We start from the raw sequence: 279,927 nt of genomic DNA on the forward strand, positions 1-279,927 counted from the left end.
TGGCTTCAAACCACAGAAACGCATCCTCTCACACTTCTGGAGACCAGGTGTCCACAGGGCTGTACTCCTTCTAGCTTCCGACGGCTGCCAGCAATCTTTAGCATTCCTTGGCATGTGTCCTCATCACTCCAATCTCTGCCTCTGTTGTCGAAACTCCTCTGTGTAGCTACATCTTCTCTTCTGTCTCAAGTCTCTCTCTGTCTCTTCCTTTTTTTTTTAATTTTAATTTTTTTTTTTTTTTTTTTTTTGAGACGGGGTCTCGCTCTGTCACCCAGGCTGCAGTGCAGTGGCGTGATCATAGCTCACTGCAACCTCTAACTCCTGGGCTCAAGTGATCCTCCTGCCTCGGCCACCCAAAGCGCTGGGATTACAGGTGTGAGCCACCGCGCCCAGTTTACCTTTCCCTTATAAGGACACTTGTCATTGGAATTTAGGGCCCACCTAGATGATCCAGGGTGATCTCCTCATCTTGAGATCCTTAACTTAATTACACCTGCAAAGACCCTTTTGCCAGGTAAGATCACATTCACAGGTTCCAGAGTTAGGAATGAGAACACATCCCTTGGGGACCGCCCTTCAACCCACCAGGCTTTGTCTGCCTGGACTCAGAAGTATTTCCTTTCCAGGTTTTTTTTTTGTTTTTTTTTTGTTTTTGTTTTTTTTTTGAGACGGAGGCTTGCTCTGTTGCCAGGCTGGAGTGCAGTGGCGCAATCTCAGCTCACTGCAACCTCCGCCTCCCGGATTCAAGCGATTCCCCACCTCAGGCTCCCTGGTAACTGGGACTACAGGCTGGCACCACCACGCCCGGCTAATTTTTTATATTTTTAGTAGAGAAGGGGTTTCACCATGTTGGCCAGGATGGTCTCGATCTCCTGACCTTGTGATCCACCCGCCTCGGCCTCCCAAAGTGCTGGGATTACAGGTGTAAGCCACCACGCCCGGCCTTTCCTTTCAGTTTTAAAGAATTTTCAGGCCGGGAGCAGTGGCTCACACCTGTAATTCCAGCACTTTGGGAGGCCAAGGCGGGCAGATCATAAGGTCAGGAGATTGAGACTATCCTGGCCAACATGGTGAAACCCTGTCTCTACTAAAATACAAAAATTAGCCGGGCGTGGTGGCACGTGCCTGTAATTCCAGCTACTCAGGAGGCCGAGGCACAAGAATAGCTTGAACCCAGGAGGTGGAGGTTGCAGTGAGCCGAGATGGCACCACTGCACTTCAGCCTGGTGACAGACCAAGACTCTGTCTCAGAAAAGAAAATAAATAAATAAATAAATTTCTGGTTGGTGCTAAGGTTCACACCTTTCACACCGTAATCCCAACACTCTGAGAGGCCAAGGCAAGAGGATCACTTGAGCTCAGGAGTTCAAGACCAGCCTAGGCAACATAGTGAAACCCTTGTCTCTACAAAAAATTTAAAAATATCCAGATGTGGTGTGCATGCCTGTAGTCACACCTACTCTGGAGGCAGAGGTGAGAGGATTCCATGAGCTCAGGAGTTTGAGGCTGCAATGAGCTATGATGGCACCACTGCACTCCTGCCTGGGCCACAGAACGAAATGCTGTCTCTTTAAAAAAAAAAAAAAAAAGCCAGGCACGGTGTAGTCCCAGCACTTTGGGAGGCCAAGGTGGGTGGATCACTTGAGACCAGGAGCTCAAGACTAGTCTGGCCAACATGGCGAAACTCCATGTCTACTAAAAAAAAAAAAAAAAAAAAAAAAAAAAACAATTAGCCAGGCATGGTGGCACATGCCTGTAATCCCAGCTACTCGGGAGGCTGAGGTAGGAGGATCGCTTGAGCCTGGGATATCGAAGCTGCAGTGAGCCGTGATCATGCCACTGCACTGCAACCTGAGCGACAGAGTGAGACCCTGTCTCAAAAACAAAAACAAAAACAAAAACAAAAAATTTAAGCCAATGTATTTCTTCTCCTTTAAGAGGCAGTTTATGGCTGGTGCTGGTGTTGGCTCTGATTTGAACAAAACTAATTGTGTCAAACCAAGTAGTTTGACATCCTTAGGAGTCTAGCAGAATTCCTGGCCCTGTTTCTGAGTGGTTTTAGGATGTCGCCAGAGTGCAATGCTGATTTCAGCACTGCCATTCACTTATGTCCTTCAGGTTTCTGGATCATTCTAGCTCTCTCTGCCTAACCATAACTGTCACCAGACAGGCAGGGTTTACAATGACTGTGTAGGTGATTTCAGGTCGTTATCTTATTTCTTTTAACGCACATATCTGCCATTATCTTGAGCCTAGTTTTGTTTTGCTTTTTTTTAACAAGACCTTAACAAGAACAAACATTGTCTTTTAAGGGAAGAATGGCTGTAGAATCATGGGACTGGAGGAAGGCAGCAACAGGCCGTCATGAAAAGTTTAGAGAGGAAGTGGCCACCCTTGGGTATCAATTAAAGAAAATGGTTGAGAGTTTCTCAATGTTCTGCACAGTACGGCTCAACTCAATCAAGAAGCAGTCCCTAAAAGGCAGACAGTAACTGTTCAATTGAACTGATTGGGGACGGACGGATGAGTAACAAAAATTGGCCTTACGTGGAACCCACGTATCCCACACGTGTATAGCAATTCAGAGTTTATTCAACCAAATTCTGTGGCCACAGATACAAGATCACTTGATTTAGCCAAACTGGGATGACGGACTCTTCCTTCATTATGTGAATTGTTATTATGCCTTCATGATAATAACTAATTATGCCTTCATGATAACAACTAAGATGAGTTTGGGATGAAAAGGTAACAATGACATAAACTGACTCATAGGCTCAGGTAGAGGTTGGGCAACAGGGTAGAAGAATGACTCAAAAATTATATTTGAGGTTGATTGTGGTGACTCATGCCTCTAATCCCAGCAGTTTGAGAGGCCAAGATGGGAGGATTGCTTGAAACCAGCAGTTCAAGACCAGCGTGGGCATAGTGAGACCCTGTCTCTCCCAAAAAAAAAAAGAAAAGAAAACCAGAAAAAAAAAGATTGACAGTTTAGAGAAGAAGAGAACATTGAGTCTTAGAAAAGTCAGAACCGGAAGGGACATATATTAATACAAATTGGATGTAAGTTAAGCAAGACAATCAAGAAGAGGTGGGTGGTATTTTGTTAAGAGAAGAGGCTGAAGAAACGCTGATCTTACTTGGACACGTCTGAGAGTACAATTCAGAGAACCTGTGAGCTCCAGGGAGAAATACTAAAAGCTTAATTCTGGCCTGAAACCAGTGCCCAAAGGAGTGAGTTTTCTCTACCTTCCAGCCCTAAGAGCTTGTGAGGCAGCCTGAGGGAAAAACATCAGAAATTTTTAAAAGTCTGATGTGCACATTAAGTTGTATCAAATTGTATTTAGGGACTAGGCAAAGCTCCTGTAATTCACAGACCAAGAAAATACAGCCAGCCTGGGCAACATGGCAAAACCCTGTCTCTACAAAAAACACAAAAATTAGCTGGGCATGGTGGTGCATGCCCGTAGTCCCAGCTACTCTGGAGGTTAAGAGGGGAGGATCGCTTGATCCTGGGAGGTGGAGATCATGCCACTGCACTCTAGCCTGGGCGACAGAGTGAGACCCTGTCTCAAACAAACAAACACCACAGAAAAGAAAAGAAAATATAGACCAAGGCCGGGCATGGTGGCTCACACCTGTAATCCCAGCACTTTGGGATGCCAAGGCAGGCAGATCATGAGGTCAAGAGATCGAGACCGTCCTGGCTAACACAGTGAAACCCTGTCTCTACTAAAAATACAAAAACTAGCTGGGCATGGTGGCGTGTGCCTATAGTCCCAGCTACTCGGAAGGCTGAGGCAGGAGAATTGCTTGAACCCGGGAGGCAGAGGTTGCAGTGAGCCGAGATTGTGCCACTGCATTCCAGCCTGGCAACAGAGCAAGACTCCATCTAAAAAAATAAATACGTAAATAAATATATATACCAAAGTTCCTCACCTTTTGGTAAGACAGATGTGTTGGTTAACAAAACAGAACAAATGGAATCCTGAATGAGACTGAAGGGCTGCAGCTATGTGGTAGAAAAGACAGGAGACTACCCTAAGGGCTCTTTGCCTACAACACAGATGCCTAACAATATTTTTTTTCTAAGGTTCTCAATGATAGTTGGGTGTCATTTTTATATATTGTGTTTTGAAATTATAATCCAAGCATTTATTTATTTATTTATTTTTTTAATTTTTTTTTTTTTTTGAGACGGAGTCTCGCTCTGTCGCCCAGGCTGGAGTGCAGTGGCGCGATCTCGGCTCACTGCAAGCTCCGCCTCCCGGGTTCACGCCATTCTCCTGCCTCAGCCTCCCAAGTAGCTGGGACTACAGGCGCCCACAACCGCGCCCGGCTAATTTTTTGTATTTTTAGTAGAGACGGGGTTTCACCGTGGTCTCGATCTCCTGACCTTGTGATCCGCCCGCCTCGGCCTCCCAAAGTGCTGGGATTACAGGCGTGAGCCACCGCGCCCGGCAATCCAAGTATTTAAATAGAAGAGAGGCCTAAGGTAAATATCTCGGGTGACCAGATGATTTTCCTATACGACTTTTTTTTTTTTCTTAGATGGAGTCTCACTCTGTTGCCCAGGCTGGAGTGCAATGGCTCGATCTCAGCTCCCTTCAACCTCTGCTTCATGGGTTTCAATGATTCTCGTGCCTCAGCCTCCCAAGTAGCTGGGATTACAGGCGTGTGCCACCACGTCCGGCTAATATTTGTATTTTTAGTAGAGAATAGTAGTTTCACCATCTTGGCCAGACTGGTCTTGAACTCCTGACCTCAAATGATCCACCCAACTCGGCCTCCCAAAGTGCTGGGATTACAGGCATGAGCCGCCGCACCCAGCCACTATATGACTCTTGTAGTCATTTTTCACCCACTAGTGCTCAGTCAACTCATAGTAGTAATAAAACCCTTGTACTCATACAGTGCTTTACTGTGAAGAAGTATTCTAGACAGTATTTCATTTGATTATTTCCTAAAGTCCTGGTGAGGAGACATGCCCTGAAGGCCCAAGCCTTTGAGAAGGAAGGAGCCCACCAAGAAGGAGGTCATTCTGGAAGCTCCCAGCTGTGTCAGTGAAGGTCAGTGCAGTACCCTGAGGCCGTTATCACTCATAGGTCCAAAGTCAATGAGACAGAGTGGTAATTGGAACCCAAAAGGGGAAAGTCCCATAAAGAAGCTACCTTGAAAAGAGCTATGACCTTTTGTCTAGGAACACAGCCACACTGCAGTGACCTCGTAGGGGAAAAACCAGGAACGTAGATCCCTGGCTTCACTCTACCCTGTTGCTTTACAGACAGGGTCTCACTCACTCTGTCAGCCAGGCTGGAGTGCAGTGGCGCAATCACAGCTCACCTTAACCTCAAACTCCTGGGTTCAAGCGATCCTCTCACCTCAGCCTCCCAAGTAGCTAGGACTACAGGTGCGTGCTGCCACATTCGGCTAATTTTTAATTTTTTTTTTTTTTTTTTTTTTGCTTTTGGTATAGATGAGATCTTACTATGTTACCCAGGCTGGTCTCAAACTCCTGGCCTCAAGAGATCCTCCTGCCTTGGCTTCCCACATCTTCCTTTGATTTCTTGCTGGAGCTCCCCCTTAGCCAAACCCAAGCAGAAGTCAGAGGGACAGAGAGCAGGGTGGAGGAAACTGGAGAGCAGGTCTGAGAAGCAACAGAAGTTATCTATCGCTACCTGAGTGACCAGGATTTTCTTCCTTAATTGAACCCTTCCATGCCATATCATCGCATCATTTAACTCTCACCATCCCTGGAAGTAAATGGTATTTTCCCTAGTTTAGATGTGAAAAAATAGTGACCAAGAGAGGTTAAATGATTTATCCAAGGTCCCTCAGTTAGTAGATAGGGGGGCCATGATATGACCCAAGTTTGCTGACACCAGAGTTTGTTCTCCTAACCACCACCCAGTTCAGCCTCCTCAATACCACGGAGCCTTCACAGGATCGAGATGGCTCTAAGAATCAGATAAGACAGCAAAGGGTGCCAGGCACAGTGGCTCATGCCTATAATCCCAGCACTTTGGGAGGCCGAGACAAGTGGGGATCACTTGAACCCAGGAGTTTGAGACCAGACTGGACAATAAAGTGAGATCCTGTCTCTTAAAAAAAAAAAATTATGGCCGGGCACAGTGGCTCACACCTGTAATCCCAGCACTTTGGGAGGCCAAGGCGGGAGGATCACCTGAGGTCAGGAGTTTGAGACCAGCCTGACCAACACGGAGAAACCCCATCTCTACTAAAAATACAAAATTAGCTGGGCCTGGTGGTGCACGCTTGTAATCCCAGCTACTCGGCAGGCTGAGGCAGGAGAATGGCTTGAACCTGAGAGGCAGAGGTTGCGGTGAGCCGAGATCCTGCCGTTGCACTGCAGCCTGGGCAACAACAGCGAAACTCCGTCTCAAAAAAAAAAAAAAAATTTTTTTTTACTTAGCCAAGTGTGGTGGTGCATGCCTGTAGTCCCAGCTACTCGGGAGGCTGAGGTGGGAAGATGGCTTGAACCCAGGAGGCAGAGGATGCAGTGAGCTGAGATGGCGCCACTGCAGTCCAGCCTGGGGGACAGAGCAAGATCCTGTCAAAATAAAATAAATAAAATAAAATAAAATAAAATACAGCAAAGGAGATGCTCCTGCATCACAGCAGATGTTGCTCTTACCATCCTTTGAAACCCTTAAAACCAAAACAGACACACCAACTGTCTTCAGGGACCACAGAAAAGGGGACATTGAGAAAACTTGCTTTGAGAGGAAGCAACTATGAGAGAGGAGAGGGAAGCCGAATTGGGAAGAAAGGAAGAAGCAGGAACCAGAGGCTGGCCTGCCTGGAGACGCAGAGGCAGGAAATTCCCCAGGCACAGCCCAGGCAGGCGTCATCAGAGGGAAGAGGACTGAGGTGGGGAGGCCCGCAAGGGGGGTAGACTTTGGGCAAGCTAATCGCAGGCCACCATGCAAACGCCTCTGGTTTCATTCACCCTGCAAGCTGGTGACATGAATATTTTCTCAAAGGTAGAACTGAACTAATTGGAGACATAACTATGCCTCAAAGGTACTCCGCACATATTTCAGCAGAGCCAGGGGAAATCAGTGAGTCAGGCCACTAGAAAGAGCTGCTCAACCTTAGGGATAGTTCTAGCTGGCTGGGGGCAAGAGGATTCAGTGCAACAAATGGCTTTCCGCAGGGGTCCCTTCTCCCCTTATGCTCACATTAGAATTTTCCCTTGACCTGTTGAATGATGGAAGAGAAATCCCTGCTGGCCAGTTTCACATGAGCTTCTCACAACTCGAGGAGGGAATGAGTGCCAGGCTCACATTTATTTACATAGTCCTGGGAAATGTGTTCTGCACATATTTCTTACTTAAATATGTATTTCTTATTTAAATCAACCTGCGTGTAAAAAATATTGATTTCCTTTTACAAAGAGGAATTCGAGGCTCAGAGAGTTGAAGTTATTTCCTGAGGTCGCACTAGTTACTAGGAAAACAGAGTTCCAATATCCAGGCCCTCAGATCCCAGTACGTATTTCAAGTGACTCTGATATATTCTGTATTTCTGAAATTCAGAAAATTCAATGGAGGGTAGCCCACTTGGAGAAGGAACAAGATGTACACCACAGCAGCACGGGGAAGGGGGAGGCTATGCAGATCTAGCGGAACACCTAGAGATCTTAACTGAGAAGAGACTAACCACGAGCCATAAATGTACCAATGTAACTTTGAAAAGAAGGATGGCCACAGCAGAGGCTCACGCCTGTAATCCCAGCATTTTGGGAGGCCGAGGCGGGTGGATCACCTGAGGTCAGGAGTTCAAGACCAGCCTGGCCAACTGGTGAAACCCCATCTCTAGTAAAAATACAAAAAAATGGCTGGGTGCAGTGGCTCATGCCTGTAATCCCAGCACTTTGGGAGGCTGAGGTGGGCAGATCATGAGGTCAGGACTTTGAGACCAGCCTGACCAACATAATGAAACCCGTCTCTACTAAAAATACAAAAAAAAAAAAAAAATTAGCTGGGCATAGTGGCAGGTGCCTGTAATCCCAGCTACTTGAAAGGCTGAGGCAGGAGAATTGCTTTAACCCGGGAGGCAGAGGTTGCAGTGAGCCAAGATCACGCCACTGCACTCCAGCCTGGGCGACAGTGGGAGACTCTGTCTCAAAATAAATAAAGAAAAATGCAAAAAATTAGCTGGGCATGGTGGCATGCACCTGTAATTCCAGCTACTCAGGAGGCTGAGGCAAGGGAATCACTTGAACCCGGGAGGCGGAAGTTGCAGTGAGCCAAGATTGCACTCCAGCCTGGGTGACAGAGTGAGACTCTGTCTCAAAAAAAAAAAAAAAACAGAAGGTCTGCCACAATAGTTATTATTTGTTTGCCCTTGGCATTATTTTTAACTATTTCTTGTGAAAGTTTCCAAACAAACACAAAAGATCACAATAAACCTCCCTATACCCCTTACCCAGCTTCAATAGCATTTAACATTTGTTGATGCTTCTTTTATTCTTTTTTTTTTTTTTTTTGAGATAGAGTCTCACTCTCTTGCCCAGTCTGGAGTGCAGTGGCGCAATCTTGGCTCACTGCAGCCTCAACCTCCTGAGCTCAGGCGATCCTCCCACCTCAGCCTCCCAATTAACTGGGACCACAGGAGTGTGTGTCACCATGCCCAGCTTTTTTTTAAGAGATGGGGTTTCACCATGTTTCCCAGGCTGGTCTCAAACTCCTGAGCTCCAGTGATCCACCCACCTTGGCCTCCCAAAGTGCTGGGATTACAAGAGTGAGTCACTGAGCCTGGCTGCCTTCCAACAATTTGAGCATACCAAGCTCTTCCCTGCCTCAGGTCCTTTGCACTTACTGTTCCCCAAGCCTGTAAGTCAAGTTCTTCCCCCATTTCCATGCATGACTGCCTCCTTGAATCTCAGTTTAAATGTTACCTTGTCCCTTACCATCCTAGTTAGAGTAACCCCTACTGCCCCCAGCCACACACACACACCCTGATTCTCCATCACAATATCCAGTTTATTTTCTTTAGAGCACCTACCATAGCTGGAATCACTGTTATGAGTTCACTTGATTATTAACCGTCTCTTAAATAGGATACAAGCACAAGGGAGCAGGCCCCACATTGCTTCATCCTCAGACCATCCTACTGCTACAGCATGCCATAGAACAGGCATTCAATAACCATTTTTGCTTACTGTTAAACTTGTCTCCTGCCAAGATTAGTCCTGATCAGAACCTTAGGACATTGTGTCAAGTCTAGTTTCCTGCACAAAGGAAAATGGTGAAGAACCTAAAGATGTAGGAGAGGCAAAGGTAGTGAAGTTCATCAGAAAAGGAATGAAGAGTAGATTCATGGACTTTGAGCATGGACATAACCATCATCCCATTCATTCATTTAACAAACGTCTATTGAGTGCCTACTATGAAGCAAAATGATGGTGCTGAGTCTTAGGAAATACATCAATATGGAGAAGATGGTGCTAGCACTCAAGGGGGAATAAACATGTAAACAGACACTATTACAGTATGGTAAGTACTAAACTAAAGATCCACATGAAATGCCATCGCAGTACAAAAGAGAGTAACAGGTTCTGCCTAAGGAGGACAGGAAAGGCTTCACTGAGGAGGTAACATGTGAGCTTTCACTTGAAAAATGAGTAAGATGGCCAGGCGTGGTGGCTCACGCCTGTAATCCCAGCACTTTGGGAGGCCAAAGTGGGTGGATCACAAGATCAGGAGATTGAGAGCATCCTGGCTAACATGGTGAAAACCCGTCTCTACTAAAAATACAAAATATTAGCCAGGCGTGGTGGCACACGCCTATGGTCCCAGCTACTCAGGAGGTTGTCAGGAGAATCACTTGAACCCGGGAGGCGGAGGTTGCAGCAAGCCGAGATCGCGCCACTGCACTCCAGCCTGGGTGACAAAGTGAGACTCCGTCTCAAAAAACAACAACAACAACAAAAATGAGTAAGAGTTCACCAAGTGGAAAAGCAGGGTAGAGCACTCCAAACAGAAATCCACGGGTTGCTGCTCCTCCCTCTCTCTCTCTCTCTCTCTTTCTCCCTCTTTTCTTTTCCTTGCAATATATTCATTGAAAAAAAATGGGGTGATTTGTCCTATAGAATGACCTGTTACATTGGGGTTTTGCTTATTGCATCCCAGAATGTCTTTAACAGGTTCCTCTGCCCCCTGTATTTCATATAAATTGGTAGTGGAATCTAGAAGTTTTATCAAAGTCAGATTTGATTTTTTTTTTTTTTTTTTTTTTGGCAACAATACGTCATAGGCGATGTTGTAAACCTCTATCAGGAGGTAAATGAGAGCTCCTTTTTTTGGTCATATGGTAGCCATTGATGATTAATGCCTAAATCTGTTACTTCAGTAACTATTTGGAAAATAATGATATTCTAATTCAAAAGTTCTCAAACTTTTTGAACTTAGAATTCTTCTATGCTCTTAATAATCATTGAGGATCCCCCAAAGAGCGTTTGTTTATATTGGTTATATCTATACATATTCATCATACTTAATATTAAAACTGAGAAATTTTTAAATGCATTAGTTCATTTAAAAATAATAACCACTGGGCATGATGGTGCATGCCTGTAATCCCAGCACTTTGGGAGGCTGAGGTGGGAGGATTGTTTGAGCCCAGGAGTTCGAGGCTGCAGTGAACTGTGATCGTGCCACTACACTCTGGCCTGGGTGACAGAACAAGGCCCTATCTCTATTAAATACATAAATATCTGGCCGGGCATGGTGGCTCACGCCTGTAATCCCAGCACTTCGGTAGGTTGAGGCGGGTGGATCACCTGAGACCAGGAGTTCGAGACCAGCCTGGCCAACATGGTGAAACCCTATCTCTACTAAAATTACTAAAATTAGCTGGGCATGATGGTGCATGCCTGTAATCCCAGCTACTCAGGAGGATGAGGCAGGAAAATCGCTTGAACCCGGGAGGCGGAGGTTGCAGTGAGCCGAGATCGTTCCACTGCACTCCAGCCTGGGCAACAGAGTGAGACTCCATCTCATAAAAACAAACAAACAGCAAAAAAAAAAAAACATAAGTATCATAAGCATAACATATTTTATGAAAAATAACTATATTCCCAAAACAACAAAAAAGTAATGAGAAAAGTGGCACTGTCCATTTGTTTAAATCTCTTTGATGTCTAGCTTAATAGAAGACAGCTAGATTCTTATGGCTTCTATTTTCAAACTGTTGTAATATGTTGCTTTGGGTGAAGTACATGAAAAATATCCAGCTTCGCACAATATGTAGTTAGAAAAGGGAGGAACATTTTAATAGCCTCTACAGATAATTATGGAGATTCTTTTCTGAAAGTGGTTGTGTCATAAAGGTTAATTGCAATGTGGAATCTGAAACCACATCAATGTCCTCTTCATACTCTGTTTCATTAAAATATATTATATACTTTGGATCTCTTTATGTCAGTTATATCTATTTATAGTTACCATACTTAATATTAAAACTGAGAAATTTGAAAATGTATTAGTTCATTTAAAAATAACAATCGGCCAGGCGCGGTGGCTCAAGCCTGTAATCCCAGCACTTTGGGAGGCCGAAACGGACGGATCACGAGGTCAGGAGATCGAGACCATCCTGGCTAACACGGTGAAACCCCATCTCTACTAAAAATACAAAAAAAGTTAGGCGGGCATGGTGGCGGGTGCCTGTAGTCCCAGCTACTCTGGAGGCTGAGGCAGGAGAATGGCGTGAACCCGGGAGGCGGAACTTGCAGTGAGCTGAGATCCGGCCACTGCACTCCAGCCTGGGCGACAGAGCGAGACTCCGTCTCAAAAAAAAATAATAAAATAAAAATAAAAATAAAATAAAAATAAAAAAATAAAATAAAAATAACAATCATTGCCGGGTGCGGTGGCTCACGCCTGTAATCCCAACACTTTGGGAGGCCAAGGAGGGTGGATCACGAGGTCAAGAGATCGAGACCATCCTGGCCAACATGGTGAAACCCCGTCTCTACTAAAAATATAAAAATTAGCTGGGAATGGTGACACACACCTGTAGTCCCCGCTACTTGGGAGGCTGAGACAGGAGAATCGCTTGAGGTTGCAGTGAGCCGAGATCTGCCACTGCACTCCAGCCTGGCAACAGAGCAAAACTTTGTTGCAAAAATAAAAAATAAATAAAAAATAAATAACAATCACATCGCTTCTTGGCCTTTTGACTAAGATGAAGTCTAAAAATAACTATCACTGGGCTCAGTGGCACATGCCTGTAATCCCAGAACTTTGGGAGGCTGAGGTGGGAGGATTGCTTGAGCCCAGGAGTTCGAGGCTGCAGTGAGCTATGATCCTGCCACTGCATTCTGGCCTGGATGATGGAGCAAGGCCCTGTCTCTATTAAATAAATAAATAGATTTATTTTATTACGTATAACATATTTTATGAAAAATAACTATATTCCCCAAAACAAACAAACAAAAAGGAACGAGAAACGTGGCACTGTCCTTGTTGTTTTGGGTGAAGTACATGAAAAACATCCGGCTTCACACAATATATAGTTTGAAAAGGGAGAAACATTTTAATAGCTTCTACAGATAATTATGGATATTCTTTTTTGAAAGTGGTTGCGTCATAAAGGTTAATTGCAATGTGGAATCTGAAACCACATCAATGTCCTCTTTATACTCTGTTTCATTAAAATCTATTTTGTACTTTGGATCTCTTACTCATCCTTGATTGTGTAACATCATGCATTAGTCATTTCAAAAATATTGGTTTACTGCATTTTACAGGTATTGCAAATGTTGACACATTTCATTACACAATATCCAAAATGTCCCATTCATTAATGTCACCATCAATCTCATCAGAAAAGTCTAAGTATTGAGAAGATATTAAACTTACAGTGGCAGATACAAGTTTCCCAAAATTCCCATTTTCATTTGAAAGCTCCAATTTTATTACTGGCAACAAATACTGTCAAATTGTTTCCCTTGAAGTGACAAGGCTCACTTCTTAATTTTCAATAAAATGTCTGCCAAATACCACTGTCTGAATATCCATAATTTCCTGTTAGTGGTTCTTTCAAGTAAAAATGGCGTTCCACAAAAAAAGTGGCTAGTTCAGCTCTCAACTCAAACAATTGCCCAATTGCCTTTCCTCAAGATAGCCACCATCTCTCAGAGTGCAGCCAAAGTGCTTATTATTATTATTTTAATTGAGACAGGGGTCTCACTATGTTGCCCAGTCTGGATCAGAACTCCTGGACTCAATCGATCCTCCCACCTCAGCATCCCACATAGCTGGGAATACAGGTGTGTACCAGCATATCCAGGTGGAGTACTTTATGTAGATTTCCCATTTCACCATATAGAATATTTAAAAAACATGTACTCAAGGTTTGAAATTTAATAAAATTAATAATTTTGACTCCTTCAACAAGGCCATTGTTAAGTGAAACTAGCAATTTCGTTTACTGTGAATGTGGCAATAAAGAATACAGTGACTACTAGTTTAGTCCGTACCACTGCCTTGATTCACACTGAGGTACCAGCAGTTTTAGCTACTCTTGGTTTTGCACCATCCCTGGTCAACCTAGTGAAAGAGGTAAGTAATATCTTAGTTGAATTATGGAAATAGTTTGACCTCATGGACCCCTGAAAGAGTCCAAGAATCCACACTTCCAGAACCATTGTTCTACTTCTATTTTTACCTTAAAAAAAAATTTGTTCATTAGCCTCTCCATTCAGAGCACAACTTCTTCATTTTTAAATTGGAATACTTCCATAGAGAGAAAATTGACCTCATTCACTATGTGGTCACCTTACGGTCAGTTTGTACAAGAAAGGCAAGAAAGGAGGCCGGGCGCGGTGGCTCAAGCCTGTAATCCCAGCACTTTGGGAGGCCGAGACGGGTGGATCACGAGGTCAGGAGATGGAGACCATCCTGGCTAACACGGTGAAACCCCGTCTCTACTAAAAAATACAAAAAAAAACTAGCCGAGCAAGGTGGCGGGCGCCTGTAGTCCCACTACTCTGGAGGCTGAGGCAGGAGAATGGCGTGAACCTGGGAGGCGGAGCTTGCAGTGAGCTGAGATCCGGCCACTGCACTCCAGGCTGGGCGACAGAGCCAGACTCCGTCTCAAAAAAAAAAAAAAAAAAGAAAGGCAAGAAAGGAAGTTACCTTCTTGATTCTTTCCCTTTATTTATTAGTTGTTGTTGTTTTGTTGTTGTTTAATAAGGTTCTTGAGGCCAGGCCATGGCCTCAAAATCTGATCCCAGCTCCTCAGGGGGCTGACACAGGAGGATAGCTTGAGCAAGGAGTTCAAATCCAGCCTGAGTAACATAGCGGGCCTCTCCACTAGTTTGTTTCATTATGAACTAATGGATTTTAACATATTTGATGTTTCAATCCATTGCAATTATTATTTTTATTGATACTTAAATCATCCCATTATTTGCTAAGGAATGCCTCTTCACATTGGCTACTGAGTCCTTTTGACATGACCCCAGTAATCTTTGACAGCTCCCCTGCCTTCTTGTATAAGATGTTCCCTGGTCATACAGTACTTTTCCTGACTCAGACCTGGAATGAAACATTTTTCTAAGGAGCTCTGGTTTCTTTCAGTAGGAAATGATATTCAAAGATCATAATCCAGGTGCCAGGAATGCTGTGGCATTCAATGTATTGCCTCTCAGGTCCAAATTCATCCTTTTAGACTGTTCTGTGAAAATGAATCTGGAGCTGGGTGCGGTGGCTCACACCTGTAATCCCAGCACTTTGGGAGGCCAAAGCAGGTGGATCACGAGGTCAGGAGATCAAGACCAGCCTGGCTAACACGGTGAAACCCCGTCTCTACTAAAAAATACAAAAATTAGCCGGGCATGGTGGCGGGCGCCTGTAGTCCCAGCTACTCAGGAGGCTGAGGCAGGAGAATGGTGTGAACCCGGGAGGCAGAGCTTGCAGTGGGCTGAGATTGAGCCACTGCACTCCAGCCTGGGCGACAGAGCAAGACTCTATCTCAAAAAAAAAAGAAAAGAAAATGAATCTGGGCCCTTTAAATTTTTTCCTTGGTCAATAGGCACTGAATTTTTGTCAGTAGGAGACGCTAAAGAGACAATTCTACGGCCAGGCACGGTGGCTCACGCCTGTAATCCCAACACTTTGGGAGGCTGAGGCAGGCAGATTACTTGAGGTCAGGAGTTCCAGACCAGCCTGGCCAACATGGTGAAACCCATCTCTACTAAAAATGCAAAAGTTAGCCAGGCGTGGTGGCGGGTGCCTGTAATCCCAGCTACTCGGGAGGCTGAGGCACAAGAATCACTTGAACCCAGGAGGCAGAGGTTGCAGTGAGCCGAAATCACACCACTGCACTCCAGTCTAGTCAACACAGCAAGACTCTATCTCAAAAAACAAAATAAGACAGGATAGCAGGAGGAAAGGGGTTTTGTTTGTTTGTTTGCTTTCTTGGGTTCTGTGCACTCTCTCAGCAAGCTCCTGTAGCATTGTCCAGCACCAGGCTCCTGTAGCACGGTACATTCTGCAGTGCCCAGCTCCTGCAGTGTGTAGTGGCCAGCAGGACACAGTAATGAACAGTTTTCCCTAACATCCAAGAGGGTAGATTTCTTTTTTCTTTTTTTGAGACAGGGTCTCACTCTGTCACCCAGGCTGGAGTGCAGTGGCAGGAACATGCTCACTACAGCCTTGAGCCCCGGGACTCAAGCCGTCTTCTTGCCTCAGCCTCCATAGTAGCTGGGACTACAGGCATGCGCCACCCCGCCTGGCTAATTTTTTTTTTTCTAGTAGAGACAAGGTCCCCTATATTGCCAAGATTGGTCTCAAACTCCTGGGCTCAAGCGATCCTCCCCCATCTTGACCTCCCAAAGTGCTGGGATTACAGGCGTGAGCCACCATACCTGGCTTGTATTTCTCTTTTATCCTTAGGGTATACCCCATTAGAAACTTACAATCAAATTACTGTCCTTTAAAGTTCACTTGAAATAATTTGTCTCCATATGATTAAGCCTGCAGCTCAATACACAGATCCATTCGTTTCATTTTGCTTTTGATTTTTAAATGCTGTGTTTTAAACTGTTGATTTAATAATGCTTTATAATTATGTAAAATATTAACATTGTTCTAAAGTTAAATCTGTAAGTCAAAGTATTTTCAGAAAAACTAGGGTCTGTCCCTTTATTTCCTTCTTCCTCCCACAGGTAACCATTTTATTTATGGTCTATCCTTCTATTGTCTTTTAAAAATATAAGTACATAATATATACATATTTGTATATGTTCTTTGATTTTTCTACCTTGCTTTTTTTTTACTTTTCATTATATCCTGGAAAATACTTCATAGCAGTACATAGAAATATTATTTATTTTCTTTTATACTTACATAGTATCTCATTGTGTAGATGTATCCGAATTTATTCAGCTAAGCCCCCAATAAGCATGAAGGTTGTTTCCAGTCTTTTGCTACTATAATTAATGCTGCAATCAATAGGTTTGTGCTTTCATCTTTTTATAATGTACCCTTGGGATACGTTCCTAAAAGTGAAACTTTCGGATTTTTGCGGTCAAATTTTTGGATTTTTGCTAACCTGCGTCAACCTAAAAGGAAGAAGAGGCTGAGACACAAAGTCTAATTTAAAATGTTTACTTGAGCCAAAGTGAGGACAGCTGCCCAGGAGACCCAGCCCCCAAGCAACCTTGGATAAGAGCTCCTGCTGGCTTTTGTTACAAGCAGTTTTTTAAAGGCAAAAAGCAGGGGGAGAAGGGGTGGGCTGATAAAAAGCTGTTTGTCGAAAATTCTCATTGGTTTACAGAAGTAGCACTGATTAGTGATTGACTGTACATTGTTAAGCTACAGGGTGTGGGTTAGTGTCCAGCATTGTTAAATTGATTTATAGCCACCTGTGGCAATAGCAAGCGGTTTGAAGAGATGAATACATAGCTCAAAGGGGGAGCAGGATGTGATTGCTCTATCCTTTTAATATCTCTCCGGGCCTGATAATTTAAAGAGACTTGGCATTCCTCAAACAAAAGTTCTTTTCTTTTCTCGCCTGCTAGGAGAAAAAAGGTATCTCATGGTAGTTTTAATTTGCATTTCTCTTACTGTGAGCGAGATTGAGCGCTTTCCATATGATAGGGAGTCATTTGCATTTATTTCTCATATCTTTAGCCTGTTTTCTTGAATTGTTAGTCTTTTTCTTCTCTAGTTTTAAAAGCTTTTTCATATATTAGGGATAGTAACACTTTGTGATACAAGTTCCAACTATTTTTTTTCCCCATTTTCTCACTTATTTTATTCTATCTAAGGTGGTTTTGTTTCTTTTTTGCATGCAACAGGTTATTTTAGTGTAACCAGATGAATCTATGTTTTCCTTATTGCTTTTGTACTTTGAGTCCCAGTTGTAAAAGCTTTATCCTCTGCCAGGTAATAAGGCAGTTTTGTTAACTAAATATGGTCCTCAGATCAGCAACTTAGGCATCACCTGTATTCTGTTAGGAACGCGGACTCTCAGGTTCCACCCAGACCTACTGAATCAGCCTCTGCGTTTTAAAAAGATCTACCACCCCGCCCCCAGCCATAGTAAATTTGCAATTTAAAATTTGAGAAGCACTGGTCTAGAGAATTCTGCCCATATTTTCTGCTAGAACTGGTGAGGTGGATGAATGATTTTTAATTGGAACTTATTGGTGACATCCTATCCACAGCTGCTGAAGAAAAACAAGAAATGAGGCCAACCCCAGCAAAGGGTGTAAATGAAGCCTGCCTAGATAACTAACATTATTAAATACAGACATGAGAATCTTCTATTGAAAAAGTCTTTAAAAATACATCTTTTGCAGTGCTAGGATTACATGATTGACATATTGATCCATCAATTTTATGAAACATCTGTGGACAAATTGCTAGTGAAAAAAATGGGCTTTGGTTATTTTCCAAATGAATAGCATTATCTCCTGCTGTTAAGCTTTTCAAGATTCTCGTGACCAGGGACTTTGCAGAGGAAAAAATAGACCTCTTTAAGGCTTGCTGCACTGCACAAGCAAATTCTATTCCTCTCCCACAAGCTGCAAAGATGGTCACATGACCTGCACTAAATAAATGGGTGGGTAAAAGATTCCATAGAAAGATTCTTATCATGCCTTTCCATCTAGCACCATGTAGCTGTTTGTCAGTAATTTTCATTTCTGCCAGAATGTGTTATTCAATCTCCTTTGCCAATAGATTATGTAGAACTTAATAAGAATGAGCAGGGCTGGGCATGGTGGCTCACGTCTGTAATCCCAGCACTTTGGGAAGCCAAGGCGAGCAGATCACTTGAGGTCGGGAGTTCGAGACCAGCCTGACCAACATGGAGAAAGCCCATCTCTACAAAAAATACAAAATTAGCTGGGCGTGGTGGTGCATGCCTGTAATCCCAGCTACTCGGGAGGCTGAGGCAGGAGAATTGCTTGAACCCAGGAAGCAGAAATTGCAGTAATCCGAGATCGCACCATTGCACTCCAGCCTGGGCAACAAGAGCGAAACTCCGTCCCAAAAAAAAAAAAAAAAGAATGAGCATACTGGAGAATTAGATCTTGACTCAGCTGTTTGTAACAGCTTTTTGCACTTTTCATTGTCTTGGAATGCGAAGAGGTTTTGCAAGAATGATTAAAGCAGGAATCAGTCATAATAAGATGGTGTTATCATTCATTTTTAACACACAGGCCTGGATTCAAGAGCCACTAGGAGTTCTGAACACTATTAGAAAAATAACTGCTTTGAAGTGCAGAACTGGCCCTCTGGACATGAGGAACATGCTGGTATAAATTTGACAAATGATTTCTCATTCTAGTTCAGTTTTTACTTTATTAGTATTTCTGAAGCAAAGTTCTCGAAATTCAGTATCTCGTTTTAAACCTGTGTTTCAGATGAAGAGTAGGTTTAAAAATATATATGTGGGCTGGATGCGGTGGCTCGCACCTGTAGTCCCAGCACTGTGGGAGGCCAAGGCAGATGGATCACCTGAGGTCAGGAGTTCGAGACCAGCCTGGCCAATGTGGTGAAACCTGGTCTCTACTAAAAATACAAAAATTAGCCGGGCATGGTGGTGCGAGCCTGTGATCCCAGCTACTTGGGAGGCTGAGGCAAGAGAATCGCTTGAACCCGGGAGGCAGAGGTTGCAGTGAGCCGAGATCGTGCCACTGCACTCCAGCTGGGTGACAGCCGAGGCGGGCAGATCACGAGATCGGGAGATCGAGACCATCCTGGCTAACACAGCGAAACCCCGTCTCTACTAAAAATACAAAAAATTAGCTGGGCATGGTGGTGTGCGCCTGTAGTCCCAGCTACTTGGGAGGCTGAGGCAGGAGAATCGCTTGAACCCAGGAGGTGGAGGTTGCAGTGACCCGAGAATGTGACACTGCACTCCAGCCTGGGTGACAGAGCGAGACTCCGTCTCAAAAAAATATATATGTGTGTGTGTGTGTGTGTGTGTGTGTGTGTGTGAGAAAACACTTCATAAACTATAAAGTGGCATTTTAATTTGGTGTTTGTCATGGGGTTATGGTTCACATTTCAGTTTTATAAAAAGCAGAAAATGTAATATTCCAAATTAGAAAGATTATTTAATGAGCTTCCATATGAAAAGCGGAAATATTAATATTATAAATTATAACGATTAATGAATTTCTATAAATAAAGTAACAGCTTTCCACAAATTCAAGAAAGACATGATCCTCCCCAGCTTCAGCCTTACCTGGTATTCTGTGCTTGCAGGAACCATTCCCATGAAATGCTTTTCTGTAGTCATAGCATCAGCCTTTTTACATGGACAAAATAAACAGTGAAAATACTCAATTGCTAGCTGTTCTTATACATTGCCAGTAGAATGTAAATTGGTATATCCCTAGAGGTTGATTTTGCAAAATTTGTCAAAATTACAAATACGTTATTATTATTATTATTTTTCTGGCAGAGAAGGCCATTCTCCCTTCACTTCCCTAGTCTGGGCTAGCTTTGTGACTAGCTTTGGTCAATAGAATAGGGCAGGAATGACTCAGGACTCTCACAGTTCAGGAATTTTGAAGCTTCTGCCTTTTGGGTGTGTGTGTATGTTTGTTTGTTTGTTTGTTTTGAGACATACTCTCGCTCTATTACCCAGGCTGGAGTACAGTGGCACGGTCCAAGCTCCCTGCAGCCTCTGCCTCCCAGGTTCAAGCAAGTCTCGTGTCTCAAAACCCTGAGTAGCTGGGATTAGAGGCATGTGCCACCACACCGGCTAATTTTTGTATTTTTATTAGAGATAGGGTTTCACCATGTTGGCCGGGCTGGTCTCGAACTCCTGACCTCAAGTGATCCGCCCATACACACAAAAATATAATATTGCTGGGGGAGGAAAACTGGATGTCTGGAGAAACAGAGATGAGAAGGAGACTTTTTTCATTATGTACTCTTTAATACTTTGAATTTAGAACTATGTGAATTGCTAGGCACAGTCACTCGGGCCTGTAATCCCAGCACTTTGGGAGGTCGAGGCAGGTGGATCACTTGAGCCTAGGAGTTCGAGACCAGCCAGGGCAACATGGTGAAACTCCATCTCTACTAAAAATACAAAAATTACCTGGGCGTGGTGGTGTACCCCTGTAATCCCAGCTACTTGGGAGGCTGGGGAACGAGAATTGCTTGAACCAGCAGGCAGAGGTTGCAGTGAGCCAAGATTGGGCCTGGACCACGCCACTGCACTCCAGCCTAGACTCTGTCTCAAAAAAACAAACAAACAAACAAACAAAAACAAAAACAAAAAACAAACAAAAAAAAACCAGCACAGTTACCAATAGATTGTGGAGAAGTCTAACCAAGCAGCTCCACTGCTACCCTTTTGCTCCTTGCCGGCCTGAAATTTTCTCCATCGGAATCACTTCCCTGGATTGTGTGACCCTGCCTATAGCTCACCTCCTCCCACAGCTTCGGCCACTGTGGATTCACATACAGGCTCAGCCTGACCTCAGCCCTAAGGCCAAACAAGACCCATTGGATAAGAAAGCTATAGGAGACCCCTAGCACCATGCTGGAACTCAGCATCAAGTCGGCCCAACTGCCATTTGAGGATTGGCAAGGGAATGCCCAGTGTTCCTGACATGTGGTCACCCTGCGTTGTTCTAGGTGTAAGAATCGCAGTGTGGGTAATTTCCCTCTGTAAGACTGTATTCTGCCAGATTTTGTCCGTAATTGTTCCAGAGATTGCAGTCTTTGCAGCTGCTAGCAAACATTCCCTAAATAGACTCCTTGCTTAGCTGTCGGCCTGCCTCAGGCTCTGAAGGTTGCCTTCCCCTGGAGCCTAGGTCGCCAAGTTCTGCTGTCTTGGTGAGAAACCCCTTTGCTCCATTCCCATGTTTCAGCCTTCCATGCTGACCATTTCATTTGTTGTTCACTGCCAAACTCTTTAGTACCATTGCTATTATATTACCTCCATACTGTGTCATACCTGCTGGAATGAATTTTGTCTTTGTGCCTAGAACTAGGGTGCAAGGTCCAAAGCGCAACCCAGCCATTCCCAGTCTGTCCCATCCCACTGCCCGAAATAAGACATGCTGGACACTCGGAGCAAGTCCACTGTTAAAAATGTGCATCCCGTTCGTGATGAGCCTGGGCAACATGGTGAAACCCCGTATCTACAAAAAATACCAAAAAAATTAGCCAGGTGTGGTAGCGTGCGCCTATAGTCTAAGCTACTTGGGAGGCTGACGTGGGAGGATCATTTAAGCCCAGGAGGTGGAGGTTGCAGTGAGCTGAGATCACGCCACTGCACTCCAGCCTGAGCAACAGAGCCAGACCCTGTATTTAAAAAAAAAAAAAAAAAGGCCGGGCGCGGTGGCTCAAGCCTGTAATCCCAGCACTTTGGGAGGCCGAGACGGGCGGATCACGAGGTCAGGAGATCGAGACCATCCTGGCTAACACGGTGAAACCCCGTCTCTACTAAAAAATACAAAAAACTAGCTGGGCGAGGTGGCGGCGCCTGTAGTCCCAGCTACTCGGGTGGCTGAGGCAGGAGAATAGCGTAAACCCGGGAGGCGGAGCTTGCAGTGAGCTGAATCTGGCCACTGAACTCCAGCCTGGGAGACAGAGCTAGACTCTGTCTCAAAAAAAAAAAAAAAAAAAAGTGCGCATCCCTTACTGGGGGCGTCTTCTGTGACTCCTCTAAAATTTAGTCTGCTTAACATTTTCTTTAAATATCTATAATCTACTGGCTATTCACTGACATCATACACTTTTTTTTCCATCATACACTTTTTTTTCCACCTGAGACAGAGTTTCCCTCTTGTCACCCAAGAGAGAGGGGTTTCACCACGTTGGCCAGGCTGGTCTCGAACTCCTGACCTCAGGTGATTTGCCCACCTCAGCCTCCCAAAGTGCTGGGATTACAGGCATGAGCCACCACGCCCGGTCAACATCATACACTTTTTTTTTTTTTGAGACAGAGTTTCGCTCTTTTGCCCAGGTTGGAGTGAAGTGGTGCGGTCTCAGCTCACTGCAACCTCTATCCCCCAGGTTCAAGCCATTCTCCTGCCTCAGCCTCCCTAGTAGCTGGAATTACAGGTGCCCGCCACCACGCCTGACTAATTTTTTTTAAAAATATATTTTTAGTAGAGACGGGGTTTTGCCATGTTGGCCCGGCTGGTCTCGAACTCCTGACCTCAGGTTATTCACCCGCCTCAGTCTCCCAAAGTGCTAGGATTACAAGTGTGAGCCACCAAGCCCGCCATCATACACTTTTAATGGAAGCTTAAGATGTCAACTTTCACACACAATGCCAAGAAATAGAACGGCTATAATCACCTTCACAAAAGATGAGCAGAAGCCATGGAAGGCACCACAGTGGCTTACAACAGTGGTTCTCAAACTTCAGCGTGCATCAGAGGGAGAGATTATGAATGTAGAGTGCTGAGCCCCACCCCCAAGGCTTCTGATTCAGTAGGTCTGGGGTGAGGTTGAAAATTTGCGCTTTTAAAAAGTTCCCAGGTGGTGTTCATGCTAGTGGGCCACATACAGAGGTTAAGATGAGAAAACTGAGCTAGGGGGATTATATGACTTGCCCAAAGTCACAAAACTAGTAAGTGATAGAACCAGAATTTTGAACACAGATATTTTAACTCCAGGAACATCACTATATCATGTTCCTTTTGCAAAAACAAAACAAAACAAAATAGCAATATTGTTACGGGTGAAGGGTATCCAGGTTCTTGGCGTTTTGAACAAATAATTGGACAGAATGCACAATCAAAGCAAGAAAAAAATGAAGCAACAAAAGCAGAGGTTTATTGAAAATGAAGGTACCCAAGCATAGGGGCTCAAGAGCCCGATTACAGAATTTTCCGGGGTTTAAATACCCTCTAGAAACATTGATTACTTGGTGTACACCCTATGTAAATGAAGTAGTGGCCTGCCATCAGTCTAATTTTTTGTAGAAAGCTTTCTGCAACCAATCAGAGACTGAAGAGAAGTTACAGAGGTTACACTCCATGCAAGCATCTGATTGGTTGTGGAAAGCAACCAATCAGAGGCAAAAGTGAAGTTACAAAGTTACACGTCTATGCAAATCAAGTCTAATTGGTTGTGGAAAGCACCAATCAGAGGCTGAAGTGAAGTTACAAAGTTATACTCCTATGCAAATGTCTGATTGGTGGCAGAAAGCAACCAATCAGAGGTACTTTCAATTTTCCATCTGCCACCGCAGAAAAGGGAGGGGGTTTGCAAAGGGAGTAGCCTCCGGTCCTTTTGTTACTTAGGTGTGGAAAGTTGGGGTTTTCCTTTTGATTTAGTTCTAGGAAGTCAGCGTGAATCGGCCTTAGGTTCCCTGCCTCCAGACCCTATTCTCCTGCCTCAATATAAACAAACTTAAAATCTAAAATCTAAAGAAAACATAAACATTTTAGAATCATTGTGATATAGCATTTTTAAAAATTTTTTTATAACATCTATTTTTTCAGCACCCTGAGATTCTCTACTAAGTGCTAGTGCTATTAACCATTAAATATATTTTCTCGCCGGGCGCGGTGGCTCAAGCCTGTAATCAGAGCACTTTGAGAGGCTGAGACGGGCCGATCACGAGGTCAGGAGATCGAGACCATCCTGGCTAACACGGTGAAACCCCGTCTCTACTAAAAAATACAAAAAACTAGCCAGGTGAGGTGGTGGGCGCCTGTAGTCTCAGCTACTTGGGAGGCTGAGGCAGGAGAATGGCATGAACCCGGGAGGCGGAGCTTGCAGTGAGCCGAGATCCAGCCACTGCATTCCAGCCTGGGCGACAGAGCAAGACTTGGTCTCAAAAAAAAAAAAAAAATATATATATATATATATATTTTTTTTTTTCTCAACAGTTTTAATTGTTTTCAATATAGAAGAAAACAAATGTTTATTGAGCATCCAATATGGTAATCATGGATGGTAATTGCCAAAAATATAAACAATGCACTTCAGAAAAGCCTCTACTCATTCATTCACCAAAATCACAAATAATTTAAAATTTTTCTGGCTGAATTTTTAATAATTTAATGCAAAGCTACAGTTTCATTGGCAGCGGTTCTGTTAAAATGTTCCTTGGTACCTTTTCTGCATTTTTCACAGTGGCACCTTTATGCATTCGAAAAATTTGGAGTAAGAAATGCAAATAAATCAGGAACTGTCCTCACCGTTAAAAGTATGTGTCTTGCCAGGTACTTACTCTATCTATTACATGATTAAAAAGAGTAATCTAGAATTCCTTTCCCTAAAAATAAGTGTCAAAGTTACGGTGCTATCACACAGGCAGAGCAAAAATCTTTAAACTATTAGTAAATTTTTCCGGGCATAGTGGCTCACACCTATAATCCCAGTACTTTGGGAGGCGGAGGAGGGAGGATCATTTGAGGCCAGCAGTTCCAGAACAGCCTGGGCAAAAGAGTGAGACCCCATCTCTACAAAAAATAAAAAAAATAAACTAGGCATGGGGGTATGTGCCTGTAGTCCGAACTACTTGAGAGGATTTGGTGGGAGGATCACTTCAACCTGGGAGTTCTGGGCTACAGTGAGCTACGTGCCACTGCACTCCAGCCTTAGGCAACAGACTGAGACCATTTGTTCAAAAAAAAAAAAAAAAGGCCAGGTGTGGTGGCTCATGCCTGTAATCCTAGCACCTTGGGAGGCCAAGGCAAGCGGATCACGAGGTCAGGAGTTTGAGACCAGCCTGGCCAATGTGGTGAAACCCCATCTCTACTAAAATTACAAAAATTAGCTGGGCATGGTGGTGCATGCCTGTAGTCCCAGCTACTTGGGAGGCTGAGGCAGAAGAATCACTTGAATATGGGAGGCGGAGGTTCCAGTGAGCCAAGAGCATGCCACTGCACTCCAGCCTGGGCAACAGAGTGAGACTCTGTCTCAAAACAAAAAAAGAGTATCAACTGGATAAAGAAAATGTGGCACCATGGAATACTATGCAGCCATGAAAAAGGATAAGTTCATGTCCTTTGCGGGGACATGGATGAAGCTAGAAACCATCATTCTCAGCAAACTAACACAAGAACAGAAAGCCAAACACCACATAGTCTCACTCATAACTGCGAGTTGAACAATGAGAACACATGGACACAGGGAGGGGAACATCACACACCAGGGACTGTCAGGGGTCGGGGACAGGGGAAGGGATAGCATTAGGAGAAATACTTAATGTAGATGACAGGTTGATGGGTGCAGCAAACCACCATGGCACATGTATACCTATGTAACAAACCTGCACGTTCTGCACATGTACCGCAGCACTTAAAGTATAATTAAAAAAAAGAAAGAAAGAAAGAAAGAAAGAAAGAAAGAAAGAAAGAAAGAAAGAAAGAAAGAAAAAAGTATCGCTAAATTTTGCTAATATATTGACTAAAGGAGTCATCCATGCAGATAACGTACATGAAAAAAATAGTTATCTTGTATGTTTTAAGACAATCCTTTATTAGTATATAATATATTTTATAATATGTAATTCCATCTGACTTCCTCATACTTGCAGCTAAGAAATGGCCAATTATTAATCCATCTCTGCCACAAGGCTTTATCTTTACCTTACCTACAAAGGCCTCAGAATCCTTTAGGCTTAAAAGCTAGCAAGTTTAAAAAGCTTTGAGAAATGTTCTTGACACACCCGTGAACACCTGTGAGCTCTAGGTAGGCTCTCTGTGTACACACAAGCTCTGTTCCATTCCAACAACCTGGACAGTAGTAACACATGTAACAAGTGTGCTCTTTGGTGAAATGGAGATTCTGAATTATTCAAGGTAGTTTCACCAACAAAATAATCTAATGTGATATTGATTAAGTTTGTGTTCATATTTTCATTATACTATATAATTTGGTCTAGAAATGCTTCAAACGTTAGACCTAAATGAAACTACAAAACAAACAAATCCATTTATTACTGGATAGGTCATTGATTAGGTAATTTAGAACATTTACAGAATTTTACCCTCATGAAATTACACCAAGGTCACCAAGCTGCAAAATAAAACTTGTGGGCCAATACAGTAGGCAGAATTCTAGGCGTTCAGGAATCTGCATTAAGTCCCACATATACGGAATAAATTCAACGTAGCTGGGCAAAGAATGATTTCCCTTTTTTTTAAATTTTTTTTTGAGATGGAGTCTTGCTCTGTCGCCCAGGCTAGAATGCAGTGGCACGATCTCTGCTCACTACAGTCTCTGCCTCCCGGGTTCAAGTGATTCTCTTGCCTCAGCCTCCCGAGTAGCTGAGGTCACAGGTGCCCACCACCATGCCTGGCTGATTTTTTTTTTTTTTTTTTTTTTGAGACAGAGTTTCGCTCTTATTGCCCAGGCTGGAGTGCAATGGCACAATCTCGACTCACTGCAACCTCTGCCTCCCAGGTTCAAGCGATTCTCCTGCCTCAGCCTCCTGAGTAGCTGGGACCATAGGCATGCACCACCACGCCCTGCTAATTTTGTATTTTTAGTAGAGATGGGTTTTCTCCACGTTGGTCAGACTGGTCTCGAACTCCCGACCTCAGGTGATTCGCCTGCCTTGGCCTCCCAAAATACTGGAATTATAGGCGTGAGCCATTGCACCTGTCCAATTTTTTGTATTTTTAGTAGAGACAGGGTTTCACCATGTTGGCCAGGCTGGTCTCAAACTCGTGACCTCAGGCGATCTGCCCACCTTGGCCTCCCAAAGTGCTGGGATTATAGGTGTGAGCCATTGCGCCTGGCCGCAAAGAACAATTTCTACAGAAATAACTACCAGGAAGTTGTATTCAAACAATTACCAGAGTTCACACAGGACCAGGGATCTTCAAGTTTCTACCAAGCTGAGTAAAGGAACTTTGTTGAATAAATGGGGAACTCAGTAGAGACCCCAGAGGCTTCACACCTCAGGGGTGTGGCTAACCAAGCCCTAAAAGAAAGGTTACTCTGAACCTACCCTAAACATTTTCAAAAGCAAGTCTTGAAGAGATCAAGCTGATCTGCAAGTAACATAAACTGTCTGCCAGAGCAAAGTCCAACAGTATTTAAAGAAGAATGACGAATTCTAGGACTTAGCAATGTAAAATTCATATGCCTGGCATCCAAAGAGAAATTACCTAGTATGTGTTTAGGAGTTCAAGACTATCCTGGGCAACATAGGGAGACTCCATCTCTACAAAAAAATTTAAAATTGAACCAGGCATGATGTCACATGCCTGTGGTCCCAGCTACTCAGGAGGCTGAGGTGGGAGAATCGCTTGAGCCCAGGAGGACAAGGCTGCAGTGAGCCGCGATCATAACACCGCTCTTCAGCCTGGCAACAGAGCGAGACCCTGTCTCTAAAAAAGAAAAAAAAGAAATTACCTAATATATAAAGAAACAAGGCCAGGCACGGTGGCTCACACCTGTAATCCCAGCTCTTTGGGAGGCCAAGGCAGGTGGACCACCTGAAGTCAGGAGTTCAAGACCAGCCTGGTCAACATAGTGAAATGCCATCTCTACTAAAAATACAAAAATTAGCCAGGTGTGGTGGCGCATGCCTGTAATCCCAGCTACTCAGGTGGCTGAGGCAGGAGAATCACTTGAACCTGGGAGGCAGAGGTCGCAGTGAGCCGACATTGTGACACTGCACTCCAGCCTGGGTGACAGAGCAAGACTCTGTCTCAAGAAACAAACAAACAAGCAAAAAACCACAATATGGCCCAAAACTAAGAGAAAAAGTAGTCAATAGAAATAGACACAGGAATCACAAAATGATGGGGTTAATAAGACAAGGATAATAAAACAGCTATTATACATATTCTTGGATGGGCTCGGTGGCTCACGCCTGTAATCCCAGCACTTTCAGAGGACGAGGTGGGTGGATCACTTGAGGTCAGGAGTTTGAGACCAGCCTGGCGAACATGGTGAACTCTCATCTCTACTGAAAATACAAAAATTAGCTGGATATGGTGGCTCTCGCCTGTAATCCCAGCTGTTTGAGAGGCTGAGGCAGGAGGATCGCTTGAACCCAGAAGGCGGAGATTGCAGTGAGCCGAGATCATGCCACTGCACTCCAGCCTGGGTGGCAGAGTAAGACTCCATCTCAAATAAATAAATAAATAAATAAATAAATAAATAAATAAATATTCTCAATATAGTAAAGTAAAATTAAGAAGTACAGTAAAAGGAAATATGAATTGAATGAAAATATAAATGAATAATACAAAAAAAGAACCAGGCCGGGCGTGGGGGCTCACACCTGTAACCCCAAGACTTTGAGAGGCCGAGGCAGGCAGATCACTTAAGGTCAGGAGTTTGAGACCAGCCTGGCCAACATGGAAACCTGGTCTCTAGGAAAATACAAAAATTAGCTGGGCTTGGTAGCACACACCTGTAATCTCAGCTACTGGGGAGGCCAAGGCATGAAAATAGCTTGAACCCGGGAGGCAGAGGTTGTAGGGAGCCAAGATCATTCCACTGTACTCCAGCCTGGGTGACAGAGTGAGACTCTGTCTCAAAAAAAAGAAAAGAAAAAAGGAAATTCTAGATATGAAAAATAAACCAAGTACCTGAATTTACAGTTTCACCAAATTGGATTAACAACAGATTAGACACCACAGAAGAAAAGACCAGAGATTTGAAGACAGAAACTATCCAAAATGAAGCACAAAGAGAAAAATGGCTAAGAAATGATACATAGGCCAGGTGCGGTGGCTCACGTCTGTAATCCCCGCACTTTGGGAGGCCGAGGTGGGTGGATCACGAGGTCAGGAGATCGACACCATCCTGGCCAACATGGTGAAACCCTGTCTCTACTAAAATACAAAAAATTAGCCGGGCATGGTGGTGCACACCTGTAGTCCCAGCTACTCGAGAGGCTGAGGCAGGGGAATCACTTGAACCTGGGAAGTGGAGATTGCAGTGAGCTGAGATTGTGCCACTGCACTGTAGCCTGGCAACAGAGCGAGACTCCGTCTCAAAAAAAAATAAAATAAAATAAGAAAGAAACAATACATAGAACCTCAGCGACCTATAGAACTATACAATAAACCAAGTGATTTGATATATGTGTAATTGGAATCTCAAGAGAGGAGAAAGGAATACTTCAAAAATACTTGAAGAAAGAATGGCCAGAAAATTTCCAAATTTGCTTTTTAAAATCCTGTAAAGCCACAGATCCAAATAGCACAATGAACCCCAACAAAACAAAACTGCCTCAAGGCACAACAAAGTCAAATTACTAAAAACCAGCAATAAAGAAATTTTTTTTCTTTTCTTTTTTTTTTTTTTTTGGAGACAGGGGCTCGCTCTGTTGCCCAGGCTGGAGTGCAGTGGCTCGATCTCAGCTCACTTCAACCTCTGCCTCCTGGGTTCAAGTGATTCTCGTGTCTCAGCCTCCCCAGTAGCTGGGATTGCAGGCACGTGACACTATGCCTGGATAATTTTTCTATTTTCAGTAGAGACGGGGTTTTGTCATGTTGGCCAGGCTGGTCTCAAACTCCTGGCCTCAAGTGATCTGCCCACCTTGGCTTCCCACAGTGCTGGGATTACAGGTGTGAGCTACCATGCCCGGCCTAAGAGAAAAATCTTTTTTTTTTTTTTTGAGAGGGAGTCTCACTGTTGTCGGCCTGGGCTGGAGTGCAATGGCATGATCTCAGCTCACTGCAACCTCCTCCTCCCGGATTCAAGCAATTCTCCTGCCTCAGCCTCCTGAGTAGCTGAGATTACAGGCATCCGCCACCATACTCGGCTAATTTTTGTATTTTTAGTAGCGACAGGGGTTTCACCATGTTGGCCAGGCTGGTCTCGAACTCCTGACCTCAGGTGATCCACCCACCTCAGCCTCCCAAAGTGCTGGGATTATAGGTGTGAGCCACCGCGCCCCACCAAGAAAATCTTAAAAGCACATGGAGAAGAAAGGTACATTGTGTACAGTTGTACAGAGGTAAGAATCTGTAGACTTCTCTTCAAAAACTATGAAAGGCATAAAAAACAGTTCTTTATAGAACTGAAAGGGGGAAAAAAGGGTTTATTTAGAATTCTCTACTCAGAAAAAATATCCTTCAGAAATGAAGGTTAAAAAATACTTTCAGACAGAGCCAGGCATGGTGGCTCACGCCTGTAATCCCAGCACTTTGGGAGGCCGAGGTGGGCAGATCACGAGGTCAGGAGTTCAAGACCAGCTTGGCCAATATGGTGAAACCCCGTCTCTACTAAAAATACAAAAATTAGCTGGGTGTGGTGACAGGAACCTGTAATCCCAGCTATTCGGAAGGCTGAGGCAGGAGCATCACTTGAACCTGGGAGGCGGAGGTTGCAGTGAGCTGCAATCATGCCACTGCACTCCAGCCTGGGTGACAGAGCAAGACTCTGTCTCGAAAAAAAAAGAAAAAGTTTCAGACAAACAGAAATTGGGAGGATTTGGCACCAGCCCATCTGCACTACAAGAAATGTTAAAAGAAATTTTTCCAGCAGAGAAATATGATACCAGAAAGGAACTTGGATATACACAAAGGGTTAAAGAGTGCTGAAATGGTAAATACGTTGTTAAATGCAGAAGTCGTTTTTCTAATTTTCTAATTCTTTTACGAAATAATTGTTTATAGCAAAAGTAATAGCAATGTACTGTGGAGTTTTTAAGATAGGTAGAAATAAAATGTATGGCAAATTAACACAAAGGCCTGTAAGGGAAAAAGGGAAGTACACTGTTGTAGGAAGTACACAATATGTAAAGTGGTATATTATTTGAAAATAAACTACGATAAGTTAAGGCCGGGCGCGGTGGCTCAAGCCTGTAATCCCAGCACTTTGGGAGGCCGAGACGGGCGGATCACGAGGTCAGGAGATCGAGACCATCCTGGCTAACACAATGAAACCCCGTCTCCACTAAAAATACAAAAAAATTAGCCGGGCGTGGTGGCGGCGCCTGTAGTCCCAGCTACTCGGGAGGCTGAGGCAGGAGAATGGCGGGAACCCGGGAGGCGGAGCTTGCAGTGAGCCGAGATCGCGCCACTGCACTCCAGCCTGGGCGACAGAGCGAGACTCCGCCTCAAAAAAAAAAAAAAAAAAAAAAAGAGTATCGCTTGAGCCCAAGAGTTCAAGGCTGCAATGAGCCATGATCACGTCACTGCGCTCCAGCCTGGATGACAGAATGAGACTCTGTCTCAAAAAAAAAAAAAAAAAAAAAAAAAAAAAAAAAAAAAAAAAAAACTACAAAGCCATAGTAACCAAATCAGCACGGTACTGGCATAAAAACAGACACACAGACCAGTGGAACAGAATGGAGAACCCACATAAAAATCCACACATTTACAGCCAATTCATTTTTTAGAACTTTTTTAAAAATTAATTTTTAAAATTTTGTTTTTAATAGAGATATGTTTTTAATAGAGATATGCTTTTCCCAGCATGGTCTCAAACTCCTGGCCTCAAGGGATCCTCCTGCTTCAGCCTCCCACAGTGCTGGGATTACAGGCATGAGCCACCATGCCCGGTCCAACCAACTCATTTTCAACAAAGGCGCCAAGAACATGCAATGGGGAAAAGACAGGCCCTTTAATAAATGGTGCTGGGGAAACTGGATAACCATATGCAGAAAAATGAAATTAGACCCCTATCTTTCACCATATACAAAAATCAAATCAAAATAGATCAAAGACTGAAACTGTGAAACTACTAGATGAAAGCATTAGATAAATGCTCCAAGATATTGGTCTGAGCAAAGATTTTTTGGGTAAGACCTTAAAAGTACAGGCAACAAAAGAAAAAACAGACAAATGGGATCACATCAAGCTATAAAGCTTCTGTACAGCAAAGGACACAATCAACAAAGTGAAGAGACAACCCACAGAATGGGAGAAAATATCTGCAAACTACACATCTGACAAGGGATTAATAACCAGAAGATATAAGGAACCCAAACAACTCAATAGCAAAAAAAAAATCCTAATAATCCAATTTAAAAATGGCCAAAAGACCTGAATAGACATTTCTCAAAAGAAGACACACGGGGTTGGGCGCGGTGGTTCACGCCTGTAATCCCAGCACTTTGGGTGGCCGAGGCAGGCAGATCACTCGAGACCAGGAGTTCAAGACCAGCCTGGACAACATGGCGAAACTCCATCTCTACTAAAAATTAAAAAATTAGCCAGGCATGGTGGCACGCACCTGTAGTCCCAGCTACTCAAGAGGCTAAGGCAGGAGAATCGCTTGAAGCCAGGAGGCAGAGGTTGCAGTTAGCCGAGATAGGGCCATAGCACTCCAGCGTAGGTTACAAGAGTGAAACTCTGTCTCAAAAAACAAAAACAAAATAGAATTACCATATGATCCAGCAGTCCCGCTGCTGGGTATATACCCACAAGAAAGGAAATTAGTATACTGAAGAAATATCTGCAGTCCCATGTTTGTTGCAGCTCTGTTCACAATAGCTAACATTTGGAGGTAACCTAAGTGTCCATCAACAGATTAATGGATAAAGAAAATGTGGTACATATACACAACAGAGTACTAGTCAGCCATAAAAAAAAGAATGGGATCCTGTCATTTGCAATAACATGGATGGAATGGGAAGTCATTATGTTAAATGTTATTATGTTATTACCTCTTGGAGAATGCATTATGTTAAATGACTTCCAGTTCCATCCATGTTATTACCAGACATAGAAAGACAAATATTGCATGTTCTCATTAATAAGTGGGAGCTAAAAAAGCAGATCTCATGAAGATAGAGAGTAGGTTGGTGGTTCCCAGAGGCTGGGAAGGATAGCAGGGAGAGGGAGATTAAGAGAGATTGATTAATGGGTTCAAATATACAGTTTGAAAGAAATAAGACCGAGTGTTTGATAGATCAGAAGAGTGACTACAGTTTACAATAATCTATTGTATATGTCAAAACAGCTAGAAGAGAAGAATTAGAATGCTTCCAGCTTTATGCTGGAAAAGACAAATATTTAAGGTGATGATACCCCAACTATATTGATTTCATCTTACAGATTATATGAATGTATTACATGATCGCGTGTACCCTCTAAATATGTACAGCTATTATGTATCAGTGAAAAGAATAAAATTTTAAAAATACCCTGCACAACTACAGAATACACATTCTTTTCAGATGCACATGGAACACTCACCAAACAGACCATATGCTGGGCCATAAAACAAGTCATAATAAATTTACGAGGATTGTAAGTAAACAGAACGTGCTCCTCGACCACAACAGAATTAAATTACAAATAAATAAGAGAAAGATATCTGGAAAATGCCCCCAAATTTGGAAACTAAACAACACACTTCTAAGCCATGGGTCAAAGAAGAAATCACACAGGAACTAATACTGTATTTTTAATGGGATATAAATAAAAATACAACATATCAAAATTTGTGAGTTTCAGCTAAAGCAGTGTTTAGACCTTAGAGGAAATTTTATAATATTAAATACTTATATTAGAAAGAAGAGGCCAGGTGCGGTGGCTTACGCACTGTAGTCCCAGCTATTTGAAAGGCTGAGGTGGGAGGATTGATTGAGTTAAGGAGTTTGAGGTTGCAATCAGCTATGATTGCACCACTTCATTCCAGCGTGGGTGGCAGAGCAAGACCCTGTTTCTTGGGAAAAAAAGGAAGAAGAAATGTCTAAAACTGATTATTTAAGCTTCCACCATAAGCTAGAGGGCCGGGCAGGGTGGCTCACTCCTATAATCACAATACTTTGGGAGGCCGAAGCATGGAGGATCACTTTGAGACCAGGAATTCAAGACCAGCTTGGGCAACATACCACTACCCTGTCTCTGAAAAAATTAAAACAAACAAACAAAAAAACAAGCTAGAAAAAGAACATATTAAACCCAAAGAAAGGAAAAGATAGGAGCAGAAACCAATATAATAGGAAATTAACAAACAATAAAAAGATCAATGATACCAAAACCTGGTTCTTGAAAATATAAAATTGGTAAACCTCTAGCTAGACTGATCAGGAAGAAAAGAGAGAAGACACAAATTACTAACATCAGGAATAAAGGAGGGCACGTCATTCAGATCACAGAAACTATATATACATATGCGTTGCTACGTGTGTGTGTGTGTGTGTGTAGCAACGCATAATCAAAATAGTAATAACTACATTAATTAGAAAAGGATGGATAATTATGAATCTGGTTTTAAAGCAAACATACACATATACACTCACACAAGCAACCAACCAGTAAATCTTTTTAAAGATTTTTCCCAATTCCGGTTATTACCTCTTAGAGAATGCATTTTCCACAATATTTCAGTACATAACATAAAAAATATTCAAAGCTCTAGAAAGCTGCCACTGTGACTCATCATGACGCAGTCTGAGTAGAACTGGCAAAAAGTGCCTCTTATTTTTATTAAAAAAGGATATGTTTGTTTCAGAAACACAGCATTAGTGAACAATCCGAAAATAAATGTTACTATTTGCCATATTAACAGAATAAAGGAACAAAATTATACGTGTCTCAAAATGCATTGTAAGTATTTGATACAGCTTCTATTCATGATAAAAATCCTTAGAAAGCTACAAATAGACATAGGCTTCCTTAAAATGACACCGACAACAAACATACACAATGATAAAATACTGAAAGCTTTGAAATAGAAACAAGACGAGGTTATCCACTCTCACTATTTCATTGCCATTGTAATGTAGCTCCTAGTGAGTACAATGAGGTAAGAAAGAATAAACGAGAATGCATCATGTCTTGCAAAGGAGCAATAACTCTCATGCTTTGTTAGAAGCATGATTGTGTATGTGGAAAGTTGTATATGTGGAGGGTCACCAAAGTGCAGGATAAAATGTTAGTATATAAAATCAGTTGCATTTTTATATGCCATAAAAAAATTAGGAAATGAAATTTTAAGAGAAATCATTTACAATAGCACAAAAGAAGCAAATACTTAAATCTATCATAATTGTGCAAGAACTCTACAGAGAAAGCTGTAAAATACTGTTGATATTATTAATAGAAATGCAAGGAAACTTACACCGGAAAACTTTATACTGCGAAAATATCAATTTTCCACAAACCTGTTAGATTTAATCATCTACATATTGTGTCTTTAAGGGGAGATTGGCTAGTTTATTCTTTTTTCTGAATATGAATTTTAATCCATAATCAGTGCCATTATTGAGAATATTAAGACGCTTTCATGTTGAACTGATGAAAACAGCATTTGGAATAGTAAATGGCATGGAATGTATGAATAACCTCCAGCTGGCCGGGTGCTGTGGCTCATGCCTGTAATCCCATCACTTTGGGAGGCTGAGGAGGGTGGATCTCTTGAGGTCAGGGGTTCGAGACCCGCCTGGGCAACATGGTGAAACCCTGTCTCTACTAATAATACAAAAATTAACCGGGCATGGTGGTGCACGCCTGTAATCCCAGCTACTCGGGAGGTTGAGGCAGGAGAATTGCTTGAACCCGGGAGATGGAGATTGCAGGGAGCCGAGATTGTGCTACTGCACTCCAGCCTGGGTGACAGAGCAAGACTGTCTCAAAAAATAAAAATAAAAATAAAAATCTTTAAAAATAACCTCCAGTTATCTTTTTTCTTTTTTTTTTAAGTGTAAAAATTATAAGCAACTGTAATGAAAAGTCTTCAGAGGTATTCTGTGGGAGACTCAGGATTGAAGGGGCCAGAAGCAGAGAGCCAGCAGGTCCTAGGAGGTGGTCTACTAAAAGATCTGGGGGCTCACTGCCTACCTGAAAAGATACAGAACTCCTGCCCTCAATAAACGAAAGGGAAATTGAACTACTCTGCAAGTCAGTTTTCATCAGTATTCATTTTCTCTTGAATCGTTGAAAGACTGAAGATGCCTGTTAAAATAGGTCTCTGTTATAATCCTGTAGAAAAAGTTTGCCAAGGTTTTCTGATTTTGAACCCAAATATTGCTTAAGCATCTGGGGCACAGCTCCAAATGTATTGAACTTGCTTCTCCCCCTTGCCAAGGTTTCATGAGGCCCTTTTCAAAGCCATCTTAATTCCATTTTGCCAGCAGTATAGGCCACACACAAAGTGGTGCTTCTGGCTTTTGTAATCAGAATGCAAAGGCACCATTCTGCCAGTACTGAAATCAGCCAAGCCCAACCCTTTGCAGGGAGCTCCTTCTGGTGTGATGGCTGATCAGCCTGCTGGCTTCGAGAAGAGCTCTCAGTACCAGCATAAAAAGTACCAGTATAAACGAATCCACCAAGGCAAAGTTTTGTGGAAGAGCCTGGCAGGTTCCTCACCCTATACCCATCCCCAATGCACCCGTGCCTCCACTCCCTCTGCCACTCCCATCAGCCTCTCATCTGCCACCAGAATGATTTTTTTCCTGCCTTCCTGTAGCATTTTTTAGAATGCTATTTTGATTTCGCTTTAGTGTTCTTTGGGTGTATCTCTTTAATAGTTGCCCTAAGAATTGCATTATATATACGTAACTTACTCTACAGTTGTCAACATCTTACCAGTTTGAGTGAAGTGTTAAAACTTTACCTCTTTTTATAACTCTCAATCCTCCCCCGTTTATAATATAATTGTCTTAAATATTTCCTCTACATACATTGAGAACTACTGCATAAGCCAAGATTATAATTTTGTTTCAACTGTCAAATATAATTTAGAAAACTCAAGAAGAGAACAAAAGTCTATTGTATTTACCCATGCTTTTGCTTTATCATTCTTTCTTCCTTCCCGATGGGCCAAGATTTCTTTTTCTCTCATTTTCGTTTTGCTTAGAGAACTTCCTTTAGCTATTCATTAGGGCAAGTCAGCTGGCAACAAATTCTTTCAGTTTTTTGTCATCAGAGTATATCTCAATTTCCTTTTCGTTCCTGAAGAATGTTTCGGCTATACGATTCTGCATTGAAAGTTCTTTCCAGCACTTGAAAACTGTTTTGCCATTTCCTGCTGGCCTTCACGGTTTCTTATAAGAAGAAATCCACAGTCGTTCGAGTTGTTTTTCCCCTATAGGTAACATGTTGTTTCTGTCTGGCTGCTTTCAAGATTTTTTTCTTTGTCTTAATTTTCAAAAGTTTGCCTGTGATGGGCCTTAGCATAGATTTCTTTAGGTTTATCCTGTTTGGGATTTTCTCAGCTTCTTAACTTGTAGGTTTATTGCTTTGGCTAAATTTCAGAGCTTTTAGCCATAATTTTTTCAGTTCCACATTTTTCTCCTCTCCTTCTGGAACACCCATGATCTGAGTATTAGATATAGATTTTGTTACAGCAGTCTCACATGACCCTGAAGCCCTGTTCTTTTTTTTTTTTGTTTGTTTGTTTAGTCCATTTTTTTCTCTGTTGTTCAGATTGAGTAAATTCTATTTGATCCTCAAATTCGGATTCTTTCTTCTGTCTATATTCTGCTCTTGAGTATATGCCTTGAGTATTTTATTTCGGTTATTCCAATTTTTAGTTTAAAAATTTCCATTTGGTTCTCCCTTATATCTTTGATTTCTTTGCTGAGACTTTCTACTTTTTTTGTTGTTTCAAGCATGTTTGTAATTGTTCGCTAGAGCATTTTTAGGATGGCTGCTTTAAAACCTTGTCAAATAATTCTAGCAATTCTGTCATCTAGGTTAATTGTCTTTTCTCATTCAAGTTGACATCTTCCTGGTTCTCAGTATAACAAGTGATTTTTGATTTTTTTTTTTTTTAATTGAAACCAAAACATTTTGGGCATGATGTTGTAAGATTCCAAATATTATTTAAATCCCGTGTTTGAGCAGACCTCTCGTGCCTTACTACTGGCAGATGAAGGTGAATGTCCAGGTTCTCCCCTCAGGGGGAGTGAGTGTGGGAGGAGTGTTCCTTGTTATTGGCAGGCAAGGGTGGGAGTTCAGGCTCCCCAGTAGGCTTCCATTGATACCACCCTGGTGAGGAGGGTTGAAGGTGTTTCATTATTGCCTCCCTTGATGCCATCGTATCAGGGTGACCTCATTACCATGGAGCAGTGGTGAAAGTTCAAACTCTCCACTAGGCCTCTTCTGACACCACCCCAGAGAGGAGGGAGAGGAGTACTTTGTTACTGCCTGGTGGAGGTGGACGTGGAGGCTGCCATGTGGTTTCCACTGACACAGGGAACGAGGAGGCTTCTTACTCCCCAGCAGGGATGTTCCTGCTGCCTTCCTACTCAGCCTTCTCTGACCCCACTGGGTGTGGGGAAGGGGTGGTGTGGGGCACGTCCTTACAGTCTGGTAAGGGTGAAAGTCTAGGCTCCCCATTTGGCTTTTGTCCCACAGGGTGGAGCCACAATTTTTTTTTTTCTGTTGTGTTTGCTTGCAGCAAAGTGATTGTTGTCTAGAAGTTTTCTGTCTGACTAAGCTGTCCTCTTCCTGGTCCTTTGGCTAGAAAGAGCAGACTTTTCTTGGAGGTTTTATGTTTTGTGTGTTTGTCTGTGGCTATTGATGTTTCTGGGTTGCTGGCTTCATCAGCACCCAGTCAGGAAGATGTCAGACAAAAAGCAAATTCTGGGAATTCACAGCCGTGTTGTTCCTTGGGTCCCAAGGCCCCTAATGACTGTGCCTTTTTCTCTCTGCCTTTCAGTCTTCATATGCTTATTTTACATAGAAAATCTAGGGTGTTGGCGGGTGCAGTGGCTCAAGCCTGTAATCCCAGCACTTTGGGAGGCCAAGACAGGCAGATCACTTGAGGCCAGGAATTTAAGACCAGCCCGGCCAACATGGTGAAACCCCTTCTCTACTAAAAATGTAAAACATAGCCAGGTGTGGTGGCACATGCCTGTAATCCCAGCTACTTGGGAGGCTGAGGCAGGAGAATCCCTTGAATCTGGGAGGCAGAGGTTACAGTGAGCTAAGACCACACCACCGCACCCCAGCTTGGGTGACAGAGTGAGATTCTGCCTCAAAAAAACAAACCAACAAACAAATCTAGGATTTTGAGCTGTACTTAGCAGGAGGAATAGTACATGTACTCCATCTTCTCAGAAGCAAAAGTCCCAAAGGCTGCCTTTTCACATTTTATCACAGCCAAGAAAGTATTACTCCACTCTGTTCTATGTTTGGATTTGGAGGACCTTTCCTACTGTAAGGGAGTCTATGTTGGAATGCGGAACTGTCTTAAAAAACAAATTATTGGGTTTTAAAAAGAACAAACTTGAGGCCAGGTGCGGTGACTCACGCCTGTAATCCCAGCACTTTGGGAGGCCGAGGCGAGCGGATCACATGAGGTCAGGAGTTCAAGACCAGCCTGGCCAACATGGTGAAACCCTGTCTCTACTAAAAATACAAAAATTAGCCGGGCATGATGGTGGGCGCCTGTAATCCCAGCTACTCGGGAGGCTGAGGCAGGAGAATCGTTTGAACCTGGGAGGCAGAGGTTACAGTGAGCAGAGATCACGCCATTGCACTCTAGCCTGGTTGACAAGAGCAAAACTCAATCTCAAAAACAAACAAGCAAAAAAGAACAAACATCAAAAACCTAAGCCTCTGTCAAAATTGTCCTGTCTCCCTGCTGTTAAGATTATGTAGGACAACAAATCCACGATTTTGGGGAGGAGATGATGAACCCAAGTCTGGGAGTTTTCTGCATTTTTTTTTTGAGAAGGAGTCTCACTATGTAGCCCAGGCTGGAGTGCAATGGTGCGATCTCGGTTCACTGCAACCTCCTCCTACCCAGTTCAAGCAATTCCCCCACCTTAGCCTCCTGAGTAGCTGGAATCACAGGCATGCGCCACCGTGCGCAGCTAATTTTTTTGTATTGTTAATGGAGATGGGGTTTCACCATGTTGGCCAGGCTGGTCTCAGACTCCTGACCTCAAGTGATCTGCCCACTTCAGCCTCCCAAAATGCTGGGATTACAGGCATGAGCCACCGCACCTGGCTGAAAATGTAGTTCTTAAGTTTATATGGAAATGTAAAGGACCAAGAATACGAAAAAGAACAAAGTTTGAGAACTTACATTACCTGACTTCAAGGATTATTATAAAACTATTGTCATCAACAGAGTATGGCACATAAATTAACAAGTAGAATAAAAAGCTAGACATAGACACACACATATATAGTCATGTGATTTTTTACAAAAGCACCAAAGCAATCCAGTGGAGGAAGGAAAGTTGATGCAACAAATAATGCCATATGGAAAAATATGAATCTCAACCTGTGCCTCACACCATATACAAAAACTAATCTGAGATGGATCATACACCTAAATGTAAATGGTAAAACCGTATGTCTTTCAGAGGAAACCTCAGAAGAATATCTTCATGATTTGGGATAGGCAAAGTTTGCTTAGCAGGTCACAGAAAACAGTAACCATAAAAGAAAACATTGATTAGAGTTCATCAAAATTTAAAACTGTTCATCAAAAGACACCATTAAGAACATTGAGGCCAGGCGCAGCGGCTCAGATCTGTAATTACAACACTTTGCAAGGCCAAGGCAGGAGGACTGCTTGAGTCCAGGAGTTTGAGACCAGCCTGAGCAATATAGGGAGATTCCATCTCTTAAAAATAAATAAATAATGGCTGGGCATGGTGGCTCACGCCTGTAATCCCAGCATTTTGGGAGGCCGAGGCGGGCTGATCACTTGGGGCCAGGAATTCAAGACTAGCCTGGACAACATGACAAAACCCTGTCTCTACCAAAAATACAAAAATTAACCTGGGTATGGTGCCTATGCCTGTAGTTCCAGCTACTCGGGAGGCTGAGGTGGGAGGATCGCTTGAACCCGGGAGGCGGAGATTGCAGTGAGCCAATATGGCAGCACTGCACTCCAGTCTGGGCAACAGAGCAAGACCCTGTCTCCATAAACAAACAAATAAATAAATAAATAAAATTGAAAACCAAGCCACAGACTGGGGAAAATATTCATAGAATACATATTTGACAAAGCACTGCTATACAGGAAATATAAAGAACCTGAAAAATTAGTAATACTAGGACAAATGGCCTAACTTAAAATGGGCAAACAATTTGAGTAGATGCTTCCTAAAATAAAATGAACAAATGAACAATGAGCACATGAAAAAGTGACCAAGGTCATTAGTCACTAGAGAAATACATATTAAAACCACAGTGAGATACCACTACATACCTATTAAAATGACTTGACCACCCCAAATGGTGAGGATGTAAAGCAACAGGAACTCTCAAACCCTTTTGGTGAAAATGTATAATTGTAAAACTACTCTGGAAAAAGATCTGGCAGTTTCTTATAAAACTAAACATTTACTACGCTATGACCCAGCAATTCCATTCCTAGGTATTTACCCAAAAGAAATAAAAGTATTTGTCTGTCCAGGCGCAGTGGCTCATGCCTATAATCCCAGCAGTTTGGGAGGCCAAGGCAGGTGGATCACAAGGTCAGGAGTTCAAGATCGGCCTGTCCAATATGGTGAAACACCGTCTCTACTGAAAAATACAAAAATTACCCAGGCGTGGTGGCGCATGCCTGTAATCCCAGCTACTCAGGAGGCTGAGGCGGGAGAATCACTTGAACCCAGGAGGCAGAGGTTGCAGTGAGCCGAAATCGCACCACTGCCCTCCAGCCTCTCCAGCCTGGGTGACAGAGTGAGACACTGTCTAAAAAAGAAAGAAAGAAAGAAAAAGAGAGAGAGAGAGAGAGAGAGAGAGAGAAAGGAAAAGAAAAGAAAAGAAAAGGAAAGGAAAGAAAAGAAAAGAAATGAAAAGAAATGAAAAGAAAAAAGAAAAGTAAAGAAAAGATTTCTCTACACAAAGACTTGAGTATGAATGCTCAGTGAAGCTTTATTCATAGCAGCTAAGCCCAGGAAAAACTCAGGTGTCCATGAATAGGAGAATGGATAAACAAGCTCTCATATATTCATACTGTAGGGGAGGCAAAATTTTACTTCTACCTTCTTCAGATCTCTAGCAGGGCCTGAGAATTAATTTGGCATAAGACAGATGAGCAAGAGAAAAGCATACAAATTTATTCAATATAAGTTTTCTGTAATACAGGTGACCTCATAACAAGGAAATGAAGACCCAAAGAAATGGCAAGACTTTGCCGGGTGTGGTGGCTCATGCCTGTAATCCCAGCACTTTGGGAGGCCAAGCCAGGTGGATCACTTGAGGTCAAGAGTTCAAAACCAGCCTGGCCAACATGGTGAAACCCCATCTCTACTAAAAAAAACAAAAACAAAAACAGCTGGGCATGGTGGCAGGCACCTGTAATCCCACCTACTCAGGAGGCTGAGGCAGGAGACTCGCTTGAAACCGGGAGGCCGAGGTTGCAGTGAGCCGAGATCGTGCCCTTGCACTCCAGCCTGGTCGGCAAGAGCGAAATTCCGCCTAAAAAAAAAAAAAAAAAGAATTGGCAAAACCTAAATGCTTTTATACTGAGTTGAACAGAGAGGCAATTGTGGAAAAGTAACTAAAATATACGAGAAGGTTAAAGAAGATCGGTTTGTACAGATTTCTCCAGTCTCAACTGCCCATCCTTGATAAGAATGTTTCTATTCTCTTGATATAAAGAAGGCAGTGCTCGCAGAATAATTTTATCTCGTATTTTTAAAAAGAAAAGGGGGATCAGAGTGTCCTTCTTGCATCTGCTGTTTTTCAAGTGCCTTTAACCCCAAATAGTCAATATGGCATGGTGACATATTTTAGGGTGACATGTTCTGAACTCCTTCAATACAATGGAATACTACACAGAGGGAATTAATTGCTGATAGATACCATAACATGAAGAATCTCAAAATCATAATGCTCAGTGGAAAAAGCCTTACATAAAAGACTACATACCGTATGATTACATTTACATGAAATTCCAGAATGACCAGAGTAATCTATAGACGAAAAAACCAGAACAGTGGTTGCCTCTGGTAGATGGGATTGGACAATGCTTGGGAAAGAACATGAGGAAACTTTCATGGGTAATGGAATTGTTTTATATCCTCATGGGGCTTTTGATCATATGGTATTTTTCAAAACTCAATGAATACGCTCTTAAAATATATGTCTCTCGTTATAGGTAAATTTTACATAGAAGAAAAACTATAAACAAATATTCAACTCTTATTAACTATTTGCCTGCTGAAGTATTTAGTGAGATGAATACTGATGTTAACAATTTACTTTAAATGCATTAAAATAAGATAGACTAATGGATGAATAGAAGGATAGATAAATAAATAGATTAGTAAGAAAACAAATGTAGTAAAATGTTAATGCTAAAATCTAGATGATTTTATGAATGTTTGCTATAAAACTCAATGTTGCCATTATGTTTAAAAATTAAATGAAAATTTTCGTCCAGGCGTGGTGGCTCACGCCTATAATCCCAGCACTTTGAGAGGCCGAGGCGGGCAGATCATCTGAGGTTGAGAGTTCGAGACCAGCCTGACCAACATGGAGAAAACTGTCTCTACTAAAATTACAAAATTAACTGGGCGTGGTGGTGCATGCCTATAATCCCAGCTACTCCGGAAGCTGAGGCAGGAAAATCGCTTGAATCCGGGAGGTGGAGGTTGTGGTGAGCGGAGATGGTACCACTGCACTGTAGCCTGGGCAACAAGAGCAGAACTCTGTCTCAAAAAAAACAAGCCAACAAACAAACAAAAAATTAAATGAAAATTTTCATAATAAGACCAGTCATGGTGACTCATGCCCGTAATTACAGTACTTTGGGAAGCCAAGGTGAGAGGACTGCTTAAAATCAGCAGTTCCAGACCAGCCTGGGCAACATAGCAAGACCCTGTCTCCATTTTTTATTAAAAATTTTTTTCACAATGAAATATTAAGGAAAAAGTTAAAAAATTCAGAAGAATATGTAGTAAAAAGTAAAGTCCCTCTTTTTCTACTCACCCCAACCATTTTCCCTTTCCAGAAGCAACTACTACTAACTAAGTTTGGTAGATATTGTTCCAAATCCTTTTCTTTAAATTTGCATATATGTATATATTGAAATATACAGTGATCTTTTAAAAGCAAAATGGGGGGCCAGGCGCGGTGGCCAACACCTGTAATCCCAGCACTTTGGGAGGCCGAGATGGGCAGATCACCTGAGGTCGGGAGTTCGAGACCAGCCTGACCAGCATAGAGAAACCCTGTCTCTAACGAAAATACAAAAATTAGCCAGGCATGGTGGCGCATGCCTGTGGTTCCAGCTACTCAGAAGGTTGAGGCAGGAGAATCCCTGGAACCCGAAGGTGGAGGTTGTGGTGAGCCGAGATCATGCCATTGCACTCCAGACTGGGCAACAAGAGTGAAACTCTGTCTCAAAAATAAATAAATAAATTAATTAATTAATTAATAGGATTATACTATTCACATATTAAGTAACTTGCTTTATTTACTTGACATTTTGTTTTGGAGTTTGTTTCATGCCAGCACATCTACTTTGGCTTCTTTGTCTTTAACGTCTGCTTGCTACCCTATTCCCAATAGAAATGTAGGTTGCTTAAAGTTTTTTTGCTATTAAAAATTACTCTTCAAAAAGGCTGGGCCAAATTACCTACAAAATGGCTATTTTTTTATATTGTGTGTATCAATACCGGATTCCCCACACTTTTGCCAGCACCAGATACTATCAATCTTTTTCATTTTTGTCTACATGATGGGTGAAAAATGTTTTGCATTTTCCTGAGAGTTGGTGAGATTGAGTCTTTTAATGTTTTGTTGGCCATGTATGATTTTTCTTTCGTGAATTGCCTTTTCATATCTTTGCCCTCTTCTCTATTGGATTTGACTTTTTCTCATTGATTCTTTATATATTCCGGATACAATCACTTGTCAGGTATCATGTTGAAAATATAAAAATATTGTCTTTAGTTTGTGGCTTGTGTTTTTGTCTTTTCATTAACAAAAGTTTTTAATTTAAATTTATTCAAATGTATAAGCCTTTCTTTATGGTTTGCACTACTATGTCTTATTTAAGAAACTTCCCAATATCACAAGATTATAAAAATATTCTCTTAATCTCCTCAAAAGTTTCCTAGATATTTTTTCTTTTCTTTTTCTTTCTTTTTTTTTGAGATGGAGTCTTGCTCCAGGCTGGAGTGCAGTGGCGCAATCTCGGATCTGCCTCCCGGGTTCAAGCAATTCTCCTACCTCAGCCTTCTGAGTAGCTGCGATTACAAGTGCGTGCCACCACAGCCAGCTAATTTTTGTATTTTTAGTAGAGATAGGGTTTCGCCATGCTGGCCAGGCTAATCTCAAACTCCTGACCTCAAGTGATCCACCCACCTCAGCCTCCCAAAAGTGCTGGGATTACAGGCATGAGCCACCACGCCTGGCCCCCAGATATTTTTTCTAGGCCGACCTATAACCTGTATAGTTTAAAAAAAACCAGAATGACAGCATGCATACTGCTTTATAACTTGTTTTGTCATTTAACTATATATTTTGAACATCTTTTCATTTGAATAAATGTATCAGTAGTGTTGTGGGTGGGGTTTCCCAGGAAACAGACTCGGAGACAGAGATTTGTGTGCAGGAAGTTTATCAGGGAGTGCTTTCAGGATCAACACATATGGGGGAAGGGAATGAGGGAGGATTAGACAGGAGGAGAAGTTAGACTGTGGTGCAGTACCAACAAGGGCTCCGGCTTTGTTGCTTAGAGGGCCCTGCAATGCTGTCCCAAATTGAAGAAAGAAAGCTGGGTCTTTATACACCCATGTCGTTTGATGTGAGCCGCCCCTGGGAAGGGGTGGGGGTGACATTGAGCAAGGCAGTTGACTTCAACTGAATTCAATTCCCAGAGGCAGATGAAGCCTGTAGCACTCCCAATAGCTGGGAGTCCTGAAGTGGGATCTGAGCCCTGCATCACAGAACCCACCATAGTTAGGGACACTATTGATTTCTTTTTTTTTTTTTTTTTTTTTTGAGACAGAGTCTCACTCTGTCGCCCAGGCTGGAGTGCAGTGGCTGGATCTCAGCTCACTGCAAGCTCCGCCTCCCGGGTTCAAGTGATTCTCCTGCCTCAGCCTCCCCAGTAGCTGGGACGACAGGCGCCCACCACCTCGCCCGGCTAGTTTTTTGTATTTTTTAGTAGAGACGGGGTTTCACTGTGTTAGCCAGGATGGTCTCGATCTCCTGACCTCGTGATCCACCCGTCTCGGCCTCCCAAAGTGCTGGGATTACAGGCTTGAGCCACTGCGCCCGGCGACACTATTGATTTCAACCAGCACAAAACCCAACCATCCCTTGTTTCATAAATAGAAATTAGTCTCAGTTAACAGGTCCTCAGTAGGTGATTGCTGGCATCAATACTATCTATCCCTTTTATTAGGAAAACAAAAACTTTCGGAGAAATCCTCAGTAGATTTATCTTTACATTTTATTGGCCATAACTAAAAATGTCCAGCCCCAGGTGCAAGGGAGGCTGCGAAAGTAGTATCAGAATTGTCAGGATTTTGTGTCTGGAGCAGTGAACATTGCTGCCCTGAATGGTATCCAGATTGTTAGTATAGAAGAGCATAAAGGATATTAGACATGCAACTAACAAAATAGACTTGTACAAAATTATTTTGAATAATTGCATATGGATTTAACTTACTAAAACAGTCTCCATATTGCTGGACACTTGGTAGTTTCCAACTTTTTGCTATTCTCCACTGTACTGCAATAAACACCCTAGATATTTTTCTCTGCCCATTATTCATTTGGGATGAAATTGTAAACATATAATTGATAACAACAAAAAAAAAGTGGGGAATGGATTTTTGAAATAATTTTGATGCAGATTACCAAGAAGTACCTTTGAAAGTCCCTACAAATTCATGTTTTCTCCTGTAGTAAATTTTTTTATTTTTATTTTATTTTTTTTTTTTTTTGAGATAGAGTTTTGCTCTGTCACCTAGGATGGAGTACAGTGGTGAGATCTCTGCTCGCTGCAACCTCCACCTCCCGGTTTCAAGTGATTCTCCTGTCTCAGCCTCCTGAGTAGCTGGGATTACAGGTGTGCGCCACCACGCCCAGCTAATTTTTGTATTTTTGAGATGGGGTTTCGCCATGTTGGTCAGGCTGGTCTCGAACTCATGACCTCATGATCTCACTGCCTCAGGCTCCCAAAGTATTGGGATTACAGGCATGAGCCACCACGCCCAGCAGTCCAGCAGTGAATTAAGAGGTCTATTTTTCCTCACCACATCCTCACTGTGTCTCCAGCTACTCAGGAGGCTGAGGCAGGAGGGTCACTTTAGCCCAGGAATTGGAGGCTACAGTGAGCTATGACCACACCACTGCATTCTAGATTGGGCGACAAAGTGAGACCCTGATTCAAAAAAAAAAAAGAAAAGGTATCTTTATTTTGTTTGTTTGTTTTTTGAGATGGAGTCTCACTCTGTTGCCCAGGCTGGAGTAGAGTGGCGTGATCTCGGCTCACTGCAACCTCCACTTCCTGGGTTCAAGCAGTTCAACCGGGTTCAACCCGACCCTTCTGAGTATTTGGGATTACAGGCGCCCGCCATCATGTCCGGCTAATTTTTGTTTGTTTGTTTGTTTTGTTTTTAGTAGAGATGGAGTTTCACCATCTTGGCCAGGCTGGTCTTGAACTCCTGACCTCGTGATCCACTTGTCTCAGCCTCCCAAAGTGGTGGGATTACAGGCATGAGCCACCTCTCCCGGCCGAAAGTATCTGTTTTAAATCTCATTTTGTGTAGAGTTTTACTGTCCATATTTGCTAATTTTTGTGCTGTAGTCGAAAAATGTGCTCCGAGGCCGGGCGCGGTGGCTCAAGCCTGTAATCCCAGCACTTTGGGAGGCCGAGGCGGGCGGATCACAAGGTCAGGAGATCGAGACCACAGTGAAACCCCGTCTCTACTAAAAATACAAAAAATTAGCCGGGCGCGGTGGCGGGCGCCTGTAGTCCCAGCTACTCAGGAGGCTGAGGCAGGAGAATGGCGGGAACCCGGGAGGCGGAGCTTGCAGTGAGCCGAGATCGTGCCACTGCACTCCAGCCTGGGCAACAGCGTGAGACTCCGTCTCAAAAAAAAAAAAAAGAAAAGAAAAATGTGCTCCAGACTGTCTTGGCTTTTTGGAAAGTATTGAAATACAGTAGATGTCTTCGTTCCTGTGCTGTGAGTGATAATTCCAACAGACCTGAGTTGTTTTGCTGGTCAAGGCAAGAAACATACAAATTAATAATGTTTCCTGGACGAGCACTGTGGCTCACGCCTGTAATCCCAACACTTTGGGAGGCTGAGGCGGGCGGATCGCCTGAGGTCGGGAGCTCAAGACCAGCCTGACCAACATGGAGAAACCCAGTCTCTACTTAAAAAATACGAAATCTTGGCTATAATAATAACTGTTATATAACTGTTATAGCCGTTATAACTGTTATAGCCGGCCGTGGTGGCATGTGCCTGTAATGCCAGCTACTCGGCAGGCTGAGGCAGGAGAATCGCTTGAACCCGGGAGGCGGAGGTTTCGGTGAGCCGAGATCGCGCCATTGCGCTCCAGCCTGGACAACAAGAGTGAAACTCCATATCAAAAAAATACATAAATAAATAATTTTTTTTTTCTGTTATAAATAATTTTTAAAATAATAATTTTCTCTTTTGGCTAGGAATCTCACAGGCTGGAAACACACAAATTAATAATGTTTCCTTTTAGCTAGGAACCTCATCAAACAGACAAATTAATAATGTTTCCTTTTAGCTAGGAACCTCACAGGCAGGACAGGGCAGGGAGGGGCGGGGGCCCACGCCGGAAAGATTTTCAGAGCATTTTGACCCAGTTTGATAGAATTGTTTATTGATAACAATGAGATTAGCCGGCGCGATGGCTCACACCTATAATCCCAGCCCTTTGGGAGACCGAAGCGGGCAGATCACCTGAGGTCAGGAGTTACAGACCAGCCTGGCCAACATGGCGAAATCTCGTCTTTAGTGAAAATACAAAAATGAGCCGGGTGTGGTGGTGGGAAACTGTAATCCCAGCTACTTGGGAGGTTGAGGCAGAACAATCACTTGGGTGTATGAGGTGGAGGCTGTAGTGAGCCGAGATCTGCCACTGCACTCCAGCCTGGGCGACAAGGTGAGACTGTCTCAAAAACAACAACAACAACAACAAAGAAAAAACAAAACAAAACAAAAAGACTAGACGCAGTGGCTCACGCCTGTAATCCCAACACTTTGGGAGTCCAAGGCGGGCGGATCATGAGGTCAGGAGTTCGAGACCAGCCTGGCCAACATGGTGAAACCCCGTCTCTACTAAAAATTCAAAAAATTAGCCAGACATGGTGGCGTGCACCTGTAATCCCAGCTACTTGGGAGGCTGAGGCAGGAGAATCACCTGAACCCGGGAGGTGGAGGTTGCAGCTAGCGGAGATTGAGCCACTGAACACCAGCCCTGGCGACAGTGTGAAACTCTGTCTTAAAAAAAAAAAAAAAAACCTACAATGAGATTGATGATAGCAGGTGGTCTTGGTATTACATACCCCCATCCTCTATCCCCAGGGAACTCTGCTGTTGAGTCTTGTTACATTTCAGGAAAACAGCTAGGTATTACCAATACCTAAATATATATTCACAATTAGTATTCACAATATTGAATATGATTGACGAAAGCTAGACCTCTCTGAATGTATCTTGCCAAAGTACTTTATTATATAAATAATTCTTTCATGATCTATGTATTACACTCTGCATATTTAATAAATGACAAAAATATTTTTAAAATATCACTCTGAAAAGTAAAAGGGGAAAGAAATAATTTTGCTCATTTAATGAAGAATGATGACACCTGAACTTTTAGAAACATGTGCCATAGCTATCTTAATGGGAAACATGAGAGTGCTGTTTTGAAAACATTGAAGGACTATATAGTTCATAAATAATAGATCTGTAATTCTAGTTTATGTTTTATTAGCAAAAAAGTTTAACAGTTATTATTATAGCCAAGATAAAACTATAATGCTACAAATCCAACAAAATAACTTGAATATTTCACTCTCTCTAAGTACATGAATATATTATACTAAATATGTTTGGAATAATTTTTAGTGAATATTATATGGAATGTAATCAAAATCATTGATGCACTTAATCATTTTTGTACACATTGTAGTCTTCACGGAAATGTAAGTACTAAATATTTTAGTAGCTCAGAAAAATTATCTAAGTCCACATGCAGTTCAGGTTAAATATACAGAAAAATTAAATAGTAAAAAATGGTATTTGAAATATGTATAATACAGTTTTTAAAGTAACAAGTTATCATTGAAATACATAAAGTAAACTAACTTAGTAGTAAGAATGATGTGAAAATATATGGACACTACAGAAATCCACTTAGGTATATCTGTTAAAATAAGTGAAGATTAAAAAGAATTAGGCTACCAAATGCAGATCACAATACATAGAAAACAAACACTCTCTGCATAGTAGGTGGAAACATAATGCAGTATAACTCTTTTGTGAACCAATTTAGCAACACATAAGCAGAACATGAAACTTTTCATATCTTTGACTTAATAAATCTCTATCTGTGCATCTAGTACCCCAAGATAAACCTACATCCAGCAAAACCTTTATACACAAAGATATTCATTGTGGCATTATGATGATGAAAATTATAAGTAACTAATGTCCAAAAATTGGAGAAAAACTGATAAATGATGAAGCCATTACAACATTATGTAAACTATAGGATCACTATATAATGGAGTTGAATTAAGGTATAAAATAGAATAAAGATATCTATAGGTTATCATTAGGTGGTCTGTTGAACATGGCGTTAATTGAAGAAAGCAAGGTGCTGAAAAGGTGTATAGTAAGTTAATTTTGGAACTACAGATATATGTACATATTTTCTGATATTTTTCCAAACAAAATGTCGGAAAAATAAAGCAAGTAGTAACAAAAGTGGTTTCCTAAAGGTGGAGGTAGGCACTGTGGAACACACAAAGGTGAAAACTAGAACTCTCTGAATGTATCTTGCTTTATATTTTTGCTTTGTGTAAAAGATGGCCCCCAAGAATCCCTACCTCGTGGTATTTACACCCTTGTGATGTCCCCTCTGACACTGCACCAGGGTTGATCTGTGAGACCAATAGAATTTGGCAGAAGTTACATCTGTTTTGTGTGGGGGGAAAAAAAACAGAATTTGGCAGAAGTGATGGTATAAAAATTTCCAAGATGAGATTCTTTTTTTTTTTTTTTTTTTGTTGAGACGGAGTCTTGCTCTGTCGCCCAGGCTGGAGTGCAGTGGCAGGATCTCAGCTCACTGCAAGCTCCGCCTCCCGGGTTTGCGCCATTCTCCTGCCTCAGCCTCCCAAGCAGCTGGGACTACAGGCGCCCGCCACCTCGCCCGGCTAGTTTTTTGTATTTTTTTTTTAGTAGAGACGGGGTTTCACTGTGTTAGCCAGGATGGTCTCAATCTCCTGACCTCGTGATCCGCCCGTCTCGGCCTCCCAAAGTGCTGGGATTACAGGCTTGAGCCACCGCGCCCGGCCTTCCAAGATGAGATTCTAAAAGACAATGTAGCTTCCTTTTTACCCTGTTTCTCTCTCTTGGATCACTTGTTCTGGGGGAACCAGTTGCCTTGTAGAGCAGTCCCATGTGGCGAGGATCCAAAGCCCAACAAAGCCACGTGAGTGAGCCCTGGCAGAAGCAGATCCTCCGGCGTTAGTCAAGCCTTACCATATCCCTGGCTGACATCTTGACTGCATTTCAGGAGGAGACCCTGAGGCAGGACCACCTAGCTAAACTGCACTGAAAACTGATGAGATAATAAAAGCTGATTTACAGAAACTGTGAGATAATAAAATTTGGTTATTTTAAGCCGCTAAGTTTGGTATCATTTGTTATGCACCAGTAGATGTTAGAATAGTAAGACTGTTGTAAATAATTTAACAACTGGGCCGGGCGCTGTCTCACGCCTGTAATCTCGGCACTTTGGGAGGTCAAGGCGGGTGGATCGCCTGAGGTCAGCAGTTTGAGACCAGCCTGGCCAACATGATGAAACCCCCTCTCTTCTAAAAATACAAAAAAATTAACCGGCCTTGGTGGCGCATGCCTGTAATATCAGCTACTTAGGAGGCTGAGGCAGGAAAATCACTTGAACCCGGGAGGCGGAGGTTGCTGTGAGCCGAGATCGCGCCACTGCACTCCAGCCTGGGCGACAGAGAGAGACTCCACCTCAAAAATAATAATAATAATAATAATAATAATAATAATAATTTAACAACTGAATATAATAAAAAGGAAAAGAGGCAGTCATTAAAAATTGAAGACAAACTGAAACAAATTGAACCTCATTATATATCAAGTTGGTGGCAAAACTACACATATAATAATGATTTTAAGTGATTCATGAACACAGTATTTTTCCTGTACATCCTTAGTGGGCTGGATCCTAAGGACTAAAATAACTGCGAATAAATCTTAAATGGCATTTAGTGATCTATCTGTTAGTAATAACATCGGTATTGTTATCCTGAAACTATTTCATTTATATAGGGGAAGAAAGCAAATAGATCATTATGTTAATATCATTAGGAACCAAGATTTTACACATGAGAGAAGAGATGCAAACACAAAATCAAAGAAATTAAGTAAAAACCCTTTAATCTTTAATTTAGATTAGAAATAGCAGTATTTATTCATAATTTATTTTTATTTTGAAAAAAAATTTTCTTAGCTTTGTGCACTGAAAAGACCTGAAAGAAATGACAGCATGATAGCAATAAAGACCCAGCATCCATATCATAGTGAGTAAATATAATTTAAAACAAACAAACAAGCAGAACTCCTTAGGGAACTGGCTAATTCCAATTCCCAGGCTGGAAATGTAAAAGATGAACTTGGAATTATTAAAAGTTAAGGGAGAAATTACAGATTCCAAGGATTGTATGACAGTACGAAGGAGCCGACTTTTTAAGGTCCGTCACTGGCACAAGATGGATAATTTGAGCATCAAAAAGCATAATGAGGCTGGGTGCAGATGCTCACACCTGTAATCCCAGCACTTTGGGAGGCCAAGGCAGGCAGACCACTTGAGGTCTAGTGCTCCAGACCAGCCTGGCCAACATAGTGAAATCCTGTCTCTACTAAAAATACAAGAGTTAGCCGGCCATGGTGGTGTGTGCCTGTAATTCCAGCTACTTGGGAGGCTAAGGCAGGAGAATCCCTTGAACCCAGGACACAGAGGTTGCAGAGATTCAAGATGATACGACTGCACTCCAGCCTGGGCGACAGAGCGAGACTCTGCCACACACACACACAAAAATGACAGAATTGGAGCATCAGCTTTTATGAAGGATAGTCTGGGTATGGAAATGCTTTATGTCTTGATGTAAATGGTGGTCACATAGTTGTACAATATGTAAATATTCATCAAGCTGTTCAGTTAATAATCATACATTATATTTTAGGTAGTTTCATTTAATTTAACCTTAATTTAATAATTTTATCTCAATTTTAAAATTACACTTCAATTTTCAAAAATCTCCATTGTGGGGCTGGATGCAATGGCTCACTCCTGTAATCCCAGCACTTTGGGAGGCCGAGGTGGGCAGATCATGAGGTCAAGAGTTCAAGACCAGCCTGGCCAACATGGTGAAACCCCGTCTCTACTAAGAATACAAAAATTAGCCAGGCATGGTGGTGGGCACCTGTAATCCCAGCTACTCGGGAGGCTGAGGCAGGAGAACTGCTTGAACCCAGGAGGTGGAGGTTGCAGTGAGCCGAGATCACGCCACTGTACTCTAGCTTAGGCAACAGAGCAAGACTCCATATCGGGGGGAAAAAAATCTCCACGTGCCTCCCAGTGAGGAAGTATACAGCACCCTATGAAGTATGCTTGCCAAAAAATTGAACCTGAATCTAATCAAGTCTCCTAATGTGACTACCAGCTTATAGAAAATAAAGGGAACAAAGGAACATGTTATATGATACCAATAGGATACAACCAGATGAATTTAATATATGGGATATTCTGTAGGACAAGTGACATGATTTATTCACTAAGTAAATGACAAAATAGAGAAAAGGAAGTATGGAAGGAAGGCGTCTTAGCCCCTTTGTGCTGCCATAGTAGAATACCTGAGACACGGTAACTTATAATGAACAGAAATTTATTTCTCACAGTTGTGGAGGCTGGGAAGTCTAAGATCAAGACAGTGTCTTGAGCGTCTAGTGAGGGCCTTTGTGCTGTGAAGGGCAGAAAGCTGAGAGTAAAAAGAGGACCTAACCCATCTCTTTATAATGAATCCACTCTGGAGATAACAGCATTCATCCATTCATGAAGACAGAGGCCTAATCTGTTTCCTGGACTAATTACTTCTCATTAGGCCCCACCTCTCAATATGGTTGTTTTGGGGATTAAGTTTCTAATACATTCTTTTTAGCACATACATTCAACCCATAGAAGAAGGATTATACAGTAAAAGAGACTTAAGGGACATATTCACCAGAACAATATGTGGACATTGTTTGGGCCCTGATTCAACTCAGGCCGGTTCGAATTAAGCCTCACAACACAAGAGCAAGTGGACAGCAGAGTGCTTTCCGTCCTTCCCGCATGCTTCCCGCATGCTTCCCGCTTCTCTCAGTTTCCCCACCAGGAACGTCTCTTCTCTCCACTCCGCTGACGCCCTGCCCGAGTCTACACCAGAATCCAGTCAGTTGGTGGTTTTCCAGCATCACAGAACCAGCCTCGAGGCAGGCCCATCGGCAGTGCCAGCATGAGGTGAGCAGCACCAGTATTTTCAGTCTGTCACATAGGTGGTAAAGCTGACTCCAGCAGGAAATCAAGCTTCGGTGGCAGAGAAAGTCTTTGGGCAATGTAATGCAGGAGCTACTGCAGTTGGAAGTTGGGCCAGTGTGTGCTAAATTGATGAGAGACAAGGGACAGGGGTAGGGGGCATGACAATGTTTTCTACACAGCCAAATGGCCGTTATAAAAAATTAATTTCTTAACTACATAAGCATTCATTATCCATCAAAGATACTTCGCTCTTAAGTACAGGGTTAAAATACTCTCAGTCACCACTCCCAATCCTTCTCTTCCTTCTCCCCAGAGTTAACCACCATTATCAGTTACCATTTACATGTGCTTGTATACGTAGAGATACTCATTGAAATATATATGGCATGGCTTTTTAGATTTTTTGATTTTATTTCATGATATACATTGCAACTTGCTTTATTCAGTAAACAGTTTGTCTTAGAAGTTGACTATTCTAAATTATGGCATATAGATTCACTTCATTCTTTTTAACTGCTGCGTAATATTCCCCAGTATGCATATGCCATGGTTTAGGTTTATTTCACTGTTGACCTGCATTCCTTATTACAAAAATCCAGTGATTAACATCTCTGTCCCTGTGTCTTTGTCTCTGTTTAGGAGTGTCTCTCTAATGTAGATAGATAGTAGTAGAAATGCTGGGTCAGAGAGAATGTATATTTTGAAATTGCATTAGATGTTAAAAATGCGTTCTCTAAGGCTAGGCCCAGTGGCTCACACCTGTAATCCCAACACTTTGGGAGGCTGAGGCGGGGGGATCTCTTGAAGCCAGGAATTCAAGACGAGCCTGACCCACATGGTGAAAGCCCATCTCTACTTAAAGTACAAATTATTAGCTGGGTGTGGTGGTGCACGTCTGTAGTTCCAGCTACTTGGGAGACTGACATAGGACAATCACTTGAACCCGGGAAGCAGAGCTTGCAGGGAGCAGAGATCACACCACTGCACCCCAGTCTGGGCGACAGAATGAGATTGTCTCAAAAAAAAGAAAAGAAAAGAAAAGAAAAGAAAGGAAAGTGTTCTGTAACCAGGCATGATGGCACATACCTGTAGTCTCAGCTAACTGGTAGGCTGAAGTAGGTGAATTGGTGGAGGCCAGGAGTTAAGGATGTGGTAAGCTGTGATCAGGCCTGTGAATAGGCACTGCACTCCAGCCTGGCCAATAGAGCGATACCCTGTCTCTAAAAAAAGAGAAAAAAATGTGGTTCCAATTCACAAGTGTACCTGGAGAACACCAATGCCCTTTTCTTACTACAGTACTTCCGATAGCTGCCTTAGCCGACATTTCCCATCTGGCACCGCCCTGTACTACTTTAGCAGAAGATAACCCAGGGAGAGAGCTGTTCATCCCAACCACCCACAGACCACTGCACACCTTCTGCAGCCCCCTACAGTCCAGGGGGCCACCAGGGCAGAACTATTGCAATCCTGCAGGAGAAACCAACACCCTAACAGAGCCCTTAGAGCGGCAGCGGTGTCTGTGGTATCCAGCTGAGAGTAGAGTCTTACAGAGACTGTTGCAGTGGACTTGTTCCTAAGTATGTGTGACAACCCCTAGCAACTCCTGGAAATAATGAGGTGCTTTTTGTGGAGATTTCGGGTTCTTTTTTTTTTTTCCTTTTTTGAGATGGGGTCTCGATACATTGCCCAGGCTGGAGTGCAGTGGTGCTATCTCGGCTCACTGCAACCTCCGCCTCCCGGGTTCAAGCGATTCTCCTGCCTCAGTGTCCCGAGTAGTTGGGATTACAGGCGCATGCCACCACGCCTGGGTAATGTGTGTATTTACCCAGTACCCCATCTCTACCCAGTAGAGATGGGGTTTCACCATATTAGCCAGGCTGGTCTTGATCTCCTGACCTCTGGTTAGACCCCGCCTCAGGCTCCCAAAGTGCTGGGATTATAGGTGTAACCCACCGCACCCGGCCTTTTTGAGGTTCTTGCATGACAGATGGCAGGGCAATTAGGTTTCACTTAGCTTTTGTTTTATGCCAACAGTGGACCTGGATGCCTGTGGGAGTGGCAATTTGCAGGAAGAAAGCTAGACAGTTTCTATCAATTTCCCCTAAATAGGCCTTGGGCTGGAATCCACAGTGTCCTTTGCCATGTGAATTTCTAAAAAAAACATTTTTTTCCAGTCAGAGGTAACAGCAAAGGCAAAGGTGGTAGCATGTTTATGGTTAAAGGAATGGTAAGGAGGCTGGCTGGAATAGAGGGAGTGAGGGGGAAAGTAGGAGATGAAGTCAGAGAGATAATGTTGGGGATTGGAGACATGGCAGCCTTCTCACATCATTTCCTGCCCAAGGGTCGTTTTACACCTCGAAGTGTTTTGAGAGCAGGCTCTTGGTTTCTTTGGTAATTTAATTCCTTGAAAACCATAGAAGGTTTCAGATCTCTTTGCTTCCAACTGTTGCTTACAGCACAGTTCCATGTGCTGTAACCATGCCCAATGTTCTTTCCTAGACATAGTGGTAAAGTCTCCCTTATGTAGTATTTGCTTCACCGGTCCTGTGCTTCTCTCCCTTTCAAATTAATGGTGGCTACCTTGATGTCATCTCAAGCAATACGCTTAGGTGAGGGCACCAACACCCTTAATCAATTTTTCCTTTAGGGCAGGGTCTCTCTGTTTAAGTGAGAGGTCTTATGGGCCATCGTGCCAAGGGGTCAAGCGCTCCCTAAGCAGCAACAGCATAGTGGCTGACACTATTGCAGCTCTTAGGCTGGCTTGCCACACTACTGTAGGTTTGGCTGGTAAGAGGTAATGAGGCCACATGGATTTGAAATGGTATATTACTTACAGAGACAACGTAAGCAAGATCAGCATGGTGTCGGCTTCCCAAGTCCTTAGTCCCACAGGGTGGCATGGAAGCTGAGGAGCCAAATGACAGGCCCCTGGAGTGACAGGTCACTCTGCTGCAGATAAGCCAGGTATAAACCATGGTTGATCAGTTTTGTAGAGCGCCTCAGAAACACGCAGCTGCACCCTAGCTCGGAGGTGGGGAAGGTGGAAAGGGTTGCCCTCCCCAAATGAGGGAGATGCAGTCTCTCACAAGATAAGGACAAGAAACTGCCTTGCAGCAGTTCCTTGTTTTCATCTCCCCTTGTTCCAGTGGGAATCAGGGGGCAATCTGCCAACACTCAGGTCAGACTGCAGCCAAGCCTCGCTCGTGTGGCCTACATGAAGATGTGCAGCGTCATCAGCATATCATGACAAAGCCTTTCCTGTACACTTTGTGACACGAAGTCTTTTTCGGGCTCCTCTCTTCTTATTTGGGATATAGACGTTGTGAGCTTTTCTAACCCTGTATCCCCAAATTTCTCAACTCTTTAATTTTTAGGCTCAGGGGTACATGTGCAGATTTGTTTTATAGGTACATTATGTGTCATGGCGGTTTGTGTACAGATTATTTCACCACCCAGGTAATAAGTGTAGTAACCAATAGGTAGTTTTTTGATTCTTATTCTTGTCCCTCCCTCTACCCTCACGGAGGTCCAGGTGTCTATTGTTCCCTTCTTTATGCCCGTGTAGACTCAGGGTTTAGCTCCCACTTAGAAGTGAGAACATGCAATATTTGATTTTCTGTAAAATTTGTTAGTTCGCTTAGGATAATGGCCTTCAGTTTCATCCTTGTTGTTGCAAAGGATGTGATCTGGTTCTTTTTTATGGTTGCACAATATTCCATGGTGTATATGTACCACCTTTTCTTTATCCAGTCTACCATAGATGGCCTTTTAGGTTGATTCTATGTGTTTGCTATTGTGAATCGTGCTGTGATGAACATATGCATGCATGTGTCTTTATGATACAATGATTTCTATTCCTTTGTATATATACCCAATTATGGGATTGCTGGGTCGAACGGTAGGTCAGCTTTGATTTCTTTGAGAAATTGCCATACTGCCTTCCACAGTTGCCAAATTAATCTATATCTCCACCAGCAGTGTATAAGCATTCCCTTTTCTCCACAACCTTTCAGCATCAGTTTTTTTTTTTTTAAATTTTTTAAATAATAGCCATTCTGACTAACGTGTGATAGTATCTCATTGCGTGTGTGTCTGTGTTTCATTGAGACTTAAGGCAAGGTGGGCTTTGCCGGCTTTCAGGTCACTGTGGTTTTGATTTGCATTTCTCTAATAATTAGTGATGTTGAGCCTTTTTTCATATGCTTGTTGGCCATGTGTATGTCTTCTTTTTTTAAATAATTTAATTTAATTTAAAGTTCCAGGATACATGAGCAGGATGTGCAGGTTTGTTACACAGGTAAATACGTGCCATGATGGTTTGCTGCACCTATCAACCTATCATTTAGGTTTTAAGCCCCACATGTATTAGCTATTTATCTTGATGCTCTCCCTCCCCCTGCCCCACTGTGTACGTGTGTATGCCTTCTTTTGAAGAGTGTCATTTCATGTCCTTTGCCCTTTTTTATTTTCTTTTTTTGAGATGGAGTCTCGCTCTGTTGCCCAGGCTGGAGTGCAGTGGCACAATCTCAGCACACTGCAACCTCCGCCTCCCAGGTTCAAGCGATTCTCATGCCTCAGCATCCCAAGTAGCTGGGATTACAGGCGCACACCACCATGCTTGACTAATTATTTATATTTAGTAGAGACGGTTTCACCATGTTGGCCAGGCTGGTCTCAAACTCCTGACCTCAAGTGATCCGTCCACTTCGGCCTCCCAAAGTGCTGGGATTACAGGCGTGAGCCACTGCGCCCAGCTTCCTTTGCACATTTTTAAATGGGGTTGTTCGTTTTTTTTCTAGTTGATTTAAGTTCCTTATAGATTATGAATATTAGACCTTTCTTGGATACACAGTTTGGAAATACTTTCTCCCGTTCTCAAATTGTCTGTTTACTCTGTTGATAGTTTATTTTGGCTTACAGAAGTTCTTTAGTTCAATTAGGTCCTGTTTGTCAATTTTTGTTTTAGTTGCAATTGCTTTTGGAGTATTTGTCATGAAATCTTTGCCAGGTCCTATGTCCAGAATGGTATTTCCTAGATCATCTTCCAGGGTTTTTATAGTTTTAGGTTGTACATTTAAATCTTTAATTCATCTGGGGTTTATTTTTGTGGATGTTGTAAGGAAGGGGTCCAGTTTCAATCTTCTGTATATGGCTAGTCAGATATCCCAGCAGCATTTGTTGAATAGGGAGTGTGGCATTATTTAAACTCTTTAATTTCTGCTTTTTTTTTTTTTTTTTTTTTTGAGACAAAGTCTTGCTCTAGCGTCACCCAGGTTGGAGTGCAGTGGCACAATCTTGGCTCCTTGCAACCTCCACCTCCAGGGTCCAGGTGATTCTCCTGTCTCAGCCTCCCGAGTAGCTGGAATTACAGGTGCCCACCATCTCATCTGGCTAATTTTTGTATTTATAGTAGAGATGGCATTTCGCCATGTTGGCCAGGCTAGTCTCCAACTACTGACCTCAAGTGACACGCCCACCTCAGCCTCCCAAAGTGCTGGGATTACAGGTGTGAGTCACTGCACCAGACCTACAGAATTATTTTGAATAATTGCATATGGACTTAACTTACTAAAACAGTCTCCATGTTGCTGGACATTTGGTAGTTTCCAACTTTTTGCTACTATCCACTGAACTGCAGTAAATACTTTAGGAATTTTTCTCTGCCCATTATTTGTTCATGATGAAATGGTAGATATATAATTGTTAGGCGAAGGGAATGGATCATGAAAGAATATTGATGCAGATTATCAAGAAGCACCTTTAGAAAGTTCTACAGGCAGGGCGCAGTATCCTCACTGTAGTCCTGGCTACACAGAAGGCTGAGGTAGGAGGGTCACTTTAGTCCAGGAGTTGGAGGCTGCAGTGAGCTGTGATCACAGCATGATCACAGCACTGCACTCTAGCCTGGCTGACAGAGCGAGCCTCCATCTCAAAAAAAAAAAAAAAAGTGTTTTAAATTTCATTTTGCATTCACTTTTACTGTCCATATTTGCTAATTTTTGCACTGTAGTCGAAAAATCTGCTCCAGACTGTTTTTGCTTTTTGGAAAGTATTGAGATACAGTCAGTGCCTTTGCTCTTATGCTGTGAGGGTTAATTCGAACAGGCCTGAGTTGTTTTGCTGGCAAAGGCATGAAACATACTAATTACCAGTGTTTCCTTTTAGCTAGGGCCCCACAGGCTCCAGGGGACCAAGAAATTTCAGGGCATTTTGACCCAGTTTGTTAGAATTATTCATTGAGGACCTTGAGATTGATGATTAGCAGTTGGTCTTGGTCTTATATACCCCATCCCCCACCCCCAGGGAGCTCTGCTGTTGAGTCTTGTTACATATCAGAAAAACCGCTAGGTATTACCAACTCCTAAATATATATTCACAATCAGTAATCACAGTATTGAATGTGATTGATGAAAGCTATACCTCTCTGAATGTATCTTGCAAAGTACTTTATTACATATACCTTTTATGACCTAAAAATTACACTTCTTATTAAGTGCCAAAAATATTTTTAAAATATCACTCTGAAAAGTAAGCGGAGAAAGAAATAATTTTGCTCATCTAGTGAAGAATGATGACACCTGAACTTAGAAACATGTGCCATAGCTACCTTAATGGGAAACATGGCAGTGCTGTTTTGAAAACATTTAGGGACTATGTAGTTCATAAATAATAGATCTTTAACTGTAGTTTACGTTTTCTTAGCAAAAAAGGGTTAACAGCTATTATTATAGCCAAGATAAAATTATAATTCCACAAATCCAACAAAATAACTTGATTTAGCATCTCTAAATATATGAATATATTGTACTAAAACTTTTTTGAATAATTTTAGTGACTATTATATGACAAATATAATCATACTCCTTGATGCACTTTATAATTTTTGTACATATTTTAGTCTTGCATGGAAATGTACTAAATATTTACTAGCTCAGAAAAATATTCTATGGCCAGGCACGGTGGCTCACAGCTGTAAACCCAGCACTTTGGGAGGCCAAGGCGGGCAGATCAGCTGAGGTCAGGAGTTCAAGACCAGTCTGACCAACATGGAGAAATCCCGTCTCTACTAAAAATACAAAATTAGCCAGGTATGGTGGTGCATGCCTATAATCCCAGCTACTTGGGAGGCTGAGGCAGGAGAATTGCTCGAACCTGGGAGGTGGATGTTGCAATGAGCCAAGATTGCACCATTGCACTCCAGCCTGGGCAACAAGAGTGAAACTCTGTCTCAAAGAAAAAAAAAAAGAAAAAAAGAAAAATATTATGTAAGTCTACATGCAGTTCATGTTAAATATATAGAAAAATTAAACAGTAAAAAAAGGTATTATATATAGAGAGAGTATAGTTTTTAAAATAACAAGTTATCATTGAAATACATAAAGTAAACTAACTTAGTACCTAGCATGATGTGAAAATATATGGGGACTAAAATAATACACTTAGGTATATCTGTTAAAATAGTGAAGATTAAAAAGAATTAGGCTACCAAGGGCCAAGTGCGGTGGCTCACGCCTGTAATCCCAGCACGTTGGGAGGCTGAGGTGGGCGGATCATCAGGAGATCGAGACCACCCTGGCTAACACGGTGAAACCCTGTCTGTACTAAAAAAAAAATACATAAAATTAGCTGGGCGTGGTGGTGGGCGCCTGTAATCCCAGCTACTCGGGAGGCTGAGTCAGGAGAATGGCGTGAATCCGGGAGGCCGAGCTTAAAGTGAACCGAAATCGCTCCACTGCACTCCAGCCTGGGCGACAAAGCAAGACGCCGTCTCAAAAAAACAAAAACAAAAACAAAAACAAAAACATATCTTTGACTTAATGAATCTGTATCTGTGAGTCTAGTAGTCTAAGATAATTCCACATCCAGCAAAACCTTTATACAGAAAGATATTCATTGCAGCATTGTTTATGATGATGAAAATTATAAGTAACTAATGTCCAAAAACTGGAGAAAAATCGATAAATGAAGAAGCCATTACAACATTATGTAAACTACAGGATCACTATATAATGGAGTTGAATTAAGGTATAAAATAGAATAAAGATGTCTATAGGTTGCCATTAGGTGGTCTATTGGACACGGTGTTAATTGAAGAAAGCAAGGTGCTGAAAAGGTGTATAGTAAGTTAATTTTGGAACTACAGATATATGTACATATTTTCTGATATTTTTCCAAACAAAACAATGGAAAAATAAAGCAAGTAGTAACAAAAGTGGTTTCCTAAAGGTAGAGGTAGGCACTGTGGAACACACAAAGGTGAAAACTAGAACTCTCTGAATGTATCTTGCTTTATATTTTTGCTTTGTGTAAAAGATGGCCCCCAAGAATCCCCACCTCATGGTATTTACACCCTTGTGATGTCCCCTCTGACACTGCACCAGGGTTGATCTGTGAGACCAATAGAATTTGGCAGAAGTTACATCCGTTTTGTGTGTGGAAAAAAAAAAGAAACAGAATTTGGCAGTAGTGATGGTTTAAAAATTTCCAAGATGAGATTCTAAAAGACAATGTAGCTTCCTTTTTACCCTGTTTCTCTCTCTTGGATCACTTGTTCTGGGGGAACCAGTTGCCTTGTAGAGCAGTCCCATGTGGCGAGGATCCAAAGCCCAACAAAGCCACGTGAGTGAGCCCTGGCAGAAGCAGATCCTCCGGCGTTAGTCAAGCCTTATCATATCCCTGGCTGACATCTTGACTGCATTTCAGGAGGAGACCCTGAGGCAGGACCACCTAGCTAAACTGCACTGAAAACTGATGAGATAATAAAAGCTGATTCACAGAAACTGAGATAATAAAAGTTGGTTATTTTAAGCCACTAAGTTTGGTATCATTTGTTATACACCGATAGGTCAGTAATAGATGTTAGAACAGCAAGATTGTTGTAAATTTTTTTTTTTTTTGAAACGGAGTCTCACTCTGTCACCCAGGCTGGAGTGCAGTGGCACAATCTTGGCTCGCTGCAACCTCCACCTCCCAGGTTCAAGCAATTCTCCAGCCTCAGCCTCCCGAGTAGCTGGAATTACAGGCATGCCCCACCACACCCGGCTAATTTTTGTATTGTTAGCAGAGACGGGGTTTCACCGTGTTAGTCAGGCTGGTCTCTAATTCCTGACCTCATGATCTGCCCGCCTCAGCCTCCCAAAGTGCTGGGATTACAGGCGTGAGCACCACCGTGCCCGGCCGAGTTGTAAATAATTTAACAACTGAATATAATCAAAAAGAAAACTAGAGGCAGTCGTTAAAAATTGAAGACAAACTGAAACAAATTGAACCTCATTATATATCAAGTTGGTGGCAAAACTATACATATAATAATGATTTCAAGTGATTCACGAACAAAGTATTTTTCTTGTACATCCGTAGTGGGCTGGATCCTAAGGACTAAAATAACTGCGAATAAATCTTAAAAGGCATTCGGTGATCTAACTGTTAGTAATAACATTGATATTTTTATCCTAAACTATTCTATCTAACCAGTGGAATAAATCAAGTAAGTCATTATGTTAATCACATTAGGAACCAAGATTTTACACATGAGAGAAGAGATGCAAACACAAAATCAAAGAAATTAAGTAAAAACCCTTTAATCTTTAATTTAGATTAGAAATAGCAGTATTTATTCATAATTTATTTTTATTTTGAAAAAAAATTCTTAGCTCTGTGCACTGAAAAGACCTGAAAGAAATGACAGCATGATAGCAATAAAGACCCAGCATCCAGATTATAGTGAGTAAGCATAATTTAAAACAAACAAATATGCAGAACTCCTTAGGGAAGTGGCTAGTTCCAATTCTGAGGCTGGAAATGTAAAAGATGAACTTGGAATATCCTATCCTACCAGAAATTAAGAAAAAAATTAAGGACTCCAGGGGTTTTATGACAAGAATAAAGAGCGGCTTTTCAAGGGCCCTCACTGGCCCAAGATGGGACAATTTGAGCATCAAAAAACATACTGACTGCAAAATACTGTAATATTTACACATCAAGTATTTTAAAACTCCATGAGTTCATAATGACATCGATAATCAATAAATAAAACCTCATTGGTTACCTTTTGGAGGCTGCTGGGACATCAACTCACTAATTGTAAAATAGGCAAATAAAGGAAAAGAATATCATTTGTTTTGCTCTTCTGGGCAAACTATATTCAAGAGCATCCAGAAATGATAGGAAAGTTCTTCATTATAAACTAATTCAAGTTCATAAAAAAATGACAGAATTGGAAAATCACCTTTTATGAAGGATAGTCTGGGTTATGGAAATGTTTTATGTCTTCATATAAGTGGTGGTTACATGCTTGTGTAAATATGAATATGTAAATATTCATCAAGCTGTTCACTTAATATTCGTTCATTATATTTTAAGTAGTTTAACCTTAATTTAATAATTTTGGCTGGGCGCAGTGGCTCACGCCTATAATCCCAGCACTTTGGGAGGCTGAGGCGGGCGGATTTCCTGAGGTCAGGAGTTCGAGACCAGCCTGACCAACATGGAGAAATCCCGTCTCTACTAAAAATACAAAATTTAGCCAGGTGTGGTGGTGCATGCCTGTAATCCCAGCTACTCGGGAGACTGAGGCAGGAGAATTGCTTGAACCCAGGAGGCAGAGGTTACGGTGAGCCGAGATTGTGCCGTTGCACTCCAGCCTGGGCAGCAAGAGCAAAACTTCGTCGCAAATAAATAAAGAAACAAAGAATAATTTTACCTCAATTTTCAAATTACACTTGAATTATAAAAAAATTTCCGGCCGGGCACGGTGGCTCAAGCCTGTAATCCCAGCACTTTGGGAGGCCGAGACGGGCGGATCACGAGGTCAAGAGATCGAGACCATCCTGGCTAACACGGTGAAACCCCGTCTCTACTAAAAAAAAATACAAAAAACTAGCCGGGCGTGGTGGCGGCGCCTGTAGTCCCAGCTACTCGGGAGGCTGAGGCAGGAGAATGCCGTAAACCCAGGAGGCGGAGCTTGCAGTGAGCTGAGATCCGGCCACTGCACTCCAGCCTGGTCGGCAGAGCGAGACTCCGTCTCAAAAAAAAAAAAAAATTTCCATTGTGGCTGGGCCCGGTGGCTCACGCCTGTAATCCCAGCACTTTGGGAGGCCGAGGCAGACAGATCACTTGAGGCCAAGAGTTCAAGAGGAGCCTGGCCAACATGGTGAAACCTTGTCTCTACTAAAAATATAAAAATTAGCCAGGCGTGGTGGTGCACGCCTGTAATCCCAGCTACTCAGGAGGCTGAGGCAGGAGAATCTCTCGATTCTGGGAGACAGAACTTGCAGTGAGATCGTACCACTGCATCCAAGCATCGGTGACAGAGTGAGACTGCATCTCAAAAAAAAAAAAAGAAAATTTAAAAATCCCCATTGTGGTCAGGTGCGGTGGCTCACACCTGTAATCCCAGCACTTTGGGAGGCCAAACTGCATGGATCACCTGAGGTCAGGGGTTCGAGACCAGCCTGGCCATCATGGTGAAACCCCGTTTCTACTAAAACTACAAAATTAGCCGGGCGTGGTGGTGTGTGCCTGTAGTCTCAGCTATTCGGGAGGCTGAAGCAGGAGAATTGCTTGAACCCCGGAGGTAGAGGTTGCAGTGAGCCAAGATCGTGTCACTGCACTCCAGCCTGGGCAATGGAGTGAGGCTCCACCTCAAAATAAATAAATAAATAAATAAATTTTTAAAAAAGGTCGGGCGCACTGGCTCACGCCTGTAATCCCAGCACTTTGGGAGGCTGAGGCAGGTGGATCACCTGAGGTCAGGAGTTCAAGACCAGCCTGGCCAACATGGTGAAACCCCATCTCTACTAAAAATACGAAAATTAGCTGGGTGTGGTGGGGCATGCCTGTAACTCCAGCTACTCAGGAGGCTGAGCCTGGAGAATCGCTTGAACCCGGGAGGCAGAGAGGTTGCAGTGAGCCGAGATCGAGCCATTGCACTTCAGCCTGGGGGACAAGAGCAAGACTTCATCTCAAAGGAAAAAAGTAAATAAATAAAAAATAAAAAAAATTAAAATCCCCATTGTGCCTCCCAATGAGGAAGTACACAGCACCCTATGATATAGACTTCCTGAGCTCCAGCAGTCTTCCCACCTCAGCCTCCGGAGTAGCTGGGACTACAGGTGCACGCCACCACACCCGGTTGATTTCTTTTAAATTTTTTATAGAGATGGGGCTTCCCATGTTGCCCAGGATGGTCGCAGACTCCTGAGCTCAAGCGATACCTCAGTCCTGCAAAGTGCTGTGATTACAGGTGTGAGCGATGGAATTCGGTCCCTACTTAACAATTTTACGCCTAGTTAATTTTTTTTTTTTTTTGAGACAGAGTCTTTCTCTGTCTTCCAGGCTGGAGTGTAGTACTACCATCCTGGCTCACTGCAACCTCCACCTCCCTGGTTCAAGCGACTCTACTGCCTTAGCCTCCTGAGTAGCTGGGATTACAGGCATGCGCCACCACAGGTGGCTAATTTTTTTGTATTTTTGGTAGAGACGAGGTTTCACATGTTGGCCAGGCTGGTCTTGAACTCCTGACCTCAAATGATCCTACCGCCTTGGCCTCCCAAAGTGCTGGGATTACAGGCCTGAGCCGCTGGGCCTGGCCTTTTTTTTTTCTCTCCTTGAGAAGGAGTCTCGCTCTTTTGTCCAGGCTGGAGTGTAGTGGTGCGCTCCCAGCACTTTGGGATGTTGAGTCGGGTGGATCACTCAGGCCAGGAGCTCAAGACCAGCCTGGCCAACATAGTGAAACCATGTCTCTACTAAAAATACAAAAATTAGCCGGGTGTGGTGGCAAACTTGTAGTCCCAGCTACTTGGGAGGCTGAGGCAGGAGAATTGCTTGAACCCTCGAGGGGGAGGTTGCAATGAGCCGAGATCGCACCACTGTACTCTGTCTTGGATGACAGAGCGAGACTCCATCTCAAACAACAACAACAAAACAGGTGTTCTCTGACCAGGCATAGTGGCACATGCTTGTAGTCTCAGCTACCTGGGAGGCTGAAGTGGGTGAATTGCTTGAGGCAAGGAGTTAAGGCTGCGGTGAGCTGTGATCTCACCTTTGAATAGGCACTGCACTCCAGCCTGAACAATAGAGTAATACCCTGTCTCTAAAAAAAAGAGAAAAAAGTGTGTACCTAGAGAGCACTAATGCCCTTCTCTTACTAGACTTCCAATAGCTGCCTTAGCCTATATTTCCATCTGGCACTGCCCTGTACTGCTTTAGCAGAAGATAACACGGGGAGAGAGCCGTTCATCCCAACCACCCACAGACCACTGCACTCCTTCTGCAGCCCCCTACAGTCCAGGGGGCCATCAGAGCAGAACTATTGCAATCCTGCAGGAGAAACCAACATCCTAACAGAGCCCTTAGAGCGGCAGCGGTGTCTGTGGTATCCAGCTGAGAGTAGTCTTACAGAGACTGTTGCAGTGGACTTGTTCCTAAGTATGTGTGACAACCTCCAGCAACTCCTGGAAATAATGAGGTGCTTTTTGTGGGGAGTTGAGGTTCTTGCATGAACAGGTGGCAGGGCAATTAGGTTACGCCTAGCTTTTGTTTTATGGCAACAGTGGACCTGGATGTCTGTGGGAGTGGCAGCTTGCAAGAAGAAGGGTAGACTATTTCACTTTCCCCTAAATAGGCCTGGGGCTGGGATCCACAGTGTCCTATGCCATATGAATATCTGAAAAAAACAATTTTTCCTGGCAGAAGAATCAGCAAAAGCAAAGGTGGTAGCATGTTTATGCTTAAAGGAATGGTAAGGAGGCTGGCTGGAACGGAGGGAGCGAGGGGGGAAAGTAGGAAATGAAGTCAGAGAGATAATGATGGGGATTGGAGGCCATGGCAGCCTTCTCTGATCATTTCCTGCCCAAGGGTCGTTTTACACCTGGAAGCGTTTTGAGAGCAGGCTCTTGGTTTCTTTGGTAATTTAATTCCTTCAAAATCATAGAAGGCTTCAGATCTCTTTGCTTCCAGACAGTTCCATGTGCTGTAACGTAACTATGCCCAATGTCCTTTCCTAGACGTAGTGGTAAAGTCTCCTTTTTGTAGTGTTTGTTTCTTGGTCCTGTGCTTCTTTCCCTTTCAAATTAATGGTGGCTACCTTGATGTCATCTCAAGCAACAGGCTTAGGTGAGGGCACCACCACCTTTAATCTAATTTTTGCTTTAGGGCACGGTCTCTCTAAGTGAGGGGTCTTTATGGACTATTGTGTCAAGGGATCAAAAGCTCACAAGATAGGGACATGAAATTGCCTTGCAGCAGTTCCTTGCCCTTATCTCCCCTTGTTCCAGGGAGAATCAGGGGACATTTTGCCAACACTCAGGTCAGACTGCAGCCAAGCCTCGCTCGTGTGGCCTACATGAAGATGTGCAGCGTCACCAGAATATCATGACAAAGCCTTTCCCGTACACTTTGTGACACAAAGTCTTTTTCAGTCTCCTCTCTTCTTATTTGGGATATAGCAGCAGAGAGCTTTTCTAACGCTGTATCCTCAAATTTCCCAACTCTTTCTTTTTAACTTTTAGGTTCAGGGGTACATGTGCAGGTTTGTTATATAGGTACATTGTATGTCACAGGGGTTTGGTGTACAGATTATTTCACCACCCAGGTAATAACCAATAGGTAGTTTTTTATTCCTCCCCTCCTCCCTCTGTCCGCCTTCAAGCAGGGCCTAGTGTCTATTGTTCCCTTCTTTACGTCCATGAGGAATCAGTGTTTAGCTCCCACTTATAAGCGAGAACATGAGATATTTGGTTTTCTGTTCCTGTGTTAGTTCACTTAGGATAATGGCCTCCAGCTTCATCCATGTTGCTGCAAAGGATATGATCTTGTTCTTTTTTAAAGTTGCATGGTATTCTATGGTGTATATATACTACCTTTTCTTTATCCATTCTACCATACATGGTCATTTAGGTTAATTCCACATATTTGCTATTGTGAATAGTGCTGTAGTCAACATATGCATGCATGGGTCTTTATGGTAGAATGATTTGTATTTTGGGGGGTATATACCAATAATTGGAATGCTGGGTGGAATGGTAAGTCTGCGTTCAGCTCTTTGATAAATTGCCATACTGCTTTCCACAGTGGCTGAACTAATCCACATTTTCATCAGCCGTGTATAAGCATTCCTTTTTCTCCACAACCTTTCCAGCATCTGTAGTTTTTTGCCTTTTTAATAATAGCCATTCTGAGTGCTGTGAGATGGCATCTCATGTTTTTTGTTTTTTTGGTTTTTTTGGCATGGAGTCTCACTCTGTTGCTCAGGCTAGAGTGAAGTGGCATGATCTCGGCTCACTGCAACCTCTGCCTCCCGGGTTTAAAAGGTTCTCCTGGCTCAGCCTCCTGAGTAGCTGGGGTTACAGGTGCCCGGCTAATTTTTTTGTATTTTTACTAGAGACGGGTTTCACCATTTGGTCAGGCTGGTCTCGAGCTCCTGACTTCATGATCCACCCGCCTCGGCCTCCCAAAGTGCTGAGATTATAGGCGTGAGCCACCGTGCCTGGCCACGTTTTTTTAAAAATTTGACTTAAGGGCAGGGAGGCTTTGGGGACTTTGGGGTCATTATGGTTTTGATTTGCATTTCTCTAATAATTAGTGATGTTGAACCTTTTTTCATGTGCTTGTTGGCCATGTGTATTTTTTTAAATTTAATTTAATTTAAAGTCCTGGGATACCTGTATAGCACGTGCATGTTTGCTACATAGATTAACATGTTTCATGGTGGTTTGCTGTACCTATCAACCCATCATGTAAGTATTAAGCCCCACATGCATTAGCTATTTGTCCTGATGCTCTCTCTCCCCTCGCTTCCCTGTGTATGTGTTTATGTCTTGTTTTGAAGAGTGTCTGTTATTGTCCTTTGCCCATTTTTAAATGGGGTTGTTTGTTTGTTTTTTTCTAGTTGATTTAAGTTCCTTACAGATTCTGGATATTAGACCTTTGTCGGGTTCATAGGTTGTAAATACTTTCTCCCATTCTATAGGTTGTCTGTTTACTCTGTTGATAGTTTCTTTTGCTGTGCAGAAGCTCTTTAATTAGGTCCTATTTGTCAATTTTTGTTTTTGTTGCAACTGGTTTTGGCATCTTTGTCATGAAATCTTTGTGAGGTCCTATTCCAGAATGGTATTTCCTAGATTATCTTGTAAGATTTTTATAGTTTAGGTTTTACATTTAAGCCTTTAATCCATCTTGAATTGATTTTTGTGTATGGTGTAAGGGAGGGGTGGAATTTCAATCTTCTGCATGTGGCTAACCAGTTATCCCAGCACTATTTATTGAATAGGGAGTCCTTTCCCCATTGCTTGTTTTTGTCAACTTTGTCGAAGATCAGATGGTTGTTGGTGTGTGGCATTGTTTTAACTTTTTGTTTTTTTTTTTCAAGATAGAGTCTTGCTCTGTCGCCCAGGCTGGAGTGCAGTGGCACGATCTTGGCTCACTGCAACCTCCACCTCCCGGGTTCAAGCAATTCTCCTGCCTCAGCCTCCTGAGTAGCTGGGACTACAGGCACATGCCACCACACCCGGCTAATTTTTGTATTTTTAGTAGAGAGAAGGTTTCACCATGATGGCCAGGCTGGTCTCAAACTCTTGACCTCGTGATCCCCCCACCTTGGCCTCCCAAAGTGTTGGGATTACAGGCGTGAGCCACCGTGCCCAGCCTATTTTAACTCTTTATTTTCTTTCATTTCTGCTATTGAACCAGCCAGTTTTTGAGTCAGCTTTTCTCTTCATGTAATACCTTGCTAAATACAGCAAGTAACCATCAATACATACCTAAAATTGCTTTCTATCTTTTTTTCCCTAGAGTTATAGGCTCAGGAGACATTTGGTCTGACTTCTAATTTATCACAGGTGACATTTTAATCAAGAATTTTGCTGCTTTTTAACATGGCTCTCCATGTTGTATCCTCCAATATCAGTTTTGTCACTGCTCACTGACTCAAATACAACACGTTTTGTTATTGCTCATCTTAAAGTATTACGTGGGTGAACAGGTCAACGGGGCAACCTTCCTCCATGCAGTCATTCAGAAACCCAGGGTGACAAGAGCTTTGCTACCTTCAGCACATGGACACCAAGGTCATCCTTGGGGGTCGCACGCAGTCATCCCTACTGGAGCAACCTGGTAGAGGATAAAAACATATAGGAATATGTTTGTGAGTTTTATAGGAGCAGGCTAAAAGTGGCACGAGAAATTTGCTCTCCTATTTCATTGCTTATAAAGCAATTTCATCATATGACTGTATCTAACTGCAAGGGGGGGCTGGGAAATGTGTTCCCAGGAAGAAGAGGAAAGCGTGGATCAGGTGAGGAGCTAGCAATCTCTGCCACAGGTGCTTTGGAATAGTGTATTGGCAATGAGAGTAGTAAGATGTGGTAGAATTTTAGGTTTATATTGAAGGTAGAGACATCAGAATTTGTTGACTCCAAGGCTTTTGGGCTAAATAATTGGAAGAATAAAAATGCCATATACTGATATGGTAAAGACTATTGAGAACTCAGTTTTAGGTATTTAATTTTTGAGATGTCTGTTAGCATCCACGGGGAGATGTCAAGTAAGCAGTTGGATATGCAGGTCTACAGTTTAAAGAAGTGGTCAGTATTGAAAATGTCAATTTGGGGGTCCTTAGGACATGGATGGTATTCAAAGCAATTGTACACTAAATGTAAAACTATATATAACAATACTGAATTTCATTCACTCTACAAAGTGCAATTTCCTCACATCTTTGAAATTGGAATGCATTTTAGAGCACTCAGCCTTCAGTTATGATTGGCAGGGTTTTCTTTCTTTGTTAGTGGCACATAAAATAATGATGTATCTACAATTGATGGCACCTCAGATTCAATGAAGCCTAGTAGTAATGGTAAAAAATGATAATGATAATATTGAGCACTTAATATTGTGGTTGAGACACTGTGCTAAGCCCCTTCTACGATTATTTTTATATGCAGTTGTAACATAGAAAGTCTAAGAACACAGACACTGGGGCCTGACTGAGTGGGGTCTGTCTGAATTTTAGCTCTGTGCCTACTAATCACATGACTACAGCCAAATGCTATATCTATGCCATAGTTTTCCTATCTAAAATAAGATAATACCACCTCACTTACAGGTTTATTATAAGGATTAAAGGAATTAATACACATATGGTGCCTAGAATGAGGAATTAATACACATATAGTGCCTAGAATAGTGCTTACTTCGCACGTAAGTACTGAAATGATTTAATATTTTTGTTAAAATATATGAAAAGCATATGCAGGCCGGGCACGGTGGCATGCGCCTGTAATCCCAGCTACTCAGGAGGCTAAGGCAGGAGAATCGCTTGAACCTGGGAGGCGGCCATTGAACTCCAGCCTAGGTGACAGCGAGACTCCATCTCAAAATCAATCAATCAATCAATTAATCAATAAAGAGCATATATGTATGCACGTAAAACTTGACGATACTCTTTTTTTTCTTTCTTTTTTTTTTTAAGACAGAGTCTCCCTGTGTCACCCAGGCTGGAGTACAGTGGAATGATCTTGGCTCATTGCAGCTTCCTCCTCCTGGGCTGAAGCCATCTTCCCACGTCAGCCTCCCAAGTAGCTGAGACTACAGGCATGAGCCACCGTGCCCAGCTAACATCCCTTTACTTTTAATATATGTCTTTATATTTAAAGTTGGTTTCTGGTAGATGATAAATAGCTGGGTGTTGGGTTTTTTTAATCTCTTCCGACAGTTTCTGTCTTGTAATTGGTGTCTTTTATAATAATTAGACCATTGATGTTTAAGTGACTATTGATATAGTTGGATTAACGTCTACCATGTTTGTTACTGGTTTCTATTCATTATCCTTGTTCTTTTTGTTTTGTTTTGTTTTTGTCTTACACTTTTTTTCTGCCTTCTCTGGTGTTAGCTGAACGTTTTTTGTTTTTTTCTTTTTCTTTTTCTTTTTTTTTTTTTTGAGACGGAGTCTCGCTCTGTTGCCCAGGCTGGAGTGCAGTGGCTGGATCTCAGCTCACTGCAAGCTCTGCCTCCCAGGTTCACACCATTCTCCTGCCTCAGCCTACCGAGTAGCCGGGACTACAGGCGCCTGCCACCTCGCCCGGCTAGTTTTTTGTATTTTTTAGTAGAGATGGGGTTTTGCTGGGTTAGCCAGGATGGTCTCGATCTCCTGACCTCGTGATCCGCCCGTCTCGGCCTCCCAAAGTGCTGGGACTACAGGCTTGAGCCACCGTGCCCGGCCTGTTTTTTTATTTTTCTAAACAGGATTTTGCTTTGTTGTCCAGGCTGGAGTGCAGTGCCATGATCTTGGATCACTGCAGCCTCGATCTCCTGGGCTCAAGTGATCCTCCTACCTCAGCTTCCTGAGTTCCTGGGACTACAGACGTGCGCCAGCACACTTGGCTAATTTTTGTATTTTTTTTTTTTTTGGTAGAAAGAGGAGTTCACCATGTTGGCCAGGGTGGTCTCGAACTCCTGGGCTCAAGCAATCTGTCCGCCTTGACCTCCCAAAGTGCTGGGATTATAAGCGTGAGGTACCATGCCCGGCCAGTTGAACATTTTATATGATTCTAATTTCTCTCCTCTCTTAGCATATAAATTCTATTTCTTTCTTTTCTGAAGTTGCTGTAGAGTTTGCAGGATACATTTACAACTAATCTAAGTCCACTTTCAAATAACACTACCACTTGACAGGTAATACAAGTACCTTATAACAGAGTATTCTCAGTTCCTCTCTCACACCCCTATAACATTGCTGTCATTCATTTCAGTTATCCATAAGCTATACTGAATACTGCTAATATTGAATCACTGCTATTATTATTTTGAACAAACTATTATCTATTAGATTAAAAATAAAAATAAAATATTTTATTTTACCTTCATTTATTCCTTCTCTAATCCTCTTCTTTTTTTTTTTTTTTCCTTTGAGACGGAGTCTCACTCTTGTCACTCAGGCTAGACAATATCGGCTCACTGCAACCTCCTCCTCCCGGGTTCAAGCAATTCTCCTGCCTCAGCCTCCTGAGTAGCTGGGATTATAGGCACCTGCCACCATGCCCTGCCAATTTTTGTATTTTTAGTAGAAACGGGGTTTCATCATGTTGGCCAGGCTGGTCTCCAACTCCTGACCTCAGGTGATCTGCCCACCTCAGCCCACCGCGCCTAGCCCCTCTTACTTTCTTAATGTAGATACAAGTCTTTGACCTCCCTCTATAATTCTCCTTCTTTCTGAAGCACTTAACATTTCTTTCAAGGAGGTATACAGGCAAGAAAATACCTCAGTGTTTGTTTGTCTGAGAAAATCTTTACTTCCCCCTCACATTGGAAGGATAATTTGGTTGCATACAGAATTCTAGATTGGTGGGTTGATTTTTTTTTTCTAACACTTCAAATATTTTACTCCACTCTCTTCTTGTTTGTTTGTGTGGGCTCTAAAGAGAAGTCTGATGTGATTCTTATCTTTGCTCCTCTGTAGGTAAGGTGTTTTTCCCCTCTGGCTTCTTAGAATATTTTATCTTTGATTTTCTTTCTTTCGTGCAGTGGCATGATCTCGGTTCACTGCAACCTCTGCCTCCCGGGTTCAAGCGATTCTCCTGTCTCAGCTTCCCAAGTAGCTGGGATTATAGGCGCCTGCCACCACACCTGGCTAATTTTTTTGTATTTTTAGTAGAGACGGAGTTTCACCATGTTGGTCAGGCTGGTCTCGAACTCCTGACCTCAGGTGATCCATTCACCTTGGCCTCCCAAAGTGCTGGGATTACAGGCGTGAGCCACTGTGCCTGGCCGATTTGAAACTTTTAGTAGCCTGCAGTAGAGTCGCTGGAGGTACCTCTTTAACTTGGCCATGGCTCTCTTGATTCTAGAAAGTTCTGTGTGGAAACAGGGCCCTTTCACATGCTTTAGAGAAGCTACTTTAATTACTAAAAATGATTTCGAAGTTTAGCATGTTAGCAGATTTTTCTAAAATATTCCAAACAACTCTGTAATAGAGACTAGATTATAAATAATTCTCTTATAATTTTGTTTATACTGTTGATTTGAATATGCTTTTTTTTTCTTTTCCCCAATGATAGGATAAGCATAAAATTCAAGACAGTTGCTGTCTAGAATATCATGTTCTAATTTAGTGAGATCCAAATTAATGATGTTATAGTAGATGAATTGGTAGCAAATGAGCATATTTGCTTACGGGCTTTAAAAGTGTTTACTTTTTCTAAGATAAGCAGTAATATTTCCAAATTAGAGTAGACTTTGAAGAAACTCTAGCAAAAGGAAGAGTTGGTTGAAAATTTGCCTTTTTACAAGACTTCTAGGCTAGTCAAGAAGAAATAACAGTGCTGAGGCAGAAAGCAGGACAGAACTGAAGCTTCTCTCTAGGTTGCAGTCATGTAGAGAATTTGACTTGATGTCTGACTTGAATTAGCAAATGGTTGGTCTGGGTGACTGCAGTGCAGTTTTGATTGTGAATATGGCTGGAAAATTTGGAATCCTCCAGATGGTACGTAGATCTATATCTGAGCTATACCACTGCTAAGGAGCAATGGATTTACTAGAACCAGCATAGGGTCAGGAATGAGGCATAATCTGTGCCACAAACTGGTGATATCTCCTCCGGGGAAAATATGTACTTCTTAGGCCTAGACGAAATAAATACGATTTCGCTAGTAAAAACAAAAGGATCAAATTACTTTGCGCTATGGTGGTTTACACAGAATATGTAAGATACAGCCCTTCAAATTTTTTTAAAAAGCCCCAAAGATCTAAAAACTCTACAGTAAAAGAAGTGAAATAATACCTAAAACACTGGCTAAAAGACTCTGGTGGAATATTAATCGTGATGCTCCCTGGGGTAAGGTAAGGTGCAGGGAGGCAGGTTGACCTGGGGTCAGCTCTGGGGTCCCGCCAGAACTTTTCAGGTCTTACTCCTTAAATCTTTATTTTTATATTTTATTTTGTTGTTGTTGCTGTTGTTTGTTTTGAGACGGAGTTTTGCTCTTTTGCTCTTCTTGGCCAGGCTGGAGTGCAATGGCGTGATCTCAGCTCACAGCAACTTCTGCCCCCTGGGTTCAAGCGATTCTCCTGCCTCAGGCTCCCGAGTAGCTGGGATTACAGGCATGCACCAACACATCTGGCTGATTTTTGTATTTTTAGTAGAGACGGGGTTTTGCCATGTTGGCCAGGTTGGTCTCAAACTCCTGACCTCAGGTGATCCACCCGCCTCTGCCTCCCAAAGTGCTAGGCATGAACCACGGCACCCGGTCCTGTTTTTTTGTGTTTTTTTGAGACAAGGCCTGGTTCTGTTGCCCAGGCTGGAGTGCAGTGGTGTGATTTTGGTTCACTACAGCCTCAGCCTCTCCAGTAGCTGGGACTACTGGCATGTGCCACCATGCCTGGCTGATTTTTTATTATTTTTTTGTAGTGATGTGGTCTCACTATGTTGCCCAGACTGGTCTCAAACTCCTGAGCTCAAGTGATCCTCCCATCTTGTCCTTCCAAAGTGGTGATGTTACAGGCCCTGGCTGGCCCTTGCTCTCTCAGCCACCCCTCCTCCTTTTTGCTCCTATCCCAGATTTCTTCTTAGGGTTTCCTGCAAAGCCATCCAGTTTGATGCCCAGGCCCTGCGGGCTCAGCTTCCACCATTTGGGCCTCTCAAGGTTCTTTTGAAAATCAGAATAAGAAACGTTTCATCTCATTGCGTATATTTATTTCATTTGTGTTTTTCTTGGCTTTCTAAATTGCTGGGGGGATTTTTAAAAATCTTTTTGTTTTTTAACTAGAGAAACTAACAAAATATACACAGACTCTCAAATGACACTACGGGTACCTTCATGGCTTTGCCTCTAATTATTTATTATTACCTTATCCCTCTTCACAGGGGCAAACCCATGCTTTATGAAGCCTGATGCTTACACAATTCTGGGAGCCTTCCTTGAAAAAAAAATTTCAAAATTACAAATGCAAAATTAGGTACAAAAGGGAATATTTACAATGAGAAATCACCACAAATAGCAAGATTTAAACAGCTGATAGGCCGGGCACGGTGGCTCAAGCCTGTAATCCCAGCACTTTGGGAGGCCGAGGCGGGCGGATCACGAGGTCAGGAGATCGAGACCATCCTGGCTAACACGGTGAAACCCCGTCTCTACTAAAAATACAAAAAAAAAACTAGCCGGGCGAGGTGGCGGCGCCTGTAGTCCCAGCTACTCGGGAGGCTGAGGCAGGAGAATGGCGGGAACCCGGGAGGCGGAGCTTGGAGTGAGCCGAGATCGCGCCACTGCACTCCAGCCTGGGTGACAGAGCAACACTCCGTCTCAAAAAATAAAAATACGCCGGGCGCGGTGGCTCAAGCCTGTAATCCCAGCACTTTGGGAGGCCGAGACGGGCGGATCACGAGGTCAGGAGATCGAGACCATCCTGGCTAACACGGTGAAACCCCGTCTCTACTAAAAAATACAAAAATCTAGCCGGGCGAGGTGGCGGGCGCCTGTAGTCCCAGCTACTCGGGAGGCTGAGGCAGGAGAATGGTGTAAACCCGGGAGGCGGAGGTTGCAGTGAGCTGAGATCCGGCCACTGCAGTCCAGCCTGGGTAACAGAGCGAGACTCCGTCTCAAAAATAAATAAATAAATAAATAAAAATTAAAAAAAATAAAAATAAAAATAAACAGCTGATAAATTAAACAGTGCAAAATCCAGGGAAAAAAAAATCATGGTTGATCAAAATTTCTTTCTTTTTTTTTTTTTTTTGAGATGGTGTCTTGCTCTGTTGCCCAGGCTGGAGTGCAGTGGTGCCATCTCGGCTCACTGCAACCTCCGCCTCCCAGGTTCAAGCAATTCTCCTGCCTCAGTCTCCTGAGTAGCTGAGACTACAGGCACGCGCCACCATGCCCAGATAATTTTTTGTATTTTTAGTAGAGACGGGGTTTCACCATTTAGCCGGTAGGTCTCTATCTCCTGACCTCGTGATCCGCCTGCCTCAGCCTCCCAAAGTGCTGGGATTACAGGCGCCACCTCGCCGGCCTTTTCTTATTAATAATTTAGAAACGTTTTTTCAGCCTCACAATTTGTGAGTAATATCAAGTACTTTTTTTTTTTATTTTTTTATTTTGAGATGGAGTCTTTCTCTGTCCCCCAGGCTGGAGTGCAGTGGCACAATCTCGGCTCACTGCAATTTCTGCCTCCCTAGTTCAGGCGATTCTCCTGCCTCAGCCTCCTGAGTAGCTGGGATTACAGGCGCACACCACCACGACCAGCTAATTTTTTTTTTTTTTTTTTTTTTTTTTGTATTTTTAGTAGCGATGGGGGTTTCACCATGTTGGCCAGGCTGGTCTCGAACTCCTGACCTTGTTGTGATCTGCCCACCTCTGCCTCCCAAAGTGCTGGGATTACAGGCCTGTGAGCCACCGCGCCCGGCCAATAATCAAGTGCGTTTTTAAGATGATCAACTGGTCGCGCGCGGAGCACGTGGGGAGGTGCTGAGGAGCCGAGGCCACGGCCAGCTAGACGCCGGACTGTCCAGCGAGCACTGCAGCGGGAGCCGGCAGTCGGAGCAGCCCCGGAGCAGGAGCAAAAGCAGCAGCAGCAGCCGTCGCCGTTAGCGGAGCGCAGCCGAGCCGGCCATGGCGTTGTCGATGCCGCTGAACCGGCTGAAGGAGGAGAACAAAGAGCCCCTCATTGAGCACCTCGTCAAAGCTGGCAGTGATGGTGAAAGCATAGGAAACTGCCCCTTTTCCCAGAGGCTCTTCATGATTCATTGACTCAAAGGAGTTGTATTTAGTGTCACAACTGTTGACCTGAAAAGGAAGCCTGCAGACCTTCAGAACTTAGCTCCCGGGACCCACCCACCATTTATAAGTTTCAACAGTGAAGTCAAAACGGATGTAAGTAAGATTGAGGAATTTCTTGAAGAAGTCTTATGCCCTCCCAAGTACTTAAAGCTTTCACCAAAACACCCAGAATCAAATACTGCTGGAATGGACATCTTTGCCAAATTCTCTGCATTTATCAAGAATTGAAGGCGAGAGGCTAATGAAGCACTGGAGAAGGATCTCCTAAAAACTCTGCAGAAACTGGATAAATATCTGAATTCTCCTCTCTCTGATGAAACTGATGAAAATAGTATAGAGGACATTAAGTTTTCTACACGTAAATTTCTGGATGGCAACGAAATGACATTAGCTAATTGCAACCTGCTGCCCAAACTGCATATTGTCAAGGTGGTGGCCAAAAAATATTACAACTTTGATATTCCAAAAGAGATGACTGGCATCTGGAGATACCTAACTAATGCATACAGTAGGGACGAGTTCCTCAATACCTGTCCCAGTGATAAGGAGGTTGAAATAGCTTATAGTGATGCCAAAAGACCCACCAAGTAAAATCGCATTTATGAAAGAGATGTCTTCATGTCTTCCCCTAAGAATATGCTTTTCCTAACAGGCTACTCTTCTTCTTATAGTGTAGAAACTATATTTTGCATGAACATGCAGTTATTGAAAATTAGGATCAAGGATAGACAAGGTATAGTAGTTATCTTAAAATACACACTCCTTGACTGGGCGCAGTGGCTCATGCCTGTATCCCAGCACTTTGGGAGGCCGAAGCAGGCGGATCACCTGAGGTCAGGAGTTCAAGGCCAGCCTGGCCAACATGGTGAAATCCCGTCTCTACTAAAAATACAAAAAAAAAAAAAATTAGCAGGATGCGGTGGCATGCGCCTGTAATCCCAGCTACTTGGGAGGCTGAGGCGGGAGAATCGCTTGAACCCGGGAGGTGGAGGTTGCAGTGAGCCGAGATCGTGCCACTGCACTCCAGCCTGGGTGACAGAGCGAGACTGCGTCTCAAAAAAAAAAAAAAAATACACACACACACACACACACACACACACACACACACACACACACACTCCTAAGCAGTATTATTTTGAAATCCTTTTACCCCGCCTACCTCTGTACCCGGGCTCCCCTCTTTTTAGTTTGGAGACACTCCACCACAAACTTTACACTTTAGAGGTAGCTTGCCATCTCTCAGGAGCCCTCACCATTGTGTCCATTCACTGTGTGTAGATGGCAGAATTTTGAGGTGCAATGCTTGTTAGAATAGTAGCTACGACTTTATCAGGCAGCCCCAAACTGGTGCATAATGCATGGTACAAGGAATATTTATGTATTTTTTTGGATTTTTGTAATATTTAGTGCAGGGTGGAGAGCTAACAGAGGAAAGAGCTCCATTCTTCAAAATAGAGTGATGAAAATTCATTCTAAAACTCAAAGTATTTTCTTTTCTTTTGGGGGAAGGGGACGTAGTCTCACTCTGTCGCCCAGGCTAGAGTTGCAATAGCGCGGTCTTGGCTCACTGCAACCTCCTCTTCCCGGGTTCAAGAGATTCTCCTGCCTCAGCCTCCCAAGTAGCTGGGATTACAGGCGCCTGCCACTGCGCCCGACTAATTTTTGTGTTTTTAGTAGAGATGGGGTTTCACCATCCTAGCCAGGCTGGTTTTGAACTCGTGACCTCATAATCCACCCGCCTCGGCCTCCCAAAGTGCTGGGATTACAGGCATGAGCCACTGCATCTGGCCCAACTCAAAGTATTTTCATTTGGGATATTTATTCTCTTGTTTTTTATTTTTTATTTTTATTTATTTTTATTTTTATTTTTTTTTTTTGAGACGGAGTCTCGCTCTGTCACCCAGGCTGGAGTGCAGTGGCCGGATCTCAGCTCACTGCAAGCTCCGCCTCCCGGGTTTGCGCCATTCTCCTGCCTCAGCCTCCCGAGTAGCTGGGACTACAGGCGCCCGCCACCTCGCCCGGCTAGTTTTTTGTATTTCTTAATAGAGACGGGGTTTCACCGTGTTAGCCAGGATGGTCTCGATCTCCTGACCTCGTGATCCGCCCGTCTCGGCCTCCCAAAGTGCTGGGATTACAGGCTTGAGCCACCGCGCCCGGCCCTCTTGTTTTTTATTAACCCAGTGATTACACTTGGCTACGTTCGAGGAAGGCATGTCCATTGTAATTTTGATGATGACAGAATTATTTTTCTTTGTAGAAAGATACTACTTTATCAGGGAAGTTAGTCAAATGAAATGGAAATTGGTAAATGGACAAAAGCTACCTAGTTAAAAGGATGATCCGGCCGGGCGCGGTGGCTCAAGCCTGTAATCCCAGCACTTTGGGAGGCCGAGACGGGCGGATCACGAGGTCAGGAGATCGAGACCATCCTGGCTAACACGGTGAAACCCCGTCTCTACTAAAAATACAAAAAAACTAGCCGGGCGAGGTGGCGGGCGCCTGTAGTCCCAGCTACTCAGGAGGCTGAGGCAGGAGAATGGCGCAAACCCGGGAGGCGGAGCTTGCAGTGAGCTGAGATCCGGCCACTGCACTCCAGCCCGGGCTACAGAGCAAGACACCGTCTCAAAAAAAAAAAAAAAAGGATGATCCGACAACATTCTTTAACCCCATTGTATGTGGGAAGAGCATAGCTTAAAATCTTGAGAAATTTGGGTCATAAAAGTTTTCATGGTAGACAATTGATGCAGTATATAAATTGGCATAATGGAAATAATCTGATTTTATTTTTACAACTAACAAATCATTCCCCTTCATTTAAACACCTTTTGTATTTACTTCAATGAGGAGATTGGAGTCTGAATGGAAAGTCTTACTGTTTTCCAAGGGATTCTGAGAAATTTTTGTATTCAACAGTTGGAAAGTTCTCTACTATTCTAGTTGATAAAACTTCCCTTTTTTGATGTAGATGCAGATTTTCTATACAGTTCTATTGTCTTGTTTAACTAGGACTGTTAACTTTTGTCATAAAATTCAAATAAGATTTTATTTCTTGGTAATTTTGGCTTTCATAATTTGTCTTTAAATCCTTGAGCAAGATGTTTACAATTAAGAGATTTCTGACATTTATTCTTACACTAAGTGGATCAACTCTAGGATTTAGGCACGTTAACTTTACTTCTGTTGTGTTTTGAATCTCTCCAGAGTTGCGTGTAGATAGTATTTGTTTCTGTGCACTTAAACCTATTTAGAAAATATCTACAAAGTAAAAATGGAGAGGAAATAGATGTGTTTTTTCATGAAAATTTTGATGCAAATTTCATCAAGTTTAATGATTCACCAATTTCTTACATTAATTTGAATTAAGCATTTAATTCAAAGAGAGGGGAGCATTCATTATTGACATATATGGGCTTTTAAAAACTCCATCCTTTATAAATAGTCAAGGTTTGGGTCACACAAATTATATTTTCATCATGGAAAAATTTCAATTTCTCAAGCCATAATGTTGAACGGAATTGGAGCATTTTCTTTAGAATTTCTTGAACAGGCAAATGAAAGCTTATTATAGCATGCATGTATTTTCTTTTCTCTTTGGAACATCAACACCAGTATATTGTTGGCAGCTATTGTATTAAAAAAAAAAGTATATTTTCACTATCATAAAGGATTCTTTCCCCCCCTCATGAAAATAAACAACAATTTGGGGTAAAAAAAAAAAAAAAATCAACTTTGAGACAACTGTCAAGTTTCTTTCATACATGGGCTGCAAGTTTTCAAGACTTTTGTGCAGTTACTAATATTAAATAGTCTTTGAGTTGATAACGCTCATAACTAGCTTATCCTCGGTGTTCTCCTTCTAATGTCTGTGGCATTGATTGGTGACTAAGCCCCATTTACCATGACTAAGACCAGGTAGCTTGTTCCCTTTGAGTGGGCAGATACATGGTAGTTTTACTTTAGACTCCTTTATGTCCCCAGAACTCAGGGATGATCCAAGGCTAGGGCTACTCTTGCTATCCTTACAGGACTCTGCATCCAAGTCTTTGCCTGGGAATAGGTCAGTTTCAGAGAGATTCCCACAGAGCAGGAGGGACAGACTACTTCTGAGCATGTTGTTAGGCACTGGTGTTTAAAATTTAGTCGAATATCCATGAGCAATAGCACATTATCAACGGTGATCATTTAATTCTCTCTTGTTCTCCCTAGCTACATTTTCTGCCTGTTGTCATAAAGATGAAGTGGGACCACCTACTTAGATTTTTAGTTATCATATTTTTATATTAAAAATAGTAACTCATTGTGGACTTTGCTCATTCCATTCAATCACAAAGCCTTCTCTAGGGAACATATTATCAAAGGTCCCTCCTCTTCTATTTTAGTTTGGCCATTAGCCCGGAAAGTATTTCTACAGGTATGAAGCCTTTAACCGCTTGCCTATAGAACTTTAAAATTTGTAGCCCTGAAAATATTAAATAATATCAATTTATCCAGGAAAATTTATCTATGGTTTAAGATAAGTGTCCTAGTAAACAATGAGTATACTTATCAGCTATTTCTAGGGCAGGGAGAGTGGGGAGAGAGAGCAATGGGAAATATTATGAGGAAATGTAATATAATAAGGTTTTGCCCTAATGAAGCAGAACCAGGAAGTTAGAAAAAATTACAGTTTGAAAACTAAAGGACAGGTGTTAGAAAAGAGAAACCCAAACAAAGGAAGAAGAAAGACCTGGACTATATGGATTTTAATTTAAGGAGTTACACTGTGATAATAAACCTATTCTTTTAACTCAAAACTGTTTATTTCCTATCCCATTAACTAAGTGGAAGATCTCAAAAGGGGGCAGTCCTGTAGGCCAAATGTACCCTGGGAGCCAAGGTGCACCCTCTGGGTAGCTCGAGAGAGCGCAAGGCATCAGTTGGTGGTGAGCTTGACTTGAGAGTTGAGACTAAAACCGCTGGTGGGGGTGTAATGTATAGCCTAAACCATATGACATTGTATTTGGCTAGATTTTCTTTTCTTCATTTTTTTTTTATTGTAAAATACAGATAACTTAGAATTTACCATTTTAAGAGTACTATTCAGAGGCATTAAGTACATTTGCAATGTTGTCCAACTATCACCACTTTGCATTTCCAGAACCTTTTTCATCATCTCAAACAGAAATTCTGAACCCATAAAACAACTCCCTATTACCCTCTCCCCCTAGCCCCTGGTAGCCTCTATTCTACTTTCTGTCTCTATGAGTTTGACTACTCTAGGTACCTCATATAAGTGGAACCATACAATATGTGGCCTTTGTGACTGGCTTCTTTCACTTAGCATAGTGTTTTCAAGATTCATCCATGTTGTAGCATGTATCAGAGTTTCATTCCTTTCTAAGGCTGAATAATATTTCATTGTGTGTATACACCAAATTTTGTTTATCCATTCATTTGTTGATGGACATTTGGGTTGTTTGCACATTTTGGCTATTGTGAATAATGCTGCTATGAATGTTGGTGTACAAGTGTCTGTTACAGTCCCTGTTTTCCCTTCTTTGGGGTATATACCTAGGAGTGGAATTGCTGGGTCATATGGTAATTTTATGCTTTTTGAGGAACTGCCATGGTTTCCACAGCAGCTGCACCATTTTACATTCCTGCCAGCAATGTAGGAGGGTTCCAATTTCTCCACATCCTGGCCGGTTATTATTATTATTTTTTTGGTTAATAGCCTTTCTAATGGGTGTGAAGTGGTATCTCATTATGGTTTTGATTTGCATATCCCTAATGACTATGATGTTAAGTGTCTTTTCATGTGTGTATTGGATATTTACATATATTCTTTGAAGAAATGGCTCTGCAAGTCCTTTGCCCATTTTTGACTTGGGTTTTGTGTTTTGCTGATGTTGAGTTGTAGGAGTTTTTCATATGTTCTGGATATTAATGCCATATCAAATATATTATTTGCAAATATTTTCTCCCATTCTGTAGGTTGCCTTTTCACTCTGTTGATAGTGTCTTTTGATGCACAAAAGGTTTTAATTTTGTTGAACTCCAATTTATCTATTTTTTCCACCTGTGCTATTGTCATATCCAAGAAATTATTGCCAAATCCAATCTTCTGAAACTTCCCCGTCACGGTATAGTTTTATCTCTTATGGTTAGGTTTTTTATTCATTTTCAGTTAATTTTTGTATGTTACATGAGGAAAAGATCCAACTCCATTGTTTTGCATATATATATGTATGTAATATATATTATATATGTATATAATATATATACACACACACACACCCAGTTTTCCCAGCACCATTTATTGAAGACTGTCCTTTCCCTCACTGAATGGTCATGGCACCCTTGTGGAAAATCAGATGACCATATATGTTAAGGGTTATTTATGAGCTCCTTATTCTATCCCATTGGCGTATATACCTGTCCTTCCTCAGTATAGTTTTATAGTAAGTTTTGAAATCAGTAAGTAGGAGCCCTCCCAACATTGTTCTCCTTTTTCAAGACTGTTTTGGCTAGCAGAGAGGTGGATAAGGAAACTCCTTATCTGTATGAATTTTAGCATCATCTTGTCATTTTCTGCAAAAAAAAAAAAAAAAAAAAAAAGCCTGCTGGGATTTTGATAGGGATTGCATTGACTCTGCAGATCAATTTGAGAAGTATTGCTATCTTAATAGTATTATGTCTTTTAATCCTTGAATATGGGATTTTTTCCATTTATTTCAGTCTTTAATGTTTTTCAATGATCTGTAGTTTTCAATGTACAAATCTTGCATTTCTTTTGTTAAATAGATTTTTAACTTTATTGATTTTGATGCTATTGTAATGGAATTTTAACTTAATTTTCAGATTGTTTATTGCTAGTGTGTAAAACTATAACTGATGTTTAAATATTGATCTTATATCCTGCAGTTTCCAGAACTTGCTTATTGGCTTTATTAGGTTTTTTTTATAGTGGATTTCCCAAGATTTTCTATATATAAAATCATGTCATGTGAAAGTAGCGATAGTTTAATTGTTCCTTTCTTATCTGGATGTCTTTCATTTCTTTTTCAGGCTAGAACTGCAAGTACAATATTGAACAGAATTGGTGAGAGGGGACAATCCTTGTTAAAGGTGCACTTTTGATAGGGTTAAAAGACCAGTGTTCAACACTTTCCAATCCTGACCTTGGGCAAATCATTTACCCTTTCTGTTTCCTTATCTAAAATCGAAGATAACAGCCTACAGTGTACACGGGTGGTCGTGTCTACTTTTTAGAAGCCCATGAGCTAGTGGGTAAGCAAATGATTCATGGAAATAATTACAAAAACAAGGTAACATATGCTAAGAGTTATTAGGGCTATGAATGATGTATCTTGGATACCCTATTAGGTAATTTTGTGGTGAAAAATTTGTAAACAATCTAGTGCTAAATAGAGAAATGGTTTAAAAATTTAAGATACCAATAACTTGCTTTCACTGTCACCTAAATTAGTTTGGTTCCATTTTTAACAGTCTTTTATTACAAACTGATATAATCATAGCATAACTAAATTCAACCCTGTTCTCTATAAAATCTCGTTTTGTAAGGTTTTACTATGATTTTGCATGCCATTTGATGTCCACAGGTAGTTTTAAGTCAAAAGGAAATCTGTAAATTAGGAACTGTTAATTTCCTCTTCATTTGGGCATCCTAGGCAGACTGTATAGAATTGTTCCAAGCACCCCATTAATTTGAGATTAGCCTAAGTTTTTCCTACGCCTGCACTTTGGAATATAAACATGTAGAAAATAGTCCATGACACAGCGGATGGGTTCATAAGTTTCTTCCGGGTTCTAACACCGAATCGTGCTGATGATCTGGCAATGGAGGCTAATCTTGCCATATCAAGTACGGCCTATTCGCTAAGCCGTCTGGGGTACTTTATAATTTTTTTCTTTCCTGGTCTGTTTGAAGGGCTCCTATAGCCAACAAGGTTGTCAGTCCCGTCAGTTACGCTGTGAGGACGCCTAAACGCTTTCAAGTACTGATGCTGCGCGATCGTGTGAAAGTGTTTCCCAGAGCACCTCCCTCGCGGGGTGGGGAAAAGGACCTCACTCCCCACGCCCCCTCCTTCCGCTGCAGGAGATAGCCACACCTTCCCCCTATCGGCGCCAAGCAGGTGGCCAGGCCCTCGGGACCTCGCGCCCCCGCAGCCCAGTGGCCCGGCCAGCTCGTGCGTCACGTGACGCGGGTCAGCTGCGCCGCCGGGACCTCCAGGCACCGCGGCGGCGACAGCCCAGCGCGTGGTCTCGGGATCTCATCTTTCCGCGCCCCTCCCCCCACGATCCCGGAAAAGGGGGAGGCCGGTGACGTCATCATCCGGGTTCTTGTCGGTGGGGCCACGGTTCACAATGGAACAAAAACAAGCGGCCAGAGTCAAACTATGAGCGACGCGGCTGCGGCTCACGCGATTAACCCCGTCGTGACCGCACACCCCGCCAGTCCCTGCCGCCCAGCCCCTCCGGCGTGGTGTGCCAGATCTTTTCGGGCCTCCCTTCCCCAACTTCGGTCCTAGAGCCACCTCTGCCCTCGTCCCGCTCCTGAGCCGAGGGGCATGGAACAGGATTTCTGGCGGTAGCACGACCCTGAAGGGGCCAGCCGGAAGAAACGGTACTGCGCGAACAATCTTTACCGCATTGTCTTCCCCTCCCCCACCCTAGCTCTCCGGGTTCCCAGCGGCTCGCGCCCAAGCCCGGCCCCCTCGGCGGCTCGCGCTGCTCTCCCAGCCTTGACGGTCCGGGGTGGAGGCGGGAGAAGAGGGGGCAGCTGAGCGGGAGGGGGCTGGGCAGGAGCAGGGGGAGGCCCGAAAGGAGGGGCCTGAGAGGGGCGGGGTCTGACGGGGGCGGAGAACTTCGGGTCTTGGGCGGCTCTGGGGCTAGTGGGAGTCTGCGCCGCCGCCGCCACCGCTGCTGCCGCCGCCGTCGCCGCTACCGCCGCCGCCACTGGCCGAGCGGTTTTTTTTTTTTTTTTGGTTTGCCGGATCCGCCATATTGACGAGGACGGGCATCCGCGGCTGCGGACGCTAGTCTCCGCCGCCGCCGGAGCCGCAACCTCTCCGCACCCGGCCCCGTCAGGGCCTCTGCCGCGCCGAGCCCCTCCCCGCCTTGCATAGCTCCCGGGCCTCGCGGGAGCCCTCCGCCGCCGCCTCTCTCTCGCGGGAGGCGGCCGCCTTAGCGCCCGGTGCTTGGGTCGGCGCCGGGAGCTAGGAGAGAGCTGCTGCAAAGCCACCAGGCCCGGAACGGGGACAGAGGCGGCGACTAGGGGAAGGTGAAGCCGTCGCTGCAGGAGGAGGAGCAGGAGGAGGTGACGCAGGAGAAACGCACCGCCCGGAGCCCGTCTGAGCTCAGCGAGAGCCCCAGCCTGAGGGGAGAAGGGGGAAGAGGGCCGTAGCCGGCCAAGGAGGAGGAGGAGGCGGGCGCGGCGAGAAGCGAGTTCCGGCGCCGGGCGTGCAGCCTTTTGGTTGAGACGCCCTCAGCCCCGAGCCCGGCCGCCGCAGCCTTTCAATACACTTTGTTGCCGGTCACCCACGGGCCTGGGATGCACCCAGGGTAGGTCTTGTCCCGAGACCGAGCCCCAGCGTCGCCTGCTGCCTCCCGCCTCCACGTGCCCTGGTTCTGAGAAGACGTCTGTGTCGTGCGGTGAGTGGCCAGCTGCACCGGGGCGACGCGCCTTCCCGGGGCCAACAGCTGGATGTGGGTGAGGGGAGGAGGGCGAGGGGGGTGTGCGTGTGTGTGAGCTTCTTCCCTCGGCGGCTGCCGGCCGGGCCGGGGCTTCCCCGTTCCCCCTCCTCCGGCCCGGGCTGGGCGGGCGCGCGGGGCCGTGTTGTGTGTGGAGCCGGTGTCCCGAGAGCGTGTCTTGTGTGTTTTGGACTGTAAGGGAAAATGGCTGACGGCTCCGTCCCTCCCCCTCCTCCCCCTTCCCGTCCTGTCTGGGGCCGAGTAGGAGGATGGAGTCTCCGGGCGTGGCGGGCAGCCCCCCCGCCGTCCGCACCCGGGGCCCGGGTCGGTTTGGGGGCTGGCCGCCCCCGGCCCGGCGGCCGCTTTCCTGCCCGGTCTGGTTCCACTTGACACCAAACGCCATTACTGAGGTGGAGTGATTTGGAGTCGGGGAGCTAGGCCTCGGCTACGCCTGGCTATCAGGCCTGACGACTTGTCCGCCTCCCCCCACCCTCCCGCGATAACCCGCAGTTTCTCCCCGGCCCTGGGCTCCTGGAGTCGGAGCTGGGTTATCGGCCTCCTACACTTCCTTAACCCCGCTTAATTTGCAGAGGGCCAAAGCCGTGAAAGGGGTTTTTGAGTGCAGAAATCGCTTCCAAGCTAGCTTGGACCTATTATCTTTCTATTTTTAACTGTTTCTGCAAATATTAGCATGTGCGAGTTTATTAGTGATCAGATCTTCAGATTCTTGTGACGTGAGGCTTAGGGTTGGATAAATGGCTGATTTTTCATTCATTGTGAAATAAGTTAAAGAGTTATAGAGCAGGTGTATAGATGGCTTCTTCAATTATTTGTGTGGATTTCTGTAGCGACTACAACTTACACGAGAATTTGCAAAATTTCTAGTAGAACCTGCTTAAATTAAGCATGTTATTTTTTGGAAGTTCCATAGTTATAACGTTAATTGAATTTACACGGTGCAGTTTACAGGTGTATATAATTGTTTCAGATTGTCTTTTAGTTTAAGCAAGTTGTAGGTATAGATTATTCATACTTTATTTTTCGGCGAGAGAAGTGTGTGTGCCGCTCTTTTACCTGGAAACCCATGAGTCCCTGAATCTACCTAACGTATGTATACTTTCACTTTTGAGGGGAATAATTTGGGGTGCATTGATTAGGAAACTTTCCAGCAGGTACTTAACCCTCTCGGAGCTAATTACCCTTAGGTAACTCCTTCACCATGACTAGCTTGGCTGGTTAGTACACTTGAACTTAAAAATAGAGACTACAAACTCTCCTTTAGATCTCGCTGGTCTTCTAATTCGCTGGGCTGCCATTTTGGTTTCAGCAAATGCCTTCAAATTCTTGAAGAATTATATATTAAATATAAAAAATGTCAACATTCTTTTTCTCAATTTTTAAACTAATGTGCTGTGTCATACATCTAACTTTAACCCTTTAAACTTTATCGTTCCAGCGTTTGGGTGGAGTGAAAGCTTGAAGTATTTGGAATTGGTGTTCCACAGGTGAACTCAAAATGTCTTTGGTATTTTACTGTTTTGTTTTCTCTAATTTAAAAATAGGACATTTGGACTATATTAATTATCTCTACCGCTTTTCTTGTATTTTTTTTTTTTTTTTTTTTGCATGAACGTGTAACTTGTAATTCTGGTTATCAACGTTCTCATGTTTCTTTTGTTTGCTGACCTTGGTAGTTTCTGAGAATTTCTGGAGGGAGTAATAGCACCAGCAACAGTACATGTGTGAATCTTAAGTTACTTCAGGAAGGAACTTTGAAGGGCATATTTTACCTTTCACCAGGTTATTGGGGTCTCTAGTTTGGTGTTCCATAGTCCATAGTTCGCATGGTGTTTTTTTTTTTTTGTTTTTTTTTGTTTTTTTTGTCTGTCGCCCTGGCTGGAGTGCAGTGGCACGATCTCGGCTCACTGCAACGTCCACCTCCCGGGTTCAAGGGATTTTCCTGCCTCAGCTTCCCGAGTAGCTGGGACTACACGCGCGTGCCATCACGCCCGGCTAATTTTTTGTATTTTCAGTAGAGACGGGGTTTCACCGTGTTAGCCAGGATGGCCTCGATCTCCTGACCTCGTGATCCGCCCGCCTCAGCCTCCCAGTTCTCATGTTTTATCTATGGAATGCTCAAGTAGGATTTATTTTAGATCTTTTTTCTTTCAGAGTCTTGTTTTTAATGTCTTAAGATATGAGATTTCTTTGCTATCTTCTCAGATTTTTCTTTGACATGGTGGTAATATAATGCAGCTTATGGTTTTGAAATGGTTGTTTGTCGTGAATTTGCCAATCATCCAGTTCTTGATTAGTTGGTCACACAACAAGCGTCTTTGAGCTTATTTTTATTTAATAAGATCAATTTCTAACGTTTTAGTTTCAAAATTTTAGTATTAAAACCAATCTTTGTTTAAAACAGATTTAAGAATTCGTTATTTGAAATATCTAGCAGTGTGTGTTAATGGGTTAGTGTTTTTGTAAGTCTTTTGGGCAGTGAAGGTGAGGGGGCTCTTATCCTGAGATTGAGTTAGTTGGTTTTTATTCTGAAAGAACGTATTACTTTTTATGGTAGCCTACATTATGTTTCCCCTCTTGTAGGTATGTTTTCTGAGTCTCGAATCGTTTTTCTCTTTTTTCAAAAAGGGAAGAAAACGTATTTTAGTTTTCATTTGGTTCTTTTTGGAGCTGTATTTTTGAAAGCCATCCTATTTATTGCTAAGTTCTTGTATTATTTTAACATAGAGTCTAACGTTAGTATTTGGGAAAGAGTTAATACATTGGACCTCAACCCTGACTGGACATGAGAATCACTGGGCCTGGTTAAAAAACAAGAACAACAATTAAAAAAACTGATCCCTGGGTTCCACCCCCAGAGACTGATTAATTGGTCTGATATGGGGCCTGGGCAAAGGTATATTTTAAAAGCATTGTGGATGATTCTTACATGCATTTGGGAGTTGAAAACCACTGGGCTATTGTTTTTATCATCTTGTTAGAACTTTCAAGTGGATAAATAAGAAAATGGATTTTTTTCTCAATTGTTTTCAGTTATTAGCATGATTATCATTTGAGCGTTAATTATGTGTCAGCACTGTTAAGCATTTTCCATTTATTGCCTTACAGAGATGGGTCTGAGGTCTGTCAGGTTCAACCAGTGGTGCTTCAACTACTGTGCTATGTTAGTGAAATGACACTGATTGCTATTTTTAAAAAAGCATTTAGAGCTTTTGGTTTGTTTCTTGTACCAGAGTAGGTTTAGATATAGTTTAGTTTTTAAGACTATCAAGATAGTCTCCAATTTGATAAATATCTTGGTTGCCCAAGGGATATGTTAAAAGCTATATGGCAAATAGGTTTCTCCCTTTCCATATATCTTCCAGCATGCTCAGGGTGATAGTTTAGTTGGTGAGTTTATGAGAAAATATTAGACAACATTCCTAAAAGGTGTAGAAACTATGCGTTTGTCTCCTAGTAATTTACTTAAATGATCTCATAAATGACCATTTAGTATCACATGAAATTCTGTTATCTCAGTTTGAGAATTTAGAGTTTTATTTGTCTTAGTCAAAATCGGTTTGATTTTAATTAAGCGTTTTGAATTTTGTGTTGTTTCGGGATTGATGTATAATTGTTTTATGGAACAAATGAAATAACAGTACCAGACATTTATTTGGAGTTTCTGTCTCTTAATCCACTTGGTCCATTGGACCAAATTCTGCATGGTGGGGGGATGGCAGCGGGGAAACCTATAGGAGTTCAGGATCTATGAGGTTTTTTTTTTTTTTTTTTTGGAGACAGATTCTCGCTCTGTCACCGAGGCTCGAGTGGTCACGGTTCACTGCAGCCTCGACCTCTCCTGGGCTCAGGTGATCCTCTCACCTTAGCCTCCTGAGTAGCCGGGACTACAGGCGCTTGCCACTGTGCCTGGCTGTTTGTATTTTTTTTTTTTTTTTTTTTTGTCTTTTGTAGAGATGGGATTTTGCCATATTGCCCAAGCTGGTCTTGAACTCCTGGGCTCAAGCGATCTGCCCACCTGGGCCTCCCAAAATGTTAGGATTCCGGGCATGAGCCACTGGGCCTGGCCCTATGAGCATTCTTAGTGTGACACAAGATTCCTCAAAGATCTTTTTGTTAAATTATATCATAGAAAATGGGACTCCAGGGATCATGAAAAAAGTTGATGTAATTGTTATAAGGAAAAAAGACTTAAAACTTCTAACACTTACCTATATTGGGCATTGAATTTATCATTTAGTTATTGTGGATTATAAAGTGATGACCATTGTAATATACTTTTAAGGAATAACTTGTGAAAAAGTATATTGTTAGGATGAGATCGCTTACCTAAAATTTATTCTTCAAACATACCCATGCTAAATCTTGGTGGCTTCAACATGTGTAAACACACATACCTTATGTTTGGCAGCAAATGGATTTTCAGTTTTATTCTCAGTCACTGCCTAACAAGGATTTTCTACCACCTCTGTGTACCAATCATCTGTGGAGCTTTTTCAAAATATATATTTGCTCTACAGGTGAGTCTGATGTGTAACCAGGGTTTTTTTGCCATCCCTTTTAGGGAAAGGGGAGATCTGAGACCCTTTGCATGTGTTCCACCGTTAGGCAGTAGTACTCTTGCTTGAGTTTCGTTTTGTTAGTCACACAGTCAAAAATTATGGACTGAAACACAGACATGCAGTGAAAAGCTCAAACACTAGAAGAGACAGGGATTCCACACTCAAACGTAATATATACAGTATATTTGCACATACATATCAAATTTATTGTCACTTAGCACCTTCTCAGTGTTACGGTTCCAGCTTTACTATAAACATTAATATCTGTTAAGACATTTGTTTCCTTTTTAATCCATTCCACAAATACTTATGGGGCATCTGCTATGTGCTAGGCGCTGTTCTAGATATTACTGTAGTCTAGAAGCTAACATGTGAAGTGAGGTGGGCTGGACTAGCTGATCTCTAAAGTCTTTAGTGCTAATTTTCTGGCATTCTTTTATGTACCTCATAGGAGAGATTGGATTAAGTTGTTATTTAAAAAAAAAAAAAACTTTGTTATGGTATATGCCAATTGAATTTTTTTGTCACTTTAAATAGAATTTCATTCTGAACTCCAATTTTCTCCAGTGAGCCCAAATGTCAGGTATAGTAGAAATAGGTTCTTTTGAAATTCTTGGCATCCTGGCTTTAGGAATAGCTATACTTCTGATGCTGTTAATTTTTGACTGGAAATTACATACTCTGGTGTCACCCCTTACTCCTGCCATTCCTTTGCTGTATTGATGCTCTGTTATCTCTGCACAGCGTGTTTTTCTATTTAATTTACTTTGTTTAGGTGTTTTGATTAGTTTTGTCCTTCAAATTCTATCTTTAAGGTTAGTGGCTTTCATTCTAAGTCACTGATATATCCTTAGCACCTAGAAAGTGCCTGGCATACAGACATTTAGTAACTGTTGGATGAACGTAGTTTATCATATTCTTGCTATTTTGCTTATTTTTTCTAATTCTTTTTACTACTTGGAGTCATTTGTCTTACTAATCCCATTACAACGAGGAGTCCTGGAAGAGATCTCAGTTCTTTCTAGTCAGACCCTTCATTTTTCAGATGAGAAAAATAGCTCAAAGAGGTGAAAGGTGAAGTAACTTGACCAAGATAGCATGCCATAGACTACCTTCTTTATGAAGCTATTTCTATATCTGTCAAATCACATTAATTATTAAATTCTCTGTAGTCACTCATAAAATTAACATTAAATTGTCTCTCTGGTAATGGATAATAAGGTCAGGGATTCTGTCCTTTACCTTTGTGTATTACAGAGCACCTAGAATAATACTGTTTATAATAACCATTTGATTACCTGAATGGGAAAATCTGGGGCAGTATTTAACTTGCACTACCTCCAGCCTCTTGTACAGAATTGATGCATCTTCATTTTATGGCACCCTATAGTTTATTCTTATTAATCATGTGAGCTTTGAACATGTTCGACCCATGTTAGTCAACCATAATCAAAGGAATTGTTTTCCTTGGGATGAGTTTGAGCTGGTGATCTTGGATATTAGATCCCATCTTCTACAGAGGCTGTGAATTGGGTGGAAAGGAAAAAGGGAGTGGTGAAGCTATGTCCATTTTATTCCTGCTGACTTTGGTGGCTATTGAGAGTTATAAATTGAGGCTGTTGGTTACATCTCTCATTTCTGGTCTTTTCTGTTAACTGGTTACTTAGAACTCCTAAGTAAGGCCGCTCATTATTAACTTGGACCCCAGAGAGCGTGGAAGTCACCGTATGGTATTGGACCCATTTCTGCCTAACAGTGTTTTCTCTGTGGTCGAGATGTAGTGTACAAAGTTTTGGTTGCTCTGCTTGGTAACATCGCTGGAGTTCAGAGCAGAGATCAGTAAACTTTTTCTGTAAAGGGCCTCATAGTAAATACTTTGGATTCGTGGGCTAAGAGGCAAAATTGAGGACATTGGGTAAATTTTTTATTGGTGAAATAAAAAATATAATTAAATACAGTTATGTATAACTTAGGTCTAATGAGAAAAACAATTTGGTGTGTGTGTGTGGAGGGGAGGTAATACAGTATTTTGCTTTATTGGGTAAAGTTGAGTGTTCCCTGTCATCAAATTGAGTACAAATGTTCTGTGTGAAATCCATTCTTAGCTTGCGAGCTGTACAAAAACAGGAGGCTGGAATTGGTCTGTTACCATATTTTGCCAGCCCCTAGTTAAGAGCAGCGATTTTTTTTTTTTTTAAGAGGGGGTCTCGCTGTCACTCAGGCTGGAGTGTGGTGGCACAATCGTAGCTTATTGTAGCCTGGAATTCCTGGGTTCAAGCCATCCTCGCACTCCAGCCTACCGAGTAAGTAGGACTGCAGGCCTACACCACCTCACCTGGTTAATTTTTGGTAGAGAACGGGTTTTGCTGTGTTTCCCAGGCTGGTCTCAAACTCTTGGCCTCAGATGATCCTCCTGTTTTGACCTGCCAGTGTTGCTGGGATTATAGGCCTGAGCCACTGTGCTCGACCTTCTATTTGATACACTATATGTTAACAACTCTGAATCCTTTCCTTAAGTTGGGTTCAGACTTCTGTACATTAGCTGATGAAAGGGTTTCTTTTTATTGCAAGGTGGTATTGCCTGAGAATAGTTTGGTTTCAGCAGCTTTGCTGTATTTGTACAGCAGTATCTTGCGTTTATGTGCAAGTTCAGGTGTATTTTGCCCTTTTATAAGAATGAGTGGAAAACAAAAATAAATGGCGCCATCTTGGCTCACCGCAACCTCCGCCTCCTGGGTTCAAGTGATTCTCCTGCCTCAGCCTCCCTAGTAGCTGGGATTACAGTCATGCGCCACCACACACGGCTAATTTTGTGTTTTTAGTAGAGACGAGGTTTCTCCATCTTGGTCAGGCTGATCTTGAACTCCTGACCTCAGGTGATCTGCCTGCCTCGGCCTCCCAAAGTGCTGGGATTACAGGTGTAAGCCATCATGCCCAGCCTACCTGGAGGTCTTAAATATCCTTGAGACAGAGGGAACTGGTTAGGGATATGAATCTTAAACCTTACTGGATTAAGTTGTGCTTGTTGGTTCGGTTAGTTGGCTTTGTTCAAATAGTGAATGAAATAATTAGAATGAAATAGGAATTAAGTGTGGCAAATATATGATGAAGTTTATGAATGAATTTGAAAGGTGAGGGTATAATTAGAAATAAAATTTTCTGTACTCTGTGAGTGGGAAAATCCCCTAAAAATTTTTGACTTCTCTCACATTTTGGGGAATGTGAAAGGATACTGGCTATGTACAGCATATGTCCAGACTTTTGAAAATATAGAAAATCTCATTTACTCAATTAGTGTGTATATTATCTGTTTACTGTGTTCTTTGTAGATATAATTAATTATCCAGGATTCTTAAGAGTTGACTTGGACGTGCTGAGCTGAGGCAAGAGGGGTTGTGGGGCCAGACTGAGTGTTGGAGTAGGAACCTACTGTAGTGTCTACGGGTGTATTTCTTTTTTCTTTTTTTTTTGAAATAGAGTTTCACTGTTGTTGCCCAGGCTAGAGTACAATGGCATGATCTTGACTCACTGCAACCTCCGCCTCCCGGGTTCAAGTGATTCTCCAGCCTCAACCTCGTGAGTAGCTGGGATTACAGGTGGGTGCCACTATACCGGCTAATTTTGTATTTTTAGTAGAGATGGGGTTTCACCATTTTGGCCAGGCCGGTCTCGAACTCCTGACCTCAGGTGATCCACCCACCTCGTCTTCCCAGAGTGCTGGGATTACAGGTGTGAGCCACCATGCCCGGCGTGTTTCTTGTCTGATGTCAGGGCATATCATTATCTGAGCCATGTCAGTGTCAGCTGAGGATTGCTTTGTTATCCTCGGTGCATTATGGGAAGGATTGAGTTAGTATGCCTTATCCATAATGTTTGGGATCAGAAGTGTGCCCGATTTTGTAATTTTTCCCCCAGATTTTGGAATATTTGGAATATTACTTGTGGGTGAGTGAAAATTCAAAATCCGAAATTTGAGGCCAGGTGCGGTGGCTCACCCCTGTAATCCCAGCACTGTGGGAGGCTGAGGTGGGCAGATCACTTGAGGTCAGGAGTTCGAGACCAGCCTGGCCAATATGGTGAGACCCCCCCCCCCCCCCGTCTCTACTAAAAATATAAAAATGAGCTAGGTGTGGTGGTGTGCACCTGTAATCCCAGCTACTCAGGAGGCTGAGGCTGGAGAATCCCTTGAACCCGGGAGGTGGAGGTTGCAGTGAACCCAGATCGCGGTACTATGCTCCATCCAGCCTGGGTGACAGAGCAAGACTCCATCTCAAAAAACAAAAAAAAAGTTCAGATATTGGAGCGTTTTGGATTCCAGATTTTTCAGATAAGGGATGCTCAACCTGTGCCATTTTAGTCACCAGAGGGTATATGAAGATGATTCTCTACTTTCAAGGCTCTGAAGATGGTGAGCCAGACAATTATACAGTGCAATTACAGCTGTATTAAATGGAGGTGTGAAAAGTGTAGTAGGAGAGATGGAGAAATCATTGTTTGGCATTGGATGAGGTCCTCAAAGATGTACTTTAGATTTAGATTAGAGCAGGGACTTCCGGGCAGGGGGAGCAACTTGAGATGAGGCAGGGTTTTTTAACCTTGACACTATTGACAGTTTGGGCCAGATAATTCTTTTTTGTGAGGTGCTGTCCTACTCAGCCCTGGCTTCTACCCACAAGATGCCAATGGTATAGCCGCCCCCCCCCCCATGTCTTCAGACCTTGCCAGTTGTGCCCTAGGGGCAACATTGAGAACCATTATTTGACATGGAGCAATGAAAGTGTGGAAGTATAATGTTTTCAGAGTAAGAACTAGTAGGAGAGTGTGGAAGGAACACTAGAGATACTGGGAGGGGAGGGGTTATGGGAGATGGGACTGAAAGGTAGTTTGCGTGAAGCTAAAATCACAAGGGGTGACCTTGAGTGCCATGTTAGTACATTTGCCTTTTACTGTTAAGGTAATGAGAGATGTACTTTCAAGTTTAAGTGAAAGGAGACATTAGATTTGTATTTGTTTTCGGAAGATAATTCTGGTGGCATTCGTGGCAGATATGTTGGAGAGTTGGGTCTCGGGGGATTGAGATGGTATTTTAACCGTCCTTGTGAAAGATAAGAAATAATGATTAGGGAATGGAATAAAGGAAGGAGATCAATGGGGTGCTCCCATGGTATGAGGGAGGTGCTGCTAATTTCAGTTTGGCTTTTCTGCCGCAGAATGGAGTACTGAGCTAAAAAGCAGAACACCTCTATTGTCTTCCCTTTCAACTTTTCCTGCCACCTCCCAATTCCCTTTCCTCACTGAAAGCTGCTGTCTGTTGAGATCTGTTGAAAGGTCATCGAGAGAAAGGAATCTGGGTTACAGAATGACTACTCTCCCAATGTGGTTCCTTAAACAGTGAATTATCAAAGCAAAAGTGTCATCGTTCCCCCACACCCTCCTCCCCCCCGTAAGGGGTTAGACTCTGGCATCCAGAGAGCATTAATTGTAGCCTCTCCTTGGTGTGTGTAGATGTTATGTTGCCTTAAAATACTTTGACATACAAACATAGGTGAATAATCTGATCGTTTAAATAATTGTAATGATTTCATTGCTTCCTATTTTGGAGGTTAGCTTTATTTTAAGTGAGAATGTAGTCAGTGGAAGGGTACTGGACTTGGATTCACAAGATCTGTTTTATTTTTTTATTTTATTGATTTTTTGAGACAGAGTCTCACTCTGCTGGCCAGGCTGGAGTGTAGTGGTGCGATCTCAGCTCACTGCAACGTGTGCTTCCCGGGTTCAAGCGATTCTCCTGCCTCTGCCTCTCAAGTAGCTGAGATTACAGGCACCACCACCCACGGCTAATTTTTTTATTTTTTGTAGAGACGGGATTTCACTGTGTTGGCCAGGCTGGTCTCAAACTCCTGACCTCAGGTGATCAGCTTGCCTTGGTTCCCCAAAGTGCTGGAATTACAGGCGTGAGCCTGGTCAAGAGCTGTGCTTTAGTTCCACTTACCCAACTCCCTGTGTTAAATCACTTAGCTAACCTCTTGGGTCTTCATGACTCTGTAAAACCAAGATGTTGGACAAGAGGTGAGTTTACTACTTTTTTAAGTTCTTAAATTTTATCTTTATTCCTAGAGATGTGGAAAAATCTGTAGTCTAGAGAAGAGAAATTGTCAAGTAAAGGAAAATAAAAAAGGTAAAAACACGTTAATGGGTTTAGGAGTTGGTTATATTCCTCCATTTACTTGTCAATCCGACAACTTGAATGTCTGCTCCCCCTTGTTTCTCCTTTGTGTGGTCTGAAGGGCTTTATTTTATTTAGAATCCTGTGGGTTAATTGTGCTTGGCCCACAGCTTGTACTGTGAATTTAGGGACCATAGACTTTGTAGCCAGGGGTATAATTTCTTTGTTGGCAGAGCAACTTAAAGTTTGGTTAAGTTTTCATCTGCAGTCTAGCTTGAGCTTTAATAACATAACTGTTGCTAAAAAGTGGTATAGCCTGCTAGGGGAAATAACATTTAGGGGAAAATTATTTTTTCTGAATTGAAGATGAAAATACACAGATAAATACAGTAACTGATATTTACCTGGCACAGATGGTTTCAGAGAAAATGTTGATACCTCATTTCTTATTACTGTAAGAGAACTAGCAAAAGAAGCTTATTTTTATTGTGTTTCTTAGGTGAGTCGTTCTCAAACTTCTTGCTCTCAGGATGCTTTTATACTCTTAAATTATTGAAGACCCCAAAGAGCTTTTGTTTATGTGGGGTTACAGCCATTGATTATTTACTGTATTAGAAATGAAAACAGACATTTAATAAAGTTGTGTATGCTTTTAAAAGTAACAAAACCCCACTGCAGGTCAATGTAGATAATATTTTTATGAAAAATAACTTTTCCAGAGCAAAAATTAGTGAGAAGAGAGGCATTAGTTTACATGTTTTACAAATCTCATATCTAGCTTAATAGAAGACAACTGGATTCTCTGCCTCTTCCTGCCTTCAATCTATTGCGATATAATACATTATATAACCTTTGGAAGAACTCCATAGTACACTTGAGAAAGAATGACAGTGAAAGTTGCAAGTAAAGTCTTATGAAAACAATTTTGACTCTGACCTCTTGAAAGGGTCTCAGGGATCTTTGAGAACCAGTGTCTTGGACTGCCAAGAGAAGTTGTGATGTTATCTTTTGAGTGACTTATCTACTGTAAATTTTACTTTAACTAATATATATAACTTACAGTAAAATGCACAAATATTAGATTGTATAGCTTGATAAATTTTTAGAAAATACGTACATCTGTGTAGTCATTCAGATCAAGATATAGAATATTTGCAGCACCCTGTAAGGTTCCCTTATGCCTCTACCTCCTCCCCATAAAATCCCAAATACCCTGACCTCTGTCTTTTATTTTTTTTTTTTTCTTGAGATGGAGTCTCGCTGTTGCCCAGGGTGGAGTGCAGTGGCGCGCTCTTGGCTCATTGCAAGTTCCGCCTCCCGGGTTCACGCCATTCTCCTGCCTCAGCCTCCAGACTAGCTGGGACTACAAGTGCCTGCCACCATGCCTGGCTAATTTTTGTATTTTTAGTAGAGACAGGAGTTTTGCCATGTTGGCCAGGCTGGTCTTGAACTCCTGACCTCAAGTGATCTGGCCTCCTCGGCCTCACAAAGTGCAGGGATTACAGGCGTGAGCTACTGTGCCCGGCCTGACCTCTCTTTTAATGAATGTTATGCCAATTTTTAAACTTCAGATAAATGGAGTAATATACTATATATTCTTGTATCTGGCTGCTTTTGCTGAACACATGATCACTAACTTTGTCTTTTTCTTTATTGTTTTTTTTTGAGATGGAGTCTTGCTGTGTTGCCCAGGCTGGAGTGCAGTGGCGCGAGCTTGGCTCACTGTAGCCTCTGCCTCCCGGGTTCAAGCGATTCTCCTGTTTCAGCCTCCCGAGTAGCTGGGATTACAGACGCCCGCCACCACACCCAGCTAATTTTTGTATTTTTAGTAGAGATGGGGTTTTGCCGCATTGGCCAGGCTGGTCTCGACCTGCTGACCTCGGGTGATCGGCCTGCCTCGGCCTCCCAAAGTGCTGGTATTACAGGCATGAGCCACCGTGCCCAGCCAACTTCGTCTTTTTCATTACTGTATAGTATTGTATTACATACATGATTTATTTATCCATTCTGTTGGATTGAGGTGGGGTTTTTTTGTTGTTTTGAAACAGGGTCTTGATCTATTACTCAGACTGGAGTGCAGTGGTGTGATCACAGCTCACTGCAGCCTTGTCCTTCCAGGCTCTAGCGATTCCTCCCACCTCTGCCTCTCGAGTAGCTGGGACCATGGCCACATGCCACAATGCCCAGATAATTGGTTTTATTTTTTTATGGAGATAGAGTCTCACTATGTTACTCAGGCTGGTCTCGACATCCTGGGCTCCAGCGATCCTACTGCCTCAGCCTCCCAGAGTGCTGGGATTACAGGTGTGAGCCTCTGTGTCTGGCTGACATTTGAGATTGTTCACAGTGTTTTCACCAATATAAAGAGTGTTACCATGAACACTTTTGTATATGTCTTTTGGTGGTCTTTTGCTGCATATCCAGAATTGGAATTGCTGGTTTATAGGATACATACGTGTTTAGCTTTAGTAGATACTGCCAAACAGATTTCCCAAGTAGTTTTACCAGTTTTAACTCCTACTAGCAGTAGGTCGTGTTGCTCTTCCTTATCAACACTTAGTATTATTATCAGTCAGTGTTTCTAATTTTAGCCATCTTGGTGGCAGTTTAGGAATATCTGGTGGCTTAAATTTGTGTTTGTGTCTAGTGTTTAGAATACTTTCACATGCTCACTGGTCACTTTACTGTTTAACTCTTGCTTACCTATAAAATTTGAAGCTTGGCCAATACATCTTTTGTAGCTCAAAATCTCTCGTTGAATGAATTTTCTGAAACGAGGCTTTTAAAAAAAACTTAATTGGCTGGTCATGGTGGCTCACGCCTGTAATCCCAGCACTTTGGGAGGCTGAGGCAGGTGGATCACGAGATCAGGAGATCAAGACCATCCTGACGAACATAGTGAAACCCCGTCGCTACTAAAAATACAAAAATTAGCTAGGCATGGTGGCACACGCTTGACTAATCCCTCTTCTGAGAAGCCTTTAATAGATACTCTCTACCCTCTTCTAATTTACTCCCTTTCCAAGCTTTTTATTAAGGAAAAATCAAACACACAGATGTAGATAAACTTCCATATGCCCAGCAATCAGCTTCAACTCATGGCTAGTCTCTTTTTACCTACCCTTTCCATTTTGACACAAAAACCAGACAGCATTTCATCTTACATATTTCAGTATATCCCAGGCTAATTTAGATGTTTTTTCCTTGGTGGTCACATTGTGCTGCTCTATTGTAAATTATAAGTTCAATTTAGTTTACTATTACTCTACTTTGTAAACTTCTCCCAGGTAATAATCACTAACACTTAATACCTGTGTGTGAGGATCTATGAAATTGCTTCACCTGCGTACATTCTTTATATTCTTCACAGTTCTAAAAGGTAGATAGATACTACTGTCTCTGTTGTATATATAAGGAAACCAAGGCACAGAGGTTGAATAACTTGCCCAGCTTGTACACCTAGTTAAGTGGTAGAACAGGAATTCAAACTAAGGCAGTTTATCTTCAGTCTTTAGTGTTAACCACTGCATTACATAATGTCTGAGTAAATGAGCTCTCTACTGCATATAAGTTCTTTCAATCGTCCTTTTTAATTAGCATTTTTTCCTTGTTAATGTTGCCTCCTGTCTTGCATTTGCCAACGGCACACAGGTATTATTTAGTCTTTCATAAAATCTAGCTAAAAGGGTCTTTAGCATGCAACTCTCTTATTTTATTTTTTATTAAAAAAAATTTTTTTTTTGAGTTGGAGTTTCGCTCTTGTTGCCTGGGCTGAAGTGCAATGGCGCGATCTTGGCTCACTGCAACCTCTTCCTCCTGGGTTCGAGCGATTCTCCTACCTCAGCCTCCTGAGTAGCTGGGATTACAGGTGCCCACCACCACGCCCAGCTAATTTTTGTATTTTTAGTCGAGATGGGGTTTCACCATGTTGGCCAGGCTTGTCTCCAACTCCTGACCTCAGGTGATCCACCTGCTTCGGCCTCCCAAAGTGCTGGGATTACAGACGTGAGCCACTGCACCTGGCCAACTCTCCTGTTTTAAAGATGAGCATCCCTTGCTTTTAGCTGTTGTGCTTCTAATTTTATATGTGATATTCTGTCAAAAAATTGCTGACCTCTGGTCTCTTTGTTTAATAATAGTGTCTCTATAATTACGGGGAGAAGGTAACACATACTGAATTTAAATATTTTTGTTTTTTATATACTACATTTTAAATTTTTAATGTTTTTGTTTTTGCTTTAACGTTGTATTTGAAAATTTCATTTGCAGTAACTTGATACAGCTTTCACTTTAGATTTTTCTGTTTTGAGTATTAGCCCTCATGGTGTTATTTTGAGTGTTCGAATCTTTAGGATTAATTTTGCAAAGATATAAAGACTTTAGAGGAGCCGGCCAGGCACTGTGGCTCACGCCTGTAATCTCAGCACTTTGGGAGGCCGGGGCGGATGGATCACGAGGTCAGGAGTTGGAGAGCAGCCTGGCCAATATGGTGAAACCCCATCTCTACCAAAAATCCAAAAAAAAAAAAAAAAAAAAAAGGATTAGCTGGGTGTGGTGGCACATGCCCGTAGTCCCAGCTACTTAGGAGGCTGAGGCAGGAGAATCACTTGGACCCGGGAGGTGGAGGTTGTAGTGAGCACAGAGATCGTACCACTGCACTCCAACCTGGGGCGACTGAGCGAGACTCCGTCTCAAAGTAAGTTAAAAAAAATAAATAATGACTTTAGAAGATACTTCTTCTCAGATCTTTCTTAATGGAATTTGTGTGTATAAAACTATTACAGAAACAACCCAAATGTCCATTGTCCATCAAGTGATGAATACATAAATATATAATGGAATATTATCTGTCAATGAAAATAAATGAAGTACTGATACGTGCTGCAACTTAGATGAACTTTGAAAACGTCGTGCTTAAGTGAAAGAAACCAGTCACAAAAGACCTCATACCATATGATACCATTTGTATGAAATGTCCAGAATGGACAAATTCATAGAGACAAAATAGATTAGCATGGGGCCGAGGGGAGGTTGGAGGGAAGGGAGAATGCTATTAATGGTATGAAGTTTCTTTTTGGGGGCAATGAAAAAAATAATCTGAGATTGATTTTGGTGATAATTGTGCAACTCTGAATATACTGAAAACCTTTGACTTGTACACTTTAAATGGACGATTTGTATGGTATGTGAATTAGATCTCAAGGGTGCTATTTTTAAAAACTTAAATATAATTTATAATGATAATCTCATCAATTAAAAATAATTTGAAATTCTTTGGTGTGCTTTTTCAGATTCTTTACATTTATGACTTAACCAATGTAGTTTTGGAAGATACAGACAAAAAGAACACCCAATGGAGACACACAAAGTTATTAGGCTGGGCGCAGTGGCTCATGCCTGTAATCCCAGCGCTTTGGGAGGCCAAGGTGGGCAGATCACTTGAGGTCAGGAGTTCAAGGCCAGCCTGGCCAACATAGGGAAAACCTGTCTGTACTAAAAATACAAAAAATTAATTAGCGGGGTGTAGTGGCACACGCCTGTAATCCCAGCAACTTGAGAGGGTGAGGCACGAGAATTGCTTGAGCCCAGGAGGTGGAGGTTGCAGTGAGTTGAGATCACGCCCCGCACTCAAGTCTGGGCGACAGAACGAGACTCTGTCTCAAAAAAAAAAAAAGTTAATTATTAATACTGCCTTGTCTAAAATGTTGAATAAATGAAATGAGATCTTTGTTTTCAGCATATTGGGTCAGCATTTCATGATTGGGTTAGTAACTTAGAAAAGTTAGATAATTTTGACAAAGATTGGTAAAAAGCTGTTAACAGATAACTTTGAATTTATCTTTTTTTTTTTTTTTTTTTTTTTTTTGAGATGGAGTCTTGCTCTCTCACCCAGGTTGGAGTGCAGTAGCGCAATCTTGGCTCACTGCAACCTCCACCTCCTGGGTTCAAGCAGTCTCCCTGCTTCAGCCTCCCTAGTAGCTGGGATTATAGGTGCCCGCCACCACGCCTGGCTAATTTTTGTATTTTTTAGTAGAGACAGGGTTTCGCCATGTTGGCCAGACTGGTCTTGAACTCCTGACCTCAGGTGATCTGCCTGCCCTAGCCTCCCAAAGTGCTGGGTTTATAGGCTTGAGCCGCCACGCCTGGCCTAACTTTGAGTTTATCTTAACCTGTTGTTTCAACAGAGTAGATTGATAGTTAGGCCTACCCGCATTCTGTAACATTTGATGTGACTTATGTCTAATATTAAGTCAACATAGCTCACCTATTGGCTGATTTAGGGACTGGGATTTATTGGAACTTCACAGCCTTTGTAACGATTAATAAAAGGAGTTAAAAACAGGTGTTTTCTTTTTAAAATAAGTTTTTTCATTTTGATGATATTCTTCAACATTAGTATATGCATTTTGGATTATCCAGATGAATGCCTCATAATCAAGAACTGTTAACATCATTTCAGTACTTACGTTAGCTTTGTGTTTTTATTGCCTTGCTTAGTTGTAACATTAGATTTGTGGGTTAATGAGAACAACAGAGGCAGACCTAACACATGAATAATATGATGGTGCCAAGGGCAAATGATGCCACAGGACACTATGTGTATAGAGTAGTGTAATCATTCAGGTAGAAGTAGGAACATATGATGGTGGTATAGCCAGGCAAAACTCGAACCCATGCCTTAGCATTCAGTAATACACTGCCATCTGTCATGTTATTTTAATAGTTTTATTTGTATTTTGTTTATAAATTTATTTTGGTTTTAGTTATAAGAGCAGTAAGCATAAGGAATTTAATCCTAATTTCATTTCTGCATTTATTTAAGCAACATTGAAATAAAGAGTGATTAGTTTTTGAAAATTCTGTTATGGTAGAACCAGAATTTGCAAGCTTGAGCCAGCTTACTTAATATTATTGATAGAAACCTAGCATTTGGCATTAGATGACTGGAACTGGGACTGCAATTCTCTATTTACTAGGTTATTTCTCTATTTATGAAATGGGAAATATATTTATATTTCTACCTAAAAGGGTCGTTCATTTGTTCATTCTTTCACTCAACAGATAATTAGTAAGTTGTATAGCACCACATAATTTTATCTCATTATTAGTTTAATTTTCCCTACTGTCAAATTTTCTTTAGAGCCAACACAAAATCTGATAGGAATATTATGCTATGAATTGTCTTCTAGAGGGTAAGATACCACCCCCATTCCCCCTTTTTTGAGACAGGTTCTCGCTCTGTCACCCGGGCTGAAGTGCAGTGGTGCGATCATGGCTCACTATAGCCTTGAACTCCAAGGCTTAAGTCATCCTCCCGCCTCAGCATCCCCAGTAGTTGGGACTACAGGTGTATGCCGCCACGCCCAGCTAATTTTTGTATTTTTTTGTAGAGGAGGATTTTGCCATATTGCCCAGGCTGGTGTGCTGGGCAAGTCCTGGGCTCAAGTGATCTGCCCACCTCGGCCTCCCAAAGTGTTGGAATTACAGGTGTGAGCCACTTCACGCGGACTAAACCTTTAACTTGAAATTTACTTTTTAAAAAATAGGACAAAATAATTTTAAAATGTGGTAGGATCCTGTGTTAATGCAATGGAATAACAGCTATATCAGTAAAAGTGTTGAGGCTGTTCATGTATTTAAAAATCAACCTAAGCAATTGTAGTATGTATGCCAGGAGCAGAAAATTCTGATTATTTATAGTTGGGAGAATAATTTTCCTCTGGGCTGATCTAGAGATTATATTTATAGGGACCCTCTGAAGGTTCAAAGATAAGAATTGTCAAAAGGGGATAATAATCAGCATTTAAAGAGAGGAATAACCAGCACTTGTTAAAACACCTACTCTTTACTGGGTCCCTCTGTGTGTCTGGTACTTCACATGCATTCTATTAAAGCTTTTCAACAGTCTCTGGAGGTATTAGCCATTTTGAGAGAGAGAGAAAAAAAAAAGATACCTGGAGTTAGAACTAATCATCTATTGTTGACCTGTCTGCTATGTTGCAGTATATGCATTGCCGACAACCTCATAGTCTGCAAAAATCAGGTACCAAAAACTAACAATGTGTATAGGGAAAAATGGGATTAAGAGTAAACTGATCACTCTAAAGCTGCGTTACTTTATAATTAGAGCACTAACAAAACAAAAATTCCAGTAAAATAGCAGTTTTAAAGATCCTGAATTTCTGACAAACTACAATAAATACAGTACTTGAAAAAGGATAGCTTGATGGAAGGGGGGGGCAGGTATAAGGGGGAGGATTGGGGTGACTGAGTTAGGGAGACAAGGCTAAGATGTATAAATATCAGATGGAACTGCATACATACTTCTGAGACAGAGCATGTGGCCAGACTAAGCCAAGAAGAAGAATGCAAGGGGGTAGGGGGTGGTGGTGATGAGCATCTGGTTCAGACCTATAACCCCCAACCCCATGCTGCATTCAGCTTCTGTTACTTGTGGGTACAAAACATTAATGTGTTGGGGGAAAAGTGGCAACCAGTATTCTACTTTGTGAATTTGATGACTCTAGGTATGTCATAAGTGGAATCATAAAATATTTGTCCTTTTGTGACTGCTTTATTTCAGTTAACATAGTGCCCTCAAGGTTCATCTATGTTGTAGCATGTCAAAATTTCCTTCCTTTCTAAAGCTGGATAATTTTCCATTGTTTGTATATCTATTTTATTGACACATTCATCTGTCAAACAGATACATGTGCTTCCACATTTTGGCTATTGTGACTAATGCTGCTATGAACATGGATGTACAAGTATTTGTTTAAGTCCCTTTCAGTTCTTTTGAATGTATACCCAGAAGTGGGTTTGCTGTATGTATCATATGTAAATTCTGTGTTTAACTTTATTTTATTTTTATTTTTTGAGACAGAGTCTCACTCTTGTCACCCAGTGTGGGGTGCAGTGGCTCCATCTTAGCTCACTGCAACCTCTGCAGCCCTGGTTCAAGCTATTCTCCTGCCTCAACCTCCCAAGTAGCTGGGATCCCGCCACCGTGCCCGGCTGGTTTTTGTATTTTTAGTAGAGACGGGATTTCACCATCTTGGCCAGGCTGGTCTTGAACTCCTGACCTCGTGATCCACCCACCTCGACCTCCCAAAGTGCTGGGATTACAGGCATGAGCCACCGCGCCCGGCCAATTCTGTGTTTAATTTTTTGAGGAATCACCATACGTTTTCCACAGTGACTGCACCATTTTACATTTCTTCCAGCAATGCACAAGGGTTCCAGTTTCTCCCCTTATCCTTGCTATCACTTGTATTTTCTGCCTTTTTGATTATAGCCATCCTGGTGATATCTCATTGTGGTTTTGGTTTGCATTTCCCTGATGGCTAATGATACTGAGTATCTTTTCGTATGCTTATTGACCATTTGTATGTCTTACACATTCAGATCCTTTGCCCATTTTTCAATTGGGTTGTCTTTTTGTTATTATTGAGTTGTATGAATTCTTTGTGTATTCTAGATACAAGTCCCTTACTGGACACATTATTTGAAAATATTTTTCTTGTAATTTGTGGGCTGTGGGTTGTTTTTTCACTGTTTATAGTGTTCTTTGGAGCACAGAAATTTTAAAATTTTGATAAAGTCCCATTTATCTATTTATTTTGTTGCTCCTGCTTTTGGTGTTGTACCTGTTAGAATCCATTGCCAAATCCTAGGTCATTAAGATATGCCCCCATGTATTCTAAGAGTTCTATAGTTTTTTACCTTAATTTAGATCTTTGATGCATTTCACGTTAATTCATGTTGTTACTGGAAAACATTTCTATATGTAATAGGCTCAACAATGAATTATACACGTGTTGTTTTAAACAACGCATTTTAAATGAGTTAAGAGAAAGGAGAAATATGCAGTCATACTGTTTTCTTATAATTTTGCATAATTGCATTTACCAGTGTTCTTTAACTGAGGATGTGTCTTGTCATGCTCCTCAGGTTGTCATACTGGAAGTTGATTTCTGAATTCTTTTTTTTTTTTTTTTAAGACAGAGTCTTGCTCTGTCACTCAGGCTGGAGTGCAATGGCGCAATCTTGGCTCACTGCAGCCTCCGCCTCCTGGGTTCAAGCAGTTCTCCTGCCTCAGCCTCCCAAGTAGCTGAGATTACAGGTGCCTGCCGCCACACTCAGCTACTTTTTTGTATTTTTAGTAGAGACGGGGTTTTGCCATGTTGGTCAGGCTGGTCTCAAACTCCTGACCTCAGGGGTGATCCACTTGCCTCAGCCTCCCAAAGTGCTGGGATTACAGGTGTGAGCCACTGCGCCCGGCCCTGAATTCATTTTTGAAATAAATTTGGTTGATGGTTTCTTTTCTTTTTTTCTTTTTCTTTTCTTTTTTTTTTTTTTTGAGACAGAATCTTGTTCAGCCTCCCAAGTAGCTGAGATTACAGGCACCTGCCACCATACCTGGCTAATTTTTGTGTTTTTAGTAGAGATGGGGTTTCACCATGTTGGCCAGGCTGGTCTTGAACTCCTGACCTCGTGATCCGCCTGCGGTGGCCTCCCAAAGTGCTAGGATTACAGGCGTGAGCCACTGCGCCCGGCCAATTTTTTGCATTTTTAGTAGGTCTTTTGATAGCTGCTTATTGCCATGATCTCTCCTGTTTTCTGTTGTTTTCCAACACACCCTCAGGCAGCATATTACCGTATCGTTTCAAATAGTTCACTTTAAGACAACTTCAGAACTCTGTTCTTAAGGCCTGCCTTTCCCCCCGGGCAAAATCTTTACACCACCGCTTCAGAACTGGGTTGGACTGTGGCTCACTTCTCAGAGTGACACCTCTGCTTCTTGAGCAGGGTGCTTGACTTTGCCTGTCATGGAATCTTGACTCTGAGTGAGGTAGGGTGGGGGCCATTAGGACCACGCTTTTCTTGACCTGCTGCACCTGGGGTTAAGAGCGTCTGCCTCACAAGTGGTGCCTAGCTGGAGAAAAGAGCCCCAGACTTCTTAGCCATTCTTGCCTGCAATAGAGCCTCTGCAACTCAAAGTTGGGGGTGATGAGAAATGCTGGATGTCTTTCCTTCCTGGAGAGATACCATCAACTGGGAGCTGGGTCAGGGGAGGTGTGTTCTTGGCCATTCTCCGGAGTGGAGCTACTGTCCTGCTGAGCTGGCTCAAATGCCACAGACTGTCCTTATTGAGATATGGTAGATTTTCTTAAATAAGTTATTTTTTCATTTGCTGTATGCCCTTAGGACAATTTCCAGAGGCTTTTAGTGTTTTTTGTTTTTTAAAAAAATAATTTTCACCAGTTACGGTTGTTTCACTGGGAGAGCATTTACAGAGCCTCTGATGGCACCATTCCAAAAGTTATTTTTAAACGTAAAATTACTCAAATTGCCTACAGCCACTTAAAAATTTGTGTTTGAGAATGCTTTGGATAAGATGCTGAAGTTTATATGTATGTAAAAGCTTCAGTACCCTAATTGTGTACATACAACTTGACAGACGCTCAGTATGGAGGAGGTTTGAATAAGGGTGTTTGGCCAATTAGTGAGCATTTCTAAAAGAATAAATTGCTGCTGCCACCAGAATTTCGAATGCAGGATGTAGTTCTGTTGCAATGACTTGTAGGAAGTTATCCATAGGAAGTAGCCATGGATGTACACAGTAATTTAGTGACAAAAATCAGGAGTCTGTAAGGGGGCGTGTGTGTGTGTGTGTATGTGTGTATAGTGTTGGAAATAAAACACAAGCATTTAGCTCAAGTAACATATTTAACAGATTAATTAGACATGTTAATTTGCATTAATCTGAATTATTGATTGGATTTAAAGCTGTCTAGAACTAGCATCACACTGGGGGTGGGGAGGGCAGGAAACCTGTGCTTAATATAATTACCTTGACTGGCCTTGTGTATAATTTATCATAATGTGTGGTAAAAATGATAAGGTCTGTGCAAATGATAATGGCAGTGCCGGTGGAACTAGGAAAAGAAAAGCTTTTACCTTTGAGCAGAGGCCACATTTTAAAATAACTTAGGGATGTTTAGGTTTGTAGCTGTGGGCTCAACTATTAAAAATAACTTACTGTATTTCAGACTCCTTAACGTGAACCTCCCCATTTAACACTCTATCTCTGTCAGAGGGAGAGATCCCCAGACTTCTCAGCCACTCCTGTCTGTTTGAGAAGCATTCTCAAATAACCCCCCACAACCACGCCCCAGAGAAGGGGCCTCATTTTGTTGCCCAGGCTGGCCTCAAACTCCTGGGCTCAAGTGATCCTCCTGTTTCAGCCTCTGGAGTAGCTGGGGCTATAGGTGTGCACGACCACACCCAGCTAATTTTTATAACGTGATTTTTTATTATTCCATATACCTGAGGAATACAGCTAATTGTGTCTTAGCTCCTTGATATGTACTATAACAGTGACAAAGAATACTTAACATGCGGAAATCGTGAATTAAGTGAAAAATCCAATTTTGTAAAACATATTTCTGCATCAAAAACTAAACAGTTTGTCTTGGGAGTGGGGTTATGGTGAGATTAATGGTAGTTCCCCCCACCCTTTTCTGACATTATTGATGTATGGTCTGATAGTTAAAACTGTAGGACACTGGCACTTGCACTGCCTGAGTTTGAATCCTGGCTCCTACCACTTTGACGGCCTATATTCTCTCTGTCCCAGTTTTTTTACTCATGAAATTGGGCTGATAATAGGGTTGTTCTAAGGGTTAACTTGCTTAGAATAGTGCCTGAGACAAAATAAATACTTAAATGTTAGCTGTTGTCACTATTAATGAGGAAAATGTTATTTAAAATTTGAGATATGTCACCCTGGCTGCATTAGTATTGAAGTTGGGAAATGAGAGACAAAGTTGGAAAAAAAAGTTACAGGCTGATGATGAATGACCTTGAATATGTGTACCAGATCGAGAAGAGAAGCCATTAAAGGTTTTAGAGATGGAAAGTGTTGAGATTAATTTAGCATTAATATACTGAACGATTGGTGTAGTAGTGTGGACACTAGTCAGGATGCTGTTAAAATAGGAGTCTAGGCTAGAGTGGTTTGAGTGGGAGTGGAAAAGATAACATTGGACACATTATAAAAGAGGAATGAAGGAGATGGGAAGGGAGAGATTTGACTTTGTTTTTACTGTATTTCCCCACACCCCCAATTTTAGTTTTGAGCTCTGCTGTAGACTGAATGTCTCCACTCCCCCACCCCAAAAATTCATATGTTGAAACCTAACCCCCATGTGATGGTATTAGGAGGTGTTTGGGAGGTGACTGGGTCATGAGAGTGGAACCTTCACAAATGGGATTAGTGCCCCTGTGTTAGTAAAAGAGACTCAAGGAGAGTTCCCGCACACTTTCTGCCTTGTGAAGATACAGCAAGATTGCTATCTGTGAACCAGAATTCAGGCCTTCACCAGACACTAAAATATGCTTGGCCCCTTGATCTCCAGCCTCCAGAACTGTTAAGTGTTACTTGAGCCACTCACTCTGAGCTTTTGTTACAGAAGGGGCTAAGAGAAACACCTATTGTTTGCCAGTGAATCCTTGGGATTCAATGATGAGCAAAGCTTGCATAGCTTCTGCCCTTAAGGAGCTTTTATGTTTTAGTAGAACATAAACTCACACAGGTGCTATGAGAAAATAGGGTAGCTGGCTCATAGAGCCTAGGATATGAGTACTTGATGAATCCTGACTCAGGAGAGTTGGGAGCTGATGAATTAGTATGGGTAAAACTAAGCAGAGTGCTTTGTTCAGAGGCTCTCAGAGGTGGCATGAAGGAGCACCTTGTGAAGGAACAAGAAGAAGGCAAATTGAACTGGAGTTTGGACAAGCTTTGGGTCGGGTTAGCTGCAAGATGAGGCTGGAATTGGGTGTTTGAGGGCCTTGTAGACCATTAGATAAGTATTTTGATCTTCATCCTGGTCTTCGAACATTTTTTTTTTTTTTTTTGAGATGGAGTTTCGCTCTTGTTGCCCAGGCTGGAGTGCAGTGGCGCGATCTTGGCTCACTGCAACCTCTACCTCCTGGGTTCAAGCAATTCTCCTGCCTCAGCCTCCTGAGTAGCTGGGACTACAGGCATGTGCCACCACGCCCGGCTAATTTTGTATTTTTAGTAGAGACGGGGTTTCTCCATGTTGGTCAGGCTGGTCCCGAACTCCCGACCTCAGGTGATCTGCCCCTCGGCCTCCCGAAGTGCTGGGATTATAGGCGTGAGCCTATAATATATCCCGGCTAGTCTTTGAAGATTTTTAAGCAGTGCCATGACATGTTTCACATTTCAGTAATACTCATAGTGATGATTTTTAATACCGAACAAAACAATTGTAAGAATGGATGCAGGCCTGACAGTCACTGTGCTTTCAAGAGAAAGCTCAATCCCTTTTCCCCGTTGTTTCCTCTTCTCGTTTGAGTTTATAGAAAACAACAGAAGGTTCTATAGAGAACCTTCATGGTATAGTGGAAGAGCCAAGGGTTTTAGAGTCTTAATGGAAATATTGTGATCTTATATAAGCTCAGTGTACTTAATCTCTTAGCTTCTATTTATGTCTGTTAAATTGGACCGATGGCTGTGTGAGATAGGTATTATGATTAAGTGAGATTATACAAATAAAGCACCTACTGTTGTGTCTGATACACAAATAAGTACTTAAAACTTTTCAAGAATAACATAAGATAGAACGGGAAAGGAGCCACAGAGAACCTTTTAATGAAATGGAACCAGCAAGTCCACAAAAGAAAATAAATCTTTAGCATAAATACTGAGACCTGTTTCGCCTTGCCCACCAGGGTAGTTATGGACCATAGTGTCTGAATATAGTTTATTGTGAGGTGTATGCCACAAGTAATTATAAGTAGTTAAATAGTTGAACAGTAATGTTTGCAAATGAGATTACCTAAAAATATTAGAGTCAAAGTTATCTCCTTAATAATTATTTTCACTCACATTTCATGTGTTTTCTTTTGAGGCACCAAAAGAACCCTTCAAGTCCAGCACATAAACTATTAATATTTGCTATTTTTGTTTTGTGTTCTGCTTTATACAGTTTTTGTGTTTTGGCAATTTCTCGGTGTCCACAGAAGTGTGTCAAGCCTGTGATAACCTTATTTTAGTGTCCTTTCTCATGCTGTGGTAGAAAAACTGCTGTGTAGGATACTTTTTCTCTAGACAACAATGCATTAAGATTTTGTCTTTAAAAACATATTGAATCTGTCATAGCAACAAAATCTTCAATTTAAAAATTCAAAAAGATCTAAACTTGGCTTAAAAATAAGTTTTTGTTGTTGTTGTTGTTTTTATTTGAGACGGAGTCTCGCTCTGTCACCCAGGCTGGAGTGCAGTGGCACGATCTTGACTCACTGCAAGCTCCGCCTCCCGGGTTCACACTGTTCTCCTGCCTCAGCCTCCCTGGTAGTTGGTACTGCAGGTGCCCGCCACGATGCCTGGCTAATTTTTTGTGTTTTTAGTAGAGACGGGGTTTCACTGTGTTAGCCAGGATGGTCTCCATCTCCCAACATTGTGATCTGCCTGCCTCGGCCTCCCAAAGTGCTGGGATTACAGGCATGAGCCACCGCGCCCAGCCAAAAATAAATATTTTCATATTCCAAAATGGTGGGCATTTTGAAAGAAAGCTTAGCTGAAAAGATACTGCTTACTGGATTGTAATAAACATGAAACAATTGATTTATACATTCACATTATAATTTTAAATCATTATATAGTTGACCCTTGAACAACACGGGTTCAAACTGTGTGGTCCACTTACACTGCAAATTTTTTTCAATAAATATATTAGAAAATACTTTGGAGATTTGTGACAGTTTGAAAAAAACACGAGGATGAGCTGCATAGCTTGGAAATACTGAAAAAATTAAGAAAGGTGTGTCATGAACGTGTAAAATATATGTAGATGCTAGTTCATTTACTACCATGAAATGTACGTAAATCTATTATAAAGTTTATCAAAACTTAATGCACACAAACGTTTTTATAGACCACATGTGGTGCCATGTGCAGTTGAGAGAAATGTGAACAAATGTAAAGATGGATTAAGTCATAACTGCATAAAATTAACTGTAGTACATTTTCTACTGTAGCTTCATAGCCATCTCCTTTTGCTACTGCGGTGAGCTTGTTGTAAGTATCGGATGAAAATATGTGATGCTAATCTCTGCGTGAGCAGTTCATCTCTCCAGTAAATGGTCTATCGTAAAATGATCTCTCATATTCTCATGTATTTTTCATCATGTTTAGTGCAATACCATAAACCTTGAATAACATTGCGGGATTCATGAAGTGCCACTAGTGGTGCTGGCGAATGGGCTCCCAAGAAGCAGAGAAAAGTCATGATGTTATAAGAAAAAGTTGAATTGCTTGATAGGTACCATAGATTGAGGTCTGAGATCTGCAGCTGTGGTTGTCCACCATTTCAGATGATTGATCTTGTAAACAGATGTTGTAATATTACTGTATTGGTAAATACAGTACAGTACTATAAATATGTTCTCTCTTCTGATTTTCTTCTTTTTTTTTTTTTTTTGAGACAGAGCCTTGCTCTGTCACCCGGGCTGGAGTGCAGTGGTGCGATCTCAGCTCGCTACAACCTCCATCTCCCGAGTTTAAGCGATTCTCTGCCTCAGCCTCCCCAGTAACTGGGATTACAGGCACACACCACCACACCTGGCTAATTTTTGTTTGCATTTTTTATTAGAGACGGGGTTTCACCATATTGGCCAGGCTGGTCTCAAACTCCTGACTTCAAGTGATCCGCCCACCTCAGCCTCCCAAAGTGCTGGGGTTACAGGTGTGTGAGTCACCACCCCCGGACTCCTTCTGATTTTCTTAACTTTTTTCTCTGGCTTGCTTTATTGTAAGAATACAGTATACATGTAACAAAATGTGTTAGTTGCCTCTTTATGATCAGTAAGGCTTCTTGTCAGCAGTATGCTGTTAGTAGTTAAGTTTCTGAAGAATCAAAAGTTATTTATGGGCCGGGCGCAGTGGCTCACGCCTGTAATCCCAACACTTTGGGAGGCCGAGGTGGGTGGATCACGAGGTCAGGAGTTATAGACCAGCCTGGCCAACATAGTGACACCCCATCTCTACTAAAAATACAAAAATTAGCCCGGCATTGTAGCGCATGCCTGTAGTCCCAGCTACTTGGGAGGCTGAGGCAGGAGAATCAGATGAAACCAGGAGGCAGAGGTTGCAGTGAGCCGAGACCGTGCCACTGCACTCCAGCCTGGGCAACGGAGTAAGACTGTCTCAAAAAAGAAAAGAAAAGAAAAGAAAAGAAAAAAAAAGTAGTGAGGTCTGCTGCCCTCTACTGGTGAAGCCTAAGTATAGCTTGTGTTGTACAGTTAGGTCTCTTGTCTCTAGTGAGTCAGATATTTTAAGAATGGAAAAACAAGGGTGGATGTCAGTTAAACATAGAAATTTGAAAGAAAGAGAATTCCCTTTGATTATTGGTACGTAAAACCGGAATAGGCAAAATTCACAAGTCAAGATAATTTTCGTGTATGAGCTTAAGGATGATTTATCAAATTGTTTTCTAAGAAACTCAACTCGCTTTGATGTCCAGTAAAGGAAATAATCTGGTAGGGAGTTGGAATTGCTGTTGCTTGTTTGTTGTCTCTGTCCTCAGTCTGTAATGTTCTACAAAAGCAGAGATATTTGATGCACTGTGTACTTCCATATATTCTCCTATGATTAGAACAATATGTGGCCCATGTAATGCTCAGTACACAATTTTTGAACGACTGAGCTTTGCGTTTTTATTTAAACATCTTTTTTTGGATAAAAAGAAAAATTCAGAGAAGAAAATCTTAAGTATCCTAGGATCATATATCAAATCAGAGGATTTCAGAGAGCTGTATAAAAGGAGATAGATTCTGGGATATAGGGCAAATTTTAGCAGAGTTGGGATAATGACTGGGTAAGAAAGGACAATTCTTTGTCCCGAAAGGAATTCTCTGGTATTAAGGCCCTCTGTGAAAGCTGCTGGAGAAATTCAGTTCTGCAAAGTTTAAAGTAAATGGTTTGCTGTTCATGGAGTGCTAGATTACTTAATACAGTCCAGCCTTTATCTAGGTAAAGGTGATGCTTTTCCCATTATGGAAGATGTTAGGATGCTAAGTTTGAATATGAAGAAGTGCTGTTTTTCCTAGAGGTAATCAAATCACCATTTTGGTTGTATTTCCCATTGCAGAAAATTCAAGATGCATTCTGTTTGTATAATTTGTTTTTATGAAATAAAGCGTAAAACTTCATATGGTAAATTTTCACACTGTGATTCATTGTATTTGAGCATGCCTATAGAAAGTGATTGCTACTGTGTCAAATATTGAATGATTTGAATAATTACTAAGTTGTTCGGTTGTGTGTAGGATACTGCTGCTTTGACTTGGTAGAGAGCTTGTTCTAGCCCTGCTAGGTATGCCTAAATCTCCGTGACATAAAAAACAGGCTCTTTTAGAGTTGTGAGACTGCTGCTTGAAATCAAGCAAAGCTGTGTGATTCCCAGCTGTTTCCACCACTTGAGTATTGAATAGGATTTATTAAGAAAAGTAGTGGTGTTATTCTTGGATAACTTAATTGTATCTGTGATAAGTTTTTACTCCACTCAAACCTTTCCAAGTTATATCTGAAAGCAATATTTTCAGATTCATTCCTCAAATATTTAGGAACTCTGCACAGTACATTGTAGAAAGGGAAATGAAAATTTAATTGCTCCATGCCTATTTCTTGCTCTTTATCTTGCATCCTAGTGTGCTGAGGGAAAGGGATCAAATTCTTATGTGGTAGTAGAGAGATGCAGCGGAGTATGCTATGCTGAGACCTGACATACCTGCTCAGCAATACCGGAAATATAGAAATGAGGACAGCTTGTCGGGTAGAAGAAACAGAAACCAAGAGCTAGAAAGGTGAGACTATATAAGAGATAGGGATAGCAAGCAACTTGAGGCTTTGCTGATTGAGTGTCCTGTCATAAGCAGAAGATGATTTAGTTCTGTGGTCTTAGAGAAAGGTATTTTGAGAGAGGAGCTTCACACTGCCACTTTTCCCATTTATCTTATTTTGTTTAAAGGGATAGTCCCTTAGTTATCCACATAATACTTTGGTCTAGAATAATTTATACCATGACTTTTGTCAGATATTTCTGATTTGTCTATAGATGGTTACTGAATTCATATAGATGGAAGGATATTGTGCATAAAAATATGAGAATATAATTTTGAGCTATTTTAGCTCAAATGATCTCCAAATGCTAAAGAACTGCAAGGTAAGGGAACAGTGAGTACTCTATATATACAATTTTACTGTGAGAAAACATACATACAATTTATCATTTTAACCTTTTTTTTTTTTTTGAGATGGAGTTTCGCTTTGTCCCCCAGGCTGGAGTACAGTGGTGCCATCTCGGCTCACTGCAAGCTCCGCCTTCTGGGTTCACACTATTCTCCTGCCTCAGCCTCCCGAGTAGCTGGGACTACAGGCGCCTGCCACCGCCTGCCACCGCGCCTGGCTAATTTTTTTGTATTTTTAGTAGAGATGGGGTTTCACCGTGTTAGCCAGGATGGTCTCGATCTCCTGACCTTGTGATCCGCCCACCTCGGCCTCCCAAAGTGCTGGAATTACAGGCATGAGCCACCACGCCCGGCTAATTTTTATATTTTTAGTAGAGACGAGTTTCACCATGTTGGTCAAGCTATTCTTGAACTCTTGACCTCAAGTGATCCACCTGCCTCAGCCTCCCAAAGTGCTGGGATTACAGGCGTGAACCACTGTGCTCGGCTGATTTTAACCATTTTTAAGTTTCCAGTTCAGTGGCATTAAGTACATTCACATTGTGGGATGCTTACCATCATCCATTTCCAGAACTTCTCTTCTTTCCAAACTGAAACGCTATACCCCTTAAGCAATAACTCCCTATCCCCCCAGCCCCTGGCAACCATCATTCTACTTTCTGTACGAGTGTGACTAATCCGGGTACCCATGTTTGTGGAATTATGCAATATTGTTCTTTTGTGAATGACTTACTTCACTTAGCATGATGTCCTCAAGGTTCACCCATATCGTAGCACTTGTCAGAATTTCCTTTCTTTTTAAAAAATACTGAATAATCCACTGAATGTATGTACCACATTTTGTTTGTCCTTGGATTACTTCCTGGAAATACTTTTAAAAGAGACATAGTATTGGCTTAGTAGACAAGGTGATCTCCCCGGCCCCCCACTTGCCCCACACTTGGGAATATATAGTCGCTTACCTCGTCACTCTGAGGAGGAGATGGTAGGGAGTGGAGGTTGTATTTATTTTCGGGAAAAAAACCAGACTCCCAGGTGGTGCTGATGAATCCATCTCTTCCTACCCTTTTGTGATTAATTGGATCTGTGTTCAAGATTCCCAAGTTTTGCCTGAATTCTAGACGTGTAGAGCCAACTCTCTAGTGGTTTTCACCTCAGTTTCAGTGTTAGAACTGTAAGAACTGCCAGTCTACCCCTTTCCTTTGAAGAGAAGTGGACGGGAAACCTGGAGTCCAGGATTATATAAGCCAAGGAAGCTCAGAGTTTCAAGAAGGGAGAGGAGGTCAGTGTCTAATGATGAGAACTGTGTCTAATGATGAGAAGAGGGCAAACAGGATGAATATTGAGAAGCAATTACTTGATTTGTCAGTAAGTAGAACGTCGGGCCTTCTTCTCGTGCTTCCCCTAATGCATGTACTCAAAAGCTTTGTATGTAATTTTTAGGGGAATTAATCTTCAAGCCCATCCCTACATCTCAGTTAAGACCTTCTGGCTTAAAGCAGTTTTAGTTTTAGTAGCTTTGGGTGGAGCCAGGTGAGAATGGACAAAGTGAAAGGCGAGATGGGCGGGGCATGGTGGCTCAGAACTGTAATCTCAGCACTTTGGGAGGCCAGGAGGGAGAATTGCTTGAGCCCAGGATCTCGTGACTAGCCTGGGTCTTAAAACAACCACCACCAAAACCCCAAAATTTACAACTTAGCTACTCTGTCTCCATCACATTTATTTAAAAAGAAAGAAAAGGGGAGATGGAGACAGTGTTATGACTTGTGGGAAAAGGGAAGGGCAGACACTGGTGATTTTCAGTAGGGAAGATTCAAGCACAGGCTGGCAAAAGATTGATTGGGGATGATGATGATTGGAGCATCATCCCTTGGAGAGGGTATACAATGGGATCATGACCCCAGGCTGAGGGACAAGAAGAAGAAACTGGAGCAGATTTGAGGTAGACAAGAATAAAGTTGAATTGGTTATCTAGTATTTTGAGTGCCAAGAATATAATCATTCACATATTAGCCTGGTGTGGCGGCACGAGCCTGTAGTCCCACCTACTTGGGAGGCTGAGGCAGGAGAATTGCTTGAACCCGGGAGGCGGAGGTTGCAGTGAGCCAAGATTGCGCCACTGTACTGCAGCCTGGGTGACAGAGCGAGACTCCGTCTCCATAAAGAAAATAATCATTCACATAATTTGTCAGCAGACCCAAAGTGACTAAGGAAAATGATAGGCAAATTTCTCAAGGTTTTTAAAATTGTCTGCTTCACGTAACACTCTTTGTAATTTAGGGTGTATAAAATGGATAACAAAAGCGAAAGAGGGACTGCTTAAAGCAGACCTTTTCATTTTTGTTTTCCACTTTGTGTTTAAAGAGCTTCTATGTCTTAGACTCACCAGTACTTGATAGTATCAGTCTTAAAGCTTTGTTTTGCTTTGCCAGTTTGATCAGTGGAACAAATCTTGGTTTTGTAATTTGCATTTTCACAATTACTAATGAGGTTGAGAGGCAGGCTAGTGTAGCATTTAAGAGCTATGGACTCCCTGGGTTTGAATCCCATTTTGCCACTTAGTACTTACTGATACAGGTAATTTACTTTTGCTCTCTGTGCCTCCCTTTCCTTACCTGTGAAGAGGGATGATACTAGTTCCTACTATATACATTTGTAAGGATTACAGTGCTACAAACAGTGCCTAACGTGTGAAAAGCTCTATTTTAAAATTACGTCTTATTTCATGTATTTATTAGTCATTTCTATTTCTTTTTCTGAGAAGTCTGCATACCCTTTGCCTGTTTTTCTACTGAGGTGTCTTTATTTTGTAATTTGTTGGACATATATAGTTACAGATATTTTCTTCTACTCTGTTTGCTCTTTAATTTTTCAGAGAAAAATCTATCTGACTTCTTCCTGAAGCCTCTGAATTTTGCCTACAGGAGGACATATCTTAAAAATCAGTTTTTGTGTGTGCTTTAGTCAAGTTTTTTTTGTTTGTTTGAGGCAGGGTCTCGCTGCATTGCCCAGGCTAGGGTGCAGTGGCCCCATCTCAGCTCACTGCTACCTTCACCTCCTGGGTTCAAGTAATTCTCCTGACTCAGCCTCCTCAGTAGCTGGGACTACAGGGGTGAGCCACCATGAGTGGCTAATTTTTTTTTTTGGTATTTTTAGTAGAGATGGGGTTTCACCATGTTGGCCAGGCTGGTTTTGAACTCCTGACTTCAAGTTGCCTGCCTTGGCCTCCCAAAGTGCTAGAATAACAGGCGTGAGCCACTGCTCCTGATTTTAAACATATTCCTCTAGCACTTTCTATAGTTTACATTTTCCTCATTAATCTACCTATAATTTGTGTGTATGTGGGGTGGAGGCGGGGGTTAAAATGTACATCAACTTTTTTTTGACAATGAAAGAGAACTTGAAGAGGAAGAAGTCTTAGAGTCAGATCTGAATTAGAGTCTGTTCTGCATAACTTGGGCAAGCCCCTGCTGTCTCTTATTTTTGACTCTGTAAAATGGAGATACTACTCAATTTCTGTGCTGCATAGACTGGGTATGAGAATCAAGTGAGTTGTGGCAAAGCACTTGGAAACTTCCTGCAGTGGCTTAGTAACCTAAGTGTCTGGTGAAAAATACTTGGGTATTAATATTACAGAAGCAAGCCCCAGGTATGTTTTATATACCATGGTGTATGTTTGGTCTTGAATGTCTTCAGCCAGGTCATGATTAGAAAACTTAAAAATGAAACTTTGCAATGCTTGTGGGAAGTCTCTCTTAATCTCTTGAGAGCCAGTGAGTTAGAACCAATCAGTTAAGTTTCTCTATCTGGTGGCATGTTGGAGTCATTCACTGGGGAAGATTTTTTGCAAAGTACTGATGCCTAGGCCTCACTCCCAGATACCGGAATTTATTCCATCTGGAGAGGAACCTGGGCATCAGTGTTTTAAATAAAATCACTTCAGGTGATTTTATTGTGCAGCTGAAGGAGGGCTACTGATACAATGAATATAGAATTGAGGATTTGGTAGCATTCTTCTATACTCGTTTGCTGGTCAGGTTGTAAAGAAGAGTTCCCTGTTCTTAAACAGTTGTGGCCTTCTAACCCTGGCTCTAGGAGTGGCTGGAGTCAAAACCTTGCCAAAGTAGAGAGCTGAGATCATCTGACAAATTAAGTTGTATTGGAGTGTTATGTAGTTTGAACCCTCTTAAAGAAAATTTTGTCAGAGGTTTTTGGGGTTTTCAGGGTTTTTTGTTTGTAGGGGTTGAAGAGGGTGGGGAGCTTAACAGAAATTTGTTCTCTCAATTCTAAAGGCCAGAAGCCCAGTATCAATGTGTTGGTAGGTTTGGTTTCTTCTCTGTGGCTTGCAGGTGGCCACCTTTTTGCTGCATCTCTACGTGGTCTTATTCTGTATGCGTACACCCCTGATGTTTCTCTCCAAAGTGTTAAAGTTTATGTTAAAAGCACTTGGAAGCTTGTTTAAAAAACCATTTATAATGCCCTAGTATCAATGATAAATGTTAGTTGTGCAGCCTTCCTTAAAATGTTTTAAAAAATTACTTTATACTTTGTCTTAGTACACGTTATTGAAACAGGAGACTTCCCTGACCCCCTCACAGGGCGGGACGTGTGACAGGGGTGTGGCTTGTTTATTCCTCTTATGGGAAGGGGAGCTCACAGGTGAGCAGGTACAGGAGCCAGGGCGAGCACTTTTGAGCTCCGGCCCCACAGCAGTGTCTAGGAGTGTTACAATGCTCTTTTAGCCCCGTTGTCCCAGCATAAGTGTTAAACAGCTCAGAAAAGAGTCAGTGTGACATCCTTTTTGGGTTCCCGCATGCAGGGCATCCCGAGTTCTTTTCCTGTGTCCGGGAAGAATCAGGTCACAGGGACTTGAAGGATGGTGAATGTGGAGATTTTATTGAGTGAGTGATGGAAGTGGCTGTCAGTGGGATGGGGAGCTGGTGAGAGGGGATGGAGTGGGAAGATGATCTTCTCCTGGAGTTGGGCTATCTCTCAGCCAGTCTCCAACCGCCCCCAGCTTCAACCTCCTCTCCACCTTTAGACATTTCCTCACTTCTCTTCTTCTCTGCTGTGCTACGCTGCTCTGCCACTCTTCTGCTTTTGGAGCCTGGGGCTTGGGGTTTATATGGGCACAGGATGGGGGTGTGTGGCAGGCCAAAAGGGAACACTTGGGCGTGAAAACAGGAATGCCTGTTCTCATTTAGGGCTGCAGGTCCAGGCTTGAGCCCTCGCCAGGGACCCCACCCTCATACCTACTGTCCTTATTATTCTTGCAGCATAATGAATGCATCAGCAAATTGAAAACAGATAGTTTTTGCCCTTTCTTAATTTAATTAAAATGACAGTTAAGTAGTTTGATATATTGCCTTTGGAGTCATTTCCAGGAGGCTATATTTGTTTTCTTGGTATAATGGCCGGTGTAACGTTATCAGTTTTAAGTTAAATGTAGTATTAATGAAACTTCAGCATTTTACTTTCTCTTCTTGTTTCTATAGCCCCTTTTTCCTGACTAGATTAACTGGTGATACTAAATTTGAACAGTTCCATAATTCATGTTTTTTATGTTTAAAACCAATTACTTTTTCCCCTTTCTATTTGTAGGTTATGCAATGGTCTCTGCAAGATGGTTTATTCTTGAATTGGACCTTTTTAAGACTGACAAATGCTGGTACTTCATCTTCTATAAGTGGACTATAATTTCTTTTCTCAAGACAACTACATAAGCAGACAAAATTGCAAAGATCTGCCCTGTGTCGAGTATGACAGCCACGACTCGTGGCTCTCCGGTCGGAGGGAATGACAACCAGGGCCAGGCTCCTGATGGACAGTCTCAGCCCCCCCTCCAACAAAATCAGGTAGGATGTTGAAGATACTAGTTAAAGCTACAGTGTAGTGGGGCTGGGCTCAGTGGTTCACACCTGTAATCCCAGCACTTTGGGAGGTCAGTGCAGGCGGATCACTTGAGGTCAAGAGTTTGAGACCAGCCTGGCCAACAGGGTGAAACCCTACAAAAATTAGCTGGGCGTGGTAGCGTGCGCCTGTAATCCCAGCTACTTGGGAGGCTGAGACAAGAGAATCGCTTTAACCTGGGAGGCTGAGGTTACAGTGAGCTGAGATAGCGCCGCTGTACTCCAGCCTGGGTGACAGAGCTAGTCTCTGTCGCGGAAAAAAAAAAAAAAAAAAAACGAAAAACCAAAACCTACCTTGGTAGGTCTACTGTTGGGGTACTAAATGATGGAACATGTTCTAAATACTTTGTGAAGCAACTGTTATTTTAAGTTTTGATTAACAAAAGTGAACAGGTCGGGCGCGGTGGCTCACACCTGTAATCCCAGCACTTTGGGAGGCCGAGGCAGGTGGATCACGAGGTCAGGAGTTCGAGACCAGCCTGACCAATATGGGGAAACCCCATCTCTACTAAAAAATACAAAAATTAGCTGGGTGTAGTGGTGCGCGTCTGTAGTCCCAGCTGCTCAGGAGGCTGAGGCAGAAGAATCCCTTGAACCCAGGAGGCAGAGGTTGCAGTGAGCCAAGATGGCGCCACTGCATTCCAGCGTGGGCGACAGAGTGAGACTCCATCTCCAAAAAAAAAGAAAAATGAACATAGGTCTTGCATAGTAACAAGAAAGCTCAAGTGGTGTAGATGGTAATCCTTGACTATGTAGTCCATCTTTTTCTGGCGGCTTAACTGTCAGTCATTAAAATTAAGCCATGTGTCAATTCTAAGAGGGAAAGCATTAAATCGTCCAGTGTAGCCTATGATTAGCATGGACCCATCATAAATCATGACACCACTTTCTACCCCATAAATACATACAATTGTAAATTGTCAATTTACGATAAGATTATAAAAAGAACACGGACCCAAGTCATGTTGCCTAGCATTCAAATTTCAGCTTTGTACCATATTTGCGTTATGACTCTGGGTAAATTATATAACCTCTAAGCCTCAAGTTTGTCTATCTGTACAGTGAGGGTAATAATAGTGTAACTACTTCATGGGTTGTTAAAAGGATCAATTGAAGTAATGCTAAACATAGATTTTGGTATTAAGGTTTTATGCTGACCTCAAAACTCATAGGGCATGTCTCTTTCTGTTCTCTGGATGAATTTATGCGAAGTTTATTATTTGTTTCATTAATTGTTTGGAAGATTTTACTGGTGGACCCATCTGGCCTGGGGTTTTATTTATGGAAAAGTTTTAATTGAAGATCCTTTTTTTTATTTGGAGATGGAGTCTTGTTCTGTTGCCCAGGCTGGAGTGCAGTGGTGTGATCTTGGCTCACTGCTACCTCCGCCTCCCTGGTTCAAGTGATTCTTTTGCCTCAGCCTCCTGAGTAGCTGGGATTACAGGCGCGTCCCACCACACCTGGCTAATTTTTGTATTTCTAGTAGAGACAGGGTTTCACCATGTTGGTCAGGCTGGTCTCGAGCTCCTTACCTCGTGATCCGCCTGCCTTGGCCTCCCAAAATGCTGGGATTACAGGCATGAGCCACCTGCGCCTGGCCGATCCATTTTTTTTTAAGTGGAGGAATTTTTAAATTTTTAGCGTCTTCTGGTAAATTGTGTTTTTCAAGGAATTGGTTTATTTCATCTAGATTTTCAAATTTGAGGTAAAGTTGTTAATGACCCTTATTATCTTTTTTGTGTCTTGGGGCCTATGGTAATGCCTCCTTATTTCTGATACCACTACTAATGTCATTAAACCTTCTAAAAAACCAACTCTCTTGTCTTTACTCCCTCCCCCCACCCCCTCCCGCCAACACACACACACACAGACACGCACACACACTCTCTCTTTCTCGCACGCGTGCGCGTCTCTGTTCCTTTTAGTTTGGATTTGGTTTGCTGTTCTTTTTCTCATTTCTTGAAATGGAAATTAAGATGATTGATTTCAGTTGTCTTTTCTAATATATACAGTTTTATATTGGGAAGTATTAAACTGAATGACAAAACATTAACACTTGTGATGTGCAGCTCAAACAGTGCTTAGAGGTAAGTTAGTTGAGGTGTGTGTAAATTATCACAAACATGCTGCTTCCAATTTTTACATGTTTGTGTAGAGTCGGGTAAGTTTTTAGGCAAAAGTGTTATTTTTAAGTTTTTTTTACTATTATTTGGGGATAAGTTCTTATTGTCCAGCTATTACAGGTTAGATATTCTATTATAAGTAGTATAGAAAAGAGCTTCTGTCTCTCCTTTTTCCTCTTCCTCTGCCATTTTAGAGAAGTGAACAAGTTGGGGGTTTTTTCTCCCCCAAATAAGTGTGTCAGTTTTATTCCTTTTCCTCTCTAGTTCCCATTTTCGAGACATAAAATATTAAAGTGTATGGTCACAGGTCTTGGACAGAGTTAAGTCCTTCCTGTATCATACATTTGTTAGCCAGTATTCAGGTTTTTAAAAGCGTAGTCAGAGGTTTGAGTTGGATGCCAAAGATTTTTTTTTTTTTTTTTTTTTTTTTTGAGACGGAGTCTCGCTCTGTCGCCCAGACTGGAGTGCAGTGGCGCGATCTCGGCTCACTGCAAGCTCCGCCTCCCGGGTTCACGCCATTCTCCTGCCTCAGCCTCCGGAGTAGCTGGGACTACAGGCGCCCGCCACCACGCCCAGCTAATTTCTTTTTGTATTTTTAGTAGAGACGGGGTTTCACCGTGTTAGCCAGGATGGTCTCGATCTCCTGACCTCGTGATCCGCCCGCCTCGGCCTCCCAAAGTGCTGGGATTACAGGCTTGAGCCACCGCGCCCGGCCAGATTTCTAATTTTAAACCAGAAGCTAGTAGTTAAGAGTTCCAATATCTTTCCCTCTTTCTTTTCCATTTTATACCTGCATTGTCCATGAAATTCTAACCTCTTTTGCAATGTTTCTGATTTGCATGGCTTTAGACAAAAATCAAACCATTTATTTAACCTTACTCTTATTTTAAGGTGTGCTTGATGATTTTTAGAGCTCTTGGGTTTGTGATATTCACCCTAATATTCTATGTCTACATTGTGTTCCTTTTCTTCTAAAAACTTTACATTTTTTAAGATGACTGGTAATTTAAAATAACAAAGGAATGAAACAAATTACATTATCCCTCACCCTAACATTTTGTTTTTCTCTACTTATTAATGTTAGGATTTTATTTTACAAGATCTGACACGGTTGTACCAAGAAGCAGCAACCAAAGTGTTAATCACTGTTCAATTTAGGGCTCACTTTTTGGATATGCTTTTTATGTGCTGGCATAAAGGGAATTTCTAAAATCAGATTTTTCACTTAAATTTTTTTAAGCATGCCTTTAAAAAAATTCTCTTAGAGAATTTTAGGCTTTAGTATGTAGTAAAACTCGAGAAATGAAACAGCCTTGGCAGAGGCACTGTGGGATGAACACTTTTGGATGCGGTTGCTGGGAGGGTGCAGATTTTCTGGAATGAAATTTGGCAGTATATGTCAGTGGCCTTCAAAGAAATTGTTTATACTGTTCTAGTAATTGTATATCCAGGATCCTATCCTAAGGAAAAGTTGAAGTTCAACACAAAGGTTTATATATGAGAACATTCATTACAGCTATGTTTATGTTTGTTAGCAGTAAAAAATACCAAATACTAAATGTCTCCTTAATTTTGTTTAATTCATGCAATATTATCTGGCCATTAATTTTTTTTAAGATTTCTAATGATCAAAAATATTGAATACCTAGATACATTGAATGGAAAAGGACACAGACTTAAGTATAATTCCAGTTTTATTGAACATATATATGGACAGTTTTTATTTACTCTTAAAGATTACAAGGAAATAAATATCGGTGGTGTTTATAGGTGTGGAATTACAGGTGTTTTAAATTTTATTTTTTATATTTTCTATTTTCTATAAGCATGTATAAACTATGTCAGGGGGAAAGGAGTTAAAAAATAATAAAGCAGGCTTCCAAAGTTACATACTTCACATCAGACATTTTTGTTGGACTTATAACACTTGACTTCTGTGCTGTAGTTTCCTTTGCCTTGAGACCAGCCCTGTGGACACCTGCACAGTGTTCTCCATCTTAAGTAGAAGTTCACCATTTAGTTACTAATTGACCATACGAGTTCATGTATAAACTTTGTAAGTAAAACATATTAATGCTGGTAAACTCATCTGTCTTCGTGCAAGTGCTTACTTATGCAACTCTTTATTTTACAACTGTTCAATAGGTGCTTGAGTGTTAGGGCGAGGGGCCCCTTTCTCTTAAAGGGCCATCAGCCTACAGTGAATAGAAAATTCAAGAACACATGAGTAAAAATCAGTTTAAAATTTAGGTTAGTTTCATTTTGAAAGGGAAGATACCACTTGCTTTCTGAATTAAGAGTGAAGGTCATAAAAGTTCATTCACTTAGTTGTGAAAATATTATGCACTGCTAAAGCGGGGGGGAGAGAAAGACATGCTAAAAATAAGGAATAAAAGAAGTCAAAAATAGCCACATTAGTTGAAAGTGATGTTACTTATTTAAGAACCATAATCATGAACTTCTAAATAATTGTTGTTTGAGTAATAGTTTGGGTGTAGGGAAATTATGGAATAATTACGTTTTCCCCCCTTCAAATAAAAAAAAGTAGAAGTTATAAATTATAATGTGTAAAATGAGATGTATCATATTTGTAGAATAATTTCTGTCATGGCTCACATAATGGGAAATGTAAGCAGAGAGGCAGTACACATGATGATTAAGAACGCAAACTATTTAGACTTTGATTCAAATCCTGAGTGTAGAATTTGAGTTGTGTGATCTTGGGCTACTTATTGTCTGAGTTTTTTTCATCTATTAAATGGCAGTAGCATACTTCATTAGGTTGTTGAGGATTAAATGAAATTATTTTAAAGCACAGTAGTACAGAGATGGCCTGAAACATCATAAACTTTCAATTATTTTATCTTTTGTAAAAATTTACAATACAGGTGTCCCTTAGTATTCATGGAAGATTGGTTCCAGGACCTCTTACCACTTGGATAGCAAAATTGGTGTATGCTCAAGTCCCTGATATAAAATGGTTTAGTATTTGAATATAACTCATGTACATCTTTCTGTATATACTTCACATAATCTCTAGATTACTTATGATGCCTAATATAGTGTAGATGCTGTATAAATCGTTATCATGCTGTATTGTTTGGGGAATCATGACAAGCAAAAAAGTTTGTACATATTCAGCACATATTCAATTTTTCCTGAATATTTTCGATCCAAGGTTGTTGGTTGACTTTGCAGATGCAGAACCCATGGATATGTAGGGCTATTTACTGAATTTTAAAATCTGCAATGCTTGTCTGTGTTGGTGTTTGGATTACTATTTTACATATGTTATAGAAACTTAAATGTGGAATATTTAATTTTTAATTAAGACTTCATCGCCTGATTCTTCCAATGAAAATTCCCCGGCAACTCCCCCAGATGAGCAAGGTCAAGGTGATGCCCCACCACAGCTTGAAGATGAGGAACCTGCATTTCCACATACTGACTTGGCCAAGTTGGATGACATGATCAACAGGTGAGTTGGTGTGTAACACAGAAGAAAGAGAGCAGACAGGAAAGTAACCCCACTGCCTCCTTAATAGTCTTTACAGCTTCGTCACTGCCAAGTGCTTTATAACCCATGATTCTTAATGGATTTAATAAATGAAAGGGAGTGACAGTGTTAGTAAAATTTTCACATTAATGATGATGACCCTGCTTAGTTTGTTTCTGAAGTAAAATTGTATGTTCAGTTTCCCTCTTGGAGAGTTTATGAAGTTTTTTTCTCATTGGTCTCTTGGTTGCTGGATGACTTTCATAATTTTGGGATGGCCTGTGGTAAATCAGGTCATGAGGACATTGAGTTCCTCAGAACCTGATCCTAGTGAACTCTTAACTAGTTTGAGCCATTTAACCATCCTAGATGTTTCCTTTTTTTTGATCTTCATCTCAGGGAACAGTTCAGAATATAATTTTTCACACTTGTAGTACAAACAACCACCCTATCCCACCCCCACACACTTTGATTATTTAGAGGAAAACTCCAAGAGAGTGAAGCTTTAAGCTTTTGTGCAGAGGAAGAAAAAGATTTCAAGAGGCTAGGGAAGAGCACATCAAAGAATCCCATATGACTGTGGTCTTGACTGTGGGCTCAACAAGTGAGTGCCAGGAAGGTGTGACATATTTCCCCCTCACTACCCAAAAGGAAAGTAATGAAAACACATGTTCTTAAAGGCACTTGCTTTACTGAGTTGTTGTTTTTTTTTTTTAATTTCATTTTCTAAAAATAAGTCAACACTATTAAATGCATAATGTGAGAGGAAATAAAAATCCTTTGCATTAAAAAAAGAAATCTAAATACATAAATAATGAGTATGCATTGTTAAACAGAAATATTTTATGTAGGTAAACTTCTCTGTACTTTTCCCCCTTACATACACATATTCCTGCCAAAAATTACTGTTAACAATTAGTACATTCTCCAGATTGCCTTTGTGTTTACTATCATATATGAATTGATTTTTCTATAAATACAGGATTCTTACTATAATTTTGTAACTTGCTTTCATTTATCTTGAATATTTTTCCTATTAATATCCATTGTTTTTAATTATATATTTACAAGAATACATTGTGTGATTCTGGCAGGTGTCTATAGTAATGGTATATAATTATGTTTAATGGTGGTCCCTGACCATTCTCTATAGCAGTGATACCACAGCAGAAGGTTGTATTGTTTGTTGCTTTTCCATACTTGTCTGGTGGTTGGTGATTGGAAGTAAAATACTTCTTAGGCTGAAGTTACATATTATTAGGAAGTTCTCAGTGGGGAGAAAAATATAAATGATTTTTTTTTTTTTTTTGAGACGGAGTCTCACTCTGCCACCAGACTGGAGTGCAGTGGTGTGATCTCGGCTCACTGCAACCTCCGCCGCCTCGGTTCAAGCGGTTCTCCTGCCTCAGCCTCCTGAGTAGCTGGGACTACAGGAGTGCGCCACCACGCCCAGCTAATTTTTGTGTTTTCAGTAGAGACGGGGTTTCACCATGTTGGCCAGGATGGTCTCGATCTCTTTTCTTCTTTTTGAGACAGAGTCTCTCTCTGTTGCCCAGGCTGTAGTGGAGTGGCACAATCTTAGCTCACTGCAACCTCCGCCTCCCAGGTTCAAGTGATTCTTCTGCCTCAGCCTCCTGAGTAGCTGAGATTACAGGCATGTGCCACCATGCCTGGCTAATTTTTGTATTTTTAGTACAGACGGGGTTTCACCATGTTGGCCAGGCTGGTCTCGAATGCCTGATGTCAGGTGATCCGCCTGCCTTGGCCTCCCAAAGTGCTGGGATTACAGGTGTGAGCCACCACTTCTGGGTGACCCTGTCTCTTACCACAGAAAAAAAAGCAGGAGGAGTGGGGGCGGTGCAACAAAGAGGTTTATCATGTCTCCTTTGATCTGATTCCCGAAAGAGCACTTCCCTGTGAATTTTAACAAAAATATCCCTGATACCTAATTAGTTCATATTTGATTGTTATTAATAGTTTTATATCTTATCAAGATAATTTAGTTTTCTTCCCTCTCTTATTGCTGTATCTTTTGACAGTACCTGTAAAAATTTGTAGAGACAACAGATGGTGCTTACTCCCACAAAGCAGATATTCTGCCAACCTTGTCTTAATATTTTAATACTATTTTAATATTAAATATTTTCACAGCAAGATAATTATAATTAGTAGCTCATTTGTAGTGCCTCTTTTAGTGTACAACCATTAAGCATGTTTTATTTTATAAAACTTTTAGGCCTCGATGGGTGGTTCCAGTTTTGCCAAAAGGGGAATTAGAAGTGCTTTTAGAAGCTGCTATTGATCTTAGTAAAAAAGGTAAGTTGTATGTTTTTATGCTTTCTATAATGTATGCTACTATATGTGCTTTTACTTTATCCCAAAAGCGGGTGAAATGGATTTGTTTTCCTCCATTTAATTGAGGGTCTTATCTGTTATGGGAAATAATATACAGAAGAACATTTTACAATTAAGTACCCTATAAATGATGGATGGTATGATGGACTCCAGACATATCTGCCCCCTGCCCCCCTTGTAATTTATCTTGAGTCATTTCTGTCCTCAAAATATGTACTGTGTAAGTCTACAAATTATTTACACTTGCCCTTTGACGGCTTTACTAAAATGACAGTGAATTAGGATGTGTGGCTCTTTGTACCTAGTAAAATCTTCATTCATAATCCTTTAGGTAAAAATTACCATTTCGTTAATATTGTACTTTTAAAATAAACTATCTTGCTTACATGTTTGTAAGATTGGGTCTTCCTTTGTCACCCAGGATGGAGTGTGGTGATGTGATCACAGCTCACTGCAGTCTCTATCTCCTGGGCTCAAGCAGTCCTCCCACCTCAGCCTCCTGAGTGGGACACAGGCATGCACCATCATGCCCACTAATTTTTTTTTTTTTTGAGATGGAATCTCATTCATGCCCAGGCTGGAGTGCAGTGGTGTGATCTTGGTTCACTGCAACCTCCACCTCCTGGGTTCAAGCGATTCTCCTGCCTCGGCCTCCCAAGTAGGTGGGATTACAGGCGCCCACCACCGTACCCGGCTGATTTTTGTATTCTTAGTAGAGACAGAGTTTCACCATGTTGGCCAGGCTGGTGTCGAACTCCTGACCTCAGGTGATCCACCCGCCTTGGCCTCCCAAAGTGCTGGGATTATAAGGCATGAGCCACTGCGCCCGACTAATCTCTTTTTCCTCTTTCTTTTTTTTTTTTTTTGTAGAGACAGACTGGTTCCCCAGGCTGGTCTTGAAGTCCTGGGTTCAAGCGATCCTCCCACCTCAGCCTTCCAAAGTGCTGGGATTGCAGGCATGAGCTACTGTACCCAGCCAATTTTTTTTTTTTTTAAATACACAGGAAAGTGTGATTTTTCTCTTAGAGAATTGAAAGATGAGGTCTGTTTTTGTTAAACCAACAAAAGGAAATCTAGTGTTTTTACTCAGTTGTCCAGAAGAAAAAGTTTAATGCTGGAATTAATCTTTTTTTTTTTTTACCCCAATGTCTTTGGTCTACTTTAGGTGCAGCTGAGTTATCTAACAGAGGACTACTATTGTAATAATTTTCAATTCATCTTTTAAGATACTGCAGATTAAAAAGCAGTAACATTTCATTTTCTGAAATAGGATGGCTATGGATATTTTATAGTTAATAATAGGCACTATCACAATTGAAATTGATTATTGTCAAAATTAACATGTTTAAGTACAACTCCATGGCAAGAGAAAGTTTGATTTATAATAATTCCCCTCTTTTGTTTAAAGAACGTGTCCTTATGCCTCATTAATCCTGTAGAAGTATACCAAAGTGAAAATATAACACACGGACAGGTTACAGTTGTTTTCACCACTCAAAATTTTTTGTTCTTTTACGCGTTTATTCACCAATTCATCAAAATTTTTTAAAGAAAATATCTTTTTTATTTTAAAAATGTTTACTTTTTATGGGTATATAGTAGGTGTATATATTTTGGGGTAGTGAGATATTTTGATACAGGCATACAATGCGAAATGATCACATCAGGATAGATAAGAGTATCCATTACCTCAAGCATTTATCCTTTGTGTTTCAAACAATCCAATTATACTCTTCTAGTTATTTTAAAATGTACAATTAAATTATTTTTTTACCGTACTCCCTGTTTGGTGCTAACAAGTAACTAGGTCTTATTCTATTTTTTGTACCCATTAACCATCCTGCTATTCTCTACATCCGTGAGTTCAGTTGTTTGATTTTTAGATCCCACAAATGAGTGAGAACATGTGATGTTTGTCTTTCTGTGCTTGGCTTATTTCACTTACCATGGTGACCTTTTGTTGCATCCATGTTGTTGGAAATGACAGGATCCCTTTTTTTTTTAATGGCTGAATAATACTCCATTGTGTATATGTACCACATTTCCTTTATCCATTCGTCCATTAATACTTAGGTTGGTTCAAAATCTTGGCTATTGTGACCAGTGCTGCATCAAACATAGTAGTGCAGATATTGCTTCAATATACTGATTTTCTTTCTTTTGGGCATATCAGCAAATTTTGGAAGACTTCTGTGCTAAGCATGTTCTAAGTCTTGACTGTAAAATGATGGGTAAACACTGATTAATGGTATTTCATTTAATAGCATTGACATTCAGTGGACGTGTATTCCTCCCTCCACCGTATTTTTTTTTTCTGAGACCACAGTTATTTTTGACAAGTTCCAAATTTTTAAAAGTTTAAATTAGCCGGGCGCGGTGGCTCAAGCCTGTAATCCCAGCACTTTGGGAGGCCGAGACGGGTGGATCACGAGGTCAGGAGATCAAGACCATCCTGGCTAACACGGTGAAACCCCGTCTCTACTGAAAAATACAAAAAAACTAGCCGGGTGAATTGGCGGGCGCCTGTAGTCCCAGCTACTCGGGAGGCTGAGGCAGGAGAATGGGGTAAACCCGGGAGGTGGAGCTTGCAGTGAGCTGAGATCTGGCCACTGCACTCCAGCCCGGGCGACAGAGCGAGACTCCGTCTCAAAAAAAAAAAAAAAAAAAAGTTTAAATTACCATCTCTTTTGTACTATCCATCAAATAATACTTTCTATACAAATCGAATAGTTTTTATTTTGTCATTAAGAGTTACAGATGTTCTTTGTTTGGAAGCACATTGCTCTGTTGCTTTTCTAAAATGAGGTGAAATTAAGCAAAGATGTAAAGAAACAGAGACACTGAGATAGGCTAATAAGGAAGACAAGATATAATTCATTTTATTTGATCAAACGCAGAATAATATAAGGATATTGATGCTAAATGAATGATTTATGAACAAAATAAGATTTTAAAAATTGGGAAATGTTTTTAAGTTCGAAGACTTATTTTCAGGGAGCAAAATTCTATTTAAATTTGCCTCTTCTCATGGTGCTGCTGATCACCATTTTGTGTTTAAGGCTAGTGCCATAATTTGTAACATTTTTCAGTTAGTGTTAATATTACTCGGTCAATCTACTGTTATGCAATTAAGTATTTGTTAGCTGTCAGTGAAGTTTTCATTTATTACCTTTTATTGTATATTGGACAATGTAAAAACAATCAGATAAATATTTTGTTTGCATTAATTTTTCTCACTTTTCCTTAGGCCTTGATGTTAAAAGTGAAGCATGTCAGCGATTTTTCCGAGATGGGCTAACAATATCATTCACTAAAATCCTTACAGATGAAGCAGTGAGTGGCTGGAAGTTCGAAATTCATGTGAGTCTTGTGTTTGACTTTAAAGGATCAGATTTACATAGTGATGCCAGTGATTGGGGAGGGGTATATGTATGTATGTGTGGCTGTGTTATATTTATTCTGTTATAATTGAATTAAAAGGTCTAAAAATGAAAAACTTAAAAATGTTTATAAATTAAGTCTCTTGAAGGCAGCATGGTCATTTAGAATAAGCATGAGATTTAGAGTTAAACTTGGGTTTAATCTCTCCCCTGGGATCTCAAGTGTCTGTGACCTTAGGCAAGTCATCACATTTCATTGAAAATGTAATGCTATCAATTGTAAGGTACATCACTGTTTTATGGCCTATTAAGAAAAATACTCAAGATGGGGCATTTCATATACATCTGGGACACCAAAGGGTCAGTGTAGAGGTAAATGAGAAAGAACTTGCTATGCAGAAAGGGACAGCAAAAAACCCTGCATGTCTTAACCTTGGCACTTGGTGGAGGGAGGGATTTAAAAAAAAAAAAAAAGTGAAAATCTAAACCACAAGCCAGTATTTACACAGTTTTGTAGTCTGAATTCAAATTATAGTTGTGATACAAAAAGCCCTTAAGTGTAAAATGTAAAGTGGTCTCAGGTTGTTAGTGCCCCCAAGTGACTAACAGAAGCAAACACAATTCCTCTTTGCAAATACCTTCCATTTAGGAAAACAGTAATGTATTATTCATTGATTATAAGATAGAGTCAGATTCCAGAGATCTTAAAAAGTGAAAAAAAAGTATATGTCTCAGACTGATAAAATGCCATAATTACTCTAAGTCTCTGTTACTTTTGTTTTTTGTGTGTGTGTGTGTTTTTTTTTTTCCCTGAGACAGAGTCTCGCTCTGTCTCCCAGGCTGGAGTGCAGTGGTGCGATCTCAGCTCCCTGCAACCTCCGCCTCCCAGGTTGAAGCGACTCTCCTGCCTCAGCCTCCCGAGTAGCTGGAACTTAGGTGTGCGCCACCACGCCTGGCTAATTTTTGTATTTTTAGGAGAGATGGGGTTTCACCATGTTGGCCAGGCTGGTCTTGAACTCCTGTCCTCAAGTGATCCGCCTGGCTCAGCCTCCCAAAGTGCTGGGATTACAGGTGTGAGCCCCCATGCCCGGCCTCTGTTCTTTTGTATACTGTGGAAGTGGTCATGTCAAGCAGATAATGTTTTTGTGGCCTGTAACCTATTTCCCAAATATGACCATAGCATAAAAATTCCACATTTTCTAGCCGGTGGCTCATGCCTGTAATCCCAGTACTTTGGGAGGCCGAGGCAGGAGGATCACCTGAGGTCCCGAGTTCGAGACCAGCCTGACCAACATGGAGAAACCCCGTCTCTACTAAAAATACAACATTAGCCGGGTGTGGTGGCGTATGCCTGTAATCCCATCTACTCTGGAGGCTGGGGCTGGAGAATGGCTTGAACCTGGGAGGTGGAGGTTGCTGTGAGCTGAGATCGTGCCATTGCACTCCAGCCTGGGCAATAAGAGCGAAACTCCATCTCAAAAAAAAAAAATTCCACGTTTTCTGATTTAACATGTAATTTTATAGGTGTAGAAAGGGAAACTTTGGAAGTGGCGTCAGACTTTTGCATTTGACATTTAGCTAGCAAATTTATCTTGGATGATTGACATATTGTATTTTATTTATTTTTATTTTTTGAGACAGAGTCTTACTCTGTTGCCCAGGCTGGAGTGCAGTGGCACCATCTTGGCTTCCTTGGAACCTCTGCCTCCTGGGTTCAAGCTGTTCTCATGCTTCAGCCTCCTGAGTAGCTGGGACTACAGGCACATGCCAGCACACGTGGCTAATTTTTGTATTTTTAGTAGAGACACGGTTTCACCCTGTTGCCCAGGCTGATCTCAAACTCCTGGCCTCAAGTGATCCACTCTCCTCAGCCTCCCAAAGTGTTGGGATTAACAGTCGTGAGCCACTGTGCTCAGCCTGACATATTGTTTAGATTTTAGAATTGCTGCCTCTCGTGTACAAATTCCAGAGAGAAAAAATAGTAACTTGCATCTTATCTGTGGACGTAGAGCAGGAATAGATAACTTACGGTGCCTCTTGTATTTTTTAAGCCATAGCAAATGGCTTTTGAAAGTACCATATAAATTATGAAGTAAACAAATTCTAACTTGTCCTTTGATAATCAGTTTGATCCCAGTATTAATGAAATGGTTAGAAAAATGGAGAGATCATTATTTGTTAGGATACGATTAATATTGAAGATATTTCTGTTTGAAATTGCAGTGTTTTGATCTTGTAAATTGCCTTTCCTCCTCATGTAACAGAGGTGTATTATTAACAATACTCATCGTCTGGTGGAGCTATGTGTGGCCAAGTTGTCCCAAGACTGGTTTCCACTTTTAGAACTTCTTGCCATGGCCTTAAATCCTCATTGCAAATTCCATATCTACAATGGTACACGTCCATGTGAATCAGTTTCCTCAAGTGTTCAGTTGCCTGAAGATGAACTCTTTGCTCGTTCTCCAGACCCTCGATCACCAAAGGTGTGTTGGTTTGTTATTTTCAAAATTAAATAATACAATTGTTTTGCTCTGACACAGAATCTTCAGTGATCTGTATTTAAAGTGTGACAATGAAATAACACTTTAAATGAAAATACACTCAACCAGAAGCCTTTTTCGTAGCTTTGTCATTCTGGTTCTGTCTTTGTTTTTTCTGCATGTATAATTATCCCCCTTGTCTTCTGTCCAGCCTCTTTAGAAGTAGTCATAATTTGGGTTAGTAGGAAACACTGTATTTTTTCTTTGAAATAGAGTAGGAGATTATTTCTTTGACCAAGGACTCAAGTGTTGTTCTGTAGGGCCATGATCATTTTAGGCATTCCAAGATTTTGACTCCACAATCAAGTATATCCTCTAAATACCTAATAATACATCATAAAATTACAGAAATTGTTAATGAAATCAATATAGTAAATCTTCCAAATCTCACTTAAATATATTCGGTACATAAATGTAAATTTTCTATATTGGTGTAAACAGACTATGTACTGTGAAAACTTCGTCCCGAAATGCTGCTTCTTTTAATAAATATTAAGTAATTTAAAAATTTTAGATTTTAGGGAGACATTTTTAATATTATAGGTCTTGTACAAATTTCCCTTTTTCTATCCAGCCAGAAAAATTTTGTCATACATTATGCAGAACTTGGTTTATTCTACTAATAAGCTGAGGTTATCAAAAATATGTCAAACATAAGTTGAGATTTTCTGATATTTCCCAGTTCATATAGTTGCCACTAGATGGCTTATTTTTGCTTGAGTAGATCCGGTTAATATCTTAATAATGGCAATCTTCAAAATGAAAATTTTAATCTATACCTGTATTTCTTTTTAAATTTTACTTTTTTTTTTTTTTTCCCTCTATGTGCCAGTAATCCACAACTTAAGAGACTTACAGGAAACAAAACTTGATTTGGCAATGCTAAATGTAAAATTTTTAGATGACTTCTGGTTGAAGATAGTTTTATATCTTCGAAGTATAGTTCTTGCTATTAAACTTATAAAATACAGCGACTGGGAGAGTAGTTAGCCTTTCAAAGCCTTCAAGAGTACAATTTTTAAAAATATAGCCCAAAATATAGTTGTGAATCAGGGAGAAGCATATTCTGTGGAGTTACCTACACATTTACTTGCTGTTGAAGTAAGAGAAATTTTATACAGCTAAACAAGTCTTCTATAAATCTGATTAAAAGGGGACATATTTGGCAGAATCTTCAACCATGTCCCTAGTTGGATGCAGATGTCATGATATAATGAAAAATCTAAGGGATATATAATAGCCTCCATATGTTTTTTTATCCTGTTCTTCAAAGGTGGTAGTGGCAAAATTCAGATCATCAGACTTAGTCGATGGAGGTAAACTTTCTAAGCTGTAGATTCACTTTCGGATACTGTTTGTAATGAGTTTCATTTACCTTTGAGAAATTTGAGTTACAGAGCTTAAAAGTCTGTTTTATTAGGAATATTTTTGAGCCTTAATCTTAATCATTTTCTGGAGCTCTTGGTAGGTCTTCTGTTCTACTTCAAATTCTCTCTACACCCCCTACCCTCCTGGGACATTGAACCTCTGTGGCCTCAACTTTTGACCCATGAGAAAGCTAAAGCTGTCAGGACTATCTCTGAGAGTGTTTCCTGTTCCCCATCTTCCCCCAAGATGTTTGAAGATGTTTAAATGATATTATTTATTCAAACATTTAAAATATAATAAAAACTTCATTGGTTGTGACAAAAGGTCTCAGGTAAAATTCACCATGCTATCTTTGAGAAAAGGAACTTGTAGTAATAGAAAACTGTGTGGAAAGCATATGGTGAATTGTAGGCTATGTGGTCATTTTGAATTTTCTATTTAGGGCGACTGATCTTTCTCTGCCAGTCTTGACAACTTAGAGCCAGAGAAAGAAAGCTGTTGTTGGCAGCTGCTGAAGCTAGCCTATTAGCTTCAGTTTGAAGCACTCTATCTGAATATTCCCAATTGTTTAAGTGTACATTGCAGCCAAAGAAATACAGAAAGATTAGCTTTAGACTAATTCTTTACTGTGTCCACACCTGCTGTTTTATAAATATTGTAACTATCAAGTATATCAATCTAATACTCTCATTATAGTTACTGAAGAAATAAAATATATTACATAATGAGCATGTACTTTCTTACAATTGCTGAATGACAAAAGGGATCTGGTGAATTAAGTACTCAAGAGTTTTAATGGTTTTGAATTAGCCTTTCATGACTAAAAAGGAAAACACTTATCTTATATTGAAATATGGTAATGGATTTATTAGATAATTTAGTTCATTCATATTCTTTTAAAACCATATAAAAATTAGCAGTAGGCCAGGCAAGGTGGCTCACGCCTGTAATCCTAGCACTTTGGGAGGCCAAGACGGGTGGATCACCTAAAGTCAGGAGTTCGAGACCAGCCTGGTCAACATGGTGAAACCCCATCTCTACTAAAAATACAAAAATTAGCCAGGTGTGGTGGTGCGTGGCTATAATCACAGCTACTTGAGAGGCTGAGGCAGGAGAATCGCTTGAACCCAGGAGGCAGAGGTTGCTGTGAGCTGATATCGCACCATTGCACTCGGCGACGAGTAAAACTCCATCTCAAAAAAAAAAAAAAAAAAAAGAACACTAGCATTAGCTATCATATTTTCTTTTTAAACAAACATTGGAAATACAGCCATTTATTTAGCATCTTTACTTTTTCCTATATATTTTTAAAAAACAGTTGTAGAAATTATTTTTGCTTAAGGCTTAGAAGAGAAATTGTCTCTTTTGTCCCTTGTTTTCCAGTGGCTTCTAAAACATGGCCTAAATTTTAGAAGGTGACAAGGTGTGAAAGGTTTTCTTAGGTACATTAATTTCTACGTATATTTGATTCTTATATCTGTATAGCCTTTTAATTCATCTTAAGTTTTTACATACAGACATGCTTTTAGCCTCACAACTGTTGTTTTGTGCCAGCTGTATGGTACTTTGAGCTACAGCTCTTCCTTAGTTCATCCTGTTGCATGGTGTTACTTCTAAGATAAGGAGAACTGGGTGCAATTCGTATAAGCAAAAGTATCAACCAGCATATTCTACTTAGGAACAATAGATACTAATACCAGGCCTTAGTTTTTAATTGACAATTCACTCTCAGGCTATTAGTTACTATGTTTATAGGGAAATTTTAATATTTTACAACTAAACAAGAAGTAGATTCAAAATTCATTACTAAGTAGCTGCTTCTTAACTCTCTTGAAGTCTATCTGCCTCCTGAAAATTATTTTAATATAAAAGACTTTCCAGTAATTAGAAGGTATTCATTCTTATATGGTGGGATATCTGAAATAGGAGCATGTCTTCTAATTCCTGTTCACCACTTACATTGGTACAAACAGACCGAACTATGCCCCAGTGATTTAATCTATACTTGCTACGTATACTGCTTCTGTCTCACAGATGGAATTACTGTGAACAAAATGCAATGTTTTGTGGTCCTTTGAAAGATGATTTGTTTTACTGAATTTACTATTTCTAGTATATTTCAAGAAGGCTTTAGTGCTTTTTACCCCTTGAAGTAGGAAGTTAACTTTTTTCATTAATTGTGTTACAGGGTTGGCTAGTGGATCTTCTCAACAAATTTGGCACTTTAAATGGGTTCCAGATTTTGCATGATCGTTTTATTAATGGATCAGCATTAAACGTTCAAATAATTGCAGCCCTTATTAAGTAAGTTACATTTAAAAATCAATGTTTAGTGCACCGTAGAATTGCTGGTTTTTGCTTCATAAAAATTGGGTTTTTCAAGTGTGGTTTCTTCAACTAATAACTTGGATTTTTAAAAAGTAATAGAGTTTAGTCCTAAATTGATTTTAAGAAATTGCGTATTTACAGGAGTTTTATATCTTTCTTATTTCAGACCATTTGGGCAATGCTATGAGTTTCTCACTCTTCATACAGTGAAAAAGTACTTTCTTCCAATAATAGAAATGGTTCCACAGTTTTTAGAAAACTTAACTGATGAAGAACTGAAAAAGGAAGCAAAGAATGAAGCCAAAAATGATGCTCTTTCAATGATTATTAAATCTTTGAAGAATTTAGCTTCAAGGGTACCAGGACAAGAAGAAACTGTTAAAAACTTAGAAATATTTAGGTTAAAAATGATACTTAGGTAAGATACTTACCTCTTGAAATAATTATTTATGCCGATTTTAGAATCATACTTATCACTGAATTTTTCTTACAGATTATTGCAAATTTCTTCTTTCAATGGAAAGATGAATGCCCTGAATGAAGTTAATAAGGTGATATCTAGTGTGTCATACTATACCCATCGACATGGTAATCCTGAGGAGGAAGAGTGGCTCACAGCTGAACGAATGGCAGTGAGTCTTTCGATTCTTCTTTATATGAATAAGAATCTACTTAAGACAAAAAATTAGAATAGCTCTAGCTAAAAAAATTAGTAGTAGTAACATTTTAAAGTAAACTGGAATTGGGAGGTGTTTTGATTGATTTATAACTCTGTTAATCCCGAGAACTTTTTGAAATAACATAGTTTATTATTTGGTAGTGATATGAGTAACTTTAAAACATCTTTGATAAACTTAGTGATGAATGTGGCGTTCTGAAGTAATTACTAGTTTGTTGGAGAGTGGGAAGTTGGTTGAAATGGAGTAGGTAGAGTTGATCTAGAAAATGGATTGGGTAGTATCTGCTACATTATAAAGTGGCCTGTTGTTCATTTGCCATTTACAGTTAAACGTTTTAAAACAGGAAATAAAATTACCAGAATAAGATCTACACAAATTGTTTCATCACGATTTTGAGAATTTTATTTTGATATTGAAATTTTAGGAAACTTTATGTACCATAGATACTTTGTATGATATTGTTTTGAAATGAGTAAGTATGCCATCTAAGTTACAGTGCCAATATTTTTTGAATGTATATTGTGTGACAGTCTTGGGAAAACATCTGTAGGAGAACTGTCCTTGCCCTCAAGGAGCCCTCACTTTAATAGGGGAGATAGTGATTAGAGTGTGTTAAAATGTATGTGGAGACTGCTTAGATACTGCCGTGTTAGGGGGTCGGGGTAGACATTTAGTTTCATACATATGATGTACGTATCTGCCTCGTGGAAAGTCCAGCACAGAGCTATTCAAAGTGTGGTCTGAAGACTGGTGCTGGTTCTTGAACAAGTCCTAGGTAGGACAGAAAACAGCAGTGAAGTGTTTAGAAACTTTAGTTGCAGTTTGACATTGTGACATTCTTACTGTGTTTTACAAAAGTATCTGTGGCTCTGCAGTGGCTCACACATGTAATCCCAGTACTTTGGGAGGCCGAGGAGAGATTGCTTGAGGTCAGGAGTTCAAGACCAGCCTGGGCAACAAAGCAAGACCCTGTCTTTATATTAAAAATATATGTGTATATATGTAGAATAACATAAAAACAACTATCTGCAACAGATTAGACATTAAAAACTGGCTCTTTATCAGCTGAGACATGTACTTCTCTAGCACATTTTGGGCCTAACTACTTTTTATTCTCAGTAAGCTAAATACTGCAAAATCATATAGTGTGGATTACTCCCTGTTTGTAGCATGAGTTAGCACTTTATTCTATTGCTGTAGATCAAATGAATGCTAGTTGAGCAAGCTAGCACAGTGTTACAGAAAAACAGACTGTGGAAGCATATGACTTGATTCATATTCCAATTCTAGCATCTGTGAGCCTGTTTACATTTTGTAATATAATAATGTATCTCTGACTAGGATTGTTTGGAAAATTAAAGAGAGAATGGATAAGCAGTAATAGTGCCTAGAATGTGATAATTGTTCATAAATGAAAGTGAAAAATAGAATGCCTTTTTACCCAAGGTCAAAACATAATTCTGGGGCAAAATTGGGATAAAGAACCAAAGATCCTAAAATTGGTCCTGTACCCACCCTACCATGGTAATTGTGTACTTAAATAATATTTTTCTGAGTAAATGCTGGAGTGTAGAATCTTTTTAATTTCAGTATTTCTAATTTATGGGAAGATTTCTGTATGTGCAAAATTGTTATAAAATTTCATAATTTTCCATTAAAGCAACACATAAGTATATTTTATCAGTATTATATTTTGTAAATGTGTTTTAAATTTCCTTATATTTAATAATAGTGTAAGCAATTAAGAAAAAATTGTTTTAATTTCTGCTTTCAAACACGTTTTTGAATTAACATTTAGGAATGGATACAGCAGAACAATATCTTATCCATAGTGTTGCGAGATAGTCTTCATCAGCCACAATATGTAGAAAAGTTGGAGAAGATTCTTCGTTTTGTCATCAAAGAAAAAGCTCTGACCTTACAGGACCTTGATAATATCTGGGCAGCACAGGTAAGGAATTTAAAGTGATGGCTATTTAGTTTTTTAAATAAAGATACTAAAAACTGAATAAATACAGTAGTAGCTGTCATGACGTGGATGCAGGCTTGTATTGTTTGACTTTGAGAACATTTAAATGCTTGTTACCTTGCCAGGAATCTTTTTGAAGTAACCAATAATCTTTTAAAAATAAAAATATTCTTTTATCTGTATTTGATAAAGGTTGAGAATTTGTCAGTGGCTTTTTTTTTTCTTTTTCTTTTTCTTTCTCTTTTTCTTTTTTTTCTTTCTTTCTTTTTGGGACGGAGTCTTGCTGTGTTGCCCAGGCTGGAGTGCAGTGGCACGATCTTGGCTCACTGCAAGCTCTGCCTCCCAGATTCACGCCATTCTCCTGCCTCAGCCTCCCAAGTAGCTGGGACTACAGGTGCCTGCCACCACACCCGGTTAATTTTTCGTAATTTTTAGTAGAGGCAGGGTTTCACTGTGTTAGCCAGGCTGGTCTCGATCTCCTGACTTCGTGATCCACCCGCCTCGGTGTCCCAAAGTGCTGAGATTACAGGTGTGAGCCACCGCGCCCGGCTGTCTGTGGTTTTAAATAAAGGTGCAAACAGTAAAATCATAAGGAGTGTCTATTGAAAGAGAGTGAAGACATCTGTAATTGGTTTCTTCATAGATTTAATAGAAAGCAAAAACCTCCAGTGTCTGGAGAATTAAATCACTTGATTATTTATAAAGACCTGTAACAATTATTCCAGAGGATTTATAACTCTTCAGAAGGATTAGTAACCTTTTTAGTTTTTGAGTTGGAGACTGCAACTCCTTCTACTAATGACAGTTTTCTAATCATGGATTTCTTGGGAAGCATTATTGAGTTGTAGATTATAAAGCTTTGTTTTTTTTAGTTGATAAAAACCAAGAAAACAGCTTTTCCTTTGAGTGCTTAAGGTTCCAGTTTTGAAACAATATTGTTAGTGTGCCTTATTTTTCTTTCTTTTTTTTTTTTTTTTTGGTGAGACAGAGTCTGGCTCTGTCGCCCAGGCTGGAGTGCGCTGGCGCAATCTCGGCTCACTGCAAGCTCCGCCTCCCAGGTTCACGCCATTCTCCTGCCTCAGCCTCCTGAGTAGCTAGGACTACAGGCGCCCACCACCACGCCTGGCTAATTTTTTGTATTTTTAGTAGAGACGGGGTTTCACCGTGTTAGCCAGGATGGTCTCGATCTCCTGACCTTGTGATCCACCCGCCTCAGCCTCCCAAAGTGCTGGAATTACAGGCGTGAGCCACCGCGCCTGGCCTAGTGTGCCTTATTTTTCTATTTGCAATATTAAAATTGTCATGTTAAATTAAATAAATTGTATTAAAGGTTTGTATGAACTGCCAAAGTACACATTAGCTATATTTATTATATCATGAAATTAAGTTGCCAGGTTTTAGATGGCAGTTCTAAAGCATTTTATAATGTTAGGTTTTTTTTTTTTTTTTTTTTTTTTTTTTTGGAGACAGAGTTTCGCTCTGTTGCCCAGGCTGGAGTGCAGTGACTTGATAACAGCTCACTACAACCTCCACCTTCTGGGTTCAAGTGATTCTCCTGCCTCAGCCTCCCGAGTAGGTGGGATTATAGGCATTTGTCACCACGCGGGCTGTGTTAGGAATTTTCTTGTGTTACACAGTTAAATGAAGGAGATAAGAGTAGTTTATTAATAGTTGTCAGTAAGCAGTATACACTACTTAATCTGTTACTCAGATTCTATTGTGTTGTGATTTTGTTTTTGTTTTTCAATAGGCAGGGAAACATGAAGCCATTGTGAAGAATGTACATGATCTCCTGGCAAAATTGGCATGGGATTTTTCTCCTGAACAACTTGATCATCTTTTTGATTGTTTTAAGGTAATTGTTAACATAGCAAAATATTACCTTTCTATTTCAAATATAATTGATTAATTAGATCTGTGAATTACTTTTAGCCAATAAATACTTCAATAGAAATCCCATTAAACAGTCTGTGGTGTGAAGGAATTGGCCATTGTTTTCTTTTCCAACGAGAACTTGGTGTTCATTTTCTTAATAGCCCCCATAAGGGAAACTCAGGCTATCACTTTTTACTTCTTTCCCTGGTAGTTTCTATTTTAGATACAGGTTCAAGGAAATTGTAGGACTACAGGGAAGGATGATTGGTTGCAATAAACAGTAAGATGACAGCAAGAGAATACCAATATCTTGGTATTCTGGGGTCATATGTACAAGCAAAATATGAGTTAATCAAAATGTAACTGATAAGGTTGCCCAAGAACTCATCCTACAGTCATATCTGCATTGATGCCATCATGTTGGGTTTTGAGGCCATGTTTTGTAACATCTTTGATTAGTTGCCAGGGTTAGGCTTGTGAAAGCTCAAGTGGTTAGTGAATTTGTGGATTAAGAACATAAAGACTTTTTGGCAGTTTGCACTAAGGGGTGTTCTATTAACAACTGGCATTAGATCATTAGGTCACCAAGGTTTCTTGTTAAAAATAGCAATTATACCGACTAGTGGGAACATAAATTGCTATAGCCACTTTGGGAACTACTTGGTATTTCTGGTAAAGTTTAAGATTCTCATAACTCATCAGTTTGACTTCTGAATATACACTTGAGAAACTCATGCTTATGTACACCAGGGTACGTGTTCAACAACACTTGTAGCAGAATTACTTGTAATAGCGAAAAAACCTGCTATGTAGGATAGATAAAGCATAGAATAGATAAATTATGGAATGTTCATACAGTGTAATATTTCACGGCAATGAAAGAGCAACTCAACCATATGGAGGAGTCTAATAAACAGAAGATTGAAGAAAGGAATAAAGCCACACAGTAATTCATACACCTTGATTACATTAATGTAAAGTTCTGAAATGGGCACAGCTGGTTTCTGGGGCGTTACTTGCCATGTATTATTTTTTACCTGGGTACTAGTTACCCAGGTGTTTACATTGTGTACCGTAATGTTGGTATATGCTTGTACTTTTCTAGATACGTATTTCACAGTAGAAGAAAAAATACCATTTTTACTGGCTTCCATCACAGACATATTAAATCAGATCAGTAGGTACTGAAACCCAAGAGTCTGTATTTTAAGCAAGTTTCACAGACAAGTCTTAGGGTCATTAAAGCTTTGCTTTATGGAAAAATCGCTGCTTTATGGAAAATTTTATTTTGAAGGGAACAAAGTATTGAGTGAATCTTTTGTGTGGTTTTTATATATTTTGTTTCTATGCATGTAAAAGTAAAACTTACTTTTTCCATCCATTGAAATATCTCAAAGGCAGCTGAGGTAATAATAGAATTGGTCATCATGGGCACTGTAAAGATAAAGACTTTTGAAATGATATGTGACCAGTGATGCCTTTGATGAGAGAAGTAAAAAAAGGGGTTGATTGTTATTGTGTCTCCTGTATCCCTCCTCTTCTCAGGATAGTCTAAATACAATAATGGTCTTAATATAATAATAACTCTTCATGTTTTTTCCCCTTTGGCTTAACATATGTTTATTGAGCACTTGTCATTTCGTAACAAGCACTTTTTTCCCAAGGTGTTGGTAAATCTGGCAATTCTTATGGAGTGTTGAAAGTTTCTGCTAAAGATGATTTTGAAAGGAAGCGATGAAGTCTGAGTCACCTTGTGATTCTTTGCAGATTGCAACCAAATGATTCCATCCTTCTGGGTTAGACTTTGCTTTATGTCCTTGGCCTAGTTTTTAAACATTAGTCTAGTTTTTAAACATTTGAGTTCTAAGTAAGTTTCATATCTTTGCCAGCACTTGTTCGTGTCAGAGTTCTGAATTTTTGACAATCTTCTTGGTGTTTGAAATGTTACCTCGTTGTGCTTTTAGTTTTTATATCCCTTGATCAATGATGAGATTGAGTATCTTTTTGTATATTTTTTGAGCTGTTCACTTTTTTTTTTTTTTCTCTTTTGGTGAATGCCTGTTCAAGTCTTTTGTCTATTCCCCCACCCCCAGCCCCATGGCATTATTTGTATTTTTTTGGATTGTAGTTCTTGATATATTTTGAATGCTAATCCTTGTCAGTTCAAGAGTTACAAATAATTTCTCCCAGTTTGGTTATCTTTTTCACTCACTCGATGGTTGCATTGGTTGAACAGATGTTCTTAATTTCTCCTTTCATGTAGTTTGTATCTCTAAAAGATGAGTACATGAAAAAATTCACAATACCATTATCTACCTAAAAAACAATAATTCCTTAATATCATAGTGTTAAAACTTCCAGTTGTCTTAGATCATACGTCTTCATTTTAGAAGTGAGTTTTGATCAGGATCCTGGTGTAGTCCATGTGTATGTCTTTTAAGTCTCTTTAAAACTAGCTTCCTTCTTTTTTACTTTCCCTGCAATTTATTTGTTGAAGAAACTGGATCGTTTGTTGCCTTGGTGTCTGTCAATAGTTTTGATACAGAAGGTTTTGTTTTTTATTTTACTAAAGCATATCTTAAGTGGTGGTGTGCTTTTCCTTGAGGAGGAATACCTAGTTGTCTCTCTCTTTGTTATGTGAGCCAGATGTTTTTAATTGTAATCTGATATTTAAGTCTTATATTCTTAGCCGTTGTCATATTTCTTTTGTTATTTTGTGTAGACTGAAAGGAAATAGAAACGGGCGCTCACATCATCTTTGAAGACGTACCATATTAGTAATTCCATTGAACGGATCTTCTCTCATTAACTTAATCGTTCTTTTTTTTTTTTGAGACAGAATCTCTCTCTGTCACCCAGACTGGAGTGCAGTGGCACGATCCCAGCTCACTGCCTCCTGGATTCAAGCAATTCTCCTGTCTCAGCCTCCCGAGTAGCTGGGATTACAGGCATGCGCCACCACACTCAGCTAATTCTGTATATTTAGTAGAGATGGGGTTTCACCATGTTAGCCAGGCTGATCTTGAACTCCCGACCTCAGGTGATCCGCCCGCCTGTGTCTCCCAAAGTGCTGGGATTATAGGCGTGAGCCACTGCGCCCAGTCAGCTTAATCATTCTTCTACTGTTTGATGTGTTAGGTTCATTTCAGTTTATTTTCTAATAAACATTGATTAGCAACTTAGTCCATTTTCTGCTGCTATAACAACACCACAGACTGGGTAATTTATAAAGAACAATTTTATTTGGCTTATGGTTCCAGAGGTTGGGAAGTACAAGAGGCATGGTGCCAGCTTAATCATGAGTTTTGGAGGGGACATTCAAACCATAGCAGTAACTTTACTCATAAAGCTTTTCCCATGTTGCTTAGCAGCATCCCTGGTCTCTACTCACTAAATGCCATTAGTACCCTGCCCTTCCACAAGCATGATAACCATGTTGTATTACAGTACCATTTTAGAGGTTTTAAAAAAATGTATTTTAGAGTTTTTAATTGGGTGTCTTCTAAATTGAAATAATGTATCATTTATTTTTCATTTTTGGAATTTACCCTGTAAAAAAATGCCAGGCTAACTGTATTTTCAGATCTCACTTGAATAATTCTGTGCTTAGCTACATTTCTTTTGATGAATTTGAATATAGTTAACCTGGTGACAACTTATGAAGTGGTGACTAAATATGTGTTTTCATGTCACTTAATTTTTTTCCAGGCCAGTTGGACAAATGCGAGTAAAAAGCAACGTGAAAAGCTACTTGAGCTGATACGTCGTCTTGCAGAAGATGATAAAGATGGTGTGATGGCACACAAAGTGTTGAACCTTCTGTGGAATCTAGCTCACAGTGATGATGTGCCTGTAGATATCATGGACCTGGCTCTCAGTGCCCACATAAAAATACTAGATTACAGTTGCTCCCAGGTAAGAGTATACTGCTTTGCTCACTTTTTGTCACCTTTCCCCTTCCCCCTTCAGTTAGGATGGCTTAGTTACAGAATAGTTCTATGTTACTCTGACATTGTTAGTTTTTAAATGATCTTCCAGAGTTGAACAAAAAATTCATTAGTCTGCCTTCCTTAGAATGTGTACATCAAGGTTTTGTGACTCATCTGAAAAGCATTTTAGTCTCCTTAGGAGAAAGTATAAACAGAACAGATTATACAGTGGTGGTATTACCAAGTGTATGGTTCTGAAATGCCAGTTTTGAATAGAATTCGAATATTAAAGCTGATTAGGGACTTCAGAGGGAAGAGAAATGAGGTTTTCTTTGCTCATAGGGAAGTTAAGAAAAATTAATAGAATTTCCTAACCATTAAAACATTTAGTGCCTCCACAATGAGCAAATCACACAATTTCCCTACAGTCTAATTTGTAGCATGTGTATTTTTTAATACATGGTAAAGTGAACATTGAGTAATTTCTCACATGTTAATAAAACTATTTGTTACACTGATGGACTGGTATTTAGGTAAGAGCCAAGGAAAGCTCAGGAAGGTGTATTAATGTAGATACTACTCAGATTTTGACTGTGATTATTTGTGACAGTTTGTTAAGTATTCAGCAAATCAAATAGTAATAAAGGCCTTGAGTATAAATTATTTCATTAAATCAAGGGTCCTTCTGAGGAGTCTTGAATCAGAGCAGTACATTTGCTATCAGGGCTTTTAACTGGTAACTTCTCTTTTAAATATCTATTAGTATCAGTGCCTGGCATAGTGATTTACACATTCATTCATGAATAGTTACTGAATTTCACTGAATTTAGTAGACTGTTGCCTTTTTTAACTTCAACTTTCATTTATTGTTTGGGAAAAAATTTTTTAAAGTCATTCTCCAACTGCCACCTTTTCCCTTCTGCTTGCCAACACTGCTGTCAAAGTGTACATTTGATCATAAATATTTTCATGGCCTTAAAAATGTACACACTATTAAACTCAGCAATTCTACTTAGATAAATTTCTTCTCAGAAATAGTGAAAAAGGATACAAAGAGGTACCCACAAGGACATTCATTAGTGTTTATGGACATGAACATGTGGAAGCCTCCTGAATAATTACTTTTTTTTTTTTTTTGAGACGGAGTCTTGTTCTGTTTGTTGCCCAGGCTGGAGAGTACAGTGGTGCAATCTTGGCTCACTGCAACCTCCGCCTCCCAGGTTCAAGCAATTTTCCTGCCTTGGCCTCCCCAGTAGCTGGGATTACGGAGGCGTGCCACCACGCCCAGCTAATTGTTTTGTATTTTTAGTAGAGACTGGGTTTCACCATGTTGGCCAGGCTGGTCTCGAACTCCTGACCTCAAGTGATCCACCCGCCTCGGCCTCCCAAAGTGGTGGGATTATAGGCATGAGCCACAGCTCCCAGCTGTGAATAATTACTAATAGTTTATACAAGGTTGTATTATGGAGCCATTAAAAGGATTAATATCACTTAAGAGTATGATCCTAATTTTGCTACCAAAAAAGGAATATCTGCATTACAAAATAATACCAAACTTGAGGGGTTTCAGGAAAAAAAAAAAAAAAAAACTCCACAAAATTGTTTTCCTTTCCTTGTATGCAAAAGTAAAATAATCCGAGCTTACAAAATTGTTAGTCACACAAACTTGCAGTTTACTATTGACTTTAGGGGAAGAGCTGAAGTAACTTAAGGTTTGAGAAGTAAAATATCATAATCGAAATAATTTTGAGTTTATAACATTCTTAATTTAATTTTTAACAGTTTATATCTGCCTCTCTCCTTTTTCTCTCCTTGTATGTATGTTTCTTTATTTTGATTTTGGTGATTATTTTTAAATGTAGTTGTCATTGTATTTATTTTCTTAGTCAAATATACATTTTCAGTGTTCTTCACTCTACTAAAAGATGGCCCATTTAGAGTTAGAGTAACAGTCAGGGTCTTGTTATGTATTAATTCTGGATTTTATGATATGGTAGAATCTCTTAAAATACTGGCTAAATACCTACCCTCTGGCAAACTTGGAAAATCAAACTTTCTGTCAGTGTGACTAATACTTAGGATCTGCAGTGTGTGCAGATCAATTTCAGTCCATATAATACAAAGCTTTTATAACAGTGCTGGGCTTTTTGGAGTTTTGGTAGTAAATGTGAAATAAAAACAAACTTAAAGCTTTTATTATTTAAACTCTTTACTGTAATTACAACATGATGCTTGTGTTGCTAATCTTAAAAGAAAAGCTTTTATTTTACAATTCTCAAAATAATTTGAAAATAAAATTCTCCTGAGTATTGATCTGTTTAAAACATTGAAATCATTTGTTTAAGGACCGTGATACACAAAAGATCCAATGGATAGATCGCTTTATAGAAGAACTTCGCACAAATGACAAATGGGTTATTCCCGCCCTGAAACAGATTAGAGAAATTTGTAGTTTGTTTGGTGAAGCGCCTCAAAATTTGAGGTAAGACTTTTTAACATAGAAAATTTCAATATTTAAATTTATGTACTTTATTGAAAAGAAACAGCATATCGGCTGGCAAATGCAAATTTTTCAATTAGTGGAGTGAGAAGAGGCTATATAAGAAGTGTTTGAAACAAAAGAATCCTTTATTATATCTATCTCCTTTGTTTTATTAATGAGGAAGTAAGCCACAGTTAAGTGATAAATATCAGAATCAAGATAATATTGCTTTTGGGTTCTTGGTTCAGAATTATTATTATATACATACCATATTTCCAGCAAGTATGCCAAGAAGTTTCATGGCATGTCTTTAAAGTTGGATTAGACCACAAGGACATTTAAATTGATGACAAGATACAGTTTCATAATTTTTAAACATTTGTTTTAGCTAAATTTCTTTTTAATAGCTGTCTTTATACTATCTTAGGTGTCAAATTCTGGTTACTGAAATAGTTTGTCCTATTTTCTGGTAATAGAGTTGGAACTGATAACATGAAAAGGAAAAATAATGTGAAGAGAAAGAGAGCAGGGTGCAATAGAAGGAATATTCACAGTGGAGTCAGGATTTCTGGGTGTGAATCTTGGGTCAAACCAGTAATTTAATCTTGTAAAAATTCTGTAAAGAATCATGTTTGGCCTAGTGTGGTGGCCCACCCCTATAATCCTAGAACTTTGGGAGGCCGAGGAGGGTGGATCACCTGAGGCCAGGAGTTTGAGACCAGCCTGGCCAACATGGCGAAACCCTGTCTTTACTAAAAATACAGAAATAAGCCAGGCGTGGTGGCATGCGCCTATGGTCCCAGCTACTCGGGAGGCTGAGGCACTAGAATCGCTTGAGCCTGGGAGGCAGAGGTTGCAGTGAACTGAGATTGCACCACTGCATTCCAGCTTGAGCAACAGAGTGAGACTGTCTCAAAAAAAACAAACAAACAAACAAAAAAACATGTTTTGTTTATATGTAAGATTAAATGAGTGCCAGGATCCTTTACAGCTCTACATTACTATGATTATAGCTCAGACAGAAAGAGAAAAGGTCATGTATATGTCTTTATTTAAACAGTTGAACTTTGTCTCACTTTTTTCCCTAAGGCTAGAAAAAAATATCAAATTGGAAAAGCTATGCAGATATAAACATTGTAAGAAATTGAGACATATATCTCATTAACAATAATATTTATTTGAGGGCGTATTTTGAGTATGTTTGGCCCATCGTACATAAGACTTTCGGCCTTTCTCAAATGAATGCATTTGGCTTTCGAAGTAGACACAGTAGTTTACATAGTCTTCCAAGAATAGTGGCCTCGTCTCCCCTAAAATAGTAGTAATGGATGTGAAAGTTGATTGGTTTCAGCAAAGGTAGCAAAACAGATTAGGTTTCAATGAAGATAGCAAAACAGATTAGTCTTTGTGGTGACACCTGTGGGCAAACTTGGCTACAGAGTGTCCCAGGATGTTTTCTTAAATAGCTAATAATTAATAAAATTCTTCCTTACAACTGTAGCATAATTTTTGTGATGCTAGTCTTGCAAAAAATGTTTCTATTTTATAATTTTGTTAATAATTAAGTAACACAAGCACGTTGGTACTATTATAGGATAGAAAATAGTCATTGAGGTATACTCCCATTTGGTGAAGTTGGTGAATACTGATGGATGCTTTTTGTGTAAAATAAGAATAATGTAATAAATGTCTTATTTTTTGAAGAGTTTAAGTTAGTTGTGATATTTTCATTAAAAAAAGTAAATGTACAAAAGTATAATTTTTAAATTATTAAATCAGTAGCTAAGAATTTAGATAGTACGAACTCTTCTGATTACAACAGAGTTTAATTGCCTAATTATATTGTTAAGTTCTTCTCGTTTCAGTCAAACTCAGCGAAGTCCCCATGTGTTTTATCGCCATGACTTAATCAATCAACTTCAACACAATCATGCCCTAGTTACTTTGGTAGCAGAAAACCTTGCAACTTACATGGAAAGCATGAGACTATATGCTAGAGGTATGTATTGTAAGCTAAAATAAACTATGGGAAATAGCAGTGACCTTTTTTTGCATTAATTACCTTAGAAATATAAATCATGTTCCTTTATGGGTTTAAGATCCACTATTACTCCCAACTGTTAGACATCCTAAACTCCAGGCCAGCAGTTTAAGGGTCTTTACTAAGTGCTTGCCTTCCCCCATTCTCTTTGTTAAATAGATTTTTCTTCCCTGCCTTGGGAGCTCTGCCTGCCTTTATTACAATTGATTGCTACCTTCTTAGGAATGTACTTGACTCATTTGCAACCTTTATTTCCTTTACCACCACCTTTAGCTTTTTAAAAGGAAACTTGTTTTGTCTATGTCTGTTCTTACATTATAGTTCTTTTATAATCCCAAGCTTATGTTTTGTAAGTGCTTCGAGACTCCATGAATTTAAAAAACATAAGAGTAGAGATGGGAGGCTGGCTATAAGAATCTAGATGTTTACATTGGCATTCAAAGTGTGAAATTGTTTGAACATGTTTAGGATAGTTTCCTGTGATTTCAACAGATCCTGATTATAAGTGCCTGCCATATGTGGAGCCTTGTGTCAATGCTCTTTTGCCCTCTGACAGTTATGTCAGTCTGTGTGTGCAAGAGTAGGGATGGCTTCTCAGTATATACTATTCCTCCTGTCTTATGACAAATTCATGCCCCTTTCCCCATTGATACTTTGTAGTTTCAAGTTTGTTTCCAGAGCAGTATATAAGAAGAAAATACTGTATTACCAATGTTAGTGATAGAGTTAAACATACTGATTACTCAACTTACCATTCATTTAACATGTTATGTAGGATTTGCAGAAGCCCATAGTGTGTGTATGTTAAAAATGAGAATATTTATAATACTCAATATTTGGGGAGTAGGCTTTTGACATTATTGAATAAAATCCCCTGGTGCTTATGAATTACCAGATTTTTGCTTAATACTTACATACATTTCCCAATGAAATTCAGATAAACATAAAAATTAAGCAACTCTTCTGATACTTCTGGTAATAGTGTTGACTCTTTGTTCTTCCATTTATCCCCTCGGGGCCAATAGATTATAGAGCTAGACAAGCAATCTAAGTGTTAGGCAGCTGATGAGCAACAGACAGTGATCTGAGCATTTCAGTCCTAAGTTCTTTCTAAGCAGTATAATAGAACGATCAAGGCAGTACAGCCATGTGATTTATGTTCTATACCAAAGGTACTCAAAATCATTGAGATAAAAAAGAGGTTTATGTGTAGTAGGGTTTAGTATATTATGATTATAATCTCTTCCTGGTGGTACAAAGCCCTCATGATTGCCAAGGAGGGCCTTCCCCCAGAGTAGAGCCATATAATCCATATGTGCTTTAATGCTGATTTTTATTTACTTCATTTGCATGTGGTGGTTAATTTCATTGTCAGAGGTCAGGAACCCTACTGTCTTACTAGGGTTTTTTCTGCTACATTGTAGTACAATTCTACTTGAGTTACTGCCTCATCTCAACTTCGTTGTCACGATTACATTCTTCAGTTTTTCCTCCTTATGTTGTCTGTATATCTACAGACTGAGAGATGTGAGTCTGCATAGTCAGGTTGCCTAGGTCTGAAACATGACCCAAACATATTAGCTGTATGACTGTGGGCAGGTTATTCATGCTAGAATAATGTCTGGCACATAGTAAATTCCCCTCTGAATTTTAACATCATACCTTTTCTTTCTCCTAACCTTGGTACCTTTTCTTCTTCCAATTTATTACACTACTCTTGATTAATACTGATGAGTCTGGAGATACTTAAATATGGGGGTGGGGGAAAATAATTTTTAAAACTAGTAAAATTCTTCTATTAAACTTTTTACAACGTTAAATCACTTCTGTGGTAACATCATCCAGTAACATTTCTAAATTTGCAATTCTAAAGTAAATTATGGTTTTTGCCTCTATAATAAAAGTGATAGATGAATCCCATTAGGTATGAGGCATTAGGTTACTTGGCATGATAACATCAGGCTTCCACAGTTCACTGATATTCTCAATTTCTGATAACCATTTTACCAATGGTTTGTCCTGCCTGTCTTTTATGTTCACTAGCATCTTTAGCTTTGTGGGGAAAAACATTTCCTCAGTAAGCATGATTAGCTGATTTTACCCCCTATAAACATTATTTAGATAAAAGAATGAACTTAGTAAAATTCTCTACAGTATTTACTCAGGTTGTCACTACAAGTGCTTTCATACACTGGTGCTTACTTAAATTATTCTTTAAAAGTTTTTCATATGCATACAATAAAGTATAAATCACCTTTTAGTTTTCACTTAAGTTTTAACTCATTGGTAGAATAGTCATTCTACTGACTTCAGTACTTACTGAAAGTTTAATTTACCATTTTTTCTTATTTCTGGATACAGTTGGATGACCCAACTTCACTGTAGGTCAGATTTTTGCACTCTGTTTACTTAGGACTGCCACCTTCTGTTACTTCTTCCCAGTCTTTTCCATCCAACAGTAACAGTTTTTAGGAACATTTTCCACACAAAAGGATTTCTTTATGAGTGTCATTCACCAGCAGTGCTATGTTAGGATGCAGATCCTGTGCTAGATTTTCTCACTTCTGACTCATTCGTACACATGAACCATGAAATACTGTTAAGTCTGTGTGGCTTCTGTGTGGTTTAAAAATAATTAAATATTATCCATTTTGTGAACAATTTATACCTTCCTGGAGAAACGACTGTTTTCAGGCCTGGAACAGGGAAAGTACAACATGATCCTTGACCATCCTATTCCAGAAAGTAAAGTGTTCAACTTTTCTTACATGTTGACATGTCAGAAGGACACAGGAGTTGGCTTTCACTGGCCATAATTAGGTCAAAATTAGTAATGAAAATATGAAAATACTCATGTAAACAAAAATGCCGACTAACAAATGTAGAGTATATGATGAAAATAAACCCAAGGGGGTGAGGATTTTCATATCTGGAATGGCAGAGTAAAATGTTCAGCAGGCCTTAACGAAACAGCCATTTAACTGGAGATAAATATTAAAAATAGTCATTTAGAGTACCTGAAAATTGTCCTAAGGGAGTATAGCAAATGGGAAAACACTCAAGAAAATCTGTTAAATCTGCAAAACAGTAAGAGTCTGTAGCATTTGAGCCACAACTTGTTCTGTTCTCCCATGTTCAGATCCAGCTTTCTTGTGTGGAAACTCTACTCCAGGCAGGTATGACTAAGAAGCAGGGGCTCCCTCTCCCCACGGCTGCCAGTCTAGGGGCTATAGTTTGACCACATGAGGTGCAGGCTACTGGCATTTCTGATCCTTTTCAGCCCTATGTGACAGAAGCTCTGTTCCAGGCAGTCATGTCCAAGAAAACTGAGACTCTTTTACCTCACTCAGTGCCTACTTGTAGGATAAATGCTTTACTTAAGGCATGACAGACTGAGAATACTGGGGCTCTGATTATCCCCAACCTAGCTTGCTCACAGGGTGGAAATTGTATGTCAGGGAGTGCAATCTGAGAAAATCATAGTTTGATCCCACACCCCCAACACCAGCACCTGCTCTTAAAGCAGGGATATCATTTTGGGAGAAGCTAGCTGCTGTCCTCCCTCTATCTCCTGAACAGTAGCATAGATGTTCTGTCCAGATGGAGAGATAAGGTGTGAGGATGCTGTGCTCAGCAGTTGTGCTTGAAGAGACCATCTTTCTTTGGACCAGACCATACCGTGCATGCCTAAGGGTATTATCACAAATGGAGATTTGGGTGATGAAGAATTAGGAAAGTGCTTGTGGCTCCCTTGTACTGGTATCAGCAAGTCACAGGATGAGCAACCAGAAGTTTAACAGAAAGATCTAGATAAAGAGATAGCCAAGACAAGCCCTCTTGTGATCACAGTCAACCCTGGGGGTCAGGAATGATACGTGTATGCATTAGGCTGCACCTAAGCAGAAACCATCAGAACTGGACACAGGACAAATTGAAAACATTCCCCAAGCTTCATGTCGATCCATCACCAAAGGGTGAAAGCCTCACCGGTACAGTGGACTTAAATACAGCTCTGACCAAACAGAGCACTGGGTGAATAATAAGCTACCCTGACTCAGGGGCAACTCTTTAGGAAGCCAGATGTGAAAATTACATGTATCTCTGGCAGTCTGGAAGACTGTGTATATATCATTGCATCCTTAAAGTAAGACTGCATCCTTAGCTGGAGTGATTGAGAAGGGAACATGGAAGCTACTCGTCTCCGAATGAACATAGGACAAAAACATAAACTTTTTGAGTGGTGTGATAGCAGCCTCCAAGCCACGCAGGCATCCAGTGGTAAAGGGTAAAAATCTACTAGTCAAGGAGGCTTAAGCACAGGGTTTGGCCAGTAAAGGGCTTATACTGACCCAGGGACAACTCCTAGGTAGGCAGGCTAAAGGATTAAAAGGAGGAGGAAAACATCTGGACAGAGCTGTCGGAAGCTGTGCACTGTGAGGGAAATAGACTATAGTCTGTTTCCCATAGTCATAGCCCAGTCACTAAACAAGCAAGCAAATGGGTGGGGGAAGGGAGATCAGTATTCAGGTTGTTATTGTATATCTAACATATCCAGATTTTGATGACAAAAATTGAGGCATGCAAACAAATGGGAAGATGTGACCTGTAGACTGACACAGAGACTGCCTTTGAAGGAGGCCACATGGAGGGCTTTATAGACACACTTGACAGGAAAGACTTGAATTACAAATATGCCCTAGAACTGAAGAAAACTATGTCTAAAGAATTTTTTAAAGTATTAATGACAATGTCTAAATTAGAGGATAGTAAAGAGAAATTATTTTTTATTTTAAAAATCATGTAGAAATTTTGTACTTGAAAAGTGTAATAACCAAAATGAAATATTCATAAGGGGGGCTAAACAATAGATTTGAGCTGGCAGAAGAATTAATCAGTGAACTTGAAGATAGATTAGTAGAAATTATGCAATCTGAAGAACAGGAAAAGTGAACAGAATCTCACGGAAATATTGTGTACCATGAAGGGGGACCAATATTAATTGTAATGGGAATACCAGATGAATGAGAGTGACAGAAAGAGACATAGTCACTGAAAGCATCCCAAATTTGATGAAAGACAAGAAGCTTAAAGAATTGCAAATACGGTAAATGCAGAGAGCCCCAGACTGAGACACATTGTAGTCAGAACAATTGGAAGGTAGTAAGAGAAAAATGAGTCTTTCTGCACAAGGAAACCCCAATAAAAATTAACAGCTAACTTCTCATCAGAAACATTGAGGCCAGAAGGCAATAGGACAACATACTCAAAGTGCTGGGGTTGGGGGACAGACCTGACAACCAAGAATTTTACGTTCAGCAGCACAATCTTTAAAATCTGAAGGCAAGCTAAAGATATTCCCAGATAAACAAAGACTGAGAGAATTTGTTGCTCTAAGACTTGGCTTACAAGACATCCTAAAGGAAGTAACTAGGCCCAAAACAAGTGACATCAGGCAGAGTGTTCCAAATTTGCAGGAAAAAAAATACTTGAATACTATAAACCAGCGGTCCCCAACCTTTTTGGCACTAGGTACTGGTTTTGTGGAAGACAATTTTTCCACGGACTAGGGGGGTGGGGGTGGGTTTACCTCCTGCTATGCGGCCCCGTTTCTAACAGGCTACAGACCTGACAGACATCTATGGAATACTCCAACAATAGTGAAACTACTAAAACCATATATCATCTTAATAGATGCAGAAAAAGCATTTGTCCAATCCAACCTCCTTTCAATATAAAAAGGCTCAAACTAGGAATAGAAGGAAACTTCCTCTACCTGATCAAGAGTATCCCAAAAAACCCATAGCTAACATCATACTAATTAATGGTAAAAGACTGGTTGCTTTCCCCTTAGGAACAAGAATGAGACAAAAGATGTCCACTCCAATCACTTCTATTTAACATTCTGCTTGAGGAGTTAGCCAGGGTAACTAGGCGAGAAAAAGAAGTAGACAACCCAATTAAGAAATGGATGCAAAGGATCTGAATAGAAATTTCTGCAAAGGGCCGGGCGCGGTGGCTCAAGCCTGTAATCCCAGCACTTTGGGAGGCCGAGATGGGTGGATCACGAGGTCAGGAGATCGAGACCATCCTGGATAACACGGTGAAACCCCGTCTCTACTAAGAAATACAAAAAACTAGCCAGGCGAGGTGGCGGGCGCCTGTAGTCCCAGCTACTCGGGAGGCTGAGGCCGGAGAATGGCGTGAACCTGGGAGGCGGAGCTTGCAGTGAGCTGAGATCCGGCCACTGCACTCCAGCCTGGGCTACAGAGCGAGACTCCGTCTCAAAAAAAAAAAAAAAAGAAATTTCTGCAAAGAAGGTATACAAATGACCAATGAGCACTTGTAAAAGATACTTAGTATTATTAGTTATTAGGGGAATGAAAATCAGAACCACAGTGAGATAATGCTACTTCATACCTACTAGGGTGACAAAAAACAACAGTAAATGTTGATGAGGCTATGGAGAAATTGGAGCGTTCGTATAGTCCTTGTGGGATTGTAGAGTGGCACAGCCACCTTGCAAAATGTTAATCGTAGAATTTACCATATTACTCATTCCCAGTTACATACCCAAGTGAAATGTATACATAAATCTGTACAACATGAATGAACTTTGAAAACATTATGCTAAGTGGGAAAAAGTCCATCAGAAAATACCACATATTGCATAAGTTTTTTGTTTTTTGAGGTGAAGTCTCGCTGTGTCGCCCAGGCTGGAGTGCAGTGGCACCAACTCGGCTCACTGCAACCTCCGCCTCCTGAATTCAAGTGATTCTCATGCCTTAATCTCCTGAGTACGTGGGATTACAGACACATGCCACCATGCCCGGCTAATTTTTTTTTTTTTTTTTTAAGTAGAAACAGGGTTTTGCCATGTTGGCCAGGCTGGTCTCAAACTCCTGACCTCAGATGATCAGCCCACCTCAGCCTCACAAAGTGCTGGGATTACAGGCATGAGCCACTGTGCTCAGCCATGATTCCATTTTTATATGAAATGCCTCAGACTTAAGCCGCAAGAACAAGGGGAGGGGGTGATTTGTACAGGGTTTCTTCTTGGGGTGAGAAAAGTGTTGTAGACTTAGATTGTGATGGTAGTTATACAACTCTACTAAAAAAATTGAATTGTATTTAAATGGATGGATTTTATGGTACTTTATGACTCAAGATTTTTTTTAAATGAACTTTTAATATAAGTTCTAAAATGGACCCTAGAAAACTTGCTGTTTATGATGACAAGAACCAATTTATGTTAGTCTCAGCCATGATTCACCACCTCTTCCTACCTATTTTCATAGACACCTGTGTAATTTAGTCTCATCTAATTCTTCCTGCTGTTTTCAGTGGGATACTTGCCACCTAGACAATATGAGTCAAAAATGGATTATCCTCCTCATTTGACTGCTAGCTAACAAGTCCAGGTATTTGTTTTGAACTGAATATTTACTACAAAACTACCAGTTATGTATGTATGTATGTATATGTGTGTGTGTGTGTGTGTGTGTGTGTGTGTGTGTGTATATATATATATATATGTCTTGACAGCTTGGAAGCTTCTCTTGAGTAAGAGGGCCTCTTCATTCCTATTTAGCATAAAGGCATCTTATTTCTTGACTTTTACTGATTAGCTATCAGTTGAATGCTTCCAAAGTTCTACTCTTTGTGCAGAGTCCCAGTTCTTCATAAGTAAAGTGTTAGCACCTAAACGAAAAAAGGAAGGTGGGTTGTTTGCTAAAACTAGTGGATAAAAGTTTAACAAAATAGTTACATAGTCTCAAAGTCTCTCTCCACAAATTACTTATTAATTACAAAGAGAAAAGTAGTACCTTTACAGCAGAGAAACCTGCCTCCCTTCTGTGTTACTGGCCACAATGCTTAGACTGATCTAATTATGAGGAAGTGGCGTGGAAGCCCAAATTGAGTGACATTTCAACAAAATTGGCTTCCAGTTTTCAAAAAGGTCAGAGAACACAAAGGATGATTAATTCTGCAGATTAAAAAATAAAAAGTCATGAGAACCAAATACAATCTTGGACTTTGTAGAAAAGATGTAAAAGGACATTATTGGGAAAATTGATGAAACTCGAATATGGACCATGAATTAAATCAGTGCTTCTCCGAGGGGGTGGAGGTGGCTATTTGACAATGTCTGGAGCTGTCTTAAACTGGGGTTGAGGGGTGAGTAGAAGCCTAGAATGTTACTAAGTAACCTATAGTATAGTCCTAGACAGAACAGTCCTACACAATGAAGATTACCTGGCCAAACGTCAATAATGGAAACCCTGGGTTAGATGATAATAGTATTTTACTAGTGTAGTTTTCTTGTTATTTGGAAATACTCATTGACGTATTTAAGGGTAAAAAGACATGTCCAACTCTCAAATAGTTTAGAAAGATTATGCACACACATGTATGTGTGTATTTTTTATATGTGTGGCAACTAATGAAGCAAATGGAGGAAGATGTCAACAGTTGGTGAATACAGGTAAAGAGTATGAGAATTCTTGCTTTTTCTTGTTGTTTTTTTGCGACGGAGTCTCGTTCTGTCACCCAGGCTGGAGTGCAATGGCACAATCTCGGCTCACTGCAACCTCCGCCTCCCAAGTTCAAGCAATTCTCCTGTCTCAGCCCCCGGAGCAGCTGGGATTACAGGCGCCTGCCACCATGCCCGACTAATTTTTTTATTTTTAGTAGAGATGGGGTTTCACCATGTTGGCCAAGCTGGTCTTGAACTCCTGACCTCAGGTAATCTGCCCACCTTGCCATCCCAAAGTGCTAGGATTACAGGTGTGAGCCACGATGCCTCGCTTTTTTAAGAGACAAGGTCTTGATATTGCCCGGGCTGGAGTACAGTGGTGCAATCATAGCTCACTGCAGCCTCGAACTCTTGGGCTCAAACCATCCTCTCACTTCAGCCACCACACCTGGCTAATTTTTTTTTTTTTTTTTTTTTGAGACTGGATCTTGCTGTGTTCCCCAGGCTGGTCTCGAACTCCTGGCCTGAAGCGATACTACTGCCTGGGCTTCCCTAATTGCTGGAATTACAGGCATGAGCTAAAACTTGATTTTCTTTCCAGTTTCTTAAGAAAACCTCTTGAAGTAGTCCTTTAAGTCCCAGTGTCTGATGAAATATACATTCATGGAAGTAGACAGTGTTTATGCCTATTTGCATATTCCAGTATGTGTGGAATTAGAAAGTAGTTGGTCGTAATATGTGGGGCTTTTTTCTTTACCAAAAGATCAAAACCAGATATGTTTCCAGACATTATGAATGTCCCATCTTTATAACACATCAAGAGTTTATTCAGAGAAGAAATATCAGTATTTTGAAGACTTTGATTACTGATTTCCAAAGGAGCTCACATAGACTCTTTAACAATAGCTTGCACATACCAAGGGTCTGGGATTTGATACGGAAATACAGTAATTAATGCTGAAGGAAAATGACACATTCTGGACATTAACATGGTAATGGTGACGATTGTATAAGTTGGTCATGTAGAGTAGCATCTTGTGTTACCCTCACTTCTTAGGTGTAATATTTATTTTTACATCAAAATAATTTTTTCTTCATGAAAACACCTTTCAATGTAACAGGTAAGAAATTGAAGAAAAAAAATTTTTTTTTCTTTTTTTTTTTTTTTTTTTTGAGACGGAGTCTCGCTCTGTCGCCCAGGCTGGAGTGCAATGGTGGGATCTCAGCTCACTGCAAACTCCTCCTCCCAGGTTCACGCCATTCTCCTTCCTCAGCCTCCCCAGTAGCTGGGACTACAGGCACCCGCCACAACGCCCGGCTGATTTTTTTTTTGTTTTTAGTAGAGACGGGGTTTTACCGTGTTAGCCAGGATGGTCTCGATCTCCTGACCTCGTGATCCGCCCGCCTCGGCCTCCCAAATGCTGGGATTACTGGAATGAGCCACTGCGCCCGGCCTGAAGAAAAAAATTTGGTCTTCCTTGTCAGTTCATAGACCACTTAGGTCGGTCTTAGGCTGCAATCATGAATTGCTTCATTGTGTGTGAAGGTTGCATGAAAGGGTTTTGCTGAATAATTATTTTTGATAGCACATTTAACAGATGATTTTCTTTTGGTTATGTAACAGGAAAGTATTTTTGTAGGGAAAACAGGAGATGGATAGAAACCACCAATTGGTAGAATTTAGGTTGCCTCTTAATGATAAAGGATTAATGGCATTTTAACTGATCTAATTTCTTTGGTTGAAGTCAGCAGTGATTTGGGTTATCCATGTGTATAATGCGTGATTTTTTTCTTAATTTGCAGACCATGAAGATTATGACCCACAAACTGTGAGGCTGGGAAGTAGATACAGTCACGTTCAAGAAGTTCAAGAACGGCTTAACTTCCTTAGGTTTGTTTTATACAATTAATGTTGCTCTCTTTAAGGAATACAGAATGAATAGACTATATAGCTTGGTCTTTGTTGGGTAGCCTTTTCCCAAGTCGTGTAAGACATTTCCCTGTATTAGTTACTAAATACTTTAAAATGATTCGCTGAGTTTTAACTTTTTTGCAGTGTTTTAAGAGAACACATTTTAACCTTTAGAGTTGACTTCTGTTCTTCATACCTGTTTATGCTGGAAATAATGTTTATTTTTAAAGGACAGATTCCCGTATTTTGACACAACCAGAAGGAGGACTATACTGACTTAATGATATCATAGACACTAAGGAAACGGGGGCAAAAGGCTGCTAGACCAGCACCTCAAAAGAGTGGTTGGAGTCCTCTGGTGCCTTGTTTATTCTAACAGTGGCTGACAGGCAATCTAAAGTCATGTGTTAATAATATCATTTCTGATTGGCTTGAGGGAAAAGGTTTATTAAGATAAAAAGTAGTCTAGGGCTGGATTTGCTCTGCAATATTTAGCTTTTGGTGATCATACACTTACAGATGTGCAAAGTGCCTTTGTTAAAAATTTTGATGGTCAGGTACAGTGACTCACACCTGTAATCCCAACACTTGGGGAGGCCAAGGCAAGCGGATGATTTGAGCCCAGGAGTTCAAGACCAGCCTGGGCAGCATGGTGAAATCCCATCTCTAAAAAAAAATACAAAAATCAGCCAGGCATGGTGGTGTTCACTTGTTGTCCCAGGTGGGTACTCAGGAGGCTGGGGTGGGAGGATCACTTGAACCTGGGAGGCGGAGGTTGCAGTGAGCTGTGATTACACCACTGCCCTCCAGACCCTGTCTCAAAAAAAAAAAAAAAAAAAATTATGAGGTTTCTTTTGAATTCAAAAAACCACATGTAGCAAAAGAGCTTGTTTAGATTACAGGTGTGCTAACAGAAATGCCCAGATTATCACTGCTTCATGAAGTCTATTTTATTTATTTCATTTTTTTGAGACAGAGTCTTGCTCTGTCACCAGGCCGGAGTGCAGTGGTGAGATCTCAGCTCACTGCAACCTTCGCCTCCCAGGTACAAGTGATTCTCTTGCCTCGGCCTCCTGAGTAGCTGGGACTATAGGCGCGCGCCACCACGCCCAGCTAATTTTTGTGTTTTTAGTAGAGACAGGGTTTTACCATGTTGGCCAGGATGGTCTCTATCTCTTGACCTCATGATCTGCCCACCTTGGTCCCCCAAAGTGCTCATATTACAGGTGTGAGCCACCGTGCCTGGCCCCATTTATTTTAATAACATTCTGGGGAGTTTTGTCCTGGGCTGTGTTAATTACGGATTTCTATTTATTGAACTGTGTGCTTATTTATGGATAAAATATTAAGTAGCTATATGATTATTTTAATTTTAGGAAAAACCTCAACCAAATTTTAAGAAATTTGGCACTGGTTTAAAGTGAATTTTTTTTTTCTGTGTGTTTTGTTTTTAACCACCTGGGTAGAAGGACTTGCCTCCCCACATTGAGAGTTACTGCCATAGTAAGCAGTGGTTACTGATTGGCGTGTGTTATATGTCCCTTAGGTTTACTAGAACAGAAAAGTGGTTTCAAGCCTTTTTGCCATTTTAAAGTTTGGAATCCGAGAAACTATTGTAGTTTCTACTCTGTTAGTACCTCTGTATGTGAGCTATAGCAACCAACTCAAGGGAGAGGAACCTGACTTTAATGCCTGCTGTGTGTTGGGCCTGTGCCAGACACTTTATATTTACTCTGAAGCAACACAGTGCAGCAAGTGTTACTCCCATTTGATCAATAAGAAACCCAGGATTCCAGTGGCTTCAGGTAGCTTGTTTGAAGTCTCACAGCCAGTATATGATGGAATTGCACTACTCAACTAGGTCTCTTTTACTTAAGTCTGTGCTCTTCCTATTAGACCAGTAGTTTTTCAAACTTATGTAGGAGCTTTAGGGCTTCTGAGTTAAGTTCCTTGAAGATTTCTGAACAAGCAGTAGGAAGTTTCCCGGTTTTTTCCTTTCTTTTTCCTCTCCCGGCAACTGGAGCAGCTATAGTTTTTATATATATATATCAAATTCCAACTGGGATTTTCGTTTGAAGAAGGGTTTATGCCATCTTTAGAATAAAACAAAAAAATGGAAAAGCTTTGAAAATGTAAGCAGTTTTAACTCATAAATATTGATGGATTAGTTATTTGTGAAAGTCACTTAATTGAATACCTCATTTTTCAATGATGCCATATAAGCAGGATGCTAAGTCTCTCTCTTTCTCTCTTTCTTTTTCTTTCTTTCTTTCTCTCTCTCTCTCTCTCTTCATTTTTCTTTTTCTTTCTTTCTTTCTTTCCTTCTGACTTTCTTTCTGTCTTTCCTTCTATCTTTCTTGACAGAGTCTCACCCAGGCTGTAGTGCAGTGGCACAGTCTTGGCTCACTGCTACCTCCACCTCCCAGGTTCAATTGATTCTCATGCCTCACTTTCCCCAGTAGCTGGGACTACAGACACGAGCCACCACACCCAGCTAATTTTTGTATTTTTAATCGAGATGGGGTTTTGCCATGTTGACCAGGCTGGTCACGAACTCCTGACCTCAGGTGATCCGCCCACCTCAGCCTCCCAAAGTGCTGTCATTACAGGCATGAGTTACTGTGCCCAGCCGAAGTCTTTTATTTTTAACTCAAGCTACTAAACGTCCTTCTTTCCAAAAGTCTGGTTTCAAAGACTAAATGGTTAAAAGTTCAGGGAACGAATCTTTTATTCATAATTCAGCTAGCTGCATTTCAGGCACAAAGTGGGTGTTCAGTGTGTGCTTGTTGAATTAATATCTAGTGGGGATTTTTTTTAGTACCAGATAAAAGTAGAAAAATAGGCTATTTTGAAAATGAATATCTTTTTATCTATAGTTAAAATATAATGGTGATAAATGTATTTTATAGATAATATAGATTGCCTTTCAGGATAAAAATTACATAAATCTAATTGCCAATTTTTTATGTTTTTTCAAGATTTTTATTGAAGGATGGCCAACTGTGGCTATGTGCTCCTCAGGCAAAACAAATATGGAAATGCTTAGCTGAGAATGCAGTTTACCTTTGTGATCGTGAAGCCTGTTTTAAGTGGTATTCCAAATTGATGGGGGATGAACCAGACTTAGATCCTGATATTAATAAGGACTTCTTTGAAAGTAATGTGCTTCAGCTTGATCCTTCTCTGTTAACTGAAAATGGAATGAAGTGTTTTGAGCGATTCTTCAAAGCTGTGAATTGTCGGGAAGGAAAACTAGTAGCAAAAAGGAGAGCCTATATGATGGATGACTTGGAGTTAATAGGATTAGATTACCTTTGGAGGGTAAGTCAAAAGTAGGAACTCTGTAAACAGTGTCTGATGTACTTTTTCATATACATAAGGAATTATAATTTCACATATAAATTGTGTATTTTACTGTGATGTTTGTCTCAGGAATTTGGTGTAGTTAGTAATTGTTCATTTTTATTATTATATCACTTGTCAGTGGGCTTTTTCTTCTCTCTTCCTCTCCCTCCTCCTGCCACTGATGTTCCTTTTGTCTTAGCTTAGTATCTGTGTATTCCATAGATGTGCACTAAACATACAAATCTTCCATTCCTCCCCGTGGATATTGTTCCTTCCCAATTTTTCATTCAGTGTCGATCTGTTTCCTCCTCTTCAATGTTTAACGCTAAAATAGAGGACAGAAGAGAGGATTTGAGTTTAGTATAGATTATGAGTATATACTTTATTGGCACTGTTTACCTTGTGATATTTTTAAATAGCTGGGGGAATAAAATACTATCTTTTTAAGGCTAATCTTTCTATTTTTATAGTACTAGTGTATTATTCCTATCTTTAAAAGTCTGACCTGTTATACAGCAGTTTATATTGTTGTTTGGATGTCTGAAATTTTTTCCTGCAAACCATAGATGAAGATGTTTACTGTGGCATTTGAGTATTTAAAAGCTTTTCATTAAGTATGTGGTTTTTCAACATTGTTTTAACAGCAGAAACACATCTTAAAAATCAAAATTTGCACCACTCTACAAAATCTATACTGAATTGAACAAGAAAAATATATTTTCTTACTTGGTCTCCCCATGCTTACCCCCTTTCCCCTCCCCAACCCTTTTATAGGGGCCAACACTGAAAGACTTCCTCAAAGTCCTCTAAGGTTCTGAACATAGTTTGGAAACCACTAATGTAATTAGATGAGTGATAAAGATTTATAGAAACTGGGGGTAGAGTAGTCCTTTATGCTAAACTGTGTTTCATGTAATCTCTTATTTCCTGTCAACTAATTTGAATTTCTTCTTGAGTGTCTGACTTGGTTATCAAGATATTAAATTATAGGGTTAAATAATAGTGGTCAAAGCATATTTTATTTTTACAAAAATGTACCTTTCATTCTTAAACAAATTACTTTTTTCGGAGACTTTCATTTTGCATTTATTATCCTTTCTTTTGGTCTGTGCTTCTCACTTAATTTTACTTGATTATCAAAGTCAACTTACCATTAAATAATTGAATAGTGTATTTAAGATAACTGAGGATATGGTTTGAATTTAAATGCCCAAAAAAATATATGTTGAAAGGGGTGAATACTTTTATCATTTTGAAACCAGGTCGTGATTCAGAGTAATGATGATATTGCCAGCAGAGCTATAGATCTCCTCAAAGAGATATACACAAACCTTGGTCCAAGACTACAAGTCAATCAGGTGAGGATTGATGTGCATTAAAACTTCCATATATCATTATTTCAGCCCACATTTCTCTTATACAAAAGAGAAAAAATACTAAATGAATCTTGCCTTGATAATTGTCTTGAAGTGATTGGGTTATTTTTAATATAACTATTTATTACATGTTGAAATGGCAAAGAAAGTCTTTGTGAATTCATTTTGATGCTAACACCCAGTCCTGAAGTTCACTTTTGGCTATCTAATTTATATTTGTTAACTTATGTAATGCTAGCTTCCTTTTAATAAACATACATTTTATTATATGGATTCTCTACTTAAATATGACTGTTGTTAATTGAGTGCTATGATTAAATTAGCCATTGCCATCTTTAATTGGATTAATGTTTGATTTTTTACGTTTTAAAGCAACTTTAACTGTGTTTATTTGGCCCGATATTTGTAGGTGGTGATCCATGAAGACTTCATTCAGTCTTGTTTTGATCGTCTGAAGGCTTCCTATGACACGTTGTGTGTTTTGGATGGTGACAAAGACAGTGTTAATTGTGCAAGACAGGAAGCTGTTCGAATGGTTCGAGTATTAACTGTTTTAAGGGAATATATAAATGAATGTGACAGTGATTATCATGAGGAAAGAACAATTCTCCCTATGTCGAGGTTTGTGAATCACTAATCTATTGGTGCTAATTCTTAATTATTTGATGTTTTCCTAGCCATTTGGTAAAAGGAGAGCAGAAATTTTTATTGTTTGTAAATTGTTGTCTTTGCCCATTAAGAACATTTTCATTTCATATAATTTTTTTTAATAACCTCCCCCACTCTCCCATCTGGTTTTGTTTTGGTTTTTTTGGGTGAGGCATTCTTACTCAAGTTGTTTTCTAGTTTTCTTTTGTCTTTGACATTATTGCTCATTAAGTGTTGCAGTGATATTTTGCAGTTGAAGTGTTTTTGTTTATTTGTTTATTTTGAGACAAGGTCTTACTCTGTCACCCAGGCTGAAATGCTGGGGTGTGATCATGGCTCACTGCAGCCTCAACCTCCTGGGCTCAAGTGACCTTCCCACCTCAGCCTCCCAGGTTTTTGGGGCTACAGCACAGGCTACCACACCTGACTAATTTTTTTTGTGGAGGTGGGGTCTCACTACATTGCCCAGGCTGGTTTCAAACTCCTACGCTCAAGGAAATCCTTCTGCTTTGGCCTCCCAAAGTGCTGGGATTATAGGCGTGAGCTGCAGTGCCTGGCCTGTAAAGAACTCTTAAAAGCTGCCTTGCATGGCAGTATAACAAATATTTTCAAATGGTGTTTATAGTTTTGGGATGTTTTGTATAGTCAGTGCCATCATTTTTTTTAAAGAGTTTTATTAACCATGAAATTATATACAGTTGCTTCTTGAATATGATTTTTATTTTATATTTTACTTTTAAAAAAAGATACTATACCAATATAAATAGCATTTTGGAGTGAATTTTGATACAAAGGCTTTTTTCCAGAAAAGTGCGTTGTGGCATTTTTGTTGATGCTTTTAACAAAATGTAAAACTACCTTTTAAATGTAAAAGGTAAGCTCTTCCGTCTTTTTTTGATTTTTTTTTTTTTTTTTTTTTTTTTAATTAATACAGAGTCTACCTATGTTGTCCAGGCTGGTCTTGAACTCCTGGGCTCAAGGGTTCTTCTTTCCTTGGCCTCCCAAAGTAGTAGGATTACAGGCATGAGCCACTGCGTCCAGCCTACCTTTTACTTTTAAAAATAGTCTTAATGAGTTGGGCTTTTACAGCGTAGAAATAAGCATTACATCTTTGTTTTAATTTCTTTTCAGTAGACACCCTATTTTCTGCAATCGTAGATACAAGACTAACAATAATAGAATATGATTATGTTTTTAAATATTATTTATATTTGTAGTTAAAAGGAGCAATATTTTTTTTTCTTTTGCATTTCACTCTTGTTGCCCAGGCTGGAGTGCAGTGGTGCGATCTCGGATCACTGCAACCTGTGCCTCCCAGGTTCAAGCGATTCTCCAGCCTCAGCCTCCCAAGTAGCTGGGATTACAGGCGCCCACCACCAAACCTGGCTTATTTTCTGTATTTTTAGTAGAGGTGGAGTTTCACCATGTTGGTGAGGCTGATCTCGAACTACTGACTTCAAATGATCCACCCGCCTTGGCCTCCCAAAGTGTTGGGATTACAGGCATGAGGCACCGTGCCTGGCCTTATTTTCAAGATACTGAAAATAATGCAGGTTGAGTATCCCTAATCCAAGAAATCCAAAATTCATCTGGTCCCAGACATTTCATATAAGGGATTCTCAAGCTATATTAAGTATCTTTAATTCACATCCTCTTGTTTCATAAGAAAATACTCAATGTTAAATCCCTAGCATTATTTTCTTAGCAACAAAATTTCAGTCTGCTGAATATGATGATGTCTTTCTTTTTCCCCCCAGAGCATTCCGTGGTAAACACCTCTCTTTTGTAGTTCGATTTCCAAACCAGGGCAGACAGGTTGATGACTTGGAGGTATGGTCTCATACCAATGATACAATTGGTTCAGTACGACGATGTATTCTCAATCGTATTAAAGCCAACGTAGCCCACACAAAAATTGAGCTCTTTGTGGGCGGTGAGCTGATAGATCCTGCAGATGATAGAAAGTTGATTGGACAATTAAACTTAAAAGATAAATCGGTATGTATGTATAGTTAACAAATTTTTCAGTAAAATCAAACCAGAGACTATCATTTAATAAGTAAATACTAATTGAGCATTTGTTATGTTTGGGACTCTGTGTTAGGTGTTAGAGTTACAGCATTAAAGTATAGCATGTAGTAGTCTTTTGGATTTTTTGCTTGGTATATCACTAAGTTTTGTGTTTTGTGTAAGTATTTTTCCTTGTTTTTGGTACTAACATAGTATATCATTTTCAGCTTATTACAGCCAAACTTACACAAATAAGTTCCAATATGCCTTCAAGCCCTGATAGCTCTTCTGATTCCTCCACTGGATCTCCTGGAAACCATGGTAATCATTACAGTGATGGTCCCAATCCAGAAGTGGAAAGCTGTTTGCCTGGAGTGGTGAGTAGATACAGTTTTGAACTACTGTATGTAAGGTATTATGCTAGGGTTTTTGAGAATAAAGTATATAGAGTAGTTCTTTCTTTTCTTGAGGAGCTTACAGTTTAATGGGACAAAATAGTAACTCTACAGTTAACCACCAACTTCAGAATGGATCCCTCTAAAAGGTAATTGTAACACAGTTGGAATTTAAAACATTATTTCCCCATAGGTATAGTATTGTTACTTTTACATAAAATTAACCAATTAGAGCTTAATTATAATACTATTGGATGTATAAATTTAGAAGAATACAGTCATCCCTCATATATGTGGAGAATTGGTTCCAGGACCTCTGCGTATACCCAAAATCTTGCAGATGACCCTGTGCAACCAGTAGCCTTCCATATACTTGGGTTTTGCTTCCTGGAAATACTGAATTTTCTGTTCCACATTTGGTTGGGAAAAAGTCTGCATGTAAGTGGACCTGTGGAGTTCAAACCTGTGTTGTTCAAGAGTCAGCTGTATCACTTTTAAAAATTTATGCCGCAAAACAGATCGTTCTTTTAGAACTATATATGAGCTGGGCATGGTGGCTCACACCTGTAATTCCAGCTACTTGGGAGGCTGTGAGGCAGGAGGATTGCTTGAGCCCAGGAGTTCTAGGCTGCAGTGAGCTGTGATTGTGCCATTATGCTCTAGCCTGGTCAACAGAGTGAGATCTCATCTCTAAAAATATAAATAAATGAAAACAAGAACTATGTAGGAAAATACCTGTAATCTTTATCAGATTGTCAGTAACATATAGCCGAAGAAACAATGACTCCTCCCTTTTTTAAGTTCTCCTTTCGCCCCTCCCCACAGAAATTTTGATGGTTACAATAACAGCAGCCACTCCAGTGTCAGGAGGATTTGGCTGTCTAGAACAATTGGATTAAGAATTTGATAGTGGGCCGGGCAAGGTGGCTCATGCCTGTAATCCCAGCACTTTGGGAGGCCAGGGTGGGTGGATCATAAGGTCAGGAGTTCTAGACCAGCCTGGCCAACATGGTGAAACCCCATCTCTACTAAAAATACAAAAATTAGCCGGGCGTGATGGCGGGCTCCCGTAATCCCAGCTACTCAGGAGGCTGAGGCAGGAGAATCGCTTGAACCCGGGAGGCGGAGGTTGCAGTGAGCCAAGATCGTGCCACTGCACTCCAGCCTGGGCGACAAAGCAAGAATCTGCCTCAAAAAAAAAAACAACCAGAATTTGATAGTGGGCATGGCAGCCTTTTGTTATGTCCGGAGTCCAAATTGTATATAAGAGAGAAATGGTTTAATAGAACAGGAGAGGAGCTATCACAAAAAAGTGACTGGAAGTAACTTGGATGATGTATTTAATCTGCACTATTAAGGATTTGTAAGGATTAAAAGATGGGAAAGTCAGACTATTTCGAAGAGTAGAAATGGCATAAGTAAAAGTAAAGGGATTAACACAGAGAAACTTACTTAGGGGGGCTTTTCTAATGGGAGTAAATAATTTACAGGTAATTATTTTGTGTATTTTATATTCTAGATAATGTCACTGCATCCCAGATACATCTCTTTCCTTTGGCAAGTTGCAGACTTAGGTAGCAGCCTAAATATGCCACCGCTTAGAGATGGAGCAAGAGTACTTATGAAACTTATGCCGCCAGGTAAGAATTTTTAAATGATGATCAAGTACTTGCTGGACAATAAAGGAATGTATTAGCAAATTTTATTTCTAAATGGACCGTGCTTTTTGGTATAGACTACAACAAGAGTCACAGATGACAGCCCACAAGCCACATCAAGCCCACTGCTTGTTTTTCTGCATCCCAAGAGCTATATTTTTAAGTGGCTACAAAAAAAAATCTAGAAGAAGAATATTGTGATACATGAAAATTATGTGAAGTTTAAATTTTAGTGTCCATGATCAAAACCAGGCTCATTTGTTTATATTCTGTCTACATGACTGCTTTTGTCTTAAAACAGCACAGCTCAGGAGTTGTGGCAGAGGCCATATGGCTCACAAGCCTAAACTACTTAATTTCCGTGGCCCTTTACAGAAAATGTTTGCCTATACCTGGACTATAATGTGGGTTATGTATCATCTGCGGTATTGTTCCTTTTTTATTCCTTAGAAACAACCACTTTCAGCTTCTCGCTTTTACTTTTGTGTATATATGTACCATTATGTCTGGAGTGCCCTCATATGGCTATTTCTTTGTTACTTATAGATACATACTGATTTTCTACTGTGTAGATGAAAACTTAACTGTTACATACCCCCCCATCCTCCCAGTATTTGCTTAAATCCAGATTCAACATTTACATTTCCAAGATTGTGTGAAATGTAGTTCTCTAGATTACTGACAACTTTCATCCTGGATTTAATAATTTCCCTTTTATTTTCCTGATTGTACACCTATCACTTATTCTTTCCACATACTTTTTTTTTTAGATATTTTTTATCTGAATGTAGGCAAACTATCACATTTGGTTAATGATTTGTGTATAGAATCCTAGGTTTGAAAATATATTCCTTCTAGCTGGTGGCATTGCTGATGAGAAGACCAAAGTCCTCTTGGTTTCTGTTCCTTTGCATGTGACCTTCATTTCTGGAAGTTTTGGTTTTATCCTTACATTTTGAAATATTATGATGTGCCTTAGAGTTAGGTCTCTTTTGTGGTGCGTCATCTGTGGGCCTGGAGATTTCCTCAGTTGAGAGAGATTTGTGTTATTTGATAGTTTTCTCACCAACATTTTGCGTTTTGTGTGTCTTTGAAATGTCTAAGTGTGATGGTGAATCTTCTAGATCTAATTTTACCTTTTCTCTCTTCCCTTCTCTCTTTAATCTTATTCCACCTTTGGGGTGGCTTCTTTAACCTTTTCCAGCTCTCTCGTTGGCTTTTCCCTTCCAAATATTCTAGTGTTAAAATTTCAAGACCTTTCTGCTAGTGATCCTTTTCTATACACAGGATTTTATTTTTCACTAACACACTCTTGTGTTTCTGTTACAATATATGTGTGTTCCTTTAAAACCTAATGTTCGGCAAAATTATGCACTAAAAATAGTAGGGCTTTGGGGGAAAAAGTAGAGTTTGGGCAGATCGTTCAAGCCTATACAACCTAAAAATTTTTTAAATGTATTTTTTGGAAATATTTACAATCTTACAGAAAAATTAGAAGTATAATTCAAGAACATTTGAGAGTAATTTAGTGGTTTTTGTAATCCCATTGCCCACCAAATACTTTCCCTACAAACAAGGATATTTGTCTGTATAAGCAAAATCAGCCATCTGTACCAGGAAGTTAAATGTCGATTCATTACTGCCGTCTACTTAGCAGACCCTATTCAGTGTTTTCAGTCATCTCCTTCACAGCAAAAAGATATAGTTCAAACTCAAATATAGTCAGCCCTCCATATCCATGGGTTCTGGATCTATGGATTCAGCCAACTGTGGATCAAAAATGTTTGGAGGAAAAAACATTGTTCAAAGTTCCAAAAAGCACAACTTGAATTTGCCACATGCTGAGTACTGTGTTGAATCTACACAAATGAAGCTATGTGTAGGCATTATATTAGGTGCTACAAGTACAGTGAGACACCGGATAATGACATTTAGTCAGTGATAGACCACATATACAATGGTGGTTCTATAAAATTATTATAATTTTATAGAATGGTATTATACCGTATTTTTACTGTACCCTTTCTATGTTTAAATACACAAATGCTTACCATTGTGTTATAATTGCTTACAGTATTCAGTACAGTAACATGCTTGTATGGGTTTATAGCCCAGGAGCAATAGGCAATACCATATATAACCTAGATGTGTTGTAGGCTGTATCATCCAGATTTGTTGTAAACACATTCTATGATGTTCACATAGTGATAAAATCGCTTAATGATGCATTTCTCAGAACATATCTTACGCAACATGTGACTGTAATCCGGAGTTAATTTATACGGGAAGATGTGCATAGGTTGTATGCAAATTCTACATCATTTTATATAAGGTATTTGAGCATCCCTGGATTTTGGTATTGGGAGGGTGGATCCTGGAACCAACCCCGCACCCCCCCCACACCCCCCATGGATACCAGGGAATAACTGTATTGCATTTAGTTAATATATCTCTTTAGTTTCCTTCTGAAATAGTTCCTCATACTGTTTTTTACCTTCATGACCTTGACTCTTAAGGATTACAGGCCAGTTAATTATAGAATGTCCTTCAGTTTAGATTTGTTTTATCATGATTAGATTCAGGTTATGCATCTTTGGCAGAAATACCACAGAAGCGATGTTCTGTTTATCTCAATGCATCTGGTCGGATAGTATGTAATTTCAGTTTTTCCCATTACTGACGATGATCACTGTGATCACTTGAGTTTTTTCCTTGCTTCCCCACTGTAAAATTGCCCTTCCCTTTGAAAGTATTTTGGGCCAGGCGCGGTGACTCATGCCTATAATTCCAGCACTTTGGGAGGCTGAGGTGGGCAGATTGCTTGAGGCCAGGAGTTTGAGACCAGCCTGGCCAACGTGGCGAAACCCCGTCTCTACTAAAAATACAAAAATTAGCCAGGCACGTTAGCGTGCACCTGTAATCCCAGCTACTCGGGAGGCTGAGGCTGGAGAATCGCTTGGACCTGGGAGGCGGAGGTTGCAGTGAGCCGAGATCATGCCACTGTACTCCAGCCTGAGCGACAGCAAGATTCCGTCTGAAAAAAAAAAAAAGTATTTTGTGCAGAGGTACTTTGAAAATATTTATACTGTTCCTCATCAGGCTTTTTATTCATTCATTTATATCTGTATGAAATAATGGTCAAGGAGTTATAATCTGTTACTATCATTTATCTTGATGCTGAAATGATCTCTAGTTTGGCCAGTGGGAGTCCTTTCAGGCTGTTCTGTGTTACTTTAATATGTTCCCATTATTCTTTCAGCAGTTGTATGCTTTTTGGCTCAAGATGTTTCAGATTAGGTCAGGTGCAGTGGCTCATGCCTATAATCCTAACACTTTGGGAGGGTGAGGCAGGAGGATCGCTGGAGCTCAGGATTCATGACCAGCCTGGGCAACATAGCCAGACCTCATCTCTATTAAAAATATAAAAAATTAGCCAGGTGTGGTGATGGGTACCTGTAGTCCCAGCTACTTGAGAGGCTGAGGTGGGAGGATCACTTGAGCCTGGGAGATGGAGACTGCATTGAGCTATATGATCATGCCACTGTATTCCAGCCTGGGCAACAGAACAAGACATGTCTCAAGAAAAAAGAAAAAAGTTCCAGATTAACATCTTGTACCCTCTCTGCCCCGGTCCTGGAATTGGCTGTTTCTCCAAGGAGGCCTGCTTGGTTTATTTTCCTGGAGAATGGTATTTAGAAACCAAGATCTGGACGTTTATTGCACTCATTGCTATTGATGTATTGTTGCTCCCTGGCTCTCTAAGCAGTTAGAACTAAGGAATGTATGTATGTGTATCCACATTTAAGTCTGTTACTATATATACACACACACACGAATATATATATGTGTGTATGTTTTTACAAAACCATGGGGTCACACGACTTCTTCCCATTCCAGCCTATCAGTTTCATTTTAGTTTTCTCCCTTTCCATATTTGTAATTTTTTTTTTTTTTTTTTTTGAGACGGAGTCTTGCTCTGTCACCCAGGCTGGAGTGCAGTGGCACGATCTCGACTCATTGCAGCCTCTGCCTCCCGGGTTCAAGGGATTCTCCTGCCTCAGCCTCCCAGTAGCTGGGATTACAGGCCTGAGCCACCGCGCCTGACCAAACTCTCTTTTCTGACAGTGAAACACCTGGCTTCCGTTAGCCTCTCACTTATTTTCCTATTTAATCAGTTATCTCTAGCACCCCTCACCCTTTCTTTGAATGCTGAAGGACTCTGTCTCTGAATGTTGGGTCTCCACCCTAGGGACACTCCTCACTCTGCTTGAGTTGATTCTTTATGCTGAGCTCTACCGCTCGTTGGGCTCCCTCCTCCTCCATGATCTGTAATTCCCAACATAGGACTACCTTTAACACTTGTACATAGTTTAATTAGAGCACTCATAAAATGATAATTAGTATCCTCAGAGATAACTTGGACAGCCCAGGCAGGTACTTCAGTGTGGCTGAAGGCTTCCTCAGGAGATAGTAAAAAGACAAAACCAATACAGAGGAAATGCTGACTTGACATTGCTGAGATACAGTGCAAAAGAGTGGAGCTCTGAGATAGATGGGCTACTGTTAAGATAGGCATGGTGGGAGTAAAACTTGCCAAGGTCCATGAAAGTCTAGTTTAGGATTGTATCTCACAAGATGAGCCCTTGATGCAAGTATTCACTTTAAATTTTCCTTTAAAAAGAAATAGGCTTCTGCCTACACATCTGCCAAGCTGAGGGGGCTTTTTGCTTTGCTCATTTTTATTTTTTTGTTGAAGATTAACAGTTCTGCTGTTCTGGCTACTGTTGCCTGGGAGAAATCACGTATGAACAAACTCACCTTCTGCATTATACTGACATCATTATATTTGCCAATTGATTGTGAGCTAATTGGGGTTATAGAAACATGTGCTATAGCATAACAGACTGTAATTATTTCTCTCTAGGCTATTACTGATGGATATTATGTTTTCTTCTTTTTCCAGCATCATCTTTTACTGTCCTTGAGTTTTGTTTTTTTTTTTTTTAAACAAAACTAGCTTCAAACTGTTTACAAAGAATACAGATAGCTCCCAAATTCAGTAATTAACAGTTTGCCGTAGTTATGGCATTCTGTGATTTTTTTTTTCTAACATTTGGAGAGCAAGTTGTTGGCCAGGCTGGTCTCAAACGCTTGACCTCAGGTGATCTACTCGCCTCGGCCTCCCAAAGTGCTAGAACATTACAGGCATGAACCACAGCACTCGGCCAAGTCATCCTTATTTCATTCTAATTGTGGTAAGGTGATATCTCATTGTGGTTTGGATTTGCATTTCCTTAATGATTTAGTTATGTTGAGTGTGCTTTCGTGTACATGTTGGCCATTTGGATGTCTTCTTTAGAGAAATATCTATTCAAGTCTTTTGCCCATTTTAAAAATCAGATTTTTTGCTTTTTTGCTGTTGAGTTCCTTATATATTCTGGATATTAACCCCTTGTCAGATGCATAGTTTGCAGATATTTTCTCCCATTCTGTAGATTTGTCTTTTTGTGGTCTTGATTATTTCCTTTGTTGGGTAGAAGCTTTTTAGTTTAATGTAATTTCGTTTGTCTGTTTTTGTGTTTGTTGCCTGTGCTTTTGAAGTCTTAGCCAAAAAGTCCTTGCCTGCACTAATGACATGAAACATTTCCCTTGTGTTTTCTTCTAGTGGTTTTATAGTTTCAGGTCTTACATTTAAGTTTTTAACCCCTTTTGAGTTTATTTTTACATACGATGAATAATAGGAGTCTAGTTTCATTTTTCTGCATATGTATATTCAGTTTTCGCAACACCATTTTTATTCAAGAGATTGCCTTTTTCCCCAATGTGTGTTCTTGGCACCTTTGTTGAAAATCAGTTGTTTCTGATTATGTGGATTTATTTCTGGGTTTTCCATTCTGTTCAATTGATCTGTGTCTATTTTTGTGTCAATACCATGCTATTTTGGTTACTATTGCTCTGTAGTGAATTTTGAAGTCACGTGGTGTGATGCTTTCAGCTTTGTTCTTTTTACTCAAGATTGCTTCAGCTATTTGGAGTCTTTTGTAGTTCTATATGAATTTTAGGAGTTTTTTTTGTATTTTTTTGTTTTACCTTGCAGATTCAGCTCAAAGGATGTTTTATCTATTTCTGTGAACAATGTAATTGGTATTTTAATAGAGATTGCATTCAATCTATAGATTGTTTTGGGTAATATGGACATTTTAACAATATTTGTTCTTCCAATCCACGAACATGGAATAGTTTTCCATTTATTTGTGTCCTGTTTTCTGTCTTTCATCAGTTTTTTTGTAGTGATCTTTCTCCTCCTTGCTTAAATTTATTCCTAGGTATCTTGTATTTCTGCAGCTATTGTAAGTGAGATTTCTTTCTTGATTTCTCTTTCAGATAGTTTGCTGTTGGCAAATGGAAACACTACTGAGTTTTGTATATTGATTTTTATATCCTGCAGTTAACCAACACAGGTTCACGCTTGTACCAGTCCAGCTTCCTAGTCGTCTTCCGTTCCATATTTGTATCTCTACAGCAGTGAGAAATCTGTTTCCCCAGCTTTCTAAACCTGAGGGAGTTGGAAAGGCTTCTTAATCAGTCTTCAGCCTCTGTCTTTAGGCCTTTGAATCATCTGTGCCTTCCCAAATGTTTGTTGTTTTCATATCTTAGCTTTTCTCAGATTTAGTAGGGCACTAATTTATAGGCACCCTCTTCTCCTTGCCTTCACAACAAGCACTTCTTGATTCAGCTAAACCAACTATCTATCTTCATCTTCACTACACCTTCAATAATTTGTTGACAGCAGTTTAATGTGTTGCTTCCTCTTCTGTTTTTTATGTTCTTTTGAGTTTACGTATTTTTATATTCATTAATTCTCATTTTAGTGGGGTTTGGGGATGAAGTACTGATATAGTTCAGTACACCATATTTAGTTGACACATAATTTTTAAAGCTGTCTTTTGCTTTTATTACCTCCATTTTCTAAATTAAACACTTTGCTGGGCTTCTCATCTTGCTTTACAATTATTATGGGACAGAAGCATTTCACATGAGATTCTTAGCTAACGCTTCTCTCAAAAGATATATTGCATTCTTGTCTGTTACATCGTTTAGCATTTACATAGTTTCATTTGCTAGTATTTCAGTAATAGTCCTTGCATTGCTTTACTGCAGATTCAACCTTCACAACATACTGTAAAAACACAAACCCACCACTGAATCCTTGATCTTGTGATTGGCGCTTAATGCCACCAGATGGCGAGCATGAGCCCTTGTCAGACAGTTAAGGCAAGAAACTTGAAGTGGGTGCTTTTTTCAAATTTTATATAATCAAACTAGAGTACCTAAATTTGAAACAGCCAGCTTTTGAAAAAGCTGGTAATGGTTGTATTGCAGCAGAAAATCATAGGCTTTGGACTCAAATGGGCTTGAGTTCCAATCCTGCTTCTAATTGCTACTCTATGGTGTTAAACATAAGTTTCATAGTTTATTAGAGCTTCCTTATCCTTAGAACTGGGATAGTAATAGCTTTTTTGTGTAATTGCAGGGATTAGATGAAACAATGTATGGAAAACCCCTAGCCTAGTGACTGGCGCTTGGTATTCAATAAACATTAACCCACTTTCTGTCACTTCCTTTTCTTAGAACTCCTGCTTCCTTTCTTATTCAAGAGTTTATGTGTCTAAAACTTGGTAATACAATCTTTTGTAAAAGTCTGTTGTAAGCTCTTAGCACTGATAAACTCAATTTAAACCGCACAACATCCCTGTAAGGTATAGTTAATGACTAGGAAAAAAGCTAATGATTCTATCTTTCCCCTCCATTTAAAACACATCCAAGAGTGCACAAATACTAAATGATCACCCAAATGTTACACTTCTCTTCATTCTGAATCTTTGCCTGAAGCCAAGTGCCCATGTTGTGATTTGCTGTTAAACTTAAAACTGTTGCAGTACTCTCTATATGTAATACAATCTTTTGTAAAAGTCTGTTGTAAGCTCTTAGCACTGATAAACTCAAACCACACAACATACCTATAAAGAAATTATTGGCCAGGCGCGGTGGCTCAAGCCTGTAATCCCAGCACTTTGGGAGGCCGAGATGGGCGGATCACGAGGTCAGGAGATCGAGACCATCCTGGCTAACACGGTGAAACCCCGTCTCTACTAAAAAATACAAAAAAAAAACTAGCCGGGCGAGGTGGCGGGCGCCTGTAGTCCCAGCTACTCGGGAGGCTGAGGCAGGAGAATGGTCTAAACCCGGGAGGCGGAGCTTGCAGTGAGCTGAGATCCGGCCACTGCACCCCAGCCTGGGCAACAGAGCAAGACTCTGTCTCAAAAAAAAAAAAAAAAAAATTATTAATTTTATCTGTATTTTAAAGATGGAGAAACTGAAGCACAGAGAGATTGTTAATTCACTTGGGACACATAGCTTAAATGCCATTTCTCATTTCTTTCTTTTTTTTTTTTTTTTTTTTTTTTTTAAAGAGAGAGGTCCTTACTCTGTGTCCCAGGCTAGAGTGCAGTGGCATGATCCTAGCTCATTGTAACCTCAAACTCCTGGCCTCGAGTGAGGCTCCTGCCTAGGAGTAGCTAGGACTGCAGGTGCATACCACCACACCTGGCTTTTTTTTTTTTTTTTTTTTTAATATGGAGTCTCGCACTATCGCCCAGGCTGCAGTGCAGTGACACAGTCTCTACTTACTGCAGCCTCTGCCTCCTGGATTCAAGTGATTCTCCTGCCTCAGCCTCCCGAGTAGCTGGGATTACAGATGGACGTCACCATGCCTGGCTGATTTTTGTATTTTTAATAGAGACGGGGTTTCATCATGTTGGTCAGACTGGTCTCGAACCCCTGATCTCAGGTGATCTGCTTGCCTCGGCCTCCCAAAGTGCTGGGATTATAGGTGTGAGCCACCGCGCCCAGCCCTATTTTTCTTTTCTTTAAAAGAGGCTTTTACTTTAAAAAAAAAAAAAAAAAATTATTATTTATCAAGTTTTTTTTTTTTTAAATCATAGGGCAATTACCTTAGATCATCAAAATGCTTTCCAAGGTTGATTGTTAATAAAATTGGAGTATTTGGTAGCTAATGCTTAATTGTATTTTGGGATTATCTTACTTTTCTCCCACTGTGTCTTTTCACTGTAATTTAAAATACATTTATGTTTTGGCCGGGAGCAGTGGCTCACGCCTGTAATCCCAGCACTTTGGGAGGCCGAGGCGGGCGGATCACGAGGTCAGGAGATCGAGACCATCCTGGCTAACACAGTGAAACCCCGTCTCTACTAAAAATACAAAAAACTAGCCAGGCGTGGTGGCGGGCGCCTGTAGTCCCAGCTACTCGGGAGGCTGAGGTAGAAGAATGGTGTGAACCCGGGAGGCGGAGCTTGCAGTGAGCTGAGATGGCGCCACTGCACTCCAACCTGGGTGACAGAGCGAGACTCCATCTCAAAAAAAAAAAAAAAAATTATGTTTTAATATTATGACAAAAGGACAAAAGCTCTGCTTATTTTGAGGTGAATGAACATAGGCACTTATCCTTTTTTAGTGTTTACTCTTTAGGGTTCATTTTCTTGGGTACCACTACATTTCTTTCAGTGAAGTAAGCCAGTTATATTGTCAGGGAACAAACAATAAAGAGGTTGGAGGGAAGAGTTTATAATTTTTTTTCTTGTTATTTTCAGTCAGAACTACTTCCTTTTGAAATGTATTTTTTTCCATCTCCAGTGGCTGAGCGGAGGGTATCTTGATTTGAGGTCCCTGAGTAGCAGATGGTTTGTGTTGAGAGTAACTGATTAAAGAGCCCTGGTTTGTTTTTTTTGTTTTTTTTTTGTTTTTTTTTTAATCATTCCAGGTCTTGTCATGTCTTAGGAAGTTTGAGCCTGTAGCCCAACTGAGTGGATTGTTATTCCATATTAATATGGTCTTTGAGATATCAAAAGTTAAATATGTATGAACACATGAATTACGTTTTCACGCTTTCTCTTTTTTTCCTCCAGATAGCACAACGATAGAAAAATTAAGAGCTATTTGTTTAGACCATGCCAAACTTGGGGAAAGCAGCCTTAGTCCATCTCTTGACTCGCTTTTCTTTGGTCCTTCAGCCTCACAAGTGCTATATCTAACAGAGGTTGGTTTTTTTGTTGTTGTTGTTTTGTTTTAATTTATTCTGTGTTCTTTAAATTTGACCTTTCATATTACGGTAAGGTGAATGATTTGGGTAAAATTGTAATGAAATAGTTTTGAAATGAAATATTAATTTGAAATTAATAGTGAGATGGTCAAGAATTTCTTGGCAGTGACAATAGTACAAATAGAAGTTTGTTTGTTTGTTTGTTTTTAATCTTTTAATACAGCCCTCTCCCCCTCTTCTCTATTTTTCCAGGTAGTCTATGCCTTGTTAATGCCTGCTGGTGCACCTCTGGCTGATGATTCCTCTGATTTTCAGTTTCACTTCTTGAAAAGTGGTGGCCTACCCCTTGTACTGAGTATGCTAACCAGAAATAACTTCCTACCAAATGCAGATATGGAGACTCGAAGGGGTGCCTACCTCAATGCTCTTAAAATAGCCAAGCTTTTGCTAACTGCCATTGGCTATGGTCACGTTCGAGCTGTGGCAGAAGCTTGTCAGCCAGGTGTAGAAGGTGTGAATCCCATGACACCGGTAATACAGACTTTTAAAAAATCTTTTTATAATAGTAGATAGCAGTTTTTAAAGTAAAACTAATTAGTGTTTTAAATGTAGAGTTCAAGATTGACTCAGTGTTCAAAGTACCTTATTTCAGAGGTTTTCTTTATGATGTTTGTATTAAAAGTGCAAATACTTTTCGCTGACTGCTAATAATATGAGGGTAGTTTCTCCCTGCCCACTTAAATCTCTCTTGACTTTCAATTATTTTAAACCTAACAAAAACTCCATGTGAATCTCTTATTAACTTGTGCCTGGCAGATATATAAAGACACAGATTGTAATAAGAGATGTAATTGGTTTATCTAGTTGCTTGTTTCCCTTCCCACCTTGGGCTTAAACCCAAGTTCTGAGCTTATTCTGACTCTGTTTCTGCCTTGGTGGCATTCTTGATCTATGTCACAAAAAATTCTCAAGACATACCGGAATTTGATACTTATTTATAAGAGATCAAACTATGCTTTTAATTCTAAGTAAAATTTCATAAACATCATAAATGATTGTTTTACTAAGTTACTTATAGAAGGTAAAAACTTCAGGGATAAAGATTTTCTTCTTTAGAAATGGCTTAGGTTTCAATTGGGGAGATCAGAATGTTGATAATTATGGTAATATCACATATAGTTGTTTTAGCTGTGATAGTATTGTGGTTATGTTTAAAAGGAAGAGCCCCCTATATTTTTGAAGTGATTGCTGAGATACTTCCAGGTGAAATTATATGATATCCAGGATTTGCTTAAAAATAATCCTGGGGTGGAGAAGTGATGGAAAGCAAGGGAAGATAGATTAAATAGTTTGGTCCACTGGTGATAATTCCTGAAGCTAAATAATATGTACATGGGAGTTAATTATACTACTTTGAACACTTTGGTGTGTGTTATGAATTTTCTGTAAAAAAATGGCTCAAATTTTATATTGTTTTGTATCACAGGTCCCATCTTTGTTAGGATTTTTTTTTTTTAAGTAGTTTTTATTAGGTAAGTAAAAAGGCAGCTTCTTGTTAGGATAAAAACAGATTTTTGTCATGATCCCTGACACAGATGCTCAATGAAGTACGCAGAAAACAATTACATGTATCCACTTTCACCTTTCTTCAATATTTATTCAGAGTATGTGCCACTATGGATACAGAGGTACATAATAACCTCTAATCTCAATGAGCTCACAGTAGGGAGTCCAATGCAAAATTAGTCATATAGAAATATCTTAAAATAATATTGTAGAAATATTTACAGTATATACATAGGAGGGGAGTTGCAACTTGAAGGCAGTTAGAATTACCTCGCTAACAATTACTTAATGAAATTAATCTGTCACTGATTTAACAACTTGATTATACTATTAAGTAAAAACTAGGGTACCTTTTGTACATTAGTCCTCTTACTGCTTTTTCAGTATTCCTTAATTTTTCTTTTTTTCAAAGCAAAACGTGATAATAATGGGGAATACAAGCAGGGTCTACCCAAGGCATGTACATAAAAGACATACAATACTTTACTGAGTCTCTAGAAGGAACTAGGCTATTTAGTTATCATTATCCCCTGCAAGTTAAGCTGAGCCCAGATTTAGAGACACGAGTTGATTGCTCTAGAATGAGGATTTGCAGACACATGCCACTACAGTGCGCAAGAAAGAGAGGAAGCCCACTTTGTTGGCAGTGCTTTTCGTGTAGGTTGCCACAGGTTCTATAATGTGTATATGCAAGGCAGTCGTTCTGAGGGAGTGGGTGATGAATGAAGAGCAAATGGTTAGGTCTGGTTATGTACAAATTATTTACTCCAAATAAAATGGTTAACTTTTTTCAGATCAACCAAGTTACCCATGATCAAGCAGTGGTGCTACAAAGTGCCCTTCAGAGCATTCCTAATCCATCATCCGAGTGCATGCTTAGAAATGTGTCAGTTCGTCTTGCTCAGCAGATATCTGATGAGGTTAGTTTTATCAAGACTTCTGTCACAATTTTAACTTTCCTAGGCCCACTTATTTTAATCACTGTCTCATCCTTTAGATAATGTTCCCTTAGTATCAGTTTTGTCTACTATTAATATTAGTACTTTCTATTTTTAATCAACTATATGTATAATAAACAGCATCCTTTTAAAGTGTACAGATTGGGTGATTTTTTATTTATTTATTTATTTTTTGAGACAGAGTCTCACTCTGTTGCCCAGGCTGGAGTACAGTGGTGCCATCTTGGCTCACTGCAACCTCAGCCTCCAGAGTAGCTGGGATTACAGGTGCCCCCCCGACCATGCCCAGCTATTTTTGTATTTTTAGTAGAGATGGGGGGTTTCACGATGTTGGCCAGGCTGGTCTCGAACTCCTGACCTCAGGTGATCCGCCTGTCTCAGCCTCCCAGAGTGCTGGGATTGCAGGCATGAGCCACCGTGCCCGGCCCAGATTCAGTGAATTTTGGCATATATGTGTGAAAATACTGCTGCGGTCAAAACCAAGTATTTTCATCACTCTTTATGCCCTTTTGCAGTTTATTCTTTCCCCAGGTAACCACTGCTCTTTTTGTCCCTAGAGAGTGTTTTTTGTCTTCTGGAGTTTTATATAGATGGATTATAGTATGTGTTCTTTTGTGTTGGGCTTCTTTCACTAAGAATAATGACTGAGAATTACCTATGTTGTGTGGATCAGTAGTTCATTCCTTTTTATTGCTAACTAGTACCCATATGAATATTCCACATTTTGTTTATCCATATTACTTGGTGAAGGAGAGTTGGATCGTTTTCCCTTCTTGGCTGTGAATAAAGCTGATGTGAACATTGTGTACAAGTGTTTGTATAGACATAAGTTTTCATTTTTCTTGGATAAGAAACTACAAGTGGAAAGATTGTCATCTTTGTAGTATTAAAATATAATAGTAAAGAGCTAGATAACTTGGGAAGCATACTTTGCTGTATTGCTGTTTAAAGGCTGGAGGTGGGGAATAAGCCAGGTGTAGTGACAGATGCCTGGAGTTCCACCTACTTGGGAGCCTGAGGTAGGAGGATCTCTTGAGCCCAGGAGTTCAAGTTTGTAGTGAGCTGTGATCACACCACTGTACTCTAGACTGGGTGACAGAGCCAGAGGGCTCCCCCCTAACCTTTTTTGTTTTCTTTTTTTCTTTTTTTTCTTTTCTTTTTTTTTTTTTTTAAAGACAGAGGCAACTTGGGAATTTAAAGACAATGATACTACACAGTAATTCCTGTTTCCTTTACAAGGTGAAACATTTTTGTTTTTCTAAACATAATTTCACTCTCATTCTATCAACAGTTCTATTTACTCATTATCTTGCAGGCTTCAAGATATATGCCTGATATTTGTGTAATTAGAGCTATACAAAAAATTATCTGGGCATCAGGATGTGGGTCGCTACAGCTAGTATTTAGCCCAAATGAAGAAATCACTAAAATTTATGAGAAGGTAAGAATTATCACAGAACTGTATTCCTTGTAAGCAAATGTTTCTTAATTGTGCATGTGGTTTGATTTTTATTAGGTTTGCTATTTTTAAAAATTCAATCACTTGCATCTTAATGGTTGAAAATTAACTGATAGCTATATTGAGAATATGGTAAAATTTTACTTTGAAAATGAAGTACTTAAGAATCCTGCTATGGGGCTGCTTTTTAAATGAAATTGCCTTTTTCTGCTTCTTGTGGGGGTCAGATATAATTATCTCATACTAAATTTGCTTTATCCAGTTTTCCTTTTTCTTTTATCATCTTTCTGTCCTGCGTAAATTTTGGTTTGTCAGTTATGGTATGGCATTTAAGTGTTTTTTTTTTTTTAATTTATTCTCTTGAAGCAGTCAAAAATAAGACTGTTAGCCAATTAGGTATCATTCCTGACCTTCTATTAGATTAAGCAAATTATCTACAGAAGAGAAAATGTGGTTGGCTTTTTCATTTATCATGTATACCTGCTCCTGATGCTACATATTTAGAAGGAAAAATTGAGTTACAGGAACTTCCCTGGCTTGGTAGAGCTTCCTTTACATGGCCAACATAACCCTGATTCGCCTAGGATATATGTTGATGTTCCATAGTATTTGTCTGGCACAGCCCTAGGTATTCATTCAGTATATTAACTGAATACTTATTCTGTTTCAGGCATGTACTATAGTTACTACTTTTGGATTAATGAAGTCAGATTAGAATTCATTAGGCACCTCCCCAAGCATATTTTAGGTTGTAAGTCTTTGATACCCTTCCTGAATAGTCAAAGACAATTGATTTTGAATAAAATGGCACAATAGGCAAGCAACATAATGGAACTAGTCAAAAGTACCTAAGTGCTATTGTGGTTCTTGAGAAAGGATTGGTTGTTGGTTCAGAAGTAAACAACTCAGAAAGTCTCAAAAAAAAAATAGGTAGTGTGCTCCTCCAACCCTCCTTGAGACATAGGAAAATAATGGAATTAGACTTTATTTTCTATTATAGTCATTTCCGGACTATTCTAAAGGGGCCTCAAGAGTTACATGCAGCCTTGGAGAGGCTGAGGCCAGGTGGTTTAAGTGAGTAGGTGAGTTTTAAGCACTAAATAGAAGTCGTATAAGATTTTTCTTAACCTCTTTGGGTAATTTGTTCTTGATTATAATTTTACAGACCAATGCAGGCAATGAGCCGGACTTGGAAGACGAACAGGTTTGCTGTGAAGCATTGGAAGTGATGACCTTATGTTTTGCCTTGATTCCAACAGCCTTAGATGCTCTTAGTAAAGAAAAGGCTTGGCAGACATTCATCATTGACTTACTATTGCACTGTCACAGCAAGTATGTGTCTTTTATAATTGTAAGAAACTTACTTTTGTAAATGGAGTGAATTAATTTAGGCTGGTAAAATGTGTCCCAAAAATTAAATATTTATTGTCTCTATAGCATATTGGTATTGAGGAAAATAGTGTTTTGTTTAACCTAAATTTGTTTGGTTTTAGTCTCTGCAAATGCCAATATTAATTGTCAAAGCATGATTTTTTTCTAATTCTAGAATTTAGTTTTACCTAGAAGGTATATAGGTTAGCCTGTTTCTAAAAATCTAGTTGGCAAGATTTAAATCATATAGGATATTAGCCTCCTATCTTAGATTCCTAGATGCCAGGTTTTTTTAAAGCCAAACAGAATTTGATATGAAATTTGTAAGACAGGGTCATTGTAAGAACTTTTGCAGTTTACACTGAGAATAAAGATAAGTTATGAAGCTCATGTTTCCATTTCAAGAGCGTTTAATCAGTGGCAGTAATTTTGTTTTGGGCTTCTTTTTTGTGCAAGTCAGTCAGATTTATAGAAAATGTTGGTTTCCATCCTCATGTATCAGTCTGATCCTGACCTTCGTATATGGTAACTTTATAAACTTGAGCTCTAATAGTGTCACCATTATATGTAATTAATCTGTTTTATCTATATTTTGTGAAAAGACACAAAATGTTTACTTTCATCGTTCGGTCACATGCCATTCAATAATGACAAAATTCATTGATGAAAGGTTAATGTAAAGTCACAATAAGCCATTTGTTGAAATGAAGCATAGTGATAAGTAAAGTTTTAAAAATGTACATACTGTGGGGGATAGGGTTCAACTTGCCCACTCAAGAGGATGTAGAGTCTGAAGTGGGAATGTCACTTTAGAGTCTAAAGTGATTTAGTGGATTTAAAGTATGAATGTCACTTACTTTAAGAAGTTCCTTGGTGTAAGTTCTTTGAAGACATCCAGTTCAACCTATTCAGAAACTCTTTTAACAGGATTCCCCACAAATCAGATTGGGCGTGCTATCTCCTTGAGAAGACAATTCTGCACATTGGAAAAGATAAATAGGTTTAGTAAGTCTAGTTCCATTTAGTGATACATACATGTGGGAATGGTGAGGATAGGAAAGATGATTAGCCAACAGTTTTAATGATGTCAAACCTAGAGGGTAGCAAGTTTCTTATTCTATGTTGATTTTTTTTTTTAATATTTAAATTAGGAACTTATTTCACCTCTTAGTCTAGTAACCGTTAAGGAACTTGGTTTAACAGGGTTTTTTGCCCTCTACCCTTTATGAAAATTACCCTTATATAAGTCAGAACCATTTTGCCTCTCTCTTCCCTGAAACTTGCATGCAGTGTGGTAAAGTACTGTAGAAAGCATGTTATCTCATTATGTCACCGTATTGTCTGCAATAATAAAGAGGGTGTTCTAAGTTAGGATTTTTTTGAGTTTTAAGTACCTGATTTTTATAAATATCTGAATACCTATGTAGGTTCAAAATCCATTATTTCCCGTTTGTAAGAATTTGTCAGCAAGTCCAACTTGGATATTAATCATTGGCATTAATATTCTAAAATCTGAATCCCCAGGCCAGGCGCGGTGGCTCACACCTGTAATCCCTGCACTTTGGGAGGCTGAGGCAGGTCAGGAGTTCTAGACCAACGTGGCCAACATGGTGAAACACCGACTCTACTAAAAATAAAAAAATTAGTTGGGCTTTGTGGTGGGCACCTGTAATCCCAGCTACTTGGGAGCCTGAGGCAGGAGAATCGGTTGAACCTGGAAGGCGGAGGTTGCAGTGAGCCGAGATCACGCCATTGTACTCCAGCCTGGACAATAAGAGTGAAACTCCGTGTCAAAAAAAAAAAAAAAAAAAAAAAAAAAAATCTGAATCCCCAAATACATACTGGCCCCAGGGGTTTCAGATAAGGGATTGTGAGCTGTGTACAAGTCTGCCCCTCAGATAGAGTTTATAATCCTACAGTAACATTTAAGCATAGTTACTTACAAGGTACTTCTCACTTAATCCCTATAGCAACTCAGAAGTAGACTTTGCTGATGGAGAGGCACAAGGACTGTAGAAATTAAATGACTGACAAGGACATAATCATCACTAAATGCTAAAACTAAGACTGAAGGTTTTCTACCTCTTGAGTTCTGACATTTCTGCCACACAAATTGGGCTCTGGGTGTAATTATAATCCACCAGCAAATATGTGAATCCCTGTGTATGTGCTTGGCCATTAAAACCAAAGTCAAATAAGGCAGTTCTTGCATTCAAGCAACTTTGAGACAAAAATTGGTGCCATAAAAGGTAAAATACTTTGAGAATCGGAAAGGGAATATCTTACTTTCTACCTGGAAGGAGCAAAAGTGAAGGTTTTGTGCTGGATGTAGCATGTGAGCTCGTGTTTGGGTAGGATTTATATGTGCATCAAAGTAGAAGATGGTCATTGCCAATGTACTCTCTCTCTCTCCCCCCGCCCCCCTCTTCTCCCAGTTATGTGGCTTTTATTTCATGTGTCTTTGGACTCCATACACTTTCCTCCTCATGGTCTACCCTCATCTAAGCAGTCTGTACCTATTGCCTGGACAATCATAGTATCCTTGATCTTCCCACCTGTAGTGTTGTACTCTTCTAATCTGTTCACTACACAGCAAACAGAGTGCTCTCTAGAAAATATGATCATGTTGCTTTCCTGCTTAAAATCTTTCCATGTCTTCCCATTATCTTTGAATTAAGTTCAGACTTTTAAATTTGGCTTATAAGCACTCCATAATTTGGTCCCTGCTTCTACTTACTCAGAAGTTTCAACTTAAATGCCACATATTCTAGAAACTTTTCCTTATCCCTAAACTAGGAAAGGTTTCCTAGACCTCTGTTCCTATTAGATGGTCTGCTTCCACATCATGACACTGACTTTATTTTATTATAATTAGTTGCAATGGATTTAAATTCTTTTAGATAAATGATATTCTTTTCTGCTGTTTCCACAGCCTGTTGTTTTATTCCCTGCCTAGTTAACTCAATTATGTTACCTCTCTGATCCGTGAAAGCATTTGACTTAGCCACTCCTGGGATAGTGCTTTCAGAGCAGAGCTGAGTAGTTGGTTTAATGTTTAGAAAAGGAATCAAGGATAATACTGTAAAGAAGGTTAGTGGGAGTCAGTTTGACAGAAGGCCTATGGTGCTAAGGTCTAAGCAGCATTTGATTTTAATGTGGTGTAGGCAGTCTCATGTGTATGTTTGGTAAATATTGATCAAATACCTGTTGTATACAAGACACTACCTACTGTGGATATGGCAAAACGGACAAAATCTTAGCCTTCTAGGAGCTTACATGCCAAAAGGGATGGGAGAAGAGAAGACATACGAGAAGTGTATCAGATAGGAATAAGTGCTATGGGAGTGACATGTAAAGCAGGAAAAGGGGCTGTGTAGTACGGGGCATGAGTGGAGTTCAGTTTTTTATAGGGTGGTTGAAGAAGACTTCACAAAAGTGATAGCTTTGTTTAGAGGTCACCTTTTATCACTACCTTTCAGAGCAAAGTAATAATCCATGTGGCTCATGGGGAAAGTGTATTTTAAGCAGAAAAAAACAACATATATATGTCCAGCCATGTCAAGAACATGCCTGACATGTGAAAGAACAGCAGGGAAACTGGAGTGGATGGAACAGAGGCGGTAGGGGATGGGGAGTAAAGTCAGAGAGGATAACAAACACCCAATGAGGGTTTTTATAGGTCATCATGAAGACATTGACTTTGATCCTAAGTGAGATGGGACTCTTTCAGAGGGTTTTAAGCAGATAAATGATGTGCTCCGCCTTAACTTTGTAAGTTTATTCTGGTTAAGAATAGTATGTAGGATAGCAGGAAAAGCAAGCTATTTTATGAATTCAAATGAAAGATGACAGTGGGCTGCGTGCAGTGGTTCATGGTTGTAATCCCAGCACTTTGGGAGGCCAAGACAGGAGAATCACTTGAGACCAGAAGTTCGAGACCAGCCTGAGCAACATAGTGGGACCTGTCTCTAAAGAAAATAGAAAAAATAAGCCGGGCATGGTGCACATGCATGTAGTCCCAACTACTCAGGAGGCTAAGGTGGGCAGATCACCTGAGCCCAGGGAGGACGAGGCTACTGTGAGCCGTGATCGTGCCACTGCACTCTAGCCTGGGTGACAGAGCGAGACCCAGTCTCAAAAAAATAATTTTTTTTTTAGCTGGATGTGGTAGCATGCACATTTAGTCCTAACTACTCAGGAGGCTGAGGTGGGAAGATTGCTTGAACCCAAGAGTTTGAGGTTACAGTGAGCTAGGATCATGCCACTAAACTCCAGCCTGCGTGACAGAGGGAAACCCTGTCTAAAATAAAAGGGACTGACTATCGTGAAGATAGAGGCAACAGGATTAGTTGACAGAAATATATTTCTTTTGAAGCACTGGAGAAGTCTGCATTTGCTCAGGAAAGTTTTATCAGGAATTGATAAGCATCAACTTTTTATTGCCCCCCTCGCCCCCACATTTGGGCTGCATACCTAGCTTGTTGAAAAATTAGTAAACCAAAGCAGTGGGAATAACATATACCTTTGAAAATCTGATTAAGTTATGGGCTTGTTCCCAGAAAACTAGATATGCCTAACTTTGGTTTACTTGGGTCCCCCCCAAACTCTACCTCCAAAAATTTTAGGGGCTTCTGAATCCCTCTGATTTATAGGCCTATGGACTGTTTTCAGAAACCTAAGATACCCTCTAGGGAGGGAAGTTAGTACACAGAATGTATGCTGTCAGGTCCTTTACACTTGTACTTTAAATTAGGTTCTAAGGGCTGGGCTCAGAGGCTCACGCCTGTAATCCCAGCACTTTGGGAGCCCGAGGCGAGCGGATCACCTGAGGTCGGGAGTTCGAGACCAGCCTGACCAACATGGAAAAACCCCGTCTCTACTAAAAATACAAAATTAGCCAGGTGTGGTGGCATATACCTATAATCCCAGCTACTCAGGAGGCTGAGGCAGAGAATCGCTTGAACCTCGGAGGCGGAGGTTGCAATGAGCTGAGATGGTGCCATTGCACTCCAGCCTGGGCAACAAGAGCGAAACTCTGTCTCGAAAAATAAATAAATAAATAAAAATAGGTTCTGAGTTACCTAGTAACTAGCACAAAGACAGAAATGTAGTTATCCATGAAATGCAGTTTGTGATGTCTGTAAGGTATTCACAAATGCTTAGCAGGTACTTGTTGAGCATCTTCCATGTGTCATACGTTGTTCTAGGTGCCAGGACCTCTGGCATCAAGAAAGCCCCTACCCTGAAAGAGCTTGCTTTGTAATGGAGATAGACTACACATTTGATAACTGGTTCTTGAGCTCCCCCTATATGCCAGATACTATTCTAGGTTCCAGAGGCACAATGTTAACTAAATAGATGATGTCTCTGCCCTCTTGGAGCATTTTATTCTAGTAAGATCTATATAGTACATAACGCAGTTTTTAAAAAAGATAGATCCGTGATTCCCAGATCTGAGAATCATGAGACAAGTTTTTCCCAAGGGTCATCAGAGAGAAAATATGGTATTGTGGTTCTCAATCTTTTTTTTTTTTTTTTTTTTTTGAGATGGAGTCTCGCTCTGTCACCAGGCTGGAGGAGTACAGTGGCATGATCTCGGCTCACTGCAGCCTCCGCCTTCCAGGTTCAAGCAATTCTTCTGCCCCAGCCTCCAAAGTAGCTGGGATTACAGGCGTGCACCACCACGCCCGGCTAATTTTTGTATTTTTAGTAGAGACAGGGTTTCACCATGTTGGCCAGGATGGTCTTGACCTCTTGACCTCGTGATCCATCTGCCTTACCCTCCCAAAGTGCAGGGATTACAGGCATGAGCCACCGTACCCAGCCTGTGGTTCTCAATCTTTAGTGCACATCAGATTCACCTTAAGAGTTTATTAACATATTGCTGGGCCCCACCTCCAGTATTTCTGATTCAGGAGGTCTGCATTGGAGCCTGAGAATTGGCATTTCTAACAAGTTCCCAGATACTGATGTTGCTGCTCTGGGGACCGTGCTTTTGGAACTGCCAGTACGGTATAAGGCAGCAGTTCCCAACCCTTTTGGCACCAGGGACCGGTTTCATAGAAGACAGTTTTCCATGGATCAGGGAGGTAGTGGGGGATGGTTTCAGGATGAAAGGATTCCACCTCAGATCATGAGGCATTAGATTCTCATAAGGGGCACATAAGCTAGCAGAACCCTTGCATGTGTAGTTCAGTAGGGTTTGCGCTCCTGTGAGATTCTAATGCTACCGCTGATCTGACAGGAGGCAGAGCTCAGGCCATAATGCTCACTCGTCCTTCTGGCCTGGGGTTTGGGGACCCCTGGTATAAGAGACATATGCCACAATAGCCTTACTGTGGTTACTACAGAATTTCCACAGAGCTGTTGTGCGAAACCATAGTTGAATAAAAATTCTGTGGAAGGCCAAAAAGATGCATAAAGTTTATTGTAGTAGAGCATTTGGTATATAGAGGAACATTTCCAGCCTGTTCCAAGAAAGAGGTGTTAGAAGATAGTATCCCTCAAACTCTTAGTGTCAATTTGAGGTTATAGTCCTGGACATACAGCTTAAGTTCGTGTATTATGTGGTGTTGGCTTGAGTGCTTGGTGTGTGTAGGTAGAGTAATCCTGTATCCTTACTATTAATTTATCTCCCTCTTATGCTCCCCCCACCCCTCCTCCCCAAGAGGGAACAATGTTACAATCATTTTTTTAAAATTGGAATAATGTATTAAATGTGAAACATTTTTATTTCAGAACTGTTCGTCAGGTGGCACAGGAGCAGTTCTTTTTAATGTGCACCAGATGTTGTATGGGACACCGGCCTCTACTTTTCTTCATTACTCTACTCTTTACTGTTTTGGGGGTGAGAGACTTTTTAAAATATGCCTATCAATTCAATGTGATTCATTCTTTAAACAAGAAACATTCAGAAATTTGTGGTTTTAGCTTGCATTAAAGTCAGGACAGTCTATATTTAATAAATGAAGTACTACTTAATTTCCCGTACTGTGGTAGTCCTCTAGTTAACTCTGGGTTTTTTAAAAAGTGGATTTTGAGGATAGACATGTAAATTGATATTATTCTACTTTGTTTCCAGAGCACAGCAAGAGAGAGAGCTAAACATTCAGGCGACTACTTTACTCTTTTAAGACACCTTCTTAATTATGCTTACAATAGTAATATTAATGTACCCAATGCTGAAGTTCTTCTCAATAATGAAATTGATTGGCTTAAAAGAATTAGGGTAAGTTGCAGATAATACTCCATTTATATGTCATTATTAATAAATAGAATGTTTTATTGATGGTTTATATTTTTTGAGCATTTTGGTTAAATGGAAAACTCCAAAGATTGATAAAAAGGGACCAAAGAATATACTCTGCATCGGTGGACATTAGTAACCTGCGATTCACAAAAATGAATACTATCTAGTTTTGTAAAATGAATTGCTTACTTGAGACTTGAAATACTGATGTTCAGCTTCTTTTATTTTAGCGTTTTGGGCCTTTTCGCAAATTCTCATTTTAAAAAAAAGTATTCTTGAATTATGTCAAAAATAAGTCTGATAGAGCAGAACTTTTGATCATAACATCTGATACTTTTTACTTAGCCAAAATGATACAAGAATTTATTTCTGAAGAGTTTTGTAATTTTTAGCCTTCAAATTAGCATTTCTTCTAGTAGTTCATAAAGCCAATTTCTGGAAAGTTCTGAAGAAAACAAACTTGTTTGAATGGAAAGACTTAAGGAAATTATCTCATATCCCTCCAGCTCTGTCTTGTTCTGGCTCCTCTCTCCCTCTTTACCTCCCTTTCGTAAGCTAGACATTTGATCTCTCCTCCCCACCCCCAACCCCCCGCCTTTGGCAGGATGATGTTAAAAGAACAGGAGAAACGGGTATTGAAGAGACCATCTTAGAGGGCCACCTTGGAGTGACAAAGGAGTTACTGGCCTTTCAAACTTCTGAGAAAAAATTTCATATTGGTTGTGAAAAAGGAGGTGCTAATCTCATTAAAGTAAGTTCTGTGTTCTTGGTTGTAAGCTACATATCACAACCTTCTAAATGTTTATAATCAAACTAATTTATAGTAGTATCATGTCTTTGTACTTTCTTGATGTTTTCTCTTTTTAAAGAATGTTTATCAAATTTACAGTAATTTAAGAAATACAGTTATGCCTTACTTTATTCAAGAGACATTTCTTTTTTTTTTTTTTTTTTTTTTTTGAGACGGAGTCTCGCTCTGTCGCCCAGGCTGAAGTGCAGTGGCCGGATCTCAGCTCACTGCAAGCTCCGCCTCCCGGGTTCACGCCATTCTCCTGCCTCAGCCTCCCGAGTAGCTGGGACTACAGGCGCCTGCCACCTCGCCCGGCTAGTTTTTTTTTTTTGTATTTTTAGTAGAGACGGGGTTTCACCGTGTTAGCCAGGATGGTCTCGATCTCCTGACCTCGTGATCCACCCGTCTCGGCCTCCCAAAGTGCTGGAGACATTTCTAAATTTGTATTTAAATAAGATTTCATGGCTGGACTTGCTGGCCTCACGCCTGTAATCCCAGCACTTTGGGAGGCCGAGTCTGGTGGATGGCTTAAGCCCAGGAGTTGAAGACCAGCCTGGGCAACATGGTGAAACTCCTTATCTCCAAAAAAAAAAAAAAAAATTAGCCAGGTGTGGTGGCACACACCCTTGGTCCCCAGCTACTTGAGAGGCTGAGATGGAAGGATCACCTGAACCCAGGAAATGGAGGTTGCAGTGAGCCGAGAACGCACCACTGCACTCCAGCCTGAGGAACAGAGCAAGGCCCTGTGTCAAAATAAATAGATAAATAAATAAGATACTTTATAAAGTAATTGTTTAGTTTTTCTCTTTGGAAAATCTGAATTGTTCATTTCATTTAATGAGGCAAACCTCTGTTTTGTAAGAATGCATCTTCTATATCTTTAATGAGTTTCTTCATGTAGTAACACAAGGAAACAAAGTTTCATTTTTGAATATTTTATTTCTATTCAAAATGGGTTTAATTTGCTATGGACTTGATTAAAGGAGCAAACTTACTTAAAATAAAAATTTTGATAAGTACTACATTCAGTTCTTTCTTAATATTTACAGATTTATTTAACCTGGGAAATTAGGTATGTTAATGATAGAAAATAGTGTTTTGAAGGAAGATCTTTTTATTAGAAAATCCGAGTTTTCTGAGATGTAATAAGATCTTAAATTTCAATGATTTTAATTTTAAAATGATTTACTTACAAGAGACTTTTCTTTTTTTCTAAAAATATATAGCATTGCTAATATGTAATCCCTTTTTCAACTTTTTAGGAATTAATTGACGATTTCATATTTCCTGCATCCAATGTTTACCTACAGTATATGAGAAATGGAGAGCTCCCAGCTGAACAGGCTATTCCAGTCTGTGGTTCACCACCTACAATTAATGCTGGTTTTGAATTACTTGTAGCATTAGCTGTTGGCTGTGTGAGGAATCTCAAACAAATAGTAGATTCTTTGACTGAAATGTATTACATTGGCACAGCAATAACTAGTAAGTATTTTTAATATAATGTGATAATTGATCATTTCAGTGTTTCACAGTTCTGTTTTCCTGTTTTTCTTTCAGAAAATATTTCCAACTTATATATTTCTTTCAGTAACTAGTTTTAACATTTTTAGTGAATGAATGTATAAGACCATTATAGGCCGGGCACAGTGGCTCAGGCCTGTAATCCCAGCACTTTGGGAGGCCAAGGTGGGTGGACCACCTGAGGTCAGGAGTTTGAGACCAGCCTGACCAACATGGCAAAACCCTGTCTCTACTAAAAAATACAAAAATTAGCTGGGCATTGTGGTGCGCACCTGTAATCCCAGCTACTCAGGAGGCTGAGACAGGAGAATTGCTTGAACCCAGGAAGTGGAGGTTACAGTGAGCCGAGATCGTGCCACTGCACTCAAGCCTGGGTGACAGAGCAAGACTCCATCTCAAAAAAAAAAAAAAAAAAAAAAAGGAGAACTAAATAAGACCATTATAAGCAGACCACCTTGTATAGAAAAAAATTCAAACATTTGTTAAATGACATCCTATAAATGGTGTTGCTATTGGGCAAGATAAGTTTCATATCATGAAACCTGACATAAAATTCAAACTCCAGGTGAAAAAGTAGCCAAAGTAAATGCTGTAGAGTACAGACGTAAAACTTACTTTCTTTCTTTCTTTGAGACAGTTTCACTCTTGTTGCCTAGGCTGGAGTGCAGTGGTGCAATCTCGGCTCACTGCAACCTGTGCCTATCAGGTTCAAGTGGTTCTCCTGTCTCAGCCTCCCAAGTAGCTGGGGTTACAGGCACCTGCCACCATGCCCGGCTAATTTTGTATTTTTAATAAAGATAGGGTTTCACCATGTTGGCCAGGCTAGTCTCGTGGCTTCAGGTGATCCACCCGCCTCGGCCTCCCAAAGTGCTGGGATTACAGGTGTGAGCCACCACACCTGGCCCAGACTTAAAACTTTAAATTGCATGTATTGGAAAACCTTTCAGGTCCTCACTTAGAAGTTCCTTAACATTATGAGTTCGAAGAAAATCTGGCTTTGAAGATTAGAACATGAGAAGTTACCATTTTAGTGCACCTTATTTATGTTCTCATTTAATGCCCACATCAGGCACATGAATAGGCTGCAGATTTCAGATCTTACAGATAAGGAATTGAAGCTCAAAAGGGCAAGGGCAATATAAAATATTAATAACAGAAAAAGCAGAAATAAGCATAGTTGGTGCTGTTTCGTTTTAAGAGAAAATCACTATTTAGAACACTTAAGAATATAACTGATTATAGTAAATCTTTAAGAACATGTCGGGGGGGCGGAGCAAGATGGCCGAATAGGAACAGCTCCAGTCGCCAACTCCCAGCGCGAGCGACACAGAAGACCGTTGATTTCTGCATTTTCAATTGAGGTACTGGGTTCATCTCACTGGGGAGTGCCGGACGATCGGTGCTGGTCAGCTGCTGCAGCCCAACCAGCGAGAGCTGAAGCAGGGCAAGGCATTGCCTCACCTGGGAAGCGCAAGGGGGAAGGGAATCCCTTTTCCTAGCCAGGGGAACTGAGACACACAACACCTGGAAAATCGGGTAACTCCCACCCCAATACTGCACTTTAAGCAAACAGGCACACCAGGAGATCATATCCCACACCTGGCCAGGAGGGTCCCACACCCACGGAGCCTCCCTCATTGCTAGCACAGCAGTCTGTGATCTACCGGCAAGGCAGCAGCGAGGCTGGGGGAGGGGCGCCCGCCATTGCTGAGGCTTAAGTAGGTAAACAAAGCCGCTGGGAAGCTCGAACTGGGTGGAGCTCACAGCAGCTCAAGGAAACCTGCCTGTCTCTGTAGACTCCACCTCTGGGGACAGGGCACAGTAAACAATAACAAACACAGCAGAAAACTCTGCAGACGCAAACGACTCTGTCTGACAGCTTTGAAGAGAGCAGTGGATCTCCCAACACGGAGGCTGAGATCTGAGAAGGGACAGACTCCCTGCTCAAGTGGGTCCCTGACCCCTGAGCTGCCTAACTGGGAGACATCCCCCACTAGGGGCAGTCTGACACCCCACACCTCACAGGGTGGAGTACACCCCTGAGAGGAAGCTTCCAAAGCAAGAATCAGACAGGTACACTCGCTGTTCAGCAATATTCTATCTTCTGCAGCCTCTGCTGCTGATACCCAGGCAAACAGGGTCTGGAGTGGACCTCAAGCAATCTCCAACAGACCTACAGCTGAGGGTCCTGACTGTTAGAAGGAAAACTATCAAACAGGAAGGACACCTACACCAAAACCCCATCAGTACATCACCATCATCAAAGACGAGAGGCAGATAAAACCACAAAGATGGGGAAAAAGCAGGGCAGAAAAGCTGGAAATTAAAAAAATAAGAGCGCATCTCCCCCGGCAAAGGAGCGCAGTTCATCGCCAGCAACGGATCAAAGCTGGACGGAGAATGACTTTGACGAGATGAGAGAAGAAGGCTTCAGTCCATCAAATTTCTCAGAGCTAAAGGAGGAATTACGTACCCAGCGCAAAGAAACTAAAAATCTTGAAAAAAAAGTGGAAGAATTGATGGCTAAATTAATGCAGAGAAGGTCATAAACGAAATGAAAGAGATGAAAACCATGACACGAGAAATACGTGACAAATGCACAAGCTTCAGTAACCGACTCGATCAGCTGGAAGAAAGAATATCAGCGATTGAGGATCAAATGAATGAAATGAAGCGAGAAGAGAAACCAAAAGAAAAAAGAAGAAAAAGAAATGAACAAAGCCTGCAAGAAGTATGGGATTATGTAAAAAGACCAAATCTACGTCTGATTGGGGTGCCTGAAAGTGAGGGGGAAAGTGGAACCAAGTTGGAAAACACTCTTCAGGATATCATCCAGGAGAACTTCCCCAACCTAGTAGGGCAGGCCAACATTCAAATCCAGGAAATACAGAGAACGCCACAAAGATACTCCTCGAGAAGAGCAACTCCAAGACACATAATTGCCAGATTCACCAAAGTTGAAATGAAGGAAAAAATCTTAAGGGCAGCCAGAGAGAAAGGTCGGGTTACCCACAAAGGGAAGCCCATCAGACTAACAGCAGATCTCTCGGCAGAAACTCTCCAAGCCAGAAGAGAGTGGGGGCCAATATTCAACATTCTTAAAGAAAAGAATTTTCAACCCAGAATTTCATATCCAGCCAAACTAAGTTTCATAAGTGAAGGAGAAATAAAATCCTTTACAGATAAGCAAATGCTTAGAGATTTTGTCACCACTAGGCCTGCCTTACAAGAGACCCTGAAGGAAGCACTAAACATGGAAAGGAACAACCGGTACCAGCCATTGCAAAAACATGCCAAAATGTAAAGACCATCGAGGCTAGGAAGAAACTGCATCAACTAACGAGCAAAATAACCAGTTAATATCATAATGGCAGGATCAAGTTCACACATAACAATCTTAACCTTAAATGTAAATGGACTAAATGCTCCAATTAAAGGACACAGACTGGCAAACTGGATAAAGAGTCAAGACCCATGAGTCTGCTGTATTCAGGAGACCCATCTCACACGCAGAGACATACATAGGCTCAAAATAAAGGGATGGAGGAAGATTTACCAAGCAAATGGAGAACAAAAAAAAGCAGGGGTTGCAATCCTAGTCTCTGATAAAACAGACTTTAAACCATCAAAGATCAAAAGAGACAAAGAAGGCCATTACATAATGGTAAAGGGATCAATTCAACAGGAAGAGCTAACTATCCTAAATATATATGCACCCAATACAGGAGCACCCAGATTCATAAAGCAAGTCCTTAGAGACTTACAAAGAGACTTAGACTCCCATACAATAATAATGGGAGACTTCAACACTCCACTGTCAACATTAGACAGATCAACGAGACAGAAAGTTAACAAGGATATCCAGGAATTGAACTCATCTCTGCAGCAAGCAGACCTAATAGACATCTATAGAACTCTCCACCCCAAATCAACAGAATATACATTCTTCTCAGCACCACATCATACTTACTCCAAAATTGACCACGTAATTGGAAGTAAAGCACTCCTCAGCAAATGTACAAGAACAGAAATTATAACAAACTGTCTCTCAGACCACAGTGCAATCAAACTAGAACTCAGGACTAAGAAACTCAATCAAAACCGCTCAACTACATGGAAACGGAACAACCTGCTCCTGAATGACTACTGGGTACATAACGAGATGAAGGCAGAAATAAAGATGTTCTTTGAAACCAATGAGAACAAAGATACAACATACCAGAATCTCTGGGACACATTTAAAGCAGTGTGTAGAGGGAAATTTATAGCACTAAATGCCCACAAGAGAAAGCAGGAAAGATCTAAAATTGACACTCTAACATCGCAATTAAAAGAACTAGAGAAGCAAGAGCAAACACATTCGAAAGCTAGCAGAAGACAAGAAATAACTAAGATCAGAGCAGAACTGAAGGAGATAGAGACACAAAAAACTCTCCAAAAAATCAATGAATCCAGGAGTTGGTTTTTTGAAAAGATCAACAAAATTGACAGACCACTAGCAAGACTAATAAGAAAAGAGAGAAGAATCAAATCGACGCAATTAAAAATGATAAAGGGGATATCACCACCGACCCCACAGAAATACAAACTACCATCAGAGAATACTATAAACACCTCTACGCAAATAAACTGGAAAATGTAGAAGAAATGGATAATTTCCTGGACACTTACACTCTTCCAAGACTAAACCAGGAAGAAGTTGAATCCCTGAATAGACCAATAGCAGGCTCTGAAATTGAGGCAATAATTAATAGCCTACCAACCAAAAAAAGTCCAGGACCAGATGGATTCACAGCTGAATTCTACCAGAGGTACAAGGAGGAGTTGGTACCATTCCTTCTGAAACTATTCCAATCAATAGAAAAAGAGGGAATCCTCCCTAACTCATTTTATGAGGCCAACATCATCCTGATACCAAAGCCTGGCAGAGACACAACAAAAAAAGAGAATTTTAGACCAATATCCCTGATGAACATCGATGCAAAAATCCTCAATAAAGTACTGGCAAACCGGATTCAGCAACACATCAAAAAGCTTATCCACCATGATCAAGTGGGCTTCATCCCTGGGATGCAAGGCTGGTTCAACATTCGCAAATCAATAAACATAATCCAGCATATAAACAGAACCAAAGACAAGAACCACATGATTATCTCAATAGATGCAGAAAAGGCTTTTGACAAAATTCAACAGCCCTTCATGCTAAAAACGCTCAATAAATTCGGTATTGATGGAACGTACCTCAAAATAATAAGAGCTATCTATGACAAACCCACAGCCAATATCATACTGAATGGGCAAAAACTGGAAAAATTCCCTTTGAAAACTGGCACAAGACAGGGATGCCCTCTCTCACCACTCCTATTCAACATAGTGTTGGAAGTTCTGGCTAGGGCAATTAGGCAAGAGAAAGAAATCAAGGGTATTCAGTTAGGTAAAGAAGAAGTCAAATTGTCCCTGTTTGCAGATGACATGATTGTATATTTAGAAAACCCCATTGTCTCAGCCCAAAATCTCCTTAAGCTGATAAGCAACTTCAGCAAAGTCTCAGGATACAAAATTAATGTGCAAAAATCACAAGCATTCTTACATACCAGTAACAGACAAACAGAGAGCCAAATCATGAATGAACTTCCATTCACAATTGCTTCAAAGAGAATAAAATACCTAGGAATCCAACTTACAAGGGATGTAAAGGACCTTTTCAAGGAGAACTACAAACCACTGCTCAGTGAAATAAAAGAGGACACAAACAAATGGAAGAACATACCATGCTCATGGATAGGAAGAATCAATATCGTGAAAATGGCCATACTGCCCAAGGTAATTTATAGATTCAATGCCATCCCCATCAAGCTACCAACGAGTTTCTTCACAGAATTGGAAAAAACTGCTTTAAAGTTCATATGGAACCAAAAAAGAGCCCACATCTCCAAGACAATCCTAAGTCAAAAGAACAAAGCTGGAGGCATCACGCTACCTGACTTCAAACTATACTACAAGGCTACAGTAACCAAAACTGCATGGTACTGGTACCAAAACAGAGATATAGACCAATGGAACAGAACAGAGTCCTCAGAAATAATACCACACATCTACAGCCATCTGATCTTTGACAAACCTGAGAGAAACAAGAAATGGGGAAAGGATTCCCTATTTAATAAATGGTGCTGGGAAAATTGGCTAGCCATAAGTAGAAAGCTGAAACTGGATCCTTTCCTTACTCCTTATACGAAAATTAATTCAAGATGGATTAGAGACTTAAATGTTAGACCTAATACCATAAAAATCCTAGAGGAAAACCTAGGTATTACCATTCAGGACATAGGCATGGGCAAAGACTTCATGTCTAAAACACCAAAAGCAACAGCAGCAAAAGCCAAAATTGACAAATGGGATCTAATTAAACTAAAGAGCTTCTGCACAGCAAAAGAAACTACCATCAGAGTGAACAGGCAGCGTACAGAATGGGAGAAAATTTTTGCAATCTACTCATCTGACAAAGGGCTAATATCCAGAACCTACAAAGAACTCAAACAAATTTACAAGAAAAAAACAACCCCATCCAAAAGTGGGCAAAGGATATGAACAGACATTTCTCAAAAGAAGACATTCATACAGCCAACAGACACATGAAAAAATGCTCATCATCACTGGCCATCAGAGAAATGCAAATCAAAACCACAATGAGATACCATCTCACACCAGTTAGAATGGCGATCATTAAAAAGTCAGGAAACAACAGGTGCTGGAGAGGATGTGGAGAAATAGGAACACTTTTACACTGTTGGTGGGATTGTAAACTAGTTCAACCATTATGGAAAACAGTATGGCGATTCCTCAAGGATCTAGAACTAGATGTACCATATGACCCAGCCATCCCATTACTGGGTATATACCCAAAGGATTATAAATGATGCTGCTATAAAGACACATGCACACGTATGTTTATTGCGGCACTATTCACAATAGCAAAGACTTGGAATCAACCCAAATGTCCATCAGTGACAGATTGGATTAAGAAAATGTGGCACATATACACCTTGGAATACTATGCAGCCATAAAAAAGGATGAGTTTGTGTCCTTTGTAGGGACATGGATGCAGCTGGAAACCATCATTCTTAGCAAACTATCACAAGAACAGAAAACCAAACACCGCATGTTCTCACTCATAGGTGGGAACTGAACAATGAGATCACTTGGACTCAGGAAGGGGAACATCACACACCAGGGCCTATCATGGGGGGGAGGGGGGAGGGGGGAGGGATTGCATTGGGAGTTATACCTGATGTAAATGACGAGTTGATGGGTGCAGCACACCAACAAGGCACAAGTATACATATGTAACAAACCTGCACGTTATGCACATGTACCCTACAACTTAAAGTATAATAATAATAAATAAATTTATTTAAAAAAAAGAAGATGTCAAATTACTTTTTAATGTGTTTCAGAATATTTGGAAGTTTTAAATAACATTTTAGGAATTTCTGAATAAATTGATTGCTTAAAAGGTTAGACCTTTAGCTGTCCTAGCAAATCTATGTATGTGAGAATTTTTTTTTTTTTTTAACTTAATGGGGGTTAATTTTTTGATCACGGATTGGAGTATAGTATAACGTTGTTTGCATCGTTCGCTATCTGTCATTGTTCCCTGTCAACACATAAATATTTACCTAATTCATTTTTGGCCATGCAGTTTAGTATGATATAATTAACTGGTCCCCTAGACAGTGATACTTAATGTTGTTTCCAGGTTTATACTAGGTGGAGGGAGATAGGAAGACGTGCAGTGATTTACAATTATCACAAATCTACTGTCTTGCTCCCTCCTCACAGTAGCATTATAGATATAGGAAAAGCAAGTGTTACTTTTATTATTACATTTACTAGGAAGAAACAAAGTCACCTAAAGGTGGGGGGAAAAAAAAGGTGATAAGCATCAGAACCAAGATGCGAGCCCATATGGTTTTAGGATTGTTTAAAACTGAGAAAATTATAATGTGTTGATATATTTAGATAACATTTCATTTCTTGGCAAACTAAAGGCAAAAGTATAAAATATTAAGAAAGTGAAAAATGTCTAAAAGTAAAGATGCAAGTAAAGTTAGCATGTAGACATTAGCATTATACTATCTTGTACTTTTGAGACTGCTATAGAAGCAATATCATACAAAACGTGTTTGCGGGTGATTAGATAAGAAGCTACACAGCGGTGCTTATTGCTGTATATTTTATTTTATTTTATTTTATTTTTTATTTTTATTTATTTATTTTTTTTTTTGAGACGGAGTCTCTCTCTGTCGCCCGGGCTGGAGTGCAGTGGCTGGATCTCAGCTCACTGCAAGCTCCGCCTCCCGGGTTTATGCCATTCTCCTGCCTCAGCCTCCCGAGTAGCTGGGACTACAGGCGCCCGCCACCTCGCCCGGCTAGTTTTTTGTATTTTTTAGTAGAGAAGGGGTTTCACCGTGTTAGCCAGGATGGTCTCGATCTCCTGACCTCGTGATCCGCCCGTCTCGGCCTCCCAAAGTGCTGGGATTACAGGCTTGAGCCACCGCGCCCGGCTGTTGCTGTATATTTTAGATTGTTTGAAGATGAAGTGCAAACACAGAACACTGCTTCAGGTTGCTCTAGGGTTAGTGGAATTATGGGTAGTAGAGTTATTACCAGGGTTGCTTTGTCAGCATAATAGAGTTTGAAAGGACAAAATGGCTGTGTTCATGCTACAAGAATCTTTTCTTCTCTCAGCTTGTGAAGCACTTACTGAGTGGGAATATCTGCCACCTGTTGGACCCCGCCCACCCAAAGGATTCGTGGGGCTGAAAAATGCCGGTGCTACTTGTTACATGAATTCTGTGATTCAGCAACTCTACATGATTCCTTCCATTAGGAATGGTATTCTTGCCATTGAAGGCACAGGTAGTGATGTAGATGATGATATGTCTGGAGATGAGAAGCAAGACAATGAGGTAAATTTGAGTTACCATTTCTGTTTTCTGTGTTTTAAGTTATGATACCAGATATTATTCTCTCTTAAGAGAGTATTATGCTTTCATCAAACGTGTTAAAGTAGATTTGAAAGTAGGGATGGGCTGGGCACACACCTGTGGTCCCAGCTACTCAGGAGACTAAAGCAGGAGGATTGCTTGAGCCTGGGAGCTTGAGGCTGCAGTGAGCCGTGATCATGTCACTGCACTCCAGCCTGGGTTACAGAGTGAGACCCTGTCTCAGAAAAAAAAAGAAAAGGTAAGTAGGGATGGACTTCTCCCAGCCAGCGTGAACTGCTACCTCTTAACATAGTATAGTGCTCACTACCTACCAGACTTTAAACTGCAGTTAATTTTTAGAATAGTTTATACGTTTCTTTTGTTGTTGTTGTTGAGATGGAGTCTCGCTCATTGCCCAGGCTGGAGTGCAGTGGTGCCATCTCGGCTCACTGCAAGCTTCACCTCCCAGGTTCGTGCCATTCTCCTGCCTCGGCCTCCTGAGTAGCTGGGACTACAGGCGCCCATCACCACGTGTGGCTAATTTTTTGTGTTTTTAGTAGAGGCGGGATTTCACTGTGTTAGTCAGGATGGTCTCGATTTCCTGACCTCATGATCCACCCACCTCGGCCTCCCAACGTGCTGGGATTACCGGCGTGAGCCGCCACGCCTGTCCCAATAGTTCCTACATTTCTAAAGCAACAGTAGGTATTAAATACATTTACATTGTTGTACACTATCACCACCACCCATCTCCAAAACCCTTCATATTGCAAAACTGAAACTAGCCATTAAGCTACTCCCCATTCTCCCTCCCCACAGCCTCTGACAACTACTCTTCTTTTTGTCTCTATGCTTGACTACTCTACATACCTCATATAAGTGAAATCATACAGTATTTGCCTTTTCATAGCTGGTTTATTTCATTTTAAAGTCTAAGTAATATTCCATTATATGTATATACCATATTTTGCTTATCCATTCATTTGTCAAAGGACATTTGGGCTGCTTCCCTATTTGAGCTATTGTGAATAAGGCTGCCATGAACATAAATATACAGATATCTGTTTGAGGTCCTGCTTTCAGTATTTCCAGTTATATGCTCAGAAGTGGAAGTACTAGATCATATGGTGATGCTATTTTTATTTTATTTTATTTTATTTTTTCCAGACAGAGTCTCACTCTGTCACACAGGCTGGAGTGCAGTGGTGCGATCTCAGCTCACTGCATCCTCTGCCTCCTGGGTTCAAGTGATTCTGCTGCCTCAGCCTCCCGAGTAGCTGGGACTACAGGCATGCACCACCATGTCCCGCTAATTTTTGTATTTTTAGTAGAGATGGGATTTCACCATGTTGGCCAGACTGGTTTCGAACTCCTGACCTCAGGTGATCTGCCCACCTTGGCCTCCCAAAGTGCTGGGATTATACGCGTTAGCCACCGTATACAGCCAAATTTTTTGAGGAACTGTTTTCTAGAGTGACTGCACCATTTTACATTACTACCAGCATTGCACAAGGGCTCCAATTTCTCCATATCCTTGCCAACACTTACTATACTCACTCTTTCTGGTAGTTGACACCCTAATTGAGTGTGAGGTAGCATCTTGTCATGGTTTTGATTTGCATTTCCCAAATGGTTAATGATTTTGAGCGTCTTTTGCTGTGCTTATTATTGGCCACTTGTGCATCTTCTTTGTCTATTTTTAAGTTGAGTTGTGTTGTTGAGTTTTAAGAGTTCTCTGTCAGATATGTGATTTGCAGATACTTTCTTTTGTTGCCTGTACCTCTGATGTCATATCCAAGAAATCATTGCCAAATCCAGTGTCTTAAAGCTTTTGCCCTATGTTTTTTTTTAAAAGAGTTCTGTGGTTTTAGCTCTTACATTTAGGATTTTGATCCATTTTGAGTTAATTTTTGTATGTAGTGTTTCATAAGGGAAGGGCCCAACTTTATTCTTTCGCGTGTGGATTATCCAGTTTACCCAGCACCATTTGTGGAAGAGTACTACAGTCATGCACCAAATAACAATGTTTCAGACAATAATAGACCACATATATGACAGTAGTCCAATAAGATTATATTTTATTTTTACTGTACCTTTCTATTTTTAGATGCACAGATTCACCGGTGGGTTGCAGTTGTCTATAATATATAGTACAGTAACATGCTGTACAAGTTTACAACCTAGGAGCAATTGGCTATACCATCTAGGTTTTATAGGTATACTCTATGATGTTCACATGACAAAATCACTAATGATGCATTTCTCAGAATTTATCCCTGTCATTAAGCAAAGAATGACTATACTGATACTAATATTTTATTGACAGATCTGAGCATTTTATATACAACAACTACACGAAGGATATGTTATCCCCATTCACACATAAACTTGAAGCTGAGAAAGTTAAAGTAGTTTTTACTGGCTCAAAGTTACTTGGCTTATAAGTGGTAGAGCCTGCATTTATGTCTAGTTCAGTCTAAATTACTATGCTAACGCTACATTCTATTATCTATCTCTCCTATACATGGTCAAGGTTATTTGGTTATGATAACTGATATGTGAAATGGTGTGGATAAACACTAAATACTAAAAATTTATAAATTGAAAATTAAGTGCTTTGGAAATGAGCGGAATAGGAATACAAATCATTTATTCACTAACTGCTTGGCATTTGTTTCAACATATTTTACTGTACTTTAACTCATTGGTGATAATTTTTGGTTTCTAGAGCAATGTTGATCCCAGGGATGATGTATTTGGATATCCTCAACAATTTGAAGATAAACCAGCATTAAGTAAAACTGAAGATAGAAAAGAGTACAACATTGGTGTCCTAAGACACCTTCAGGTCATCTTTGGTCATTTAGCTGCTTCTCGACTGCAATACTATGTGCCCAGAGGATTTTGGAAACAGTTCAGGTAAACTATGGATGGATAGTAATTGAGACACTTCTTTTTTTTTTTTTTTTTTTTTGAGTCAGAGTCTCGCTCTGTCGCCCAGGCTGGAGTGCAGTGGCGCGATCTCGGCTCACTGCAAGCTCCGCCTCCCGGGTTCACACCATTCTCCTGCCTCAGCCTCCCGAGTAGCTGGGACTACAGGCGCCCGCCACCTCGCCCGGCTAGTTTTTTTTTTGTATTTTTAGTAGAGACGGGGTTTCACCGTGTTAGCCAGGATGGTCTCGATCTCCTGACCTCGTGATCCACCCGCCTCGGCCTCCCAAAGTGCTGGGATTACAGGCGTGAGCCGCCGCGCCCGGCCGTAATTGAGACACTTCTTAAAATGAGCATCTCAATACACTAACATTAAACCTCTCTCTAAAAGACATGTTGGAAGGCATCTTTTTTTAAGCACTGGTAATATTCAAACTGTCCTTAGTTGGGTGGGTTTTTTGTTTTTCTTTTTTTTTTTTTTTTGGGGGTCCCCTTAGGAAGAAGTAGAAACTGGCATAGTAAGGAAGGGCAGCATCCTTTAGTCTCTTAACCATATTATTAACTTTTTATTAGGAAAACATCTAATAAATATAGAAGTGGAAAAAATAGTATGAACCCCTGTATACTTGTCACCCAACTTCAGTAGTAGTCAACTTGTGGCCAGCCTTTTTTTGTTTTTTGTTTTTTGTTTTTTTTTTGAGACGGAGTTTTGCTCTTATTGCCCAGGCTGAACTGCAGTGGTGTGATCTTGGCTCTCTGCAATATCCGCCTCCCGGGTTTTAGCGATTCTCCTGCCTCAGCCTCCCAAGTAGCTGGGATTATAGGCACCCACCAACACGCCTAGCTAATTTGTTGTATTTTTTAGTGGAGATGGGGTTTTACCATGTTGGCCCAGGCTGGTCTCGAACTCCTGACCTCAGGTGATTCCCATCTCAGCCTCCCAAAGTGCTGGGTTTACAGGCGTGAACCACCGCACCCAGCCCCTACCTATTTCTTTCTAGATTGTTTTGAAGCAAATCTTAGTTCCATCTATAAATACTTAAGTATGTGTCTGTAGTGTCTGTCTCAAAATACGATCATGATACCATTATGTTTTTTTAAAAGTGCTTAATATCAAATATCTCTGTCAGTGTTTGAATTTACCAAGTTATCACATAATTGGTTTTTACTGATATTTTTTAAAAATAAGATTCAGTTGAGGTCCATTTACCACAAATGGTTGATAATGACTCTTGGTTGTTCATCCATTCCTTTTTTTCCCTTTACAATTATGGGAGAATCAGAGGACAAATAGTTTACCCTATAAATTTCCCCACAGTCTGAATTTTGTTGATGGAATCCCTGTGGTCGTTTATTATTTTCTGTTTTTCTTGGTCACCTGCATCTTCTATAAACACCTTGTGAGATCTAGAGGCTTGATCAGATTGAGGTATTATTTTTCTTTTTGTGGAGTGGATAGGCAAGGCTACTTCACAGGGGGTAATGTTTGAGTAACATATAATGTCTGTCTTCTTATGATGTTAACAGCAATTGATTATCTTTTTTTTTTTTTTTTTTTTTTTATTCTGAGATGGAGTCTTTGCTCTGTCACCCAGGCTAGAGTGCAGTGGTGCGATCTCAGCTCACTGTAACCTCCACCTCCTGGGTTCAAGCAATTCTGTCTCAGCCTCCTGAGTAGCTAGGGTTATAGGCATCTGCCACCATGCCCGGCTAATTTTTGTATTTTTAGTAGAGACGGGGTTTCACCACGTTGGCCAGGCTGATCTCAAACTCCTGACCACAGGTGACCCGCCCGCCTCAGCTTCCCAAAGTGCTGGGATTACAGGCGTGAGCTACTGCTCCCGGCTTTTTTTTTTTTTTTTTTGGAGACAGAGTTCTACTCTGTTGCCGCCCAGGCTGAAGTGCATTGGCTCAATCTCGGCTCACTGCAACCTCTGCCTCCTGGGTTCAAGCAATTCTTCAGCCTCAGCCTCCCAAGTAGCTGGGACGACAGGCCCACCCCACCCCACCAATTTTTTGTATTTTTAGTAGAGACAGGGTTTCGCCGTGTTGGCCAGGCTGGTCTCGAATTCCTGACGTCAGGTGATCCACCCGCCTCGGCCTCCCAAAATGCTGGGATTACAGGCGTGAGCCACCGCACCTGGCCGATTATCATTATCTTAATACAGTATTTCTTCAGGGTTACAAAATAACAATATTTTATTTTTTCATTTAATAGCTAGAAAAGATCTGTAAAGGAAAAATTGCCCTCACCAACTATTTTTTTTTTAAGTTAAAAAACTCAATTACATTTTTATCTTGTTTCCTTTGACTTTTTTTAAGTCAGTAATACGTCATGCACTGTGCTAAAATAACTACAGTACAACACGTAACTCTTACTGTGTATGAAAAGGGGTATAATTATTTATAGCAGTGAGGTTTGGTTTGTTTTGTTTTGTAAGTAATCCTCCTTGGAATCCCTTTAAGGTGCTTCCCGGCCAGCTGAGAGGAGTGGGGAACGAAGGGTCACCTGATACTCTGGTCTGCCTTCCCTTCTTCTGACAAAGCAGTATAAATTTCTTCTCCTCCCCTAGCTGGGCCCTCTACTTAACTCTGTACTAGTGTCTTGCGTGGACCACCCTCCCTCCCATCTCTCATTTTGCTTTTAGTCCTGTCGCCCAGCATACCACTCTCCCTCCTCTAACTATTTCAGTTCTGTCTTCTTTCCCTAGGTTATTCCATCTCTGCCTTAAGGCTTTTAGCATTTCTGTTTATGCTTTTTCAAATTGAAGAACACAAAAAGAGGCTTACACTGGGTGTTTTTTGAGATGTAGTCTCACTCTGTCGCCCAGGCTAGAGTGCAGTGGTGCGATCTTGGCTCACAGTAACCTCTGCCTCTTGGGTTCAAGCGATTCTTCTGTCTCGGCCTCCCAAGTAGCTGGGATTACAGGTGCCCGCCACCATGCCCAGCTAATTTTTGTATTTTTAGTAAAGACGGGGTTTCACCATGTTGGTCAGGCTGGTCTTGAACTCCTGACTTCAGGTGATCCATCCACCTCGGACTCCCAAAGTGCTGGGATTACAGGCGTGAGCCACCACGCCCAGCCGAGGCTTACACTTTTTAAACTTTTGTCTTAATTTGTCATTCAGTTACAATTTTTTCTGTTGTAATGCCTTTGCTTTTTTGACTTTTCAGTTACTCCCTGTGCTAGTGGAGCTCGGTTTGTATAGACTAGCACTTTGGATTATCCACACTTTAGACACATAATCTACTCTTGATACAAGTGGTTTAGTTAACTATACTTCCTCACCCCACTTTTTTCTTTTCTTTTTTTTTTTTTTTTTTTTGAGACGGAGTCTCGCTCTGTTGCCCAGCCTGGAGTGCAGTGGCCCGATCTCAGCTCACTGCAAGCTCCGCCTCCCAGGTTCACGCCATTCTCCTGCCTCAGCCTCCCGAGTAGCTGGGACTACAGGCGCTCACCACCTCGCCCAGCTAGTTTTTTGTATTTTTTAGTAGAGACGGGGTTTCACCGGGTTAGCCAGGATGGTCTTGATCTCCTGACCTCGTGATCTGCCCGTCTCGGCCTCCCAAAGTGCTGGGATTACAAGCTTGAGCCACCGCACCTGGCCCACTTTTTTATTTTCAAAAGTTTCAAACCTACAGAAAAGGTGAAGAAGAGGTATAATTATCACCTTTATGTTATATTCTGTATGCAGTTTTACTAGTTAACATTTTGCCATATTTGCTTATCTTGCTATATGTATACTTGGTTTTTGGTTTATTTTGTTCTTAAGTTGATAGTAAGTTGCAAACATGATGCTTCACCCCTTCATACTTCAACATATATCTTATAAGAAATCATTTATCAGAATAAAGCAGTTTTCCTACTTAGGTATAATATAGTTATATCCAAGTAATGTAATATTGATTTTTAATCTCTAATATTCATCAGTATATATTCTGATTTCCCAAAAATGGTCTTTATAACTTATCTTTCTATCCCAATCTGATACTTATGAAGGAATCACAAGAATTTGGCTGTTTGCTCTTTAGTTGCCTTTTATGTAAAATAATCTCCGTAACTTGTGACTTGTATCACACTGAAATTTTTAAAGAGTCCAGGCCTGTTGTCTTGCAGAATGTCTTTTTTGATTTGTGTGATTGTTTCCTCATGATTAGCTTCATGTTAAATGTTGAGGGGGTGGGGGGCAATAAAACTACATAATTGATGTTTTGTGTTTCTCACTACACTGTATTGGGAGGCATGTGTTATCACAATTATTAAGTGATACCAATTTTGATTTCTTGGTGTCTTAACGGATCTCTCCTTTATAAAGGGTACCTTTTCCCTTTTGAAGTTAGTTGATTACATGTTTGAAAGTTTGAGGAGTTGAGTATGGTTTGAAAGTAAATAGAACAGACTGGTGTAATTTCTTGTAATGGAACAAGCTGATTTTTAACAATTTATTTGATTTTAAACTTACTGTATACAAATTTTTATTTGTCTAAAATATAGAAATGAGATTGCTATATAGAAAAGGTTTTACAAAAGTATCAAAAGACAGTTCTTGCATACTTTAAAATGTTTGTCATTTCTTGCTTAGAACAAATACACTTAAATTCTCTATGTACATTATTCTGTATATACAAAATCAGGTATTATTGATAGTTTCCAGCAGTGCCTGAGTTTTAGAAGTATGAGTTCTCATTTTGTGGTATGTAGTGATGGTGTCTTTTCTTAGATTATTCAAGAGATTAACTGTAAAACAAGTTAAAGCTTTCTCTCTTGGGGAAAAAAATAAATTTAAGAGTAACTAGATCTGATCTTTTTACTATTTATAATCTAAAATATAAGCAAAATGAAAGAAATAAAATAGTAATTGTAACATCCACGTAAGAGTGAGATCCACCACCTCATTCTTGGAGCCGTACTATCCATCAATTACACCACTGGTTTCGTGGCAGTTCTTTGCCGCTAGGGTACTAGTTTTAGTATGAGGCTCACTCTCTTACCCCACTACATTCTATAGGGAAAGCACATTCTTTTTTTTTTTTTTTTTTTTTTTTTACTTTTTCTGTGTGGTTGAGGAATAAAATCTCGGTTTTATATACTGTTGTTTGTGGTCCTGTTGTTTTTTTTCCCCCTGAAAAATATAGTTGTACATATTGTTCTGTGAATGTCACGTTACATGTTTTATTTCATTCATTTCTTAGGCTTTGGGGTGAGCCTGTTAATCTGCGTGAACAACACGATGCTTTAGAATTTTTTAATTCATTGGTGGATAGTTTAGATGAAGCTTTAAAAGCTTTAGGACATCCAGCTATGCTAAGTAAAGTCTTAGGAGGTTCCTTTGCTGATCAGAAGATCTGCCAAGGCTGCCCACATAGGTAAGTACTAATTACACATTGAAAGTATATGTTGTACCATGTATATACTAACAAAAATAAAATTTTTACTTGTACTTACATACAAAAGTGGAGTATGTCACTGATTACTAAATACCTGAAACAGAATGATTTATATACTGTGCATACCTTACTGCTGTGGGACTATTTTTTGTTTTTGTCAATTAATTTTTAGTTCCTTCTACTCTGCCTGATCTCTTAGCCATTTTATTATATTATACTCTTACAGTCTCCCTTCCCTTTCCTCCTTTCCTTATTCCTTTTTCTTTTCCTTTCTCTTTTTTTTTCTTTCTTTTCTGAAAGAGACAAGGTTTCTCTTTGTTTCCCAGGCTGGAGTTCAGTGGCATGATCGTAACTCATAGTAACTTTGAACTTCCGGGCTCAAGCAGTCCTACTGCCTCAGCCTCTCAAATAGCTGGGACTACAGGCATGTGCCATCACGCCTGGCTAATTTGTAAATTTTTTTAGAGATGGGATCTCTTGTTGGCCAATGGGGTCCCAAACTCCTGACCTCAAAATCAGTCCTCACACCTCAGCCACCTCAGCCTCCCAAAGTATTGAGATGACAGGTGTGAGCCACCATGCCCAGCCTACTATTACATTCTTTTACAGAATATTATTCCTGGAGAAATGAAATGGCATTTTGCATATAGCTACAGGTGTTATTTATAAATTTGCCCTTTATCTTAGAACTTGAGTGATTATAATAGTGTAAATACAGTAAGTTTAGAAGATGACAAAGCTGTGGTAGTATTTCCTATACAAATGAAATAATGACTTTTAAAATAGCATTGATTATTGTCATTGTCTTTAAGGTATATTTGTATACAAAACATACCAAACCTATTGTTAAAAAAAAGATTTTACAAGAAAAACATTGACAAAACAGATTGTTTGACTAAAAGGAAAATTGATTAAGGGCTTCTATTAGCAGTAGTTAATGAGTTCATTACTGATAAACACACATGCCTGTCATAATGGAAGTTTTACTTTGGGACTTGTTATAATATGGATTAATGTTGATTTGCAATCGTTTTTCACCAAAATGTCACAGTAAGATAGTATTTTCTACAATCCAAACTCTATTAAATATAGTCATGGGTTGAGTATACATGTGGTTTGTGGGGGTGTTTTGTTTTTGATTACCAGGAAATGATTGGGGGAGAGGTAATACTATATAAATGAGAAATTTCTAGGAAGTTATAGTCTTACCACTCATTCATAATTGGGGAATATACTTACTCACTTAGCCTAGGCAACTTTCAGTCCTTTTGAAAGGCCTTTTATATTAGGTGAACAATAAAATAAAATTTTAACCTTGTTTTTAATTAGTGATGAAAACAGCCAATTTTGGGATCATTTGTTCATGTCACTCCTCCTTAGTTTTAGACAATTTTCTAAATTATTTGGAAATCACTGGTTTTCTTTGGCAAGTGAAATGTCAGAAGATTATGGTCTTGAAATCAGATCCTTGTACCTGATCAACAGCTAAACTAGTCTTTTTTTTAACTAGCTGGGCATGGGGGTGGACGCCTGCAGTCCCAGCTGCTTGGGAGGCTGAGTCAGGAGGATCACTTGAGCCCAGGAGTTAGAAGTTCCAGTGAACTATGATCATGCCACTGCATTCCAGCCTGGGTAACAGAGCAAGACCTCACCTCATTAAAAACAAAAAAGAAAGAAATTCTACTTTGAGTGCCCATACAACCATTCTGTTTTTCACTCTCAGTACAGTATTCAATGAATTACATGAATCTTTGTGTTACAAGATTTTGCCCAACTGTAGGCTAATATAAGTGTTCTGAACACATTTAGGGTAGGCTAGGCTAAAGCTATGATGTTTGGTAGGTTAGGTGTATTAAATGCATTTTCAACTTACGATATTTTCAATTTATGATGGGTTTATTGGGCTGTAGCCATTTCATAAGCGAAGAGCATCTGTAGTTACCGCAGAGACCATATGCCTCACAAAACCTAAGATACTTACTTTCTGGCCCTTTACAGAAAGACTTTGCTGTCCTCTAGTGTTAGAACACCTTCTTTTTATAGGTGTTGAAGAATGTCCTACTTTTGAAGTGTAGTCTGAGATCTAACTTTTTTTCTTTTATGGGCTGTTCCCTGATTATATAGTAGCAATTTGCTTAATACCTGTGTTATATTTCATTCATACAATTTATAAATGCCTTTGTGTACCTTTTTTCCTGAGTTTAAAATTCCTTAAATAAGGGACTGTCTTAAACATTGAATATCCCTCAGTGCATTTACACATAGAAGGTACTCTCAGTCTATCCACTGAATGAATTAATGGTTAATATTAATGAATTAATGTATTCCTCACATCCCTTGTTTTGCATTTATGCATGTGTCTCACCAGAAATCGGAGTCTCTTTGGTAGAAAATGACCGTAAACTGGGATTCTAGCTCCTTCTCAGGTTGCTAATCCTGTACTCATTTGTGTGTTCAAACTTTTGCTTTACTAAGGCTTCCATTACAGAAAAGGAAGAATATATAAAAATTTAGCTTATTCATAGTTTATCATTTTCAGAACTTAATAAATTCATGCTTTGGCCTCGGCGTGAATTACTGTCTAAACGGTTAATACTGGAAGCAGCATCGTATACTACAAAGAGATTCAGCTGTGAATCCAGACAGATTCAACTTAAAAAACCATTTCACCTAATAATCTTGATCAAGTTAACTTTTATTGCTAACATTCTATGACTTAACGGGTTTCGTATTATAAAAATGGCAAATGTATGGGTGCAGCAAACCAACACAGCACATGTATACATATTTAACAGACCTGCACGTTGTGCACATGTACCCTAGAACATAAAGTATAATTAAAAAAACAAAGGCAAATGTAGTTTTCATTAAGTCCAAAAATAAACGTTTAGAAAACTAAGGGATAAATCCTTTCTTTTATCGTTTTTAGGTACGAATGTGAAGAATCTTTTACGACCCTAAACGTAGACATTAGAAATCACCAAAATCTTCTTGATTCTTTGGAACAGTATGTCAAAGGAGATTTACTAGAAGGTGCAAATGCATATCATTGTGAAAAATGCAATAAAAAGGTACGGGCTGTCTAGTTTTGTTTCCTTTTGATTACATTTAATGGATTTAGAAGAAATTGGTTTTTTTGGTTCATCCTCACAAGTCACCCTCTTTTTATTTTCTCCTACTTTGGTATAGTGGTAGCAGAGAAGTAGTCAACATGATAACTGATAGAAGGTTTGGCAGGGAAGGAAAAAAAGTAGTGCCAAAGGGGCTAGGTAAATAAGATAAAAACAGGTAAATAAGAGTGAATAATTTTAAAAGTCATAACATGATAGCACATTCTCTTATCTAAGTTACACAGACACTTTCCATCTCTACCAAGAAACAAATTGCCAATGAACCCCTCAAAGATACAGAGCTGATAGAGGAAAATATTTCTCCTGTCATGTCCAGGATTACTTGTCAAGACCAAAACATTTGCTGAAACCATTTAATTACTGTATTGAACTACATAAGATTTCTTTTAGACTAGTCAAGTGGCCCGTAAGATTTCTTTTGTCACCTATGTTATAAAACCATTTACTTTGGAATCTTACTAGCAGTTCTTTGGGAGAGATAATTCACACGCATTATAGTAATGAATAAGGTATATCTTTGGGAGCTCCCAAACCCTTTCACCCTCAAGTCACTTTTGTTGTTTTGGCCTTATGCACCACTTAGAGAAGTCTTAAAGTTTAAAGATTGAGATTGTGGGCTGTAAAACCATACTGCCTGCCACCTGCAGCTCCTGAGACCTGAGGCAAGTTACTTGACCTCTCTGTGATTACTAATTTTCATCTTTAAGGTTCAGTAGTATACACTTGAGAAGGTTGTAAGGATTAGGTATGTTTTTACGTGTGCAGCACTTAGTATATTACCTGGCATCTTAATTGCCCAACAAATATTAGCTACTATTATTATTGTTTGTACATAGGAAACCACCTTCATGGGAACAACAGTAAATATCAAACAGGTAATAATGGCTAGATAACAATGACAGAAACCAGTCAACAACTTACGTTTGCATATTATTAATTTTAGCATTTAAGTCAGCTGATAGGATTATCTTGATTATGCTCATTGTCATGTATTTGTTTACACTTAAAAATTCAGATAAGTCTTAATATCATTTAAAAGTTTGCTTGGGTTTTTGTTGGGTTTTTTTTGTTTGTTTTTATTGTGGATTTTAATAGAACATCTAGTAACTTTCTCTTGTTTATTTTAGGTTGATACCGTAAAGCGCTTGCTGATTAAAAAGTTACCTCCTGTTCTTGCTATACAACTAAAGCGATTTGACTATGACTGGGAAAGAGAATGTGCAATCAAGTTCAATGATTATTTTGAATTTCCTCGAGAGCTGGACATGGAACCTTACACAGTTGCAGGTGTCGCAAAGCTGGAAGGGGATAATGTAAACCCAGAGAGTCAGTTGATACAACAGAGTGAGCAGTCTGAAAGTGAGACAGCAGGAAGCACAAAATACAGACTTGTGGGTGTGCTTGTACACAGTGGTCAAGCGAGTGGGGGACATTATTATTCTTATATCATCCAAAGGAATGGTGGAGATGGTGAGAGAAACCGCTGGTATAAATTTGATGATGGTGATGTAACAGAATGTAAAATGGATGATGATGAAGAAATGAAAAACCAGTGTTTTGGTGGAGAGTACATGGGAGAAGTGTTTGATCACATGATGAAGCGCATGTCATACAGGCGCCAGAAAAGGTGGTGGAATGCTTATATACTTTTTTACGAACGAATGGACACAATAGACCAAGATGATGAGTTGATAAGATACATATCAGAGCTTGCTATCACCACCAGACCTCATCAGATTATTATGCCATCAGCCATTGAGAGAAGTGTACGGAAACAGAATGTACAATTCATGCATAACCGAATGCAGTACAGTATGGAGTATTTTCAGTTTATGAAAAAACTGCTTACATGTAATGGCGTTTACTTAAACCCTCCTCCCGGTAAGTATCAAGAGAGTTTAGCTTCTTAGTAATAAAGAATAATTTCTAGTAGGCATCAACATGTTTAAGTTCATAAAATTAATGTTTTCACTTTAAATGAGTCTAAATTGCTGGGTGCGGTGGTTCACGCCTGTGATCCCAGCACTTTGGGAGGCCGAGGTAGGTGGATCACCTGAGGTCAAGAATTCGATACCAGCCTGACCAACATGGTGAAACCCCATCTCTACTAAAAATACTAAAATTAGCCGGCATGGTTGCATGCACCTGTAGTCCCAGCTACTCAGGAGGCTGAGGCAGGAGAATCGCTTGAACCTGGGAGGTGGAGGTTGCAGTGAGCCAAGATGGTGCCACTGCACTCCAGCCTGGGTGACAGAGTGAGTCTCCATCTCAAAAAAATAAATAGAATAAAATAAAAATGGGTCTAAATTATAGTAGCCTGAGAGAGGTTCTTAATAAATTTAGGACTTCTCAAAATTAATGGAAATGCAGACTTGTTTGAAAATGGGGTTGGAAAATAAAAATTTGTTTTTATATCTGCATTTTATTTATAGGGCAAGATCACCTGTTGCCTGAAGCAGAAGAAATCACTATGATCAGTATTCAACTTGCTGCTAGGTTCCTCTTTACTACAGGATTTCACACAAAGAAAGTAGTCCGTGGCTCTGCCAGTGATTGGTACATTGCTTTGGATTTTCATTCCTATTATACTAATGTTTGGTTTGGTTCTTTAATAGACTGCTTTATTTTTTTCTAAACCATGAGAATTTTGTTTGAAGTTTGGAATACAGAATAAAAATAACTCTGGGTCACAATAGAGAAATCATATTAAAATAGTTACTTAGTCTAAACATGGCCTTTTGTTATTCAGAAACTGACTTCTTCTATTACCTTGTATCATATCTTTGACATCTCTGCACCAAAGATTACAAGATGAGACTGGGGACAGTGACTCACACCTGTAATCCCAGCACTTTGGGAGGTCAGGGTGGGAGGATTGCTTGAGCTCGGGAGTTCAAGACCAGCCTAGGCAACATAGTGAGACCCTATCTCTTCAAAGAAGATTTAAAAAATTACCCAAGTATGGTGGCATACACCTGTAATCCCAGCTACTCGGAAGGCTAAGGTGGGAGGATCGCTGGAGTCTGGGAGGTTGAGACTGCAGTGAGCCATGACCGTGCCATTGCACTCCAGCCTGGGCAGCAGAGCAAGATCCTGTCTCAAACAAAACCAAAGATTACAAGATGAGACTGAAAAGTGTAAGCTACTTATGAAATTTATGAGGTTTTAGCTTACCTAGATTGAATTCTGACACAGATTAAAAGGGTAAAAAATTAAAATGATTTTCTTAAGTTTCTAATTATGAAAGTATAGAGGCCATTATAATACATTGATTTAATAATTTTTACTTACTGATTTCAGAAATAGTATGTCAAGATAAGGGGGTGATATTTTGTCGTTGAACCTAGGAAGAGTTTGTTAATGGATTTTTAGAGGACAAACTTTCACCCGTTTTGTAACTGAGAGAATAGACCAAGTCATAGTATTTATCTGTTGTTTTAATACTAGAAGCAACGTTTGCTGGTTCTCTCTCCTAAGCAGTAGAGGAAGATCTTTATCTTTTTTTTGGTTCAATGAGACTCATCCTTTTACTGTAGAGAACAAGTTATTGAATTAATAGTCATAGATTTTTTTGTTTTATTTTAGGTATGATGCATTGTGTATTCTCCTTCGTCACAGCAAGAATGTACGTTTTTGGTTTGCTCATAATGTCCTTTTTAATGTTTCAAATCGCTTCTCCGAATACCTTCTGGAGTGCCCTAGTGCAGAAGTGAGGGGTGCGTTTGCAAAACTTATAGTCTTTATTGCACATTTTTCCTTGCAAGATGGGCCATGTCCTTCACCTTTTGCCTCTCCTGGACCTTCTAGTCAGGTAATTGCACAGCTTTCTTTCTAAATGATGAGATGTTTACAAATAAATTGTGTTTCCTGGAAGTCGAAGTCACAAACCTATGTGCATCCACTTGATATGTTTACCTAACAGAAACACACACATAATATGATGTCAGTGAGTTCCATTTAATATTACTGCATAGCAATGAATAGTAATTATTGGCTCTTTAAAAATATAAGAGACTATTTTGAAGATTTTTTTAAAATAGTCTTAGTTTTTTAAAAAAATTACAAGTGTGAAGAATTATAATGAAATCCACCTCTGATCTTCATTCCCTTTCCCAAGAAGCAAAATAGTTTAGTTTGTGTGATCAGTCCTTCCATAAATGTATGCCTGTATCAGCATATGTGCATGTCCTTTTTATGCAAATAGAAGTATACATATACCTTGTTGCTGTAAAACAGGTAATGTTTTATCCTTTACAGGCTTATGACAACTTAAGCTTGAGTGATCACTTACTAAGAGCAGTACTAAATCTCTTGAGAAGGGAAGTTTCAGAGCATGGGCGTCATTTACAGCAGTATTTCAACCTGTTTGTAATGTATGCCAATTTAGGTAAGAATTTAAGTTTTTCAGAATTCTGTTTTGATGTATCATATTAAATTGTGAAGTCATTTAGGTCAAGTGATAAAATATAATCTGATTTGAAATAGAAACAATTTCCCATAAAACCTGTTGTGAATTTTATCTGAACATGGCACTTTCACCTTTTACTTTATGCGTGTATCTTTGTAGTAGACACAGGTCAGAATCTGTGTCTTGATTTTTTTTTTTTTTTTTTTTAAATCTCCTAATGCAGTGGTGCCAAATCTGGCTGCTTTTGGAAAATACTGGTTTCTAGGCCTCTTCTCACACTGATTGAATCAGCATCCGCAAAGCTAATGTCAGGGAATCCATGTTTTCAAAGGAGTCCCCAGATGGTTGTGATACTCACCAAATTTAGATAGCAGACTTGGTCTGTACATAAGTTTTTGTGTAAGTAAATTACAATTATGGATAATAAAAATACTTGCTTCAAATATTAATTTAAGGGCTGGGCACAATGGCTTATGCCTGTATTCCCAACACTTTGGGAGGCCAAGGCAAGAAGATTGCTTAAGCCCAGGAGTTCGAGACCAACCTAGACACCATAGGGAGACCCTATCTCTACAAAATAAAATTTAAAAATTAGCTGCGTGTGGTGGCATATGCCTGTAGTCCTAGCTACTTGGGAGGCTGAGGTGGGAGAATCACTTGAGCTAAGGAGGTTGAGGCTGCGGTGACCCGTGATTGCATCAGTGCTCTCCAGCGTGGGCAACAGAATGAGACCCTGTCTCCAAAAAGCAAACAAACCAAACAGCCATATATCCAAAATGAAGTTCTATATCCAGGCATACCTGTCATTTTCAGGTTTTTTTTCTGTGACATTACTTAATCACCATTGGATTCATGGACTTTTTAACATAAGGGAGATTGTACTTTTCATTTGTCTATTTAGTTTGTCTTCCTTTCCCTTACCTTTTTCCACATTGTAGATATTTGGGTATTTGTAGATGAGAAAGAAAAGAATATTTAGCCGGGCGCGGTGGCTCAAGCCTGTAATCCCAGCACTTTGGGAGGCCGAGACGGGCGGATCACGAGGTCAGGAGATCGAGACCTTCCTGGCTAACACGGTGAAACCCCGTCTCTACTAAAAAACACAAAAAATTAGCTGGGCGAGGTGGCGGGCGCCTGTAGTCCCAGCTACTCGGGAGGCTGAGGCAGGAGAATGGCGTAAACCCGGGAGGCGGAGCTTGCAGTGAGCTGAGATCCGGCCACTGCACTCCAGCCTGGGCGACAGAGCAAGACTCCGTCTCAAAAAAAAAAAAAAAAAGAATATTTATTAGATAAGCATCAGTGGAATCTGTATTTCAAACTTAAAAATGCCAAATGTAGACATTCAGAAAAATCCTGTTCAACTGTTCAACTCTTCTTTGAGAAATATTGCCTGTTCAGAAAGCACACATCATTGTTCCATAATGTAACCTACTTATAAAATTTTCTTGCTGAAAACAAATACTGTATGGTCTGTAAACCTTAATACGAAGTCCTTAAGATCGGATATGCATTGGGATTGAGAATTGTTTGGATTTAAGAAAAGCAAGGCAGTGCATATATCCCTATCTCTATAGCAGGGTCTGAGACAACAACTTAAAATTGAACACATTAATATTTCTACAGTAAAATGTAAATATTTATACTGAAGGGAGAAATGAAGACTGTAAGTAGCCTTTAGTCAGTTCAGACTAGGTTATCCCAACAAACACATTTTGACACCAACTTAATGAAAAACTTTGTTGGGCTGGACGAGGTGGCTCATGCCTGTAATCCCAGCGCTTTGGGAGGCCGAGGCAGGCAGATCACCTGAGGTATGGAGTTCAAGACCATCCTGGCAAACATGGTAAAACCCCATCTCTACTTAAAAATACAAAAATTAGCAGGGCGTGGTTGTGGGCACCTGTAGTCCCAGCTACTTGGGAGGCTGAGGCAGGAGAATTGCTTGAACCCAGGAGGCATAGGTTGCAATGAGCAGAGATAGCACCACTGCACTCCAGCCTGGGCAACAGGGCAAGACTCCGTCTCAAAAACAAACAAACAAAAAACCTTGTTATAATAATAGCTTTTAGGCCGGGTGCGGTGGCTCACGCCTGTAATCCCAACACTTTGGGAGGCCGAGGCGGGTGGATCACGAGGTCAGGAGTTCAAGACCAACCTGACCAACACGGTGAAACCCCGTCTCTATTAAATATACAAAAATTAGCCGAGCATGGTGGCACATCCCAGCTACTCAGGAGGCTGAGGCAGGAGAATCGCTTGAACCCAGGAGGCGGAGGTTGCAGTGAGCTCAGATCACGCCACTGTACTCCAGCCTGGGAGACAGAGTGAGACTCCGTCTCAAAAAAAAAAAAAAATTAAAATAGCTTTCGGAGTCTTAGGATTTTAGATAAGAGGTTGTGGACCTGTTTTTATTAAGTTTTGGGGGATATGGCAATAAATAAGATTGCCTAATGGAATATAGAAGCAAATAATGTAGTTGCCATAAAATATGTTAATGGCTCTAATAGGGAAAATGCAGAGTGCATCATGGGGGGCATGGTACCTGAAGGGATTTGGGGAGTACAGAAGACTTAATGGGGAATGTAATGTGGGAATTGGTTGGTTGAGCTTTCCATCTAGAGTGAACAGCAGATGCAAAGACGTGATAAACTTGGTGTGGCTTATTGGATGGAATGAAAGTTGTCCAGTCTGACTAGAATTGATGTAAGATGGGAATGGCAGGAGTGCTGAGCAGGAGTTTCTGATCATGTGGTTCTAATAGGCCTTGTGAGAGAGACTGAGGCATTGGATGAGCCATTGTAGGGTTTTGAACAGGTAAATACCATCTAGAAAGATCCCTGTGGCCACAGTGTGGAATGGATTGCAATGGAATAAGATCCCAGAGAATGTTAAAATGATCTATAGACATAAGATCATTGTGGCCTGTACTGGAGAACTGGCAGTGAGAGACGTACAAATGGACAGATAGATATATGGTGCTTTTTATAAGAAGTGGAATCAGTGGATTTGGTGATTGGATATTCAGAGAAGGACGGGACAGGGAAGACATGTGAAGAATGATCCCCAAAATTCTAACATAAACAACTGTGAGTGGTACCATTTACTGAGGGGAAATACAGGAGGAGAAACATTATGGGAAGAAAGGGGTGAGTTCAGTTTGGGTAGATTGAGTTTGAGCCTGTGTGACACCCAAATGGAGATATACAGTAGAACAGTAAGTAATTTGTCTTGAAATGTTTTTGAATCATCTGAATGAAAATATCTAACATTAAAGCCATGAGTGTGGGCTACATCATCCAGGGAAATCAGTGTGAGAAGATAGCCTGGCATGGGAACTTGGAGAAACATCAGTTTTTAAGAGACAGGAAGGAGGAGTTGCAAATAAGAACAAAAAGAGGTAGAAAGAAAATCAGGAATCGAGGGAGGAGGAAGTGGTTATGGTTTGAGAACTGCTCCTTAGCTTATTACCATGAAGAGGGACCAAAACCAAGAGTTCTTACTTCTTATTTAATATAGTTGTTTTGTTGTTTTCATCCTCTTTTCCTTACAAATGAGGGTTGCAGTCTTGGTTAGTCCCTTTAGACTCTCCAGGCCGTAGAAAGTGTTCATCTTCCAGTCGGGCGCAGTGGCTCATAATCCCAGCACTTTGGAAGGCCAAGGTGGGCGGATCATGCGGTCAAGATACCGAGACCATCCAGGCCAACATGGTGAAACCCTATCTCTACTAAAAATACAAAAATTAGCTGGGCGTGGTACGTGCCTGTAATCCCAGCTACTGGGGAGGCTCAGGCAGGAGAATTGCTTGAACCTGGGAGGCAGAGGTTGCAGTGAGCTGAGATCGCGCTACTGCACTCCAGCCTGGCGAGAGAGCAAGACTGTCTCAAAAAAGAAAAAGTGTTCATCTTCCTTAAAGTGAGCCGGTGTGATTGGAATGTCATAGTCATGGTCACTGTTTAACAATGTTAATACTTATACTCAATGGGCGAGTTTTCTTTTCTGGTAAAATAATTCTCTGAATGCTAAGTAAAAGTGATAAAATTACAAATCAAAATTTTTCTGATCATAAAAATTATAGACAAGATATTTTGTGTAACTGCTTGTTTTATTCATGAAGCCCTTGCCATCCTAATTTTTTCCTCGCATTTTTCTCCCTCTCTTTCTTCTCCCCTTCACTCCTTTGTTGTAGGTGTGGCAGAGAAGACACAGCTTCTGAAATTGAGTGTACCTGCTACCTTTATGCTTGTGTCTTTAGATGAAGGTCCAGGTCCTCCAATCAAATATCAGTATGCTGAATTAGGCAAATTATACTCAGTAGTGTCACAGCTGATCCGCTGTTGCAATGTCTCTTCAAGAATGCAGTCTTCAATCAATGGTAAATTTGAATGCTCCATTCTTTACAGTAGTCTTTTATTGCTGCTGCTGTTGTTGTTTGAGATGGAGTTTTGCTATTGTTGCCCAGGCTGGAGTGCAATGGCATGATCTCGGCTCACTGCAACCTCCACCTCCCCGGTTCAAGCCATTCTCCTGTCTTGGCCTCCCAAGTAGCTGGGATTACAGGCACCCACCACCACGCCCGGCTAATTTTGTATTTTTAGCAGAGACAGGGTTTCACCATGTTGGTCAGGCTGGTCTCGAACTCCTGACCTCAGATGATCTGCCCACCTGGGCCTCCCAAAGTGCTGGGATTACAGGTGTGTGCCACCATGCCCGGCCCTCTTTACGGTAGTTTTTAAATACTGCTGAGCATATATAGTACTAAGAGTCTGGAGGAAGATTTTTGCTTTGGAGTATTTTAGCCCTGTACCTCTTTTTTTTTTTTTTTTTCTTTTTTTTGAGACGGAGTCTCGCTCTGTCGCCCAAGCTGGAGTGCAGTGGCCGGATCTCAGCTCACTGCAAGCGCCGCCGCCCGAGTTTACACCATTCTCCTGCCTCAGCCTCCCGAGTAGCTGGGACTACAGGCGCCTGCCACCTCGCCCGGCTAGTTTTTTATATTTTTTAGTAGAGACGGGGTTTCACCGTGTTAGCCAGGATGGTCTTGATCTCCTGACCTCGTGATCCGCCCGTCTCGGCCTCCCAAAGTGCTGGGATTACAGGCTTGAGCCACCGCGCCCGGCCCCCTGTACCTTTTTTACGTATTTAATGGGGATCTTTTTTCTGTCTCCTTGTGACTGAGGTTGATACCATGTTTATGAAATAGTTTAAGAATTAACTTTTTAGGCTGGGCTCAGTGGCTCATGCCTGTAATCCCTACACTTTGGGGGAAGCCAAGGCAGGAGGATCACAACAACAAAAAAGTTGGCTGGGGGTGGTGGTGTGCACCTGTAGTCCCAGCTACTCAGGAGACTGAAGTGGGAGAATCACTTCAGCCCAGGAGAAGGCTGCAGTGAGCTATGGTCACGCCACTGCACTCCAGCCTAGGTGACAGAGAGAGACCCTGTGTCCAAAAAAAAAAAAAAAATTTATTTTTAGATTTTGCATTTTTACATCTTGATATATCTATCTGATCATTATAATGCATAATGTTACTTTGTTGTGCTTAGGAAACTTGATTTAAAATGTTATTTTTCTAAAATAAAACATTTGGCCAGCCATGGTGGCTCATGCCTGTAATCCCAGCATTTTGGGAGGCCGAGGCGGGTGGATCACTTGAGGTCAAGAGTTCAAGACCAGCCTGGCAAACATGGCGAAACCGCATCTCTACAAAAATACAAAAAAATTAGCCAGGCGTGGTGGCGTGTACCTGTAGTCCCAGCTACTCAGAAAGCTGAGGCAGGAGAATCGCTTGAACCCGGGAGGTGGATGTTGCAGTGAGCTGAGATCGCGCCATTGCACTCCAGCCTGGACGACAGAGCAAGACTCCATCTTAGGGAAAAAAAAAAAAAAAAAATTTATAGGCTATATATAGGCTATTTTCTGTCATGAAAGTTGTGTATTATTGTGGAGAAGCTTATTAGTTTTTTTTTATTGGTGACAAATCTGTATTCTAGGTAATCCTCCTCTTCCCAATCCTTTTGGTGATCCTAATTTATCACAACCTATAATGCCAATTCAGCAGAATGTGGCAGACATTTTATTTGTGAGAACAAGTTATGTGAAGAAAATCATTGAAGACTGCAGTAATTCAGACGAAACCGTCAAATTGCTTCGTTTTTGCTGCTGGGAGAATCCTCAGTTCTCATCTACTGTCCTCAGTGAACTTCTCTGGCAGGTATAAAGGAAAATAACATTTGTATGTTTATAATTTGATTTCTTATTCCTTTCATTAAGTTACTCACTATGTCTTACTTGTTTTTAGGTTGCATATTCCTATACCTATGAACTGCGACCCTATCTGGATCTGCTTTTGCAAATCTTACTGATTGAGGACTCCTGGCAAACTCACAGGTGGATACTCTTTTTGTGACTGGAAGCAATTAGGCTTGCCCCAGGTGTTAGAGTTAACTGAAATTGACAGTCACACATTTTTTTAACCTATTGGAGTTCTAGTGAATGTTTTATCTTAAACCTAGGACAAGGGTAAATAACAAGTTCTCCCCCTTTCCTCAGAATTTTATTTCCTCTTTTATTCTTTTCTCTCACTGCCTAAATTTCATACTTAATAAGCCTGTTTCTTTAGAATGACTTTTTTAATTAAGGAAGAGCTAGCTTGGGCTTTTGGTAAATGTTTGAATTTCATTAATGATGCCTGAGGATTATTTTATGATTAGATTACATTTGTTTTAGAATTAGTCTCTTGAAGTAACTTAGTCATTAGTCACATGAAGTATAATAGTATATGTAAAAATAGGCTTTAGGTAAGTACGATTTCCATTTTTCATGGTATTTATATTCTGTAAAGTCCCCACAGACACTGAGTTAGCAAATACTGAACCATTACTCCTAGGAGGAAATACAGAATTAGGTTTCTATAAGCCTCTTGTTTACATTTTTATCAGCCAGTCAATACATAACCTTGTTTTATGTGTGTTTCTATTTAAAGTCATTTAATATATATTGTTGACTTAGAGTTCACAGCCAAACAGCTTTGTAACTTAAGCCTGAACTTAAGCTTCTCAACACATTCTCCATAAGGCGCATCACAGCCTTCTTGTGGTCAGGAACATTAGATACCACTTCAATATTATATACTTGGGGGTCATTTTAAACATAAAAATAACCAACAAAAGCACAAATATGTGGAAAATGTGGCACTAAATACACCATGAAGGACACTTGTTTACAGCTTAAGCTGAAACAAGACAGAATGACACTCTTTTGGACTTCAGCTAAGGACGTTTGTGTTGGACAACTTGATATTTTTGCTGCTCTGCATGTGTCCACAGATGCCCAAGAAAGCACCTTGATGATTGATCTTGCAGTTATAAATAAAGTTTAGGAAGTAAGCAATTCACAAATGCGGAATTCATGAATAATGAGGGGATCAATTATAATTAGTTTTTATGAGAAGTTTTAGAATGTTAACTTTTTTCCCCCGTAAAAACTAAGGTTATCCAGCTTAACTGGCCCTCAAACTTTAACCAGAATTTTTCTATTTGTTTCAGTTTTTGGGGGGTTTTTTTGTTTTTTTGGGTTTTTTTGCAGTAAAAGTTGAATATATTATCTTTAATCCCAAGAGTTATATAATTGATAAATTATGGTTATTAGTTGGCAGCACTGCCGGGTTTTAGAACTTACCTTCCCACACGGAAGATAGTATAATAGTTTGTTTGGGAAAACAATTCAAAGTCTGTGTCGCAGTTTGCCTCCCATCTGCCAATGTAATAAAACAAACTCAAAAACAAGTTCTGTAACAACAAAATGCTTAAAGAGAAGTTACAGTCTGGAGTTTTAGTGGGGATTGCGAATGCCAGAATTTGTGACTTAGTATTTTCAAATTATCTCCAAATTTACCATAATAGATTTCAAACAAATACTGTAAAAATAGCATTAAACCAAAAATAAATTTTCGTGAGACACAAAAGATAGTAGCTCAAAATTATAGTCATTTATTCAGGCAGTATTCAGTGCCCTTCTAAATATGTTCATAGGATTTGAAAGCTTTCTTCAGAGTGGATTTTAATGAAATCTAACTTTTACTATTTTTTTTTTTTTTTAAATGCTGTATTTCTGGGCACAGTGGCTTACCCCTGTAATAAGCACTTTGGGAGGCCAAGGCAGGAGAATCCCTTGAGACCAGGAGTTCAAGGCCAGCTTGACCAACATAGCAAGATCTTGCCTCTATTTTTTAAAAAAGGAAAATACTGTACGCACTTACAGTTTTAAACCAGTTAATCACATCTTAGCTCTTGTTTGATTAGAGCAAGTGATAATGGCAAAGACATATGTGCTAGAGCAAATGTGGGAATTACACTTTTGTGTAATCAGATTAGTAAGATACTGTTGTTAAATGAATCACTGGCCCAAACATGAAAATAATTTTCTCATAATGAGCTTTTAGTTCATTCAGTAAACAATGTTCAGATATTTATGGAGTGTCTACCATGTGCCCAGCACTGCTTGGCATCAGGTAATAGGCAAGTGAAGGTAGTATTAATAAAAATGGCATTTGAGAACGGTTGATCCTAATAATGGGGAGAAAATATGATATGGTAGAAATAATGATTTAGCACTTCATTGTTACCTGAAAAAACTGAAGGTAAAAGCAATTTATATGTAGCGTTTCAGATTAAACAGCAAGAGGGCCTGAACATGGTTGATTTGTCTGAAATGATTAAGCTTTGCAAAATTGTTGAAGTAATCTGTTTTGTTTGGAAATCATGAATGCATTTGATGGAGGAAAAAAATCTTACTTTGAATTGAAACATACTATTAAGTAAAATACATAGTGTACATGAGAATCTTTAGATTCTCAGTGTCCAGGTTATGTTTCTAATTGATGTAAAATTTACATAACGAAACTCACCATTTCAAAGTATACAATTCAGTGACTTTTAGTACATTCACACTGTTGTGTAACCATTACCACTATCTGATTCCAGAGTTGTTTTTTTGTTTTGTTTTGTTTTGTTTTGTTTTTTGAGAGGATGTCTTGCTCTGTTGCCCAGGCTGGAGTGCAGTGGCACGATCTCGGCTCACTGCAAGCTCTGCCTCCCGGGTTCACACCATTCTCCTGCCTCAGCCTCCCGAGTAGCTGGGACTACAGGCACCCGCCACCACGCCCAGCTAATTTTTTTTGTATTTTTAGTAGAGACGGGGTTTCACCATGTTAGTCAGGATGGTATCCATCTCCTGACCTTGTGATCCACCCGCCTCAGCCTCCCAAAATGTTGGGATTACAGGCGTGGGCCACCGCGCCTGTCCCAGAACATTTTTTTTATTACCCCAAAAGGAAGCCCCTACCCAATTAAATAGTCACTCACCATTCCTTCCAGCCCTAGCAACCACTAATCTGCTCTCTGTCTCTGTGGATTTGCCTATTCTAGACATTTCATAGAAATGAAATCATGCAATTTGTGTGTCTGACTTCTTTCACTTAGCTTAATGTTTTCAGAGTCCATCCATGTTATAGCATATATCATTAGTTTATAGCTGAATAATATTTTGTTTACTGGCACATAATATTTTTAACACAAAAGAAACAAGGCATGTTTGTGCCCCTCCAATCATGTTTTAAGTTAGTTATTTCAGGGAAAGACAGGAACTAGTTGGCTATGTATTATTACTCCGTTGTAGTTTGGGAGAAACTGAAATGAAATCCTGTGTTACTGGCAAATCAGCCAAATTGTACTATTGCCTGTCAAAATGCTTTGCCTGCAATGTATTCTCATTATTAGAATTCAAATACTGTACCTCCAAATTATGTCACTGAATCCTAACTTGCCTTCAGAGATGCAGTTTTATAGAAGGTATTGATGTATAGCAAATTACCCTCGACTACAGCAGTCATAAACTTCGTTATTAACTTCTTTAAAATTTGCATTACTCTTGAGTGTCCTGAATTCACTTCAGGTAATGTGTTTAAATTGCATACATGGCAGAATTATTTTGGATTGGTAATAAGTTAGAGCGCAGACTCTGGAGTCAGACTGCTCCACAGCTATATGACCTCAGCAAGCTGTGTAACTCTGTGCCAATTTTCTCATCTGTTAAAAGGTTTAATAATAAGGCTGGGCATGGTGGCTCATGCCTGTAATCCTAGCACTTTGGGAGGCCGAGGCGGATGGATCACGAGGTCAGGAGATCGAGACCATCCTGGCTAACATGGTGAAACCCCGTCTCTACTAAAAATACAAAAACTTAGCTGGGCATGGTGGCACATGCCTGTAGTCCCAGCTACTCAGGAGGCTGAGGCAGAAGAAGGGCATGAACCCAGGAGGCAGAACTTGCAGTGAGCCAAGATGGCACCACTGCACTGCTGCCCGGGCGACAGAGCGAGACTCCGTCTCAAAAAAATAAATAAACAAAGGTTTAATAATAATACCTGTTGTCTAATGTTAGATTAAATGACTAAATCAAAGACATTATTCAGTGGCACATAGTAGGCCCTCAGTATATATTAGCTATTAGATTTTAGATGTTTTTATTTTATATCTGGTTCTCTTTCAGAATTCATAATGCACTGAAAGGAATTCCAGATGACCGAGATGGGCTGTTTGACACAATCCAACGCTCTAAGAATCACTATCAAAAAAGAGCATACCAGTGTATAAAATGTATGGTAGCTCTATTTAGTAACTGTCCTGTTGCTTACCAAATCCTGCAGGTGAGGATTTTTTTCTTACAGTTTTGTAGAAATCTTAATCAGAATTAAGGATTCTGTTTTAAAAGAAGAGAATAATGAGAACTTGGGGTTGTCATTTTAAGTTAACTTTGAAGTATTCCAAATCCTCTTATATATGTGGTTTTATTTTCTTTTGCAGGGCAATGGAGATCTTAAAAGAAAGTGGACCTGGGCGGTAGAATGGCTTGGAGATGAACTTGAAAGAAGACCATATACTGGCAATCCACAGTACACTTACAACAATTGGTCTCCCCCAGTGCAAAGCAATGAAACATCAAATGGTTATTTCTTGGAGAGATCACATAGTGCTAGGATGACACTTGCAAAAGCTTGTGAACTCTGTCCAGAGGAGGTAAAAAAAGCCACCAGTGTGCAGCAGATAGAAATGGAAGAGAGCAAAGTAATTCTTTATTTTATAGGCCAGTGTTTATGTATTAATGATATTATTAAAAGATTATGTTGAAGTTTTGGGTTTTGAAAAATGTTTATTCGGCTGGGCGCAGTGGCTCATGCCTGTAATCCCAGCACTTTGGGAGGCCAAGGCAGGCGGATCACCTCAGGTCAGGAGTTCAAGACCAGCCTGGCCAACATGGTGAAACCCCATCTCTACTAAAAATAGAAAAATTAGCCAGGCATGGCGGTGGTGCCTGTAATCTCATCTACTTGGGAGGCTGAGGCTAGAGAATGACTTGAACCCAGGAGGTGGAGGCTGTAGTGAGCAGAGATCGTGCCAGTGCACTCCAGCCTGGGGGACAAGAGTGAAACTCCGTCTCAAAAACAGAAAAGAAAAATGTTTATTCTGTGTCATCTTAAGCTAATGAGGGAGCCTTCTTTTGGAGAAATTTCTGTGAAATTGTCTGAAATGTAGTAGTTCTGAGAGAATGCAAATCAGGTTTTTGTTTGGTTTTGTTTTTTGTTTTTTTCCCAAAGTTCTTTATCTGCAGTAAAAGAAAAGTTGCTAATGGGTCAGTTTTGTAGATTTTTAAAGTTTATTTCAAATAGAAGTTAAAAATAAACTTGAGTTTGCCTACATAATTCTTTATCTTGAAATATTCAAAATTAGGAGCCAGATGACCAAGATGCCCCAGATGAACATGAGTCGCCTCCACCTGAAGATGCCCCATTGTACCCCCATTCACCTGGATCTCAGTATCAACAGGTAAAACAGGAGTCAGTTTGTGGTTTTATCCCCTAGAACTAGGTTTTATGCTTATTTTTAGAGGATGACTCAATTGTTGGTTGTGACTACAAAGTAACAGGTAGGATTATCTACTAGCTTTGGGAGCATGATCAGAAGAGGAATGGTTTGGAGCGGGGGTCATGGTGTAACGTGTTTGAACTTAACCACTGTAGGGTTTTCCTTGTCAAGAAGGTGTCCTTATGCTGGTAGTTAATAAAACTATGAGAATTTATGTCAACATGAAATGATCATTGTAAGGATTGTGGTGACATTTCCTGTGAGGCAAAATCTTCACCTGGATTCCAAAAACATTAAGATATGCAATGAAGTAAGAAGTCCTTGGTTTCCAATGATGGTAAAAATCACTGGAAAAAAAAAAGGATTTGGGTAGATTTCCATAGGTGATTAGCTATAAAGTAAATAAACTAGTAAATAAATAGCAAAAGAAATGAGATGAAGAAACATTCTAAATGAAAACTTTTTCTTTCTGAAACCGAAATGTGACTAAATCAGCTCTTGTGAGGCAATGGTACTCAAACTTGAACAGGCATGAGTCTGCCTGGAGGGCTTGCTCCAGCAGAGGGCTAGACGCTATCCCAAAGTGTCTGATTTCATAGGTCTTCAAGGGGCTGGAAAATGAACATTTCTAACAAGTTCCCAAGTGATGCTGCTGGTGGTCCAGGAACTATACTTGGAGAAACATTTCAGGCATTCTTTCTTACGTTTCACTGTGTACACAGAAGCAAACTGAATAGTTAGGAAGTACACATTCAGCATACGTATTTTCATCTGTAGAAATGGGCGCAGTAGCTCATGCCTGTAATCCCAGCACTTTGGGAGGCTGAGGCAGGCGGATCACCTGAGGTCAGGAGTTTGAGACTAGCCTGACCAACATGGAGAAACCCTGTCTCTACTAAAAATACAAAATTAACTGGGTGTGGTGGCGCATGCCTGTAATCCCAGCTACTCGGGAGGGTGAGGCAAGAGAATCTCTTGAAGCCAGGAGGTGGAGGTTGTGGTGAGTCGAGATAGCACCATTGCACTCCAGCCTGGGCAACAAGAGTGAACTCCATCTCAAAAAAAAAGTCTAGAATCTTGGCGTGGCTGATGGAGCATATACAGAAAAATGAGAGCACTGTAGGGTTCAGACATTTTAAAAGGTTAAGGAACCAAATCCACAAGGGAGGTTAACTTCCTTTGACCCTGAGAAAGCTCTTATGTTAATCATGCCTGGTTACTTTATCATCTTGAACATTGTTCTGTTTTTAATCAGCATTATTGTGAGTTCAGGGTTACTACTCCTGTATATCTTGTATCATGGTTAGTCAATTGGATTTAGCATGTGGAAGAGTCAATAGATGCTCATAGATTGTTTTCTGAACATTTTTTTACCAAGAGCAACAGTGGGTTAATCCTTTATTTGCCAGACTTGAGTCTAAATCATTTTGGCACTAAAAATCACTTTGGCCAAAGATGTATGTGGACCTACACAATCACTGCTCTTATTCAGGGTTTGGGGGTTTGCATTTACATTATGTTTTTCTCTTTCAAGCCTTTTTTTGTTTTTGTTTTTGTTCTTGCACAATAGTAGTCCAACGGTATTTACAGAGTAAGTCCCAAGAATAAAAGTTCACATTTCCAGAGACTTCAGACCATGATTTTGAAGTTGTTTTACTATGTGAAAAGTTTTAACATGCAGATCTCTTCTCCTTTCCCAGAATAACCATGTGCATGGACAGCCATATACAGGCCCAGCAGCACATCACATGAACAACCCTCAGAGAACTGGCCAACGAGCACAAGAAAATTATGAAGGCAGTGAAGAAGTATCCCCACCTCAAGCCAAGGATCAATGAAATGCACATAATTAACTGGTTCCATCAAGACTGTGCACCCAGGCCTTACAGTCCAACCTTTTTCTGTGTCTGGCTAATATTTAAAACTAGAAAAACTATTCCTAATCAACATGGAGTGGAGAGTTTATTCACTGTCTTATCTGCAGAAATTTGCTGTCAATATATAACCCGCCTGCAGTGGAAAGTGTATAGTGTTTTGTAATAAATGGCCTGATGCTAATGTGTAAATGGCAAAGGTGTATATAGTATATTAATGTTGACTGTTAATTCTTAAGCAAGAAACTTTTTTCTTGATGAGACTCACAGATCTACACAAACTACAAAAGTTAATTTTCTTGTTATACCCACTGCACTCTGCAACCAGTGTTGCCTGCCTCATGGCAGTTGGTTCAGCTCCTTTACAAAAAAACCCAACAGCAACAAAACAGAGCCCATTCATGTCAGCCACACCAATAGTTTCATGTTAATTCTTTGCCACTGGAGTCAATTTTGCTATGAGCAATGTGTAAGGCTGGTAACCTTTAAATTATTTGGTTGATGTGGAAAATTGGTGATGTAACACTGTTTCTAGATTTTTTTCATTGCCTTTTTATTCTGATATTAGGTTAATCACTTTGAAGCTATAGTTATGCTGTAACATTTAGCATGGCTTCACACCAAGTTAGTGTAGCCAGTGAGGAAAAAGTTACCATAATGACAGCAGTTGTCCGAGAAGTGACAGCTGTATTACTCAGAGCTTTTACTTCTTACACCTAGAATATTAAAATATAAAACAAGGCGAGAAATGTGACAAACAGGCTGTTTTCAGTTGCACATATGTTCCTTATGTATAATGTTTGACAGTTCAATCTCTGGGTGGGATAAAGAACACTTACGTATCAGTAATGGGAATTTTAAAAAATATAAAACAAATATGCAAAAATTTGCTATGCCAAGATGCTGGAGCATAATAGAAGACTGTATTTGGTGTGCTTGTTTTGTTTCTTTGGTAGAGTTTATTAGGTGAATCTTCTCAAACTTTCCTTCTGCTGGATCCCAGTGACGTGGAAGTCATCAGAACCCCACGATACTTGGAGTACCTCTCTGCACCAAGATAGCTGGCTGATTTTCTGCTCAGTCACAATTTTACTTGAAAGCAAGAATTGTCCTAGCTCCTCTTCCCTTATTCCAAAAAGTTTAACGTTCAAAGCAGGGTCTCATTAAAAAAGAAACTACTGGTTAGTTAATATAATTGAGATATCACAATTTCAGAATAAACATTTGATTACAAATAAGGAACTCCTCAGTTCATACTGTATTTAAAAGAGAATTGGTAACTTGAATGTGTGTAATTTTTTGGAACCTGTCTAAAAACCAAATACCCTGCAAACAGATACAGCCCACCCTATTCTATTTAAATATTTTGCTGTTTTATTTTATAGAAATTATTTTGCTGAATTCACAAATAGAATTTGATTTAAGAAGAACTTTTTGTCCTGTGGTGTTTTTTTTTTTTTTTTTTTTTTTTTTTTTGGTTACTTTTTTTGTCCTTTTTTTTTCACAGAGGACTGCATATTAAAATTCATTCTGTGCATAGCATGCCTAGGCATGACACTGATTCAGGATTTCAGTCACACTGAGTTTTTGTGCACAGAAAGATTTGACCTTTGGCCCTTTACTGAAGATTTTGAGAAATCAGGATGTTGACACTGTAAAAGTTTCCTAACATAATCTTGTACTTTTTGTATGTTTTTTATATACATGTATATTTAATGAGCACAAGCTTGGTTGTATTTTTTACAATTCAGTTAATAGGGAAATGTTTTGTCAAAAGGCTACACTTGGAACTGAACAAAGCAGAAACAAAATTGAGCATTGCATTATTTTGTGATTAAAAGGGGCAGGTATTTAAGATAAAGCTTTGGGTATCTTATTTGTAGTACTCTGTAGTCAACCTGTGCTTCTAGGTGTTCCTGTAATAGTAGGACATTTTGACACCAGATAGTTTTTACTTTGAGTGAAAGTTACACACGGTGTTTGCAATTCCAACTGATAGTTTTTATTTTTTTGTTGTTTTCTTCTTTGAGATGGAGTCTCGCTGTCACCCAGGCTGGAGTGCAGTGGCACAATCTTGGCTCACTACAACGTCGCCTCCTGGTTTCAAGCGATTCTTCCGCCTCAGCCTCCTGAGTAGCTGGGATTACAGGCACCCACCACCACACCCAGCTAATTTTTGTAGAGACAGGGTTTCACCGTGTTGGCCAGGCTGGTCTTGAACTCCTGACCTCAGGTGATCCGCCTGCCTCGGCCTCACAGAGTGCTGGGATTGCAGGTGTGAGCCACCATGCCCGGCCCCAATTGGTAGTTTTTTAATTTAAGTTTCTTGATTCCAAGCTCTTTAAACAAGTGAAATAGGTTAACTTTATTTGGATGAGTTACTATTGTTAGGTGTACCATCTCACCATCTGAGAGGAGATTTATATATTTCCTGCTCCTTAACAAAATATGTAATGTACTTAAAAACTTTAATGACTTCCTAGTTGAGAAAAAACTTGACATACAAAAAAGGCTGTGAATTTTTCTACTTGGAGGAAGAGCCCAACTTTGGTTGCTTTGAATTTACAAGCCCCCTTGTGCCAGGTGAGGGGCTCATGAATCATTTTTGTCTTCATTTGAGGAAGAGTGGTCTGTGTTGTGACCAGGAGCAAGGGAAGGTGGAGTTATTTTTGTTTGTGCAAATTATTTTCTATATTTAACTCTTAAGCATTAATGTATAACCAGAAATTTAAAGATGCATGTTATTGTAAGAGCAACATCATGGTGATTTTGAGGTCTTTTTCTGAACATATACGGCACATTTTAAATTTCAAGTCTTCAAAGTGCCTAAGGATTATTTAGTTCACCCTCAACTGATTTTTTGAGCCATATATTTCCTATTTTAAATGTTTGCAGAATCGCCAGTGTTGCTTTGAAAGAAATAGCCCCCAGAATTCTAAACGACATGATTATAGAAGACAGTAGAATGTGTTACCATAAAGACTGAAGATATTTTAGTTGTAAAACCGTGTGAACAAGGGCTTTTGCCCTATTGTATCTAAGTATTTCAGTGCACAACTTGTTAAAAAAAACCATATTGCTGCTGTTTCTAAGCCCTCCACCAACTGAATTTTCATGTTTAGCATTGTAGAGGCAGAAATAACATTTTTTTTTTCTTTCATTGATTTTTCTCCTGGTGATAATTTCCCAGCCTTGTGTCTATTGTGTATACAAATTTAGAATTATTAAAATGTTTTGTTTTTTTTTCATGATTAACTTAGTGAATAACTTAAATCCTTAATCCTAGTAGTGGTTAGAAAGATGAGGAGCCTTTTTTATTTGACTTACATTTGTAAATGAAAACAAGTCTGTGAATATTCAGATGACTACTTCAAAGTAATTCAGTTTTTTTATTAGTATTTTTCCAGCTTATGTTCTCCCACGAGCTATTTTACTTTGCTGAATTTTGTGGTTAATTTGGTGGATATATCCTGCCTTATTTAGGATTATAGCTGGATAAGAAAATTGCCTTTTCATTGTAAGTGCCCAGTTTTGGTCTCTAGTTTAAAGGTACTACATACTGCTGATAAAGGAAAACACTCCCCTACACCCCAGTTTTTGTGTTACCAAGAAAAAAGAAAAAAAGTACTGGTTTCATAGGACTCAACCAGAATTGGTCCTACACATATGTTGAGTGTTTAGTTTTTGCAAATAAGGTTTTTGAGTGTGATAAAACACTACAGAAGTGCTAAATGTATTGAGAATTTGCTGCCGATTGTATTTATAACAATTATTTTAAAAAGTTTGCAGAAATTTAGCACTTTCCCTCCAAATTTATAGGTGTAAAAGAAGCGGGGGCAAGGTGCACCACATTTTAAAACTGCAAATGTGTGAAAATTTATTTTGAGATTCAGATTCCTAAAAGGAAATTTCACCACCCAAGTCATGCACTTCTTAGCCTTTTACAAGCCAACAGACTGACATGAAGATTGTTCACAGTTCCTAAGATTTAGCACATATACAAAAATAAAACTTTATAAATTCAATTTCGGTTTTCCCTTTATTTATTAATACAAGATTTTTAAACAGAAGGTAGAGGTGTAATAGAGCTGAAGGGAATGTTTTAAAGGGGAATGTTTATGAGGAATTCAGCCATCGTTGTGTATACCCAAAGTGGATTCACACCTAAGGACGTCAAAGAAATGAGTTGTGATCTAATTGCAGACATTTTAGTTAAAACTAAGATTCGACAAACTGATGTTTCGCAGTTCTCTTAAATTGTAAATAAAGCAGACCACATGTTTTGAGGAGAGCCAGGGAAGTGAAAGTTCAGTTAACTAGCAAGTTCTGTCTGCTGTTTTTTTTGTTGTTGTTGTTTGTTTGTTGTTGTTTTGAGATGGAGTCTCGCTCTGTCGCCCAGGCTGGAGTGCAGTGGCGGGACCTTGGCTCACTGCAAGCTCCGTCTCCCGGGTTCGCGGCATTCTCCTGCCTCAGCCTCCCGAGTAGCTGGAACTACAGGCGCCCGCCACCGTGCCCGGCTAATTTTTTTGTATTTTTAGTAGAGACGGGGTTTCACTGTGTTAGCCAGGATGGTCTCGATCTTCTGACCTCGTGATCCGCCCGCCTCGCTCTCCCAAAGTGCTGGGCCGTCTGCTGTTTATAGTGTCTAGAAATAGCTCTTTGTTGTCATGTCCCAGGGAAATAAGATTTCCACAGAAACCTGGCGGTGCTTTCCTAAAGTTGGGTTACTTCAAGAACTGCTGAAAGACAAATCTCAGATTTTCATTGGATTTAATTTCACTTTTTTTTTTTATGGAAAACTAATATTTAACTTTTCTGCAGTTTGGAAAACTCCCTCCAGTTGGATTAGACTGTATTTTACGTATTTTTAGCTACATGAGTACATCTAACAAAAAATACATCGCCGCCAATATTACGAATTGCTTCATTGTAATCTGATAACTTACAGATAGGCAAAAAGTTGACATCTTTATTTTTATCTATACCTGAAAGTTTAGATAGCTTACTAAAGTTCGGGTTACATAAAACGTTTCAGTGACTTTAGGGATGTAAATTGTCGAGAAATTTCTTAAACTACACCAAAAAACTTTCCTAAATAGAGCAAATTTCAGAGCTATTTAAATAAAAGTTGATTATTTTAAGGTCATTCTATTTAAATGGTCAAAACTCAAGAGTGAAATAGGAATCATTTTAGCCATCATCTGAGAAAACAAGTCTCGTTCTGATCCATTAACACTAGACAGAATATACTGCATTTCAGCAAGTCCAAGATGCCATTGGTTACAAGGCGCCTCAGCAAGCAAAATCACTGACTTTCATGGATATTAAAACGTGGGATACCCATCTGGTAGTAATCTTTGTCATGACAAATGTCTTCTCACATCTGGAAATAGGTTTTTGTCATGGACTTTTCTCACATTTTTTTCCATTAGTGGAAATTAGAAATTCTATTTTTATGTGTAATTGCTAACAAAGCTGGCCAATTTACAAGTTTATGAAGAAATGGCTTGATGGAACTGAACCTTTAAGGAGTCACCAAATTATTAATGAAGTGCCCTGTGTAAGCGGTCTTCTTGATATAGTTTTGTGTCATAGCTTCTAGTTTTCACATACTTTATAGTTAACACACCAAGTGGACTTTCTTGCTCTGCCAGTACGGTTCAGCTGCCCTGGACTCGTCTCTGCCTGTCAAAACACTCCCTATGTTAGAAAATGAGTTACAGAGGCCAGGCGCGTTGGCTCACACCTGTAATCCCACCAGTTGGGAAGGCCGAGGCGGGCGGATCACCTGAGGTCGGGAGTTCGAGACCAGCCTGGCCAACATTGTGAAACCCTGTCTCTACTAAAAATACAAAAATTAGCTGGGTGTGGTGGCGCACACCTGTAATCGCAGCTACTCAGGAGGCTGAGGCACGAGAGTCACTTGAACCGGGAGGCAGAGGTTGCAGTGAGCCGAGATGGGGCCACTGCACTGCAGCCTGGGCGATGGAGTGAAACTCTGTCTCAAAAACTATATATAGAGAGAGACTGGCTTCTGTAGCCTTCCCAGCGCTAGCCAAACTCCTCAAAGGTAAGCAAGTGGGGGCCACCTTGCAAGATAGTAAAAATTGTGTTCATTTTCTATTTATATTCAACCCTATAGATGTGTTTTAAAACAAAGTATTCCAAATGGGTACTTTGGATATTGGAACATTTTTTCCATGGAGTCCTTTTTAGCAATTCAGTTGCATGAGGAATAGAAATGTATTCTTAACAGTGTTGCTGCTGTGTTTCTTAAATCACTTGCCATTAATTCTCTTATGTTCTCATCTAATTCTTCCCCCACCCATTAAAACATTGGTACACCTTTGGAGTTCAGAAGTAATGATGATTTTGTCTGGGTCTTAATTCCCATGCTGCTAGGACCAGAGAGAAGGAAGGATATGCTTCATGGAGGTTCAGAATTGCATTCCATTCTGACCCACCAACTACTGCCTGCACGATAGCTGTTAGCAACAGGAAGCATTTGCAGGATGTCAAGGAAATGAGTCAATATTTAGGGCACATGGTGTGTTGAGGGAAAGCCCTTCAGAATCCATTTTCCTCAGGTGTCTATATGTTTAGGAGGTGGCCCTTATTTCTTGATGTAAACTAGTGTGTTCTGCTGGGTGATTAAGGAAACAACTTTTTCAGGCTGTGTTTAAAATCAATCAGAAACCTAGATGGGACTGCTTAAATTTGGTAAGTTAGTACCTTTTCTTACTGAGAATATTAATCAGTAGTACTAGTAATTAGTTATTCCAGCTACCTACTTTCAGAATGTTCTTAAGCATTTATTATGACTCTTTTCTAGCAAAATGGTCCATACGCAGATTCCCAAAATATCTTCTTTAGGAAGTCTGACTTAGTCAAAGAATGAATGTACTAAAGAGATTTGAAAGCTAAAGCTATTAAGTTGTTTTTTTGTTTGTTTGTTTTGTTGTTGTTTTTGAGACGGAGTCTCACTCTGTTGCCCAGGCTAGAGTGCAGTGGCGCGATCTCGGCTCAGTACAAGCTCCACCTCCTGGGTTCACGCTATTCTCCTGCCTCAGTCTCCCGAGTAGCTGGGACTATGGGCACCCGCCACCATGCCTGGCTAATGTTTTTGTATTTTTAGTAGAGACGGGGTTTCACCGTGTTAGCCAGGATGGTCTCAATCTCCTGACCTTGTGATCCACCTGCCTTGGCCTCCCAAAGTGCTGGGATTACAGGCGTGAGCCACCATGCCCGGCTAAGTTGGTTTTAAATAAGCACTTAGGTTGTAGTTAGCCTTTTCTATTGCTCCAAGATTGGATTTTTTATTTTTTATTTTATTATTATTTTTTTGAGACGGAGCCTTACTCTGTCGCCCAGGCTGGAGTGCAGTGGTGTGATCTCAGCTCACTGCAACCTCTGCATCCTGGATTCAAGAGATTCTCCTGCCTCAGCCTCCCGAGTAGCTGGGATTACAGGTGTGTACCACCACGCCCGACTAATTTTTGTATTTTTAGTAGAGACAGGGTTTCGCCATGTTGGCCAGGCTGATCTCGAACTCCTGACCTCAGGTGATCTGCCTACCTCATCCTCTCAAAGTGCTGTGATTAGAGGCGTGAGCCACTGCACTCAGTCCAAGATCGGAATTTCTGTCTAACAGAAAAGCAAAAACCAAAAATTCAGACTTGCACTAAAATGGTAGCAAGTTTGCCTTACTAATGGCCACTGAAGCTTGGTTTCGTAACTCAGTAATGTTAAGTGCTAGATAAACTGGATGATGGGTTATTGTTTAGCACTTACCAGCACAGCGTTCGACCCTTGAACTATGCCTCTTACACTGATATTAGCAAATACTCCATTATTACAAGGAAAATAATTCACTGTTCAAGAGTGCAGGCTGGAGAAGAATGTAAAATAGAAATGGCTACAGGATGTCCCTCTCATTCTGTGCTTTTGTCTCTAGAAAAGGGTGATAAAGTAACAAAGAGTGACACTTATATTATCAGGTGCTTTTGAGGAGTAACAATTTATCAATATGCAATCCACATTTAGGCTTTTAACTGCTGTTCCGCTATACTGAAGTGCAATGGGCAATACTCATCACAAAAGCAGCTTACAGCTGTAAACAAAAAAGAGGAATTACTTTTAGGGAAGCTGGTTTAACTGTACAAATTTAAAGTCAAGAATTAACTGAAGATTTAAGGATAGAACTAAAAGAATGCATATATAATGTCATACCTGAATCTCCTACTAAATATTGAAGTTTGGTATTAGGTTGGTTTGAAAACAGTTGTTAAAACATGGCCTTCTGGCCTGGCATGGTGGCTCACGCCTGCAATTCCAACACTTTGGGAGGCTGAGGCAGGCGGATCACTTGAAGTCAGGAGATCGTGACCAGCCTGGCCAGCATGGTGAAACCCTGTCTCTACTAAAAAATACAAAAATTAGCTGGGCGTGGTGGCGGGCGCCTGTAATCCCAGCTACTTGGGAGGCTGAGGCAGGAGAATTGCTTGAACCCAGGAGTTGGAAGTTGCAATGAGCCAAGATCACGCCATTGCACTCCAGCCTGGGCAACAAGAGCAAAAATCCATCTCAAAAAAACAAAACAACAACAACAAAAAACTCAGCCTTCTAAATTTGACTAGTGAGTGGGGGAAAAAGTCAAGTAAGTTTTTTTTTTTTTTTTTTTTAATTCTGAATTTGTTTGCAGATATACCATAGCTGAAATATAGTGTTACATTTTGTGTCTAGATTAAAAGAAAATAGAGTGGCCTAAAATAATATCCCATATTTTAAATTCTGCTATACATCAATCGCAATAGTTTTTTCCCCCCACAGTAGTTCTTTGCAATGCATTTAGCGTGAACTCCTGTTGAGGAGCAGCTTTTGTTACAAATTTAATGTGGGATTACAACTTTGAAAACTGAAATACGCCTTTTACTTTTTCGTAGCTCTGATTTGAACCTCATTTGAAAATAAGTACATTGAAGATTTATACTAACACATTTCCAGTAGCTGAGATCAAGTGTTATAGCCACTACTTTGAATGAGAAGAAAATGTGCTAATGTGCTGTACAAAACACACCGGTCCCAGGAAGAAAATAAAACAGCAGTCCATATATTCAAGTGACAGCAGGTTGTACCCTGACTCAGCACCAATCCATCCAAACCCTTTAGCAGCTTTAAAATGTGGATGTCACAGACCCCAGTGGTGTCTTCGGTACAGCAATAAACAAGAAGTGGGCCTGTGAGCTCTGTGTTCTGGCCCAGAGGGGCAATGCCTAGCTCTAAGAAAGCAGTCTGTGTACGGTTCTTCTCAAGTCTGGTCTCAACTCCAGATGTTTTCCTCCATTAGAAAATGAAAAGCTTGTTTATTCATATGAAACCCTACCGAGCTGACTTTGATTAAAAATGCATCTCCTTTATAACTTTCACAAATGGGCTGAATTTAGACTGTGCCTACTGGTACCCATTTGTCAAGTCTCCAAGACAGGAATTTTTCTCATCTGCCTTTCAAAAACTCTTGTCTTTGTTACAATAAGCTTTCTCTTCATCAGAAGTTAATTTTAGGCCGGGCGCAGTGGCTCAGGCCTGTAATCCCAGCACTTTGGGAGGCCAAGGTGGGCGGGTCACCTGAGGTCAAGAGTTTGAGACCAGCCTGGCCAACATGGTAAAACCCTGTCTCTACTAAAAATACAAAAATTAGCTGGGTGTGGTGGCATGCGCTTATAATCCCAGCTACTTAGGAGGCTGAGGCAGGAGAATCACTTGAACCCGGGAGGCGGAGGCTGCAGTTAGCTGAGATCACGCCACTACACTCCAGCCTGGGCGACAGAGAGAGACTCTGTCTCAAAAAAAAAAAAGTTAATTTTGCTGTCACAATCACTCAGGAATAATAATGCTGCAAACATGTTATGGGACTGAAGAAACAACGTAAAGAAAGGAGGTGGCCAGGCATGTTGGCTCACGCCTATAATCCCAACACTTTGGGAGGCTGAGGCGGGCAGATCATAAGGTCAGGAGATCAAGACCATGATGGCTAACACGGTGAAACTCCATCTCTACTAAAAATACAAAAATTAGCCGGGCGTGGTGGCAGGCACCTGTAGTCCCAGCTACTCAGGAGGTTGAGGCAGGAGAATGGCATCAATCCGGGAGGTGGAGCTTGCAGTGAGCCAAGATCACGCCACTGCACTCCAGCCTGGGTGACAGAGCGAGACTCCGTCTCAAAAAAAAAAAAAAAGGAGGTGAGGGTGGCCATCACAACTGAGGCACAGGTTCTACACGTGTGAAGTACACTTTGCCTTAAATTGTGTTCTCTCCCAGTTGCTCTCTTGATTTGAATATGGGGGATTGAGTCCAACTTGACCTCTGGAAAGCTCATCACTCCAGGTGCACAGTCATTAATCATGTCTAAAGTATTTGTGTTTGGTTTGGAGAAATCCTAGTGTCAGGCATATCCTTGCTGGGGTTTTCTGGGTGTACTCCGTGTCTTTTTTATAAGAAAAGTCAGCTTTCTTACAGACAGTTGATGCAACTCTCACGTTAAAAAAAAAAAAAAAAAAGAGGGGGGTGGGGGGTGGACGCTGTGGCTTACACCTATAATCCCAGCACTTTGGGAGGCCAAGGCGGGTGGATCACCTGAGGTCAGGAGTTCGAGACCAACTTGGCCAACATAGCGAAACCTCATCTCTACTAAAAATACAAAAATTAGCTGGATGTGGTGGCATGCGCCTGTAGTCCCTGCTACTCCTTGGGAGGCTGAGACAGGAGAATGGCTTGAACCCGGGAGGCAGAGGTTGCAGTGAGCTGAGACTGAGCCACTGCACTGCAGCCTGTGCAACAGAGCGAGACTGTCTCAGACCAAAAAAAAAAAGTCAACCAATAAAATCTGTTAGCTTAGAATTCAAGTGGAAAAATTGGTACGTTTAGCATTGCATGGTTACCTGGAGAGGTGGATGCAACCTGAAGTTGGTTGGTGGTGTTGGCTTTTCAGTTGCTTCCTTGTATTTACTCTTCTCTTCTCTTTTCTTTTCTTTCTTTTTTTTTTTTTTTTTTTTTTTTTTTTTTTTTTTTTTGAGATGGAGTTTTACTCTTGTTGCCCAAGCTGGAGTGCAATGGCAAGACTTCGACTCACTGCAACCTCTGCCTCCCTGGTTCAAGCGATTCTCCTGCCTCAGCCTCCTGAGTAGCTGAGATTACAGGCGTGCACCACCACGCCCCACTAATATTTGTATTTTTAGTAGAGACGGGGTTTCACCACATTGGTCAGGCTGGTCTCGAACTCCTGACCTCAGGTGATCCACCCACCTTGGGCTCCCAAAGTGCTGGGATTATAGGCGCGAGCCACCGTGCTCAGCCAATATTTACTCTTTTCTTTATACATCCAGATTTTGAACATATACACATTTAAAGAATATTATCTTGCCTAACTCTGGTTACTTTTCTTTATATTTTGTTTGAATTAATTTTTATTGAAAATGATTGGGGCCGGGCGCGGTGGCCCAAGCCTATAATCCCAGCACTTTGGGGGGCCGAGACAGGCGGATCACGAGGTCAGGAGATCGAGACCATCCTAGCTAACACGGTGAAACCCCGTCTGTACTAAAAAAAAAAAAATACAAAAAAACTAGCCGGGCTAGGTGGTGGGCGCCTGTAGTCCCAGCTACTGGGGAGGCTGAGGCAGGAGAATGGCGTAAACCTGGGAGGCGGAGCTTGCAGTGAGCCGAGATCCGGCCACTGCACTCCAGCCTGGGTGACAGAGCGAGACTCTGTCTCAAAAAAAAAAAAAAAAAAAAGGCCGGGCGCAGTGGCTCACGCCTGTAATCCCAGCACTTTGGGAGGCCAAGACGGGTGGATCACGAGGTCAGGATATCGAGACCATCCTGGCTAACACGGTGAAACCCCGTCTCTACTAAAAATACAAAAAATTAGCCGGGCGTGGTGGCGGCGCCTGTAGTCCCAGCAACTCGGGAGGCTGAGGCAGGAGAATGGCGGGAACCCGGGAGGCGGAGCTTGCAGTGAGCTGAGATCCGGCCACTGCACTCCAGCCCGGGCGACAGAGCGAGACTCCGTCTAAAAAGAAAAAGAAAATGATTGAATTCTTTGCTGTTGCAATGCTCCTGTACACTTGAACTTGGTTTCCTTTTCCTCATGGTACAAAGTCAAGGGTAGCAAGGGCTGCAGTGGCCCTTAAGAAAGGACTGGAGGCTAGGCATGGTGGCTCACGCCTGTAATCCCAGCACTTTGGGAGGCCAAGGCAGGTGGATCACCTGAGGTCAGGAGTTCGAGACCAGCTTGGCCAACATGGCAAAAATCTGTCTCTAAAAAAAAAAAAAAGGATTTTGTGAAACTTTAAAAATACAGAGAAATGGCCAGGCTTGGTGGCTCACGCCTGTAATTCCAGCACTTTGGGAGACTGAGGAGGGCGGATCATGAGGTCGGGAGTTCAAGACCAGCCTGGCCAACATGGCAAAACTCTGTCTCTACTAAAAATACAAAAATTAGTCGGGGGTGGTGCCGCATGCCTGTAATCTCAGCTATTTGGGAGGCTGGGCAGGCGAATGGCTTCAACCCAGGAGGCAGAGGTTGCAGATCCAGCCACTGCACTCCAGCCTGGGCGACATTTCCCCCATCCTCCGTTTCATTCCCTTCCCCTACACCAGAAGCAAGCACCACCATGATTCAATGTGTATCCTTCAAGCACAGTTTTTAATGGTGCCCAACTTTGCTGACAGATGGCCCTTTCAGGATGCCACTTCAACCCTAAGATAGGGACTTCAAAGGGAAAACTGGAAGTGGCGTTTCTCCAGCAAAGGACCAAGAGAATTCCAAAACAAAGAAAATAATCTGGTGAATTCAGGAATACTGCTAACATCGTGTGAGCAAAATGGCTGTAACAGAGTATATCCTAGACAAAGATGTCAGAGTCCAAAAGGAATTGACAATGTTTCTTCCGAAGTGGTCATGAGGTCCTCAGTTGGAAATGGGGTCGCGGCACATGTGGTATATGACATGGCTGCCTTCCCCAGATTTGTGGAAATAAGATTTCTAGTCATCATAGGTTTTTCTCACCTGTGGTTTGAGTCCTATGAGCAAGAAAAGGATGGTTTTTGTTTCTGTTAAGTTTTCCTTTAAGAAAAGAAAAGTACCAAGGCCCAAGTTTGTGTAGAGCCTTGCCTTGTAGGGGACTTTGATTCTGCCCAAGACAATTCCTCCAGCTTTAAGCTTGGCATCCCAGCAGCTCAACTTTCCAATCTTCTCTGAGCAAATAATGACAAACGAAATAGCACTTTAAGCCATCTGTTCAAGTTGGTGCATTTTGCCTCTGGTGTTTATAAACCTGCTCCAATAAAAAGCAAAAACAAAGCCCAGAGTTTAGCAAAAAGCATGGTTGGGTGAGCAGCCAAAAGCAATTTCCATCTCAGAAAGAAACACAAATTTATTTTTATCCAAGATGTTTTGGTAATGTGTGGTTTGCTTCAGAACAACAAATGTGGCATGGCCTGGTATCTTGAAGCGTCTCTCCTTTTTGAAGAAAAGCAAAGAAATGGGAGGAATATGGGGAGGATCACAACTTTGTGGTTGTGTGTTTATGTGTAAGCTTGGCTTTGTTGCTGAAATTAGCAATAAGATTCTTCTGGAACATCTGCCTATCTAGTTCATCAAATGATTCTTCATAATGCTTGGGGATGATTTTCAGGGCTGACCAATGGCGGTTAGCTTTACTTTTCGTTTGCTTTGGGGAATTTCAATGGGGATTTTTTTCTTTTTTTCTTTTTTTTTTTTTTGAGACGGAGTCTCGCTCTGCCGCCCAGGCTGGAGTGCAGTGGCCAGATCTCGGCTCACTGCAAGCTCCACATCCCGGGTTCACGCCATTCTCCTGCCTCAGCCTCCCGAGTAGCTGGGACTACAGGCGCCCGCCACCTCGCCCGGCTAGTTTTTTGTATTTTTTAGTAGAGACGGGGTTTCACCGTGTCAGCCAGGATGGTCTCGATCTCCTGACCTCATGATCCGCCCGTCTCGGCCTCCCAAAGTGCTGGGATTACAGGCTTGAGCCACCGCGCCCGGCCTCAATGGGGATTTTTTTCTATTGATTTGCTAAATGATATCACAAGGTAGTATTCTTTTGTCTTGTCTACAGAATATCACTACAAAAAGATTGGAGTATTTAGTTCTCAGCAAGCAGTAGGATAACCCTAATTCCCATAACCCTGTGAGGTACGTGAAATATCCTTATCTTACTGAAGAAATTTCAGCTCAATGGGCTTAAATATAATAACTTGTCTGGGGTGGCTCAGCAGGATGAAAGATAAACAGGAAATTATTTTCTTTTCTTTCTTTTTTTTTTTTTTGAGACAGAGTCTTGCTCTATTGCCCAGGCTGGAGTGTAGTGGTGCGATCTCGGCTCACTGCAACCTCTGCCTCCCAGGTTCAAGTGATTCTCCTGCCTCAGCCTCCCGAGTAGCTGGGATTACAGGCATGTGCCACCATGCCTGGCTAATTTCTGTATTTTTAGTAGAGACAGGGTTGTGCCATGTTGGCCAGGCTGGTCTTGAACTCCTGACCTCAGGTGATCTGCCTGCCTCGGCTTCCCAAAGTGCTGGGATTACAGGCGTGACCACCGCGCCCGGCCTTAAATCATTTTTTAACAATGAAAATCCATTTTAGAATTAAGGTCTGGCGGACAGTCCTGTTTAGTCTTGTTATGGCAAGGAGCATTCTTGCCTGAAACTGTAAGCACTAAGGAAGTGAATTGTGAAGTCTCTGTGCCCTATGTCTGTTCCTCCTCTGCTATTCGACATCTTGCTAACTCCACTGGTTCTGTTAAGTCCTTCCACGCCAGGAACAATATCATAGCGGTAACTCAATTAGTTAGCGGTACTTTCTCAGGGATTTGAACCTAGGGTGTTTGACTCCAGAATACAAACTCTGTTGCCTCAGGATTAAATGGATCAAATTCTTTGTATCATAGTTTTGGTCATCTAGGTCCAATGTGAATGATTTACTCAATAGATATTTCGACCACACAATAATTTGAGTTCTGACCTCTATGTATTAATAAAAGTGCACCTGCCGGGCGTGGTGGCTCACGCCTGTAATCCCAGCACTTTGGGAGGCCGAGGTGGGCGGATCACAAGGTCAGGAGATCGAGACCATGGTGAAACCCCGTCTCTACTAAAAATAGAAAAAATTAGCCGGGCGCAGGGGCGGGCGCCTGTAGTCCCAGCTACTCGGGAGGCTGAGGCAGGAGAATGGCGTGAACCCGGGAGGCGGAGCTTGCAGTGAGCCGAGATCGCGCCACTGCACTCCAGCCTGGGCGACAGAGCAAGACTCCGTCTCAAAAAAAAAAAAAAAAAAAAAAAAAGTGCACCTGATAACACATAAGCACTTGTTTTTGTAATTTTTTTATTTTTTATTTTTTGAGACAGAGTCTTACTCTATTACCCAGGCTGGAGTGCAGCGGCATGATCTCAGCTCACTGCAACCTCCACCTCCTGGGTTCAAGTGATTCTCCTGCCTCAGCCTCCTAAGTAGCTAGGATTACAGGCGAGTGCTAGCACGCCAGGCTAATTTTTGTACTTTTAGTAAAGATGGGGTTTCTCCATGTTGGCCGGGCTGGTCTTGAGTTCCTGACCTCAGGTGATCCACCTGCCTCGGCCTCTCAAAGTGCTGGAATTACAGGCGTGAACCACCGTCCCCAGCCAATTTTTGTAATATTTTTAAAAAGCCTCCAAAATGAGTGATTTCTAGCAAGCTTGCTCTGGGCTTCCCTAAGGACCTCTGAGGAAGTCCTTGCTACCCGGAGACAGCAGCTATTTTGAGACTGGCCTTTGTAGCCAAACCTTAGAAACCATCTGAGTTCTGACTGAAATGTACAATTTGCAATGTATTAACGACTAGCAGAATTCTTTTTTTTTTTTTTGAGACGGAGTCTCGCTCTATCGCCCAGGCTGGAGTGCAGTGGCACGATGTCGGCTCACTGCAAATTCCGCCTCCCGGGTTCACGCCATTCTCCTGGCTCAATTTTCTGTATTTTTAGTAGAGACGGGGTTTCACCGTGTAGCCAGGATGGTCTCGATCTCCTGACCTTGTGATCTGCCCGCCTTGGCCTCCCAAAGTGCTGGGATTACAGGTGTGAGCCACCGCGCCCGACCTGACTAGCAGAATTCTTAATAACTTGGTTGGCCGGGCGCGGTGGCTCAAGCCTGTAATCCCAGCACTCTGGGAGGCCGAGGCGGGCGGATCACGAGGTCAGGAGATCGAGACCATCCTGGCTAACACGGTGAAACCCCGTCTCTACTTAAAAAAAAAAAAAAAATACAAAAAACTAGCCGGGCGAGGTGGCGGGCGCCTGTAGTCCCAGCTATTCGGGAGGCTGAGGCAGGAGAATGGCGTAAACCCGGGAGGCGGAGCTTGCAGTGAGCTGAGATCTGGCCACTACACTCCAGCCTGGGCGACAGAGCGAGACTCCGTCTCAAAAAAAAAAAAAAAATAACTTGGTTTCCTGTATTGTATCAAAATAAGTCTACGTGGTTGATCAAAGGAAGAGGAATGAAACATACTTTCAATAAATGGTTTTGTGCCATTCTATTTATACCTTCAGCCTGTCAACTAATGTTAGGCTGAAAAATTAGAAAGCTGTCTCCATATAACTAATTCTCAACTATGCCATTAGTAACTGGAAAGTGGCGCTGCTTTCTCATTAGCATGAATCTACTTGATTGCACAGACATTCTACCCTGGAAGAAAATACATGTCCTGCCCCCACTCCCATGGGATTCAAAGCTATTTTCACTTGGAATGAAAATAAGTGCAGCCCGTAAGCATCATTTTCCCCTAAATTGGCTCTTGTGGGGGAAAATTAAGTTTGCTCACCATTAATATAGAAATTTCTAGAAGGTACAAGAGGTTTTGATTTGAGCTGTATGGGTTTCTCATTAGCCAAAGACCCGATAGGTGCCTATGAAGAAAACTGGGAAGAATAACTGAAGAAGAAAACAAAATAACCAGATGGGATGCTCCCAGGGATCCCTGGGGGAGGCACTCTGGAAGTGGTTTCTAAACACTGGGTTGATCCCCAGACCTCATAATCCTTGAGGATTTTGTCTGGTCAAAATGATGCAGAAGGAGAAATTGGGACAATCGAGTAAGATTTTCATAAGACTGAATTTGCTCTATTTAAACAACTATCCTATGAGATTATGTACCTTTGGATCTTTTTTAAAGAATTTTTTATAGAGGTGGGGTCTCACTGTATTGGCCAGGCTAGTCTCAAACTCCTGGCCTCAAATGATCTGCCCACCTCTGCTTCCCAAAGGGCTGGGATTACAGGTGTGAGCCACTGTGCCTGGCCTCCTTTGGCTCTTTTGAAATTCAAATGTCTTTCCTTGTATGGAATGACAGTGATAGTTGTGGTTGGTTGGTTGTTTTTTAATTCCCTAACTTGGCACAACAAAAAGTTGGCAAACCAAATTGGTCCCTTTTTTTTGCTTTTTGTTTTTGTTTGTTTGTTTTTTATTTTGATTCAGAGTCTCGCTCTGTCGCACAGGCTGCAGTGCAGTGGCGCAATCTCGGCTCACTGCAACCTCTGCCTCCCGGGTTCAAGCCATTCTCCTGTCTCAGCCTCCCAAGGAGTAGCAGGGACTACAGGCGCATGCCACCACATCCAGCTAATTTTTGTATTTTTAGTAGAGATGGTGCTTCACCATGTTGGTCAGGCTGGTCTCGAACTCCTGATCTCAGGCGATCCACCCGCCTCGGTCTCCCAAAGTGCTGGGATTACAGGCGTGAGCCACAGCACCCGGCCAGGTCCCGTTTTTAAAAAAAGTGTATCAGTTTGTGAAATCTGAGATATCTGAGAGCAGCTCATCTATGGCATCTCAGTAAATGGTGGATTCCAAATGAGGCAAGCTGGAATAGGGCCCGCAGTGTTCACTGACACAGCAAGTGTAGGGTCAGCAAACGACAGGGTGGAGCAGAGAGGACAAGCGTGTGTTTATTTTCTGTAGCTCAAAGACTTGACAAGTCAAAGAATCCCTGGCCATTGAAGTCCAAGGAGTAAATATACCAACTCATGTACCTTACACTGATACGAGCTGTTCACTGATCTGAGTGCCCAGGGAGGGTTCGTTCCCTGCATGTGGATTTGGGGAGAGATTCTCTTCTCCCCAGGGCCCATTGACTGCCTTTTCCAGAACTGGCCATCACAATTTGCCCATCTATCTTGGCAAAGAAGGACCACCTTGGTCTGCTTGTCCAGGCAGGGCCTCCACAGACACCCCCCTTCCCCCACATGGTCTCCCCTCCTCTCGCTCCCTGCCCTGGCCTGGGTAGACTGGCTGTGCTGGGAGGAAAGGTGGCCCCTCATCATCTCCCCTACCCACTGTCCTGGGCCGTGGCCTCCATGTCCCACACTGTCCCACCCTCCACTCAGTTGTCATACAAGACAGTAAGTGAGGATGAAAATATGCAAAATTGACCGGGCGCAGTGGCTCAGGCCTATAATCCCAGCACTTTGGGAGACCGAGATGGGTTGATCACCTGAGGTCAGGAGTTCGAGACCAGCCTGGCCAACATGGTGAAACCCCGTCTCTACTAAAAATACAAAAATTAGCCGGGCATGGTGGTCGGCGCCTGTAATCCCAGCTACTTGGGAGACTGAGGCAGGAGAATGGCTAGAACCCGGGAGGTGGAGGTTGCAGTGAGCGGAGATTGTGCCACTGCACTCCAGCCCGGGAGACAGAGTGAGACTCCGTCTCAAAAAAAAAAAAAAAAAAAAAAAGAAAAAAGAAAATATGCAGGATCACATTTGCTTCCCCACGCCCTTCCACTGCTCAGCATTTCCTACTGTCTTTGCCTTGTCCATCCTCTCATCATGGTGGCAGCCAGGCCAGTCTTGTTCTTTGTCTTGGGGATGTATTAGCAGAAAGTAGAGGAAAAGGAGCTGCTTCTAGCATCCGACTTTTAAAGGGCCTGGCCCCTGAGAGACAACAAAATAACTCCAAGTGGACCCTTGATTTGAGGCAACATGCCTGGACCAGAAAAAAATGGTCCACATGCCTGGACCAGAAAAAGGTCCACATGCCTGGACTCACCAGGGAGTAAAAGGGTGAGGGAAGGTGTGCAGGCCCAGAACACCTGCTCACAGCCCAGCTGGCAGAGGGTGCTAGACCCAGAGGGGCCTGCAGATGAGGGCCAGACACAGATGCAAAGGCGCGCCTGCCTCATTCACAGTTGACAACAGGTGGAAACAGCCCAGGCATCCATGGACAGATGAATGGGTAAACAGAATGGGGCCTATCCATACAATGGAATATGATTTAGCAATGAAAAGGAAGGAAGCACTGATGCGTGTTGCAACACAGATGAACTTTGGAAACAGGCTGAGTGAAAGAAGCCAGATACGCCAGGCACGGTGGCTCATGCCTGTAATCCCAGCACTTTGGGAGGCCGAGGCAGGAGGATTACCTGAGGTCAGGAGTTCAAGACCAGCCTCGCCAAGACGGTAAAACCCTGTCTCTACTAAAAATACAAAAATCAGCTGGGCGTGGTGGCGGGTGCCTGTGATCCCAGCTACTCGGGTGGCTGAGGCAGAGAATTGCTTGAACCCGGGAGGCAGTGGTTGCAGTGAGCTGAGATTGCGCCACTGCACTCCAGCCTGGGCGACAGAGCTAGAGTCTGTCTCAAAAAAAAAAAAAAAAAAAAAAAAGAAGCCAGATACAGGAGGCCTTGGTCACATGATTCTATTGATACAAAACATCCAGAATAGGCAAATCCATAGAGATGGAAAGCAGATTAGTGGCTGCCAGGGGCTGGGAAAGGGGAGAATGGGAAGTGACTGCAAATGGGCAGGGGTCTTTTTTTTTTGGAGAAAGGAAAATGTTCTGGAACTAGTGATGATAGTTGCACAAGATTATGAATGCACTAAATGCTACAAATTGCACACGTTAAAATGGTTACAATGGTAAATGTTATGGTATGTATATTTTACCACAATAAAAAAAACGTTTGGCTGGTGCGGTGGCTCACACCTGTAATCCCAGCACTTTCAGAGGCCGAGGTGGGTGGATTGCTTGAGGTCAGGAGTTCGAGACCAGCTTGGCCAACATGATGAAACCTCATCTCTACTAAAAATACAAAAACTTAGCTGAGTGTGGTGGCATGTGCCTGTAGTCCCAGTTACTTAGGAGGCTGAGGCAGGAGAATCGCTTGAGCCCGGGAGGCAGAGGTTGTAATGAGCTGAGATGGCGCTACTTCACTCCAGCCTGGGTAACAGAGCGAGACTCCATCTCAAAAAAGAAAGAAAGAAAGGGAGAAAGAGAGAGGAAGGAAGGAAGGAAGGAAGGAAGGAAGGAAGGAAGGAAGGAAGGAAGGAAGGAAGGAAGGAAGGACGGACTTTTAATGGTGAACATGGTTAATTATATATGTATTTTACCACAATAAATTTAAAAAAAAATTTTTTTTTTTTGAGACAGGATCTCGTTCTGTCCCCCAGGTTGGAGTGCAGTGGTAGTGCAATCTCAGCTCATCACAACCTCTGCCTCCGGGGCTCAAGCAATCCTCCCACCTCAGCCTCCCGAGTAGCTGGGATTACAGATGTGCGCCACCACGCTCTGCTAACTTTTTTTGTATTTTTTGTAGAGACAGGGTTTTACCACGTTGCCCAGGCTGCTCTCAATCTCCTGAGCTCAAGCAATCTGATTTACCCGCGTTGGCTTCCCAAAGTGCTGGGATCATAAGTGTGTACAATTAAATTATTATTGACTATAGTCACCCTATTGTGCTATCAAATACTAGATCTTATTTATTCTATAAATACCAGATGCTATTCTATTTTTTTGTACCCATTAACAATCCCCACCCCACCCCCACTACCATTCCCAGTCTCTGGCAAGCGTCCTACACTCTACACAATACATTTTTAATAAAAAAATTTTACTTTTTATTTTTTGGTAGAGATAGGTTCTCCCTATGTTGCCCGGGCTGGTCTTGAATTCCTGGCTTCAAGTGATCCTCCTGCCTCAGCCTCCGAAAGTGTGGGATTACATGCATGAACCACTGACCCCGGCCTCAATAAATGTTTTTGTTTGTTTGTTTGTTTTTGAGATGGAGTCTCACTCTGTTGCCCAGGCTGGAGTGCAGTGGTGCGATCTTGGCTCACTGCAACCTCCACCTCCCAGGTTTAAGTGATTTTCCTGCCTCAGCCTCCCAAGTAGCTGGGATTACAGGCACCTGCCACAACGCCCTGCTAATTTTTGTATTTTTAGTAGAGACAGGATTTCAGCATGTTGGCCAGGCTGGTCTTGAACTCCTGACCTCAAGTGATCCGCCTGCCTTGGCCTCCCAAAGTGCTGGAATTATAGGCATGAGCCACCATGCCCAGCTGCCTCAAATTTTTAAAAAAACATGTGCCTTCCCCTGCACATTGTTCCAGGGACCTGCACACACACCCTCTGCCTGGCACACCACAGCTGACAAGGGCTGACAATAGTCAATTTCATCAGAGTGCTTTTCTCACCTAGATCCTTCGTTTCTGCCTCCTCACCACACTCCTTTACCCACAGACAGTGGGAGGGGAGACCTGGACACTCTCAGCTTCCTCCTGCCCCCGAGTTCCAGGGATCAAAGATAAAATTGAAAACAGTAGCTATGCCCACTGCTCCCTGGTGGAAGGCAAAGCCACCTTCTGAGGAGGTCTCATGGGAGAGTGAGCCCCCTCCCTGTGCATAACCTGACCCCCAAATTGGGGCTCTTCAGACCCCATCAGATCCTGCATAGGCCCTCCAGGATAGGTGCTCAGGGTACAGCAGCTGGCTAAGGCGCTGTGCCTTGTTTTCTAGGTGGTGTGCCCACCTGGGCTCCCGGTCCCACCTGGTCACAAGCATCTCCGTGTCAACTGATGAACACCCCTGTCCAGCAGGTGCCAGACACCCGAAATCAAGAGAAGTGTTCTGTGTTTCAAGAGCCTGATGGGGTGGCAAAGTCCCCGGGGGAGGCCTGATGGCAGGGAAGGCTTCTGACACACCTCTGCAGGGGCCAGGGCCCTGAGTCCCCAGTCCCCATGGTGTGTTTCTGGGTGAGGTCAGTGGCACTGCCAGCGCCGTGGTCATATTACCCAGCCCACAGCTGCCAGGCCTGCAAGCTCTTTCCTACTTCCCTTAGGTGCCCAGATCCAAAGCCAAAAGGACCTTGACCCGTGGGGGTCGTGGGTAATGAAAACAGTCCTGCGAACTTGAACTTCACTAGGGAGGTGGCGCTCTCTCTGCCCCGGTTCTATCACGCGCATCCGTTAGGAACCAAGCGGCACCTGCGCGAGGCCAGGCTTGTTGACATATTTCCTGCTGGTGGCGTCCTCTCGCGTAGAGCACGACTGCGCAAAGCGCCCACAGTCACCCGAGCGATGACGGCAGCAAGACTCCGAAGCCCCCTTAGCAACCAAGCCAGCGCCACCGCCCTAGCGCAGGGACTACAGCCGGGTCTTCCGAAGTGAGGACATGCTGCCCTCTAGAGGCCGGGGGGTGACATGGCCCATGACGCAGTCAGGGCAGGGTGGGTTCGGGTGGGAGGAAGCAAAGTGGACAACCCTGGAGAGGGGGGAGGGGCGAGGGATAGCATTAGGAGATACATCTAATGTAAATGACGAGTTAATGGGTGCAGCACACCAACATGGCACATGTATACATATGTAACAAACCTGCACTATGTGCACATGTACCCTAGAATATAAAGTATAAAAAAAAAAAAAGAAATAAATATAAGAAGGCAAATGCAAAAAAAAAAAAAGATCTGTTCAAGGTCACAGGGAGTCGGGGCTCACGCGGAGGCACAGATCCGAGCTCTCTGTACTGGGCCCTTTGGTATTCTGTTGGCTCCTGGGTTTTTTTGTTTTGTTTTGTTTTTTGTTTTGTTTGTTTGAGATGGAGTCTCTGTCGCCCAGGCTGGAGTGTAGTGGCGCGATATCGGCTCACCACAACTCCGCCTGCTGGGATCAAGCGATTCTCCTGCTTCAGCCTCCCGAGTAGCGGGGATTACAGGCGCGCGCCACCATGCCAGCTAACTTGTATTTCTTAGCTTTTTTTAAGCTTTTTTTTTTTTTTTGAGATGGAGTTTCGCTCTTGTTGCCCAGGCTAAAGTGCAGTGGCGTGATCTTGGCTCACGGCAACCTCCCCCTGCAGGGTTCAAGAGATTCTCCTGCCTCAGCCTTCCGAGTAGCTGGGATTACAGGCGCGTGCCAACATGCCTGGCTAATTTTTTGTAGCTTTAGTAGAGACGGGGTTTCACCATGTTGGCCAGGCTGGTCTTGAACTCCTGACCTCAGATGATCCGCCCACCTTGGCCTTCCAAAGTGTGGGATTACAGGTGTGAGCCACTGCGCCCTGCTGCCCCTGTTAATTTTTTTTTTTTTTTTAGATGGAGTTTCACTCTTGTTGCCCTGGCTGGGGAGCAGTGGCATGATCTCGGCTCCCCGCAACCTCTGCCTCCTGGGTTCAAGCGATTCTCCTGCCTCAGCCTCCCAGGTAGCTGGGATTATAGGCATGCGCCACTACTCCCGGATAATTTTGTATTTTTAGTAGAGACGGGGTTTCTCCATGTTGGTCAGGCTGCTCTCAAACTCCCGACCTCAGGTTATCCACCCGCTTCGGCCTCCCAAAGTGCTGGGATTACAGGCGTGGGCCACCGTGCCTGGCCCTGCCCCTTTTAATTTTTAAAAAAGAAAACAATCCGGCCGGGCGCAGTGGCTCACGCCTGTAATCCCAGCACTTTGGGAGGCCTAGGCAGTCAGATCACCTGAGGTCGGGAGTTTGAGACCAGCCTAACCAACATGGAGAAACCCCGTCTCTACTAAAAAATACAAAAGTTAGCCGGGCGTGGTGGTGCATGCCTGTAATCCTAGCTACTTGGAGGCTGAGGCAGGAGAATCACTTGAACCCGGGAGGCAGAGGTTGCAACGAGCTGAGATCCTGCCATTGCACTCCAGCCTGGGCAACAAGAGTGAAATTCTGTCTCAAACAAACAAACAAAAAATCTCATTTCTGTAATCCCAGCACTTTGGGAGGCTAAGGTGGGAGGATCACTTGAAGCCAGGAGTTTGAGACCAGTCTAGCCAACATGCTGAAACCTGTCTCTATTAAAAATACAAACTTAGCCAGGTGCAATGGCGAGTGTCTGTAATCCCAGCTACTTGGGAGCCTGAGGCAGAAGAATCCCTTAAGACTGGGAGGCAGGGGCTGCAATGAGCCAAGATTATGCCACTGCCCTCCAGCCTAGGCAACAGAGTGAGACTCTGTCTCAAAAAAAAAACAAAAAAACCTCTCACACACTCTATACATACACAGAACTCATGAAGCTTAACCCTCAGAGCCCCTCATTTGCAGAAGACCCTTCAGGGCCTTTAAAATGGGACACGTTTCACATATAGTTTTCACATATGGTTATTATTGGCCATCCTGGGGTAGGAATGACTTCCAGGAATTATCTGACCTGCCCACCTGGCCTCACGACACTATGCACTACAGCAGCTGGGACTGGGCTGGTGGAGGAGCAGCAAGGTTTGGAATGTACAGAACCAGAAGTTAATCCGTGGAAAATTCTTCCAACCATCAAATGCAAAAACTTGTAAGCAGATCAAAATGAAAGTTTTTCCTCCTAAGAATATAATCAGGCTATGCGTGGTGGCTCACGCGTGTAATCCCAGCACTTTGGGAGGATGAGGCAGGAGGATCGCTTGAGCTCAGGAGTTTGAGACCAGCCTGGGCAACGTAGGAAGACCCTACCCCTAAAAAAACAATAATAAAAGATTAGCCAGGTGTGGCGGCGCATGCCTGTACTACTGCCGAGGCTGAGGTGGGAGGATCACTCGAGCCCAGGAAGTCAAGTCTGCAGTGAGCCATGATTGCACCACTGCACTCCAACCTAGGTGACAGAGTGAGTGAGACCCTGTCTCGAAGAAGAAGAAGAAGAAGGAAAAAAAAAAATATATATATATATATATAAAATATATGTATTCAATAATGCAGTAATTGCAAACTCACTAGATGATGAAATTATTTTTCAAATATTTCTATATATATCCAATAGAAACTATTCTGACATCTGAGAAGTAAATTGTACCAAAATGTTTTTTGCAGATCATACCAAAAAAGGAAGAGATAAATTTTGAATAGAGGTAATATATGGGCTCTTAGATTGTTAAACAATCTACTTAATAAAAGAAGTGAAATACATGAACACAGTAGGAAAACATTTACATTTTGTGCAGATTTGACTAAAATACTGTCATTGACAAAGATAACACAAATCTCATAATAGACTAGATCTCTACAGCAAGAAATGGAGATCAAATTGGTTCATGAGTATTGCCAATCTAGAGTATTTAAGGTTAGTTCCTGAACATGAAACCTTGACATGCCCTGAAAACTTACAGCTTTTATATGAAAGAAACTTGATAGAAGTTTTCCCAAATTTGACAGCAATCCTAAAAATGTGCACAGAATTATTAATTATGAAAATGTAAAGCTGAAATTTTTCTAAACTATCAATAATGAAAACCAAATTTCTATCAACCATGCTAGAACAAAAACTGAACTATCTATCTTTATTTATTTATTTATTTATTTATTTATTTATTTATTTATTTATTTATTTTTGAGATGGAGTCTGGCTCTGTCACCCAGGCTGGAGGGCAGTGGCCCTATCTCAGCTCACTGCAACCTCCGCCTCCCGGATTCAAGTGATTCTCCTGCCTCAGCCTCCTGAGTAGCTGGGATTACAGACATGCACCACCACGCCTGACTAATTTTCGTATTATTAATAGAGATGGGGTTTCACCATGTTGGCCAGGCTGGTCTCGAACTCCTGACCTCAGGTGATCCACCTGCCTCGGCCTCCCAAAGTGCTGGGATTACAGGCGTGAGCCACACCCCCCCCAGCCAAAAACTGAATTATCTTTCTATCTTCTCCCTAGAAAATATTATAAAATTGTGGCCATAGGCCAGGAGCAGTGGCTCAAGCCTGTAATCCCAGCACTTTGGGAGGCCGAGGCAGGCGGATCACGAGGTCAGGAGATCGAGACCATCCTGACGAACACGGTGAAACGCCGTCTCTACTAAAAATACAAAAAATTAACCGGGCGAGGTGGCGGGTGCCTGTAGTCCCAGCTACTCGGGAGGCTGAGGCAGGAGAATGGCGTGAACCCGGGAGGCGGAGTTGCAGTGAGCTGAGATCCAGCCACTGCACTCCAGCCTGGGCAACAGAGCAAAACTCTGCCTCAAAAAAAAAAAAAAAAAAAAAAATTGTGGCCATACGAAAAGGTGATCAAAGAGTATGCAGCCAAAAATTATAGGGGGAAAATGTGCCATTGAGGTTTGTTAAGCAGTTAGCAAAACTTTGTTAGTTTTCTGAATTGTGTGAAATTTGAGGTATTTCTCAACTTTGAAAATATTGTGAATTGTGTTTTCTTTCTAATTCTAAATAGGCATCCCTTTCTTACCTAATTTTGCATTCACATTTTGTGGTTTTTAAAACATTTTTATTAATTTTTTTTTTCTTTTAAATAAAGACGAAACCTTGCTATGTTGCCCAGGCTGGTCTTGAACTCCTGGGCTCAAGCAATCCTCCTGCCTCAGCCTCCCAAAGTGCTGAGATTACAGGTGTGAACCACTGTGCTTGGCCTGTGTTTTTTTTTTTTAAAGGGCTCCCCAAAATTGTATAATCTTTAGGGACCACAAAACCTGGGTCCACCCCATGCATGCATGCACACACATGTACATGCATGATCGCACATGCACACGCACCCCAATGTGCGCACGTACACATATTCCAGAAAATTCATAGAATCACCAAATTATCATAGATTTAGTCAAAGCTTGCTCCAAAGAGAATTTTTGCTAATTAACTTTACTAATTAAACTAATTTTCCCATTGGTTCCCCCAGTACCTTCTGTTCCTTTAGTGTCACCCCCAAAGAAATTGCAGAGGACTGCTTTGGGCCATTATTGCACAATTCTCTCAGACAGAAGGGGTGGTTTTCCTTCCTCTTTCGTCTGTCGGGTATTTTAAGATTGTCATCATCTGTTATGCAAAAAAAAAAAAAAAACATCAAACCTTCATTTTTGTGTTAATTTCCATGAGCTAAACTTTCATTTTGTTCTACTGACATTTATAGAAATAGGTTTTTTAGAAGTCAGTTACTCAAAGTTAAGTGGATGCAACCTGAAGAGGGGCACCTTGTCCCCTGAAATCTATGATAACATCCTCCTTGGTAGCGAGGTTCTGGTCCCATGATAGGATTTTTGCTGACCTAGAAGAGGAAACATAAGAGGCATACGGGTATGCCAGATGGTGAAAAATAGGTTTACAGCACCAAAATAGTGTTGTTTCTTTTTTATTAAAAAGTAGGCTAGTATTGAATGCCAGAAGGCGCGAAATCCAGCACTGAGTAAGAATCTCCACATTTAGCATTCATCTTGGCACGCATGACAAGGCAGGGGACAGTGGGCGCCCCAGCCTGGTGGGGGGTACTGCTGCAGGCTGGCTCCTGCGGCACACAGGATCCGGGAGGTCTGAGGCTGGGAGGGCCAGCTTGGCCCCTGTTCCCCATCCCCACCACCATCAGACTGGAAGTCCACAGCTCTGTACTCTCTGACTCACCACATCTTCTTCATACTAGATTCTAATGTCCAAGAACCAGGAAGGCTGGAACCCTGACCTCCAAGAAGTCCTAGCTTCTTCAGCGTCATTGATGGTAACTGCCATCTGTAAAAGTTTCCCCCATGCTGGACGCGGTGGCTCACGCCTGTAATCATGAGCCACTGCCCAAATGGGAGGCCGAGGTGGATGGAACACTTGAGATCAGGAGTTTGAGACCAGCCTGGCCAACGTGGAGAAACCCTGTCTCTACTAAAAATACAAAAAATTAGCTGGGCGTGGTGGTGCGCACCTGTAATCCCAGCTACTTGGAAGGCCTAGGCAGGAGAATTGCTTGAACCCGGGAGGCAGAGGTTGCAGTGAGCGGAGATCAAGTTACTGCACTCCAGCCTGGGTGACAGAGCAAGACACCGTCTCAAGAAAAAAAAAAAAAAAAGTTTCCCTCAAACCACTAGCAACCAGCCTCCTTCGAGCTCTCCAATTTATGAGAAACTAGAATTCAAGAGGGTTAGTCTCTTTGCCAGCAAAATCCTTATCACCTGCGTCATCCCACTCTGAGTCGGGTAGCTTTTGCTGCAAAACCGACCCCCACAAAGCTTAGGGCCTTAAAACACCAACTTTTTGTTGTTGTTGTTGAGACAGGGTCTTGCTCTGTCACCCAGGCTGGAGTGCAGTGGCTCGATCACAGCTCCCTGCAGCCTTCACCTCCTGGGCTGAATCGATCCTCCCACCTCAGCCTCCTGAGTAGATGGGACTACAGTCACACACCACCGTGCCCAGCTAATTTTTTTTTTTTTTTTTTTTTTGTGAGACGGAGTCTTGCTTTGTCACCCAGGCTAGAGTGCAGTGGCCGGATCTCAGCTCACTGCAAGCTCCGCCTCCCAGGTTCACGCCATTCTCCTGGCTCAGCCTCCCGCGTAGCTGGGACTACAGGCGCCCGCCACCTCGCCCGGCTAGTTTGTTTTTTTTTTTTTTTTTTTTTTTGAGACGGAGTCTGGCTCTGTCGCCCGGGCTAGAGTGCAGTGGCCGGATCTCAGCTCACTGCAAGCTCCGCCCCCCGGGTTTACGCCATTCTCCTGCCTCAGCCTCCCGAGTAGCTAGGACTACAGGCGCCCGCCGCCTCGCCCGGCTAGTTTTTTGTATTTTTTAGTAGAGACGGCGTTTCACCATGTTAGCCAGGATGGTCTCGATCTCCTGACCTCGTGATCCGCCCGTCTCGGCCTCCCAAAGTGCTGGGATTACAGGCTTGAGCCACCGCACCCGGCCTCCAGCTAATTTTTTAATTTTTTTGTAGAGACAGGGTCTCCCTGTGTTGCCCAGGTTGGTCTTGAACTCCTGGGCTCAAGCGATTCCCCCCACCTCAGTCTTCCAAGTAACTAGGACCACAGACATGGCCAGCTAATTTTTTGATTTTTTTGTAGATATGGGGTCTTACTGTGTTACCCAGGCTGGTCTTGAACCCCTGGGCTCAAGCGATCCTTCCGCCTCCGCCTCTCAAAGTGCTGGGATTATAGGCATGAAGCCAAAACACCAACTGTTGATTTAGCTTTTGCTGCTGAGGGCTGGCAATCTGGGCTGAGCTCAGCTGATGCACATGGCTCCCACCTGCATCTGCCAGACTGGCTGCGAACGGGCTGGTCTGGAGTGACCTCAGCTGGTCGGATCGTGTTCGTCTGCCTGGTTCTGCATCCCCGGCAGGCTAGCCCACGTTTGTTCAAAGGGAGGCGGCGGGGTTCCAGGAGAGTGAACAGAAACCGCAGACAAGCTCAAGGTCTCTTGCCACTGAGACCTGGAGCAGGCACAATGTGAAGTATTCAACTGGTCAAAACAAGTCCCAAGTCCAGCCCAGGCTCAAGAGCTGCCCCTCTTGATTCAAAGAGCTACCCTGCATTGAGAAGGAGTGGGGGCACAGGAAGGGTAATTATTGTAAATAATGCATTGTAAATATTGTATTTTTTCTTTAAAAAGATTTTTTTTTTGAGACAAAGCTTTCTCTGTTGCCAGGCTGGAGTGCAGTGGCACAATCTTAGCTCACTGCAACCTATGCCTCTCAGGTTCAAGCAATTCTCCTGCCTCAGCCTCCCGAGTAGCTGGGACTACAGGCGCATACCACCACGCCCAGCTAATTTTGGTATTTTTAGTAGAGATGGGGTTTCACCACATTGGCCAGGATGGTCTCGATCTCTTGACCTCATGATCCATCCGCCTTGGTCTCCCAAAGTGCTGGGATTACAGGCGTGAGCCACCATGCCCGGCCTTAAAAAGATTTTCTTGTGATAAAAGATACATACAATTTGCCATTGTAACCATTTTTATGTATACAGTTCAGTGGCGTTAAGTACATTCTTAACGCCACTGAACTGTATCTAGCACACGATCGTGGTTCACTGCAGCTTCAACCTTCTGGACTCAAGTAATCCTCCCACCTCAGCCTCCCAAGTAGCTGGGACTACAAGCTAACACCACCATTACCAACTAATTTTTGTATTTTGTGTAGAGACAAGGTCTCCCTATGTTGCCCAGGCTGGTCTCGAACTCCTTGGCTCAAGCAATCCTCCCACCTTAGCCTCCCAAAGTGCTGGGATTATAAGCATGAGCCACTGTGCACAGCTGTGGATGAGTTCTTGTTCACCTTTCTGCAGGCGCCATGTTTTCATCCCTCTGGAACCTCCCCATACCCCATCTTCTTGGCCTTTTATGGAGACTTCATTGGATAGGCATGAAGCATGGACATCCATTTAGAAATGTGATTGGGCGGCCGGGCACGGTGGCTCAAGCCTGTAATCCCAGCACTTTGGGAGGCCGAGACGGGCGGATCATGAGGTCAGGAGATCGAGACCATCCTGGCTAACACGGTGAAACCCCGTCTCTACTAAAAAATACAAAAAACTAGCTGGGCGAAGTGGCGGGTGCCTGTAGTCCCAGCTACTCGGGAGGCTGAGGCAGGAGAATGGCGTGAACCCGAGAGGAGGAGCTTGCAGTGAGCTGAGATCCGGCCACTGCACTCCAGCCTGGGTGACAGAGCAAGACTCCGTCTCAAAAAAAAAAAAAAAAAAAAAGAAATGTGATTGGGCCAGGCGTGGTGGCTCACGCCTGTAATCCTAGCACTTTGGGAGGCTGAAGCGGGTGGATCACCCGAGGTCAGGGATTCAAGACCAGCCTGGTCAACATGGTGAAACCCTGTCTCTACTAAAAATACAAAATTAGTCGGGCTTAGTGGCATGTGCCTGTAATCCTAGCTACTTGGGAGACTGAGGCAGGAGAATCGCTTGAACCCAGGAGGCGGAAGTTGCAGTGAGCCGAGATCACGCCAGCCTGGGCAACGATCGAGACTTCGTCTCAAAAAAAAAAAAAAAAAAGTGACTGGACAAAAAGGATATGATCTAAACCTAGCAAGGCCTGTCTGTTCAGATTCTTCTTGGCCTCTCTGTGCGGCATTCCCTCCTCCCAGGTATGGGGCGGGATCTCTTGTGAAATGGAGGTCTTATAACCTATGCTGAAGTCAAGTAAAATATACAGATAAATCTGAAATTAAAACGTTTTATTTGGGAAGAAAGAATTGCAATTCAGAGCATATATGCAGACTGGCCGGTCTTCAGTATGCCTGAAGAACAAAGAGAAGGTTAGAGGTTTTATGGAAAGGGGAAATGTTACATATTGCTCTTTGAGGAAGCTCATTGGCAGTAGTAAGGTTTCAGAGAGCTGGCAAGCAAGCTCTGATTGGAGAGTGATGGCAGTGCGTAGAACTAGTCTTAGAGTTGCAGCAGTTTGCTTCAGAAGCCATGAGATAAAACTGGTTTCAAGGCCAGGCGTGGTGGTTCACGCCTGTAATCTCAGCACTTTGGGAGACTGAGGTGGGTAAATCACTTAAGGTCAGGGGTTCGAGACCATCCTGGCCAACCTGGTGAAACCCTGTCACTACTAAAATTACAAAAATTAGTCAGCCGTGGTGGCGGGCGCCTGTAATCCCAGCTACTCGGGAGTCTGAGGCAGGAGAATAGCTTGAACCCAGGAGGTGGGGATTGCAGTGGGCTGAGATCAGACCACTGCACTCCAGCCTGGGCGACAAAGTGAGCCTCCATCTCAAACAAAGCAAAACAAAACAAAAAACTGGTTTCAGATCATAGCAAGCAGTTTCAGCAGCCAGGCTTGCAGATAATTACTTTTTTGGAGCAATGTTATGTGCCCGGACTGCTTCCCCCGACCTCCTGACTCTGTTTCAGCTGGGTATGTCAAGAATGACCCAATTCGTATGATCTTTCTTTCTTTCTCTCTCTCTCTTTCTTTCTTTCTTTCTTTCTTTCTTTTCTTTTCTTTTTCTTTCTTTCTTTCTTCTTTTCTTCCTTTCTTCCTTTCTTTTCTTTCCTCCCTCCTTGCCTTGCCTTTCTTTCCTTTCTTTCTCTGTGTCTTGCTCTATTACCCAGGCTGGAATATAGTGGTGCAATCATGGCTCACTGCAGCCTCCACCTCCTGAGCTCAAGCGATTCTTGGCTTCCCAAGTATCTGGGACTACAGGCACGTGCCACCATGCCCAGCTAATTTTTTGTATTTTTTGTAGAGATGGGGTTTCACCTTGTTGCCCAGGCTGGTCTCAAATTCCTAGGCTCGAGTGATCCACCCTCAGCCTCTCAAAGTGCTGGAATTACAAGCATGAGCCACCACGCCCAGATGAAGTATGATCAACTTTTACACCTACAATCACACATGATAGGGCAGATCATTTCTTTTGTTTTTCTTTTTTGAGACAGAGTCTTGCTCTGTTGCCAGGCTGGAGTGCAGTGGTTCAATCTTGGCTCATTGCAATCTCTGCCTCCTGAGTTCAAGTGATTCCCCTGCCTCAGCCTCCTGAGTAGCTGGGACTACAGGTGTGCACCACCACGCCCAGCCAATTTTTTGTATTTTAGTAGGGACGGGGGTTTCACCATGTTGGCCAGGATGTTCTCAATCTCCTGACCTTGTGATCCACCCACCTCGGCCTCTCAAAGTGCTGGGATTACAGGGGTGAACCACCTCACGTGGCCAGAGAATTTTTTTATAGCCAGCTCCAAGACAGGTAATTTATAAAGAAAAGAGGTTTATTTGGCTCAAGGCAGGAGAATATTAGAGTATATTTTAGTTTCTAAGGTACTATGGTTTGGATACTTAATCCCTCCAAATTTAATGTGGAAATGTGGCCCCCAGTATTGGAGGTGGGGCCTGGTGGGAGGTGTTTGGGTCATGGGGGTGGATCCCTTGTGAATAGCTTGGTGCTGTCCTCACTGTAATGAGTGAGTTCTCACTCTCTGAGTTCCCACAAGAGCTGGTTGTTAAAAAGAGCCTGGCACCTCCCTGCTCTCTCTGTCTTGCTTCCTCTCTCTCCATGTGGTCTGCACACGCCATATCCCCTTCCCCTTCCGCCACGATTAGAAGCTTCCTGAGGCCTCACCAGAAGCAGATACTGGAGCCATGCTTCTTGTATAGCCCACAGAACTGTGAGCCAAATAAACCTCTTTTCTTTATAAACTACCAGCTTCAGGAATCCCTTTACAGCAATGCAAAAAAACTAAGATATACAGCCTGCCCTGGGGAGAAAAGGGAGCAGGTGAAAGGAGGGCAGGAGAAGCTCAGAGAGAGAGAGAGAGAGATTCTGTTTTCTGAGGCCTAAAACACTCCAATGTTATGACAAAAGACTGTCTTTCACCTTTATGGCTCTGAAGGCTGTTCTGAAACTGCTTCAGGAACCAAGGACAAAAGGCCAAATGTTATTTATTTATTTATTTATTTATATGTTATTTCTTTTAAGATGGAGTCTCACTCTGTTGCCCAGGCTGGAGTGCAGTGGTGTGATCTTGGCTCACTGCAACCTCTGCCTCCCGGGTTCAAGCCATTCTCATGCCTCAGCCTCCAGAGTAGCTGGGATTACAGGTACCCACCACCATATCTGGCTAATTTTTTTTTTTTTTTTTTTGCATTTTTAGTAGAGACGAGGTTCCACCATGTTGGCCAGGCTGGTCTTGAACTCCTGACCTCAAGTGATCAGCCTGCCTCGGCCTCCCAAAGTGCTGGGATTATAGGCATGAGCCACCGCGCCCAGCCCAAATGCTTTTAAAATATATACTTATTGTTTTAGTCACTTAGGAAATAACAAGGGCTATGGCGCTTATCAACCAGGAAGTGTGAACAAAAACCTATATATATATCATAACATCACAACATCCAAGCTCAATGTGCCATTACAATGTTGGCTGGAACATCGTGCACTACTTATAAGAATGGGCCTTTGCCAGGTGCGGTGGCTCACGCCTGTAATCCCAGCACTTTGGGAGACCAAGTCAGGCGGATCACCTGAGGTCAGGAGTTCGAGACCAACCTGACCAACATGGAGAAACCCTGTCTCTACTAAAAATACAAAATTAGCCAGACGTGATGGTGCATCCCTGTAATCCCAGCTACTCAGGGGGCGTGAGGCAGGAGAATGGCTTGAACCTGGGAGGCAGAGGTTGTGGTGAGCTGAGATCTCACCATTGCACTCTAGCCTGGGCAACAAAAGCGAAACTGCATCTCAAAAAACAAAATAAAACAAAACAAAACAAGACACCCCAAAAGGACTGAGTTCTGGGAGCTTCTGAATATCTGCACGTGTGGAGGTTCCTGGAGGGTGGTACACCCAGAGGGTGCATGGAAGCTCCGTACCCCTTTCCCCCATACCTTGCCCTACGTATCTCTTCATCTGTATCTTTTGTAATATCCTTGATAATAAACTGGTAAATGTGTTTCCCTGAGTTCTGGGAGCCCCTCTAGCAATTTTTTTTTTTTTTTTGAGACGGAGTCTCGCTCTGTCGCCCAGGCTAGAGTGCAGTGGAGTGATCTTGGCTCACTGCAAGCTCCGCCTCTTGGGTTCATGCCATTCTCCTGCCTCAGCCTCCCGAGTAGCTGGGACTACAGGTGCCCACCACCACACTTGGCTAATTTTTTTGTATTTTTAGTAGAGACGGGGTTTCACCGTGTTAGCCAGGATGGTCTCCATCTCCTGACCTCGTGATCCGCCCGCCTCAGCCTCCCAAAGTGCTGGGATTACAGGTGTGAGCCACCGCACCCGGTCCCCTCTAGCAAATTAAATTAACCAAAGGAAGGGGTGGTGGGAACCCTGATTTATAGCCCGTCAGTCAGAAGCACAGGTGACACAACCTGGGGCTTGCCATTAGCATCTGAAGGTGGGGGGCAGTCTTGGGGACTGAGCCATCAACCTGTGGGATCTGAAGCTATCTCCAGGTAGAGAGTGTCAGAATTGAATTGAATAGAATTGGAGGACACCCAGTTGGTGTCCACTGCAGAACTGACTGCTTGATTGCTGGTGGGGAGATATCCCCACATATTTTGGGGTCACAGAAGTCTACTGTGTTGATTGTTGTGTGAGACCAGAGGAAACAGAGTTTGTGTTTTTTCCACTCAGACTTTGGCTTGCTAGAAAACAAATAGAGAGACCGGGCATGGTGGCTCATGCCTGTAATCCCAGCACTCTGGGAGGATGAGGTGGGTGGATCACCTGAGGTCAGGAGTTTGAGACCAGTCCGACCAATGTGGTAAAACCCCGTCTCTACTAAATACAAAAAAATTAGCCAGGTATGGTGGTGCATTCCTGTAATCTCAGCTACTCGGGAGGTTGAGGCAGGAGACTCGCTTGAACCTGGGAGGTAGAGGTTGCAGTGAGCTGAGATCGTGCCACTGCACTCCAGCCTGGGCAAGACAGAGTGAGACTCCATCTCAAAAAGAAAAAAAAGAAAAGAAAAGAAAAAGAAAACAAATGGAGGCCCCAGCTTGGAGTTCATTGCCATGTCTGCTCTGGCCCCAGCAGAGGCTGTCCTGGACTTAGCTTCAGCAGTGCAATTCTTACTGCACTGACTTAGCGAGCATGACTTAGCGATCATTCAGACAACTGCTCTCCCACGTGAGGATGGTGAGAAAATGACGCTGCAGCCAGCGTCAGAAGTCTCGTTTTATAAGCAGTTGTGCTGTGCTGTGCTGTGCTGGCAATGGTGCCCTGTGGTTACCACTTTCTTACAGAACTCACAGAAGCTGTGCTTCAGCTTTGGGATGCTGAGATGAATGGGCTTTGGAGAGAATGTGACAGTTCAAAAAAAAAAAAAAAAAAAGACTTCCGTTTTTAGACATGCATATTTAGCTGTTTGGGAATGCAATTGTTTCCTTCTTGAATGTCAAATATAAGAGTGCTACAGGCAGGGTGCAGTGGCTCACGCCTGTAATCCCATCACTTTGGGAAGCCAAGGCAGGCAGATCACTTGAGGTCAGAAGTTCGAGACCAGCCTGGTAACATAGCGGAACCTCGTCTCTACTAAAAATACAAAAATTAGCTGGACGTGTTGGTGGGCGCCTGTAATCCTACCTACTTGGGAGGCTGAGGCACAAGAATCGCTTGAACCCAGGAGGTGGAGGTTGCAGTGAGCTGAGATCGTGCCACTGCATTCCAGCCTGGGTGACAGAGTGAGACTCAGTCTCAAAAAAAAAAAAAAAAAAAAGAGTGCTACATGACCATATTTGTGCTGAAATCCTCTTTCTTACTATCATTCCCATTCCATTTCGTTTAGACTTGTGACTGAAAGAGGGTCAGGTTGCTTGCCGCTTGCAGAAAGAAGCCAAAATAAGAGCAAGGCGTGTTAAAAAGAAAGTGAATTTCACTATCCGTTGCTAGCAAGGGGAAGACTGGCCAGAATCCTTTCCAAAAATTGCCATTTTCCAATTTCTGGAGAGGGAGCCCTGGTTTAAGAAGAGGGGCTTGGACTGCGGAAGAGGCATGGGGGGCTAGGAGGTGCCAGGTGGCGTGTCTCGCTCCAGTGACTTCTTTTCAATTATTGTTCCATCTGCTGAAGGGGCCAGCACGATCGTGAGTGCACCCAGCTTACAAATCAATCACAGTCAATCTCTAGCTGAGAGTGAACTCCAGCCTTGAAGTAAACCCCTGCTAAGGAGAGAATTCTAGGGATATCTGGTCCGTGTCAGAATTCAGCTCCGGAAACTTCTTTTTTTTTTTTTTTTTAAGTATAAACGCTTTTTATATTCAGCCCCTGTAAAGCCATTAGATGTTGGAAAGTTTTTAAACACGAACCAAAGGGTTTAATTTTAACAACTTAGCTAGGAATGGGTGAAATCCTACCCATTTAATAGAGTTCTGCAAACTAGTAACAAAGTGTAAAACGAAAGGAAGGGTCCCTTGGAGATGTGAAATTCTTCTGTTGAGAGTCTTGTCTTCTTTATTCAAGAAGTTTGTAGCCATTTTCAGAATTCACTCAAGAACCAACTTCTTAATTTAGATATCAGCAAACGAGTCATGGCAAAAAAAAATACACAAAGAGAAACACCACCACATCGAAAAGCATGAAGAGCCAGAGGTCCAACCAGTAGGAGTGTTTGGGAAGCCCGTTTGCACCAGACCGAAGCCGCACATCGAGGTTCTGCCTCTCTCCCTCGCTCAAGCCTCGCTGCTCCCGGAGACCATCTCGACCATCAACACCCCATGCGTCCACCTCCATCTCGCTCCTGCAGCTTCCTAACAATCCCAGAAACGCCAGCTCCGGAAACTTCTAAGGAAATCTATAACCAGATAAGTGAGCATGGTGTGAGTTTAGCAAGCATCCAGGTAAATAAGTGTGTGTGACACATGAGAGCGTAAAGTTGGAAAGGGAAGGGCGTTTGAAAGCGCGTGTCGTAAGACCAAAGAAAACACACCTGCAGTTTGTCTCAAAGCTACGTCTTGAGACTGAGGAGAAAGGAGGAAAGGAAAACAAGTTTTTAAAACACAGTTTGAAGCTAAGCTGGGTCTCACTCTATTGCCCAGGCTGGAGTACAGTGGAGCAATCATGGCTGACTGCAGCCTCGACTTCCCAGGACCAAGTGATCCTCCCACCTCAGCCTCCCAAGTAGCTGGGATTACAGGCGTGAGCCACCGCACCTGGTCTCTTTTTCTTTCTTGTTTTTAAAAGATATTTGAAATTTAGCTTTATATTCTGGTCAGGCACAGTAGCTCACACCTGTAAACCCAGTGCTTTGGGAGGCTGAGGCAGGAGGAATTATTGGGCCCAGGAGTTTCAGACCAGCCTGAGGAATATAGCAAGACCCCATCTCTACAAAAAATTAACAAAAAGTTAGCCAGGCATGGTGGTGTGCGCCTGTGCTATCCCAGCTACTCAGGAGGCTGGAAATGGGAAGGTCATTTGAGTCCTGGAGGCTGAGGTGCAGTGAGCTATGATCATGCCACTGCACTCCAGGTAGGCAACAGAGACCCTGTCTCTACAAAAAAGAAAAAGAAATGGTCACAGCCACGCATCAGCAGATGTCCAATAATTCCAATGATAGCTGTAATAGTAAGAAAATGACAGGCCCGGCTGAGTGCCGTGGCTCACGCCTGTAATCCCGGTACTTTGTGATGCCGAGGTGGGCAGATCACCTGAGGTCAAGAGTTGGAAACCAGCCTGGCCAACATGGTGAAACCCCATCTCTACTAAAAATACAGAGAAGTAGCCGGATGTGGTGGTGGGCACCTGTAATCCCAGCTACTCAGGAGACTGAGGCATGAGAATCGCTTGAACCCGGGAGGCAGAGGTTGCAGTGTGCTGAGATTGCACCACTGCACTCCAGCCTGGGCGACAGAGAGGGACTCCATCTCAAAAAAAAAAAAAAAAAAAAAAGAAAGAAAGAAAGAGAGAAAATTAAAAAAGAAAATGACAGGCTAGGCGTGGTGACTCGTGCCTGTAATCCCAGCACTTTGGGAGGCCCAGGTGGGAGGATGGCTTGAGCCCAGGAGTTCGAGACCAGCCTGGGCAACATAGTGATATGGTTTGGCTGTGTCCCCATCCAAATCTCATCTTGAATTCCCATGTGGGAGGTAATTGAATTATGGGGGCAGGTCTTTCCCATGCTGTTCTCGTGAGAGTGAATAAGTCTCACAAGATCTGATGGTTATAAAAAGGGGAGTTTCCCTGCACAAGCACTCCTCTCTTTGCCTGCTGCCATCCACGTAAGATGTGACTTGCTCCTCCTTGCCTTCCTCCATGATTGTGAGGCTTCCCCAGTCACATGGAACTGTAAGTCCAATTAAACCTCTTTCTTTTGTGGCTTGCCCAGTCTCTGGTATGTCTTTATCAGTAGCGTGAAAACGGACTAATACATATAGTGAGACCCTATCTCTACAAAAAATACACACATTAACTGAGTGTAGTGGCACGTGCCTTTGGTCCCAGCTATTTGGGAGGCTGAGGTGGGAGGATCACTTGAGCTCGGGAGGTTGAGGCTGCAGGACTGCACCACTGCACTCCAGCCTGGGCGAGAGAGTGAGATCCTATCTCAAAAAAAAAAAAAAAAAAAGAAAAAGGAAAAAAAGAAAAACAACAACAACAAAAAACATGTCCTTCAGGGAGCCCAGAGATGGTGATTCCCTCTGTTCTCAGGGCAGCAGGGCAGGGTCCCTGGAATAGTCAACTCCAGATGTTTCAGAGGGCACCCCAGTGTGGTAGAGTCTGGCTGTGTTTCCCACACTCCCCACAGGTGGTGAGCACGTGTGACCAACTGGCCAAGGAGGGCTCTGCCATTAGACACTATTTCAGTGCCCCTTGTCATCATGGACAAGGGTCCATAGAACTGCTGGAGGCAGAAGGTTCTTCCAGGTTCCCAAAGGCTCAGGGCGGATCAAGGCGTGGCCAACAGATAGGGATGGGAAGAGGTGGCCTGGTAGGGTGGTACCTCCACACTATGCCCTAAAACACCATCATCACACAGATCAGAAACCTCTATCTTTTTGTGGCTGATGTGTAATTTTCTTTTTTTTTTTGAGACAGAGTTTCACTCTTCTTGCCCAGGCTGGAGTACAACGGCGCAATCTTGGCTCACCGCAACCTCCGCCCTCTGGGCTCAATCAATTCTCCTGCCTCAGCCTCCTGAGTAGCTGGGATTACAGGCATGCGCCACCACACCCAGCTAATTTTTGTATTGTTTTAGTAGAGACGGGGTTTCTCCATGTTGGTCAGGCTGGTCTCAAACTCCCAACCTCAGGTGATCCACCCACCTCAGCCTCCCAAAGTGCTGGGATGACAGGTGCCAGTCACCGCGCCCACCCTGCTGGTGTGTAATTTTATGGTGCCCAAGCCAAATGCAGCACGGCTGCTCTCATAATGCATATACCTCTGCAAATTAGACCTTCATCTTTGTTTTGAAATGTCTAATAGGAAAAGATATGTTCAGATTCAAAGTCAATTCACATTACATAAGAAATGTAAACATTCCACTTGTCCACAAAATAAAGAGCTGCCAGATTCTTAGTTTTTTTTGTTTGTTTGTTTTTTTGGTTTTTTTCCAGACAGGGTCTCACTCTTTCAACCAGGCTGAAGTGCAGTGGTACTATCACGGCTCACTGCCGCCTCTGCCTCCTGGGTTCAAGTGATTCTTCTGCCTCAGCTTCCTGAGTAGCTAGAATTAGAGGCATGTGCCACCATGCCTGGCTACCAGGTTCTTTAAATATAATTTGAACTGTTGCAAAATTTTAAATGGATGATAAAAAACGTTAAACGTTAACTTGTGCTAACACAACTTCTTGATGGTAGGTATCAAGCATTTGAAGTTGGTCGGGAGTGGCTTACGCCTGTAAACTCAGCACTTTGGGAGGCTGAGGTGGGCAGATCACCTGAGGTCAGGAGTTCGAAACCAGCCTGGCCAACATGATGAAACCCATCTCTACTAAAAGTACAAAAATTAGCTGGGCATGGCC

The 279,927-nt window shown here is 41.2% G+C and overlaps 2 protein-coding genes and 1 pseudogene across 9 annotated transcripts; 2 read left to right on the top strand and 1 right to left on the bottom strand.

Moving 5' to 3' along the window:
* Positions 1-79,683: 79,683 nt before the first annotated feature.
* On the top strand, positions 79,684-80,471 carry LOC102138377 (chloride intracellular channel protein 4 pseudogene; annotated as a pseudogene).
* Positions 80,472-88,196: 7,725 nt separating this feature from the next.
* USP9X (ubiquitin specific peptidase 9 X-linked) lies at positions 88,197-243,559 on the top strand. 8 transcript variants are annotated; one of them, XM_005593319.4, is made up of 45 exons: positions 88,197-88,477; positions 125,167-125,420; positions 130,930-131,075; positions 133,330-133,409; positions 136,696-136,808; positions 139,093-139,311; positions 142,925-143,040; positions 143,231-143,482; positions 143,558-143,696; positions 145,543-145,695; positions 147,464-147,568; positions 151,297-151,503; positions 153,863-153,999; positions 155,850-155,998; positions 166,317-166,404; positions 169,404-169,746; positions 171,033-171,128; positions 171,556-171,767; positions 173,552-173,792; positions 174,032-174,181; positions 175,719-175,839; positions 185,844-185,974; positions 186,230-186,508; positions 188,338-188,463; positions 189,818-189,943; positions 191,127-191,293; positions 198,071-198,179; positions 198,414-198,560; positions 199,186-199,332; positions 200,634-200,856; positions 209,645-209,865; positions 212,612-212,802; positions 218,009-218,182; positions 221,133-221,274; positions 222,462-223,215; positions 223,767-223,890; positions 224,920-225,145; positions 225,592-225,721; positions 229,929-230,114; positions 231,730-231,950; positions 232,038-232,126; positions 236,288-236,444; positions 236,602-236,862; positions 237,526-237,621; positions 239,361-243,559. In XM_005593319.4, the coding sequence occupies exons 2-45, from the start codon at positions 125,325-125,327 to the stop codon at positions 239,496-239,498; spliced, it is 7,728 nt and encodes a 2,575-aa protein (XP_005593376.1). In that variant the 5' UTR covers positions 88,197-88,477; positions 125,167-125,324; the 3' UTR covers positions 239,499-243,559. The 8 variants fall into 8 exon arrangements, with proteins under 8 accessions (XP_005593376.1, XP_073886411.1, XP_005593375.1 ...); XM_074030310.1 differs by having other exon boundaries at positions 155,865-155,998; XM_005593318.5 differs by lacking the exon at positions 88,197-88,477 and adding an exon at positions 88,745-89,505.
* Positions 243,560-276,306: 32,747 nt separating this feature from the next.
* On the bottom strand, positions 276,307-276,733 carry LOC102140116 (sarcoplasmic/endoplasmic reticulum calcium ATPase regulator ARLN-like). Its single transcript, XM_005593323.5, has one exon. The coding sequence runs from the start codon at positions 276,698-276,700 to the stop codon at positions 276,497-276,499; it is 204 nt and encodes a 67-aa protein (XP_005593380.2). The 5' UTR covers positions 276,701-276,733; the 3' UTR covers positions 276,307-276,496.
* Between the last annotated feature and the right edge of the window lie 3,194 nt (positions 276,734-279,927).

The sequence above is a fragment of the Macaca fascicularis genome, chromosome X, assembly GCF_037993035.2.
Source record: "Macaca fascicularis isolate 582-1 chromosome X, T2T-MFA8v1.1".
Classification (NCBI taxonomy): domain Eukaryota; kingdom Metazoa; phylum Chordata; class Mammalia; order Primates; family Cercopithecidae; genus Macaca; species Macaca fascicularis.

Bases quoted from the DNA above. Each gene is read 5' to 3' on its own strand.
- USP9X (XM_005593319.4), top strand. From the start codon at position 125,325: ATGACAGCCACGACTCGTGGCTCTCCGGTCGGAGGGAATGACAACCAG. The intron at 131,076-133,329 runs GTGAGTTGGTGT...TAAAACTTTTAG, and splicing joins TTGGATGACATGATCAACAG to GCCTCGATGGGTGGTTCCAG. The intron at 171,768-173,551 runs GTTTGTGAATCA...TTTTCCCCCCAG, and splicing joins ACAATTCTCCCTATGTCGAG to AGCATTCCGTGGTAAACACC.
- LOC102140116 (XM_005593323.5), bottom strand. From the start codon at position 276,700: ATGGAGGTGGACGCATGGGGTGTTGATGGTCGAGATGGTCTCCGGGAG.